The sequence below is a fragment of the Ascidia mentula genome, chromosome 3 (genome assembly GCF_947561715.1).
Source record: "Ascidia mentula chromosome 3, kaAscMent1.1, whole genome shotgun sequence".
Lineage (NCBI taxonomy): Eukaryota > Metazoa > Chordata > Ascidiacea > Phlebobranchia > Ascidiidae > Ascidia > Ascidia mentula.
This window is the reverse complement of record NC_138568.1, coordinates 17433434-17656926: the sequence shown is the minus strand read 5'-3', so window position 1 is coordinate 17656926 and position 223493 is coordinate 17433434. Positions and strand designations below refer to the sequence as shown.

General features: G+C 38.6%; 24 protein-coding genes, 1 non-coding gene and 4 pseudogenes across 32 annotated transcripts; 12 read left to right on the top strand and 17 right to left on the bottom strand.

The window, feature by feature from the left end:
• Nucleotides 1-14595: 14595 nt before the first annotated feature.
• LOC145895829 (relaxin receptor 2-like) lies at nt 14596-16107 on the top strand. Its single transcript, XM_082984609.1, has 5 exons — nt 14596-14637; nt 15038-15218; nt 15285-15462; nt 15519-15730; nt 15788-16107. Exons 1-5 carry the CDS (start codon nt 14596-14598, stop codon nt 16105-16107), a joined length of 933 nt encoding a protein of 310 aa, XP_082840735.1.
• A 2852-nt stretch (nt 16108-18959) lies between these two features.
• Nucleotides 18960-19517, top strand: LOC145895828 (uncharacterized). The gene has a single exon (XM_082984608.1). It carries the CDS (start codon nt 18960-18962, stop codon nt 19515-19517), a length of 558 nt encoding a protein of 185 aa, XP_082840734.1.
• Nucleotides 19518-21827: 2310 nt separating this feature from the next.
• LOC145895827 (uncharacterized) lies at nt 21828-22429 on the top strand (annotated as a pseudogene).
• Nucleotides 22430-26989: 4560 nt separating this feature from the next.
• LOC145894614 (pyridoxal kinase-like) lies at nt 26990-29245 on the top strand. The gene is made up of 7 exons (XM_082983235.1): nt 26990-27121; nt 27190-27349; nt 27435-27518; nt 27775-27918; nt 28317-28457; nt 28562-28753; nt 28841-29245. Exons 1-7 carry the CDS (start codon nt 27038-27040, stop codon nt 28963-28965), a joined length of 930 nt encoding a protein of 309 aa, XP_082839361.1. The 5' UTR covers nt 26990-27037; the 3' UTR covers nt 28966-29245.
• Nucleotides 29246-30600: 1355 nt separating this feature from the next.
• Nucleotides 30601-32470, bottom strand: LOC145895826 (uncharacterized). Its single transcript, XM_082984607.1, has 7 exons — nt 32275-32470; nt 32118-32217; nt 31707-32005; nt 31444-31646; nt 31089-31248; nt 30845-30997; nt 30601-30617 (listed from the first exon to the last, which is right to left on the bottom strand). Exons 1-7 carry the CDS (start codon nt 32468-32470, stop codon nt 30601-30603), a joined length of 1128 nt encoding a protein of 375 aa, XP_082840733.1.
• A 423-nt stretch (nt 32471-32893) lies between these two features.
• LOC145895825 (uncharacterized) lies at nt 32894-34900 on the bottom strand (annotated as a pseudogene).
• A 3712-nt stretch (nt 34901-38612) lies between these two features.
• On the top strand, nt 38613-39433 carry LOC145893955 (small ribosomal subunit protein uS14m-like). Its single transcript, XM_082982365.1, has one exon. The coding sequence runs from the start codon at nt 38665-38667 to the stop codon at nt 39208-39210; it is 546 nt and encodes a 181-aa protein (XP_082838491.1). The 5' UTR covers nt 38613-38664; the 3' UTR covers nt 39211-39433.
• LOC145893954 (pyridoxal kinase-like) lies at nt 39387-41930 on the top strand. 2 transcript variants are annotated; one of them, XM_082982364.1, is made up of 7 exons: nt 39387-39529; nt 39598-39757; nt 39842-39925; nt 40229-40372; nt 40784-40924; nt 41018-41209; nt 41296-41930. In XM_082982364.1, exons 1-7 carry the CDS (start codon nt 39446-39448, stop codon nt 41418-41420), a joined length of 930 nt encoding a protein of 309 aa, XP_082838490.1. In that variant the 5' UTR covers nt 39387-39445; the 3' UTR covers nt 41421-41930. The 2 variants fall into 2 exon arrangements, with proteins under 2 accessions (XP_082838490.1, XP_082838489.1); XM_082982363.1 differs by having other exon boundaries at nt 40994-41209.
• A 776-nt stretch (nt 41931-42706) lies between these two features.
• LOC145895327 (T-complex protein 1 subunit theta-like) lies at nt 42707-46166 on the top strand. 2 transcript variants are annotated; one of them, XM_082984121.1, is made up of 12 exons: nt 42707-42817; nt 43005-43095; nt 43194-43273; nt 43352-43445; nt 43581-43688; nt 43761-43889; nt 43990-44115; nt 44170-44318; nt 44482-44655; nt 44864-45070; nt 45355-45558; nt 45794-46166. In XM_082984121.1, the coding sequence occupies exons 1-12, from the start codon at nt 42758-42760 to the stop codon at nt 46019-46021; spliced, it is 1650 nt and encodes a 549-aa protein (XP_082840247.1). In that variant the 5' UTR covers nt 42707-42757; the 3' UTR covers nt 46022-46166. The 2 variants fall into 2 exon arrangements, with proteins under 2 accessions (XP_082840247.1, XP_082840246.1); XM_082984120.1 differs by having other exon boundaries at nt 43990-44318.
• Nucleotides 46167-47159: 993 nt separating this feature from the next.
• LOC145895824 (uncharacterized) lies at nt 47160-53831 on the bottom strand. Its single transcript, XM_082984605.1, has 13 exons — nt 53743-53831; nt 52798-53145; nt 52026-52220; nt 51784-51894; nt 50984-51227; nt 50404-50664; nt 50072-50203; nt 49724-49888; nt 49273-49569; nt 48809-48989; nt 48241-48409; nt 47659-47900; nt 47160-47468 (listed from the first exon to the last, which is right to left on the bottom strand). The coding sequence occupies exons 1-13, from the start codon at nt 53829-53831 to the stop codon at nt 47185-47187; spliced, it is 2718 nt and encodes a 905-aa protein (XP_082840731.1). The 3' UTR covers nt 47160-47184.
• Nucleotides 53832-55100: 1269 nt separating this feature from the next.
• LOC145895823 (uncharacterized) lies at nt 55101-61977 on the bottom strand. The gene is made up of 15 exons (XM_082984604.1): nt 61879-61977; nt 61597-61789; nt 60989-61336; nt 60514-60699; nt 60236-60346; nt 60007-60066; nt 59321-59549; nt 58938-59195; nt 58460-58588; nt 57956-58120; nt 57188-57478; nt 56917-57097; nt 56445-56610; nt 55873-56096; nt 55101-55396 (listed from the first exon to the last, which is right to left on the bottom strand). Exons 1-15 carry the CDS (start codon nt 61964-61966, stop codon nt 55101-55103), a joined length of 2925 nt encoding a protein of 974 aa, XP_082840730.1. The 5' UTR covers nt 61967-61977.
• Nucleotides 61978-63916: 1939 nt separating this feature from the next.
• On the bottom strand, nt 63917-75577 carry LOC145895822 (uncharacterized). Its single transcript, XM_082984603.1, has 24 exons — nt 75470-75577; nt 75143-75286; nt 74727-74874; nt 74089-74195; nt 73903-74032; nt 73617-73722; nt 73193-73459; nt 71961-73114; nt 71459-71555; nt 71112-71222; nt 70043-70168; nt 69775-69987; nt 69268-69471; nt 68896-69062; nt 68685-68767; nt 68356-68494; nt 67848-68001; nt 66890-67020; nt 66561-66639; nt 66289-66423; nt 65779-65899; nt 65651-65710; nt 64973-65071; nt 63917-64529 (listed from the first exon to the last, which is right to left on the bottom strand). The coding sequence occupies exons 1-24, from the start codon at nt 75543-75545 to the stop codon at nt 64432-64434; spliced, it is 4149 nt and encodes a 1382-aa protein (XP_082840729.1). The 5' UTR covers nt 75546-75577; the 3' UTR covers nt 63917-64431.
• Nucleotides 75578-76023: 446 nt separating this feature from the next.
• LOC145894801 (uncharacterized) lies at nt 76024-84364 on the bottom strand. The gene is made up of 15 exons (XM_082983446.1): nt 84267-84364; nt 83359-83658; nt 82998-83143; nt 81727-81815; nt 81493-81565; nt 81103-81287; nt 80854-81031; nt 80545-80639; nt 79371-79532; nt 79063-79252; nt 78822-78972; nt 78361-78520; nt 76943-77140; nt 76690-76792; nt 76024-76392 (listed from the first exon to the last, which is right to left on the bottom strand). Exons 1-15 carry the CDS (start codon nt 84339-84341, stop codon nt 76224-76226), a joined length of 2274 nt encoding a protein of 757 aa, XP_082839572.1. The 5' UTR covers nt 84342-84364; the 3' UTR covers nt 76024-76223.
• A 7431-nt stretch (nt 84365-91795) lies between these two features.
• LOC145895207 (moesin a-like) lies at nt 91796-104741 on the bottom strand. Its single transcript, XM_082983976.1, has 15 exons — nt 104652-104741; nt 102880-102963; nt 102127-102222; nt 101774-101878; nt 100453-100622; nt 99969-100089; nt 99398-99507; nt 98732-98828; nt 98134-98297; nt 97600-97730; nt 96054-96178; nt 94521-94649; nt 93999-94112; nt 93341-93463; nt 91796-93099 (listed from the first exon to the last, which is right to left on the bottom strand). The coding sequence occupies exons 1-15, from the start codon at nt 104724-104726 to the stop codon at nt 92932-92934; spliced, it is 1812 nt and encodes a 603-aa protein (XP_082840102.1). The 5' UTR covers nt 104727-104741; the 3' UTR covers nt 91796-92931.
• An 8975-nt stretch (nt 104742-113716) lies between these two features.
• On the bottom strand, nt 113717-119109 carry LOC145894809 (NACHT, LRR and PYD domains-containing protein 3-like). 3 transcript variants are annotated; one of them, XM_082983456.1, is made up of 12 exons: nt 118626-119109; nt 118384-118440; nt 118263-118304; nt 118148-118195; nt 118028-118069; nt 117803-117914; nt 115916-117645; nt 115698-115853; nt 115134-115296; nt 114905-115066; nt 114652-114796; nt 113717-114338 (listed from the first exon to the last, which is right to left on the bottom strand). In XM_082983456.1, the coding sequence occupies exons 1-9, from the start codon at nt 119079-119081 to the stop codon at nt 115201-115203; spliced, it is 2739 nt and encodes a 912-aa protein (XP_082839582.1). In that variant the 5' UTR covers nt 119082-119109; the 3' UTR covers nt 113717-114338; nt 114652-114796; nt 114905-115066; nt 115134-115200. The 3 variants fall into 3 exon arrangements, with proteins under 3 accessions (XP_082839582.1, XP_082839583.1, XP_082839584.1); XM_082983457.1 differs by having other exon boundaries at nt 113717-114351; nt 114662-114796; XM_082983458.1 differs by having other exon boundaries at nt 113717-114334; nt 114662-114796.
• A 3711-nt stretch (nt 119110-122820) lies between these two features.
• Nucleotides 122821-128126, bottom strand: LOC145894431 (uncharacterized). The gene is made up of 3 exons (XM_082983023.1): nt 128004-128126; nt 126749-126811; nt 122821-126487 (listed from the first exon to the last, which is right to left on the bottom strand). The coding sequence occupies exons 1-3, from the start codon at nt 128020-128022 to the stop codon at nt 123912-123914; spliced, it is 2658 nt and encodes an 885-aa protein (XP_082839149.1). The 5' UTR covers nt 128023-128126; the 3' UTR covers nt 122821-123911.
• Nucleotides 128127-131126: 3000 nt separating this feature from the next.
• Nucleotides 131127-139822, bottom strand: LOC145894490 (uncharacterized). The gene is made up of 2 exons (XM_082983100.1): nt 139715-139822; nt 131127-134851 (listed from the first exon to the last, which is right to left on the bottom strand). Exons 1-2 carry the CDS (start codon nt 139731-139733, stop codon nt 132174-132176), a joined length of 2697 nt encoding a protein of 898 aa, XP_082839226.1. The 5' UTR covers nt 139734-139822; the 3' UTR covers nt 131127-132173.
• A 6721-nt stretch (nt 139823-146543) lies between these two features.
• Nucleotides 146544-150903, bottom strand: LOC145894366 (uncharacterized). Of its 2 annotated transcripts, XM_082982931.1 has the most exons (3): nt 150807-150903; nt 150245-150334; nt 146544-149791 (listed from the first exon to the last, which is right to left on the bottom strand). In XM_082982931.1, the coding sequence occupies exons 1-3, from the start codon at nt 150823-150825 to the stop codon at nt 147384-147386; spliced, it is 2517 nt and encodes an 838-aa protein (XP_082839057.1). In that variant the 5' UTR covers nt 150826-150903; the 3' UTR covers nt 146544-147383. The 2 variants fall into 2 exon arrangements, with proteins under 2 accessions (XP_082839057.1, XP_082839056.1); XM_082982930.1 differs by lacking the exons at nt 150245-150334; nt 150807-150903 and adding an exon at nt 150073-150202.
• Nucleotides 150904-152583: 1680 nt separating this feature from the next.
• LOC145894518 (uncharacterized) lies at nt 152584-157597 on the bottom strand. Its single transcript, XM_082983135.1, has 3 exons — nt 157479-157597; nt 156191-156253; nt 152584-155933 (listed from the first exon to the last, which is right to left on the bottom strand). Exons 1-3 carry the CDS (start codon nt 157495-157497, stop codon nt 153364-153366), a joined length of 2652 nt encoding a protein of 883 aa, XP_082839261.1. The 5' UTR covers nt 157498-157597; the 3' UTR covers nt 152584-153363.
• Nucleotides 157598-168234: 10637 nt separating this feature from the next.
• Nucleotides 168235-175577, bottom strand: LOC145894403 (uncharacterized). The gene is made up of 3 exons (XM_082982983.1): nt 175459-175577; nt 171767-171853; nt 168235-171489 (listed from the first exon to the last, which is right to left on the bottom strand). The coding sequence occupies exons 1-3, from the start codon at nt 175475-175477 to the stop codon at nt 168923-168925; spliced, it is 2673 nt and encodes an 890-aa protein (XP_082839109.1). The 5' UTR covers nt 175478-175577; the 3' UTR covers nt 168235-168922.
• Nucleotides 175578-177320: 1743 nt separating this feature from the next.
• Nucleotides 177321-180485, bottom strand: LOC145895820 (uncharacterized). The gene is made up of 3 exons (XM_082984602.1): nt 180362-180485; nt 180030-180089; nt 177321-179937 (listed from the first exon to the last, which is right to left on the bottom strand). The coding sequence occupies exons 1-3, from the start codon at nt 180378-180380 to the stop codon at nt 177353-177355; spliced, it is 2664 nt and encodes an 887-aa protein (XP_082840728.1). The 5' UTR covers nt 180381-180485; the 3' UTR covers nt 177321-177352.
• Nucleotides 180486-182101: 1616 nt separating this feature from the next.
• Nucleotides 182102-187684, top strand: LOC145894126 (kelch-like protein 20). The gene is made up of 9 exons (XM_082982598.1): nt 182102-182501; nt 182889-183069; nt 183317-183609; nt 183942-184155; nt 184569-184746; nt 185127-185270; nt 185652-185874; nt 186203-186322; nt 186705-187684. Exons 1-9 carry the CDS (start codon nt 182250-182252, stop codon nt 186879-186881), a joined length of 1782 nt encoding a protein of 593 aa, XP_082838724.1. The 5' UTR covers nt 182102-182249; the 3' UTR covers nt 186882-187684.
• A 1971-nt stretch (nt 187685-189655) lies between these two features.
• LOC145894127 (kelch-like protein 20) lies at nt 189656-196900 on the top strand (annotated as a pseudogene). Its single transcript, XR_014401539.1, has 10 exons — nt 189656-190562; nt 190771-191703; nt 192092-192272; nt 192513-192789; nt 193127-193327; nt 193731-193907; nt 194275-194418; nt 194866-195082; nt 195382-195502; nt 195914-196900. The product of XR_014401539.1 is annotated as a kelch-like protein 20 (transcript).
• Nucleotides 196901-202472: 5572 nt separating this feature from the next.
• On the top strand, nt 202473-203721 carry LOC145894129 (uncharacterized). Its single transcript, XM_082982600.1, has 2 exons — nt 202473-203272; nt 203497-203721. The coding sequence occupies exons 1-2, from the start codon at nt 202482-202484 to the stop codon at nt 203588-203590; spliced, it is 885 nt and encodes a 294-aa protein (XP_082838726.1). The 5' UTR covers nt 202473-202481; the 3' UTR covers nt 203591-203721.
• A 1341-nt stretch (nt 203722-205062) lies between these two features.
• Nucleotides 205063-205746, bottom strand: LOC145895819 (uncharacterized). The gene has a single exon (XM_082984601.1). It carries the CDS (start codon nt 205744-205746, stop codon nt 205063-205065), a length of 684 nt encoding a protein of 227 aa, XP_082840727.1.
• A 1270-nt stretch (nt 205747-207016) lies between these two features.
• Nucleotides 207017-208556, bottom strand: LOC145894128 (uncharacterized). The gene is made up of 2 exons (XM_082982599.1): nt 207713-208556; nt 207017-207572 (listed from the first exon to the last, which is right to left on the bottom strand). Exons 1-2 carry the CDS (start codon nt 208498-208500, stop codon nt 207476-207478), a joined length of 885 nt encoding a protein of 294 aa, XP_082838725.1. The 5' UTR covers nt 208501-208556; the 3' UTR covers nt 207017-207475.
• A 1285-nt stretch (nt 208557-209841) lies between these two features.
• Nucleotides 209842-219997, top strand: LOC145895818 (uncharacterized; annotated as a pseudogene). The gene is made up of 12 exons (XR_014401629.1): nt 209842-210056; nt 210265-210357; nt 211468-211523; nt 211579-211679; nt 212068-212241; nt 212485-212777; nt 213115-213303; nt 214149-214321; nt 214692-214835; nt 217980-218202; nt 218503-218622; nt 219029-219997. The product of XR_014401629.1 is annotated as an uncharacterized LOC145895818 (transcript).
• On the bottom strand, nt 210878-210951 carry Trnat-ggu (transfer RNA threonine (anticodon GGU)). Its single transcript has one exon. It is a non-coding gene; the product is annotated as a tRNA-Thr (tRNA).
• Nucleotides 219998-221349: 1352 nt separating the features above from the next.
• LOC145895110 (uncharacterized) lies at nt 221350-223088 on the top strand. The gene is made up of 2 exons (XM_082983865.1): nt 221350-222205; nt 222383-223088. Exons 1-2 carry the CDS (start codon nt 221406-221408, stop codon nt 222474-222476), a joined length of 894 nt encoding a protein of 297 aa, XP_082839991.1. The 5' UTR covers nt 221350-221405; the 3' UTR covers nt 222477-223088.
• The last annotated feature ends 405 nt before the right edge of the window (nt 223089-223493 follow it).

The window sequence follows — 223493 nt, the reverse complement described above, 5'->3', positions numbered from 1 at the left end:
AACATGGGTTTAGCTAAAGGTTGGATTATTTTAAAAACAATCTGCGTTGTAAAAGATAATTCGATATCCTGTGTTAATATGCAAAACATGCTGCAGCGTTGTTCGCTTACAAATTTGCTGGGCAGACAGGAACTGAAACTCTATTAATAAAACCTGTTATTCATTACTGCATTGCACTGCATGACGCTCGGTTTGTCGCAATGGTTCGGAATTTGTAAACAATGCCATGAATACCCAGGGCTCGGGTTCGGAGAAAAGATCACATGACTCAGAAGCGGAACTAACGCTATTTGTCTCCATAGCAACGGTTGGTAAGCTGACGCTAAAAGTGACAATGGCGAAATGTTTCATAAACGTTCGGAATGTATCTTTGTTCACAAAAATGTGCTGCCCGTCACGACCTGAAGGTTTTACGTAAGAAACCTTGATATCCTCTGACGGCACTGTTAATGTATGGAACTAAACAAACAAAAATACTTTTCTACTTAAGCTTGGATAAAACCTGCTTCTTTGTTTAAATCTACTCGCTCTGAAAGGTTCCTCTTTGGCGCAAGTCAACATTTATGGCGCAACGCAAAAATTACTTTCCGGTGAAACCCCGAAAAAACATCCCCTGACTGAGCGTATCCCGCCAGTAGTTTTCGTTCAAACAATCGTGTTGGACGCTTGACATAGTATCGCCTTCACCAAGTCCGGGCGATTGTAATCAAATGTTTCGTATTGCGACAAATATTTGCGTTAAAGGTCATTCTCAACCGTGGGATTATGCCGCTGAAATATTCATAATGAATTTTGTTGAAATACCGTCCTTAAACCCACCAATATAACCACAACAAACGACTTGGCCAAAGATAAATATGTTTATTCACATATATGCCTTTTATAAGAGCTTTTCTCGTGTGTTGTGCATGCAAAGTTGAAGCTGTAAATAACTCTAAGTGTCTCAGAGATATTTAACAGTGCCTCGATAGCGTGAGCGCGAGATGAGCCCCTTGGATTGCAAAACCTGCTTCTACCTCGTTCTGTAAAGCAACCAGAACACGAATAATTTCCAGAGTAATTATTGTAATGAAATCTGTTACCAGCTCCATTGAAACGGTACATTACGACTCTGCAATACGAACGTTGATTCTGCCAGGTTCAGAGAGACTTGCAGTTAATATCAGAATAGCAGTATAACAGTAATACGATAGAATTACGATAGAATAGAATGAATTTACAGGTACACACTGGGCTTTTTAAAGCTCTCCATTCTGAGAGCTGATTGGTCAATAATGTCACGTGATATCATGTCCCGCTTGAAGTAATATAATTCAAGAACATAAAATACAGGCTATCGTCAGCCCGGAGACATCGAGGTTATATGTAAGCCGGATAGGTGATTCACGTGTGCTGGAGAGTCATTGGTGAACACGTTCCGATGCAACACTAACGGAAGGTGATCGTTCGCGTGTTATCTGGGACGCATTCAAATGATTAGTTTAATACAAGGGTAAAAATGTATCCTGTAAGAATATTTTATGTAGTAAACAGGATATTAAATAAATCACTTTACTCGAGAGCATTCGATGGGTTAATCATTTGGGTTGCATTAAGAGGTTGTGTTTACGCTTGGGTCGGAACTTGCGAAATATTTAATACATCTGGTATCGAGCTTGCAAATGCTTGTGCAATGCTGCAAACGAAATGAATTATGAAAAATGAAAATAAAACACATAAAATACCGTTACGAAATCAAAAGAAAATAAACACACGTCACCTGCAGTTGCTAACAAAAATGCCTTGGTGACTATCCTCCAAGTGCATACAGCATTACAGTAACAATATCCTTCAAACGTTCACGAAATGAAATGAAACAAAGAGGAAAAGGTCGCGTTTACGTTGCCCTTGAAAATGAATAACCATAGAAATAATAGCACAAAAATAATGAAGCGGAACAAATGACAAGTGACGCGTGGAACAGAAAAAGGCGATAAAAGAATGTCGCACTGCAGTAACAGGTATTCGGTGCGCTGCAGTCACACCTATACTTTGTAAAGAAAATTATTGGAAAGCAATATGTTTTTCAAAAATGTACTGCTCTTCTGGCATAAAATATAAGTACTGTAATTATTCGACGTTTCGTCTGCCATACCTCACGAAGTTTCGCCGCATGGCAGACGAAACGTCGATAAATTACAGTACGTATATTTTATGCCAGAAGAGCAGTACATTTTTAAATTGCAATATGCCTGGCAGTAACAGGAATTTCAATACATTTTTGTTGTGTATTTTTTGTGGGACAATGTGGTTTTAAGTTGTTCTCACTGATGCTTAAAATTGATTCGTTACCCCCAAAAATATTTAGTTAGAATAAATGTAATTGGCATGACCGCGCAATATCGGTAACCACCAAGGTTTTATCGCCACCCATGCCATTTCGCCTTATATATATATTGTTTATTTGTACGGGGTCCATTCTCGCAAAATAAATTTATTTCTAAATTAAATTTCTATGAGTGAGTTTCCCCGAGTCAAACTCGGATTTTATAACTCCTTAATTTCCCCGTGTCAAATGTATTGGTTTGGTTGCGGACTAGAGAATCAAAGGAAATAGAGCGGGAGACAAATTCAAACGTATATTGTGAAACTTGTTGTACACTCTAGTTTTTGTGTACAGTGGCAAGGGTTCTAGGTTAAGAAATTCATTGCGTTCAACGTACTCTGGTTGTCGTGTAGAGTTGCCCGGTCTTTATGTTGAGAAATGCATTACGTCGAACGTGTAGGCCTATTCTACAATGTGTGTCGTTTTCGGCTACATGGGAATTACATTTACAACGATAACTTGATTGTGACGAAATTTTGCCGGAACAGAAAACAAACGATTGCCTGTCATGTGTTGAATTATCTAGAACCACATTGTTTAGTCGTTTACTGTTTGTTTTTAGTTTTGCAGCGGACTTGAGTGTTGTTAGCGCTGCAGATAAATAAACTCATTCACTTTTCTCGCTTTATACGACCCCAACGTACGCTAATTTGGCATAAACTTTGTCCAGTTGTTCGATGGTCTGTGCGGATGTAAAGAACTATACGTAGATTAAACTTCGTTGACAGCACATAATCCGTCGCTATTATGTTCAGCTATGCATTGTGTGGAAAAAAGTTGGCATGGCTTAGCAATAAACGGTTTATTTGCGCAATGTTCATTGATTACCAGCATTTTTTGCGGAAAATGGAGATAATTTGTAATTTCAACATTCAATATTTTAACAGCGATGTGCCGCCCATCCCGAGGGTTAGAATTTTAACGTTTTATTACTTCTACTTTAACTGATCGTATTTTTCTACTTTCAGCATCAAGGTCAAGAAGAAAAAATATGGGTGTTTCGTCATATTCGTTTTAAATACTTTTTATCCATTGCGTTTTGTTGCAGAGGGCGTCCAAGGCATGTGTTCTTCAACCTACAAAGGTAAGTGGGAGCTGATTAGGGTAGAGAATTGATTAAATCGCTATCGTTTTTGTTTTTTATGTTTAGACAAAACAAAATTCCACGGACGCTGTGTAAGTATATTATGTTTCCTAATGTGAGCCAACCAAAATGTTGTGATGCCAACCAAGTTTTATTTTGTAGGATAGCTACCAAGGGTAGGGGTCGAATTTTTTGGGGGAAAATTCCCCGATTTTCAGCTGTAAACTAAGGTTAATTGTGGTAGAGCATCGCAAAATACGAACGCCAGTATTGGCGCGAATCGTCATACAAACGGTGGCTTCCTGGCTTTCCCAATTGCGTAACACTATGGAACAACCCACTGCGGGTTTTTGCGGTATTACTTGTGCCGTAGCTCTATTGCTACAACATGAAAGAAAGGGTTGAATTTATTTGCAACGAAAGGGGATCAAATGTGGGCTTGCGTTATCAAGAAAACATACAAATAAAAACTATTTTGCATGCGGCGACTTATATTCCTCTTCGCACACTTGCGAGCGCTGACAGTTTTTTTCAAGATTTGTAATGTTGGCAACGTGTTCAACAACTAAACTAATTGACTTTACACACAGAAAATCGCTTGGCATTGCAATAACGCCGCCACAAAATAAGACATTTCTTTCGTAGATTGAGGAAAAATGATACTTGTTTCGTAACAATACAACATGTTTGGTAACAATGATAAGTATTCTGCAGAAATGCACCCTGTTTCGAAGAAATGGCTAATAGTTGCCACCCCGATTCGGTTTTCAACTTGGTGCAGTTGTTGTAAATTAATTGCCATGGTAAATTCGTTAAAACAGGGTGGCCCTTAACCTTGTGCTTAATGTGGATTCGTAGTCGTACTGTTATTCTCTACCCAGGTATACAGATAGAGTGCTTCTGCACTGTGTTAAGATAATTTTAGAACCTCTGTCTTGGCAGCATTTCAGGGATCATTATCTTACAAATACTCTTGTGTTTTCTCAGTTCCCAATATCACCGACTGTGGCCAAACTAAATACTTTCAAAGTCGCAGTTTGAGAAAAGATATTTGTTTCCTTTCGCATGTTAAAGTTTAAGAAAGGGATATGTGCAAGTTTGCTGGAAGGGTGGCCTTGAACGGTTTGATTTTCCTGGGTTTTATTTCTACAAAGAAAAAACCTGTAGCGGTTCGTCATCAGATTTCAATGAAAGTTAATAAAACAATTATTTTACCAAAGTTTTATCTTTTACAGTAGGTGATTGTTCTACATGAGTGGACAAAGTCAGAATTATGTTTCTATCTTATTCAAAGGATTGAGGTTTCAAATACCGTCGATAGTGACCTTGGTCAGTTTTGACTTATCTAAAAATGTGTCTTAATCTCAAAACAAACACGAATCCTAGGGGATGAAATTCCGGGATTCGCCGAATATTTCAGTATTTATCCAAACCCGAATGTTGACCGAATCATTTGCACAAAATAAACTTGAAAGCGCATGAAGAATAAATATGCAAAAGTAAAAATGGGAAGGGCACTTATAAAACCACTGGTTATGGAGTCAGGAATCCCACGTGAATTGTGCCAAACCCAAGTTTAACAACGTTGCTTGAGATCTCGTATTGTCGTTGGAAATTTTGCTCGATAATGGGATTGTACGAAACAAACACTGAGAAATTTAACACGCGAATAACAACATTAGAATATAAATATGTCGCTTTCACACGTAAAACGTCATGGTGGTGGAAATATTTGAATGTCGAGCAGGAAATCAGTTGCCACGCTGATGAAGAAGAGGACGAAGTGTTAAAATAACAATCTGCGGGAAAACTCGGTCCAACCTGAGGAAGTTTGGTAACGGGTTGACCATAAATATCCCCACACAATCCTGAAGGATAAATTATAGTGATTAAATTAAAACCCATTAAAACCCAGTTTTAAGCATGGTACATATTTATTATTGCTCGTTTTTATAAACAGTTATGAAACATCTAATTCTGAATGCATTGTGTAGAGGGGGGTTAGTGTCTTTACTTTGTTGCAAATGGAGGGTACTTTCTGTAATTCAATTTTTCACAAAACAAACCTACACCTTTTTTTGCTTATTTTTATTTTAGCCAAAATAATGTCCACCGGGGGGGTGGGCAAAATGCCCCTGGGGGAGCGGTTAAAGTAGTTATCTCGAATATAATTTTGACCAGAATTCCTAGACAAGGGTCGGGACTAACAGAAAATCACAAGTTGACCATACTTTCTGTGATTCGTTTTCTCACCTCAAAATGTTGGTAGTTTTTCAGCTACATGTTCAACAGCACACTCTGCCAATTTAATGCCAGACTAAGGACCCTAAAAACCATAGTAAAACTGCCCCAAACACGCTAAAAATCGCCCTGGCAACAGCCTGTTCATCTGCGCTTATACAACCAAAACTCTGGCACCCATGCATGACCCACTGCTTTGTTATACACAACTAACTATGTTACGCAGGACTTCGAGAAGGGTATTTCCCAACTAAGAAACTTTTTTCTATAGAAATACAGAGATGCGGCCTTTAGATTGACTCCACGAGCCCAAGCAACAGCAGCAAAAGAGAAACGCGGCGAAAAATGCCAATTAATCCGCTGCGTTAAAATACGGTAAAGTGAGCGCTGCATAACCCCCGCCAAAAGCGGACTACAAAATATAGAAACAAAAACGGGCCAGAGGGCTAGTAATGCGACCAGAGGGCGTGCGTTGAATAGAGTCGGGTGACAAAGGTGTTTGCCGGGTGGATAGAACTCGACTCTGCTTGCAAGGTCTTCCTCGACGCGGAGGTTGAGCCGTTTGGATCGGTTGTGTCAGGTGGACGTGGGCAGGCTTTAAACGCCAAAATCCAGTGCAAACGTTTTGTTTGTTCTTACTATGACCCGGTATGGCTCTTCATACGGAAATGTCAAAAGGCGGGCAATGTATGTCTGTGCGTATAAGAATATATTCTTATGTATACATAAGCGATTGTGTCCAATGAATTCGGAAAATTTTTATTCGGATATGAGTGACGCGACGCGGGTGTCGGCAGGAACCTTCCAACAGCCGACTTTAAAGCGGGTAAAAGTTGACGCGGGGACGGTTCGGTGGGTGTTGAACCAATAAAATCGCGAGCCACGGCCAACGGTGAACTATGTCCCGAGATCTTCTTTTAGAGCGGTGCGGATTCCAAGCATAACCCAGGAAAGCGCTTCCATTCAATTGCTGTCGGTAAGTCGGGCTACAAGGTCACTCTTCAAGTGGCGATGGAAACGTTCGACCAGACCATTTGACTGGGCATGATAAGCCGTCGTGAGAAGGTACACTAAAACGCGACACCCAGTGGTAAACAAATGTCCTGACACACGTTGGCGTGGTAGCATCAGAAAGACGAACAGCTTCCGGCCATCTCGTAAAGCGGTCGACCATTGTAAACAAACATGAATTGCCCTTTGAAGAAAGTATTGGACCGACTATGTCCACATAAAAATGAGCAAAACGAGCCCGTGGAGGCGGGTAGTTTTCGAGCGGAGAAAGTAATCCAAATTTTGTTGTATTTTATATTTTTGACATTGCTTGCAGATGCGTGCCCATAATCCAACCTGTTGTTTCATCCCATGCCACAGGAATTTGGAAGAAATTAGCTGGCGGTTGGCTCGAATAGATGGGTGCGACAAGCCATAAACCATTTCGAGCCTTGAACAAAAAAACGCGGTTGCCAAGGCGGTGTAATCCAAGTCCAAAGGAAATTCAATGGAGGCTCAGGATAGAGCATCTGCGACCTGATTGATAGAGCATCTGCGACCTGATTGATAGAGCATCTGCGACCTGACGTTTACTGAAAAAAGCTAACGGTCGCCAGACACCGTCAATGAATTGCTGCAGCGTCGCTCGCATAAGTGCTGCCTTTGCTTTTTCAAATGCGGAAGTCAGGCGATTGCTCCAGACGAGCTGTGTCGCTTTGCCCGAAAACGCTTCATAGATTGGGGGCATGATGCGTGCTGCGTTTGGTATAAACCTGTGGTAGAAATTTAGGCATCCTTGTCGAAGGGAAGAAGTCAACACCATTACTTTACATTCAGCGACTATCTGATCCTTTCTTTACTCTTAATCATTCAATGCGTGATTTCTACCCAACTCACGATTAATCCTCACAAACCAGCAAAGAATATTCAAAAAATTTGGTGATGAGTGAGACCATAAAAATTAACACTGAATCATTATGTACAAGTTGTCGACTCCTAACCGTTCGCTTAAATTTTCCAGTTGACCAGTTAACTTCAATCGGAAACGTTCTCTTTTAATTATTGTGTTGTAGAGTTGTTGTATAGAACAATAGTGTTTTAAGTCAGTGATTGCTGTGTGCGTCTCAATGTGTCAATATTACAACACTTAGGCATACGAGCGAGGTAGGCTTCACAATAAGATATTCGTATTTTAAACATAAACAATTGTCAATTGACAAATGATGAGGAGAACCTTTTAATCGTCAGAAATGATTGAGCAGTTTCAATGCATCTAATAATTCATTTGACACAACGACGTCTTAATTTGCCAGGATGTTGACAGGACGTACGCAAGAAAATGAATTAGGAAATGCCAGTTATCAATGTCAGGCAGTAAAAGGAGTCATTTCTATTAAAATGTCTGTCCATGTTTGGTTGCTGCCGAGATTTATATTTTAGAAATCGCATCCAAACCGTAAATTCGGAAGATTGCTTACGTAGGGAAAATGGTTTTAAATCTTTCCGAAAAACACTCGTGGGATTGACAAATATTTTTGATGTAGGGTTGGAATATTTTTTAGTTGCCGTTTTTTGCCAGAGAGTAACATGAAATGTTAAAGATAACACATTCCTTCAACAGATGCTTTATAGAGAAAGCTGATTTTGTGAATACTCAAACAAATAAAAACATTTTGTTTTGCAAAAGTCGTTGGTTGGTCACAGGGAGGATTTGAGATTTGTCATCAGACTTGACTTCAGACTAAACATGGGTAATCTCTCTCAATCTATTAAAAGAAGGTTCGGGTGGAAAAAATTAGAATCTTGCAGCTTTGGACTGCGTCACTGATCTCTGCCAGTAAAATCAAATAAATTTTGCACGAAAATTTCTATACGCACACGAACAATAATTCATGAAGCATAAATGGCCTCGTAGTTCTGGGGAATAACCGTGCGTTCCAAGAGGTGAACGGGGGAAAGAACCACCAGCTTTAAACCAGTTGTTTTCACCGATCCTTGAGGCTTTTTGTAGCAGTTCGTGCAGAAAGAGCAGAGTTTTGGATTAATTTACATCAAAAAAAATTAATACAAAAAGGAATTTCTCACGTTTCATTTACGCAACAACGAATACAGATTGTAAACGCACTTCATCCAGCAAAGTTTAATGCTATTCCATTTTGTATTGGGAATGTCTCATAGGTATAGGTTATTACAGACAAACATGAGTTAATCACAAGCACCCATGGACTATTTTACGATTATTAGGAGAAGAGCAAGAAAAGCCCCTCGGGTTCTAAGAAAAAAGGTTATTTCGTTTTCCGCTAAATTTAAATTTTAAATATCATTTACTTGGGTTTATAAATGTTGACGAATGATTTCAAATCGATTGACGTTTACGTGCTTTTGTGCAGATTTCACTTGCGATGATGGGGAGAAGCTGGTTGCTGTATTTTTTTGTGGTACTTTTTCTCATAATGGTTCCGATTGCAGGGACGGAAGTGATGAGAAACTGGTCAACTTTCCCACTTATCCTGAAAACCCAACCAGTCCTTACATGAGGTGAACGCAATTACATATGTTTCTTACATTCGAGTTACCTGAGATGTCCAAGATGCACACACCCAAATAGTTTCAAAAACTATAAAAAAGTTTCTTGTACTATTTCAATACAAATGAAAATTGCGGAACAACCACACAGAAAAACATTCATACTAACAAAAAACACATTTAACATAAAAAAAACACGCGAGTCGCCCTCCGCATGCGTTCATAGTCGTTGCTGGTCAAAAGGTCTACAAAATCAAAAACGAACATGGAAGGTTGACCACTATGATTCAGTCCGGATATGCTTTGTAGGTTGTTATTAAAGCGTAAAATGACCCTGACTGTGGTGAAGCATTCTTTGGTGAACCGACAATTTACATCACCAGCTCATTTCCCCTTGCTCCGTTTAAATACTTGTCTTCATTTTCCAATACCTTAAACAACACAAAGGTGTAAGTCTCCCAGGTTTTTCTGGTTCTCGTTCTAAATGTTAGCAGCAGGGGTTGACTTATTGTTTCTTATCGCAAATTGATATTCGTATAACCTTTACCCTTTACAGCCGTGAAGTTCGTGCTAACGGCTTGTGCTGTGTAAACGGTTACTATGGTAAACACATATGTACAAATACCTGATAGCTTAAAATAACTTCTTCCCAAATGCTCATCACGTGGAGTGCCTATAACACACGTACTTTCAGTAAATCCCGTTGCTCTCCACTTACTATGATGTCACAAACACTTACCGTGGTCACAATGGAGTGACGAGTGGGCAGCATTTTTAGCACAGGTTTAATGGTCAAGGCGTTATAATGGCAAACTTTAAATGGGTAATGTGGTTTTATCTGTATTTTCCCTCCCCTATATGTTTCATTTGTGTAAAGTTATTGGTTGTATTTCCTCCTCTGCATACCCAGTCATGCATAGATAGTTTGACAATAATCTGGTTTATTTCAAATCAAACCTAACGTTTACAGATTATCAACTTTGACTGCGCTTCATGTTTAAACATTTACAAAAACAAATCCCACGTATCAATTATTACACGGCGTTCTTTAATTTTTATACAGTTGCGACAACAGTCGTGACATCTCCAATTCAAACAAAGTGTGCGCTTTAAGAGTGAAGGAGTTTTGCAAAGGAAATATCCAATGTGTTGGAACAACGCTTTGTGGCGTTGGTTGCCCCTCCCACTTCCAGTGTCCAAATTCTACTTGTTGGGAACGTTCGACTGTTTGTGATGGCGATCCTTGCAATGACTGTCCAGCTTTCCAACACTGGAATAATGGACATGGATTTAAATGTGTTCGAAATGGCAGCAATTGCCATCTTCCGCAGATGTTTTTATGGGACGGCATTGCCGATTGCGACGATAAATCTGATTTGTGTTACACCTCTGAGAATGGAGATGTCAGGTATTTCATTTTTGATTGTTTTTTGTCTATGCGTACTTGCAAACACTGCCCAGACTCCCTTTTCCCTCTGTGCTCCTGATCGTACTACATATCACGTATTCTTTTCAACGCCATTACATCGGTGTGTCTACGAGCGTCACTCTTCCTATTGCAGTGAAAACGAAAAAACTAATACATTTGCAAAGATGAATATATTTCCGGTCATATGAGCTTTGTTGTTTATATTAATGGTTATAAACATCTAAAAGGAACAACTTTAACTTCTTGCTTGTGATAAAAAAATTATATCAAAAAACAAAGTTTTTATTGCAGAGATATTCGTATTTCTTCATCCTTTGACGAACGATTGTGTTTCCAATGTACAAATGACCCCATGATCATCTCAAGGTCAAGTGTTTGTGATAACGTCATAGATTGCCCTGATATGAGTGATGAATGCATTTGTAATGGGAAATTTCCTCAGCAGTGCAGCAATAACAATAAAGGGTATTTTCCGTAATTTTGAAAGGATTTTTTATTTCATTGATGCAAATAAACTATTAATTTAAAATAGTTCAAATCCACGATGTAATTGTTTCGACAATAATGGGGTCTGTCACAATACAATGGGACAAATCAAAATTTCCTGTAACCCAAAAGATGAAATCTGCGATAAGCTTGCTCATTGTCCGGGGAATTCCCCATGTGAGTACCTCTGCTCCTCCCATCACTTCCAGTGTCCGAATTCAGCTTGTTGGAAACGTTCGACTGTCTGTGATGGCGATCCTTGCAATGACTGTCCAGCTTTCCAACACTGGAATAATGGACATGGATTCAAATGTGTTCGAAACGGCAGGAATTGCAATCTTCCTCAGATGTTTTTGTGGGACGGCATTGCCGATTGCGATGATAAATCTGATTTGTGTTACACCTCGGAGCATGGAGACGCCATGTAAAAACATTTTTACTCAGATGCGTTAACTTTGTGTTTTAATATATGTGTTGGTTAATTCTGTCATGGTATTACGAATTTACAACTATATAGTACGATTTGTATTTACACTCCGCACCAATAAGATGACAATTCCGATCTTGTATTTTGATCAGTCATGGAATATGTTTTTCTACAGGAATGTTCGTAGCTCTCACTCATTTAATCATCGGTTATGTTTCCAATGTACAAACGACCCCATGATCATCTCAAGGTCAAGTGTTTGTGATGGCGTCATTGATTGCCCTGATAAAAGTGACGAATGTTTTTGTCAATCCGGGAAAATCAAAGATTGTGGCAAGTTCCATTAGTAAGTACAGAAAGATTGCTTTAATCAAGGCGGTGCGAAATCAACATTGGGAACTTCGTGTTGCGCAACCATCACAAGCAATGTGTGCCAAGGAGTCAACAATTGCCACGATAATTTACGTTTTATCGAAATGTGTGATATTCCCGGCTTAAATTGTGAGGACTTGTTAGTCACAAGACACTTTATCACCCTTGCCATTGATATTAAGAGTACATATCTTAACAAGTAAGTACATACCTAACAAGTAAGTTTCAGTGTGGATGAGAAAGTAAAGAACGACTGCTCAACAACAACAACCAACTACATACCGGGAGAGTGGAGGTGTTGGGTAAGTGAAAATACATAACTTATTACTTACTCGAATGTCAGTTTATATGAAAGAATGTTTCGGTCTATAATGTTAATTTCCGCCACCAACTCACACTCACAACGATATTGCCGTCTAAATAGCCATCTTCATTCGCTTCTTATATTGTAGTTTTTATTTGTGCCGCACCAATGTTCATTGAAATATGTGAGTTACCCGATCTCAGATTTCTTATTTATTGCAAACGAAATATTCCGGCGTATTAGTCAAATGATTCAATGCACAACATTTTTAGGTCTGGTGTGGTCAAAGTTAGGCACGCATAATTTTTGCGGCTCACAACATAAATGCGTCAAAAACAGATGAAAATTATTTTATTTAGGTCGTAAGTCAGTCGGTACATCTCCAAGAACAGAGTTTACTAGAAATTGCAATGTTGGCATATGTGGAGTAATTTAGTTGCACAAAACAGCTTAACGCTAGGGGGAGTAATGATATGGATTAGTTACACTATTTTTTGATTGTTTAGCGATTTTAACAGAAATTTTGTCCATCGCAAACCGTTTTTGAATTGTTTAACATTTTTGCTGTGTAATCTATACTGAAGTTTGGGTTAAGTAAATAAATGAAGTGGTAAACGTGATTACTAGGAATGACCTAGATTAGGCTATTGCACAATCATCCAAGACACTTAATTGTGAGAAAACATATATTTCGTACTTAGAACATCATCAGTACTCTAAAAACAACAAACATACAACAAGTAAAAACATTAAAATCAAACACACACATCCAGCAGGCAGTAGAATGTACTTAATTTCCAGCACGAAATAATAACAGAAACAGAGCAGCAGTCGGCGCTGAATGTAACAGCCACGAAATCATGATAAGCCTTACAATAACTAATAAAAATATTCCTTCCAGCGTGAGCAACAAAACTATCGCACAAGAACATACCAGGAACCACGTGATGTGTTTTACACAGGGAAGGAGCCAGGGTATGACGTTGTGGAGGTTGGACAACAAACTACTGTGCGATGGGAAGCATGATTGCAATGATTGGGTCATGAATTATGACCCAATGCAAATCTTCTTCCACGATGAAGATCCTAAACTTTGCAAACATCGGAAAAGCTGTGACACAAAAGACGGACTTCTCACTATCTCTATGTCCAAGGTCTGCGACGGTTTCATCGATTGCAAGAATAAAAGTGACGAATATCCAGAAGAATTGTGCACAAAGGAAGGAAGATTCTACTGTCCAGCGTTGCACGGAACTAAAGTAAAAATACCTGTTGCTGACAACCTTTGTAGTTTCTGCTGTTGTAGTGTTTTAATAACAACTAATTTCGATTTTTAATTGAAGCTAAAAATATTTGTTCATCACTTATTTTCATTGCCAGCATCAGTGATCTAATTACCATTATGTACTGTTGTCCAGAATGCCCATTATTTATTCACAATGATCTCAACAACGTTGGCTAAATACATGCTTTCCTAATAACTTTTACAATTCCATACCATTTGTGTCGCTGTGACAGAAACAAAAAAACGTTTCATAAACATTAGATTTCTGTCAACGAATCGGATGTTTGTGACCTCACAATTAACTGCGACGATCAAAGTGACGAAATAAACTGCACAAAAGACGGAAGGTTTTATTGCGAAACCAAACACCCACTGTTCGTTAAAAAGGAAAAGGTAAACACATATTATTAATTTAAAAGTTTTTGCATTTACTCAGATTTGTTTCAATCTTTTTACCAACCATTAAGTTTATGGAGAATTTGTTAAAATCTGTTCACCGACTACACACAAAACAGTTATTTCGTAACAAGATTTGTACACCAAACAAAAAATTTTTTCTCAATTTACAAAGTTTTCTTGAATTCACAGAAGTTCAATGGAGTCGGCGACTGCTCTGATTGGTCGGACGAATGTCCAACCAACACAAAAGTGATCAACGAAAACATATTTTCATCACGATACGAGTTGATTGCAAACCCGTTTCTACGAGCCATTGTGTGGATAATGGGGATGCTCGCCATTGCCGGAAATTTAGTAAATCAAACCAGGCTTTTTTCTGGTCTCGTTGTACAATAAGATGTGGTTAAAAAAAATCAAAATTTTGTGTTTGAGGTTGTCATGGTGATGGAAAGCAAAACGTTGGCGTCGACAGAATCACAAACTGCTGCATTTCGCACAAACCATCTGCTCGTTTTCAATTTATCCGTTTCCGATTTACTCATGGGAGTTTATCTAATCATGCTTGGTGCAGCTGGTGTCAGATACTCCGGAAATTATTGTGCCAATGACCTTATTTGGAGATCAAGCGGAAGTTGCACCACAATGGGGGTATTGGTTTTGCTTTCAAGCGAAACATCGGTGTTAACAATGGTTCTGTTAACCATATTCCGACTATATGCTGTGAAAAACGTGAGTGAAACAATTGCATTTGGTTGAGCCAGCTATTGCCAACATCGTTGAACCGATGACGGCCAAATTTTGTGACAACTTTCTCTCCGAAAACGTTTTATCTCCAGAAACTCATCTGTTATCACTGTTACAGCTATAGCTAGATTCTCAGCCTGACATGTTAAACGAAACTGACACGAATACTCTTGTATGCCATTAAGCTCAGCAAACCCCAACGTAGTTAAAATCACGCAGTTTTGCCCAATTTCGGAACTACAGGGTAAATAAAGAGGGAAGAATTTTCAGTTCGATGGGATTTGAACTGACAACTATATTCCTCCTCCCTCGAATCGAAAAGACCGTCAAGATTTTAAACTTGCTTTTATATGCAAAAAAACGTTAATGTTCTCTTCTGTTTCAGCCATTCGGTGCATCCTTGAAACCTAAATTGAAAACAGTCATCCTTTCCATTATTCTCTCCTGGACATTCTCGTTTACAATTGCTTTTATTCCACTCATAACTCAACTTCAACATTTGTTTGAAACCAAAGCTTGGATGAATGAGAATCCGTTTTTTGACAATGTGGCAGTCGACATGTCTGGTGAGATATTATTATAGTTGTTGGTGGTGAAACCAGTTTCGAATGACACTAGCATTGCGTACACAGACATGAATAACTTCATGGGTCGATTTGTAACTTTCCAACACAACTTTACAAGCAACGATTCCCAAGTACTCAACACTGCCCTCATGCGAGTGAATGATGCCAATTCCTGGATGGATTTTATGGATATTCTAGAGGATTACAATTACACTGAGCTATTTGACATTTCTGGATATTTGGGGTTGTTTTCTGCGCGCAAAATCTTCATTTTTTTGCTACAAAATTATTTATGTGTAGATATTACAGCAGCAGCAGTGTTTGCATCAGCAAACTTTATGTAACAACCAACGACAAGGCATGGGGATATTCAATCGCTATTATTACTCTCAACTTTCTGGCCTTCATGTTTGTAGCAATAACATATTTTTGGATTTATAAGAAGTCAACTGCCAGTGCCAGGCAAGTGAACGAGAGACCAAGAATTGGAAGGGCGGAAACACAAAACAAAGGCAAGAACATTCGTACTTGCATACATATTATACCATTAATGCTGTTTGTTTCGGCAGGAATGCAAAAGAAAATCCTCCGACTGATAATTACCGATTTTTTCTGCTGGGTTCCAATTTCCATCATGGCATTTGTAAACTTCGGTGGAGTCCCTATGCCTCCAGTGATGTACGCTGTGTCAGCAATTATCTTGCTCCCCATCAACAGCTCTCTAAATCCCCTCATCTACTCCAACGCCCCGAAACTGCTTTATGATAGAGTCCGGGATGGCCTACGTGCCGTTTTCAGGCGTCAACCACTGGAAGTGCACCATGAAAATGTGGTTGTGGTGGCTAACCGAGAAAACTTACTTGTAGTTGAAACAAAAACCAATCTGTAAATAAACCTTGCACTCTGTTAATGGAAATTATGAGGTACATTTTTCTGAGATTGAATTTTCGGAAACTATAACTCTTCCTTCTGACGTCACGCGTACCTTCCATGTGTAGAATCCTATTTGGTTTGTTATGGCAAAGTAATTCGAACACAAAGTTTACATGTCAAATTATATATTTCGAAAGTAACATCTTTGACGCCAGATCTGCGCTTCCTCAGCTAAAGAACAAAAATACGTGAAATTTGTTTCGTGTATGCACTCTGTTTTATTGTTTCCTTGTCTCTATTGATGCCTATTCATGCTTTTTCTGTTGCATTTTATGCGTCATCATTTTATGTACCATGGTATTAGTCACGTGATGAATTGGTCGAACACATGGACACTCTTATGTGTGAGTGTTGGAACGCTTGACATCAACTTGGGTGGAGTCATTTTGGACATTACAATGATGCGGTGATTCCTCTTGTTTCCAGTGACTTTCCCACTTTTTTGCGTCCCTGCAGGATCAACGTTTATTTGTAAATATGATGTTATGATGTATAAAACATTCCATGTAACCAACTCATGGACTACAAACAATCGGCAGAAGGAAATATAGTTTGCCACCTTCAAAAATTCACATGAAAAGGTAAAACACCCCTTCAAAACCCCCTCTCACACGCTTTGTACATAAACCTCGCCCTTTGTATTTTGTTGGTTATTATCAACGCACGAGTGCAGTTTAATTTTGCCAAGATAATACAAACTTTTAGTAATGCGAAAATCTCAGCAACGATAATTTCATCACTTTGCTATAGAATCGCTTTCAAAAATCTTTCTTCCTTAACGTTGTATCAAATTGTTGTGGTCATTTCAATAGTATTACCATTTTACTCTCCGGCACTTAAATGAAGTAACTTCCTATGGTCAGTAACTGGTTGAAGTGTTAATGTTTTGTTTTCTTCAACTGTGAATGTTTAGTGACACTTGTTGTTGTTATCAATAAACACAGTGTTGTGGGGGTAAATGTTTCACTAAACTTGTGAATTCTTATACGAAGAGGAAGAAATTGATGGTGCAAGAGAAAGAAATTTGGTACCGAACCATTAAGGTCTAAAAATTTATGCAGCTACAATGACGACGAGCGTTGAGAAGTGAAATCGAATTAAATTAATGTCACGTCTTCCATTCGATGGAACTAGAAAGATAGTAAGAATTACGATCAGTGTCAGAAGGTATTAGAAGTGATATTGCAATGCGAGTTTTGTTTTACAACGAGACGATCGATAATTGCAAAATCGATTCCCGGACAATTTTGCAAAACTTGTTCCGACTCAATTAACTAACTCATTTTTTGATAGGGACGATATCCATTTCGTTCAGCTTTGATTTAGAAGTTCTGTAGGTTGGTTTCCACTTAACTTGGTCCAATTGTTGTAAATTAATTGCCATGGTAAATTTGTCAAAAACATGGTGGCCCTTAACCTTGTGCTGATGTGGATTCGTACTGTTATTCTCTACTCAAGTATACAGACAGAGTGCTCCTACACTGTGTTAAGATAATTTTAGAACCTCTGTCGTGGCAGCATTTCAGGGATCTCTATCTTACAAATACTCTTTTGTATTTTTCAAATTCCCAATCACCGACTGTAGCCAAACTGAATATTTCAAAGTCACAGCTTGAGAAAAGATACTTGTTGCCTTTCGCATGTTAAAAACTTTAAGAAAGGGATATGTGTAAGTTTGCTGGGAGAGTGGCCTTGAACGGTTTGATTTCTGCAAAGAAAAAACTGCATCGATGCGACATCAGTTTTCAAAGCAAGTTAAATCTTGCGCCTCGTTGGTAACGCGGTGCCCATTAAACAATCATTTTACCAAAGTTTTGTCTTTCACTGTAGGCAATTGTTGCACATGAGTGGACAAAATCGGAAGTAGGTTTTAATTTTGTTTATAGGAACGAGCTTTCAAATACCGTCGACAGAGACTTTTGTCAGTTTTGACTTATCTAAAAATGTGACTTAAACTCCAAACACGAATCCTGGGAATCGACGTGGCACTGATAAGGGCACTGATAAAACCACTGGTTATCGAGTCAGGAATCTTACGTTAAATATGCCAAACCCAACTTCAAACAACACCTGCTTAAGATCGCGAATTTTCGTTGGGATTTATGCTCGATAATGGGATTGTACGAAACAAACACTGAGAAATTTAACACGCGAAAAACAACATTAGAATAGAATTATCTCGCTTTCACACGAACAACGTCATGATGATGGAAATATTTGAATGTCGAGCAGGAGTTCAGGTGTCAAAATGCCCCTAGGGGAGCGGTTAAAGTAGTTATCTCGAATATAATTTTAACCAGAATTCCTAGACAAGGGTCGGGACTAACAGAAAATCACAAATTGACCATACTTTCTGTAATTCATTTTTCCACAAAATTCAGCTCAATATGTTGGTAGTTTTTCAGTTACATGTTCAACTGCACCTTCTGCCAATTTACTGCCTGACTAATAACCCTGAAAAACATAGCAAAAATGCCCCAAACTGGCTGAAAATCGCCATGGCAACAGCCTGGCATCATCTGCGCTCATACAACCAATGTGGTGATCGAACGCAACACTTACACTGGCGCGTGTAATTAATTGTGCGTCCGGAATTATACGCATCTTATGTCTGCCAGCGCCCTGTGTTTCTTTAGTTGTTCTTGGTGTTCTCTGTGTGCGGTCTTACTTTTGTCTTTCTTTTACAGGTGTTATTGTTTGTCACTCAAAGTTCAACTTTATTAAAACCTGGATTCCGTTTACCCATAAAATCCCTCTAAAGGTTTTGACAATTTAATAAAGTTGATTAAAGTTGATAAAACAAAAAAAATGGAACAGCACATACCCCGACCGAAGGATTTAACTGCTGATCCGAATGCACCCGATGCAGCCAAGGTTTTTAAATTTTGGCTTCGTACCGTTATGGATTACCTTGCCTCATTAGAAGACTTCAAAGCTGAAGGCTTACCGGCAATTAACAAAGCTCGTGTCATACGGAGTTTTCTTTCGCCTGATATTTACCCGTATGTGGAGGAAAATGGCAGTTACGATTCCATCGTAACTACGTTAAAGGAACTCTATGAGAAAAAAAGTAACAACATCTACTCCAGGTATCTACTAGTTAGTAGACAGCAAGCAAACGGCGAAAGTGTGCATGAATATCTTTGTGCTCTTAAACTCCTTGCCAAAGAATGCCAATTTGAAAACGTCAGTGCCGTGATATATCACGACGAACTGGTTCGGGATTCTTTTATAAATGGACTTCGATCTCCTTCAATTCGGCAACGATTTTTAGAGGTCAATGACATCGACCTTCAACGCGCCTCCGATTTAGCACATACTACCTACAATCAAGCTCGATGGCCCCGCATTCTACCCTTCAGCTGACATCCACTATCAATGAGAGTGACAAAGGTTTCAATTTTATTGCCTCCACTTCCAAATTCAAAGATCCAAAGCTTCCTGTTAGAAAATGTTTCTATTGTGGAGGATCAGTGCACAGTCGCAATTTCTGTCCTGCTCGGGAAAGCAACTGCCTTAAATGTGGCAAACGCGGGCCTTATTCCAAAGTTTGTCATAGCGGCAATCGTGTGACCGCCACTGCTTCCACGGAGGTTAGTGAACAAGCGATTCATTCTCGCTATCTGGTTGTAGCATCGAAGGCAGACGAGCATACAGTGGACTCCACAGGAGCGCCGCAATGCTTGCGAAGGGCCGTCGTTATGATGCTCAAATTGAAGGCGTATTTGCAAAAGCCTAGCTTGACTCTGGAGCGTCAGAAAACTTTATTGATAAGTGCTTAGCTGACAGACTGAATATTAGTCTTAAAAGTAAAACAGGAGAAGTGACAATGGCTTCGAAAAAGCTTTTCCTGGAAACATATGGTCGCGTGCGTGTAAACCTCAAACTTCTCGGAAGAGTGTACAATAATATTTCAATGGAGGTTATGCAAGATTCTTGTTCCGACGTAATACTTGGACAAAGTTTCTTTGCAATGCACCGTGCTGTTACATTTTTGTTCAACGGGCCGGAGAAACCACTTGTGATTAATTCAAAGCCGAAGTTTGCAGCTCTAATTTCGGCCAAAGTACGCCCCCCTAGGCTTTTCCAATTTCTTCAGCCAAATTACAAGCCGATTGCATCTCCTTCACGCTCATACTGCCAGGAAGACATCGATTTTATTGGTGGGGAAATTAAGCGTCTGTTGGACGAGGATATCATTGAGCCCGCGCGCTCTCCGTGGAGGTCGCAGGTACTTGTCGTAAAGAACAAAAACAAACGACGGTTGGTTATTGACTACTCCCAGACCGTAAATCGTTATTTTCTACTTGACGCATACCCTCTACCCAAAATCAAGGAAATAGTGCGGAAAGTTTCGCAAGACAAGTTTTACAGTTCTTTGGACCTGCGCTCCGCTTATCATCAAGTACCTATTTTGGACAAGGAAAAACCTTTCACTGCTTTTCAAGCGATGGGGAAATTGTACCAGTACAAACGTTTGCCGTTTGGTGTTACGAATGGCGTATCAGCCTTTCAAAGAGTGATGGACGACTTCATTCAAAGAAACAATTTGCAAAAGGTATATGCGTATCTCGACGATCTGACAGTAACCGGTGCCACTATTGAGGAACATGATAAGAACCTGAGAGCTCTCCACGAAGCCGCGAAGTCTGATAATCTGACTTTTAACGAAGAAAAGTCTAAGGTATACGGCAACAGATTTTAAACTTACTTGGTTATCAAATATCTTATGACGAACTTAAACCCGACCCCGAACGCTTACGTCCTCTTCTTAATTTGCCTCCGCCTAAATCGCTCCGTGAGCTAAATCGAGTGAATGGAATGTTTGCTTATTACTCTAAATGGATCGAAAATTTTTCAACAAAAGCTGGACCCCTTTTAAAGGCCGACGATTTTCCGCTCGGGCATGATGCTCTACAATCATTTGAAACCCTCAAATGTGCTCTAGCGAACGCAAGTCTTCGTAGTATTCGCGAAAACATTCCGTTCGAAGTAGAAAGTGACGCTTCTGACTATGCCATAGCGGCGATTCTATCACAAGGAGGTCGCCCAGTCGCATTTATGTCACGTACTCTAAGCAACAGTGAACGAAACTATCCCAGCATTGAAAAGGAAGCTACGGCGATTATGGAAGCCGTTCGCAAATGGTCACATTTTCTTAGGGAACGAACCTTCACTCTCATAACAGACCAACGCTCTGTTTCTTTTATGTTTGACAAAAAAAATCATAGCAAAATTAAGAATAACAAAATATCGATGTGGCGATTGGAATTAAGTCCGTTTCATCATGAAATTCGACACAAACCGGGGATCGAGAATGTTGCGCCAGATGCTTTCTCCCGAATATGCGCCGCAACGAGTTCGCTAGTGCAGTTGACGAAACTGCATGATTCTTTGGGACATCCGGGTTTTGCAAGACTTTACCATTTTATTCGGTCACGCAATCTTCCATATATATACTGGCGAAGAAACCAAACTTGCGACCAGTCGATGTCGAACTTGTGCTGAAATTAAACCTCGTTTTACCGACCTGCTTCTCGAACACTTGTTAAAGCAACACACTCTTGGGAGCGCTTAGCGATTGATTTCAAAGGACCTGTTAAAGGTCCCAAGCCGTATCTACTTGTAATCAGTGACGAATTTAGCAGATTTCCGTTTGTTTTTCCGTGTAAGAAGATGTCGTCAGAAACGGTAATTGATTGTTTGTCGACACTCTTTTGTCTTTTTGGTTTTCCGCAATATATTTATAGCGACCGGGGGATGTCCTTCATTAGCAAAGATGTCAGGGAATTCTTAACTGCTCGTGGTATCGCAGCAAGTTGTTCCACACCCTATCACCCCCAAGGTAATTCTCAATGTAAACGAGCGAATCAAACCGTGTGGGGAACAATTAGACTTCTCCTTAAAACACAAGACTTGATGGAAGAAAATTGGGAAAGAGTTCTTCCAGAGGCATTACACGCCATACGCTCACTACTTTGTACGGCAACTAATCAAACGCGGCATGAGAGACTGTTTACATTTTCACGACGAGCGATGTCTGGGACGTCAATGCCTTCATGGCTTGAAATCAAGGAACTGTGTTGCTGCGTCGTTTCGTACGCAATAAAGGAGAACCCGTTTGCGATCCTGTGGAGTTGTTATCTGCAAACCCCACGTATGCTCGTGTCCGATACGCAAATGGCCGGGAAAGCACTGTGTCAACCTCTGATCTGGCCCCTTATCCAGTCGCAGAAACACCGATACACGAAAGCTTTGAAGAAGATGAACCTATATAAGTCCGCAACAGAGATCGAATGATGGCGATGAAGTAGATAGTGGCGAAGATTACATACAAGAACTAAACGAGGAACCTTCCCATCACGAAGAAACTGCGTCAACGCCGCCTGTAAATAAATACCGGCCCGCAAGTAAACAGTTCGTTATGGCTTGCGACAACTGTTGTGTTTGACAGGGATTGGTGTAACGTAAAGTCTACACTTTGATACAGACTACAGGGGTTTTACAGCAAGGGATATTGTATGATAAGTTTTTAAATGCCTAAACAAAATTAACACATAAAGCACAAAAATTGTATTATGTGTCGCATGTTACAGTGACTGAAGTTAGTTGTATTGGGATGGCTAATTGTTCGGCAAAGCAAACGCGTGTTATTCATTTATCTACTCCACGTAAAGAAATCATAATCAGTTTGGCCACGTCCAAAATATCATTTATATTTAGAGTCGATGTTTATTTCGTTTGTTATGGCAAGCGACAAAATAAAGTTGAACTACACTGGATTAAAGCGACGGTTATAACACAACAAACATCGTGGATTTAAAAACATAGGATGTATGACATCAGTCCTTTAATTCATTTGGTTGCTTTTAGATACACAAGTGCATCATGGAATATTTTTGTGTATATTTACAAACGGATAATTCAAACGATAATATCCAGCAAACAAAAGATTAAGGTGGGGTTTAAACAGGGAAGTTATCATGCAAGTATTGCCAGCAGATGTAACATTAGGTTTGATACAACAGCATTCATGTTACATTATGCAATATTTCTTATTGGAAGCATAGAATTCTAAAACATGGAATGGAAACTCCGCTGAAAGTGCGCTGTCACGCATGAGTAACACTTTACGCGAAATGAAAAATGCATTGGGTTAAATGCGATTTTTGTGTTTTTTAGGGGGCTTAAAAACCCAATAAATACAATAAAATTTAAAACTTTTTTAAAGAAATAGGAAGTTTGGTCCCTCGTCTTTTGAAATATGTGAATGATTTTGAATAAATCGCGTTGCATCATTTTTTACGGCGATTTGCTGTCTACTGCCTTTTGGACCAAAATATGAACAAATAATTGCGCGCTTTTGCTGCCAACCACTATGCCTGTTATGTCAATTCAACTACTTTGCTTGTTATGTTTTTTCCTGGGACAGTATCTCTGCACACAGTACTGCGGTGGTTTGGGAATATTTAATTTGGAAAAACAGGTCATTTGACATAAATAGTTGACAAACGATAGTATGACTGCTTTTTCTTCGATTTCTGTATCTTGATGAAAATTGAGATGAAGATATTATAATAAACTAAATTATTATTACAGTTGTTATCAGGAAATACCTCGCCAACACCATGTTCATACTGCTAAGCGAAAATGTTGCCAGTAAAGTCCACCCCAAAACAACATTTCTGTGCATAATACGGTTTCAAAAAAGTTAAGCCTTGACAAAATGTATGTTGATTGCTTGAAACTATAATTTGTATTTAAGTGTTTGCATGAGAGCAAATCCTGAAAACTTTCATCTTTTACTTCAACATGACATATGTTTCTTCAGAATATACTCAGAAGCATTTGAATACATATCTATATCAAATTCTGTTGTGTTTTACTTGAAACTGATCGGTGAAGAAAAGAAAATGACTAGTAAAAAAAGTAATTTTTAATATATTAAGGTCCAATTTGGCTAAAACAAAAGGCAATTATGTTTAGTTCAACAAAATATTACATATTTTCAACTGTGCCATGAGCATTCAATCAAGTGTTAATATTAGAGTAACATAATATACTTCTGTTTTGTGTGCAATAGTTTAACAAAAATAATTTTCTTCCAATCAAGTTGTTTTCTTTACAGGGATATTAGACTAATCATTACTTAAATATCAAACTTTCGGACAAAAAAGCCAATACACAACCAAATATTTACAATGAAATCAAATAGAAAACTCAGTGATGTGTGGGGTAAATGTATAAAGTAGATTACTAGTACAACAAAAGCAGGTTCATTGATATTCACAGAGCATCGGCTCATATGTAGCATGAATTGCTCAGAACCAATGGATATTCCATTATGGAATATAAAAAATGACAATATAGTTTATTTGATTATGTCAATATTTTTTTAGATAATTACCAACATTTATTTATTATTTAATATTGTTTGCATAAAAGATGAAAAACGGCTAGATTCAAGTATGGTTAGCCCAAGTAAATACAATTTTTGAAAAAAGCAGCAAAATTTGGCCCTATCTTATCTGGCTTACAAAGGTTACAATCTGACATTTTGGGCCAAAAACTACTTCAAGTAGTACTGCACAATCTGTCCAACATGTGTCTTTACAAAAAGAGGAGTAATAAAACATTTTAATACATACCCAATAATTTCAATAATTGAAAGATTAAGGATAAAACTACTTGATTTTCACTTAAATTAATTCTTTTGGTTACATTAACTTTGAGTTTTTCCCCGCCCAAAAACGCCAAAATAGCATTTAAGCCAATGCATTTTTTATTTTTCGTTACTTATGCGTGACAAAAAGAGTTTCCATTCCATGTTTTAGTATTCTATGTTGGAAGGCATATATGTGTTCTCTATTTAACTCCATTATTCCTCGTTGACATCAACCGAGATTCAACAACAACGAATGCGATTTAGTCCATGAAGCAAATAATGCGGCTAATGATTGTCTAGTGGCTTTTGTGGTTTAGTATTTAACCGTTTCAGCGATATCACTTAAGCCGGAAATTCAAAGTTGCCCGCGATTTAACTCGGATTCAATCGCCCCATAAACACTTCAAAAAATGTTGTATGTATCAAGCCTGGCTGTTGTAGTCAACACACATGTGTATTTTTAATATGTATTTTTATAATGTACGTTGTATTACTTGCCGATGTTATGTTTGTGCAAATTTCATACCCTGGAGCGTTTACTCACGCATTCACGTAACACTGAACGACTATTTAAAACTTTCACGACCATCGCTCTAAAACAATTAACTCGCTTGCGACCCCGATAAAAACGTGTCAGTGTCTCCCCCTTGTCTGGACGCAGTTATAGCGCGCTGGCACATCATGACTTGACCTAGAGGCATTTTTAACTTGAAGAAGTTTATTGTTTGAAAGAAAGTTGCAAGCGGGTTTAAAAAGCGATGTAATGCATTGTCTAAAAACCAGTCATTCAGCCATTCAGACCAGATTACTCTAACAATTCAACTCGATTCCATTCAAACTATTTCGATACCGAACTTAAATTGATAACTCAACTCTTGGATTTTGCTGTTTTGATGTCTGTGAAGTTTTTGCCATCTCAATAAAAGATTGTTTATTCTGAAATGGTGTCAGATCTATACGGAGTTTTCTGAAATAGAACACGCATCTACACTGTGAACTCATAATTCCTTTCAAACTTAGCCTACCGCGTATAATGAAAAGTATGGAACAATTTTTGCTTGATTAGTTGCATTGCCAGGTTTATCGTAAACGCCACATGTACATCGCCATACCGCGTTTTTGTGCTGAACGTAACATCGTGAAACCACATGTTTAACTCTGTATGTGGTTTGTAGTGTTCTTCAAGTTTTGGTGCAATTGTGAACTTTTATCGGAGCCTCTGTTGTAGCTCAGGTGCGCGTTAAATGCTTGCAATTGAGCAATCGATTTATTCACCAAACATCCATATGTAACGTTTATGCTGTGACGTAATGAGAATGACTTGCAGTTTTGTACCGCCCAGATGAATATAACAGTTCTTGGAACTGCCCAGAGAGAATTGACCGTAATCACATAATGACAGTATCGTAGCTCACGCGACGGCATTCTTACACTGTTGTGATTGTCTATAAATCTCTGGTTTCTGTGGCCCGAATTCATTCCACATCGTGGAATCGCCATTCTGCATTGTGCATTGGGCTTTGGCCTAGTGTAGTTTCACCATTCTGTTCTACATTTGGCGTGCTTGTGGGACCAAAAAACGTCTGATTCCCACATATCTGTCTTGTGTCTTGGTGTATTCTGAATAAAACAAACTAACCCAAGTTTGGTTTATCTGGAGTCTGGAGTCAGGAGTCAGGAAACAAATTCAATTGCAGCTGAACACGTAATCAACAACAACCACACCAAATTCTTACACATATGTGAAACGATACTAATTAATAAAACGGCGGCGGGAAATGGGACTGAAGTGTTTGACAGTGATTGGTGTATTTGTTGGTCGTGTCAAAGAGACTGAAATTAGTCATACTGGAATGGCTAAATGTTTGTGAGCAAGCACGCGTCTGTTACTCATATTTGTTTACTCTTTGTGAAATTATAATCGGTTTTGCAACGTCATCGCATTTTCGTTTAAAATAGATTTATAACTGAATTATAGTCTTTTGTGTTCTATCGGTTGCTGCCAATTTTTCAAGTTGGTGTTGAATTCAAGAAAATATTAGGGGAACCTAGTTGCTGAGTAACACAGGCCAGATATGCTGATAATTCAATGTTGTGTAGTGTGCAAACGGCGAATAACATTTCTACTTTGTTTTTTGTTTTTTTCTGTGAAAAATGATGCAACTCTAGGTAAAGCAAATATAATTTGAATAAACATTAACTAGTGTCATATTTGAGAGTGATGTGTGCTTGTCGAGTACTTTCAATTCAAGGTCATGTAGTACGTGGCTATGTAGGAAACCGATCAGCTGTCTTTCCCTTGCAAGTGAGTTTATGTTTATGTATAAACCACATTATTGATGTCTGTCTAAAATCTTTTCTGATTTATTTAAGTTGCTCGGTTTTGAAGTGGATTTTATCAACTCAGTTCAGTTTTCTAATCACACTGGTTACCCACATTGGGATGGACAAGTCATTGACTGCAAAGACATTGAATTGTTGTATGAAACTTTGAAAAAGAACGGTGTTACACATTATGATTATGTGCTGTCAGGTGAGGGATATTTATTTTTATTGAATGTATCTTGAGCATATTATAGCTTGTCTATTCAATGCAATTAATGTTTCATTTTTTGCAGGTTATTGTTGTGATAAATCAATGCTAAAGAAAATGGTGGAAATTATTAAGGAACTTAAAAAACAAAATCCAAAACTTATTTATGGTAGGTAAGTGTTTCAACAATATCATTACTGTGACTACTTCAAAGTTGTGATTTTTTGTGTTTTATTTGGACACTTTTTAACTTTTATCCCTGGTGCCCAAGTGTAGTATGTGTATTCCAAAAGTATTGAAAATCAACTTTGTAAACCTCACATGCCTAGCTTTAAGGAACCCTGCTGTATATAAATTGTTTTTGCACTTTTGCCTGTGTGTTGTTTAATAATGAGAACATTTCAACATTTCAACATTTGTTTTAGTTTGTGACCCAGTGATGGGTGATACTTGGGATGGTAAGGGAAAAATGTATGTCCCAGAGGAATTGTTGCCAATCTATCTTGATGAGGTTGTGCCTGTTGCTGACATTTTGACTCCAAATCAATTTGAGGCTGAATTACTGACAGGTATTTGTGTGTGGTTTATCTTTTGATAAATACGAGATATTTTTATGTGAATTACATAATACAATATATAGTGGTGGATAGATTGTATTTTATTAAGTGATTCTCAACCTTTTTGCACCTATCGGGCTGTAGAATTTCAGAACGACTATAACAGCCAGTGATTTAAAATATCTAAACCATAATATAATCAACAAAACGTATTATTGAAAAATAATAATTTATCATGGTATAGCAGTATGCATTGTGAACCATAGGAAGTCAATTTATTATTTAAAAATCAATTATTGTGGGACTGGTAAAAAATTGGCGAACGAGAAACATTATATAATAACATAATAGTCTAAAAATAAATGTATTTTTTTGTTATATTTGTAACCATTCATTGCATTTATGTGTAGACAGAAAGATCACAAATGAAACAGATGCTCTATTAAGTGTCAAAGAATTACACAACAAAGGACCAAAAACTATTGTAATCAGCAGTTCTACACTCGGTGGAGCAAATGTCCTCATTGGATATGGAAGTAGTATTACTGCAGGTGTGCATGCATTTCATTGTTGCTAAAAGCCTTTGCTAAAAATCATGTATATGTTTTTAAACAGCTTTGTACTACTTTAGCCAAATATACATACTTGGTAATAGGAAATGCAAAACCGAAGCAAATACGTTTGGAAATGCCACTGATTGGAGCAGCATTTGTTGGGTCAGGTGACCTGTTTGCAGCATTGTTATTGGCATGGTATCATCGCCACCCCAACGATTTAAAATTTGCCTTGGAAAAAGTTATATCTACTATGCAACACGTTTTAAAGTTAACACAGGCCATGGCAGAAGGTACGTATAACCTTTTTTCACTTAACAAAAACGTTTGCCTGTCATGCGGAGACCCAGAAACATGACAAAAAAGGTTCTTTATCTTAGGTGAAGTGGGTCCTGGCAAGAAACCGTCTTTTGCAAACTTGGAATTACGTCTTGTGCAAAGCAAAAAGCACATTGAAGACCCAGAAACCTGCGTGCGTGCAGAAATTATAGGAGAGATCGTGTAGAAATCTCTTTGCAGTTGGTTGCGTCTGTCGGGGTGCGCCACCTGCTGAGTGACCGTGGGGTACAACTGCGTCTCGGGCCTCGCACCCAAAGGATCCGACTGAGTCCCAATGGCAACTTGGCCTCGTAGGCAACTTGCCTTCTCTATCTCAAGGTTACTGTTGGAGTTAAATAACTCCTTTACACAAGTTTGTGCTTCTTCTAAATTTTCCAATTCCCGACTAAACACATACATCCACCAAGCTTTAAACCAGTCCAAAATTGTTCATAAATCCATTTATTGTCGACAATCCAGTAATATAATACAGCAAAGCACAGAAGTTTCTTCAAAACATGGACAGTACTAAAGCAGTACCAACATCCTAGACCCTTGCACTGCAACAGTTAAACACGCTGATTTTGCAGGCACTAGTCGCTCTATTTATATAGTCTGCGGTTGGCCACACGTATTGATACCTTTTTTGGAGTTGTTGCGCAACTTGAAGTTGGTCGATTACGTTAGTTACTCATATAGATTGATTAGATAAGTGTCCTAAATAGGTTAATTATGTGTAGGTTGACTTTGTTTTCCGAATGACTGAAAGTAGTTATGCTTATTTTAGCTTTATTTATCATTTCCGAAAAATGCACTTGTGTTTAAATTAACCTTATTTATTATTTGCCAAAGAAATGCATATTTATTTTAACTTGATTTAGGCAGTTAGTTTGGTTGCCTTGGTTACCTATGTGGCTTCATTGCCCAAATTACATGGTTTATAACACAACTATAAAGTGGCTGCTTCTACTGGCTAAAATGTTTTCACCTGCCACCAGCTCGGCAAGTTTTTCCCATTAAATTGTCCAAACAGGAATTGACCTAAACCGGAAATTAGTTCTTCTTTTTTTCCCTGTCGTTTTATAGGAAATCACAACTTAAACATGCGTTGAACGCGTGATTACAATGACTTTAATGGTTTTAACTCTCGGTCAAATCATACGTCAAAAATACCATTTATATTTTACAGTCAATGTTTTTGTATAAATTATGTACTTGTTGCCAGCAACATCCCTTTAAAAAATATTGGCACGCCAATAAATAGTTTGTCATGGCAAGTGACAAAATAGAGTTGGACTACACTGGTTTGAAGGCCGTAACTAACAATTAAATCCTAAAAATTGAGTTTTAGAGGTCATTTGCCTTCGAGCACCTGGTGACAGTTTCTCTTGTTTGCCAAAAACAATTGCCGGGTCAGCACATGGGGTTTTTTGCAAAGGTTAACTGCTAAACTGCCAGTCCTAGGGGGTGTACAAACAACCCAGATAACATTTTTTGATCGGCATTACGTTGGTCTTACGGTTGGTTTTAATCGGCCCAACTTCATCGGTACAACGTTGGAGTTATGTGTTTTTGCTCATCGGCCCATGGTAGGCTGCCAGTTGGCGCAAACCTTGGACCAACCTCGGCCCAACTATTCTTTGAACATCAATTGGAACAACCAACGTGCCCCCAACTATCAACAGTAATGCCTCAAACTTTCGCCATCGTCGAACCAACATTAGCAAACAATCATAATTGCCTACAACGGGCCAACAACAGCACACAACGTATTGTTGCAACAAAATTTATTAAAAACGAATAATCCCAGTCTCTTTGGGGATCACGGCAAAGATGTGTCTGTAATAAAATGCAAAAAATAATAAGACTTATCCATTGACAATGAAAAAGTTTAATTTACTTACTTAGAGTAATAGTTACATTTGAGTTTACTTATTTTACTGAAATCAGAGAGATTACATTTAAATTATTCAAGATGAAACATGAATTCAAATCCAATGCACACAATATTAGGCAGACAGGCAAGTCAAATTGTATTACATAGTTTTTTACAAACTGGTAATGACCTGCACTTTCATTGAGCTCGTTAATAAACTTTTTTCTTTCTCTCTCTTTCCGCCCCCCACCTCTGTCTTTAGCGAAGCGCAGCCAATCTTTAACAATATCATCAATCTCAGCACCTGTTGCTGTAGCTGTTCGGTGATTTTTCCGAACAGCATCTACAAAAAATAATTATTGGTAATATTAGGTGAACATTTAACAAAGCAGTCTCTGTAGATTTCGGTCCACTATGTTTTGCTATGTTCTTACTTTGGACAACTCTATGCAGCTTCAGAAGTAAGAAGGGTCGCTTTGAACCTTTACCCTTCATATTAAATTGTTGTGCTACAGTATTCGCCAAAAGGTGGCACATGATATTTCTGGTTGTGTTTGCCACATCTTTTCCGCCTATGCTGCCGAGGAATGATGTCTAAATTTGTACAAGCAACAAATACATCATTTAATAACAGAAGTGCCACTGTAAAAGTAGAGTTGGATATTTGAATACACAATTGCCCTCTACTAACAATTTTATGTCTAGCATGCACACAACATTATGGATGATGAGAGTTTAGCATTGTTTTTATTTGCCGCTAAACCATTATAAACTATATGATAAACTTACCAGCTGTTTTTCTGTTTTACTGTCACATAAAAGTTCTTCAACAGTGTTTACAGTTTCCATTTTGTCCAAAGGAAGTTCAATTCCAGGCGGCAGTAATACCTCCGACAGTGAATTGGCATTGTTCAATGATCGAATAAGAGATGTGTTATTTGAAATTTGTAACTTTATTTGCTCCAAACTGGCAAGAATCTTTTTTTCAACAGCTGTAAACATGTCAAGGTACCAATTATAAACACTTTTTAAAAAAAATTTAAATCGCTTACTTGTGGGTGTTGTGTAATTAGGCCTACCAGCATTTCTGTGTGTGGGGGCAGTTTTGCTTTTCAAGTGCCTTCTTGTCGATTCAATTGATGATGATGGGGAAACCTCGATAGTTTCATCAGATGAGCTTAAAATTCGGTGTCTCTCTGAGGTAACTACTTCATTGTTAAGCAGTTGCTCTCTTAATTGACTTTCTGTAACAGCACTGCTTGTCCTTAACAGCGGAATAACTGGTGCAGAACGCTTTTTAGGGTCGGGCAATTCATCTTCAGAGTCTTCATCATCATATCGGATGACTGGTCTAAATAAACAATTTAAAGTGATGACAGATATGTGGGTGTGATATATAGTATCCGCATACACACACTGCAGCAGTTTATCTTTTAATACAAACTATGCCAACATCCTCTTGCCTCTTTTTACGCTTTGCTCTTGGAGTGTGGTCTGTATCCGTTTGAAGATCAGAGAAGTCTTCAGCCAACTTTAATTTCTCACGTGCTTTTAAATACGAATCTGCGCATAAATAACATTAAAATGGGCTAAATGTAAAAAAAAAAATTTATGACTAACCAGTTTGGTACATTATTCTTTCGATGCCATACTTGGGCCAGGATGGAAGTGCATGTATTTGATTTTTTACAGCTTTGGTAATTTTTGCATTATCTTGAAATGGAGGCCAGCGGCAGCACTGACCCTCATTTTCCAACCATAATTGTGGAATTATTTCCACACCATCATGCTGGGAGAATTCAACCACAGCATACATTTCAGTTGCTCTCTCAAGAAATCTGCAACAATAAAAAAATGGCATCAACATGCATAGTTAATAAGCAGCTATGGCCTATTATGTAAATATTTACATAGTTAAACACAGATACCATAGTATTTTAGGGGGGGTTTATGGCATTATCCCCACATATGTTTAGTTTTGATAAGACTTTAAAAAGTCAAAAACAGCCGGGACTATAAAGTCTAATGAAACAATAGAAACACCATGGTGACCCAAAACAAAATCTCAAAATCAAATTCTCAAGAGTAATAAAGCATTAAATGAGTGGAAATAATATACTGCAATAATACTTTGAACAGTGTATTTAGACTTCAAAATCAATTTTGCAAGTAAAAGCAATTTGCATCCAAAAATTTAAACTAATACAAAAAGAAACCTAAATCCAGCAGCAAAATGTCACTAAAGCTCTGGAAGAACAAAATATCCATTGTTGCAGGGAAGACGAACAAACTTGTGCTCAATTTCAGATAGCAGGGCAGTTTGCCATTTTCCAGACATACAGCAAACATAATAAGCTCCAAAATTAGCTGAAGTTGCAGGATAAGAATAAAAATGTTTAGGATCAATAAAATTTTCATACACAAACACCAAATTTTTACTGTCATGTGGTGACACCAGTATATTACGGATTAGGGAAACTTGACCATTAATTCTAAAACAATTATCTCTTTCATGCAGACCAATCGTGTACTGAGGAAATTGCAGTTTTTTGTATTGTAGCATATTACAATCACATTCGGCGGGCAAAGGACCATTGCTATGTTGGTGAAGAAATTTTACTGGTTTTTCGCTGCTTGGTGGAGTTAAACTTTGCTCAGAAAGGCGTCGTAGAACTTGTTGCAGTGGAGACTGTGGTTTACGAACCATTTTCTTTAAGGATTGTAAATAGTTTTCAAAAGGAAATGATGAGAATGTATCAAGAGGACCATGAATTCTAGCATCTTCACTGATGTGTATTAAACTGTGTACATTATACACAATGCTGTCAGCTCCATATAAGGCAGAATAGTGCTGAACAAAAGCTGTTAGCAATTTGTGTGCGTAATCACGTAGTGTAAGTAAATTTGGACTTGCAAGTATCAATATTCCGACATGTAAAAGCATGAAGTTTTTGTACACATCAGGATCCAAAATATCAATTAACACAACTGGGCCAGTATACAGCAAAAACTGACGAAATTCTGTTGCCTTCCATCTTTCAAACTCATTTAAACCTCTGGGTCGCCGGGCAAATTCACTGGGTATATACTGCCGTAAAGACACCAAGGACTCAGATATACTTTTTATATGTCGACTACTGAATCGCATTGGCAATGGGCCTTTTGACCATAAAAATATTAAGCGCTTCATTACACCCAAGCACACTGAATGCATATAATCCAAAGGAAAGTTGGAGACCATTCCGATATCAAGTGACAAAAGCGGTGACTTGGACATATGGTGTTCTTCATCTATCATATCTTTAAAAGAAGAACCTGTTCTCAGTTCTGCATGCTGTTGAAAGGTCATTCTATGATTTATCCAAGTGCCATGATCCGTGCACTTGTCACAACCTGCATATCCATTGTGTTGCTTAACACATTTGACCAGTGACCGAGCCGGGGCATCACATATAACTGCTGATAAAATAACACTGTACTGCCTGTTGCTAAACAATAGACCATCTTTCTGAATGGATGTCATATCATTGATAAAGTCCTCAAGATAGGCACTAATTGGTTTTGGTTTTGTCAGGCCATGGTAAATGCCAATAAGAAATGGTTTTTTGTTTGAAAAATCCCTTAACATTCCCAAAATGGGCCAAAATTGATCATTGGTACTTTTAAACAGTGGAAGCCCGTCAATATTTATTTGCAGTCTTAAAGTGCTGCCACATTCAGGCAAAAAAGAAACCTGTTTTAACTCTTCACAAATACGTGTACCAATTCCAAAGTGGTAATATTCCCCATTTGAAATTTAATTTGTTTTGTATGATGTACATGTGCCCAGCAATGTGCGCGGATCTTTGGGAAGGTCGGGAAGTTTTACTCTTAAAATACTCAACAAAGAATGTAATGCACATTGGGTAATTTTGCAGGAAGTTGCCCACAAAGCAATTTCAGCCTGCAAGTTGAAATTATCAGCATCATTTTTAAAACCCAGGTCTATAGAAAGCATATTATCATCTGAATGTTTCTCTTCAACTGACTCATTGTCACTTGAACTTGCACTAACATCATAAGTAGAATGGTTTGAACTACTACCACTACTTTCCAAACAACAATCATCATTTTCATTAGAATCCAAAATTTGAGGATGGAGATTTGGGGAAGCTTCGTTTTGTGAAGCAATTTCCATACAGCACTCTTGAACTTTTTGCTTAACTTTACGTCGAATTGTCCAATACGATTTTTCTCTTGGAACCATTATCATTACAAAATAACACACTTAGTTTTTTATTGCAGTTGTACAACCACATATAACAATTATTGAATTTTACTAAATCTGAATACATGCAGCTTTGTTTAAAAAAGCATACAAAATAAGACCAACCAAAAAGAACCTGGTAAATTTAAACTTTGACATACAATTTTTAATGGCCAATGTTTCTAAGAGAACAAGGCAAATGCACCAACAGTGGCACAGCACAAAATTTGCTACAATATATAATAGCTAGAAGAAAGTGTAGCCAAGATTGGTTCCAATGTATAGCATAGCAAATATTTTGTTGGCTTTTCTGTACCATGTGCATCTTTTTGTCAACTTCTTTTTACATTAATTGGTCATCATTAATATACACTAATATATTACAAAACGGCAGAGTATAGCACATTTATACATTAATTAAAAACTTCCATTTACATGAAGTTAACAAAAATTTAACATAGTTTTAATGCCAACCTTCGTCGTTGCTTTTGTCCACCGAAAGGAAAGAAAGGGCGCGAAATCGAATGACGAGGCGTGCAACTCATAGAAATCATAAATTGTCTAAATGCTTTGAAAATTTCATTGCCGCAAAGCATTTTTTAATCGAAAAACACGCTATTTACGGCGCCTAAACAAAATTTGTTGCTAGTTTTACTTTGTAGTAACTATTTCCAAAATGATAAAAGTCAAACCACTAAAAACCAAACTGTTTGGTCGGAAAAAAAACCTTACGTCTAAAAATTTATACTTCATTGTGTTAAAAGACTTTGTAGTAAATATTGTACACAACTGCGTATATCACATCAAGTCGCACAAAAATTTTAACAACAAAATGTGATACATATAGTGCCAACATTGGCGCGCTGCAACAGAAAATCTACGACAAAGCGCCATCGTTGGGGAAATGCTAGTGAGTTTGTGTATAGACTTCAAACAGTTCGACCAAATAAACACCCATGGATTTCTAATTCCTTTACATATCAACCAATTTTACGAAATTCAAGGAAATTTTGACTTTGAATACTAACAGTTTACCAACGTTTGTCCAATTATATATTTAGACGATTAGCCAACGCCAACCAAAAAGGTGTTGGCCAACGGTTACCCAACTAAGCCTTGCTATCTGGGAACCCTGGGGGGTGGGGCAAAACAACCCTTGAGGGGGAGGGGGGGAAACAGTTACAATACATCTAATTCTTAATGAATTGTGTAGACGAGGGTTGAAAACTTTACTTAATCGCAAATGGAGGGTACTTTCTGTGATTCATTTTTTCACAAAACAAACCTACATTTTTTTCTGATTTTTTAGCCAAAATAATGGCCAACAAGGGGACAAAATGCCCCTGGGGGAGCGGTTAAAGTAGTTATCTCGAATATAATTTTGACCAGAATTCCTAGACAAGGGTCGGGACTAACAGAAAATCACAAACTGAGCATACTTTCTGTGATTCATTTTTCCACAAAATCCACCTCAATATTTTGGTAGTTTTTCAGCTACATGTACAACAGCACGCTCTACCAATTTACTGCCTGACTAATAACCCTGAAAACCATAGTAAAACTGCCCAAACCACGCTGAAAATCGCCCTGGCAACAGCCTGTTCATCTGCGCTCATTCAACCAAAACACTGGCGCCCATGCATGACCCATTGCATTGTTACATACAATTAACTCTGTTACGCAGAACTTCGAGAAGGGCATTTCCCAACCAAGAAACTCTTTTCCACAGAAATACAGAGTTGCGGCCTGAAGCGACGGTTATAACACAACAAATATCATAGAATTAAAAACATAAGATGTATGACGTCAGTCCACTAATTCATTTGGTTGCTTTTAGATATGCAAGTGCATCATTGAATAATTTTGTGTATATTTACAAACGGATAATTCAAACGATAATATCCAGCAAATACAAGATTTAGGTGGGGTTTTAAACAGGGAGGTTATTATGGAACTATGCGGCACATGTAAAATATTGCAAGCAGATGTAACATTAGGTTTGACACAACAGCATTCATTCTACATTATGCAATAATTCTTATTGGAAGGCATATATGTGTTCTCTATTTAACTCAATTATTCCGCGTTGACAAAAATCGAGATTCACCAACAACCAATGCGGTTTAGTCAAAACACAAACTATGCAAAGTCTTTTGCAGAAGAAATAAATTGATTTGTGGTAATTGAATGTAAGATATTCCACACTTAGATTGTCTTACGACTCGGTCGTCTTACCATATAGAGCGACATGGCTTTTGACATCTAGTAGGTTTTGTTCCTTCAGGCGACATCAATTACATATGCAAGATCATTCATTTGCTTAACCCCCAATAAAATGAACTCTAAAACGTTTGTTTCGCCATAATTATCACCAAACATACACCATCAGGTTTACGAGCTTTGCAGCCTAGTAGATCAGCCACTTTTATCGACAAGTCGGAACGATATCTGAAAAATAAAGCTCCCGGTGATGTTTGAACTCACGACCATGCTGGGCTAACCAGGCCCAACCCTATCAACTGAGATACTAGATCATTGATCTAAATACGATAGCTATGATCGCCAAGAAGGACCTGCGCAGAGGCGTTCCTGCCAATCATGTACAGACGTATTATGTAAAGGTTGCCTGACAAGTTGAGCACTTTTGCGCACCATGTAGTGTAGCCTACCTTGCCACAATAAAACGAATATGACATATTGACTATTTCCAGGAAACTGCAGCTACAGTATTGCCATCGTTTGCTTTTTTGCATCAGCAGTTTTCCTGTGTACGCAATTTTCTCAAAACGAACGTCGCATGTTTGAAGACACCGTCGCCTTTTTCTTGTTCTGACTATCCTTATGCTGACTTGACATTCTGATCGATTTTGTAGTGTCAGCTCGTGTTATTGTAAAACGTAGAAAGTTTGTGGCATTTTTTTTACTGTGAGTATGCATAAAAACCCGTAATTATTGAGCTGTAATCGGATGGAGTTCTGTTGGATGCTTATGAAGTTGTGTTAATTAAAGAAAAATCATAAAAGGTAAACTTTGTTTCAAAACCCTATTATTAAACTTTGTTGAAGTAACTTTTGTAATTTTGAACAATCTCACATATTTATAGCAAAGTAGGCCTAATGCACATAAATATGGTAATACAACAAATTTAGTTGCGTCAGAATAGTTTTGTTGGTGAAAAGGCTAATTAAAAGTTCTGTTAGGGGAAGTTTTGGTTTATTTGTATTTGTCAAGCAATTCCAAAAAGTAAGTGAAACACGAACTCACGTAAAAACGTGATAAAACGATACAGTAAAGTGTATTCACATATGACAGCGCCCTCTATAACAGGTCCGGAATCCGGACACCGGTTGTTTGGGGACCAGAGGGATGTTAGTTGACAAAAAAAAATCGCCAGTTAACAAAACTTTGAACGCGGGTTACTCGGCCGCCCTACGAGGTAGCAGCTTGATTTTTTTACACGTAAAAGTTCATAGGCTGACCTTTCTAACGATATCAAAATTAAAAAAAAAACATATTCATAATCGGTTATGAATATCATATGCGTATTATGTCGTAACTCTTAAGCAATGACGCTTGCCGTTGAAATCCTTTGGGGTCGTGTTCGTGTGTGTGTGTAGTGTATGTAGCATATAGGATCGGTTGCATAAGTTGGCAAAGCTTCTAGAAGATTTTGTTGCTAACTACTTTAATGCTTTGATCTGTTTTTAGTAAAAGAAAAAAATCAAAAAAAAAGTTTGAGAAAAGGAAAAAGATTCGAATTGAACATGCTGCATGTAAAATCAACCTTTTTTGTACAAATTCGAAATATGTCAAGGGCGCTCAATCGCAGGACCAAAGCAAGGAACACAAAAGTCATGTTTGATGTCGATTTTAGTTATTTAATTCCAAGAAATGGACCTAAACCTCCAGAAAAACCAACAGTTGCTTACAGTCCAGTACCTGAACATCTAACAGCAGAATCGTGGGTAAAAAGAGGAGATAAAGACAGAAAAGGTAGTCACCTGTGGCATTTTAACTGGGTAATGCAACGCGATGCTCGTCGAAGAGCATTAGCCACTCATTATGACCCATTAATGACCAGACTACATGCATTGCAATACAATGACTTTCTGCCACTAATGCTGAGACAGGTGGCTCACCAGGAATATAACACTTTGCCAAGAGCCAGCAATCCATATTCAGCAAGTAATCGGTGTGTGGTTACATCAAGGCCACGAGGCAAGAAAAGAAGGTGGAGACTTAGCAGGATTGTCTGGCGAAATTTTGCGGATCATTCATTGTTGTGTGGTGTGCAAAGGGCGAAATGGTAACAATGTTAACCATATACTGTTTTTACACTTGTTCCTTACATGCTCACCAGTTCAAACTTTTACAAGTGGTTATTGTCGCAAAATTAAACTCAAAGTTGATGGCAAAAATGGTCAAAGTTATGTGTGCTCATTGAATGACATTTCCACTTTGTTTTTTTCGGTGAATAAATGCTGCAGCTCTAGGTAAAGCTAATATAATTTGAATGAACATTCACTAGTGTCATATTTGAGAGTGATGTGTGCTTGTCGAGTACTTTCAATTCAAAGTCATGTAGTACGTGGCTATGTAGGAAACCGATCAGCTGTCTTTCCCTTGCAAGTTAGTTTATGTTTATGTATAAACCACATTATTGATGTCTGTCTAAATTCTTTTCTGGTTTATTTAAGTTGCTCGGTTTTGAAGTGGATTTTATCAACTCAGTTCAGTTTTCTAATCACACTGGTTACCCACATTGGGATGGACAAGTCATTGACTGCAAAGACATTGAATTGTTGTATGAAACTTTAAAAAAGAACGGAGTTACACATTATGATTATGTGCTGACAGGTGAGGGATCACTATTTGTATAGGACCTATCTGGAGCATATTACAGCTTGGCTATTCAATGCAATTAATGTTTCATTTTTGCAGGTTATTGTCGTGATAAATCGATGCTAAAGAAAATGGTGGAAATTATTAAGGAACTTAAAAAACAAAATCCAAAACTTATTTATGGTAGGTAAGTGTTTGAACAATATCATTACTGTGACTACTTTTAAATTATTTGTGTTTCATTGGATAATTTGTGTTTCATTTGATAATTTGTGTTTCATTTTGACACTTTTTAACCTTTATCCCTGGTGCCCAAGTGTAGTATGTGTATTACAAACTTATTGGAAAATCTACTCATTGATCATTTTGCCTTATAAACCATTGTAAACCTTGCATGCCTTTAAGGACCCCTGCTGTATATAAATTCTTTTTGCAGTTTTGCCTGTATGTTGATTAATAATGGAAACATTTCAACATTTGTTTTAGTTTGTGATCCAGTGATGGGTGATACTTGGGATGGTAAGGGAAAAATGTATGTCCCAGAGGAATTGTTGCCAATCTATCGTGATGAGGTTGTGCCTGTTGCTGACATTTTGACTCCAAATCAATTTGAGGCTGAATTACTGACAGGTATTTGTGTGTGGTTTTATCTTTTGATGTGACCCATTACAAATAAGTGATATTTTGGTGTCAAAAATCGAACCTAACACAATATAGTGATGGATAGTAAGGTTCACAGGCTTCGCAGCCAAGGTAGTGATGGATAGATTGTATTTTATTAAAGGGTTCTCAACCTTTTTGCACCTACAGACGTGTAGAACTTCATAACAGCAAGTGATTTAATATATCTAAACCAAAATATAATGAACAAAACATATTATTTAAAAATAATAATTTATCATGGTAGCAGTATGCAATTCGAACCATGGGAAGTCAATTTATTATTGAAATATGATATATTGTGGGACTGGTAAAAAATTGGCGACAGAGAAACATTATATAATAACATAATAGTGTAAAATTAAATGTATTTTTTTGTAGACAGAAAGATCACAAATGAAACAGATGCTTTATTAAGTGTTAAAGAATTACACAACAAAGGACCAAAAACTATTGTAATCAGCAGTTCTACACTCGGTGGAGCAAATGTCCTCATTGGATATGGAAGTAGTGTTACTGCAGGTGTGCATGCATTTCATTGTTGCTAAAAAAATTATGTATATGTTTTTAAACAGCTTTGTACTATTTTAGCCAAATATACATACTTTGTGATAGGAAATGGAAAACCAAAGCAAATACGTTTGGAAATGCCACTGATTGGAGCAGCATTTGTTGGGTCAGGTGACCTGTTTGCAGCATTGTTATTGGCCTGGTCTCATCGCCACCCCAACGATTTAAAATTTGCCTTGGAAAAAGTTATATCTACTATGCAACACGTTTTAAAGTTAACACAGGCCATGGCAGAAGGTGCGTATGACTTTTTTTCTCATACAGAAACGTTTGTCCGCTATGCGTAGACCCAGATACATGACAAAAAGCGTTGTTCATCTTAGGTGAAGTGGGCCCTGGCAAGAAACCGTCTTTTGCAAACCTGGAATTACGTCTTGTGCAAAGCAAAAAGCACATTGAAGACCCAGAAACCTGCGTGCGTGCTGAAATTATAGAAGAGCTTGTGTAAAAATCTCTGCACAGTTGGTTGCATCATTACTAAATCAAGGCAGTAAATATTGGAATTAAAAGAAATCACTTCATCAGTGCCAAGAGTTTTACTACATTTTACATAGTGTTACTTTTTTGTTCGGTTTCAAATACGTATGTGCTTAGTCTGTTCTTAAATATTGGATAATGTTTGTGATTAATATTGTTGTGTGCTTCGGAGAATCGTGCAATTGATAAACTGACTAAAATTGCCACCTTATATGCACGCAGCTTCTTGACTCAATTCCCAACAATACCTCAAAACGCACACGGAGTTAATTGTGCCTTCCTGCAGAACTCCCCACAGTCTTTTGGCATCCAGCTCAAGGACAGTCGACCTTTTTAATCGCACTTTGTTATAAATAACTAACTACCGTGTTATCATTTTACTACTAGACTCAGCTTACTCACTAATTAAACTTGCATAATTAACTCCTTAAAGTTACTTCTTTCTCGTTCGATCAGTCACTAGCGCCATTGGTAGCCTACCCGGCTGACATTACAACATGTGTCTTTATTCGTAAATAAAGAAGGATGCTCGAGGAGTCAAATCAGTAGCTTATTGTAAAGAACACGGGATGCTGAAGAGCTGGAATTTTAAAACAGTATCTAGATCCTGGTGCTGGTATATCCTTACACAATATTCTGCCGAATCCGATAGCAACTCCTACTACATTCACTACGCTTAACGCTAATTAATACCAACGGTGATGGTTGTGATCGCGCATTGGGATTGTATTCAATGCACGATAATGGAAATGTACTAAACCAACAGTGGCAAGAATGGCGCACGCATAACAACAGTAGAACAGGGCCATCACTCAAGCAGTGGTTTCCAACTTCCACAAACCGGTGACGCAGTCATTCCCAACAACGCTTTTAGGATTTTTAGGATGAAAGACAATAATTTGATTTTAACACTGCACCACCTGAAAGGTAATGATAGTTCGTGAGGCCCATTACGATGTAACATGTGGGACCCTTAAAATGAACTGACTTAATTAAAATTAAAAATTTAACTGACTTAAAAAACTAATGTTCTGCAAAGGAATCCAGGGAATCAAAGCGTTCGGCGACCCCAAAGAATTGGAAACTGCTGCTCTAGAGACCCGGATAGTTTGGAAACGAAGCACGCCTGTCGTTAAGTTCAAAAGAACTTGCTGGAAGGTTTTGAAGTTAGTGTGTTGAAGCTTTTTCGGTTTAGAAGTTGTGTTGTCGCAAATCTGTCATTTTAGCACTTATGCTGTTAATCTGTGAAACTATTACAGGTATTTGCAGTAAATTGTATATATTATAATTTTGTCTTGAAAAGAAGCAATGGCGTTTCATGTTCCGAAAGCACCAGGTTTCTCACAGATGCTGAAAGATGGCGCACGTGTAAGAATTATGTTCAAAAGTTGTTAAATGTTCATTAGTTTTCAGGTTTAAGTATCAACCGCATGTTTTTTTCGTTGTTGTAAATTGTATTTTATGCTTAAAATTAAATTGCTTTGCCTTGATGTAATTGCTTGCAACTGATGCTTTCAAGTTGTAACAAATAATGAGATATTTCTTGTGTTTGCAGCACTTTCAAGGTCTTGATGAAGCTGTTTATAGAAATATCAAAGCTTGTGGTGAACTTGCGAAAACCACAACAACTGCGTTTGGACCCCATGGTAATAAATTAATTGTTTAACAGTTTATTTTCAAGTGAAGAGAAATTGTTTACATGTGAATAAACTTCAGGCACTGTATAAATTGTAATTGAATTTAGGAATGAACAAAATGGTCATCAACCACATTGAGAAACTGTTTGTGACCAATGATGCTGCAACAATCCTAAAGGAATTGGAGGTTAACTGTATTTTTTGGCTGTCTTTTTATATATATTTATATGTACGTTTTGGGATGTTAACAAAAAATAATTTGTAGGTTGAGCACCCAGCGGCAAAAATGCTGGTGATTGCTTCACAAATGTGCGAACAGGAGGTTGGTGATGGAACAAACTTAGTCCTAATCTTTGCAGGTAAATTCATCCCAATGTTTATGTGTTTTGCAGCCATTATATGTTCTTGAATTCGTACATGAAATTTGTTAAATGATTGACAAAGGATAACTTGGGTTCTGTTTGAAAGTTTCCAATGTTCATAATATTTTCCAGGTGCCCTACTAACCTTGGCGGAGGAGTTACTGAGAATGGGATTGTCAGTTCCAGAAGTAATCGAGGGATATGAGCAGGCATGTGAAAAGGCAATCGCATTGCTTCCAGGTCTGTGCACATAGCCAAAACTATTCAAACATAAACCTCTGCATGTTTTTATACATTTTGTCCGTTTTTCAGAGCTGGTGTGTTCAACGGTGGAAGATTTACGTGATGTTGCAGCTGTAAGCAAAGCATTAAAAACTCCCCTTGCTAGCAAGCAGTATGGCAATGAAGATTTTCTTGCAAAGTTGATTGCTGATGCATGTGGTGAGTGGGTATCTAGAACTGTTCTGTAAACACCTTCAACAGTTTGTGGTTCAAGAAAATTTTTTGCTGATATTGATATCATCTTATTTTTTTCATTCAGTTTCAATTTTGCCTCCCACCAAGATTCAATTCAGTGTTGACAATGTCAGAGTGTCCAAACTTCCTGGATCTGGGGTCAATTCGTCTTGCAAAGTCAGTGGGATGGTTTTCATGAGAGATTGTGAAAGTAAGTTTTTTAGAAGTGGTTCTTGCAGTTTAAACATGGGGAATTTTGTATCAGGTGATATCAAGACCGTCAAGAGTCCAAAGATTGCTGTGTATTCGTGTCCCTTTGACATGCTGAACACTGAAACCAAGGGAACTGTTTTGATCAAAAATGCCAAAGAGCTTATGAACTTCAGCACTGGAGAAGAAAACTTATTAGAAGCAGTAAGTGATGAATTTTAGTAGGCATCAATTTCAATGTGCATGTTTTTTCATGATGTCTATGATACTTGCTCATAGTTTGCATTTCAAGTTAATTTTTGTAGATCTGGTGAAATTTATATTTTTTGATGCATCAATGATGAACCTATTTCTTTAATATTTGCAGCAAATCAAATCCATTGTTGACACTGGAGTTAACGTCATTGTTTCTGGAGGAAAAGTAGCAGACCTTGCTCTGCATTTTGCAAACAAATATAAACTCATGGTTGTACGTTTGAACTCCAAGTGGGATTTAAGGCGACTTTGCAAGACCATTAATGCCACAGCTCTACCTAGACTCGTAAGTTTATATATACATATATTTTTTCATGGTCCCCCTAAAAGAATGACACCCATTTTTTTGTAATTTTACCCAAGGTATTATATAAATTTCATTAGTTAACAATTGAAATTACCAATCAAGCATATTAACTGTCTTGATACCACCTCATTTTTTGTTAACATTTAAAAAAAATATTAAATTAAATTTTGTAATTTGGCATTTACAGACAGCACCCACACCTGAAGAAATGGGTTATTGTTCCATTGTACGACAAGATGAAATTGGTGACCGCAGTGTTGTTATATTCGAGCATACTTTGCAAGAGGGCAGTAAAATATGCACTCTTGTCCTTCGCGCATCAACTGACAATATTATGGATGATTTGGAAAGAGCTGTGGATGATGGTGTCAACAATTATAAAGTTTTGACCAGGGTATAATTCCCAATCTGTTATTCTGTCAATATTTACCAGATATGAACATTTAATACTTTTATGTACATTGTGCTTATGTGCACAACTTGGTTAATTTTATTTGCAGAATATACATATATCAATATTTTTTCAAAATTGCTCTAAAAAGACTGTAAATTTTCCTTTTACCTGAAGGTTAGTTTTAGCTTGCTTGAAAATTACTGCCAAAGTATTGTTGTTTATTTTTATGCTGTATGCTTTTGTGATATGCCGTATGTTGTAATAACCACAATGTTACATTTTAGGACAACAAACAGGTCCCTGGCGCTGGTGCCACTGAAATTGAACTTGCAAATAAGATCGCCAAGTTTGGGGAATCCTGTCCTGGTTTGGAGCAGTACGCCATCAAGAAGTTTGCCCAGGCCTTGGAAGTTGTTCCACGGGCTCTCGCTGATAACGCTGGCCTTAAACCTACCGAGATTGTGTCAAAGCTTTATGCCAGCCATCAAGTAAAACATCATGGGATTTTTTAATGTCTGTTTGTTTTGAAAAAAAAACACTGTAAAATTGAACTAAACTAAAACTACAGGTTCACCTTAAAAGTCATTGATACTAATTTGTACGATATTAGCTATCATTAGTTTTAGTACTGTATTAATACTTGCTTTGCGACAGAAAACAAAAATGTTTAGTCGAAGACTGTTTCTAACTATTACCGAGACGACGTTTGTTATCTCTTATCAGGCTGAAGATGGATCCAAGTATGGGGTTGACATTGAGACCGGTGACGTCCTTGATGTTGTAGACGCCGGAATTCTTGATCCGTACCTTGTGAAGTATTGGGCCATTCGCCTGGCCACCGATGCGGCCGTTACTGTTCTCCGAGTTGATCAGATCATCATGGCCAAGGCAGCAGGAGGCCCAAAACCGCCAAAGAAGGGAGGCGATTGGGACAAGGACGCAGACGAATAATACATGCGTGTGGTAACAGAGTTCCGCAACTTAGTTAAAGCATGTCTCCCGCGATGGCTCTTCAAGCTAGTGGAATGTGTATGAATGTATTTTGTGTTGTGTCGCCATTACTCTGGAATATTGAAGTTCCTCTTTTTGTCTATCCGAGTTATAGAGGTTTTGTTTGCGTTTGTGAGGCAAGCAGACACATCATCTCATGGAAAAGCGGCTCATCGATCGTAACGGAGTCGGCCACGGACTTTTTTAAATGATTGTAATTTTAAGTATGGGGAATTATTTGTCGTCTTTGGGTTGAAATAATGAAACAACTGTTATAGTCACTCAACGAAGTACTGACAATTTAAAATTAGCTGACAAAATGCATATTTATAACGGTTACATTCTAAGATTCAATGTTACAGTGGTCGATGGGTACCAAGGTCAAACCACGTGATGTAGTAGGACTAAATGTTACCAAATGCAACTGTTGGCAATTGCCGCTTTGAGCATGGTCGCAAATGATAAGTTTTTATTATGTCGGTCAACACCAGGCATAAAACATGTACCCATCGCTCCAATGTACGCCAACAAAACTTGTGTCCACCTAAAAGAACCAATTTGGCGCGTCAAAAATTTAGGAACTTGCCAGGGAACAAAAAGATACTAATTCTTCGCAATACAAAGCGTTGTGTGCATTGTACCGACTTTGTAATGTTTGATTTTTGGCCGAACTACAGTGAACCGATGTTATGTCTAAGGCTGTTTTGCTATACATTCAGAGGAATATGCTACAGCCTAGAGCACGTAAAAGGTAAGTTATACTGCAGTATAATATGTTGGTGATAGTCGTTGATGCTTGACTGAGTCGAAATTAGCCACGAACGTGATCGTGCTCCGCACAAACGATAGCGACGAACAACCACAAAGAAAGAATAGTTTTGCGAAAATCATGTGACTTCCTTGTCATTCGATAAACAAAAATAATGCACGCTGAACATGTGTACGTCAAAACATCCTATGTGCTTATATAATAGTAAGCAATTTAACTTTTTCATGATTAAGGTCCAAATTATGTAAGCTTATTTGTAAATTAGGCAAGATACATTGTTATAATAGAGTGCAGGTGGGGGTAGATCGACGAATCTACCTTCTACGTATCCGTATATTCAGGAAACTCCTTAAAATTAGACTTTATCGTTTGATTTTAGCGTTTCCAACTCAGTTGCAGACGAGCTACGGTCTCGCTTTTCTTTGAACGTGCTGAGAATGTGAGCCAACAAGTTGTCGAGCAAGTTAGAATAGACAATCGGATTGAGGGCGCTGTTGATGGGAAGCAAAATGATAGCTGATACCGCGTAAGCATCCGGAGGCATGTCAACTCCGACAAAGTTAATAAACGCCATGATCGATACTGGGACCCAGCAGCAAAAGTCTGTGATCATTAGACGAATAATTTTTCGTTGAATCTCTGCAAAAGATTTTGTACTTTTGAGTAACTATACGTATGGGCTGTAGCCTATTGCTTTGGTGTAAAAAAGTTTAGCCGTGTGTGCCTTATATGCTATTCTGACGTCAGCTTTCAGTTTTTGTTTTAAAGAAAGCAAACACTTTCAACCACTTTACACATGCGAACTTTAACATTAACAATGACCACATACCATGGGTTTGTTTTCGGGCTTTCCCCTTTTTCGAAACTCCGCTTTGTTTGTTTTTCTTTTTTTTGTCAGACGTTCTTCTGGCTGGCTTACCTACTGACTTCATGTATATCAACGTGTATGCTGACGTCACAAAGATAAATGCGATGAAGTTGAGGGTCGTGATCATAAGGGAAAACCCCCATGCGTTGTCGTCTTTCGTCACGTAGATTTTCGGAATGCAAACACTGTGAGTGCTGTAATATCTTGGAAAGATAAAAGGCGTATGATCAAACAAGCATCGTTTGCAGATATTTTTCTCCTTTAGCTTCAACAAGTTACACAACAAAAAAACCCAAGGCATTTGTCGTGACGATCGTGTTTTTCTACATTAGAACATCGTCAGTAACATTAAAAAACAACGAGGTTTCCATAAAAAAAATCATTCAGACAAGATTTTTTCTTAGATAGCTTGTTGAAAAAATTAGATACTAATTTTTTGTTGCCCATGAGACTGTTTGGTGATTCTGATACGTTATCGAAGAATTCTATGTCTCCTCTAGCATTGTTAAAATCGTTACTTTTTTCAACAAGCCGAACACACACCCAAAGTATCTGTAAATAACGACCGTCTGCTCGTGGTTGTGGTGGTGAGTTAGAAGCGTCTCGAACTCCGACCAGGAAGAGGCCTTGGCAATTTTCATCATGTCTCCGTCAAGTTCTCGATGTGATATATTCCCGAAAGTGGTCAGTCTCTCCATGAATTGTTGAAAACCTGTGAGGGATCACTTTTTGTTGCAGAAAAAAACAGATTCTTTAGGAGTTTTGGATTTGAATAATAAAAATCACATGTAAAGGAATTAAGCAAAATCACTTCTACGTTTATAAACGACAAATGATTACATGATATTTCAAACAAAGCACAGATTGTCTAAACCCGAGGTTCTCAAACTGTGCGACGTGACGCTGCGGTGCGTCGGTTTGAGTTTCCAAGGGAGTCGCGTAACAAAAGGAATTAGTTTTCAAACTGATAAAATGATGGCAAACACGTTAATTATCCTGTGACAGAAAATTGTAAACAATGGAACAAATTGTTTTGATAAATTTGTCATTGGTGCGTAGCAATTGCCGTGAATCTTTCCAAGTAGAGTAGCTAAATTACGGAAAGACCTACTAGAAAACTCCACAAGGGCCTTATGGAAGAATTGATTTTTCTTAATCCACGCCGTCCCAGTAAAACTCTTTTGAACGTGTGCCGACAGAGGAAGCAATGCCACAAGAAATGCAAGACACCACGTGACAATCACACAAGCCGCAACGAACTTGCCAGAAGGTTTTGAGGAAGCTTCAAAAGGCTGTCAATCAAATGTACAGCAATTGAAAACGCTTCAGGGGACTAGATCTATCCACGCAGTACCGTATGTTTGATAACACGCTTTTGTTTTTCCTAATTTTGGCAAAAGCGAAATAGCTAGTATTATACCAAAAAGACTCGTATTTCAGACACCTCGATGCTATAAAATGCTTGTGTCATTATTAATACTGTTATTTTTGTCACAGCTTTTAACAACGAAATTTAACAATAAATCTAAAACGTAACACAAAGTTAAACGTGTCCTATACTGATGGCCTACTTACCCTATACACAGCGTACAACCTTGAGATAGTAAGCAACACCATAGTAAGCATCGACGTCTCTATTGAAATTACCACCAGGACGCCCATGAAAATACACATTCGACTTGATCTCCACAACATGTCAAAGGAGCAGTAACTTCCCGAGTACCGACAACTTGTTCCTCCTAGCAAGATGAGGTAGATACCCATAAGCGTGTCCGCAACGGCCAGGTTCAGTATTAGCATGTGGTTGGTTCGTAGTGAGGCCAAATTAAGATCCGAGATGTAAAGGTTTCTGGATTCCACCACTATCACTGCCTGATGAAATAAGAAATAGAAACGTTTGTAAGGATTGTCAGAAAGTGTGGTTGTGTCAATTTTTTGGCAGAACTAACTGTGATTTATTTGTGAATATTCAGACAACGGCGTATTAGTATACTATATCCTGTAAAAGTAAACAAAATTGGCCTACTGCGTTGCCGACCACAGCCAACAACCCCATGATCCACACAAATGCTCTTAAAACTGGATTCGCGATCAATTCGTGACGAGAGGAGAATGTGTTTTCCTTCCGTATTTTTACAGATGTTGGGCATTCGTCACTCCAGTCTGTGCAATCTCCAATTCCGTTGAAAAGCTTTCGGTTAAACAAAAAATACGGATATTTTTTTATCACAAATTTCTACACTGTGACAAAACCGAAATAATGGTAGGTATTAGTAACACACTTCGTTTGTTTTATTTATACGGAGAACTTTTATTTATAGTAAGTATTTTGCTTCAACAATTTAGAAAACCTACTGACAACACGCCAAAATACCTTTCGATTGGAAACAAATAGAGGATTTCCGTTTTCGCAGTAAAACCTCCCATCGTTAGTGCAGTTTAGCTCGTCACTGTGATCATCGCAGTTAAATATTTGGTCACAAACTTGATGCTTCTTTATGGAAACCTGCGAAAATATCATAAAGTGAATATAGACGTAAAATGATGGTTTCTTTTTATTTCATTCATGTGCATCCGTTGTTAAAAATAATTTGGTACAATTTCAAAATTACCAACAAAGTCTTCAAACATATTTACCGGATACTATCAGGCAGTTTTTTTTTTGAATTTTGAACCCAGCAAACTAACAAGAACCGCATTTTGTACCTTCAATCCTCCAAGAGAGCTACAGTAGTAACGGCCCATTAAAACGCATCTTTCTTCATGTTCATCTTGACCGTCTGCGCAGTCATTGTAACCGTTGCACAGCCTGTGCGTCGGAATGCTGACTTTGTTATCGGTTCTAGGGCACGCATACCTCCAAGGACAAGAATCTGATTCTTCGTCTGTCAGATTGGACCCCGGTGGGCAGTCAACGATGCCGTTGCACACATTGTATGCTGGCACCTTGCGTGTTCCTCCAAACATCTGCAAGGATAAACTTTATGAGAAATTTGGCACAATGCAAAGCAATGAAAAGAACGTCAGCAAAAGCAATGAACATAAACACTGCGCGAATATCTTCAGAAATATTATATTGACTTGCCACACAAAATAACAAGCCTTTTCATATGTTACGCATGTTTATTAGAATTTAATTAATGCAAGAAAAACAGTCCTATACTGCATCATTTATTGGTTAAGGTGTCGTTTTCATGATGCCACCAATAATAATGCCAACTGTTTTTAATACATTTTAATATTTTATCCTACTAGGTATGAACAAATTGATACAAACGCCGTTTACCTTTTTGCAGACAAAGGGTGTCTTTGTTTTTGAAACGCTCACAGCTGTGCAGTTAATTGGAGGATGAGTGTCGTTGGGTTTGTTCGTATGGTCATGAGATTCTATGCACACTGCATTGCATTCGTCTGCGGGGGGCCGCAGGAAGAGATTATCGATCGTTCCTGTTGTTTGCAAGCAATCTGCGTGTCTATCGCAAAAAACTCCGATTCGCTGGTGACAAGTTGCTACGCCCAGGTTCGTGCATCTAAATGGCAGAGAGTAAGATGTGTTCACGTTGTTTTGCGGTAACCATTTCTTTGTTTTGTTTCTTTTTTAGTGGGAAATACCACAAAGTGGAAATCTGTATGACTGCTAGTGTAAAAGCTAGCACAGTGCCACAGTCAACAGCTACACTGATAAGAACTTACAGGTCGAAACAGTGTGTACAATTATCTGCACCACTAAATGATTAATGCGACCCTTTGCACATACATTTTTATACTACTTGGTTCCAAAGTGTTATTAAACCAGAAACACACTGACTTTTACCTGCACGGCTCCCCGATCTGTGACGCATTCGCACAAGGTATTGTACCATGACAGTAACTTAACCTGCAATATCACCACTGAATTAGAACACTGTCACGTTTAAACAAAAATGATATTTGCTTTAGCTTTTATAACCTTGTACTTTACGAGCTTTAGTAAACTTGAAACCAATTTGTTATCAGTAAACTGCGATGTAAAGCGAATGGCAGGCTGCATGCACAAAATCGTTTTATTTCGTTCTCTTCAATTTCAAAAGAAAATTGTTAACTTACTTTTCGTCACTGAGGTCTCTGCAATCAGCAACTCCGTCACACACTTGTTTTCTATCCAGGCATTTGTTTTTGTCGCAGAGAACTTGGCCAACAGGACATTTCATTTTTAATCTGAAAATTTTGTCACACTTACTATTTCAATGTCACGGACACAAAGTATTGTGTTTTGGATTCAAGGCATTCTTAACACATTCCTGAAACAAACTCACAAACATTTCAGTTTTTTTTAACTTTGGACTTACGTCTTGTCAAATGAGAAAGGCTGCACTTTTGAACATATTTCTGGTACGTTTTCATCGCAAAGGCACTCGTCAGTCATGTCTGGGCAGTCGATGATGCCATCACATAAACTTCCTTTCGAGATTATCAACGATTTGTCGAGGCATTCAAAACACAAACTCAAGTTGAAGTTAGCGAGACTGTGAGAACGAACGTCGCTATAAACAAAAATATATTATAGAAAATAACACTGTTTAAATGCGATTTTTGTTTAAAGTGAGCTGTATACAGGGACATACTGATTCGACCTATTAGGTCCCCTCAGTGCAGCTTTGCGGTGACTACATGACAATCTTACCCATCAAACGGCCAAGCGAAGACATCCACTGTTTTAGTGGATATGCAGTCGACGACACCCGCACTGAAAAGACTAACAGCTCGAAACGGTTGCTCTGTATGTTGCTCACTTTAAACAAATTTTTGGCTCCATTGGTTAAATGTGATTTATATATGTTTACAACACATTTAAAGATTGTTTGTTTTCATATATATTGTCTTATTTCTGACACATAGAAATACTGGTTTAATCTTGAAAAAAGTATTAATATATAGCTTCAAAAATGTTCTAGAATTATCACAAACCGACATAGGATGATATGTGATAGAAAGACGTCAACTTTAGTTGGCCTGGCCTTGGTTTTTTATCATTAAGTTCTTTTTGGCCTCATTAAAAAACACACAAGTTAAGCTGTTTAATCAACGAGAAAAAAACAACAAGGGAATTTCGAGACTTACCTTGAAATATTTGTCAAGTTTAGGTGCGACGCGAAGCACAAATCTGTGCCATCGTCGCAGTCTTTAACCCCGTCCCATAAGAGAAACTGCGGAAGTCGACATTTCTTACCACCGCGAACGCATTTAAAACCATGGCCGTTGTTCCAGCGCTCCACACCGGGGCAGTCATTGCAGGTGCTTGCGCCGCATACGGTGGAGCGCTTAAGGCATTTTCCACCCGGGCAGCGAAAATGGGATTTGCAACCGAGGTCACACGGGGTCAAACCAACACACGTGACGTGTTGTTGACAAATCAGGAAGCGTCTCACCAGACACGCTTTCTCGTAAGGGTTGAGTTTGTTGTTGCAGCTGTGGGCAAACATGGTTTAAATTACTTGCTTTCACCACATAACAATGGCTCTGAGTGCTGTATAAACCATATTAGTAGGGACGACGAATGACTTGTATAACTTGTCAAGAAGGAACTAGCATAAAAGGCCTTTTCCAAGTTCAAACGTGTTGAACAAAGCTAACTCTTTGTTGCTCATAAGTCTGATTGGTGATTGTGATAATTTATCAAAGAATATGAGACGGCATATATATTTTTTCTGATAAACAATTTGTTTCCTAATAATCAATCAATCACCTAAAAAGGTACATGAATATTTCTACGACATTAATGCAGACATGACGCATGTCTATCGAATATTAGTTGGTCAGATATAGGTTATGCTTTGTTAAGGTTTCTAAATTAACGATGTTTAATCTTTATGGGTTCTTTCCAGTAAATACGACGATTTTTAATCACCTGAACGACTTCAAGCTAGTTACATGTTGATACAGATAACTTTTTTTACACCCGATACATAAATTTGCAAAACGAGTGTGATATTCAAAACGTTCTACGCGGGTTACCTCGTCAATCTCTATTTATAGCGTTCATGTTAATTCGTTGACACCTGTTACCTTGCATACGAGTACATGTTGTGCTCGTTGGAAAGAGTGCAGTTGTTGCAGTTGGCGGGAAATTCGTCACTTCCATCGCTACAATCCATTTTACCGTCACAAAACGCGTCAGCCGGAATATTTTGATTCTCGTTCCCCAAACAGGTATAATGTTTGACATTTGAAGGGTAACCCAACCCTGACACGTAGCTCTCCGTGTTGAGGATTCGAAGCAACAAATAAAAGTAAATAATACTGTTCGTTTCCATTTTAGCACCTGCCGTAACCCACAAACAAACATGTTATAACTATTTGTGTACAAGCTGCAGACAGATGGCCACTGTTTCGACCTAAAAGGTCTCATCAGTGCAGCTGGTGTGACTATCAGACGACTTTGCTGACCAAACGGCCAAGCAAAGACTTCCACTTTGTGGTGACTATTCAGTCACCGTCATCCGTTGGGCACCAAACTAGGTGCAACCTTACGGAGCAAACAAGGTGGAAACACTACGGCCAAGCAAGCTCAACCAATAGTGCCGTTATAACTATGACCCACAACAAAGGAATGCGATGAAACTTTCTTGCTTTCATGCGTTATGCTTTATTCACTCAACTCTGCTGTGTTGCTCTCCTTTTACCACTGTAGCCTTCTCGGCTGTGAAATCAGCAACTCTGGTTTGAACTATTTAATTCCAGTAGCGTTAAATTTTTAACGTTATTTTCAACAAAGAATTGAAACGCGTTCCATTACTTTGGAACAAGCCAAGCGTATGCGTCTTGATTCTGACCAGTTGCGTGTTTGAATAGTAGAGCTCGTAATGCATTGCACATCACAGTGGCAGTTACAGACGACTGCAGAGCACATCCTTATTGCGTATTGCGTTGATTTCAGTGCGGGGAAAGCTTTAATTCGCCGTCCTGAATAAAATGAAGGGGATGTTGTTGGTTCAGGATACCAAGACCATTCATTTCAATGATGAACTTCCTTTGTCAATTAGTAACCATGGCGACATACCGTTTTATTAACACATGGGTGGTACGGGAGTGGACGTCTGTCAGACCGCCTGACAGCACGTGGTGAAGCTTGGATGGTAGGATACAATGTTATTTCACGAATAGGGCATCGCACTTGCATTTAAGGGAGTAAATACTGCTAGGCATCAATTGTACGTTACAAATTTTACCTCTTCAAAGGCAAAGGAAAATCTTCAATGAATTGTCCTAGTGTTGAAAATGTAAATAACATTTTTGGGACGCCTACAAATCCAGCCTGACTATTTCCGAAATATTTCTAAGCTAAAACAAAGCACCAACTTTGCTGTATAGTAAACCACTTGTAATATAGCTTGCTTCGCAGGCCATTTAAATCCAACACAAATCTACATTTTGGTGCAAACGCTTCTTGTGCTCTTCGTCACAGTATTCACAGAGCATTCGCTCGATGTCGTGGTCGGAATTTTCTTCCACGTTTTGAACTTATTGTACGTGAGGTTCCACAAGTTGGAGTAAACGATCGGATTCAAAGCACTGTTGATTGGGAGCAGGACGATGGCGGAGTAGGCGTAAGCGTCACTTGGAATGGGGACACCCCCGATACTGAGAAAGGCCATTATTGAAATAGGAACCCAGCAGCAGAAATCGGTGACGATCAATCGAACGATTTTCTTTTGCATTTCTGCAAAAAATATTGAATGGAAAATGTAGAAAAGTGTTGGTTGAATGCGGTGTTTTTGTGGCTACTTTAATTGACGTTTCAAAAAAATATCTTTAGTCTAAATTGTATAAAGCTCTTCATCTTTTAGGTTTTCTATCGTCTCAGAAACATTTATTCAATGTACAGTCTATGTCACAGTGGCAAAAGGTTTTGACTTAAGACCTGGAATTGTCCAAAGACTTACAGGCAGACCAATGGTCCGTATAGCCAGCATTTTATGGACTAACGTATTTACAATAACAAACTTTTGAAACATGTAATCGAATTGCAAAAACTCTTAATTGCAATATGAATCAGTGCTCTCGAGCGACATTAATTTCTACAAACTCTAGGCGGATCAGATTAAAAACCTTAAAGGGTCAGGTTTAAACCGCGGACCGGAGTAAGCCCATGTCAGTTCCACCGCCATATCCACATCAACCATGTAAAATGCCTACCTTGATTTTGTTTGTCGAGCTTTCCGATGTTCGATGCATTTTGGCTTTCCCTTCTTGCTACCGCTCCTATCCGCGTCGATTTGGTGTAAATTACGACATACGCGATAGCCACAAATAAAAAAGCGATCAAGTTAAACGTTGATATGGCGATGGAAAATCCCCAAGCGGTGTTTTCCGTCGTAACAAAGAGTTTTGGGACACACACGCTGTGGTCACTGTAGTACCTGTAGATAAAGTATGTGTTAAGGGGTTGGAGTTTTTGTTCTTTATCTAAGTGCTGTTTCATTCCGATCAATCAAATTAAGAACTATCGAAATTGAGGGTTTCCATAGGAATGAACTTCTATTTGTTGGCTGGGGGAATCTGATTACTATAAACATGTGATGACTTTATACGTAACAGACTCTTAAGGTGTTGTTTTAACATTGGCTTGGTTGAATCTTTTTTGTTGATTAAACTTTGTGGAATAATAGTCCTTGTACAAAATCTTGTAATCACAATAAACAAAAATTTGACAAAAATATGTTCGTGCAAAAAAAATGAATGAACTTTGTGGCTTCGAGGTAACTTACCCAAAGAAACGCTTCGGGTTTATTCCAGGAATGGGGAGATGTCGGTTTTGAAGAAAGTTTTTTAATTGAACCCAAGATGTGAACTCACTAACACGATTCAGCGATTCTTTCGTGACGTTGAGGTGTGGATAGGTGGTGGACAAACGATTGATAAATCTCTGAAAGTCTGTCAGAAAATGGTGAATTTTTATTAAAAATTTGTGTACGGGTGCAAGGCAATTGTACGTTTTGTTCTTTTTCACGAATGAATTGGCAGTTAATTTATTCCGGCTCAGTACCAAACTATATACAGGCTTCCCGAGACAAATAAACATATGCTGTTTACAACTCGATTATCACGATTTTGTCTGCAGCTTTTAACATTACTTAGTTTTTTTGGAGTAAACGATGATGGATAATCATTTTCCTGAAAAGGACTGCGATCCATATCCAAACATTTCTCTCCTTCCGTGAGTAAAGGTAAATTTCTTACTTGCAAATTTTACTGTGGTTTTGTTGAAGAAGGGATTTTCCTCGAGCACTGCCCGGTTCGTGAAAGTAGCTTGGAAACTTTCACTTGTCGGAACTAGAGCCAACGTCAAACTGATGCTCCACGCCATAAGAATAAGAAGACCTGCAACTTTTGGCTTCGGATGCGTTTTGGCCTTGAAGGGCTGCCCATCAAAATAAACAGAGTTTAAAACAGGTTTAGGCTTGCGTTTTTCCTCCAAATTGGTTTCATACATGTTGACCTAAAAACTTACATTAAATACAGCGTAGAGGCGAAATGACGTAAGCAATGCCATTGTTATCACCGAAGTTTCACTGGAAAGCACCACCAGGACTCCCAACGATGTGCATCTGTTGCTCGTGCGCCAGTCAAGATCCTTAGCGCAATAGGATCCGGAATATGAAACCCCAACACCGCCTAGGGTCAGCAGGTAGATACCCATGAGGCAATCAGACACAGCCAGGTTGATAACGAGAAAGTTGTTGATTTCTAAAGTGTTGGACGCATTGCGTCGGAGGCTTTTGATGGTGGTCAAAATGACAGCCTGCGTTTACAAATGTTGGAATTTGTAACAAATATTCCTTTTCTAATTACTAGTTTAAACTATTTCTAAAACAGCCTGGTATTGTAACACTTTCTTAATCATTTGTAATACGGCCAGTGTGGAAGTAATGTTTACAAAAGACAATATTTATTTTTCTGCAGAAAGGGCCAACCTATTAAAATCTCGTGTTTAATCAGGGCTGGACAAAATCTTTAACATTTTGATGACCATACAGACGCCGATACCCACTAGAAACTAGATTTATAGGTACAACTAACTGGAACAAACAAAGGTGGAAAAACTATGTTGAAGCATATGCTAAAACCATATAATAGTGCCGCCAGACTGCATTGATGAGACGTAATGGTCGAAATTGTGGCCCTAAACTGAACCCAATCAAAAAATATTGTTGGCTCCAGTGCTTATATAGTCTAATTATGTGTTTACAAAAATGACGTGATTATATATTTGTCTCACCAAGTTTCCCAAAACGGCCAAAATTCCCATGAACCAAACAAGACCGCGCAGAACAGGATTTCCGATTAGTTCGTAGCGGGAAGAAAATACATTCACGTCAGTGCCAGACGTTAATGTAGGACATTCGTCACTCCAATCGGAACAATCCGCAATTCCGTTAAACATCTGAGAGGTAAAACGTTAAATCATCGTGATATTTTGAATTTGTGTTCGTATCATGTTGATTGGCAAATTTAACACGTTCTAAGGTTTGGCATACAATTCAATAAAAATACATAAACCATCGCATATGTCAGCCATGTCATGTTCGATTTAAAGCACTCAACAACATTAAACTATTTGGGAAACACCACATTGTTTTACTGTCGTTATAGGACACAAAGTTATTGTCACAAAGTCTTTGAGAAAATACTGACACTTGTTTTAGAATTCCAACGCGTTTACAAAAAAAGATTGGAAATGAGTCAAAGAACATGAAAGGAGGTTTACAAAATTACTACTGACCTTTCGTTTGCGAACAAAAAGAGGTTGCTTGTTCTCACAGTAAAACCTGTCATCGTTGCAGTTTGCTTCGTCGCTTTGATCGTCGCAATTAATCACAAAATCACACATTTCTCGCTTAGCAATCGAAACCTGAGCAAAACGGTTGAATTGATTCCAAAACGTAGGAATGTGTTTATATTAACCACCTTAGGAAAATTTTCCGAGCCTGATTAACAATTTTGGTAACCAGTGGTCAAGTAAGTTTTTAGTCAATAAATTGTTGCATTGCAAGTTTTAGCTCAATGGCAAAAATTACTATTAAGAATGAACCTAAATTACCAGAAAGTTTATTTTGTTCATATCGTCTGGGTTAATTAGTCTCTTATTATTCAGCGTAATGAGTTTTATTTATGATTTGTTCTTCGGATTGCTCAACCAGCACGATGACCTAAAAATGCTATTTTGAAAAAACGCTCGATTTTCCCCCATTTTTGCATACCCTGGCTCCATCCAATGAATTGCAGTAGTGTCGTCTTGGGCATATTTTTCTCGATTCCTCCTCACCGTTAAGACAGTCTATAAACCCGTCGCATCTTTGGTGTGCCCGTATGCTGACGGCTCCCGTTCCCGTTTCACAACGAAACCGTTTAGGACAGGATCTTTCATCATTCATCTTGTACGGAGCTGCGCAGTCCACTAATCCGTCGCAAACTTGAGTGGCGTTGATAATTTTCTCTGGAGGTGGTGGAATGATGTTCTGTGGTGTTGCACAAAGACGTTTTTGTTGAATAATATAAGGTAGGTTTTGTGTCATGACATGTTTGGAACCAGAAAAACGTCATGTGATTTACATCAAATGATTTGTTTAGAATTAATCCACACCTTTCTAAATTTGCAAGTAAAGTTCGTCTTCAGAATTGGCGGATCGCAAACATCACTCGAAACATTACGAGATCCAGAAGCGATCTTGTCCACGTGACATGTTCCCGCGCATTCGTCTTCGGTTGGAAGGTCAAAGGTCGATCCTCGCCGCCTTATCTTACATTCGTGTTTGTCGTCACAATAAGTCGCCATAGTTTGTTTGCAGGTTTGCTCGGCAAGTTGAGAACACCTGTGAGTCACGTGATTTAAACGCATGACTGGTTTCAGTGGCGATTGACAGTTTTAAGGTCAGGGGGAATTACCTATCTGTCAACTTCATAGGTCTTTTGTAACATTATTAGCAGACGAAGCACAAATGATAACATTTTATAGCTAATATTACTTTGACAATTCTCCAAATGTACTTTGATTTTAAAAAGAACAGATTATCAAACATTGGTTGTTCGGTTTTAAAATTACCCGTATATACTGTAAAGGATGGCATTTTTTAAACAGCGTTTCCATTCAGAGATTAGAAAATGCAACACAATATATATTCTAGCAGTGTAAATTATACGATATTCGCTCGTTACTAGTTGTTTATCAACACACCTATAATAAAATAATTTATAAATACTTTTATTCGAATACTGGACCGATTTAAGGCAATTCGTTTGCACAGTTCGAAACGACAAAATATAACTTACCGACAAGTTTCGTTGATAGTTGCGTTCATGCACGGTTTGGTCCCTTTGCAGTAAACTTCACTGAAATCGATATGAAGAAATGTCAATAAACACTCAAAGGCAGATTAGCGTAGAAAATACATAAAAACGAGTTTGGCTGAAAAATCTTTATAATTTTGTTGCTTTTAAAGATTTACATTTTATTACTTTTAAAAGTATAACAGTGTTTTAAAGATGTCAGGATACGTACGCTTCGTCCATGCCGTCACTGCAGTCCATTATTCCATCACAAACTGAGCGTTTGTCAACGCAACTTCCGTCGTGACACGTAAGTTGTCCAAGAGCACAAACTCTATCCACACTGCACGCAAAATTTAAAACTCTAAGCAAACTGCGTTTTGAGTCTTGAAAACCACAAATGTGTTTTTGGATGTTGTTATCAACGCAATTACAAGCTGTGGAACATGGTGAAAACCTAGTCCAGATCAGAAACTCAATTTACTTGTACGTATACGCCCGTGAACCCACTTGTTCGGCGGCAAGCTCTGGACACGATGACACACCTCTGGTAGTGAACCCTCACACAAACACTCGTCACTCATATCAGGACAATCTATGACTCCGTCGCAGACTCCCTGCAAGTTGATGATCGTTTTGTCGGCCAAACATTGGAAGCAACGACTGTTGTTGAACGTTGCAACTTGCCGGATGTCTCTGTGGAAGTTGTCTACTGTTTTATTGTGAACGTCACGTACAGTCGCGGTTAGCGTGCTTCGTGATATCAGTGATTAATTGGTCAAAATATCGCACGGTGTGATTCATTACATGTGGTGACTGACCGTTTAATCAAAAATCAAATTAGTTTTTAGGACGGGATGTAGTATTTTTAAAAGCCTGCTATAGGAACCTTGTCATTGTGACAATGTGCGAAATACAAACCAAACAGAAGGTTTGTTAAAACCATAGTACAATCAAACTTAACCCTCAGTCACAATATACCCACCCCGCAAGGTTTGTGACCCCAGGAAGCACATCGTAACATATATCAGATCCGTCGTCGCAATCTTTAACACCGTCGTATAGAAGCATGTACGGTAGATTACATTGGTGGCCATTCCGTACACATTTGAAACCGTGTCCGTTGGGCCAGCGTCCGATGCCTGGGCAGTCGTTGCAGGTGTCTATGTCACACACGGTGGAGCGTTTTAGGCATGTGCCCTCTGGACAGCGAAAATGTGTGGTGCACCCGGCATCGCAAGGTGTCATGCCATGGCACGTTACAGCTTCTTTGCAAAGCAATTCCAATGGCAGCAGACACGTCTTGTTGACGTCGTTGGCAGCGTTGTTGCACCTACAACGAATAGAACTTATACAGAAAAGTCCATCGAGTCTTGTGAGCCTTTGCATGGATATATTGATAATTATGACTTAATCCTAAAGTTGGAAAATTCACTACAATGTTTTGCAAAGCAAATTTACAAAATATCGATGTTTCTCCTACAAAAAAGACCAAAAAGTGTCTTGTACGATGCATTGCTGGTATTGTGTGGTACTTCAACATGCATACAACAATTGGGAACCTATTTACAAGCAATTACACAAAACCATTACCCAACGGTCGTATATGATAGGCGATCACGACATGCCGTACAATTGGCATTCCACTCATCCGATCTTCGTCTGCAATCCACCTGGTCGTCGCAAAACGTCGAACTCGTTATGTCGCTCCATGAACGACAGATCTTCTTTTGGAAAATAAGATCGGGTCGAGGTCGCGGTCGAGGTCTAGTTAATCGTCCTGGTCCTACAAAATTTAACAAACAAGAGAAGGCGGTTTAGTTTCTTTAGTGGTGTTGCGCTTGGAAAAGTTGACGTATACTGTAGAATACATACTTCTCCTCTTTGGATGTCTTCGGCAAGAAGCAGAAAGCAGTATGGTCAACAATATCAGACACACAAGTCCTAATTTGTCGAGCCGCATTTTGACGAATATCATCTGCGTAACCAAGAAAGAAATTGCCTCAGCGTTTTGTCCATCAACTTGACATGGGTGGTTTGCCACTGAACTTCATTTCCCGTCAAATGCTGTCACAGATGTTTCCCTGCTATCCTCATGACTTGACTGATCTTAATCATTGCCACACTATCTGACTTTTCCTTGCTGACTGTAGCAACTTTAAAACGCGTCGTACTTCCCACATAATTATGTTACCACTTGATGAAGTTACATTGCCAAGATAGTGCAACCCTGCGGGCTTAGTCTAATATAACCTGCGGCACAATTTGCCAGTGCCAACCTATTGCTAATTCATTTGCGTAATTATATGTCAGATTTTTTTGATGAAAAATAATTGGTTTGACATGTTCATTCACATACTTCGAATCTCAGGATAGTCGCTCCATCCCAAACAGTGGAATGTTGAAATAAAAAGAAATAAGAAGAAAAAACGCCTCTACTTGTCACCACTGAATGTGTTATCAATCATTGTCACCAAATACAATTGATATCGTACGCATTGACCAATATACACACCTGGAGATCGCTTTATCGACGCGTTAAAAAATATTTGCCGCCGGCGTACAAACTCAACGTATGTTGTTTTCAAGCCCAATCCAAACTCTGTCAGCAGTACTTCCTACATTAACTGTAACGTGTTATACCCAGAGTTGCCTGGAAGAACTATGTTTTGTTTTCGTTTGTTAAACGACGGAAACGTTGGATATCATCCATCTACCGCATGATTTTCCTATGTTTAAGTTTGATTAAAATGTTATGCAAAAAAGTTGAGTAATTGTAGGGCGTTTAGATGTGGGAACAATGTTACAAATTCGCAACTAGCTGTGTACTATAGGTTGCATGACTGCTTTGTCACTTTATGAAACACACAATTTTGAATTTACATTTTTACAAAGAAGTTTCCAACTATACTTTCGGCATTTAAGCAATGTTATGTCTGCACACCTGCGAAGCACGTGTCTGCCTCTGATACCTATACTGAAACACCCACTGAACTATCAATAATGCACCGCTCGCCATGGCAGGTACATGAATTACAATGGTTGTTTTGTCTGCGAAGAAGTGTTTGGTTTTATCTGCAGGCCTGAAAATACTGACGGTGTGCTTTTACCTACACTGGCAAGTTCGCCGTATATCCGTGTTTGTAACTCTTTCATAATTATGCATATTCTCACATCTTGTTTTATTACCTTCACTGTCGCAGTTTTGTTAGTTTGCAAATGGTTTTAAATCTCCGAACCAAATTCGTAAAAAGCAAAAATTCGGTTTAAAAATTCCGAGACTCTGGCTTTATCCTAGATAATTGATGTCTGTCAAAAAAAAACCCACACTACAAAGGCTCATTTGAAAATGACGTTATAAATATTCCTCAAAATCAAGCAACAACTTTCCCAGCCGCTGAAACGCGCCGCCTGTCAGCATAGCCGATTCTATAAATACAAGCATGTTGCTGCCTCTGACGCCATGGCGTGACCAGCTGGTACGCTAGCGCCGCTAAAGTTATTAATGGCAAGTCACAAACGCGGGCAGAAAATGAAAGAGCTTCGTTTAAGGCGGAAATACCAAAATCACATATGTGCGTTAATGATTGCTTCTACGCCTCATTATGTGCTGCTGCATTTCGTGATCTGGTATGATAGTTTGTTTTCTAAATAAACTACGTCTATTGGATTAGGCTGCTTATGCCTTTCGATACACTTTCTTCAAAGAAGGTGCCACTTTCCTGTCTTCGGTCTACTGATGCCCAATTTTCTGCGCAGTAACGTTTAAACAACGGATGTGACGCATGGAACATGATTGCGTGCACGATGTACTACGAGCAGATGTTAACAAATGAAAAACATGCTTCGGAAGTTTCTAATAAAAGTCCCTTTTATTACACATATTAAACAGACAGAAAATAATAATGCGGCGATGGAAGAACGTGTAATATAGCTATTTTCAACAGTCCCAGATGGGAACTTGGCCAACATTGCAGTAGGAACCACATGCATAAAAATGTACAAAACAACTATACTGGTAAAGTCGCGCAAAACGAATAACTTTTTACATAGGTGCATGTGTGTAACCTGACATGTAACGACATGATTTACGTGAGGACGTTGTGCTACATTTAATTCAGAGGTCCTGGAGTTTACTGTATTAACATTACGTTTCTACTTCACGCCCCAAAACTTCCATTAAGTAGACCCCATCAACAGAAGAATCAGGCAGATTCAGGACATTATGCCCAAACTACTGCTTATACATCCAGGCGTATTATGGCTGCATTGAAGTATGCAAAACTTAGCAACTGTGCAAATTGTCCGCTGCGTTACTACGACATGATATTTGATCTACATGCGGTGATTTCTATTTTAATTCTACAAATAATTCCGAAAGAACCCGTGGGTGTAGAAGTTAAGTGACAGGTTGATCACTTTGTCGGTTCAAGAGGTTTTAGTGGGACCGGTGACGTCAGAAGAAGGTGACGTCGCTCCAGATCTGTATCCGGTTTCAACGGATATTGTGTCGTCTATGGTGTTGGCTACGATCAAAAAGCAGTGTAAGGAGAAATGAACTGCTATGACATATGCCCAAGCATGGAGTTATTTATTCAACGGATTCGTTGTCTTCATTTAGTTTATTTTGATTTTCTAGGGGTTTAAGTTACATACGTCAAAACAAGATTATTTTGCACGAAGAACTGTATCAAAAATCATCAATAACTCTGAGAAATAGAGTGAAATGTGTATTGAGAAAACACGAAGGTCACGAGAAAGGCGGAGATTTACGCACTAAGGTTATACGTCTGACGTATGGGATTAGAGCAAACGCAGCGTCAGCCCGAGTATTACCGACTTATTCGTTCAAATTACATAATTTTCCAATTGAATATCTTCGTGTTTTCAACATATGTAAATATATATCGTTATAGAAACAACCGATTTCATTGCTGATCTCATATATCACCATTGTATGCAAACATACTTATAGTTGCCAAGGTTCCCCTTCTTTTCGTTAAACGCTGAGTCACAATGTCCGGAAGTTTTTCACTTTCCTGTCCACATCCGGGACAGTAAATCATATCTGAAACAATAGCGTAAGTTTTCACTTTCAGATAGCTTTTTGCAAAAAACTTCTCGATTGGAACGATTTATTGTCGACTACAGCGTAGTTTCTGTTTATAAATTTGCATTGATGAAAAAAAGGCAATACCGTATATCGATTCCCAAACGAGTTGCATTGGTGTTTGAAAGGAAGTACTATCAAATCTCGTTACACAAAACAAAACATAAATTAAACAGCGAAATGTACACGATTTCACACAGTAAATTACTGGTAAACCATCCAGCTTAGTGTGGTTATTGCGCGAAGGAAACAAGCCTTTTTCAGGGCATTTCACTGGTTTGTAAATTCATGTTTCAGATCGTCTCAGTAGAGGGATTGAATCACTCGGTTTCCAAAAAGACAAGATTACGCTATCCTACTACCCTGTTATATAGATTTATAGACAACAAAGACTTGATGTATCAGATTGTTTTCAATACCACGTCATGACTCGTTTATCTTACATTCGTTCGCTTTTTACTTACTTATAGGCCTAAACAGTTTACTTATAAACATAGCGACCGTTGCAATAAAAAAATGTGTAAAAAAACACAGTACCTTGCTTTGTGGAGACCGCTGTGCCGTCAACTTTCGTGGATACAGCACCCGAGTATTTAACTGAGCGACAGGAAAGTGGTTGTGAGTACCCGGATTACGCGGCACAACAGAGCTATTTGTATGCTAACCATGTTTATCATGTTGTTCCTCGATGAAGGCTTTATGCTGCAGAACTTCCCATCCACCCGGCCATTGTTCAAACTCGGCCTCCATTACTGTTTGGGGTTTCAAAAACTCGCGCTGGTTTTTCTGAAGTATATATAATGTTGTGACGAGGTTTAGTAGTGGTGAAAGTAAGTAATTAATTCAAGCCGGTACGCCATTAGTGGTAAGAATTTAAAAGCTGGTTCTCCTGGCTAACAAAGAGAAACTTAAATTTAGTAAATTTATTGACATATTTGAGAAATTTCACCACGTAAAGACAATAAGACATTTACGGAAAGATAAAAAAAATCGTTCCGTGAATGTATTTTTACTTTTTTTTTATCACTGATGTTTTGTTGTTATAGTTACGCCGTAGCCTAAGTTCCTGGGATTAGAAAATAAAATATTTGCTAACATAACTGAGTTAATACTAAGTTTCTCGCATTGAAACTACTTCAGTTTCAACGTGCAAACGTATACTATTTGTTTCTCACTCTCAACGAATATCTTCTTGCTTTTCCGGTGATTCCCCCGAATCCACCGTACTTAATGTAAGTTGTTTCCAAGGCGCAAATTAGCATTCCAACACTCACTCCCAGGCCCAGAAAGACGTACATTCCAATGAAAGCCTGGAAAGTTGAGATATGGTAAAATGAATGCACTTAATTAAGCTGAACCAATGGTAAGTTTTTCATGTCCGCTTTTTCTTGTTAATGCAATGAAAAGCTGCGTTAATTAAATTTTTGTTATAATAAGATAAAATAACCTTTATATCAAGTTGTCCACCGTCGTCAAGAGAAATTGTGAGCATCGATGTTTCGCACGTTTTCTCAAAGTCGCCGAACCTTAAACGATAAGCAATGGATCCAATTAGGATTTTCTATCGTGTGCTGCAAACAGGGCCACATTAGGGCGAAGCAGTGGCCTTAGTCCGCACCCAACCAAAACGACATGTTTTAAATGCATAAAAACACATACACAGTTGTCATTATGTAAACCAGGAACTCAAACGTGAACACGAGACAAAAATTTTAAGGCACCAAGTTTTGTAACAATAATGATTCCAACGTGGTAAATTCTAACTTTTCTACAAACCATTTATCCTGGAAGTCGGACAGTTTACCGACATCTCGCAGATGAGAAATATTATCATTGATTGCTGGGAGGAAAATGAGGCCTTTACGCACAGGCAAGCCAACTTGATAGCGGTAAAAACCGTCACCAACCTATTCAAAATATTATGTTAGGAATGGGTCATTAATTCTGAAAAAATCTTGCCCTCCGTTAGACATTGTCCTTTTCTCTGCGACCGCAAATTACAGAATTTATTCATACTTTTAGCACTGCATAATTTACCAGAGGGATGTTAATGTAAATTTTTTTCTAATTTTTATCGTTGGAAAGTTCAACCTATGATCTATTTTGTGTGAAAAAAGTAAGTCGCTACCTCGTAAGGTGGCCGAGTAACCCGCGTTCAAACATTTTTGTCAACTAACATCCCTCTGGTCAAATAAAAACATCTTTAAAAGAGCTGTCTGAAAGATTGATTTAAAAGTTTTACTCAGCTACTACAGATACGGTATCGATCGACAGCCTACCAGGGTGGCTTGGTTCACCGATCCGGTGTTGTTTATTGTATTTTCATCGGCCTCTGGTCATAATTTGCAGAATAATAAACCAATTTGTATCAGTTAGAATCACGGTCCCATGGCAGGCTGTCAATTGCTCACCGTATCACGATATGTATTTCTATGTTAAGTTCAACACAACGATCTTGCAGACAGCTTAGTCGATTGGTGTTTAGAAATATATTTCCCCCAAAGGCATCTTCAGTTTTTTGCCACTTATTCAAATAAATAGGCGAAATATATTTTTCTAAACATCAATCAACTGAGCTGTTTGCAAGACCGCTTTGTTGTACTTAATATAGAAAGCACAAAAGCAAAATCGATTTTCTTATAAGATAATTTAGAGGCGCTTGTTGCTTCATCAATACACAAAATATTTTTGCAAATATGTTTCGACCATTTTGCGGAGGAAATCGTGTATTTACCTGATCGTTGTCACAACTCTCTGCGAGAGCTTGAACTACCGTTTTAAAGCTGGAAATCAACATAAATCCACTTTCGGCCACCTTGGCTAACGCTTTCTCCTGGTTTGGAAATATTGCTTCGCTCCCTCTGCCTCGCAGATAATGCCATATTGTGCTAAAAAGTTTAACAAATTTGCACAAATTATTGACATTAAAACAACACATGTTTGGTTAAAGGAACGTTTCTCAATTTTATTTGTATGTGATACGTTTTCAAAATGTTTCCTGTTCAATCTTATCTCTACGATTTGTCAGAACTCTTATCGTTACAATTTCTTTTTCTACCAAACCTTCGAGTCAAATCACGTGTAATTTTGTTGTGCATTAACAAAGACAATGATTCAATGTCAGTCTAGGTGAAAGAATGCGGGCTAAATGATCCAGTAGTCGTTTTACCTATAAATTGAAATTCGGCTAATGGAACATTCGGCAATATATGGGCTAATCCTTGCATCGTGTGGTTTAATACCTATGTGGATGATCTTTAGACAAGGGAAGTAGCTTCTCCATCATGGGATTGTCTGCAAGTATTCCATACTTGACCTCCTGCTGACCGGCGAGCTGCTCCAAAGTGGTGATTCCCTCTGAGTTGACTTGGGTCATGAAAGCTAGCCACAAAGCATCAGAAATACAGAATGTTAAATTTGTTTAAAAAATTGTTTTTGTGGCATTACAATAACTTGATGTCAGTTTTCTGTTAATTTATAAAAACGGGCGCACAAATATACAAATCAGAAATAAAAAATACATTGTGATTAAAGCAAACTGGTTAAACAGTGACTTTGGATTTTTACTTACATATCATGTTAGCAGTGTAGGCAGCAATCACCAGCATGACAAACAACCACCACGTACCAGCAAGAACTTTTAAAGAACCAGACCTGAAAAAATGTTTTACAACATGGACCCTGGGTAAAAAGCCCTCTAACTACATAAATAATTTCATTCCTTTGCTTGTAGTTGAAAAGAACTTGAACAATTTACAAACATTGCAACAAACGTCAATTACTTCGGCAAAAGTTGCGATGACTGCTCAACCAGGGCAGCAAAGTTGAACCAGAGACTGTTGAGAAGACCCAAGTGTTCCGAATGTTTGGCGCCCGGTCGGAGATCACGTGACGCTGCTCTAAACTCGTAGGGATTTTTCTTGTTAATGTACGTCATCAGCAGCGCCACCTACCAATAGAACAACAAATGCGGCAAAATGAAGTAAGGCCAAACTTATAGTTGTAGTACAAGAATGTGTATTGTTTCATTGCTGGTCTTTGCAATTCAACAGATTCCAGAATTTATCTTGCTGTAAACAAAGTAAAATCATAAATAAAACTCTTTTCGACGCGCTTGCCCAATGCTTTAAAGTATATCCTAAGAATGAACTTACCAGCAACAGTGTGGTCCACAGGACGACCCAACTCTCTTCTTTAAATGGCGCCAGAAACTGCCATATGCTCACACCTTCGTTCTTCTCTTCTCTCTTAGTGAGCAAATACATTTTTGGTGTCTGAATTGAGATTGTGATGGAAACGATGTCTGATAACAAGATCCGGCCCCCCTGGATTATTTTGTCGTACAGAAAGATGTCACACTGCGGAGAAATAGCGTGAGTTAAAATAGAACAGTTTTTTATTTTATAGGGTGACTATATTAATCTATTTGGTGCATGCAATTAAATAATGATGTTTAAGTGATCTATGAAATATTGTAAGGGTTGCAATGTGATATAGACTATCTCACAAACAACCGCCAAAAACAAATACGCACATTTTGTACATTTTGTACATTGCGCAACACGATTTCTCTAACCCTTGTAATACATACTGTCATATTGGTGTTTACGCTACCAACACTTAACTCAAAAAAACATTCAAACTGAGGCACGTGAGCTTACAGATCCGTTTTCAAACAATTCGTTCATCGCAAACTCAAGTTCGCTTTCGCTATGATTGAAGCCCGGCCTAAATCGGACGGCAGTTTCGTCATTCATAGAAAAGTTGAACTTCATGGTCTCGGATAACGCCTTTATGACGTCATAAAGATACCCTTCGTATGTACCGAAAACCGGACGTCCGTCTTCTATTTCCCACTTCAGCCATGGAGGGTTCTGTGGATGCGCTTAGTCATATTTCCATACGGTTTTTTGTGACGTTTCTACTCACCCAAATTGCCCCCACGATTAAGTCACGTGTCGGCAACTTGACCCCCTCCACTGCAAACTTTTCATACGTCACGTTGACGTACCTGCGTGCTCCGTTGCTCCCTCCAACGTTAAGAAGTTGGTGAACCTGAAAAGAGCTTACTGTCAGTGCGCGTTTCGGGCGGCAGCCAACTGAGGTTACACAAAATAAAGTATAAAAGATTAGGATGGCTTCTCTGGCATGAAAGGCTTCTGCGTTATAAAACATAACGTACAAAAACTGTTTAAGCTGCATACAGATGGCCACTGTTTTGACCTAAAAGGTCTCATCAGTGCAGCTGGTGTGACTATCAGACGACTTTGCTGACCAAACAGCCAAGCAAAGACTTCCACTTTGGGGTGACTATACAATCACCGTCATCCGTTGGGCACCAAACTAGGTGCAACCTTACGGAGAAAACAAGGTGGAAACACTACGGCCAAGCAATGCTCAACCAATAGTACCGTCAGGCGCCGTGTCACAACAATCATAAGATAAGCAAAGTGGAGCCAATAATATGAATTGTGTAAGCTGCAGACAGATGGCCACTGTTTCGACCAAAAAGGTCTCATCAGTGCAGCTGGTGTGATTATTACACGACTTTGCATGTCCAATTCATATTATTGGCTCCACTTTGCTTATCATAAGTTTGTAAATGTTATCATTTTCATGTGTTGTGTTTGCAACATCGTCGTCATACCAACGAAGACGAAGAAAGAAAGTTATCTCCATGGTCAATAACCGCATAGAGATCATCGGAAACAAATTCAATAAAAATAAAATGCTTTTCGCGTTATACCCGATTTTTTGAAGCACAACTGGAAATTCAATATATATATTTTCACTTCAATCCCATCATCATATATTGCTTTGAATTTTGTCTAAATAGTGTTTACTCTCGTTCCTTTGATATCGCTAATTATTGTTTTTGATGTCAATCAATTGGTGCGCACGGATCCCACAAAAAAACAAAAACTGTTTGCGTAATAATCGTTTTGATCTTTTCTAGGAATACTTCTGTCAATGGTAGTCGATAAATATATTTACTTACGTTCTGACCGTTGACCACGGCGTGGACGTGTTCTATCGTATATACAGCATTAGAATCGTTGAGATTCAGGTATTGAAGCAAACTTCTTTCACATGTGCTATCGTTATAGTTCTGAAAACGTTACCGATTTGAAAACTTGTATTAAGAAAGACGTTCAATTAGTCAGAGCTCAAAGAAATTTAACATTTCGTTAATTTTCCTACATAGTACGAGTCGAATATCGACAAATCACCGGTTTTCTTTTCGGTAAAAATAATTAAATTTTATTGCACCGGATCGGTTTATTACAAAAAAGGAAGTTGTTGTTACGTTGAATGTGACGACTGCAAAAAAACTAATGCGTTTACCCAAGTGTATTTTGAAGCAAAAGGACACGGGTCAAATCTTGTAGCAATTTCGAATGTTGATGAGTGTTGATCATGTCCGGCTGCTTGTCGCTTTCTCCTGTGATGTCCACCGTGAGAGGGCGTTATTGAGACACCGGACGAAGGAGGTATGACGTCATCTTGTAGCGCCTCTTTGATCAAACATTCCTCAAAAGTCTTGCTCTGATAAGATAATGGAAAATGCCAATGAGGCAAAAAAAGTATATTTCGTATTGTACAAAGGACTTGTACATGTGTGCAGATTTAAAAAAAAAACGGACAGCCTCACATTTCATACAGGTTGTAACTGTAAAAAAAAGGAGAACGATATGTATTATATGCTTTTCTCAGTTTGCTTACCACCCCAGAATTAAAAGAGTGTCCGCCGTGAGCGATGGATGATGGAGATTGGTCTACCGGAGCATGACCATCAGCATTATTTATTGTTGTTGTCATAACATGACCATGCCCTGCTGATGGCGTGGTGGTGGTCGTGGTCACAATATGTCCGTGACCGGCAGATGGTGTTGTGGTTGTTGCCATTGCGTGACCATGCCCCGCTGATGGCGTGGTGGTGGTCGTGGTCACAATATGTCCGTGACCGGCAGATGGTGTTGTGGTTGTTGCCATTGCGTGACCATGCCCCGCTGATGGTGTGGCGGTGGTCGTAGTCACAATATGTCCGTGACCGACAGATGGTGTTGTGGTTGTTGCCATTGCGTGACCATGCCCCGCTGATGGCGTGGTGGTGGTCGTGGTCACAATATGTCCGTGACCGACAGATGGTGTTGTGGTTGTTGCCATTGCGTGACCATGCCCCGCTGATGGTGTGGCGGTGGTCGTAGTCACAATATGTCCGTGACCGACAGATGGTGTTGTGGTTGTTGCCATTGCGTGACCATGCCCCGCTGATGGTGTGGCGGTGGTCGTAGTCACAATATGTCCGTGACCGGCAGATGGTGTTGTGGTTGTTGTCAAAGCGTGGCCATGCCCTGCTGATGGCGTGGTGGTGGTCGTCGTAGTTATAATATGTCCAGGGCCCGCAGATGGTGTTGTGGTTGTTGCCATTGCGTGGCCATGTCCTGCTGATGGCGTGGTGGTGGTGTTCGTCGTAGTCATATTATGTCCAGGACTTGCAGAAGGTGTTGTGGTTGTTACCATATCATGACCATGACTAACAGGTGATGAAGTTGTGGTTTTTGTCATGCCGTGCCCATGGCTGGATAATGTTCTTGCCATAACATGGGACATGGTAGACGGGGTGGTTGAAGCCATTGCATGAACACTAGATGGTGTAGTGGTCGTTGTCATGGCGTGTCCATGACCACTGGATGGTGTAGTGGTCGTTGACATAGCGTGACCATGACCACTGGATGATGTAGTGGTCGTTGTCATGGCGTGTCCATGACCACTGGATGGTGTAGTGGTCGTTGACATACCGTGACCATGAACACTGGATGGAGTTGTGGTTGTTGAAGTCATAACATGGCCATTTGAGGAGGTTGTTGTATTGTTTGTTGTAGGCATGTCAAGTAGGTGGCCAAGAGTTGTGGTTTCAACGTATGGTGGTGTTGCATGCAAGTTGTTAGAGGCATCGACAATGAATCCATTGTTAACATCAACTGAACAGAGTTCAACCTAAAAAATATATAATGGATCGAATTAACCCAGCCATACTGGCAAGCTGTCGATTCGTTTATTTATTGTACTAATTACCTCTTGATGATGATAGTGTTGTCGCTTGACACAGCCTTCGGAAAACTTCGGATCACTTTGGAATTTTCCACAGGCGTCAAGCATGGCCCGTGACGTAATTCGCACAAGCGATTGAACAACTGCTTGGTAGAGCTTTTCTCCATCTGTTTGAAACTCGGGAAATATTTCAACTATCTTTAAAACCAGCGGGGTCACCAATGGACTGTGCAGAAACGTGATTCGTACCCCGTCGTCCAAGAAGTTGTGAAGAACTTGAGGGTTTAAAAGCTACAATAAATAATGTGTTGTTGACACAAACGACTTAAAACCTCATGTACTAACTTTTTTTTGGTTATTTTCCTTTTATTTTTTTAAAGTGAGAAAAACTGTTTAATCTAGTGAACAAACAGAGTATGTTTTTGGCGTCAAAACAAAAAAATCATACCACGTTCGGTATAAACCAGTGGTAATTTTCAGTGGAAAGGCTCAACTGTCTTGCAATGGACATAATTCGAATCAATCGAGTATAGGAACTCACGAGGACGTATGTCCTGCAAGAAGAGAAATAAAAATAAAGTTTCCCGTAACAACAGAACGCTGAATACCTCAACGATTGTTTAACTATTTTTTAAAACTATTCAGCTAGAAATACTTTTTCATTGCTGTTTATTTAATTCAGAAAGTTCATCTGTAGCAATGTACGAAGCTCGTATCCTTTTCAGCAATCATACCTTATGCCCTTCCGTCTGGCCTGAATGAGCTTCGATCGAATGCTTTCGTCACTTTGCTTTGCTTCAAAGGCGACAACATCCAAACCACGAGATCCCGCGTCCTGAATGTTTTGGAAGGTGAACTGGACTTCTGTAGATGAAGTCATGTTTAGTGAGAATGTGGACGAATGCAAACTTAAAGCTAACCGTCATTTTTGTCGTAGAGAACCGCTGCGGACTGCCATTCGTATTGCTTCACTGCTTCGAAAAATGAAGACATGAGGGACGAATCGGAAGGCATGAGATAATGAATTCTACATAATAATCAACAAATTTAGGAAATAACCCAGGTTGTGTATTTCTGACACTGCCAACTCAACACAACAAAAATTGTTTATGATCTACGTTTCGGTCGTTACACAATGGACTTTCCCAACAATACAGCGGTATACGAAAGCACGGCAAGCACATCGACAAAATAAAAACCAAAATGGTTATCTGAGTTGGCACAGCGCATAACGTTTTGTTTATAACTTCGTCTGTGTTCACGAGTCGCAGTCCATCAAGTGTCGATAGACGGAGGGAAACAGTGTCTGTTTTTTATCGATAAGTGAAAGCAAATGCAAATTTCTGTAAACCTATATTGTTACATAATTTATCGAATTTTACAGGACTTTATACAGAAAGTTGTTTGGATAAATTCTCGAACAGAACGCTACATTTGCAACCAATAAATAATAGGTTGAATGTTAATACTAAACCATTACAATAAAGTCTGCAAGTCATGCATGCAAATCTACTTGGCTTACTTAAACAAAACAAGAAAAAATTGGTGAAATGCAAACCTGTTAAAATCTAATTCCTGGTCGCAGTTCTGAGAGGAACCGGCCACCACAAAAACGGGCACAAGTTGAAAATACGGCCCCAGGGTGGCACAAGGGAGCTCTCGGGATGCAACAATTACAGCCGAAAAGCTTTCGCGTTTAAGAGTTTCTTTGAACAAAATAATCGTTAGTAAAGGGTGGTTCCTTTAGAAAACCTTGACAAACGTAGTTTAAAGTGACATTTCCAAGCATTTTGTCATAATTATTTGAATATTTTATGAAATTTTATTCAAAACTTAACTAATAAAGTTTCCCAAAAGTTATATAAAATCACACACAAAAAAATAAAATCACTCTTTTATGACAGTAAATCCCAACAGCGTAAATGTAATCATGTATATGTGAAATATGTATGTAAACATTGGCCGTATCCTTACCCTCAAAGTTAGGTGTGAATTCCTTGCTATATTTTACAGCTTCAAATATAAAGTGGTCGCCTTTCCCGTAGTCATTCACGTAACTACTGAGCGTTGAATCGATAAGTGTTGCCAAATCTTGACTTGCCGTGTCGTGATATATAGCTGTTGAAACAAGTGAAAAGCACGTTTTGACAAACCTTTCGATCACAAGAACTCGGTCTTCGTTTAATGAAAAATTTGCGTGAATTTTTTCCAATTATATTTTTGCTCAAAGCCTTGAAAGTTGTAATTTGTACCACGATACATTGCAGATAAGGCAATCTGGCAACAATACTATGTACTCACCGAATCGTAGCAACATCTTCGGCATCGCACATGGTGTCATAGCACATAAAAGCAATAATCGTACAGAAACATCCATTGTTGAAGTTTGAATCCCAATGTCTGCTACGTCCAATACGACTCTTTCCAGTGAACTGCCGTCCTCGCGTTTTCCTAGCGGTGTTGTTGTTGTGACGTAACAGAAGGAATCGAATTTGTAACCAAACAACCCATCGCGACTGGTGCTAAGACGTGCAAAGCGTAACGATAATTATTGCGCAACAATGGTGCAGGCAATTCGTAGTCTGGTGGTTGTAGCATTCTGTTTATAATTTGATAATCATTTTTTTGACAGGATTACTTTGTTCAATCCTACGACTAATAAAGCTCTGGAATTTATATGTAAAATTACTAACACAACTATATATCACTAAATTGTTATTGACTATATATCACTGTTTAGCACAGCAATTTTTTGATACCCTTTAGATACTTAATTCAGTTTGCGTTCAATACAAAGATGTGTTTACCAGAAAAAGCAGATTATTTATATGTCTAAGGTCCATTTATTACTGAGCAAATGCCAATTAAGGCCGAACGAACCGAGACACAAAAAAGAGAAGCGCTAAAACGAGACGCGCGATTAACTCGCACAAAACAACAACAACAATAATAATATTTTATATATCACAAAATGAGGTGAATAGACAAAAAAAAATTGAAACAAAAACGGAAACAAAATTATAACGACATAATTAGGGAAACACATCACACGCATTTACGAACAAATGGCGCCCGCCTTGTAGTTGACGACTTCGTACACACATTCACACGACCTTTCTCCTTGACATTCGCCGATCCATTCATAATAACCGTTGATTCGTTGCTGAGGTCTGTCACAGCTTGCAATGCACCCGCCTCTGTTGCCTTTACAGCGTGGTCGACCCCTGTTGTAATAGATGGGTTAGGAGTCGAAGGACGCGAATTAAACTGTCAACTACGACCGGTAATCAGAGTTGAACTAGGTTGAACGTTTGGCGTAATGTTTTGATTGTCCTGAGCGGGCCAATAAGTGTTTCGTTACGTAAGTTGGTGTTACGCAAGGTTTCAGTGCTACAATCGCTGAGAATCCAGCAGACAACCTTGGCGACGAAATATAAGACAAACTTGGGAACAGACTTAAATAACTCTTCCCTTGCTTTCATAGGACCAGAACGCGGTCCAAAACATCATAGGTTTCTTACCTGTGACCACCGGTGTTGTCTCTGGCGCACGAACATGAAATTCCTCGTGAAAAACCCATACAGCCTCCATCATCAGCGCAATTTCTATCACTGCGACACGTACCTGCAGGCAAAGTATATTTTCACTAAATTGACAAAACTTACCGTAGAGCCAATAATGTATGATGCTTTGTACGTTGTTAATACGTTTCAGATAGCTGAGACATGAAATAAAGTAAAAACAACAGTAACAATGAAGCAACGTAAAACATACTGCTTTTAGCCTGAGGAACGTTGGTGTTATAGTTTTCCAATGTATCTATCGGATTTCTGTATACAACATTGCCGCCAGGTGCGTAGTGAGATACGGTGTAGGTTGATTGGTAGTCGTAGTTCCCTTGTCTTATCGATTTCTTGGCAACGGCGCAGCCCAGATGGGTTGTTTCACGCCACAACATCTGTGTCAGGTGACCTGAGAACACGAACATGCGCGTTGGTTAACGTCAGCTCGGAAGTAATTTAAATACTGGCGGGGTTTCCGACGCAAATTTCGGGCCACGATGTAAAACGTATACCGTGCGAGGTAAGATGTGTGCGTGCAAAGCGGTTTTGTTTTGAATATCACTTTCTTCCGTTCGTAGGTTGTATGCCCATGTGAATTTTGTAACTTCTGATAAGAACGTGCAGGGAGTCCTGCATGCGGATGGATTTCCAACTAGTCAGAAAAATTTGTCACGGTCTTTTGCGGATGACATAATGAAACTTTAAATGTAATCAAATGTCAAAAATAGTTTGGTGTGTTTCTTTGAAGTCCGTTTTCTCTTCCTTCACCACAAAGCGTTAATGTTTCCATTTTAATCCGAATATTCCGGGGTTAAAGTGTTTTATTCGTTACTCTCATATTCTCCGAAGGCTCTTTGGTGACCCTTTCGCTCGCGAAATATTTTTGTGCTTTACAATTCTCTGTCCTGTACAACTTCCACGAATGTCAGATGTGACCTCTGGAACGTGCAACGAAAACGGATGCGCGGTAACGACCTCGTGACGTAACAATTGCTGCACGATCTTAGTTTTTTGTGGCTTCGTGTCAAAATTTTTGAATTGGGAAAGAAGATTTTGGGGGGATGTGTGTTACAACAGGTTTAAAAGTTATACTGTTGCTACTTAAATGTGTTTGTCACGAAGTATGTTTTCCAGATTACTTTTAATGCTAAGCAAACCCGTGCCCTTTGACCATCGGAACAGGGCAATGTATTGTCATTAAAAAAACTTACGCACACAAACTACAACTCGCAATACCATTGTGCATGATTTCATGGCCATCAGTGTATATTCACAAATGAAAAAAGTTATTGTCATTAATGCGCGACAGCATGAAAACCGAAAGCAGCTGTTGCGTACCTGCTGATAGTGCGCTGTTTAAATGTTTGGATGTGCTTACAAATTGACCTTTTCCAGATAAATACTGGCTATATGTCGTCAAGAATAAAAAAACAAACACGACCTTACGCCATTGGCATGAAACCCAAGCAGGTGCTTCACCTAATAGCGACCATAACGCCGAATTGAGTCTTTATAAACGCAAACCTGTAACCGCACATACGTGTAAACCCCTCTGGACACGTTATATCACTACTTGTAGCCGCCATGACACCATTGTCACAACAGTGAATTATGACGTCATAAACTCACCAACTGGTTTTCCCGCGTGACTGTGGGTTGGATTTTTTCTGTCGTAATAGAAAATCTCGGCGTACCACCGCAATACGGACTCTTTCGCAGGGCTGCCATCAACTGAGAAGTCCCATGCAATGTTTTCGCCGACACCCCGATTTCTATAGATTGTTCCTCTCTGCAATAGAGCATGTTTTGGAAACTTCAACATTACTGGCACAATGCAATTGCATACAATCTTTGCGGAAAGCAGACTTGTGTACTAGCTCGACATTGTGCAGAAAATGGAAAGATAGCATTTACTTAAGAATCACTGATACAAACTTAACTTTATAATATTTAGCTAGCTATAGCATTTGCGCTATGGTGTCATATACAGTTTGTAGAAAATCGAAATTTTATTTACTGCACGGAACACATTGTAAAGTACCAAAATTTATGTGGCTCCTGCAACTAAAAAAACAAATGTCTGTTCTTACGTCTGAATGGGGCCATCCTCTAGTTCGCTGAACACCGTTCTCTACTTTGAATGGATGTGATGGTGCTGCATTGGACAAAAACCTGGACCATCTTTTTGACGTGACAACCAGCTTTGGGTCCCATTTAAGGAGGGGCACATTGTGCGCGGCCCTGTAAAGAGGGTTTGACCAGTTTAGCGTCAAAAACGTATAAAAAAGTTGGTGTAAACACTAGTCTGCTTTCATATATTTGAATAGTTACCTGAAAAAATTGTGATATTCCAAACATTCTTTGTTGAACGATGACGTTGGCTGAGGTCCCGTTGGTGTCGGTTTGGCAACGCTGGGGGTGGTTGCTCGGGTAGTTTGGGGTCTCCACGGGGTCGGCAAGGGTTTCTTTGTGGTGATTGGGGCAGGTTTTCGGGTTGTTTCGACTTCAGTTTTCGGGGCTTCTGCAAATGGAAAACATAAACTCGGGTAAAGGTGGAGTTGTCGTTTTCTGTACAATTTCCAATTTATGGATGTGTGGCCCATACATGTGCAGTAAATGAAACGTATCGTGTTCCTTACTTGGAATGAAAAGAGTGATGCGACTCTTAACGTAGCCACAACAAGGCACGGAATCAGTGATGCGTGATGTCCAGGGGCCTGTACCGCGGTTGTTCACGAATATGAAAGTGGATGAGGGCACAGGACGCGATGAAGCGTAAAGACGGAAATCCTGTTGCCAACCTGAAAAATTATATTTTGTTGTCGTGTTGCAATTACGGTTAAACAATGTTGGTGAGTTTAAGTAACTGTTCGAGTTGAATTGAACAAGTTAAAAGTTCTGAAATATTTTTGCGTTATCGAAAATAAATCACTATCTCAAGAAAATGGAAAAACTACACGTGTTATACCCGTTTCATAACGCTGGGATAACCGGTATGAAACGATTCGTGACTATTTAGTGGAGAGTTACGTTATATTGTTCTATAAACGGATAAACATCCTTTCCATGGAACAATTTATATATTTATACCAGTTTAATTGCTGTTACCAATTAGTAAACTGCCCTTAATTGTTCAGGCATAAATGATTGCTCTGATATGGATTAATATTTCATGATAAAATAAAAAACTACATGATTTAACTGGCCCAACGTTTAATTACTATGTCAGTCGACAACACCACAAAACCTAAACAGCATCCAGTTAGTTTGTTGCTACTTGCGATCTTATGGATACTTCTTCCAACTTTGTGTATTGCTAAACCTAGCGCTTGTTTCTACGCCGGTGTAAGGTTTATTTTTGTGTTTAATTGCCCTCAGGGTGACGATACTCTAATTGCCCGTGTCTTCGTCCGGCCACGATGGATTATACGCCTAAAATTTCATCAAAATCACCGGACTTTTGGGTGAGTTCGAATCTAATAGTGAGTTTCCAAGCAAAGGTCGGGTCCAAAATTTAATTGCATTCCAGGGCGATTCTATCATCGCGTGTGGCTATCCCCACCTCCCAGTTAATGTTTGCCATTAGATCATCCATAAAAATAGCACCGTTAAATAAGTTTTTCTCCCGTCTTAGATGCGAGGAGTTTGTCAGTTATGTAAAATCCTCACCTTTAATTCCTGTTCTGGGAATCACTCCCTATTTTAGCCCTATAATCTTTTTGATGCATTTTAGCGAAGTATATTTGTTTTTTGCGAAAGTCCACAGAGTTGAAGAAATACGTATTCCCATAAATGTGATAATGTGATCCTTACCTCTTCCACACTGTCCTTTGGTGATGGTGTACTTAAATGTGTTTCCGCTTCTAGCCTTGCAGAAATTCACTCGTTGAAAATAAAGTCCAGTTGGTCTTAAAATTATATACGAGGTTTTACTAAAGTACCAAGCACATGCCTTCAATGATTTGCGAAACAGAGATCAATATTAACTCATCCAACTACTGAGTTGTTCCATTATATATTGTGTGCAAAATCACGCAATAAAATTTTCGTCAAATTTTGAAGCACACCAAAAGAAAATATTTCTTAAGTAACCCAGGTATTTGCAGAAAAACACCAACTTACTTGCTGTACATGTAAAACGAATTTACTTCGCCACGGTAGTTGCTACCGGACACCGATTTCCATGGATACCGAGGTCTGCTTGACGATTTGGTGAACATGTACTGTTGGGGGCTGACCTGGTCTCGATAATACACTTTTACCTCAACCAAATCTTTTACGTTTGACGTTGGCTTCGTAGCTGCAAAGCAAAGTTATATTCGGATCGTACGTCAGAGATGCTGTATGACGACAATGTGATGAAATACTCACTGCTTGGTGCAGATGTGGTGGGTCTACGTGTCATTGCTGGTCGCCTCGTGGTTTGCCTGGGTCGCTGTGTGGGTCGTATGGGGCGAGGTGTGGGACGGGTTGGTCGTGGGGTGAATCGCGTGGTGGGTTTAGGGGGTTCTGGGGCACACCAACCGCACGTATCCGGACAATGGGCACTCATAAAGCTGAACAAAAAGATTAGATAGTTACAAATTTTTATAGCTAAATATTTTTTTAAAATAACCAACTCCAAATTTCTTGTCATGTAACTAATGCACTAACTGGTTGTAAATTTCGTGATAGAATAAATATTGCGGGAGTTGCTACAAATTGATTAGCACAACATCGTTTCTTGGTGTGTAGTTGTTGAAGATTTAGATGCAGTTTTACCTGTAGAAACGACTTTTTTCGTTACATCCAATCCTTTTCAATGCTCCACAGGAAGACATGTCATTCACGCAATCTGGAAAAAGCAACATTTTAAAATATACGTTTGATACAAAATCACGCCATGCAGCAAAACCACTCATATAGAATACAGATCAATGTTTTTCCTCGTACGTTACAACAATTAAAATGGTCTGAAAACCTTTTATTGCAATGGTTGAACATCATAGCACTTACTTCCGCAAAAGTTCCAGCTGCACTGCCGGGAGACGAACTCAATGTAACCTGATTGTTTTCGTTCTTTTATTTGAATGCCAGTTGCTCGTCTAAAGAATAATTTCAATTTTACAATCAGCCATTACTGCGGAAAACTATTTGCGGAAATTTCCCCACGTTCAAACATTGACACCATGATTCATGATGCGAATAATCTTCTCTCGGGTTACTTGCTTTTGCCACGAAACACTACTTTTGGAAACTTTTTGGAAGGGTATTTGGGCAAGTTTCTAAACATGTACACATCACGCATACCTCAAAATGTGTTCTGTGCAAAATAAACTATGAAGGCTTTTTACTGCGCAAAGTGAAAATCACGGTCGTACAGATTTCGATTGCTGATAAAACATGCGGTATGCGGCTCCGTCACGCTAAACCATCTTAAACTTTACACTATATCCAATACTCGGAGGTGCGTAATGCCTGGGGTGTTGTGAAAATCACACTGACGCCGTAATCTATTTTGCATTTTGTGGCCTGGTGGGATTCACTTAAGTAGGTCAACTGAAGAGCGCAGATATTTGTAGCCTCTCGAAATATTATTTATCATGCCCCGTGCTAACCCAAAACTTGGTTTAGACCATGTGCATAATTTTGTGTGGATGCACAACTCTTGAAAAGCCCATTTATATGCCATTCGAAATCATTTAACATTTACTTTAAAATGTCGCGCCAAGTTTGGCCTAACGGGAGAGTGAGCATCTCAAATCAAAACCAGATGCTACCAGAGTGACACGTGGCATCAAACGCAGTGCCACATGCGACATGGCGGATGATCAAGGCCGATTTTTATCACGTCAGATTGAGATTGATGTAACTGGATCAAAAGTGCGAGTCGTTTGGAGACGTTATCTCGGTTTATCTCAGCCCCAGGGCGCACAGATTAATGGGAAGTTGGCAGGGGAAGAGGACACATGAAATCTCGATGCGGTTGTTTGGCTGAGCATCCTGTTTCCGTGACAATCGATGACACGGATGTGGTTACCCTTGAACTTCAAGCGTGTTGTGTTTGCGATTTAAAACACGGATATTAATTGACGAATTTTCTCTGCCCTATTTTTATCTTACTCACATGTTTAAAGTAGCCTTAACTTTTGACACACATATAGGCTTGAAGTTGAATAGTGAAAATACGCATAGAAAATAATGTCTGGTTTAGAATGAATATCGTTTCCGTGTTGATCTCAAAAGTAATGCTGTTGGGATTTCTTAAAACAAGCGAAATTTTGCACCTGCAGCAAGAGTATGGACTCCATCCGCCATAGGGTGAAGCCATCTTCTTCAGGGAAGACGACGACATCGCATCTCTCTCTTCCACAGCTTGGAGATATTCATCTCTTGGAATCGACACCCACTGTTTCTTCGATTTAACACTTTTCTGTAAAGATTGAGAGGTCAGAACGGGAAGGGATGTTTGTAAAGGTTAGGTAATTGCGTCGGGAAATAGTTTATTTTACCACTTTACAACTGTGGAAACTCACCAAAGACGTTGAAAATGAAAGTACTGCAGTTACATTAGCATTCCAGAATCAACACACGTTATGTAAATATTATATCAAGAAAAAATATGAATTTACAGATACGGCCACTTACTCCGTTCGACAGAAGAGCTTGTCCCAATTCTGCTTCCTCAAAGGTTCCATTGTCGGATGGAAGAAAATATTCCTTCAGTTGATCCACCTTGGGATTTTTAGACTCACTCTCACCCCTCTGACGTTGTAGCAGGTCTTCCTGTTCTTGTTGGATCCGCTCCTGTTCCCTAATCTGCCACTGCTGTTGCAAGGAGTTGAGGAGCTGCGATTGGATGAGTTGAATGTTTCGCAGACTTTGTTGTGTCTGCTGAAGACGACGTTGGTCTTGGCCTTGTTGCGTTGGTTGTTGTCGTTGAACCAACTAAAAAAAATAACATTTACCTTGCATTGTTTATTTGACAAAGTTCGCAATCCTAAGCATGACAAAATATGATGTTCTAAACTTGGACGATATGAGTTAGGTAAGCTTGATGATTCAGCAACTCTATGCTCCAACTATGATTTACCCCAACTATCGCAAAAATTGGGCTAAATGTGTGCCCAATATAACATCAAATGCCAGAATTAACGAGATATTGTGCCAAATTCAATTCTCCGGCTAAGATACCAAGAACAGGTGTGCACGAGAGCTTATAGGTTAGTATTATAATTCCACGGCTCCCCGCAAAATGTTGTGGCATTCACAGACAGGGTGCGCGAAAATTGAACTGTATAGAATCACCTCTTTCGCAAACCACAAAGTTTGAGAGGCGGAATCCGGTTTTATGAAAACGGACACCAGCTGATCAAAGTGCACGGCAATCGTATAACCACTAATTTCTACAGCCGACTCGCAGCTGGTCGACAGTAAATACATGTTTCATCCACGAATTTGGCAATAAATCTGCAAATTTCAGGTCAGTCCTCGGTCAAATCTTCACTGCTTGTTGAAAATCCAGACATTGTACAACAGTTAATATCGCTACTTACGTTGGTCGAAAATGTTCCTCCGAAAAGACAGATTGTGGCAAACGTCGACAGCAACAAGCTTCTATGTCTTGACATTTTGCGATACTATACTAACAACTAAAAAAATGTATAAAACAAAATGTACTGAGAAATATTCGTTCTGCACAACGTAATGTGTCAAATAGTTAATATCGAAAGCACAGCACACTAAACAAATAAGGTTAATGTATCTGGCAGAAGACCGGAACTGTTCAATCCAGCAGAATTCACGTTGCCCCCAGGACACACTCGTTAAATCTCAATAGGCGCTCAATTTAGAAGCCATCTCAGCGTTCATATAGCGTTTATTTAACGATCAAATGTGATTAAGAATATTGCCCGTTAACACAACAAATTTCCCGGCCGCCAGTTTTTCAGTTCTTTGCGCCCATCCCAAACCTGAACGTATACTAATATCAAGCAGATGGCAGTAGAACTCATCTCGGTCCGAACGTCGAATGAAGACGCAAAACTCAGAGACATTTGCTGTTTTTATAAACCAGCATGCCTTTTTCCCGCATTTCCTTGTCGCTCAGACGCTTGAAGACATAAGCGTTCACAAGACAAATCCCTCTACTTTTTGTCTGATCTTCACATCGCCAAGTGCAACTTCCACTAGCGGGAGGGTGTAACCACTTGCCAGGGATTAAATCCTATGTTACAGTTACCGAAACCGTGACGTCATTCGATTTCCTCAAGTGCCGATACGTCAAGTCGATGTCAAAACGTCATAAAACGCCCTTTGTTACATTATTTTTGGACCTTACCAGGTTAGTTTTGCGGCGCAGGTGTCGTTAATTCGGAGAATGTACTAATTTTACTACAACTAGGTGTCGTATTGCGACTTACTGCGATGACATCATTAGTTTCTGTCATGAAAGTAAAATGAAACAAATTAAAAAAACTTCAGTTGGTTTTCAGCAAAACAAAACGTATCAGGGTGGCCGTTTTGGTGAATGCCCAATTAAAGTTAAACACTTTAACAAGAATAATTAACAATCAAATCCGCCAGTTACATGCGTGCTTACCTTGCCACATGGAATACCCAACCTCAATAATTCAACTAAATAAGTGAAAATGCAAGCGTCAAATATTTAACTTTTTTTTTGCACCAGTAAAATCACAGCGATCGAACTCGTGACACAAAATGTTCGCCTACAGCCAAAACTCCTGTCAACTTTGCAAAGTGTTCTGAACCAAAAACCCACACTGTCGATGTGATTCATTTGACCTATGGTTTTTACAGCCTCTTACGTTAACTGTGTGACGTGTGCCGCCTTTAATTGCCACCTTGCATGATGCCAACCCGCAAGCATTGCACGTGGAAATCTGACACTATTGTGAAAAAGCGCTATATATAATCACGAGACCATGTCGTACCTGAAGATTATCGCGAGGAAAGTTCTATAAAACCACAAAATTATTGTTTGTCTCTTGTATGTGATTACATACTTGTTTGTCATAACAGTCTTACGCGGGTAAACCGGACACGACTCGGGGTCAAACTGTGTCTACACGCGGAAATATCGACTGCGTGACTTCAACTTCCCCCGGAAGAGCAAAAATAAATATCTTGGAATCGCCAAAGGATGTTTAGCAATCAAGGGAAAGTAAACTGAAAATAACCGATCATTTACAAGCACAACAATTATCAACGTCACCACCAATGTGGACACGATTAAAGGGAAATCCCCACCATAGCCGTTTCCGTTTCCCGGTTTTGCGACAGTGGAAGTTATTCCATCGCACAATAATTGTTTTGGCGCAGCTGTATATGACCAAATAAGGCAGCTCGTACACAGATGGAAGTGGCAGCGCTTAAAGCGTCGCATAAGCAGACCGAAAACTGCTCGTCGAGCAAACGGTGGATTTGTTAGCGCGGTAAGTTACAATCCCACTTAATTTAGCCGAGACAGGGACACGTTTTTTGCCAAACAAAGTCTTGCGTGCTGTTGCGCGAGTTTACGAAACATGGACTTCGCGTATTTACCTGTGGATTAAGTCCGTTTCTTTTGTCTGGCAATCCGCAATCCATTGTCTCTTGAACCAAAACGAGTGGCGTTAAGTCGGATGAGCCGACGGGAAAAGATTGGAATAAGTCGGATTTCATAAACAGGGGAATCCCCCGAACGTGACAGTGGCAAAATCACAAGTGAGAAAATCGCCCGCCGATTGTTTTCCAGACGCGCGATGTTCCCAGTAACAATAATTCCGACTTTCAGAGTTGGTCGATTTGTCACAAAGTCTGCACAACTGTATTGCAAGCACATGCACGCGTCGCAAACATATGGGTTTGAAATCAAGCGCTAACCAGGTAACAGACCTTGATGCCTCGTGTAAGATTTGATGTATCGGCAACAGAGTAAAAGTAAAAAAAAAACTTAAGATTGAATTTTTCTGGAAAAAGTAAATCATTGAGTTTTTGCATGCATGAGATTTCTTAAATAAGTTAAAAAAATTACTAAAATTTAAGTTTCACATTACAATTTGGGGCACATCAGCCGTTGTATTTTTCCTGAAACAGTGTAACGGCAAGAATTCTTTTACCGGAATAACTTACTTTTAAGCACTAAACGTCATACAAAATGCAGTAGAAGTTTGTCCATCCATAAATTTAAATTACTAATGTTTTCTACCGGAGGCAGGGCAGCATCTGTCATCTGAGTAAAATTGGAAGTTGATACGCACTGTTTAAAAGTCTGTACTTTCCTGGTTCTGCTTGGATATACCTGTTTGTTTGAATTGCTGAAGACCAAAATACGCATACCGACCAACAAACACATTCACCAACAATTGCTGTAAAATTCAGCAAAGTGTCAAAACAAAATTTGTTTTCTCATTTTTCTTATTTCTCCTATTGCATGTTGGCATTTGTCACAGGTTTAATGCGATTAATAGTCTCTGTTTCATCGCGAGACCAAATCTTGGCTTCGAGTGTCTAGAAAACTTCTCGTTTGTCCAAATATGAACAACAAGTCACATATAAAACTTTCATTTCAAAATGATTTAACAAGGATGTTTTTGCTGTAAGCGACGGTGCATAACGGCCATTCAACCAATAATATGATTTGGAATACTTTTTTTATTGCCAGATGTTAACAAAACTAAATGTTTAGTGAATACCGAAGTTTGATCAGGGCATTATTTTACGCAAATATAATAGTTGGGAAAAATTAACTTCAACATGCAAAGTTTCTCAGGTTAATTGCAAGGTTATTATGAACCGGGAGCTTGTAGCCGCTGATACGCAAAGAAAAACTTACATAACTGTGCACAACCTGAAAACACATTATGTGAAAATTCGGAAAGTTTTTGCTACGTACTTTTCCGAGAGGCACTCGACGCTTGTCACAGTTCGGTTTCAAAACATGACATTTTGCAAAAAAACAGGTGCAAAACACAACTTCTTGTTCGCAAGTATTCTTGTTGATGTCAGTTCAAAAGGCCTCGGAGACAGCTCCCGACTGCGCTGAAGTACAAGGTGAATATATTTTTATAACGAGTAGGTCATGGCGTGCGGTTTTGCGGTTTTGTTTACGCGAAAATTGAATATCACTTGGATTTGCCGGATGCTGGTGCTGTTTCGAACAATGCATTTAAAGTTTATAGCCTAAATAATTTTTTGGCGTCTTTTTTAACGCGTTGTATTAATAAAGTTTGTTCGTTCGTGACCATGAAAAACATTGCTAAATCGCTATCCCATTTTCAAATGCTTTTCCAACAACTTTTTTCTTAGATACTGTACCAGTTATGCATGTGCTTTCATTTGCACAGTTGTCGCGGCAAATGTCAAGATTAGCATTTCAGTGAAGAAATTGCACAATTTGTGTCAAGTCTAGGTCTGTAATTTGCAAAAATTATGTAAGTCCGCAAAGACCGCGCTTAGAACAACTTCAATCGGACGCCCGTTTCTGCGTGTTTTGCAGTTTCCGCGGGCTGTTGTTTATGTTGCATTCTGGCAAGTTTTAATTGGAAGGAAGGTGCTTTTCAAGTAAAGATTTCCAATCTTACAGAAATATAATTTATTGCCTTCAAACATGAAAGTATTAACGGAGCTAAGAAACAATTAAAGTAGTATTTATGGGTAACATTGTTATCTTCTTGAGAGAATGGATAAGCTAACTAAAAGGCCATAAACCCAGGAATAATCGCATAGGTCAAAAGTCGTTACAAATTTACAACACTGAATGAAGATTTCTTGGAACAGGTCGTTACTAATTCTTAATCCAGACTAAGTTTAAACAACTAATGCTCCCAGCGTCCGCTCTGTAAATATTTCTTGGGAACCAAAATCGTGTGAAGTCAGCACACAACCATATTTTGATTAATGTTCGTTTGGGAAAACACTTATCGTGGCTGAATCGTCCGGTTCGACGACTGTTGTATTGTGGGGGCAGTTAAACACGAAAGCTGATGTCAATGTTGGCGTATGTTGTTGAACCCCCTTTGGCGGATGTCAGCATACCCGCAGAAGTGTAGTATACGAATGACCACCAGCACGACCACATTCATCAATTTGGACACTTCGTTGCCGTATGTAGCTTCCATGTAGATGTTTACAGAGTTGGGTCTATGTTTAAGATTAATAATGCTTAGTTGATATTCTTACATACTACTACGTCACCTGTTAATAACAACTGAGAGGTTTTGCACGTAAGGCTGTGGTTTTTGGGGAGGAAATTTCACCCGACAGTTTTAAAAGTATTATTGAAGGGTCGACATGCGTGACGTTTCAAGCACTTCACAATATCGCCTGAAGGTGTCTGCAGTGTTGTTGTTTGTTTAAAAGCCTACGAAGAAACTTCATCGCCGCTCCCTTTTCCGCAACTTGCGTCAGATGGCAATACATTGTGTATATCTACTGTATGTATAATGTATTGACGCAGTAAACTGTACCTTTTGATGACGGCGTGTTTTCAAGCAATAAAGTGTTTGTAACGCATATACTTAAAATATATAAATATTAACAACGTTGTTATCCAAATTACATGGAAGTCCAAATATGTGTAAGACAAAGAGGAAAACATAATTTAAAAGCTTTTTTTTCAAAACTCAAAAACGTTTTATTATGAATTTTAAATCCGTTTGTGACCTCATGACTTTGGGCAGCAGATTTCAGAAGTGTGCTTGATGTGGCTGCCGACGGAAAAAAATTACGGAGAAATTAGGAGCGTCTATTTTTTGGAAACAGAAAATCACGACCCGTTTTTTGGCGTTACATAAAAAGTACACGATCCATGATATTCGTTTGTTTTGTGAATCAGAAATCTTGACGGCTTAATTGCCAGTACGAAAACGTCTACAAATATTTTCATTTGCCATGGTGAACTTCTCCGTTTCTCGTGGTTTTATTTAAAGCAACCTCTAGTTGTTTACAGCAACTCGCGGACGTTAACAGCATTAAGATTTGGATCTTATCCGTAAAGCATGTTGGCATCGTCTCTCTTCTCGCGGTTGGGGTTTTCGAAGGAAGTATGACATACAACCTTATATATGTTGACAGGGATATCCGGTAATTTAGTGTAAGAAGAGTGTCAATAATTGTACCAACAATTTTGGCCGCGTTACTCCATTATCCGTATGGTTTTATCGGTGCGTATGTCGTTTTTCTTCCAGTTTAGACCATGACGGAAAGTAATATGGTTTGATATGTTCTCGATGTACCAATTCTATTTCTGTCAGGATCGTACGGTGACATCACCCATACCATTGTTGCTACGTATACGTCCGGATCAATAACGTGATTTTGATATTATATCGTATAAACACATCTTTTACACGATATCTATATCTTTTATTATTTTGTTATGAAGTACACGGAAATGATTATGGATGCGCATCAACCAGGTTAATGCATAAATAATACCACAGGAAAAATACATTAACTTGGTTTGGAGAAAAACGCATTTGTATGTGAGAAATGAACAATTTTTTGGAAGCAGCAAAAAAATTTATTGAGATACAGTTCCTACGATTTTAGTCTATGGGCGTGTTGCTGGCACTTTAGGCTACCAATGTAGTGCCAATATTTTTACACAAACAGTAAAGCCCATGAGCCTCGATGCATTTTTTACCATCGTTCAATGAGCGTTTTTGTCGAGGGATAAGTTTTTAAAATGCCGACCGAGAAATTTATGAATAACATGGCTTTTACAACTTATATAAACTTGTCAGCAAACAAATTACGTGTGTGTACTGCTTTCAAATGCCTGTTTTTGATTATTTCGTGTTCCTTCATACAAACACAATAATATAAAGTGTGTATTATAAGGCGAACCTTTAACCGTAGATTGGCGATCGATGATACCGATATATCCAGTGACATTTACGGTTGCCAGGATATCAAGACAACAGCTGGAATACCGCTTACTCGAAAGCAGAAGCATATAGGCCTACCAGGTGTCAGTAAGTTGTTTTGAAGAAAACAACCTGCAACCCGGTACATTAAAGTGTGTACAAATGAACTCGAATGTTTGTGATTGCATTCGTGATTAACTTTAATCGCCAAATGACTCATTTACCGCAAAGTTGTCAATTCCGTTTTGCGCTTTATATGCAACAAACAAAAACTATCCAAAAAACAGCTTCTGGTTGCCTTATGAATACGTAACTGTTTTCTTAGCAGACTGCATGCGTTGTTCCTCGAAACACTATTTGATAATTTAAAAAGTTTGAAGGGATTTATAGGCCAGCATTTCCCACAACCCATGAATAATACAAAGGATTCCATGAACTATCTACCTGGTGTTAGGCAAAAGCTAAGAAACACGATCCCCATGTTATGCAATAAACCAATGAAAACAAAGTTAAAAGAAAAAAATACGCCAATTTTGGTAAAAGACTTTTAGGTTCCCAGTCAACTTACTCAACCATGTCTGAATTTAAGATTAAAACTCACGATACTTTACTTGTCTGCGAAAATTTTTCCGATCAATCTCTTTATAGAATTGCAATGTTGACAAAACTTCTGTGGTTTATAAATCGTCATCATACGCCAGTGGAAATCACTTTTTTTGCTACTTGCCGCCATGAAGTGTTACTAACTCTATTGCGCCGCTGGTGTCCGTATACAAAAAGTTATTTCTGCCGTAAAGTTTCTGTTTAATTGATTTTTTCATGTATTCGTTTGGTTTTACATTAATAAAATCTTTTTTGTGCACCACTGTCATTTATCTGTATTAAGTTCACGACATTGGTTCAATACCTACAGCATACGGGATGTCTTTACTACACAGGACTGCATTAGTAGGTTGACAGGTCGCGCATCAATTTGTTGCCAACGTGTTTATATTTCTTACACTCCGTATTTTACGCTGTTTATTATCAAGTAACACCTATGTCGCTGGGGGAAGCAGGTTGTTGGTTGGTAAATTAAATTGGACGTGCACAATTTCACCTGTGCTAACACCAATGCTTGTGATTTATCCTTTGCGAGAGGCAACTCAGACAGTAAGAAACTTGTGGGATACTGAAGTAAAATTTGGTGCTCGGAAAACTCGAAAACATAAAAATACCAGAATAAAGTTTATATTCAAGTATCGATTGCATTTTTTTTGTAGTTAATCGTAGTTTCGAAATACCGATACATGCACGATTTCTCTGAAACAACTTTTGTGGAAAAAACCGAAATACCGACACCGAAACAGGAGACGAACCATGAAGTTGGAGGCTACAGTTATAACATAACGTTCTTTATGACTTGATTCGCTTAAATAGGTGTTGGGTATTGATTTTATTTTGGGCCTGAAAAATGTACAACCTCTACTACAGTGATCCTACATGCTACACAACTTCTAACACTTGATACGAGAGGGCATGACGTCACCGCCGTGACGTTACTCATTCGTGCGTTCACTTTTGAATCACGTGATACGGCTGTGGGGCTCAAAAAAGCGAGCGCATGATTGGACAAATACAATTGCGTCACAAAATACAACTGCGATGAAAAATTATACATGAGAGGGTTATGACGTCATCAGGATAAAGATAAGGGGTTTTGCTGACGTCATGAAAAGCCGAGTTATAAGAGGTGCGGGGACAGCTGAAAAAAAACGATCGGAAAACAAAAACGCAAACACACAAATGACATTCTGTTTTACCTTATTGTTTGTACAGAAATTATTATTACAGGCGGCTTGGCGATGACAGGGGTTACTCCACATTTTTTTGTAATTTTTTTACGAGCAAAAAACAAAGTAGAGCAAACAAAAAAGACATAACGCAAAGGACTGTAGGAGATTTACCTCCGATTTAATTTTGACTTCCAAATATTTGGTTTATCTATCTTAGTTCGTGATACGCGATATTGTCGTGATTATTTTGCTTTTTTACCCAACAGATTCTTGGCATGATGTTAAATACTTGGCTACAATCGCAGCAAAGCGTTGAGATGACCGCGTGGACGCAGAAGCATTAAATTACGCGCAGGCGCACGAAACAAAAAATACAGTATATAGATATATGACGTCATTGTAGAAAAGGCATCAATCAATTTAAGCGTAATATCGGCTTTGTTTGTTTCCTAATGGAGAGCGGGCGGTTCGCGAATGGCCTCCAATCACGGGCCCGCACAAATCAAGGTGACTTCGTAATCAAACTGCGTCACCGGCGGCGGGTGACGCAATAGAGGCGTTACGTCATAAGACTGTTACATGCACTCGAACTCGTCGATGCGGTGACGCGTGTTTCCTGATCGGATCTGCTTGAGGGTTTTGTATTTGTCGCGTCCGGCCTTCACATTTCCATCGTGGATGATGTCCATCTGGCTGGGGGCTGTGTTGGTGTCACGCAGGTTGTTTAGTTGTGAACGAAGATCCTGCAACGTTAAAAGAGTGTTTTAAATAAGAAAGCCAAAGCTAATATGCTGCTATACAATAAATGGAAACGTTTCGAACACGACCTTTGAACTTCTTGTTCAAATTTATAAACTCAACAACTTCGTTACACTTTGCGGGGCCAAACTCGGCGGGCCAGATAAACTAGTCATCTGGGCCGGGTCGCACTTAGGTGAACCTTGGCCAAGGTCATTAGAAGACAAACACAAGATATCAGTTTACCTCAAGTTGTGTTTGCAGAGCCTTGTTCTTCTCAGATTCGGTCAAACGATCTTCTTCACTCCTGTCTCCCTCTCCCACTTCGTGAGTGAGATCGCTCTTTCCTTGGTCGTCCTCCATATTAAGCTGCCAATAATTTGTCCGTTATAAGTTTACAGGCAATGGGGGGCACGGAGGAAAGTGCACATCGGCCCAAGGTTATCTCAAACCGCCTACGTTTGTTCCAGTGTCATAAATAACATTGTTAATTAACGTCTACGAAAGTCGCGTATACTTTAACGCGTCCAACCACACTGGCGATGAAAATTAGCCATTACTTTTTGCAACATGCTACCTTAATGGAAATTTGACGTCATAATCGTCATTATCTTGATCCACAGGCGCCTAGTCCGGGGGGCTGGGTTTTTCGATACGTGATGACGTCATAGTAACAAACTATGACGTCATAATATAGCCCCGCCCTGGAAAAATGAAACTAGGCGCCTACGTATTGATCATTGCTCGCAGTGATAGCGTCCAGTTAAACGCCACGCTGCTGTGGTTTCGATTGCGAAGTACACAAAACGGCCGACATAAAAAATTAACCACCAGGTGGCGTACATTAGCTGTACAAAACACATATTTCATTTAAACACGAGAGTTTCAATAGACGCTGATTTACCTCCATCATTTCTTGTTTAACGTGAGTTTCAGTAATAACAGGTTCCCTCCTCTGTTCATGAAGCTCCATAATCTCCCTCTCTTTCTGTGAAATCTCCTTCTCAGTTTCCTCAGCCTGTGGAATACAAACAACGATGAACGAAAAATAATTTTGTGTCTGCAGCGGGGGCAGATCCAGAAAATCTTTTTAATTGGGTGTGTGTGGGGGGTGGGGGGGGGGGTCCAAACGCGCCCTCCTGGATACGCCCCTGGGATGCACACACGGTATGTCTAGCTTTATGGTACTTACTGGGTTTTAATTTTATTTTTTAAGCCTGACAAACCAACAACCTCTACTACAATGATGGTTCTACATGTTATATAACTATAGTAACGGTTGATATACATATACAGAGGGCATGTACTATTCAATCGGGTTTCGTATCAAAAAAATTTCAACATTTTTTTTGCGTAGTCAAGAATACCTAAAGGTTGTTGCCTTTTGTATCCACTTGTTACAGATGAAAAGAATTTGGATACAAACCTTTATTTTCCACTTTTCAGCATCTTCAGCTTTCTCCTGTTCAGCAAGTTTCAGCCTCTCGATCTCAGCTAGCTTTGCCTCAACCTCGGCCTCCATGTCAAGCTTCTCTTGCTCGTTTTCGGTCGCTTTCTAAACAAACAATAAATAATTTTATTGAAAAGGCCGACGATACAAAATGAAACAGAAATTATTCTGATTTTGTGGAATTTGTATCTTTTTTTATGTTTTGTCGAGGTCTGCAGTCTAATGCACATAAGTTCGAGGGTTCTAAATTGGGGCACCATGAACCCGTTGGAATTCACAGATTTTCCTAAACACCAACCACTGTTGCTGACGATCAGGCGGACCACTGGGGAAGTCAACTTTATATAGACGACCGGGGTCCGCAGCGTTAACTCAATTGGCCTAAGTGTGCCACGGTCCCAAATGAGTTAAGAAACCCTGAGTTGGGCGCATGACTAAGTGTAAAATATTACATTACCACAGGGGTATGTAGGAGCCTTTGGCAAAACCAAACAAAACGGCGAGTGCAAAATCCAGCGAAACCACAGGGTGTGATGCAGGTTGAATTATCGGGAATTCGGACATTAGTTCTAATGGTTAAATTAAATGGCCTGATTTTGCATTTAAAAAAGGTACACAACATTCACGCCAAAAATGTTCCAGTTGCAATTACACAGTAAAAAAGACCAAGAAACCGTTTTAAATTTTTACCTTTTTAAAAATTTATTATTGCAAGCGGTTTAATATTCAAGAAACCACTGTCCGTGAATGAACTTGCCACACAGGACTGTGATGGCTTGATTTATGATAAGAGTATGGTAAGTACGACCATTAACGTTACATCGACATGGCCAAACTTACGTCAATGGTGTTTGTAAACAACACGGCCGTGGAATTTATTGCACCAGACGCCATAAAGCAACATGAACTTGCACCAATTTGACCTGAAGCTTTAGCATACAAAGAGCCAGTGTGACCTTTATCTAAAGCAAACCATGACACATTCGGAGTCACGAAATTGAAGTTGACGGAATATTTGACTTGCTGTTACACACGGAACAAGCATAAAGCGACCGCAAAACTTTTGGTGAACCGACATGCAGTTAACCGCAACAAAAGTGCCACATGTTAATAGTTATTCCCGTAATATAATGTTTCTGTTGCTGTCAGGCATATTGTAATTTAATAGTCTGCTTTTCTGGCACAATAAAAACGTAACTTGATTAACCGACATCACGTGATTTCACAAGCGGTGTTAGCGTTAATTTTTCGTCTTGGTACGTTTTCTTGGTGTTGGTTGTGTGCTATACCAGTATCATTACCCTGAGGAAGCCTTGTTGGATAACAGGCGAAGTTACGTATTTTTTGTGCCAGAAGAGCAGACTATTAATTTATTCCCGTTGTTTGTGTTTTTTTTTTTAAATGAGTCTGTCTTCTACATGAGCCATAACTGTGGAGTGAAAATGTCATACACCGCAGTCCGCGGATCGCAGACCTTCGACCTGGAGTAAACCCTACACTGTAATATACCTGCTGCAGGAGTTGGGCCTCTTTCTCTGCCGCAATTCGATATTGTTCTATTCTGATCCTCTCTTCTTCAGCTTGTTCTTTTTCCTGTTTCAGTTTCTCGGCAACTTTTTGCTTTTCTTCCAATTCTGTGACGCAAGATATCCGTATTGAGTACACAAGATGGGAAGTTATATATTTGCATTAGCAAATAGCGGCGCTGCATTGACATTATATTTGTGAACTGTAAATTATTAATTGGGTGCAAAATAAGTAGAGTTAATAACTTTGAATATAGAAGCCAAAGCAAAGATGCTGTTAATCATTTTAAGTAAACGTTTCGAACCTATACTTGGTTCATCATCAGTACTAGTAACAGCATCTTAGCTTTGGCTTTTATATTCAAAGTAAATTATTAACTTTAATACATATTGTATGGTTCAGTCTCCAGGCGACAAACTTGCTACCTCAAAATTTGTATTTCGTATTTCGTGTGGAAAATTTTGGTCAATACAAAATAATCTGGCCGGAGTGATGAGAAACAAGCCGAGATGGCCTGACAATATTGTTGTTTGGAGTTAATTTTCTGGCCAAAACCAGTTTAATGCAAGTTTCGGGTAAATTCGGAACAAGACAAAATGGCAATATTGTGTAATGTTTCAAATCCCAAATATCATCGTAGCCAACGTTGACAAACCAGTGGCATTTGTTAGAGCAGTTGGAAGAAGCAGTGCATACTGACTACAATCCTGATGTGACAGCAAAGCATCCGGTTTAACTAAAACGGAAGCGACAGTCCACGTATTGTGTCAGTCCAACTAGATGCTAGAAGGCTCTTTTCGTGGTCCTATTACTACAGCACTGCTATGTGTTGTGTCAAGTCACAATATCTACTGTTTTGTCATAACCACAAATAAAGGTTTTGCAGAATGTCCCAAAAAAAACTAACTTAAGTGTAAACCGTGGCGCTTTTTTAACCATATTGTAACTTGACGATCAGTTGCGGTTTAGAACGTAACCCAAATGACATTAACGACGCCGCTTATAAATTTTTAAAAAGCATTTTGGTCAATACTCTAATATTCGCTCTACCGACAAGAGCACACACGTCAAAAAAACGCCAGACGTCGTTTGGAGTCAAACGCGATTCCGACAACAATAATGTGGAATAGCAAACAGAGGTAACCGTGCGGATATAGTTGCACGGGTATACGTGCCACTACACTCAACACGGTTTCCGATCAAACAGAGACACTATGTGGTTATTAAATAGCGGAGGCATTGAAATTTCTCCTTGTTTGCGAGCTACATATGTCAGCCAGGTGTTTTTTTTACAACAATGTCAAAATTTATGAGATTTGGGTCCGGGAGAGCGTTTCACCTAGTGAGCCATTGTATCAGTTAACGCCCAGAGTGCAATTCTGCAAATCGTCAAAATGGTGTTCGCGCGTTTTAGTTCTTAGTACAAAATTATCGAATAGAAATCACAAAAACATGTTTTCATTGCCATAACTTGGGAAACCAAAGCACTTGTTTCTAACAATGAAAGCGTGATTGTTGCCACACGTACCTTCTCTGTACTTTCTATTGTCCTCTTCGTATTTGCACATTTTTTCCTCCAGTTGCTTCATCTTTTTCTCGGCCATTTCCTTTTCCTTCTCCACCTGAGCTCGGCGGTTCTTTTCGCGTTCCAGCGCTTGCCTGCACACAACAGAGAAATGACTCGCCTGAATGCTTGGCAAACAATAAGGAGGATAGCGCGTTGTCAACCACGCCGCAACAACGGTGAAAATTCAGAATGAAATTAAAATTCATTGCCTTTGAAAATTAAAATTCGTGTTGTTAGTTTTTCTTAGGGCTGTTTAATACTGAAGTTTTAAAACAATTTTGTGTAATGAACATTTTCCTTGCGATTTTTATTATTTAGATTATTAATGAGCCGAGGTTAAAAGCTTTTACTCGTTGTGCTTGCAAAAGCATAGGAAATTCAAAATTATTTCCAAAACGGTCAATACACGTCAATAGTGTGGTTAATTAATTGTATAAAAAACATATCGAACATTAGATGAATTTGTGAAACAGAAACAATTGAAACGTTCCAGACCTTTCCTGTTGTTTCTGGTGCTTTTCCTCCCTAGATTGAGCTTTCATCTGTTGAACTTCAATTGTGTCTGGCTTTCTACGTCTCATGTATAGCTCGTGGTTACCCATGCATAACGCCAAGATGCGCTTGTTGATGCGTAACCGCTCGACGTAGAAAACGAAGTCCTGCACAAAAGGTTTTTATAGGTTGGTTGGTTGGTTGGTTGGTTGGTTGATGGTTGTCTGGCAATCGTCAAATTGACGTAAGCCGACCCGATGGAAATCACCGTGGAATTATTGCCTGGTTTCTTGGATGGAATGCACATACGTAACAGCGGGGCTAAAGTTGCATGTTAAAGCTTTTTTCTGTCTTTTTGACAATTTTAAATTGTAAAATAACCGGATACAAATGCTCAACAATACATAATCTCGTATCAAGCCAAGACAGCGATGCCACCGAGTCTAAAGAATAGAGTGTTCCAATTTAGATGATTACATTTTTTTTCGTTGTAAAACCAGCGTCAATATGATTGATGTAATTATTTTGTGTGATTTACAACGCTGTAGGTATTCCCAGCCAGTATTCGCGCGTACAAATTATTGCATCACAATAAGCTTACTGGAGCTTTCTTGTCGATTGGTTTAATGACGAACTTCCTGTCGTTGAAGGAAATGTTCCTGATCTCACTCCATGGGAAGCCGATCTTTGGTGTCAGTCTGAAAAATATCAGAAATGCAGGTAATTTCCACACACAAAAAAACGTTTATTCAATTTTCAACGCTTTATCATGAAATTAACGAACTATTCTAGTCTTAATACAATAATACACATACTAGTCATAACAGTGAGGTTCAAGGTAGCGTTTCAAAAACAAGCAAAATTTTTGGCACATATTATAGTTATTACTGCGAGTATAGAACTGGTCTGTCAAATTTTGCGCTCAGAAAGAGCTACTACTGCCCACAAAAGGATATCATCATGTAACACTAATTAAAAAAAGATAAAGGTATTTGTGTGTTAATGGCGGCAATATTTATCAGATGGGTTTGCAAACAATTAATGCCACTAAAGTGCATTTTAGGAGCTTCGCCAACACTGGTTCGTGTGCACAGCCAATAATTTATCGCGGTAACTTGTTGGCTGGTCGCAAATTTAACATTGTGATTACATAACGATATGAGAGGTGGTGTGAACACTTGAGGCATGGGCACCGCAACACGTTCATATTAAGATGGTGTGGCCAATGTGTAAGATATGACAATACGGTAACGAAAATAGTTTTTACTTGTCGCTCTTTTCGTAGACGTTGAGTCCCAGTGCGTCGACTCCCAGGAACAAACTCGTCTTTTTCTTGTTCGTGATTTCGAAGTAATTCACCCCGTACATTTCAAGATCCTGTTTTCAAGGTTTGTGGTTGGTTAAAAGGCCTTACAATATCAACAACATTTTAACTGGAAAATCTTGTACACGATGGAATGCGCTACTTGTGCCATGGAGTCATAAGCCAACAAATGGTGATTTTTTACTGCCCTATATGTAAAGGACCTCAGTTTAGGTCAATCAAATAACAAAATAGTTGTAATACCTATGAGCAGAATTGTTTCTATTTGTAATAACAAATGAACTCGGTCATAATATCATTGACAGCGACTTGTTACTCTTATTGTAGCTCTATGCCAGTTTTTGAATTTACTAAAACATGCCGCACAGTTAAAACATCAAGTTATTGCTGCTTGGTGCTCTTCAGTTATCACTACAATCAGAAAGCAATAGTGTCAAAGACAACCTTGATTCAAACCAGGGGATGGAAAGAGAAAATTTGTAATCTGGTTGAGAATTGGTTAAACTTGACCAACCTGTGCAATTTTGAGATACTCGATCATGGCATCTTCCCTTGGCATAATTCCATGTTCTGCATGCCAAGTTTGGATCCTTTCTTCCCATTGATCTCTGGTCATCTTGTGCTGTTCATAAACTCTAAAAAATACAAAAACTGTAACCTTTCTTTTAGGGGTTATATCAGCAACACCACATATCCAGGAGAATCTTGGTATTGATTGCAGACAACTATCTATGTCTTAGTACGACAAAAATATATTTCCCAAATAGGTTAATCCCCTCACTTTTGTGACACTTTTAAGGAAAAGAAATAAAGTTCCAATTTAGATGATGCTATTACTTCCAGAATATGATTTTTACTATTTTTTTTAAATATAGGTGCTTTATTTGTCGCAAAGAAGTGTATCGTAAGAATATTTTTCATACAGTTTAAAAATATATATATATATATATCCATACAGTTTTTATACAGAACCCAAATTTATTGTTTTATTAACATACCTGTTTGGCAGAAGTTTATCATTTGCCAAGTACCCAGGCTTGTGTTTGTCGGGTTCGTAGGTTCCATATTTTGCCTGAACAGCATAAGATGCAAGCAACACTGACGTTTCAGGTGGGCAGTAGGTTTCATCTGTGAGGATGCTGTCTTTTACTTGAAGGAAAAATAGTCTCTGCAAAAGAATACATTTTGCTTAATTTTGTCACTGTTTTGAATGCTGCCACTGACGTGAATAGAATGCTGGCCATTCTAAACAAAATGAAACATTACATTAATGACTTAAAGTAAAAAAAAATATACTCTTAGAGTGCGTGCAATTATAATGAATTTTATCATTGGGTGAACAAGCGATCACCATTGTCTGCATTTGTGCATAGTCTGTAGTTCACAAAAGAATCTAGAATGCTTACAGTCATTCATCCAAAAATTGAATTTTTTTTTGTATTTTTTACATATAAACCTTTTGCCACATATTATATACACAGTGATGTTTTGAAGTGTTGCAACAAAAATGTATGTGCGTTCTAAGCAGTTGAAACCACACAGTTTAGGCTAAAACGGTGAACCACAGGAATGTAGCTGAGGCATGCAAATGAACCATGCACAGCCACTATCAACAATTTGGTTAGGCATATTAATAGCCCAGGGGCAATAGTTGAAAAGACTGGTGATCCAGGAAAGAAAGTTAAGGCTTAAAAAAAATCTCTATTACGGATCCTCAGCTTGCACAAAAATATTGAAAAAAATTGAAATTGTGCTATGTTATTCAAGATGTAGTAAAGGTAATTTTTAAATACACATTCATACTGACAGCCAGACAAATGATTTGTCTTGTTTCACATAAACATCACAAAAAATTTCCAAACTTGTTTGAATAAAGAAACTTAGAACAACCATGCAATGTTTATATATCATAAGCAAGTATAACATCAAAACCACATTCTTTAGATCTTATCAATGTCTAGACATGGAACCCAACAGCATGGTTAGAAGTCCCAATGGGGCGCCACTAATGTTTGATTGAGTTAATGTTTAACTGCAGACCGGTACATGCAGCACAGCAAACAGGCATGTCATGACTGTTGTACAACCTTCAAAGTACATACACGTAGCAACCAAGTGATTTGCAGAGTTGGCAAATGTTGCAGCACGGCAACTGAAGACGGCACTTACACAACACACTTTCATAAGCTACCTGTGATGCCACCCACATGCTACTAAGATGAATGCACATTGAGCATTGGACTTTTCTGGCCAATTTTTATTAAGCATGTGGATAATGCTTACAGTACATGCATGTTATATATAAGTAATATGTGGTACCTGTGTAATATCTTGAATTAGTTCTTCAGCTACATCCTCTGGATAAAACTTGGCTCGAAACTTGAACAGGTTAGGGGTCTCTTTGCGGAGATCTTGTTGCTGAACCTATTGTAAATATTCCATAGAAAAATATAATTTTACTAGAATCCAACCCTGCGTCGTTCCACTACGTAGAATTAAATTTCAAATGTTTTTGAACTTGTTGGATAAGTTTTTCGATCTCAAGAAAGTTCAAACTAAATACAATCAAATTTAGCTTCTGCAATAAACGTTTGAAAATGTATGCACAATGAACCTATGTATATTATGGCTATGTTTTCAGATTTTTAGCTATTTGCTTGTTTTTGTCAAACCTTTTTGTTGAGTTTCAGCCAGGTGGAGTAACCTTTGGAGTCTGCATACTGAAGACCAAAAAACCAGATCTCTCTCAAGCCAACTGTTTTCACCACCTACAACAATTATTCATGCTTTTGAGTAAAAATGCCAAGTGATGTTAACATAAAAACATACAATGCCATTTGTCTTTGTGTAATATTTCCAGCTTATGGTTGGAATTTGCAAAATCACGCACAACACCCAAAGTTAAGCAAGGTCAGACTACAGGGTTTAGTGGTTCAGGCTCACATAATTAAAGACCATTGAGGAAATATACGCCGCCCGGCTAGAGAGCGTGATTTGGCACTGTTAACAGGCATCAAGGGACTTGAGCTAATAAACAAAAAGGGCAACTAAGCCCCTTGAAGGGCTTGAAGCAGCACAAGAGCCTGTTCGCATCTTGAAACATGACACATGAATTCACACAGCGATTTTTATTCTTCAGTCAACTGTTGTTTAACTATCATCAAAAATGCAATTTAAAAACAATTTGTGAGATCTAACACTGAAAAAAGAACTAGTTTTAGGTAGTATATATTAGTTTGTAACATAAAGAGACAAATTCCTATTTTAACCACAGTTCATTGCACAATACTCGTTCAATTTAGGGACCCTTAGTTAATAATAAGATAATCGAACCTATAGTATTCCAATAACGTCCACAACAAACTACCTTTCTTAACTGACAGTTAAATGGGTCAGGAATGTTCATTATACTATATTTAACAAACCTGATCAAAAAGTTGTTTGCCAGTTGTACTTGGTTGGATGGCAAACTCCAACTCTGCGTCCATCGTCGTGACTCGTACATTGATCTGTCAAATAAAGCAACACATTAGTATCTTATGACAACATTCATCATTTTATTGAATAAAGCAATAATAAAACTGAAAACTGACAGTGACCATGAAACTCAGCATTACTTAGTTTTCCAATTGCCTCTTTTTCTTCCTAAAATCAAACTATTTGTCATTTGCCAAGTATAATACCAGTTTACAAAATTGAGATATTGGTGAATATGAAAATTAATAATTCCTAAGAGGTTACATCTACTGCTAACTTGAACTTTCTAGCAACTAATACTAACATAGACAACTGTAAGAAAATACTGGTTAGTTACCATGTTCATTTCTTGTAATTTTCACTGAACAAGAATAAATATCATCTAGTTTTACAAAATATCTATGCTTTAAAGTGCACTGGCCTTCCCATGTACATACTACGCACCAACAAGTATATGTCAATGCTCATATGGAAGAGGTAAACCATAATTGAGCCTGATTGTAGAAAATTACAGGTCTTGTGACGTAATAATGAGGTAGGTGATTGTGTCCGTACTTCACCATTTAAGGAATGTTACTAACAACACTATATATTGTTTATTACACGACATGGTTTATCAATAAAAAATTCATGCACAAATAAGACTTTTTTTGAAGCCCAATACCACTTATTGTTTAAAATTATGTATTTTACTGTATGTTTTGCAGATGTTTTAAATGTGGACAAACTTAAGAGATTTGGTATGAATTTTGGCTTAAACATGTCGGATTTGTGTGTATTTTTGGTGCTTAGTTGTTTTGACATCAAAACTCTGGTTTCCCCCCTAAATTGCATGGCATGGTCCACTGCACTCAACAACAAATAGGTTGGGTAGGAATCAAAGAGCTCCAACTCGGGTTTAATGCCAGCAAAGGCAGCAACGCTCAGCGATTCACCAAAATGTGTTGAAGTGCAATGGGCCGTTTCCACTTGACCAAAAATGTCACTCCAGGCATAACGTAGAGGTCGGCCGAAAAGAACGCGAGTGCGCAGCGATCCACGACGGGAAATTCTTTAGCTGATAATTCTCAAACCTTTATTGCCAATTTGCACCGGCTGTTACGTCATAGTCTGGTTGTTACGCCTTGCGCAAACGGCAGCGTCGCTATGTTTGCTTACTGGGCGTGAAACTGCGTGACAATCGCAGCCGCAGCTTTGCCGGGAAGTCGACGTTCAAGCCGTTGCTTAATCGGGTGCGTTGTAGCTTAGGGGAGAAGCTAGTTGCCACAAGCGAAACGTGCTCGACACAATAGGTCCGTCGTTCATTGTCAACGCAATTGTGTTGTGTGGAATATTTGGAACCAGTAGAAATAACATTTAACAAAACCGCTGTACAAAGACTGGCTGGGAAATAAAACCGTTTTGACAATGACAGTAAAGATTGTGCGAAATAAACCTGTCAAATATAACACATGAAAATATCAACCAATGTGTGTTTTCTCTCTTCCAAAATTATTGGGTTTGACGAGTGAGCAACCGTAGGTCGATATGTCGTAACTGGTTTTAGATAAAAACATGTTTCGGAAGGCTTGACCTAAAGGTCATTACATAACTAGTACGTAAGACACAAATCGATGAGCAATGGGAGAAACGTTCTGTAGATACGCCCTTAGCAGAGGCTATATATACGTTGTTGCCATAAGGGGCAAGGTCGAGACGCCCGGGTACAAATGGTCATCACCTGTTTTTGTACTTTCTTGGATACCCTGCGTTGGTAACGCCTCGGATCGACGTTGTACTTTGTCACACCGAACATATATAGGCTGCAACATACGTTTTACCACACAAATAATGGAGAATTATGGCCTTGACAAGTATTGAAAGCCTACCCTGTACCGAAACATAAGCATAGCAATTCTCAAAAAACAACCATTCATTGCCTTTGTGCAAAATCATTATGGATACCTGATTTTGGATTTACTTTGCAATTTACATCAACAAAAAGACAACGTAAATTAAAATTGGGCTGTCACACATGGATTTACGAGGTAAAATAAAATATTCAAAATTCCGTCGTATTTCCGACCACATGAACTTCTAATTCTTTTGTTTAATGCCACAGTTTTAATGGTTCGTTAATGAAAAGGCATTTTGTCAATCAGTACGTAAACAACTTATCACAAATCAAAAATGTCAATAGAGTTAAGTGTATTGGCTTTTGCATTGAGGGCGCGGCCGCAGTGGTATTTGCCGAAGTGGCATTGACCCCTGGTCGAGCGAAGAAGGTGGCCCACATCAGTGCCTTGCAATCGGAACGCGGACGTGAGGACGAAAGTAAACAAAACTTCGAGCTCTTTAAAGGAAACTACAAGACAAGCATGCTGTGCGCCCAATCTCCTGCCTGGGAAATAGTACCGAAACCAACCACCTTTCCTTTACCTTTCACTTTCGTTTAAGCCTTTTTATCACTTTTTTTAAACTTTTATGAGAAAAGTTGTTGAAATTCTTGTAGAAATCCCACCTTTCATGACTTTTCTAGAAACGCAAATCTTCAATATATGATTACCGTTACTTCACCTCTCTTAATATTGATTCCGACAAAATCAAACTCAGTATTCCTTGGCAAAATACTAAAGAATCTAACTAAAATTTTGCATGATTTCTGTTCAGTTTTCCTACTTGATGCCCTTGTAGCGAGCGCCCACAAAGCAACTATTTAGTACATCGTCTTATCGGGGCTTTTACTGTTCAACTTTCCCACGGGTTCAAAGGACTCCCGTAAACAGTTAAGAATTAAGATACAAAGAAAACCAAAGTACAGACTGGAGAAGGTGAAAAATTACAAATTCAAAAGGTTTTAGGTATTTATCTTGTACCCTTCCACTCCATACACGCGGATACAGCTAACTCTTCCAGTGTTGGATGCTGCCTGGTGCCTGCAACACTGATATATGCATGTGCCACATGCACTAGTTCTAAGTTTCAATCAATCTAATCTACCACATATCAACAAGCTGTGCACATTATCCGCTTGCAGTTGTCACTCAACCTCAAGTAAGGACGTAAGTTTGTAAATCTAAACAGTCTTCCTTTTCACAATCCGAGACCCCTATTTTGACATGAACCGGCCTAGTCATATGGTGGTTATAATAAGGCTTGTCGCTGTACAGATTCCTACACTTCCACACAGCTACGGATTCCACTCGGATTCTACGTCATAACCTGTGCGAAAAAGACACAAAATACATCCACAGATTTTAGTGGAAAATTTAACGGAAGCCTGCTTGCCCTGTGTAAAATATTTGCCAAAATTAACACGGCAAAGCTGCAAGGTTACAACAAGATAGTTCGCTTGTTGCAGTCCCACGTACTTTTCTAACTGATTATTGAGAGCAAGGACGGCGAATATGTGTTGAACGAAGTTGCGTCCCATCGATTGTTTGCAACCCAGCAGGACGTTACATTCGAGTTTGCTTGCTACCAAAACGCGTCCAGAGCGATTTTCCTAGAACTGTGACCACCGTACAATAAAGGCGCATGGGAGCGTGTGTACTGTGTATGTATTATTCATGTTGATTAAACGCAGCGAAGGTGCTGTAAAAGGTGAAGTGAGCATTTACCAGATTCAAAAGTATTAGAAGACAAAAATTAAAAAAAAAAACAGAAACCGTAGTTGAATTTTAATGGTGTCAATTGGGTTCAAGGCTGCCGCGTCGTAAAAGCAAGTGATACAGAATATATAGGCATGTGATCAACCGTTTACAATAGTAAACCACTGACGGCTAACGTTTAAGTTGCATCGGCGGATAGACCAATAAATTTTTTCATTTAAGGGACCCCAAGCAATTACGTTGTAAACCAGTTTCGATCCCAGAAGGTAAACCAGGTTCAACTTTCGATTGCTGAGGCTTTCAATATGAACTCATACGTACATGCTGCATAACTCATATGCACACCACACAAACTTTCTAAACAGTGTTACTTTGTACACAACCCCAAACGTTCAGCAACACCTAGTGTGAATAACGTATATATCGAGTTTACTGTACCCTACGCGATTGGATATGCGGTTGTAAGGAGTATAAAATGGCTTTATTTACTGGGGGTGTCACGGGAATCTAGCGAATTCCGGTCAACCATGGCAACGGAACAGTTTAGCAATTTAAAAATTTGGCAAATTTTGAAAACCACCGTAATTGTTAACTAAAACGAGATCAGCGCGCCAACCACCACTCAGTACACAAGGTGAACGAGTCACGTGAAACGGATTAGCCAATGAGATCGCTGGCGGCAAACCGGAAACAATAGAGGCGTGGTATTGGTGGAAGCGGATTCCCACATATCTCGTTGATCGGAACAAGACGACATGCGAATCGTTGCGATCTCAAGGGAAACTGGAGTGTACCAAGTGAGATATGTTTCCGTATTCCCACAGTGGATTTGTCCAACCCTAGATTATGCGTCGTTCCACTATAGATGCTAGGACACTTTTAAAGTAATGTTGATGCCACAGCAGTAGAACTAATATCACATAGAAACGACTCTTCTGTCATCAATAAGAGACATTCGGAATAAAGACCATTGTTGGGCGTGAAAAAATCCACATTCTACCTGCACATACGCGTTTGAAATTACACAAGTTTGCGTTGTCTGGAATCACTGGAGATAAACGAAAATACATGCGATTGTCAGGTAAGTGGGATGAAAACCAAAACGATAGTTTCTAAAGAAAGAACTAATTGGCTGGAAAACGTGACGTCACAAAAGATACTGGAAGTTTACACAAAGGCCATTGTTGTACAATTAGTCAGCTTGGCCGAAACAACAACTTGCACGCACGTCCGGTCAACCGTGTCGCAAGGCAACCAACTGTGACCGCACAACTTCCAAGTCCCTTAAAATGTTCTGACATTCCAATGAACATTCACACATATGCACCAGACCCAATTTCTGTCCTGTTTACTTTGCACTCTTTCCCTTGTTTGCCAGGAACCTGCCATTCAGTGCCAACCAAGACCAGAATTAATGTAACTTCCCTTGCCGTGAATATACCAGGAATTAAATAGAGCAACTACATGTTTAAGTGCAAAAGTATGCTTGTATGTTGTATTATGCAGATACCAAACAATGTGTGTATTAGTTTTTAATGGTTTTTGCAAGTTAAGCAAACCAAACTCTGTGGTGAAATTTTCCGCACTAAGTTTAGTGGTAATATAGTTTTTTGACACTTGCACAGACATGCTCTGAATGTTATGTTTATATATATGTTTATAAAAATTTGACATATATATAGAGTTTGTACAAGTTTCCACTTATATCTTCATGTTTTGGTCGAAGCATTTGGAAATACTGCTACATAGTAGAATATAGAACTGTTTTTGTGGTTTGCATTTTCAGTTATAAAATTCACATGAATACTGTTAAAAATTGACTAAAATAGTTTTTGAAGAACAAGTCCCAGCTAGAGTCAACCATATAAATTGTTTAAGGCGGGTGTGCAGGGCTGGGCAGCTCAGGGGGTTTGGACATCAATTATTAACCATCCTGTGCCAGTAAAGCCTAAAACCCTCTTGTGTGCATTCTAGCACACTTTTGTTTGTCTTTGGGTTTGTCCCAAAGATCCAAAACTGAACGCCCATTTATTGCACAAAATGACATTCCTGGGATTGAGAACTTTTTCTATGAAGTTCTGGTAAATGTTTGAAAACAGTTATACTTTGTGTGTATGTTTATACAGGTCTCCACAAAGAGAAAAAAAACACAGCTAATGAAAAATCAATAAGACTTACTTGTTTCGGCATCTTGGCTTTTTGTGATCCAAATTGTAATAAAGGTTGGTAATTCAAATGGATGATTAGCTTAGCACACTATATAAGTATAATCTAACACCAGCTGCAAAAAAACAATAAATACAGGCTAGTCATATGCTTATAGCACATAATCCTACGCTTGCAATAGTGTCAGTTCCAACGATAAGGGTAGCCGACCAGACAAGTAGAACAATACATCTTTTCTACAGTTAAAACCACTTCGCATTACACAAACACGCCTTTGTGGCAGGCCTCAAACACAAGGAAGTAACTGCAAAGGAAATAGCGCCTACATACATATGTTGTGATTCACTGTTTGTGTTTGCAATTCTTTCCAGTTACCCACTTGCGCAGTGATGAGGTATTTACTCATTAGTTCCTAGAGAGCCATTGCACTAACCAGCTATCAGAAGTACCAGTGCAAAGCCTTTACAAACATTAAACTACATTCACTGATGTACAACAGTTTCAAATTATTTTTTTTAAAACATGTCTAGGATATTTTTGGGCCTCGTGAAAAAATTTTAGCACTGTGAACTCCTTGAAATGTTGAACATTTACGTGTCAATGTAAAATCTGAGTACCATAGGCTATGCTTAGCATTTAGCAACCTCAATACTACTGCTTAACTGCTATAACATACAAACGTTTTGATCTGTCAAAAATTTGTGAGTATAGTAGGCTACTTGACTTTACTACTTACGAACTGCAATGTTTAGTCTAAACCAGTGCCAACAAAATTTGAACAGTCTAAATAGGTAACTACCATTGCTTACATTAGCTACGATGCTTACTGTTGCATAAACGTAAAAAAAAGCAACAAAAATCCACAGATAATGGAACACCAACTATTACCATGAAACTCTTCGTACGATGACCAACTAAGGCTAAATTTGGATCAGCTCCATTGGCAATCCCTTTAATATTGACTAACGTAAATGTCACAAATTCCGGCGCAAAACGCACACCTAACTTTGCTTGAACTTTCAGTTCTAAAAACGAACAGGGTTGAGGACTCCACGCTCCACCACGATTGTTTAACCACTGGGGCGTAGCGATTACGTCATGATTGATAGTCGCTGATGCGTAATCTTTGCGCGTTCCAACTAAATTTAGAAGTCGTTATAAATGCGCGCCACCACCCGTCGCCGCGAAACAGTTTTTCTTGGCGCCCGTGACAAACGGATCGAATTTTGCCTTTGCACACCAGGGACCCAACGCGCCAACTAGCGACGTATTTTATCAGATGTACAACGGAATTGAAAAAGAAATTAGAGCTGTAAACTGGCAAAAGCACGGATCAAACCACACTGATCATCGAGCCAATAACATTTTCATCCGTCACCAAATCTTGTCTGGACTGCACAAAATGGTCAAAAATCTAGGTTATTATTTCTCCACCAGGATTTTTGGACTGTTCTGTGGGCCAGCTGGTGGGCTAATTGACTGTAAAACCTTATGGTTCCATGTACAACCAGTTTAGATACCCCGCATGGTCTAGCTTATCATAGTCGACGAGACGTTTGCTGCTGTCATTGCTACGAATACGTTGTTGTACGGTGTATATATTCCCAGCCATCCGCGCAGATTTAAGGGCAGTTGAGTAATGTGGTCTTCTTGCAAAGTAATATTTGCTTTCCTCATTTCTGATGTTGTTAAAATGTACATTTCCGCAATAAACATAGCACTCAGCGTCTTAAAAAAATCTTCCATAAATGGTTACATCGCCATTGTACATTTGTTTTTTCCACAGTATATAGTTTGCCTGTAACAACGTGCCTGTGTTGTAGTCTATGGAGATTTGATAACAAAAAAACACCATGAGATTGAATTGTTTTCTGTACAGAATAATTCGACAGTACGTAAATAACGTTTAACTTGTTCACAGTGCTACCTATGGATTTTTGAATAACCCAAACAGCATGTGACTCAGGTCCTCGTATTTTTTGGTCGCTGATTCGACACCTGTTATGTAGAAACCGCAGCGCCTTTAAACGTTGAACGCAACACCGAGCTGCTGTCCGACGTCATGTGTCCTTTCGTGTCGCCCATTCGCCCGATGTGTACTTGACTTTACAGGCCTGTTTCCCCGTCTTGCAGGGTCTTGGTACAAGGACTCACGCCCACCAAATGCAGAGCAACAATTGGTCATGCTGTGGCACATAATGTTTCATACAAAAAACATCTAAGATTCTAACATGAAACAGGTTAACATTGTAGACACTGCAGCAATTCAGCAATGTTGCAGAAAGGAAAGTGAGTCCTATATATCAACAACATATATTTTACGGGTTTACAAGGAAATTATTAACTCGATATGCCTGCGAATGAAAAAGCCAATCGAAAGATTAAAAATTTCATAAATATAAAACATAAACCTGCCTGCAAATGAAAAAGCCAATCGAAGATTGAAAATTTCATAAATATAAAACACAACCCTATATTTATTATACAACCTATGTATGACTTCACGGAAATAACCAGCAAAACAAAGAACCATAGAATAACGTTGATTGAGGAAACAATTGTTCAAGCTCTCTCAAAAATATTCGAAATAATTCTGCAAGGGCTTCTTCAATACTTGCGCCATCCTTAAAAGAATTTTCGCATTTCTCTTTGCTGTACTCAGCGCGATCCACAAACTTCCCGATCAACACTGCCCTCGCGTGGTTGTAACATGTCCAAGCAAATAACCGACATGATTCAGTTGGACTATATATCATCTCACTGTGCAATGCATCTTCAAATTGTTGTGAAGCTTTTGCATATTTACCTTTTGCTGCCCAGAACTTCCCGCAATAAATTAAGTTCTCAGGGAAAAACAGTTGATTTCCGTTGAACAATTACCAATTCTTCAAAAGGATGTTATCTTCCTTTGCCGCACGGTACTTTCCAAAACTTCAATGTTGGAAGAAAGAGAAAATTCCCTGGTTCCTTTGGCAAGTCTGTTTAAATCACGGCAAAGTTCATCTGTATAGTGTGGCCTGTATTACATGGGTACGGTGCTATCAATGTCGTTTGTGCAGCTGTGTAACTTTATTTTAGCTTCTTTCGGTGTCAATGTCACGAAAAAGCCCATGGCAACTTTTTGATGACAGCTACGTTTCAAATTTGAGAGAGAGAGAGAGAGAGAGTGAGAGAGAGACGATAAGAGAGACCGCAGAACGAAGGTTATAATAACAAACGGTAAATAATCAGAACTTGGGTTGCTCAATACAGAAAGACAACTCGTTTGTTTGTAGATTGTTTCGCTGACGTTAGTTTTATATACATTTCGGTAAGTTTTTTTTTTGATTGAAGTTGTTTGGAAGTTTTTAGGGTCAGATATACGGCATATAGTGTTTCTTTTTACATACGTTTTAATAGAAGTCGCTAAACTTGCACCAAGCAAATTAAGGTTGATATTACTGCGAACAATCGAGTACTTGATGTGCTTTAAAACATCCGTGTTTATGCAAGTTTTGATATTCCATGTTCATGGAAAACATGTTCGTTTTGCTTGTGTTGCTTTTCGCACATTTTGTTTCTATCTTTGTTTTTACTTCACCTCTTTATTCACTTTAACTCACATTTTTGTGTTGTTTATTTCCCACCTACCTTTCATGTGTATTGGTTACTTGAGAGCAGCTTTCAATTATTTTGGCCTTTTTGTGCACATATATTTTATTTGTTACCATTTAGATTTTTTTGTACGCTCGAGCAGTCGTGCTTGCGTAGCAGTTGTGTGATGGTTCGGAAGCTGGCAAAACTGTCTGTGGCCAGTTCGATTTGTTGTTGAACGCGTGGTGGTGCCATTTTATAGACACTTGCGGTTGAGCGCTGCATATAGTGCGACATGAACGGTAATGTTTTGTTGGGCGCCAGAGATTAACCGTTTTGTGCAAGTTATAGAACAAACATTGTTTTTTGCGCTTTTCTTGTTTTAATTCTTTTATGTGCATTTACGTCACTTTTAAATACAAAAGTAGCAACTAATTTCGACTACACATATTCACGGGTGAATGCTACATAAGGAACTATAATCCCACTAGCAACGTGCAGAGTATATATATATATATTCTGCCGGCTGCTATACCTGAAACTAAGTCTGTCTGCGTGTTCGTGCTGTAGAGTTGTAGACCACTGAATTTGGACTCTGTGAACAGACTTATTTATTAATTAAGAGACACGTTGCAATATCACGTGGCGTAACTTCAAATTGTTCCAAGCGCGTTAGTGACTGATGAGCTAGTAACTTATACCGAGACTAATTGGGTGGCAGAGAGAATGACAGGAAATGACAGAATAAAATGCGAACGGGTATTTGACAAGTAACAATGATAAAAAGCTAACTCCGTCTGCAGCCTTCCGTCCGTATGTGTTCCAAATGTGTGAAGAATTAAGTTGGGAAACGTGTGTGGTGCTATACAAACGCGCGTCTTTCATTTTCGGTAATGCTCTTGATGCCTTTCAAACTTATGGAGAGAGATACGTTGATGCGCAAACAGATAAGCAATTAAACCCTTTTAGATTTCGCCTGTTCCATATTCAAACAGATTGTCATTTAGGAATTTGAATAACTTATGCTATTTCAAAGCAACTGCTTTGATTACAGTCGTTCCCAGCGTTTTAGTCCTGCAACAATCTAAATACATACGTAACCGACATATAATCCATGAAGACAATGTAATAAATGGTACCAAATTGAGTTTTATCGCTTGAGGTCGCGCCAGGGTGTTTGTGTACACATACATCACTGATTGCTTTGTTATTGCATCACATGTGTCAAGAACTACAAGGTGGGTATTTCCCGCTGCCAATTAATAATTCTGTCGCATATGCAACGATAGAAGTGGTGTGAACCTCACTTCTAGTTTATTGTCCCTGAGCCTTAAAGACAAAAGCCTCAGGGCTAAAAATTAACACGTTCTTTCTGCTGGCTTTGAAATACTTCAATCTTCCATAATATGTACAACTTTATTCTTACCAGGTGCTAATTTCAGGACACACGGCAGGCAGAATTAACTTCAATCTTTTCACATAAGCAGTTTACATGGCAACCAATAGAAATAGAATATAACAAAATGGCCAAGCACCAGACTGCAAGCAAAGGCAGTCCGGAGCAAATCACATAATTAACACAATAACAAGGACAGGCACAGAATTTGCTTCACACATGCATTGAACTTTAAATATTGCTTAAACTCAGCGGTTGCCTTTGTGATGATGACGTAGTAATTTGACCATATTGCACCAATATACGATCGTAATTACAAATTGTCAGCACACACATTTCAAGTTATTTTACAACCACTTAATATCATTCAACAATATATCCCATATGCTTTGATGATACATCTTAACTGTAAAACCAATTAATGAAAATAGTGGGTTTATCAATTGTGAATCAGCATAAAAATGTTAACCATGAAAACACACATGCTAAAACCACAAATAGCAAGCCAAAATACTTTGTACAAAAGATACTGCAGATACAACACAGAATTAACTGATGAACTACTATTGCCAACATTTGATGTTGGCACTGCAGAATGTGCAAGAGGCAACAAAACAAAATGAGCATAGACTCTGAAGACCACCCTTGTTAAAGATTGTTTATTCCAACACCAGCATCCTTTCTGGGAAAACATCCTTTAAAAAACGGTCCACGTAAGCAAACAACATAATAACTTTACAAGCACTTCGTTATGTTACTCTAAACTTTACTTTTTAGGAAAGTTAAATAACATGACATAGGGGTGTGGCAATTTTTATTCTGAATGTTTCTACGATTAGTGACAATGTTAATTTTAAATTGGCAGTAGTTTTTTAGCTGTTCTTTATAGGGGTCGAAATCATATGTTAAAAACAGTCATGTTCTATTGCTTATTTTAAAATGACAAACCAATACAGACATGCAGTTTATGGCCTTTAAAAAAAAAAATGTAAAACTAAAATTTACATTGATTTGTTTCTTCTGCTCTTCACTCAAGTTGCAAGAATTCAGCACAAGTTTGTCTATTTTGTTAACGCACTTGCAAAGTGCATCAGTTCCCTGCTGGTCAATATTATTGCAAGATAAGTCCAAACACTTCATCTAAAAATTAAGGCAAATTGTCATCAAATGAGTGATAAAAAGTTTTACTCATTTCAAATCAGCATACAAACAAGTACATGAATCAAGTGTTTGAATATTTGTACGTACTGGCTTATCAAGAATTATGGCTTCGCCTGCCAAGTGCTCTACACCCTTTGCAGTTATGTCACACAGGACTAGAATAAGTTGTTCTACTTCCTTCATACATTGTGACAGATACTCAGCTCCTGCATCCCCAATGCAATTACCAGCAAGACTGAGATATTTAATCTGTAAAATTGGCATTTCGTTATATAAAGCAACTTTGGCAGAAAAGATTGTATTCTACAAAGCATACTTGACTTTTGGAGGTGACAAGACTATCCGATAAAGTCTGTGTACCAATGCAGGTGATTCCACAGTCATCAAGGTAAAGTTTTTTTTATGTTTCCAATGCACTTGGCAATTAAACTTGCCCCATTATCTAGGATTTTGTTGCCACTTAATTGTAGTTCACTTAACTGGAAAAAATATTGCAATGTGATGGGTGTTTTTTTTTCATTTTAAATCAGGTAACTATTTTTGGAAAAATTTAACTGAAAAGCAGATCAAACTTCAGCCTTTATTTACAAAAATGAAACGACCCAGTCATTTGCGGTTTTATGAATGGCTCTTCTCTCATCCATGTATTCTGGTCAAAATTGGTTGCATGTGCATTTTGGCATTTGATTGTTAAGTAGTTAAACAAACAAGTTTCAGACTGAACCTTAATTTATCATTTCACATTAAAAAAAGTGTAAATATTGAAATATTTAAGCTAAGCTTTAACACAAAAACCAGCACAACTTATAGGCTATGACACTTTTGTGGATCAAATGTGCAGCATAGAATTTCAAGTAATACTCAATAATATTGCACTTACTGACACATTTTGCAACTTAGCAGGAAATTCAAGCAAGCCTTGAGATGTTATATTGCAATTGTCAACATGAAGGCAATCAATTTGAGACAAGCATTTTGAAAGAGAATTGGCTCCATTGTCACCAATTTCAACTCCAGAAAGTGTAAGTGTTGAAATCTAGTTTGGCACAATACAGATGGTAAAATATGAAGATCTGCAATTCAAAAAAATTTTTTCACCTGGATTTTCTCAGAAATTTCCCTGGTTAATCTATCAAATGCACCTTGCATAAAGTTACTTTTTTGGTCGTTTACAACTGCATCAATTTGCAAAGGAACTTTATTTTGAGCTTGGTATCCTTTCAGAAAGTAGCATACACTAGCTATGTCACTTGGCAATAGTGGTCCACTAAGCTGTATAGTTTTCAGATTTGTTTCTTTAACAACAGCAACAAGCATGTCATTATCCTGTGCTTCTGATAAGAGGGAAGACACCATTAGCAATTGTGAAACATGCAAAGGTTCACTTCTTTCGACTTCCTTAATTATATATTTTGTTAAAGATTCCTTATGCTGTGTCCATTGTTTGGTTGAAAGTTTGGGAAAGACAACTTTCAACTGCTTAAATATACTCTGATTGCATATGCCGAACATAAATTTGAAAATTACACTAGAAACACTTTGGCTGTTGTCTATGATTTCTCTCCTGAACTTGTCATTGGGCCATGTGTAAATGTGCACAGTGGAAAAGTATTCTTGCCAAATTAGGTGTGAGAAAAAGATGAGCATTGCTCCTTGGAGTAAATTCATGCCCACACTCAATGGTTCAGTGGAAATGTGGAGAAATGCATCAACATCTTTGTATTTTAGGTTAACCTGCTCCAAATTATGTGCTGTAAACACACACTTTCTATTCCGAATACCCTCCCAAGCAAGATGGGAAAGCTTGGCCATTTCAACCTCTTTACCACGCATATGTTCTGAGCTAGCATAACTCAGCAACGTGGATGTAAGTAGAGAAGACATTGTAAGACAAACAGGTTCATTTCCCGTTGATGCAACTTCGGCAAAGAAAGAACATGCCATGATGCAGTAGATAGGAACATACCAGTACAAAGAAATGTCAGGGTTTTTGTACACCATCATTTCAAGATCTTTGTAAGAATCACCACATATCTGTATTCCAAGCTCCTTTTGAGAATCTTTGCTTAAGCCTACAATTTCTACCATAAACACAGGTCGGATTTGTCGAAGATGATATAACTCTTCGGGACGTGATGTGATTACCTTTTTTGCCAACGGTAAAATATTTCCACTTATTATGTTAAACAATATCTGCAGAGGGTCTGCTGTGCCATATAATGAAACTTTTGAAATTCTAATTTCTCTTGCCATGAAAGCTTCATCAACACCATCAATAACTACCATGACATCATTGTCATCATTAAGCATTTTCAGTAGAGCATGATCTGATTCTGGAGAGTGATCCCAATCAGACACAGAAGTGTGGAGAAGAAACTTCAGGACACTACACTCCATTGAAAAATTAATCTCCCTGACAAAGATATAGAACAAGAAGGAAACTGCAGCGCAAACTTTTCCATCCAAGACCTTCTGGATAAGCAATTTTGTAAAGGTAGTCTTACCAACACCTGCTTGTCCTATGACGCCCACAATATTTCCTTGGCTAATTTTCTGTGTGCTTTGAAGCTGCGGATTGTTCTTGGCCTTGTCCCGTGCCCTTTTAAATAAATCCTCCATTTCTATATTTCCTGAAATGTTACTATATTGCTTGACAAAATTTTCACGCTCATAACTAGAAGTTTCATAGGCATAGTTGTCTCCAAAATGTTGTGGAGCATCCACAATCTCAAGTTTTGCTATCTCATAATTTTTTGTAATATTTGCAGGTTGTACATGCTCTGATCTTTGTTTTGCACTTTCTTGAAGGCACTTTTGCAATTTCCCACCTACAAAAAATTGGATCAAACACATGTGATTGGAGTTATTTGTATAAGGTACAAACAAAAGAAGATGAAAACTTGAGGAAGCTATATCGTTCAAATGTTTTTTGCAAAAAAAATATCTTAATGCAGATCATGTAAGTTCAATACATAGGTTCCATACCCAATTTTTCAACATCCAATGCTGCATTTTCAGATGCATGATAGTGGTAATGTGTTTCTGGATTAACCTTCACGTCACAGTGCTTAACATTGAAATTATTACTTGTTGGTCTCTAAAATACAATGGACCTAAGTAAAACGACAATGGAAATACAGCATGCAGTGTTTGTATAACATATCTAAGTTACCAACATTATTTAGAAACAGGCAACTAGGTCTTTCCCACCTCATTATGAAGCTGTTGTGACCCACTTGTACCAGGAGATTCCTACAGATTTTTTTGTTTTTTTTAGTTTATTCTTATAATGAACAAATGATTATATACCATTAACTCATAAACACTTACCATACTTGGTTCATTAAAATGTTCAATATCTCTGGCAATTCTTTTGGGCTAAAAGAAAAGTATATTTAGAGTTAGCTTGCAAAAAAGCATGTTATTTTAAACTAATGTTTTAAACCTCTGTCTCGTTGGCATTAGTGGTTTGTTGTTTTCGTTTTGTCTAGAAGAAAAATTAATACAAATGATGTGAAGAATATATCTACCCAGCTTCACAAATTCTGCTTTAAATATGCACCTACCCTGAAGGATTTTGATTGTCCTAATTTTTTCTCCACATTTGATTTCATTTCTTTGATCTTTGTCACAACAAAAAAGATTATTTATCATCCCACATATTATGCATTTTTTTGAAACAAAAATTCAATTTTATATAGAAAGTAGACTTATCTTAATATAAACAAGGAAATTTAAATTCTACACAAGCAATTTGTGTTTAGATTTACTAACATAACAATTTGAGAGCACAGAAACAGTTTCTTACCATTGATATGTCCTGATGATTAATTCTCAACATTTTCAGTTGGGATTGATGCATGAGGTTGTCATACTGTTGGTTACTAAGTTCTACAACTTTTGTAGAAATATGACTTAGCTTTTCGAACATACCAACATGGCAATTATGATTCTCTGCAATTTTTGCAACTTCACTGTTTAAATCCAAAAGTAGATTTCCACTGTAACATTTATCAAGAAACTGTTTTGAGGCTGTCTGATTTTTAGTTACTATTGTCATTTGAAAGTCATCAAGTTTGATGAAATCATGGACGAAACATTCCCTTGACCATATTGTTGTATACATTTTATCTAATATTTCTGTAGCCGTTTGAAGTCTTTCTTCAGACTCATTTGTATCCACTCCAATAGCAAAAGAAATGAATGCTGTTGCTGAGCCTTTTAGTTCAATGCAAGTAAAGGTTACATCACTTATATCAGACATTTTGCAACAACCTAAATTGCTTTTTTAAATTCTCTGGAAAGTAAAAACAATGCCTTTGGTAAAGCAAAAAGCATATTTTTGAGGTAATATTCTTCACATACTGTTTCTCAAGCTCACTAAAAACGGAGAAATATAAGAGTGATACACCATATCAAGACAGCAAACAATATGGTACAAACAGCTTAGCTTTGTGTGCATTTCTGTTAATAAGTAACTTACAACCAGCAGACAAGTCTTCGTGGTACATGGGACAGAATGTTGCTAAGGTTGTTAATGTATAACTAAACACTAGCTGTTGTAACGTTATGAGGTAATGTGTTTTTCAACGCATGAAACTTTTCCATGAGGTAATGCAATGACTTGTGGGACCAAAAACGTCTGATTCCCACATATCTGTGTTGTGTCTTGGTGTATTCTGAATAAAACAAACTAACCCAAGTTTGGTTTATCTGGAGTCTGGAGTCAGGAGTCAGGAAACAATTCAATTGCAGTTGAGCACGTAATCAACAAACAACCACACCATTTCCTACACTGTGGAGCCAATATAACTCAGTACCCAATATTAAAACACACCAAAACCTCATCAGTCAAGATCAACCTTCACAGTCTGATCACGCCATGTTACACATGTGAACTGTTATAAATGCTAGTCAATGAAAAAGCATCAACAACTTTTACATCAAACAGATTGTCTTGATTTTTTCTCAATTTATTTATTGTACTTTTGTGCCTGACTTAATTACTACAAATGCAATCTGCCTCTTTAGTTTAGTTATGCTGGGATTTTCACACCCACCCTCACATTTATGTCCCAAAATAATCAGTAGATTTCTTGTAGTTATAATGTTTTTGTTGCTGCCAGGCATGTTGTAATTTAATAGTCTGTTCTGGCACAATATATTTTTTTTAGGTTTGCAGGATTGGTAGATTTTTGTAAGAATGATCATATTGACTTTCCTCAGTGATTTTGTATGGTTTACACATTATTCAGTGCACAAAACTACAATACCTGTGCCCCTGAGCCAAAGTAGATATGAGAGGAGGGACGATTAGAAAATAACGGAAATGGGTTACTGCTTTGTGTGTTGTGTAAATTTTGTTTGTTGTTTTCATTTTAATTGAAAAGTCTTTCAATTTACAGTTGAGTCAGAGGAGTGTTTGTAAATTCTAACCTAAAACGTTTCAACCCAAACAGGAACCATTTCGTTATTCATTATCCTCTTGTACTGCTTTGGGAACATCCTCCTTTGTCACACTCGGCTGGTATAATTTCAGGTTGGATGATTAATAGGAATTGTGTTGAGTTTTTAGTAATGCGTTGTTGTTGTTGTTGGTTATTTTTTGTTAACTGGCGTTTTTATGTCAACCGGGATCCCGCTGAAGCTGATATTATACATTTTGCAGTTCTTTTTTGTTTTCGTTGTCAACCACCAGGGCTGCCAGATGGTCAAAACACTTGACGGCCAATTTTTTTTTCTCTTACGGCCAAAATTCCGCCAAATCACGTTTTTGATATTTTTTTTCTCTTACGGCCAAAATTCGGCCAAATCACGTTATAAGTTTGATGATTTCCTTTAGAAACGACTATATAGCCGGAAATAAATTCGTAAATTGTATGTTTAAAACACTGTTATCTATGCTTATCAGTGGTTTCAAAACCGGTTATGTTGCTAAAACATTACGATTGCAGCATAATTCTTTGCCAACTCAGTCAAGATTAGTTTATGACGTAACAATTTTTTTGAGACATATTTATGACAACACAATCGTCCACAAATCTATTGATAACCTGAAACCAGCAATGCCTTTTGTGGATTTATATAGTACCAAGTGAAATTCGGCCAAATTCGGCCAAATATCTGCCTTACGGCCAAACGATTTTTTCGCGGCCAGGCCGATTTTCAAACGTTGGCCGTAAATGGCAACCCTGTCAACCACTGTTTGTTTTGAGGGAATCCCCTAAGACAAACAAAGCCAAAAATCAATCAAGCAAAAAGTGCACGAAAGTGCTGCAAATAACATCAGAAAGTAATATCTGACAACATTGGACGCTTAAAATATTGCAATTTGTGTTTGTCAATATCAAGTAAGGAAAGGAAATGCGCAACGCAATCATAATTTACAAAACTACTTTTTTAGTGTTCATGTCACTGGCTCCAAGTTGGTTGTTGTGTTGTGTGTAATTTCCAGTATATTGTATATGCTGGCTTTCGCCCAACACAAATTGTTGTGCCTTCAATATACGTGTAGAACGCTGTTTCACACACCTGTCTGGCGCGGTAAAATTTCCTCTTTGACCATCGTTTGCTTTTGCAAGTGCTGTGCCTGCTGGCATTCTATTTAGGTTTCCACGTAAACTGCTTTTATGTGAAAGGGCTTAACGATGCCTGCCATGTGTCCTGATCTTGGCACTTGGTATGAATAAAATTGTACATATCAGATTAAATTATTTCAAAAACACAAGGAAGGAGATTGCACCACAAGGCTCAGGACTTTTAAGGTCAAGGATAATAACCCCTAAAGTGCGGTTTCCCTGGGAAGTCTAACCACCTACGACGTCCATTGTTGCAAATGCAAAGGATAATGATAACATTGATATTTGTAGGGTTCCAAGCGATTTAACACTTTTAGTTCCATTGAGATTCCTGCGTGTATTCATGTTACAAACAGTTGTGTATGACATAAATTGTTCAGCGTTTCAAAAATTATTTCCTAAAGGCGACATTTCAAACTTAGCATGGAGACGCACAACTGACTAAATTGTCGTATATTGTAGGTTAGGTATATGGCGTGATTAAGATTGAGATAAGAGTGTAGGGGCACAGATTCACTATTTTGTAGGAACATTGCAGGGATTTTATAATAACACAACTATGTGCAAAATATACATAAAGTTAGGTCACTGTAGCGTTGAGGTCATATCCTACCGCTGCGTTGCTGATTCGCATGAGACAAATATATCAACACATTACATGACACTTGCTGTTAGTTGATGATCTTAAGACGGTTTTTAATGCTCAATCTTCTATAAATATGTTAAACTCCAATAGACTTTATCTGAACTTTGGTATCATATGGTTGTTATCGCTGCATTGAATACCCCATTTGGCATTAAAAAAGGTAGGACAATTAAGTTACACTTTGGCTTTGTCTGTTTCATTATAACATGAGGCAAACACATGCCAAGATACACACAGCACGACCTAAACACAGGCGTTAGTTTCAACGATTTACTGGAGAAGAATCTGTAAGCACTCCACAGAAAATTCAATTGATGCTTTGTTGCAGGGGTCGACACCTTTTACGACCACCTCCACTCCCCAAGCAAAATCATTCGTCTCCAAGCCTCTTTCAAAATGTAACAAAATAAAATGATAAACAAAGTAAAATGCTCTTACAACTGTTATTTGTGACATATGTCTTAGTTATTCAAGTAGTTTAATTCTGCAGAATAATTACGGCTAGTGAAAAATGTCTAAAATTGTGCGCCCCGCAAGTACGATTTGTACATGGTTATCGCGATACGAGGAACGCGTTGTTTTTGAGGCGTCGATAGCGGATGTGAATAGTCGCTGAATACTGGTTACAGCATGGTTTCGTAACAATAGAGTATAAAGTCATGTTTTTCGGGTTTTCCAAACTTAATCCTTATTTCGCGCAAATCACTGCAACGCTCTCTTTTTAATATTCATGGTAAATATGCTAAAACCATTCAAAAAGTTCGAAGTTTTTCGGGCCTCGCTGATTGCTCAGTGACAAATTGCAATAAGACTAACAAAGTGTACACATTATACTGAAATAGTATTCACTGTTCTACATCTAAAACAGTCGTGACTTTCCAGGAGCTAAATAAACCAATAAACAGGCTATATAAAATGCGGGAAAAGCTCAGGAAGACACGACAAATAAAAAAAATGTCGAGCTTGGGTAAATGGGCTTTGGAAACGACAGCTTATACGCAAGAAATGTTAACCCAGCACATTGTCATAGCTGAACACAGATTTCTTCGGACCAGCGTTCTTGTGTTCTGAATACTACAAGAAGTTGGTATGTTCGGCTACCGACTAACCAGTTTCAAGGTGGGACGTGCAGGTATATAGAAAAAAAATAAAAAAGCAATCAGGAATATCGATTACATAAATTAGGTTTTGTGACTGGCGCTATATACCGAAGACCGATTTCAAGACAGGTCTCTCTGCATGCAGGCGCACTAAAATTTGCAAAACGCAAAAGCACACAACGCACCAAAAACTAAGAGACGAAAAGAAATAGCTTTGACAGAAATGGTCATTTTAATTTGACAAAAACGTGCGATTTGGCGTGGCTACAAATTGATACAAGCAGGTGGATTACAAAAGCGATGTGGAGCCAATAATATGAATTGTGCATAAGCTGCAGACCGATGGCCACTGTTTCGACCTAAAAGGTCTCATCAGTGCAGCTGGTGTGACTATCAGACGACTTTGCTGACCAAACGGCCTAGCAAAGACTGCCACTTTGTGGTGACTATACAATCACCGTCACAGGTTACACCTAGTTTGGTGCCCAACGGATGACGGTGATTGTATAGTCACCACAAAGTGGAAGTCTTTGCTTGGCCGTTTGGTCAGCAAAGTCGTCTGATAGTGACATCAGCTGCACTGATGAGACCTTTTAGGTCGAAACAGTGCATCAGAAAAGGTTCATTATAAAGAAACATGATATTTCTGCGATAAATCAAGCAACCGAAACCAATAAACTCAAAAATATGTGGGAGCTAATGAGTCATACTGCAGCTCACCATACCAAAATTAATTTGTGGTTTTCGAAACATTATGACAATCCGTTTTTTCAAAGCATCTCTAGGCGCCTGATGCAATCTTCAATTTTTTTGACAAGATCTTTTTTCATTTGGGTTCGATGTTTGAGCGCCTCGTCACACAGCGCTTTGCTCTCCTGTATGCTATCTAAAAATTTGCCGCACAACACTGTCCTGGCGTGGTTGTAACAAACCCAGGGAAACAACGTCGAAGAAAGGGCCTGACCTTTGAAAGTCTCACTATTTAATGCTTCCCTATAAAGCTGTAAGGCTTTTGTGTAATCCATTTTTGTTGCCCAATACTTTCCACAATAAACCAAACACTTTGCAGAGACATTCCATTCCATGTTAGTTGTGGCATGTTCATACAAATCATGACAAACTTCGTCTGCTGCGTTGGTGTCAAAGTCATCACCTTGACCGAGCGACATTAACTTTGTATTTATGCGAACAATTGAACGCTTGTGCGTCAGAGCGTCGTGTGCTTCCGTATACATTGGTTTGGATATTCCATGTTCATAGAACTTAGCGTCGTGAGAAAGTCTCGTCAGAAGTTTGTTTTCGACAAAGCTCTTTGTTTCGATCAGAATTGCTCGTCTTTCGCTTTCATTACAAGTTTTTATGCCTTTTAACCTGATACCGACTGACGCAATCGCGTTGATGCGTGAAAATATGGGAGCGATTTTAAACTTTTCGTGAACAGCATTGCAGATCGCCAAACACAACTTCGAAAACCAGAGAAACCTCCTGCTTTGCTCAGATGTCACTTGTCCCTTGTAGTAAATCAACAAACGACTCAAGGCGTGCAAAATTGAAGTTACTCTCTCTGCTAAGTATGTTGCACAAAGCTTGTCGCGAGGAAGGAAAAAGTTGGACGAGGTCCGGAACATCTGGAGCTTTTGTGGATGCAATGGAGTCTGCTTTCTCAATGCATTGTCGAAATAGTTGGCCACATCCTTATTTGAATCTTTAGAAAAGTATTCTATGTCACTCGATTTTGGATGCAGGACGATGGAGATATATTCTTCAATATCCAGACTATTTGAAAATATTTCTTTGCCTGCTGCAGCAAGTTGCTCAACTATTAACTTGGCTTTTTTGTCTACATTGCTCTCTGTGGTTGGCTCTATAATGTGTTCAAGCGACAAGACAGGTGAACTTAAACACCGAACCTCTTCCAGGATAATTTGCAATGACTGTATCAGGTTTTTTTCAGCTTCCGATATTTCTTCATCAGGTTGTTGTTGAGTTTCAAGGACGATTCCTATCACCTCATAAAGACGTCCACGACAAAACCTCAGAAAAATATCATCTTCAATCATTGGCCGTTCAAGTGCAGAGGTCATATGAGGACACATAGAAATCATAAACTGCGAGTCTTCTGTTTTTCTAAGATCTTTGTGTACGACACTCGCCAAGGCTTTTATAGCCACAGACAGTGAAGACGAATGCTCTGGCGGTTTTCCAATCCTCAAAGCTCTAAATACCACTTCATGAAAAGAAATCAATTTCTCTTCATTTGCTTGTTTACACATACCGTAGTCAATGCAATTTCTAATTAAATCTTTTGTTTCCTCTGCATTGAGGAATGCAGATTTGTCAATGTCAACAACCTCATCCTCCCTCAAATAGTGCATTACTCTGCTCACCAGAATCCGTGGTATATTGCCGTGGTGAAACATGGAAAGTGAGCACATGGCTTTCCACCTCCTTTGCTCTCTCTTATCTACCTTCTTAGGTTTCAATAAAAACAAAATAGACTCATACAAGTGACGTTGATTTGGGTTCAAATCTTTAATTTTCTCCGATTCATTTTCAAACACAGCTTGTTCGAGCGATTCGTTCTCAATATTTTGTAAATATTCTTGATAGCTTTCAGGTTGCGTGGCTTTGACCGCCAACAAACCCAATGGAGAACCGCTCAATCTTCTTATAATCTGAATGGCCGCTTGTTTTTCGTCCTCCGTGCTGTTTTCTTCCAACCCCAGAAAAGCAAGACCCTCTTCTGTCTGAAAACCGTCGACTTGCTGCATAAAATAGCCAGCATTTTCAATAGTATCGTAAAAACTCTTGGACTGTGAGGTGAAATAAACATGCATTTTTGCAGCTTTTCCTGCTACGGAAGTTAGGCAATCAAGGAAATTGTCAAAAAAATCTCTGTCACATTTTTTCGGATCTTCGACAATAACGAGGATTGGAAATTGGCATGACGCAAGTATATCGACATACTGCTGACACCTGTTGTTATTCATGGATTCCAAGGCGGTTTGCATCACTCCTTCCTCAACAAGAACCAAACTGTTTTTTACCATTGACTCAAGTAGCTTTTTTAACTGAACCTTAATATCATGGTTGTTATCACTGCATTCAATATGCCATTTCGCAAAAGACCCCTCAACATCATTGGAAAAATCCGACCCAAGTTTCCGTACTATTTCGGACTTCCCCGAACCGGGCATACCCTGCAGGTGCATCACCGTGATTATTTTTCCTTGCAGTTGATGTTTGGCTCGCAAATATGCCTGACTTTCTACGAACCGAGGTGTAACTCGTCCAACAGTGTCAATTGATGTGGGGCTTGTGGTAGCACTTTGTTCCATATCTATATCTATATGTGGACAACAGCAAAAAAATACGCGTAATATTTATCCATAACAGTTGTCGAAAAGTTTCGGTTTGACTTTGAATAACCTTGTCACAAACACAAGAAAATTTACATTGTTAAAAACGTGTACTTTTGGTTTAATTTGACTTGTGTGAAAGAAACAATTTTGTAAAGCATGCAAAGGTTCAAAACATGTGCTGTGATTACAAAAAAACGCTAAAGTAACTATACACAGACATTGGCAAACGGTTTTGTATTACTTACGAGGTGGTGAGGTATCGTTGACAATGTGATAATGTGCCTCACCGGCAAGGAAAATACTGAAATCTGGAAACACAATAAGGTGCAACATATATTACAAAGCTCAATTAGTGGAAAAACGTTTATGTTTTATTTGTAAGACATCTAATAATAACAGTTACAAAAGAACTAAAGGAAAAAAAGCTATTAGAGATGTAATGCTAGCTGAACAATATTGATTTTGTTTTAAAACAATGTATAGGAACATGTCTGTTGCCAATTTCCAGTAATGCGATTTGAATCTTAAAAGTCTATCTTCATAAACAATTGGAATAAACAGTTCATGGTTTCGACTTTATCACTAATTTTGACATCACAATGCTACAGGTAAAGATGTACAGAAAATGCATTGGTTTAGATATATGAGTTGTTTACTAAAATGGGTGTAGCGCTGCGGTAAATCGTTTTGTGTGAACTTTTGTTTTGTAGAGGCAGAAATTGTCGTTGAATACAAGTACCAAATACCAAAATAGTAAATTTACGTTTAGGCAAAGAAAAGCGTCTCGAATTACCGGCAACTAGCGGGTCTGACAGCTTAATTGCACTGATGTGCGCGTTTACTGTCTCATTGGCTGGGAATGTCGCAGCATATGAAACGTGAGACCTAAAATCAAATTATAAACGTGTTTTGCTAACTCTCTAGGTAACATAGTTGAACGCATTATCAAAGTATCAGGGTTCGTCTGCTGTCAGTTTTAACACGATCAAGATTTGTTCGCCGCAGTAAAAACACATACAACAGTCAAGTTGCTGCCAGACGCGCTTTGTTGCCGTCAATTCGAGACGCTTATCTTTGCCTTAGTGTACATTTTCGTTTTTGGCGCTTGGTACTTATATTGCTCGACAATATTTGCTTCACCTAAACGCAAAATTTTTCCCACAAATGAGTTTACCGCAGCGCTACACGCGTTATCGTATACAACTCCTATCTAACCCAATGCATTTTCAGCCAATCTTTACCTGCGGCGTTGTGACGTCAGTCGTCAGAACGATTGTTAACGCGAAGGCGGAACCATGAATAGGTTCTCAACCAGGAGTTACTTGGTTCATTATAGGAGAAAAATTGGTTCAAAACCATCAGTTACGATCCATTAGACGGACATTTACTTTAGACTATATGCAAAACATTTCGACTTTTCAACAACATAAGCTCTGTTACAACACGAAAAAGGCATTGTAAACCCTATGGCTAGCCAAGCGTATCCATAAAACGTCTTACCAGTCGTGGCGTTAGTCATCGTTGTTTTCTACTTGTCCAGTAGTTACAAAATGAAGAAGACCAGGTCTCAGTTTACTATTACATACCCCGACATGAAAGTTCAGAAAAGTCCCGACACCTGATTGAATAAAACAATCTCATCATAATTATTACAATTCACATATTTCTGGAAATGTGTCCTAGGTTAAAGACATAGACATAACATTACTCAAACTACTACACTTTATTTGTGCGTCGAAATTACTGCTGTTACAAACACAGTCGTGTATATTGCTGTTTATTTACAACAACCTTGTCCTAAGGTTGCAACTGTACTATTAGGTTGTTCTGTTGAATGACTTGATGACAACTAAATGAAGTTTGTGCGCTACATCTTGTTTCTGTAGACAGTATGTTATGTTATTTCTCTGACATTGCTGTAACTACAACAACCTCTAAACCAACTGCTGTGCTATCTTGTAGTTAATGTTTAGGTACACGTATTATTTCACAAAGCGTTTTCGAACTAACGATTCGTCTCCCTCTTCAGTAATAAACTTGTGCAGAATTTTCAGAACACTTGTCATTCCTTTTTTCACAGTTAAGCGTAGGTGGAAGCAGTCAAGCACAACCCAAGCTGTTACCACTGCGGAAACCCCGACAATGAGATATTGGTCGTATTATATTTTGTGTAGAAGCATGTCGTACCTTTCAAAATTACATAGTGATAACGTGCAATTGTTAATATGGCCATGAAGGTAACACGGAATTTATACCTTAAATAAAGAAAATACTCATAGAGTTGCAATCAACAATGTTGGTTATGCAATAACTGTAACTTGTTCCAGGATACCTGCAGTACAATTCGCAATCAAGTTCCTTGTGGGCACAGCTTTGAATTCATCGACCGCGCGGTTAACCCTATAAATGTCATAAAGTTATTGTACTATACACAAGCCTCCAGACGTCCACAAGGCTAGGTAAATAGCTTCCTTGGTTACGAACCCCTGCTTCTGAAATATAAATCTTTGTGCTGTCCGTGGGCTATTGATTCTTTTGTATAGGCGACTTGGTCTTGTTTAAATTTATGCGCAGAAAGAATGTTCTTTGTGTAGAATTATCGCCCATGCGTTCCTAAAACCTATTCATTACAAGCAAGCGCTAGAGACCAAGAACAAAAAGACGTCCAGGCAGAACATAAAACAATGGAAACAAAATCGCGTGGGTGTATTTGGTTGGAGTTTTCTTAGTGTGACATAGTATTTACCAGCACCAATATAAATATGTAAGATTTGTTTTTAATGTATGGTGCGACTTTAATATATATTAAGGAGAAAGTCCTTTTAAGTCACATCACTGACTGCAGCTTAATGTGTTTAGTGTTTTTCTGGCCGGGGTTTAAATTATATATAGTAATGTGTTATATAGGCTGTTTCAGAAGGCAAAGCATTGCTGAATCTTATTATAAGCAAAGTGGAGCCAATAATATGAATTGTGTAGCTGCACTGATGAGACCTTTCAGGTCGAAACAGTAGCCATCTGTCTGCAGCTTACACAATGCTGAATTTATGAGTATGTAACATAAAATAACATGTATATTGTTGATACGGACATGCAGGTAGCACCGAAAATATACTGTACATTACAAAAAATCTTGCTTACAAAAATACACTTGCATACTATACCATATCTGGATGTTATCGTCTGGCGTTTTTCCGCTGCGAATAAGAATGTTCCTTGTGTCGAATCACCCAAGCATTCCAACAACGTATTCATTGCAATTTACACAAACAAACGTTTGAGACCATAAGAGCAACTCCTAAGATTGCGACTTTGTAGAAGGTGGAGCATGTTTTTTGTAACTGACCACAAACAGCTAATTCATATCTTTTAAAGAAACTCAAGTGCAATGCCACTTTGGCAAATTCGCCATTTAAGTTTAATTTTTGAATTTACCACTGACATGCACCACATAAAGGACCACAGAAATTTGTCTGCTGTTGCACATTATTAATGCTATGTCATTTTCGAATCTGTAATCGATTTTTTTCAGATAAAAAAAACACAACGAAATAACGAGGAAATTCATGCATTTCGCACCTCACGTCACTTAGGTTTTGTGATGTACCTTTGTTTGGAACCGAACTGACAATCCTTTGCGACGTTTCTAAAGGGTACCCCCGTCCTGTGGTTGCCAATGCTTACCGTCGCCAAACTTATGAGGCTGTTCACAACTTGTCACACCCAGCATTCACGCAACTCGTAACCTTGTGTCCGATTGCTTCATATGGCATTGGACAAGAAAGTTGGTTACTGGTTGCGAACTTGTTTTAAAATGCCAGAAAGCTAAAATCTGGCAACATACCGCTGCTGATTTCAGTTCTTTTGCACTACCGACCAGAAGATTTGCCAATATTCAGCTTGTCTCAGGGATATACCTATTTGTTTGCGTGCATCAATCGAATTTCTTGATGGCTTACAGCTATTCCCATGGCAGATGCAACCGCGCAGTCTTAGGCATGAGCCTTGCTTTTATGGGTTTCGCGCTTTAGAACCCCATAAAACATCACATCGGAGAAGGGACGCTAGTTTGAATCAACACTGTAGCCAACCTTTTGACAACGAACAACGTCCTATCGCGCTCAGTACAACGGCATTGTAGAAAGAAAACAAACGATTGGTTTAATCATCTTACCATTGTATTACTCGGCATGAGCTCAGCTTTAAAGGAAGACATCGCATGTTCTCCCGCGGAGTTGATATATGGTGTTATCACGCAATTGCCCGCCGAGTTTTTCACGTCTTCGAACGAGCCTAAAGATCCAAGGTTGTTTTCTGGCAATCTTTTTTTCCCTGTTCCGCAGCCAAACTCATCCTATCGTCCGACAGCTCTGGTCGTGTTGTAAATTTGTCTTTACTTTTTCTTATGTTTGCTTTATTGCGTGCACGCGTCATTCCATTTTGTTGACTCGCAATAAACGGACGCAAAGCAGTTGTGCCTGCAGTGCCGCTTTAAAGGTTGGGATGTGAACACTTTGAACAATCTGTATTTAGGCACGCAATTCCAAAATAAGCACATTTCAAAAACGGACAATCGCAAGATATTGCTTGTGAAAATAAGCACAAATCTTAGAAAAAGGCACGAATGGTGACCCATATGATTAGCGTAGTATTTAATGTTGTGAACACAAATATATTTGGGCGGCTCAATTAATATGCGAACCGAGAATGAAAGTTACAGTTTTCGTCACCACCATATTATATTACCACCCGTATACACGAATAATTGGTTGATCTTCAGTAGTGTTATTTGAACCAATTATTTGTCTATACGGGTGGTAATGAATACTTTCTTCACGTTCATCATTACCAAAAGCAAATGTTTGTGCGCGAAAATTTGCATATGTGGATTTTACCACCATGAACAGGTTTGTTTGATTTCATAGGCGGTTAATGACGATGGAACACACTAGCTGAAGCAATGTTGAATGATTGTGAACTGTATATATAAACATATGGCTACGAAAGAAAAGAAATTCGTCGCGATGGAAACAAACAATAATTTACGAATGTCAAACCTTTGCAGGAGACAGTGAGATAATGTTACAGCTAGGATCTCGCTTTGTTTTTATAGCTTGACAGCCCACGAAGCACAGCATGTAAAAGATCAATATATTTCATCTTAAATCGTAGCACAGCATGTTTACTATCAACTATGACATTACAGTTTTTGGAAGATGTATAAATTCAAACCCCACAACTACGCATAGAATCTACACAGCAATACAACAATATATCGGACAAGAAAGCCTATGACGGGACGGATCAAAAATAAGCAATGAAACAAAGGACTAAATAGTTTGAAAGCAAAACAACTCCGGTGCAAAGCCAAAGATAGTATGCTAGACAACTGAACGACACAAAAAGACAGCAACACAACTGAAGCACATCTCGTGACAGCAGCTGCTCTCGGGAGGTCTAAGGCTCCTTCATTCCACAAGTATCATTGGATGATTGGAACATTTTACATTGTGACTACCATACATGTGTACTCCATCAGAACAGAATATTTCATCATTGTTTGATTAATCAATCAATCAATAATCAACTAGTTGCTCTTGATATGCGTGTCATTCTCAAAGAATCCTCTAAGCATTAATGGTCATTACTGCAAACGCACTGGGCATGATTTTAGGTTGATTTAGGAACTAATAGTACATCAAGCAGTCTAATGCTATCTTCCAACTTTTCTACAAGATCTTTTTCCGTTTTGGCTCGATGTTCTAGTGTTTGTACACATTTCTCCTTACTATATTCTGCGTGATCCGAAAGACTACCGCGCAATACTGCCCTCGCGTGGTTGTAACAAGCCCAAGGAAATGATCGCGATGCTTCAGCAGGACTGTTTATCGCATCACTGCGCAATGCCTCTTCAAAGTGCTGCGTAGCTTTTATATATTCTCCCTTTGCTGCCCAGTACTTTCCGCAATACACAATGCATTTGGATGAAAGTCCCCATTCCATGTTAGCTCCGGCATGTTCGTATAAATCACGACAAACTCCATCTGCGGCATCCAACTTAAAGTCATCTCCAGGCCCAAGGGATATTAACTTTGCGTTGATGCGAACAATCGAGCGCTTGTGTGTTAAGGCGTCATACTCCTCTGTGTCTACGTGCTTTGTTATTCCATGTTCGTAGAACACAGTTTCGTGAGAAGCTCTCGTTAGAAGTTCGTTTTTAGGCTGTTGTGTATGATTCGTAAGGAGCTTATCTTTTACAAAATCCTTCGTTTCGACCAGAATTGCGCGCCTTTCGTTTTCAGTGAAACATTTCAAGCCTTTTAATCTTATACTGATAGATGCACTTGGGTTGATTCGCAAAAACAGAGGTGCGAATCCAAACCTATGATAAACTTCATCACCAATCGCCAAACACAATGTGGAATACCATTGAAAGCGCTTTCTGCGTTGGAATGTGACCTGACCTTTGTAATAGATGAACAACCGACTCATGCTGTGCAAAATTGAGGCTATTCTCTCAGCCAGATAAGTCGAACATAGCTTTTCTTCTTGGAGACAAAGTCTTGTGCGACGAAACAACCCCAACTTGTTAGGATTTAGCGGAGTCTGTTTCTCCAATGCTTTTTCAAAATATTTAGCAACATCCTCGTCTGAAAGCAAACAATAATGTTCCATTTCGCTGGCTTTTGGATGCAAAACAATAGAGATGAAATTGTCAATGCAAAATCCAACTGCAAACATCCTCTTTCCAGCATCAACAAGTTGGTCAACCAAAAACTGTGCTCTGTCATCAGCGTTTCCATCATCACTTTGTTTTCTGATACTGTCCAACGTTATTGAACAATTTTCCTTAAATCGTGAGACCAGAGTAATTATTGTTTTAATTGCTTCCATTAAGTGAAATTCGGCCTCCGAAATTTCCTCATCGGGCTTTTGATGCGAACCCTGAATAACGCCAATCACCTCATGCAAATGTGCACGGCAAAACTGAAGTAAAATACTGCTGTTTTCATCTGATTGGTGATTTAGTGTAGAGGTCATGTGCGGTAGCATCATTCTCATTATTCGTAAGTCTTCTGACTTTCTGATATCTTTATGGACGATACTTGCCAATGCTTTAACAGCAACACAAAGTGATGCCTCATAATCTGCGGTTTGTCCAATTCTCAAAGCGGTGAATACAACTTCGTGAAAGGATATGTTTCCGTCTTCCTTATCCTCTTTGCACATACCGAAGTTGAGGCAATTTCTGATGAAATCTTTTGCTTCCTCCTTGTTAAGGAAGGCGCACTTGTCAATATCATCTTCTTGCTCCCCTCTTAAGTAGTGCATCACCCTTCTCACCAGTATCTGTGGTAGGTTACCATGGTGAAACATGGAAAGTGAGCAAATAGCATTCCACCTTCTTTGGTTTCTTGTTGATTCTTTCTTATTATCGGTGTTTGTTTTTGATTCCTTGGTTGCTTTTTTGTTGTCGGTGTTTGGTTTTAATAAAAACAAGATGGCTTCGTATAAATGTCGTTGCTTTCGATTTAAGTCCTTAATTTGTTCCGATTCGTTTTCGAAGACAGCCTGTATGAGCGATTCGTTCTCAATATTTTGTAAATACTCCTGATAGCTATCTGGTTGTGTAGACTTAACCGCCAACAAACCCAATGGAGAACCACTTAATCTCCCAATGATCTTTTTTGCTGCTTTCTTTTCGACATCAGGACAGTTTTCGTCCAATCCTAGAAAAACAAGACCCTCTTCTATCCGCAGACCGCCGACTTCTTGCATGAAATAACGACTACTTTCGAAGGAGTGGCAAATGCTTTTGGATTGTGAAGTGAGATAGACATGTAACTTTTCAATACGTTCTTCGATACCAATAATACAATATAGAAAGTTGTTTAAAAACAACCCGTCTTCTTGTTTGGGATCTTCCACAATAATGAGGATTGGAAATTGGCATGACGCCAGTATATCGACATACTGTTGACATCTGTTATTATTCATGGATTCCAAGGCGGTTTCCATCACTCCTTCCTCAACAAGAACCAAACCATTTTTTATCATTGACTCCAGAAACTTTTTTAATTGGACTTTAATATTATGACTGTTATCACTACATTCAATGTGCCACTTGGCAATTGGTTCAATTCTGCCGCAAGAAAAATCCGCCCCGAGTTTACGAACTATTTCGGACTTCCCCGAACCGGGCAAACCCTGCAGGTGCAGTATCGAAACAATTTTTTCTTCTTGTTGACATTTAGCTTGCCAATATGCCTGGCTTTCGATGAACCCTGGTGTTACGCTGCCGACATTGTCAATGGATTTGTGCAGTGGAATTCGAGTTGGTACAGCACCTATAAAAAACATATAAAAGTATTGAGATTGTCCAAAAATAGTTAATATTGATTTTCCACCGTTTTATGCCAGAATGAGTACACTGTAAATCTGGTTTTTAAAATATAACACAACCGAAACACTTTGACTAAGATACTGTTGCGTGAAAACATTGAGAGGTCTAAAACTAACCCAACGTCGACCTGTAAACAATAGTTGAACGAAATAGTAGCTATATCTGCACATTGACCGTAATATTTGTGATTGGACATTGCACACTTCTCAAATTGAATTTTTTGCACGGATTAAATTTTGAAGCTAAAACATAAAAATGAGTACTTAGTTCACATAGAACTTGCGTTATAATTATAATTAACCGTAGTCGTAATTGTGCCACATTTTAGGTTATAAGATTGTTTTTGCAAAAGAACACCATGGGCCAAGGCTTGTGCGAAGTTTTATTGACGAAAGTGTATGGCGCGTATGCATATGACCTGGTGACTTGAACGAGCGGCGGGCGACGGTCGGGTTTGAGTAAGTTATCTTTGAATTTCGCATAGCCACCGGGGCTGGATTTGCTAAATTTTGATTTCATTCGATAGTAGGAGGTTATAAGATTGTTTTTGCAAAAGAACTGCATGGGCCGAGGCTTGTGCGTGGTTTTATGGACGAAAGTGTACGGCGCGTATGCATATGGCCTGCTGGTGACTTGAACGAGCGGCGGGCGACGGTCGGGTTTGAGTAAGTTATCTTTGAATTTCGCATAGCCACCGGGGCTGGATTTGTTAAATTTTGATTTCATTCGATAGTAGGAGGTTATAAGATTGTTTTTGCAAAAGAACTGCATGGGCCGAGACCTGTGCGTGGTTTTATCGACGAAAGTGTATGGCGCGTATGCATATGGCCTGGTGACTTGAACGAGCGGCGGGCGACGGTCGGGTTTGAGTAAGTTATCGTTGAATTTCGCATAGCCACCGGGGGTGAATTTGTTAAATTTTGATTTCATTCGATAGTAGGAGGTTATAAGATTGTTTTTGCAAAAGAACAGCCCGGACCAAGGCTTGTGCGAAGTTTTATCGACGAAAGTGTATGGCACGTATGCATGTGGCCTGGTGACTTGAACGAGCGACGGGCGACGGTCGGGTTTGAGTGTGTTATCGTTGAATTTCGCATAGCCACCGGGGCTGAATTTGTTAAATTTTGATTTCATTCGATAGTAGGAGGTTATAAGATTGTTTTTGCAAAAGAACAGCCCGGGCCAAGGCTTGTGCGAGGTTTTATCGACATAATTATGCAGCGAACCACTCCTAGGCCCTGTTTGCAATGGCGATTTTTTTTGTAAACTAACATCCTTCTGGTAACGGTAAGTAATTTAGAGTCATTGTTTTGGCATGACGTTGCCCTATACAGCCTTCGCATGATTATGTAGAACAAAACTGTGCATGGCTTTTACTATTATGCAGTAGCGCTGATTCTGCCATTTAGGTTTTCTACAGTTGTTAAATTGTAATGATAATTTATACAACAGAGGTATATAGGTAATCTATTGATTGTGTGTAAACAAGATTGATTGTGTGTAAACAAGTTTATTGCAATATAGTGTGACATATCAACACAGAATAGTGTTGCATCCTTTAATTTCATAAATATGTGATGTATTTGGTGATGCAAGCACAGAAATCAATTTACCAAATGCTGATGGTGGCTCAGGTTTTGCAAATGCTGCATTTTTATATTAATGTTGGTTTAATGAACCCAAAGCTACAAGGATTGGTGATCAACACAAAACAGCACAAGTTAGGAGTAGTCTTAGAATGGTTAAGGTTTCGGTTAATGTTTATCACATACCATTTTTAAACAACTGAAGTGTTTACTTTTTCTGCGAGGTGTTTTGGAAAGCCTGCAATTTATTGATATTATTCGTTTTTTCTGAGTCTGATTGAATAACATAATGTCATTTTTGGATCGTATATGAAAGAACATGACATTGCTCCACCACATAAACCCTTTTTATTTTTTTGTATGTATTCTTACGAATCTAAAATTTTCAATGCAATAGCCAGTCACAAGCACAACATTGTAGTTTATTACTGGCCATTGCTCAACATACCAACAAAGTACAGAAGTATATTGAGGCTAATTCAGCTACTTAGCATGTTTACAAGTGTGGAGGTTAAGAAGGTTAATGCTACAAGTTTAATGCTGTGCAATTTTGTACAGAGCATGCAATACCTGAATGCTGGATTGACTCAGCAATGGTGTTCCCAAGCATTTTTATGGCATGCTACTGGTTGTGCTTGGAGATACCCCTGCTTCTCAGGCCATGGGTAGCTTCAAAGAGGGTGTTAGCTGTGCCGTTAAACCCAGTCAGATGTGTAATATTTTAAGTAGAGATATGTTGTGTGTTGTTACAAGTTAAAATTGCTGTTTGCAAATGAATAAGGAACATTATGAAAGGTTGACACAGTTAGAGTAGATTGCAGATTCATGATCAAATGCTCTGGTCGAAGCAAATGGAACCAAAAGGACTTTTCATGCAGACATCCCTCATTTCAATATTTGCACTTGTTTGTTACATGATCCAAAGCATGTTTTGTTGAAAGGCATTGCAAAAATTGAAGTAAAGCTTTTATTATACAGGTTTATTTTTAAAGGTAAATTATTTACTTGGATGACATTAATGCCAGACAAACGGATTTTAAACATTGCTGGACTGTCTGGTATTTGCGGTGATGCTGGCATTCTCTCATGAAAGGACAGTTCGACTCTAATAGAAGAATCTGATGTTGAAAGTAAAGTAACACTGCCAACATTTAGCACTGATGTAAGTACAGGCGTTATTAAAATTAAAAATCCAGCATCATTTATCAAGATTTGGCTAAAGTTGTGGAAGAATGCTCTCTATTTCATTTGTGAAATGTTGATATAACTACAAGGAATGAATGTAATGAATTTGGACAGAAATTGATCCCATGCATGACAGTTGACAATAATACAACTAGCTGGTGGTAGTCATGGGTATGTATATTCAGCTACCAGTTCATTTTATTGAAACATAGGTTGAAGATTCCTAATCTGTTCTTAATCAGATACTTTTTCTGCAGTCATTCTTGTCAAAGAAGCTTTCTCAAAAACTGAGAAACATAAGCATAAAAGAACAAAAGAGCTTGTACGGAAAAAAAATAACAAAAAAACTTCTTTGGCAATGACAAAACCCACAAGTTGTAATGATTCAGACTCAGAGGAAGAAGGGCCTGGCTACATTAAAAATGTTTCCCAAGATGTATATACATATATTTTTCATAAACTACATGTTGCAGCCATTTGTTAATCTCCAACCTATTCATTTTGCTTCTCACAAAGACTACATTTATACTTGCTTTTCAGTTTTGGAAAATGAAGCAGAAAATTGTTTTGGTGAAGAAACGAGCAAACTGTTTCTGCCAGAAGGGAAGATGTTCTAAAACAGTTCTGCATTGAAGGAGCAAAAAAAATGGAAGTTTTTTTTCATTTTGACACATTCAAAACATGTTCTATGTTAGCTCAAATGAAATGGGTAAGTTATAATTTTGTTGTCATGCTCAATGATAATGAAAATAAATATGTGTTGTTTCCAAACTGATTCCGTGCAGACACATGAACACAGGCCATCATGTGATTCAATTGATCTAGTGGCTTAGATAGTTGCAACAAAATAACAATTTTTTATACTTTCAGATAAGACAGGAATATGAAATACAGTTCGTGCATGATCTTTCCAAAATTAAAAGTTGTTACAATGAAATGCTTAGCATACTTGAGTGTATTTTCCACAATAGTGATGACAGTAATTCAGAGAAATCTGGGATATGTTTAATAAATCCATCATCATGCCAGATAAAACTTGCATTATTCCTAAACTTCATTGGTTTGAAGATAATTATGCTTATTAGCTTTGTGCTGTTGCTTAGTGCCTTGCTGTATTTTCTGTAATAAGTTTATTACATTATGAGTTTGGTCAGTGCACTGTAGTGATACTAACTTTTTTTAAGGATGTGGAAGCCGAAAATGATTTGATTTTAAAACTACAGGAAAAGGTTAGTCCAAAAGGAAACAAAAGCCATAAAAGTGATGGGAGTAATTTTTTGCCGTAGCAGAAATACAGAGCTATCATATAACCAAAGTCAAAACAGAATCAAAAAAAGTTCTATTTTATATGCTGGTAAATTGACAATTCAGTGAATTTCAATAGTTTAAACACCAGAGAAGGTTAATTCATTATTGACGTTGAATGGTGTAAAAATTCTCCAAAACCCTTTACCACCACAACACAATTATGCGTTGATCTAAATAAAACATGTTTTATGGTTGATACCATGATAGATCAATAGATAACATTCTTCAAACAAGTTTTCACAGCCTATGGGGCCTAAAATAATGTGTCAATCATGCATGCTTAGTAGTTCTGGGCTAAGTAGTTCTGGGAATGTGATAATGTATGTTATCGGCAACAACGGAACCATTGCTGTCAGTTACATTACAACTTGTAGGTTGCACTGAAACAACATGAGGTAAAATATGAGACAGTCCATAATATCGCATCAAATTTTATCCTCCGATATTTCGTGTTTGAAAAGGCATAAAATTAAAATATCGATAATAATACAAAACCCATCAGCTGATCGACCGCTGTATGCTTGGTTTCAAGCGTATAATTCTCTCAGCTAACAAACTGAGCAAATATCAATTATTGACTTCAAAACTTTGGTATCCCCATTTTTATGTTTACTCTGAACACAACTATCGTGAATAGACCAACACGCATCACCATAAAACGGAGGCAATGTGATTTAAGAGGTGATTATCAAGCACTATGAGGTCGTTGATTTTAATAGCATTTTTACCTGTTGTTCCATCAGTCATGTTTGCTTTCAATGTTTCGTGCTTTTATGCATCAATTTGGAAATCGACAGGTTCAAACTACAAACTTCTCTACACCATCCAACCACACCTATGGGTGTAGAAAACAGTCATTACAAACGCAATTAATCACAAGGCTGAAGAAACTATTTGAAGTAACTGTACATAAAATACCTCCTCTCTATTAACTATTTAAAACCAGTAGAATTTTTTATCAACCAGGCCACAGTTTCTTTTTTCTTTTAAGAATTATGTAAATGTCAGCATAACAAAAGTTATTATACTGGGTATGTACAAGACTAGTTATTACGAATACTTTTGGTGACTTTGTGACAACAACATATACGATAATGTAATATGGTGGCTTTGGTTCACCTATGATGGCACTAAAGATATGCAAAGAACATAATTTCAATCACTATTAATTGCTTCCCATTGCCTGATTGCTTGAAGCGGTCTTTGTAAAGACGTTTTGCATTCAAGTTTTAGCAGCAAGCAACTTTCTGGCTACTCTTGTGGTATTGTCATTCAGACAAAATTTAAAAAGGATTATTCGCAAAGAGCGTTCCGCACGAACGAACACAGTTTAAATCACAGCAAGTCTCACCAATTAAATTTTAAACCAAAAATCATCTAGAAAGTTAATGCACACGAATTACACGTTGCAAATCCCAGGTTTTCATCTGAATGACTTGGATCAGAGATTTTACGTGTTTTGCTAGGGGAGTTAAGTTACATTCAACCACGCGGCAAAATACTTTCCATTCCCTATAATTTTCAAAAAATCTCTGTATCTGTCAAGAATCTAGTGCTGATGAACGGAGAAGTATTAAAAATCGATACAAATCCCAGGTTTTTCACCATAATGACTGCTGTTTCATTGTCACACACCATTGCCAATTGTTGACATATTCGCAGGTTTTTCCCCTCAAACGAAATTGATTATAAATTTCCAAAAATTTTATCCAGTGAAATGGTGTAAACAGTCACAATCACAGAAAAGCCTACATATTTACCCACCAAAATTTATGATTAGTTTTCCAATTTTTTTGTCTTGAACATTACGGATCTCTACATTATTTTTTTACGAAAAAAACTACTGCTTTTTCATCTTTATTTTCCCATGCATTTTTTTATTGTGGCGTGTACTTTTTTCCAAATCCATCTTGTTTTGTAGATTTTGAAGAGCAATTACACCTTCCGTAGAAAAATAGGTGTCTATCAAATATGCGTGTACTCGCGGGTAACTGTTTTGTTCACGTTTGAAGAGCGCTAACTTTCAACGTAAACAACGTAAAAAGTATCCTCAGTATATAACAAATTTAAAAGAAATGCCCATTGAAAATCTCGAACTAGAATCTCCTCACCAATCTCTTAAAACTAAGTTACACAATTGACCACAAAACTAGTGCAACTATAAATGTGGGTAATATAACTGACTAAAATCAAAGCTATCTCGTGGTAAACAATTATACCTATCGCAACTATTTTGGCTTTTTACGTGATGATACAGAGGCGTGTACCCACATTTGGGTTTTGGTGTTTCTTGCTGCTACAATAACCAAACCAAAGAAATATCGGTATCTTACACTAACATCCATTTCACGAAAAGGTGCGTGTTTTTGCTCTTGATGCTCAAAATGATAAAAGCGACTCCAAGCTGTTTTTTAATACCTCTGCGAAAGATGTCAAACGGATCGTGGAATGATTGAAAACTTTTTATTAAAGAACGGACAAAAAGCCAATGAGATACCATAAAATTTATTTTAAATCCCAATCAAATTTTTGGAACTTTAAAGTCAATAAAAACTGTATTCCAAATTTCATTTGTCATTCCTTAAAACACGTCGCAAATACATACAAAAGAGTTATCTTCCGTGTTTGGCGCATTAACAAATTTTTAATCATACCAAGCTTGATAAAAAGAGAGAAAAAAACATTTATGTCCGTTAGTGAGGTTAAAGTTTATTCATGTCAGGAATCACTTCTTTTTTCCATCATTAATTTCCGGTTATTTTTTCTGGCGGTGCTTGAATGCCCAGGAATATGTTACATTTTAACCGTTGTGCAATGAAATAGATCGCCGCGTGGCGTTTCGTTGTCGGCCGCGTGGCGTTTCGTTGTGGGTTTATTAGTTGAATTCCCGACGTTTCTTTAGACCGCATATCAGTATTTCTATTGTGCCCGTCTTGTACTCCCCTGTCATAGAGAATCTCTGTTTCGTCACAAGGCAACCGGTGATGCATTGGGGTAAATTTTCGGGTTGAATGGGCAGGAAGTCACGTGGTGTAGCCAGGGCGAGCGTGTTTGGTGCAGTTTTAGTGCATTTTTTGCTCTTCTCAGTCAGTCAGACGTTTGGTGCAGGGTGCTGTGAAAAGTTTAGTAGCTCAAAATTGAATCATAGAAGTATACCTTAATTTGTGATTTTATGTTAGACCCGCGTCTTGGCTACGCATGAAGGTCAAAATTAGTTGCAGGATAGTTGCTTAAAGCACCCCCTAGGGGTAATTTCGCCCCCCGGTCAGACATTATTTTAGCTAAATGGGCTGCAAAAAATTTAAGATGGTTTCGCGAAAAAATGAATCACAAAAACCTCATCCAATTTGCAAATTAATATTGGCCCCAACCCTTTTCTACGCAATGGCAAAACAAATTGTCACAGGAAAGTTGCTTTAGTTGCCCCCTGGGACTGTTTTTGCTATCCTATAGGAAATAAGATCCTCCTGGAGGCTACTCAGATCCTTGCTGTGTCTTGTCCGATGCAGTTGCAATCAATTTTTTTTCTCTTTAAATAGTACCAGCAGATCTTCATGAGTCACCGACCACAGGAATTGTGGTGGGCAAACAAGCAAATCACCCAGTATGGGTATAATGTTGATGGCCTTCAAATCTTGAATTTGGGGATTTATTACTGATATGGGGCCTTTAAATTACTCAATCTGCAATATACGTTTATACGGACATCATTCACCCTTGCGTGGTCGGAAATACGATGGCACCATTACTAGAAATAGCTACAACCGACTATGGAATGGCAAAATTCACCGTGTTCGTTTCACGCGTTTGGCTTATTACCGGTTTGCATTTGACGTATCGGCACCATCCAAATGGCTTTGTATGACGGGTTCGACAACTCATCATTTGAGTTGGTAAGAATCCGCTGCGCCTTTGAACATGACTCATCAAATGCCGTACAACGCCGAGGCCAACCTCGGGGATTGCGAGAACTATTATCACTGCCAGGTCTGTCGCTGGCTCGCTCTCGATGCGCGGACATGGGCTCGGTAACTTGTTCGCCAGTTTAGGCCGCGCCATGTTACCAGTGCTAAAATCGGGCGTGCGGCAAGTGGGGCAGCAGTTTCCGGATCGGATGTTTCTGGAAGCCGGACAGGCCCAGAGGAAGGCGGCTATAAAGAGATCGCGTCAGGCGTGTCGCCGGTTATGAGCCACTGCAAGTCAGAACTTGACGTTGCCACCTGGCAAACCGGCGAAGAAGCGTAAACGCAAGCGCACCCTGACGAAATTTTCGCTTGAGGTATGGCGTTCATCAGTGAGAATTCGAGGCTTTATTTGTCAACTCGTCGCTCTTCGTCGAGCACTTGCCCTTCGCTACGGTAACAGACTTGGGTCGTATGAATTTTTTGATCGCCGCAGACAGGAAACATTTAAATTAAACGACACGTTGCTTTCTTGCACGGTGCGTATTATCAAAGCCGACGATACAAATTTGGACGCTCACGTATCCGTGGAACCTTTGAATTACTTTGCGAACGTCTTGTTCATATGGAACTGTCTCTCAATATTAAGACGGTGACGCCCGCCAATAATAATTACGCATACAAATCGTACATCGAAACACTTTTATCATTTGGATCAGACGCCAAGAATACACAACTAACCAATCGCTTTGGTATGGTTACGATGCAGGGCGGATAACGTATTGACGCGGGGTAACAGTGGATTTCAAACCCGTCGCGCGATGGCGGCCGAGAGCAGTATGTCAGCAGTCGAAGTACATCTGATACAGTTTGTTTTGTCTGGATTTGACGCCTGACCACAGAGACCTTTCAACCTTCTACCTCCGGCGTTCCGGCTTGGTGCGCTTGGAGGTGCGATTTCAAAACCGCGCTCACCGCGCCAGTGGCGATAATTGCATTTTGTGAATTTGACAATACAATCGAAATTGATCGCCTTGCAACTGATTTTGCTTCATGACGGACGCATGGATGAATTACAAATTGGCGCTGCGCTCTCACGCAACCGGGCAACAGCGCGTGTGTTTACGAACTTGCATCGTTACGTGAACGACCCCCTGCGTTGTATATTGTGAACAGCGATCTATCCAATCAACCTGGAATATATTGGCTTGTTTTTTGTTTCGACGCTCACGGGTTAAGTAAAATTTTTGACATTTTTGCCAGACCACCGTACTTTCGGGAGTTTAGCCCTTTTTTAGAAGCCAACACGACTGTAAGACCGTTTCGTTTGAATACGCGTGTTGTTTAAGGTCCATTATCTATTTCATGTAAGCACACTGTATTTTTTTCTCGATGTTTCGCGCACGCGACTTTAACCTGCAAGAAATTGTTAATTTGTATTCGGTTGATTTGCGTGGAAACGATTTATTTGTGGAACGTTTTGTATCGGATTTGTGAGAACACGGGGATGATTTATTTCGGGGTGTTTTGTGTCTGACAAGGGCACAGTGGCCCATATCTATTTTTAGTCCACGCAGAAAAAAGCGAGCTTACAAAACCACAGACACACATCAAAGCGAAATACAATGCGCAAAAAAATTTGCGACGATAAAAATGTAGAATGTTTCGGTTTCCCCCCCTAAAATTTTATTAAATTTACTTGAAATTTGATTAAAATTTAATTTAATTAAAATTAAATTCCTTCATACGAAAGAATCCGTAAGACTTGTGTGACGCATTTAAACTCATCCTGATTTGTTATCAAGGTCTTTGTCATTTATGTCACGATTTTTCAGTGCTACGGATTTGTGAGAACACGGGGATGATTTATTTCGGGGTGTTTTGTGTCTGACAAGGGACAGTGGCCCATATCTGTTTTTAGTCCACGCAGAAAAAAGCGAGCTTACAAAACCACAGACACACATCAAAGCGAAATACAATGCGCAAAAAATTCTGCGACGATAAAAATGTAGAATGTTTCGGTTTCCCCCCCTAAAATTTTATTAAATTTACTTGAAATTTGATTAAAATTTAATTTAATTAAAATTAAATTCCTTCATACGAAAGAATCCGTAAGACTTGTGTGACGCATTTAAACTCATCCTGATTTGTTATCCTGGATTATTACCAATTGCAGATAAAAGTTGCGCCTAAATACAAAACAATTTCAGCATGACTATTGCGTTTCCACACACTTCGGCACAGTACCAAATACTGGTACATTTTATGTGTCGCGTCACGGTTTCAGATTCGAAACCCATCGCTCCATGTATTACAAGGATCTGTTCTTCAACTGTCTTGAACGATTGAAAGACGTTGAGGTTTGTTGCCCAGCTCAAAAGCGTTTTGCTTTTGTAGCAAAGAGAGATGTGTAACCACTGCAAACTGTAATGTGACTGTAAAGTCCCAAAACTTTAACATGTCGTTTGCTGGGTCGATTCAAGGAGAGGTCGCAGTAAATCAAGTGAATGATTTTAGAAAAGATGCAAACTGCAAATCTAATTCAAAATTTACTTGCACGACACCAGAACATTGTATAGGCATGATCTTCCGAATTCAAATCACGGCCAACGTTTCACGATGCGCTTCATGCGACCGAAACAATTTTCGACCAGTCACCGTGAAACAGGTGATGCCACGACTAGTGTAACGTCATTGAAATAATGACATCAATCAGATTGCCTCAGGGTTAGGACACATTGGATTATTCGAAAACGCTATACGAAGTTTGCGATTCTTGCACCTGAAGTGGCTAAAAAAGATAACACGTGGCCCGACAAAACAAGGCGATCGACGGTAAATCCGCACAGTCAACTTAAAAAGGACACGACCAGCGTGATGTCATTAAAATCATAAATCCATTCAGACGGCAGCCCGCCGCGAAATACATATCGGCCCTGTTATACAGATAGCAACTACCCACACGAACATGACAGTGCTCTATGCCCGAAAACAATCCACACGCAACCTGAGTCACCAAAGACCATAACGCTGAATACACCTAACATTGCGAATCCAACTTACAATAAGAACGCACGGCTAACTGAAACGTCGATTCAGGCGAGAGATATAAAAATGTACCAAAGTCTTTGGATGTTTGTGCCTACAAGAACTCTCAAAATTAGGCATTTTTTTTCGCTAGCGGATACAATTAACAAGTGATTGACACCCAGACAATTGTTTGTTGATCTCGTCGCCACTGGCGTGATGTCATCGTGAAGGCATTGGGAAACGATCACATTCAGGAAAATGGTCACCCGATAAACCCACAACGAAATGCCACACGACCATGATAATAAATTCGCGGTGAACTGCGTGTGACCCCGGTCACGAATTTCTTAGCGCTGCATGTACTCTTTCCTTCTCCCAATCAGAAAGAGAACCGGAAGGAAGTCTCCTTGTTCTCTACTCTGTCAACTATATACTACTTTCATGGATGTAGTACTTACGTAGCAAAATTCGATAGAGTAAGAAAAGAAGAATTTCACTTGGTTTGGAAATGGTGTATTTAGTTCCAATTGCATTTGCTGAAGAAAAAGCTAATGCTGAAGAAAAGTTTAATTACGTAACCCCTGTCGTTCAGAGATAATATTCTGTCACAACTTCTTATGTACTATCACGCTTTTATTTACAATCCTTCAGATAAAGTAATTTGCTACACAAAACTTACAATATTTGAACATACACAATATACATTAACATTTGGTTAACAAGACGATTTAAAGCAATGTTACACTTCCACAATGGAAAATTCCTGTAAAGTCCATCCGATTTATGCCTAATGAGGCAGCGCAAATTATAGAATTTGCACGAAAGGAAAAATCGATCGATACGTTGAAAACAATACACAAAAATCCGCAGTTGATGGGAAACAACCAAATTTATATGACGACAAAACAAACGCTAGCACAATCAGAATGTAGCTGCCATTACTTGTAGCATATAAGGCTGCTGGTCCTTTTCATGGAAAAAGATAAAGGCAAACGCGTTTCATAAAACTAAAAATCGCATGATGTTCAGTTACAAAAGAACGCATGAAACTGGATAACCATCGGAAGACAACATTTCATAACGGCCAGGCGCAAAATAAACGATGTCATTTGCAATAACTTCCCACAAAACTCACACATGAAATTCACATCGCAAAAATGATCACCTTCAGACAAAAAAAAACCTATATGAATACATTCATGCAGTATATACAATATGAAAGAAATATGCATTTTCGAGTTTAAGTACTAGCTGTATCACGGAAACAGGTTGAAACAAAAAATCATTCTTTTTGAAATTATTTCGACTGAGCAACTAGCACTTCAAGTTGTCTAACACTTTCTTTCACATTTTCAACAAGGTCTTTGTCATTTATGTCACGATTTTTCAGTGCTACTTCGCATTTTGTTTTAATTGACTCCGCGCGATCTGTGATTTTACCACTTAATACAACCCTCGCACAATTTTAACAAACCCAACAAATACACTCCGATTGAACTGGATGATTCACAGAAAATCTTTGCAACGCCTCTTCAAATAGTTGTAAAGCTTTTGCATATTCACCCTTTGCAACCCAGTACTTCCCGCAATAAACTATAACATGGGGTGAAAGCCCCCATTCCATGTTAGCTCTGGCCTGTTCGTATAAATCACGGCAAAGTTCGTCAGCAGCGTTGATATCAATGTCATCTTTTGCACAAACAGATAATAGCTTGGTGTTAATTCGGACAATTGAGTTCTTGCGCGTCATGGCGTCAAAAACCTCTGTTTGAACAAAGTTTGGTAGTCCATGTTTGTAGTACTTGATCCCTGGCAAATGTTGTATTAAGAGCTTGTCGACAAAATCTTTTGTTTCAATCAGAAATTCGCGTCTCTCCTTTGGAGGAAAATCTTTGAGGCCTTTTAGTTTAATGCTGACCGATGCATTTGCGTTGATGCGCATGAAGATAAGTGCTATTCCAAACCTCTGGTAAACTTCATCACAAATCGCCAAACACAAAGTGGAAAACCACTGAAATCGCATTTTTCGTTCCAGACAGATGCCCCCCTTGTAAAAGATTAACGAACGACTCATGCTGTGCAAAATTGAGGCTATTCTCTCTGCGAGATATGTTGAGTAGAGTTTTTCTTTTTGAAGAAAAAGTTTTTCTTCTTGACGAAACAATTTCAACTTCTGTGGAGGCAACGGAGTCTGATTTTCCAAGGATTTTTCAAAATATTCGGCAATATCGTTAGGAAAGTCATTTTTCATATCGTTAGATTTTGGATGTAAAATAATCGATATATATTTTTCAATGTCAAAACCATTTGTCATCATCTTTCTTCCTCCTTCACTGAGGTGGTCAACTATGAATTTTGCCCTTTCTTTAGCCCCTTCATCAGAGTTTGTTTTCATAATCTTGTCAAAGGTCAACATAACGCCTTCATTTAAACTTGTGACTATCCGAATTATCGCTTTAATTGCTTCATTTAGGTTAACTTCTGCTTCAGATACTTCTTCATCGGGCTTTTGACGAGAACACTGAATAGTACCAATCACTTCATGCAAATGTGCACGACAAAATTGCACTAAAAAATCACTGTCAGCTAATGCTTGACGACTTAATGCGGATATAATGTGAGGAAGTATACTTCTCATCATTTTAAAGTCTTCCGGTTTTCTTACATCTTTATGTACGATACTTGCCAAGGCCTTAATGGCCAAATAGAGAGAAGATTGATATTCGCTTGTTTGTCCAACTCTTAAAGCTCTGAAAACAACTTCGTGAAACGATATATTTCCGTCTTCTCCATCCTTTCTGCATATGGAAAGATTATCGCAATATCTGATGAAATCTTTTGCTTCCTCCTGGTTAAGGAAGGCACACTTGGCAGCATCAACTTCTTCCTTCTCTCTCAAATAGTGCATCACTCTTCTCACAAGAATCAGTGGTATGTAACCATGGTGAAACATGGAAAGTGAGCAAATGGCTTTCCACCTCCTTTGCGCTTCCTTGTCGTCGATGTTTGGTTTCAACATCAACAGAATGGCCTCGTACACGTGTCGTTGTCTTTGATTTATTTGTTCAATTTGCTCTCTTTCGTTTTCAAAAATCTCCTGTTCTAGAGATTTGTTATCAATATTTTTGAGATAGTTTTCATAACTTTCTGGCTGTGTAGCCTTCACTGCTAACAAACCCAATGGAGAACCACTCAGTCTCTGAATAATCTCACTGGCAGCTTCTTTTTCGTCTCTATTGCGGTTCACTTCGAATCCGAGAAAAGCAAGACCCTCCTCTGTTTCTAGACCTGCGATTTCTTGCATGACATAAGTTGTACTTTCGCGAATGTCGCAAATGTTTTTGGATTGCGAAGTGACATAAATATGCAACTTTGCTGCTCGTTTTGGCACACAAGTTATGCAGTTTACAAAATTGTTTAATAACTCTCGATCATCCTGTTTAGGATCTTCGACAATGACGAGGATTTGAAATTGGCATGACGCAAGTATATTAATATACTGCTGACACCTGTTGTTATTCATGGATTCCAAGGCGGTTTCCATCACTCCTTCTTCGACAAACACCAAACTGTTTTTCACCATTGATTCAAGTAGCTTTTTTAACTGAACCTTAATATCATGGTTGTTATCACTGCATTCAATATGCCATTTGACACAAGGTCCCTCGAAATCATTGCAAAAATCCGCCCCAAGTTTCCGAACAATTTCGGACTTCCCCGAACCGGGCATCCCGTGTAGGTGCAGCACCGAAACAGCGTTTCCCTCTTGTTGTTCGTTAGCTTGCAGGTAAGCTTGACTTTCTACGAATCGTCGTGTCACTTGGCCGACATTGTCAAGGGATTGTGGATTTGAAATCTCATTTTGTGAAGAACCTATATTACATGTACGCAGATAGTAAAGAAGACTATCAAAATTTCAATTGGTAAGACATAATACAGTTAGAATTGGACTGTTTGTTCAACTTTCTCATTATGTATAAATATGCCAGTATTAGTGTACGACAGCTGTATTGATATGTAGCAAAATGATTTGCCTTTGTGGCTGCGATTATTACTGTAACTTTCTGTCATTTAAATTCTTGTAGACAGAAAGTTTATAAAAACACCGAACAGCCTAATGGCCAACAAATACTTGGTATCGCTTGATGTCTTACTTGTTTTGAAACACTTGTATAAGTATTGTTTCACACTAGTTTTACAATGCATAATTTTTGCGAACACTGCAAAAATTTGTCTTTGACCCAATTTCTTTGAAGACGCAGTCCACATGTTCAAACATTGACAAATTACAGCTTTGGAGTCTCAAATATAGATTGCAGCACTTACTAGGCTGGGAAGCAACGTTGTAAATGTGATATACATCTCCGCTCACAGTGGAAATGTTGTTATCCTTTAGGTTCCAACCTGAACTTTGTACTAAAACATCAAGGTATTCTATATATTATCAACAATATATGAAGGTGAAAAATTGTACCAATTTTCCATGTTTTGCAAATCCTTAAATGGTTGTAAAGTATTAAACTTTGAAGTAAAGTGCACACTTACGAATTTGTTGTTACAGTTTGATATGCAAAAGATTCTTTACTATTACCCGTTTAAACATGTCGTTCAGTATACGATTTTTGTTTGTTTGTTTTGTTTGTTTTTAGGCCAATTATGATTGAATAAATTTAGATTGTAAAAATTATGAGCGAGTGCCTTTTTAACAACGTGTTTTAACAAAAATCATCATTGTATTCTTGTATTTTACCTTATGGGTGGAAGTTAAATAGGGGAAAGAAAAAAGGCTCATACTCAGTAAGCAAAAAAAGAACCAGTTTCAGAAAGCTGTTTTAATAGCTGTTCCAAAGCCAGACTATAGCCTAGTGATGTCTTATGATAGCTTTACCTCCTTTTTGATCTGTCATCGTTATCAAATTTTCCACCGGTTCGAATGATTGCAATCCGAAAATACATATAGTAGTCTATTATTATCAAGTTTTTCTGTACAGTATAAAAATTGAAACTTAATGACTTTTCAACATTTGTCAACATGCTGAATTACAATGCTGACTTAACCCCTGCTGAATTACATCCTACTATACGCTGTGTGCTCACGTTTGTCACTGTAGTATGTGTACAACTATTTTCTCTACGGAAACTAGAATGTAAACACCTCTAAACTAACTACCTGGGTATTTTTGCAAAAGTAATGTATGAAAACGTTTGCAAATTGGATTTAGGTACGGTGTTGTTTTCACCACTAAACGTTTTTTCACCAACACCTCGCCCTTACCTTTTCAAAATTTGAAACCACTTGGTTATTTGCAGAGTTCCGTGAACAATGACCTTAGTGAATCGCGTAGGCGTGTCTTCTGAATCGCGCAGGCGTACCAAGTGACCCATAGAACTTGAGTCGCTACGGTTTTGAAAATCCAGTAAATGTTAAACCGAACAACTTGGTATGGTTGATTTTACTTTCTTGTAAATGAGTTATTTGTGATGAAAGCATCATGTCAAAGATGTAAAAATACAATGGCAACAGAGTTGCAGGTACACCCGGAAGGATAACACTAAAATTGTCCAGTAAATAACAATAAATCCTAATAAAACTGCTTTTGAACCACTAAATATAATGCTTTGTAGTTTAGCTGTGACTACAGCAATTCATTTTTGTTTTTATATGCATGTGCATAATTCGCATGTGTTTATTTTGGGCAATCCATTGGTGTAAATACTATGACGAAAATCTATGATTCTAGGCACATTTGTTTATTTCGTATTGATTGTCGATGTTCAGATTTGTTGAGGATTTAGTATTGCACATTCCTTCTATTCAACAGGATGTGTTTTTAATAGTCTATGCAGATTATTCAGTCGGTGTATCATAATCGAGAACAAACGCTTTGAACGCAACTGTTCATCATTATTTGTAGGCAATGGATGACTGCATTTACGTCAAGCTTTTAGCCTGCCGAAGAGCAGACAGTTGCGCAACCGGAAAAATTCAGCTAAGCGAAACTAGTCGAATGTCACGTATTACGAAAAAAGGGAGAGGGCCGACTGCGTCAGACAGCAGTGCGAATCACGCTATTTATCAGTCAGTCACAATGCCTTGGGAGCTAACATTAATGTTATATGTAGGTATTGTTTATATGTATATTTATAGGGCAAGAAAAAGAACTACCAATGTCTACATTTTACCTACGTCAAAAAAGATCAAATCTACGATGGCAACCACCAAAATGACGTGAAACACCGACGTGTCATCAGCCCATCACCACTGAGGAATGCGTCTGAAAATACTGTTTTTAAGTGCGATTGAACCTTTATCTGTCAGAAGACCAATACATATGGTTTGGTTTAATTTTTGTTTGACGTGCTACTACTATTAAGTTCCCTTGTCAATATTCATTAGAATTGTTGATTACGTTTCCAACCGGACGCAACACTTATCTTCACAATCCTAAACGTTTAGGCCTTGTGCATGCAGTTTCCTTATTCTTGTCATTTGGAAAGTATTTCAAAGCTTTTTTCAGAATTGCGCTTGTTAAGAACTGTTTACGAATCCAAATAAAGAGAAAATGTCACAAAACTACAGGAATCAACTCTGCTTGGTGGTGACCGACGGATCTGTCCTTACTTGTCAAATATCTAACAGTATGCTTACAAAGAGTTGCAGACAATCATCGTGAGTACGATTTTTTTATGAAATCAGCAGAGTATATCAAATTCGCCCAAACGGCGTCGTCCTTTCGGTACGAAAAAAAATGCCAACAAAGCGAACAAATGTGTCCAACAGGGAGCTACCCATACAAAAACGCGAGTGGCATAACCGGGGTTTCACCAAATTGCAAGTAAATTTGGAAATACAGAAGTTTCATTTGGCAAATACACGTAATGTTTTACAATTGCTGATGTTTTTATTGCGCTAATTTATTCAGCTAATATCAGCTGCATATAGCTTTCCGTCCATGAAAAACACGCTATTGTGTGTATCTGAGAACAAGTCTAAAAAAAATTAATGGTGCCGAATGGATGGACATTGAATTTGTTTCTGCAAACAAATGTCACATTTGGGCGTTAAGTAGGTAAGTATGACCCCGAAATGTGTTAAATTAACAATGTTGCCGTTGCATGCATAGCACGTGAGCAAGGTCGGTTGAAGGAAAAGCAATAATTTCTAACCCTACTCTGACAAAAGTATAATCTGATGCAAGCAACGCAACGAAAACCAAATCAATATAAATTTTAAATGATCATAATGGAAAATAAATTCAAGAGAACTTGAGTTTTTTTCGGGAAGCAGCAGCAGGAATAAGAAAATCACCAAAAATACAAGAAATTTGTACGGCAAAGTAACGAAAATTCAATTTGGACAAACCGTTTTCGAATGTTACAATAGATAAAATAAATCTACCAAATCCACAAACAAAATATCTTTAATTCAAACTTTACAAGACATATTAACAAAGTAGTAGGTCAAGATTTGAAATACATTCTTCCAGCTTTTTGACAAGATCTTTTTCCATTCTGTTGCGATGTTTTAGAGCTTCCTCGCATTGTGCTTTGCTCTTAACTGCCTGATCCGAAATATGTCCTCTCAATACCGCCCTCGCGTGGTTGTAGCAAGCCCAAGGAAACAATCGGGATGATTCGTCTGAACTTAACCGGACTACCTCACACTCCAAAGCTTCTTCAAAGTGTTGTAAAGCTTTTCTATAATCTCGCTTTGCTGCCCAATACTTTCCACAATAAACAATACACTTCGGAGAGAGTCCCCATTCCATGTTAGCTCTGGCAAGTTCGTGCAAATCTCGACAAACATCGTCAGCTGCGTCGGTGTCAAACTGACCGGTTCTGAGGGATATAAGTTTGGCATTTATGCGAACAAGCGAGCGCTTGTGTGTCATAACGTTGTGTTCCTCTGTGTCCACGTGCTTTGCTATCCCATGTTCATAAAATTCAGCCTCGCGGGAACGCTTTGTTAGTAGCTTATCCTTAATAAACTCTTTCGTTTCGACCAGAATTGCGCGTCTTTCCTGCGCAGAAAAACTTTTAAGTCCTTTCAATCTGATGCTAAGAGATGCACCTGCGTTGATGCGCAAAAAGATAGGTGCGATTCTGAACCTTTGGTGAATTTCATCACAAATTGCCAAGCACAAGGTGGAAAACCATTGGAAGCGTTTCCTCCTCGCGGTTGTCCTTCGACCTTTGTAATAGATTAACAAACGACTTAGAGTGTGTAAAATCGATGTTATTCTTTCTGCAAACAGTGTTAAGCAGAGCTTCCTTTCTTGGAGGAAAGGTTCTGATTTTCGAAACAATTTCAGTTTTTGTGGATGTGACGGTATCTGCTCCTCTAAACATTTGGCAAAGTAATTGGTAACACCCTCATGTGCACTATATTGTGGTATTTCATTCGATTTGGGTTGCAGCACGATGGACATATATTGATCAATGTAAAAACCAAGGCCATACATGCTCTTTCCAGCATCAACAAGTTGGTCAACTATCGATTTAGCTCTGGAATCAGCATTTCCAACTTCATTTTGTTTCATAATAACATCTAACTTTAAGGTACTGTTTCCATTTAATTGGTGGACCAGATTGATTATAATTTTAATGGACTTTGTTAAGTTGATTTCTGCTTCTGATACTTCTTCATCAGGATTTTGATGCGAACCGATTATTATGCCAATTACCTCATGCAGATGTGCACGGCATAACTGAAGAAAAATACTGCTGTTATTTCCTGTTTGGCGATGTAGCACTGACTTCATGTGAGGAAGCATACTTCTCATCATCTGCAAGTCCTCTGATTTCCTAACGTCTTTGTGGACGACACTGGACAACGCTTTAATTGCTACACATAGAGATGTCTCATAATCTGCGGTTTGTCCAATTCTCAAAGCTCTGAAAACAACTTCGTGAAAGGATATTTTTCCGTCTTCTTCTTTGTTACAAATAGCGATGTTGAGGCAATATCTGTTGAAATCTTTTGTTTCCTCCTTGTTAAGGTAGGCGCACTTGTCAATGTCATCTTCTTCCTCATCTCTCAAATAGTGCATCACTCTTTTCACCACAATCTGTGGTATGTAACCATGGTGAAACATAGAAAGTGAGCAAATAGCATTCCATCTCCTCTGCGCTTTCCTGTCGCCGTTATTTGGTCTTAATAAAAACAAAATGGCTTCGTACAAGTGTCGTTGATTTGGATTCAAATCTTTAATTTGCTCTTTCTCGTTTTCAAAAACAGTTTGTGCAAGAGATTCGTTTTTTATAGTTTTTAAATACTCCTGATAACTTTCAGGTTGTGTAGCCTTCACTGCTAACAAACCCAATGGAGAACCACTCAATCTCTGAATAATCTCACTGGCAGCATTCCTTTCGACCTCAGTGCTATGTTGTGTCAAATCCAGAAAAGCAAGGCCTTCATCAGGGAGCAGACCTTTGATTTCTTGCTTGAAAAAATTAATCCGATTTATAGTCGAAAAAATATTCTTAGATTGCGAAGTGACATAAACATGCATCTTTGCTTGACGTCCTGTCATGCAAGTTACACAATCCAGAAAGTTGTTAAAAAACCTTGGATCTTCCTGTTTAGGATCTTCGACAATGACGAGAATTTGGAATTGGCATGACGCAAGTATATCAACATACTGCTGACATCTGTTATTATTCATGGATTCCAAGGCGGTTTCCATCACTCCTTCTTCGACAAACACCAAACTGTTTTTCACCATTGATTCAAGTAGCTTTTTTAACTGAACCTTAATATCATGTTTTTTATCACTGCATTCAATATGCCATTTCGCAAAAGACCCCTCGACATCATTGGAAAAATCCGCACCAAGCTTTCGAACTATTTCGGACTTCCCCGAACCAGGCATCCCCTGCAGGTGCAGCACCGAAACTATTTTTCCTTGCAGTTGATGTTTTGCTTGCAAATATGCCTGACTTTCTACGAACCGAGGTGTAATACGTCCAACAGTGTCAATTGATGTGGGGCTTGTAGTAGTACTTTGTTCCATATCTATATGTGGACAACAGCAAAAAAGAATATTTATCCATAACAGTTGTCGAAAAGTTTCGGTTTGACTCTGAATAACCTTGTCACAAACACAAGAAAATTTACATTGTTAGAAACGTGTAGGCTACTTTTGGTTTAATTTGACTTGTGTAAAAGAAACAATTTTGTAAAGTATGCAAAGGTTTAAAACATGTGCTGTGGTTACAAAAAAATGCTAAAGTAACTGCACAGACATTGACAAACGGTTTTGTATTACTTACGAGGTGGTGAGGTATCGTTGACAATGTGATAATGTGCCTCACCGGCAAGGAAAATACTGAAATCTGGAAACACAATAAGGTGCAACATATATTACAAAGCTCAATTAGTGGAAAAACGTTTATACCAAGCGTTGTGTTTTATTTGTTAGACATCTAATAATAACAGTCACAAAAGAACTAAAGGAAAAAAAACTGTTAGAGATGTAATGCTAGCTGAACAATATTGATTTTGTTTTAAAACAATGTAAAGGAACATGTCTATTGCAAATTGCCAGCAGTAATGCGATTTGAATCTTAATAGTCTATCTTCATAAACAATTGGAATAAACAGTTCATGGTTTCGACTTTATCACTAATTTTGACATCACAATGCTACAGGTAAAGATGTACAGAAAATGCATTGGTTTAGATATATGAGTTGTTTACTAAAATGGGTGTAGCGCTGCGGTAAATCGTTTTGTGTGAACTTTTGTTTTGTAGAGGCAGAAATTGTCGTTGAATACAAGTACCAAATACCAAAATAGTAAATTTACGTTTAGGCAAAGAAAAGCGTCTCGAATTAACGGCAACTAGCGGGTCTGACAGCTTAATTGCACCGATGTGCGCGTTTACTGCCTCATTGGTTGGGAATGTCGCAGCATATGAAACGTGAGACCTAAAATCAAATTATAAACGTGTTCTGCTAACTCTCTAGGTAACTTAGTTGAACGCATTATCAAAAAAACAAAATCGATAAGTTTCAGGGTTCGTCTGCTGTCAGTTTTGACACGATCAAGATTTGTTCGCCGCAGTAAAAACACATACAACAGTCAAGTTGCTGCCAGACGCGCTTTGTTGCCGTCAATTCGAGACGCTTATCTTTGCCTTAGTGTACATTTTCGTTTTTGGCGCTTGGTACTTATATTGCTCGACAATATTTGCTTCACCTAAACGCAAAATTTTTCCCACAAAAATGAGTCTACCGCAGCGCTACACGCGTTATCGTATACAACTCCTATCTAACCCAATGCATTTTCAGCCAATCTTTACCTGCGGCATTGTGACGTCAGTCGTCAGAAGGATTGTTAACGCGAAGGCGGAACCATGAATAGGTTCTCAACCAGGAGTTACTTGGTTCATTACAGGAGAAAAATTGGTTCAAAACCATCAGCTACGATCCATTAGACGGACATTTACTTAAGACTACATGCCAAACATTTCGACTTTACAACAACATAAGCTCTGTTGCAACACGAAAAAGGCATTGTAAACCCCATGGCTAGCCAAGCGTATTCATAAAACGTCTTACCAGTCGTGGCATTAGTCATCGTTGTTTTCTACTTGTCCAGTAGTTACAAAATGAAGAAGACCAGGTCTCAGTTTACTATTACATACGCCGACATGAAAGTTCAGAAAAGTCCAGACACCTGATTGAATAAAACAGTCTCATCAAAATCAAATCACATCTTTCTGCAAATATGTCTTAGGGTGAAGAAATAGACATAACATTACTCAAACTACTACACTTTATTTGTGTGCGAAATTGCTGCTGTTACAAACACGATCTTGTACGTTGCTGTTTTTGTTTTTCATGACAACAACATTGCCCTATGGCTACAACTGTACTATTTGGCTGTTCTGTTGAATGGCTGAATGACAACTAAGTTTTGTGCGCTACATCTTGCTACTGCAGACAGTATGTTATGTTATTTCTCTGACATTGCTGTAACTACAACAACCTCTAAACCAACTGCTATGTTGTCTTAGATTTAATGTTCGTTTTCGAACTAACAAGTCGTCTGCCTCCCTAGTAATAAACCTGTGCAGAATTTTGAGAACACTTGACATTCACTTTTTCGCAGTTAAGCGTAGGTGGAAGCAGTCAAGCACAACCCAAGCTGTTACCACTGCGGAAACCACGACAATCTGATATGGGTCGTATTTGTACATGTTTTTGTGTAGAAGCATGCCGTACATGTCAAAATTAAATGGTGATAACGTGCAATTGTTAATATGACCATGAAGGTAACACGGAATTTATACCGTGAATAAAAAAAAAACTCATAGAGTTGCGATAAACAATGTTGGTTATGCAATAACTGTAACTTGTTCCAGGATACCTGCAGTACAATTCGCAATCAAGTTCCTTGTGGGCACAGCTTTGAATTCATCGACCGCGCGGTTAACCCTATAAATGTCATAAAGTTATTGTACTATACACAAGCCTCCAGACATCCACAAGGCTAGGTAAATAGCTTCCTTGGTTACGAACCGCTGCTTCTGAAAAATAAGTCTTTGTGCTGTCCGTGAGATATTGATTCTTTTGTACAGGCAACTTGGTCTTGTTTAAATTTTTGCGCAGAAAGAATGTTCTTTGTGTAGAATTATCGCCCATGCGTTCCTAAAACCTATTCATTACAAGCAAGCGCTAGAGACCAAGAACAAAAAGACGTCCAGGCAGAACATAAAACAATGGAAACAAAATCGCGTGGGTGTAATTGGTTGGAGTTTTCTTGGTGTGACATAGTATTTACCAGCACCAATATAAATATGTAAGATTTGTTTTTAACGTATGGTGCGACTTTAATATATATTAAGGAGAAAGTCCTTTTAAGTCACATCACTGACTGCAGCTTAATGTGTTTAGTGTTTTTCTGGCCGGGGTTTAAATTATATATAGTAATGTGTTATATAGGCTGTTTCAGAAGGCAAAGCATTGCTGAATCTTATTATAAGCAAAGTGGAGCCAATAATATGAATTGTGTAGCTGCACTGATGAGACCTTTCAGGTCGAAACAGTAGCCATCTGTCTGCAGCTTACACAATGCTGAATTTATGAGTATGTAACATAAAATAACATGTATATTGTTGATACGGACATGCAGGTAGCACCGAAAATATACTGTACATTACAAAAAATCTTGCTTACAAAAATACACTTGCATACTATACCATATCTGGATGTTATCGTCTGGCGTTTTTCCGCTGCGAATAAGAATGTTCCTTGTGTCGAATCACCCAAGCATTCCAACAACGTATTCATTGCAATTTACACAAACAAACGTTTGAGACCATAAGAGCAACTCCTAAGATTGCGACTTTGTAGAAGGTGGAGCATGTTTTTTGTAACTGACCACAAACCCCTAATTCATATCTTTTAAAGAAACTCAAGTGCAATGCCACTTTGGCAAATTCGCCATTTAAGTTTAATTTTTGAATTTACCACCGACATGCACCACAAAAAGCACCACAGAAATTTGTCTGCTGTTGCATTGTCAAGGGTCATTATTAATGCTATGTCATAATCTGTAATCGATTTTTCTCAGATGGCACAACGAAATAACGAGGAAATTCATGCATTTCGCACCTCACGTCACTTAGATTTTGTGATGTACCTTTGTTTGGATCCGAAGAAACAATCCTTTGTGACGTTTCTAAAGGGTACCCCCGTCCTGTGGCTGCCAATGCTTACCGTCGCCAAACTTACGACGCTGTTCACAACTCGTCACACCCAGCATTCACGCAACTCGTAACCTTGTGTCCGATTGCTTCATATGGCATGGTTTGGACAAGAATGTTGGTTACTGGTTGCGAACTTGTTTTACAATGCCAGAAAGCTAAAATCTGGCAACATACCGCTGCTGATTTCACTTCTTTTGCACAACCGACCAGAAGATTTGCCAATATTCAGCTTGTCTCAAGGATATACCTATTTATTTGCGTGCATCAATCGATTTACTTGATGGCTTACAGCTATTCCCATGGCAGATGCAACCGCGCAGTCTTACGCAAGAGCCTTGCTTTTATGGGTTTCGCGCTTTAGAATCCCACAAACCATCACGTCGGAGAAGGGACGCTAGTTTCAATCAACACTCTAGCCAACCTTAACAAGTTACTAGGTGTCCATCGACAACGAGCAACGTCCTATCACGCTCAGTACAACGGCATTGTAGAAAGAATGCACCACCAGCTTAAAGCCGCCTTAAAAGCGCACTTGACAACAAACGATTGGTTTAATCATCTTACCATTGTATTACTCGGCATGAGCTTAGCTTTAAAGGATGAAATCGGGTATTCTGCCGCGGAGTTGATGTATGGTGCTACACTATAATTGCCTGGCAAGTTTTTCACGTCTTCGAACGAGCCTAAAGATCCAAGGTCGTTTTTGTCAAAACGAAGCGATTCTATGCGGGAATCGCGACCCACTCCAACAACCTGGAACCCACATTCTTATGACATGGTCTATTACGAAACTGCATGTTCGTTTTTGTTCAAAACAACGCACACTGCACACATTTGCAATGTCCTCACAACGACCCATTTAAAGTTATTCGAAATCACGCTAAACACTTTTGTCTTGAGATAAATGGCAATCGTGTTTTACCTGTTGCGCAGCCAAACACACCCTATCGTCCAACAGTGGCCCGCTCTGGTCGTGTTGTAAATTTGCCTTTACTTTCCTTATGTATGCTTCATTGCGTGCACGCGTCATTCCATTTTGTTGACTCGCAATAAACGGACGCAAAGCAGTTGTGCCTACAGTGCCGCTTAAAAGGTTGTCGACTTTCAACAATCTGTATTTAGGCACGCAATTCCAAAATAAGCATATTTCTTACAAAATCGGACATTTTCAAGATATTGCTTGTGATAATAAGCACAAATCTAAGAAAAAGGCACGAATGGTGACCCATATGATTAGCGTAGTATTTAATGTTGTGAACACAAATATATTTAGGCGGCTCAATTTATATGCGAACCGAGAATGAAAGTTACAGTTTTCGTCACCACCATATTATATTACCACCCGTATAAACGAATAATTGGTTGATCTTCAGTAGTATTATTTGAACCAATTATTTGTCTATATGGGTGGTAATAAATACTTTCTTCACGTTCATCATTACCAAAAGCAAATGTTTGTGCGCGAAAATTTGCATATGTGGATTTTACCACCATGTCAGGTTTGTTTGATTTCATAGGCGGTTAATGACGATGGAACACACTAGCTGAAGCAATGTTGAATGATTGTGAACTGTATATATAAACATATGGCTACGAAAGAAAAGAAATTCGTCACGATGGAAACAAACAATAATTTACGAATGTCAAACCTTTGTAGGAGACAGTGAGATAATATTACAGCTAGGATCTCGCTTTGTTTTTATAGCTTGACAGCCCACGAAGCACAGCATGTAAAAGATCAATATATTTCATCTTAAATCGTAGCACAGCATGTTTACTATCAACTATGACATTACAGTTTTTGGAAGATGTATAAATTCAAACCCCACAACTACGCATAGAATCTACACAGCAATACAACAATATATCGGACAAGAAAGCCTATGACGGGACGGATCAAAAATAAGCAATGAAACAAAGGATTAAATAGTTTGAAAGCAAAACAACTCCGGTGCAAAGCCAAAGATAGTATGCTAGAAAACTGAACGACACAAAAAGACAGCAACACAACTGAAGCACATCTCGTGACAGCAGCTGCTCTCGGGAGGTCTACGGCTCCTTCATTCCACAAGTATCATTGGATGATTGGAACATTTTACATTGTAACTACCATGCATGTGTACTCCATCAGAGCAGAATATTTCATCATTGCTAGAAGTTTGTTTGATTAATCAATTATTTGCTATTGATATGCGTGTCATTCTCAAAGAATCCTCTAAGCATTGATGGTCATAACTGCAAACGCACTGGGCATGTTTTCAGGTTGATTGAGGAACTAATAGTACATCAAGCAGTCTAATGCTCTCTTCCAACCTTTTCACAAGATCTTTTTCCGTTTTGGCTCGATGTTCCAGAGCTTGTACACATTTTTCTTTACTGTACTCAGCGTGATCCGAAAGACTGCCGCGCAATACTGCCCTCGCGTGGTTGTAACAAGTCCAAGGAAATGATCGCGATGCTTCAGCAGGACTGTTAATCGCATCACTGCACAATGCCTCTTCAAAGTGCTGCGTAGCTCTTTTATATTCTCGCTTTGCAGCCCAGTACTTTCCGCAATACACAATGCATTTGGATGAAAGTCCCCATTCCATGTTGGCTCCGGCATGTTCGTATAAATCACGACAAACTCCATCTGCGGCATCCAACTTAAAGTCATCTCCAGGCCCAAGGGATATTAACTTTGCGTTGATGCGAACAATCGAGCGCTTGTGTGTTAAGGCGTCGTACTCCTCTGTGTCTACGTGCTTTGTTATTCCATGTTCGTAGAACACAGTTTCGTGAGAAGCTCTCGTTGGAAGTTCGTTTTTAGGCTGTTGTGTATGATTCGTTAGGAGCTTATCCTTTACAAAATCCTTCGTTTCGACTAGAATTGCACGTCTTTCGTTTTCAGCAAAAGATTTTAAGCCTTTTAATCTTATACTGATAGACGCACTTGGGTTGATACGCAAAAACAGAGGTGCGAATCCAAACCTATCACAAACTTCATCACCAATCGCCAAACACAATGTGGAATACCATTGGAAGCGCTTTCTGCGTTGGAATGTGACCTGACCTTTGTAATAGATGAACAACCGACTCATGCTGTGCAAAATTGAGGCCATTCTTTCAGCCAGGTACGTCGAACAAAGCTTTTCTTCTTGGAGACAAAGTCTTGTGCGACGAAACAACCTCAACTTATTTGGATTTAGCGGAATCTGTTTCTCCAATGCTTTTTCAAAGTATTTAGCAACATCCTCGTCTGAAAGCAAACAATAATGTTCCATTTCGCTGGCTTTTGGATGCAAAACAATAGAGATAAAATTGTCAATGCAAAATCCAACTGCAAACATCCTCTTTCCAGCATAAACAAGTTGGTCAACCAAAACCTGTGCTCTATCATCAGCGTTTCCATCATCATTTGGTATTCTGATACTGTCCAACGTTATTGAACAATTTTCCTTAAATCGTGATACAAGAGTAATTATTGTTCTAATTGCTTCAATTAAGTGAAATTCAGCCTCCGAAATTTCCTCATCGGGCTTTTGGTGCGAACCCTGAATAACGCCAATCACCTCATGCAAATGTGCACGGCAAAACTGAAGTAAAATACTGCTGTTTTCATCTGATTGGTGATTTAGTGTAGAGGTCATGTGCGGTAGCATCATTCTCATTATTCGTAAGTCTTCTGACTTTCTGATATCTTTATGGACGATACTTGCCAATGCTTTAACAGCAACACAAAGTGATGCCTCATAATCTGCGGTTTGTCCAATTCTCAAAGCTGTGAATACAACTTCGTGAAAGGATATGTTTCCGTCTTCCTTATCCTCTTTGCACATGCCGAAGTTGAGGCAATTTCTGATAAAATCTTTTGCTTCCTCCTTGTTGAGGAAGGCGCACTTGTCAATATCATCTTCGTGCTCCCCTCTTAAGTAGTGCATCACCCTTCTCACCAGTATCTGTGGTATGTTACCATGGTGAAACATGGAAAGTGAGCAAATAGCATTCCATCTTCTCTGTGCTTTCCTGTCGTCGTTATTTGGTTTTAATAAAAACAAAATGGCTTCGTACAAGTGTCGTTGATTTGGGTCCATTTGCTCTTTCTCGTATTCATAAACAGTTTGTGCAAGAGATTCCTTTTTTATATTTTGTAAATACTCCTGATAACTTTCAGGTTGTGTAGCCTTCACTGCGACCAAGCCCAATGGAGAACCACTCAATCTCTCAATAATCTCACATGCATCATTCTTTTCGACATCAGTGCTATGTTGTGTCAAACCTAGAAAGTCAAGACCCTCATCAGGGAGTAGACCTTTGATTTCTTGCTTCAAAAAATTAATCCGATTTATAGTTAGAAAAATATTCTCAGATTGCGAAGTGACATAAACATGTATCTTTGCTTGACGTCCTGTCACGTAAGTGATACAATCCAGAAAGTTGTTATAAAACCTTGAATCTTCCTGTTTAGGATCTTCGACAATGACGAGGATAGCGAATTTGCACGACGCAAGTATATCAACATACTGTTGACATCTGCTTTCATTCATATATTCCAAGGCCGTTTCCATCACTCCTTCTTCGACAAATATCAAACTATTCTTCACCATTGACTCCAGTAGCTTTTTTAACTGAACCTTAATATCATGGTTGTTATCACTGCATTCAATATGCCATTTGACCAAGGGCCCCTCTCGACCACCAGAAAAATCCGCACCAAGTTTGCGAACTATTTCGGACTTTCCCGAACCGGGCATCCCGTGTAGGTGCAAAACCGAAACTATTTTCCCATCTAGTTGATGCTTTGCTCGCAAGTAGGCCTGACTTTCCACGTAGTTTTGTGTAACTCGGCCGACTGTGTCAACAGATTTTGCACTGGGTTGTGAAATCGGTGTCGTTCCTGTGAATTATTGGCAAATTATTCCGATTGAATTTATTTTTCAGCAATTATTCGTGTAACCCACAACGGCAATTAACTTAAGAGGAGAGATAAGGTCACAAAGATATTTCCAATTTGTTATTTTAAATGCATGTTTATACTACATGTTAATAAATATTTTTGCAAATAGTATTGAACGCTATATTTCTACAACATTTTTCGTGTTGAGCACAAAACCGAATGTCATGGTTAATAAAGTTTATATAAATTTTTGTATCAAAAAACTTTTATCAAACCGTTAGCAAATTATTGTCACCAAAGAAACATGCTGCTATTGTAATGCTTACGATGTGAGTCATGAATATTGGTAATGTGATAGTGCACGTCACCGGTGAGAGTGGTAATGTTGCAATCAGTTATCACACGACTTGAGGCTTGTTCTGAAACAGCGGGAGATTCAACAAGTAAGAAATCATACAACTGAGGAATATTTGACTGAAAGCAAACTTCAAACCATATTGTGCAATGTGTGCTTAGGTTTGAATGAGAGGCTAAAGCAAACACAAATATTGATTTACGGCAACAGTTATGTTTACCGAAGGCCAACCTTTATGCCTTTGACGTGGGTTTGCCTTTTAATAAGCACTAGTCACAAACTTGTAAAAACTACTCTGTTGATAAAATTTACAGGTTGAAGACGAAATTTTATGAATATGAAATACCACATTACAAATATTTCACAAGCTTACCTTCTCTCTCTTCATTCATTGTCGATTTTAATATTTTGTAACTTTTCGTAATGCTCGATAATGGTTCGAGAGGTATAACTTTACCATTAATCCCAGTCTAATTTATCATCACAACTACTCCTGGATGAAACAGTGAATCTGATTACAAACAACAAATGGTGCATTTACTGGATTTGTTTTGCTGTTTGTTTACCATACACAAGTAGCGATTTACGATAATAACTGTTGAAAATATATGAAATTGTTATGTTGATTCCCAAAATAAATTAATAATGTATTCACTGTACTTGTGATTGTGTGTAAAGGTCACTGATCTAAAACAACACCTTAACCTACCACAAATTCACAATTATGTTTTTCGTTAACACTACACGGTTGAGTTAAGATTAAACGATCAATCGAGACAGACGTTGTTGGCCAGTCCTGCTATATGTGTATATCGCCTGTCCTTTGCCATCCTGTTACAGAGCCTAATATTCAGAATTTCTGTTCGAATATTGCTGCGCGGTTATTGACTACTCTACTGCCAAAGGAAAAGCCACTAACTAGTACCAGTAGCTAGCAGCCTACTACTGCTAAGCGTCTGCTGCCATACCACATTTACGTGGCATAGAAATCATAGAAAGCATAAAAAAATGTGTAAACCAAAAATTTCATGAGAGCTGCAGACAGGGTGTATACACGCACTGTTTCGACCTGTAAGGTCTCATCAGTGCAGCTGTTGATGTGGCACTGTGCTAGCTGGTAGACTAGCAGGCACACATATTTTCACTTTGTGGTACCATTCGGTCTATCGTCGATATGTTGGGTACCAAACTAGGTATCAACACAGACGAACAACGTGAAGCGCACTATGGCCAAAACAACTGTTTGGGATCCAATAGCGCTATCGGCTCGGCTTTCACCCAAATCATATTATATGCGCAAAAGAGCCATAATAATCAATGAGAGCTGCAGACAGGGTGTATACAATCTGTGTGCCTGCTAGTCTACCAGCTAGCACAGTGCCACATCAACAGCTGCACTGATGAGACCTTACAGGTCGAAACAGTGCGTGTAAACACCCTGTCTGCAGCTCTCATTGATTATTATGGCTCTTTTGCGCATACAAAAATTTTACCTAGTTTGGTGCCCAACGGATGACGGTGATTGTATAGTCACTACAAAGTGGAAGTCTTTGCCTGGCCGTTTGGTCAGCAAAGTCGTCTGATAGTCACACCAGCTGCACTGATTACACCTTTTAGGTCGAAACAGTGGCCATCTGTCTGTAGCTTATACACAAAAATTTTATGTCATACAAATATGTATGTATTGAATTTACTTCAATTGATGACCAGTAGGCTTTACGTTGTACTATCCGCGTCGTTTCTTAAATGCTCACGTTTTAGAACTTACCTTGTTTGAAGCTAATTCATCATCAAGCAGTAGGTTTTGTGCCGTATTACACAATATTAATGGATAAACTCCACACAGTTGCTTAATCTCACACCAATCACTCCAAATCGAGCTTACTAAAACATTTTTTACATGTTGGCCTACCATCATGATATGATAAAATATTTGCACAAACTTCCGCTCAATGCCGCCCTCGCGTGGTTGTAACAAGTCCAGGGAATAAATTGGGAGAATCATCTCCAAATTAAACCAACTTGTTAATAATTTTGAACTCAACGTCAAACATAAAGAAAATAATTTTTATGTGATTTTTTGCATCATGTTTTGTGGATGTAACGAGCCTCGCCAAAGAATTTTCCAATTAATTGTCAATATCCTTTGTTGAAAACCTGATATATTTTTGCATGTAAATCGATTTTGGTTAGAAGAGCGGTTATAGTATACAAGATAATGTGAACACAATTTGCCAAGATATTTTTTGCGCTTTCATCCTTGTTTCCAACGGTGTTTGGTTTCATAATTGTGCCAAAGTCACAAAGGTGTTTCGTTCTAATACCGACGTTAGTTGTCATTTAAACTGCCATTGCTTGAGTGAACTTAAGTTTATCTTACTGAGACAGCTGGTTTATAACTCTTGCTTGTCTGCGCTATGTTCTTTATTGCTTTTTTTCCGAGCTTCAATTACCAGAAACCGTATTCTTATAAGGCAAAGCATGAAAGGTATTTTTATTACAGCGTATTTTCAAACATGGACAATGCAATTATGTTACAAGCTTTACGTTGCAACGTACACATTATATTATGGAACTATATTGTTGTATATCGGCAACCAACGAGTGAAAACACAAAAATACAACACATTAAATTTCTGCCTTACGTCGCGTCAGTCTCAATACGCCTCAGAACCATATTAACCTCCCAAAGGCCACAATCAAAACGAACTCAGGGATATACCCATGTGGAGGCACGAGATGCGCATTTTGCCACCTGATAAACAGTGCTAATCAGCTCATAACAAAGCAGGGGCAGCATTTACCCCAAAGCGAACATTTTTCTGCAGGTCTAACAATGTGATGTACGTCATAACTTGTGCGCGTTTTCCACTTGCAGTAAACATTGGACAAGTCAGACAAACACCAAGAGACACGCCAAAATAACGCCGCATCGAACGTTTTGACTCTGTCAACCACGCTCTCAATAGAGACTGAGTCTTTATGAGCCATTATACGCACCAAGACGCTATGGGCACAATGTGACCAACGGTGAGCACTTCTTCGTGTGCTTTTCTTTCTTCTTTAGCGCCGTTTGCTGCACCTGATGAACCGAGATTAAGCTCGCGCTTTTTTACAGTCAGTCTGTCCAAAATAGTTTACCAACAGCAACTGAAATTTATGCATAACATTGTTAAACAATATCATGGTTGTAGAATGTGTTGCATTTTAACTAGAATTCAAAACGTTTAATTTATACGTTTGCTTGTCGTACATCATTAACTGCCTGTAATGCCTTGTTCATGGTCACAACAGTACTTGATAAATCTCAACACAAAACCAATCCAAAATAGCATACTTTCAACTGATAACATTAGTCTTTTGTGGGACCAGCAAAATTATTTTATTGTTGTAATGAAACATTTGCTCTATATTTTCTTTGGTTTTATGTTTTCAAGTGCTTTCAAATGAAAATACTCAATAAAATTTGTAATCAGAATATAATAACACAAAGCAAAATAATTTTTTTGCATAATTAACTCTACACTATATCTGATTCCAACAATTAACGAAACAATGACATTTAAACACACACAAAATACGAAATTATAACGAAGTATAAAATCATGGTGCCCAGCACCATATTTTAAATAAAGATTTACGTTTGGTGTTTCATTTTGTTAATATCCTAACAGGCCTCTCAGGTGAAGCACAAACGCTGCATCCTGTTAAATCCGTTTTTCAACACGACCAATGACCACACAATCCAAAAACGTCAAATAAAGAATAAAAGAAAATGTAGTGAAACAGTTGATGCTACAGCAGGTATAAGTTTCAAACATAAATTATTATCTCAATCAAATCTACATTGCAAAAACACGTTACAGCAAATGAAAGAAGTGGTTGCGAAACGAACATTTACATCGTGATACAGTAAACAAGCAAAAAAACTATCTACATATAGCCGAATAGCGAGCACAGCGAGCACACCGTATTATAAACCAACATATCCTATCCCAACACACGGGCACAGTTAAACAAACAGGGAATCGACGGTAGTGCAAGCGGGCGTGTTATATTTTTAAGTTGTTTGAACTGACAGCAGTTCAAGCAATCTAATACGTTCTTCTATCTTTCCCACAAGGTCTGTTCCTATTTTGGACCGATGTTCCAAGGCTTCTTGGCATTTGGCTTTACTATACTCCACAAAATGTAACAATTTACCGCGTAACACAGCTTTCGCGTAGTTGTAGCAAACAAGTGCAAAAAACTGTGGTGAATTTGCAGGATCAATTCCCAAAAACTCTTCGAAGAGCTCCAACGCTTTCGTATAGTCACCTTTTGCGGCCCAGTACTTTCCGCAAAAAACGATACACATAAACGACAGTCTCCATTCCATCATGTTAGCTATGGATCGCTCATGCAAATCATGACAAACTTCGTCCGCTGCATTGATGTTGCAATTATCAATAGATCCAAGTAATATTAGCTTTGTATTGATGCGAACAATCGAGAGCTTGTGCGTTAGGGCGTCGTGTTCTTCCGCTCCAACATCTTTTAAAATTCCATACTCGTAAAAAGCAATCTCATTCCTTGTGAGCAGCTTGTCCTCGACGTACCGTTTCGTTTCAACCAGAATTTTGCGTCTTTCACTTTCAACAAAACCTTTCAGCCCTTCCAACCTGATGCGAACAAATGCACTTGCGTTGATGCGCATAAAAATAGGAGCGATTCTGAACCTTTGGTAAATTTTATCACAAATTGCCAAGCACAACGTGGAAAACCATTGAAAGCGTTTTCTCCCTTCGGGTTTCATTTCGCCTTTGTACCAGAATATCAAACGGCTCAAAGTGTGCAAAATTGATGTTATTCTTTCTGCCAGATATGTTGAAGAAAGATTCTCTATTTCGAGAAACAGTTTCGTATGACGAAATTCCGATAGCTTTAGTGGATGTAATGGAATGTGCTTCTCCGATGCCTTTTTCAGGTAAGCGGCAACATACTCATTTGAAAACTTTTTATAATATCCTATTTCATTCGGTTTTGGATGCAGAAAAACAGAAATACAATCTTCAATTTCTAAGTCATCAGTAAAAAATTTTTTTCCAGCTTTATACGATTGTTCGACTATATATTTTGCTCTGTCATGTGCGCTTCCATCAGGATTTGGTTTCATAATAGTATCCAATGTGAATAGACAATTTTCCGTTGACTGTACGATCACATTAATTATTATTGTAATTGCCTCAATTAAGTTAAGTTCCGCTTCCGAAATTTCTTCATTAAATTCTTGATGCGAACCGAGAATAATCCCAATCACTTCATGCAAGTGTGCACGACAAAACTGCAGTAAAATATCACTATCACTCGCTGTTTGGCGATTAAGAACAGAAACCACATGGGGAAACATAACTACCATTAATCGATAGTCTTCCGATTTTCTGACATCTTTATGGACGATACTTGCCACAGCTTTAATAGCAACACAAAGAGATGGTTCATATTCTGCGGTTTGTCCAACTCTCAAAGCTCTGAAAACAACCTGGTGAAACCATACGTTTCCTTCATCATCCTCTTTGCACATGCCGAAGTTGAGGCAATATCTGATGAAATCTTTTGCTTCCTCCTTGTTAAGGAAGGCGCACTTGTCAATATCAACTTCTTCCTCCTCTCTCAAGTAGTACAACACCCTTCTGACCAATATCTGTGGTATGTATCCATGGTGAAACATGGAAAGTGAACAAATAACTTTCCATCTTCTCAAGGCTTTTCTGTCGTCGGTATTTGGTTTTAATAAAAACAAGATGGCCTCGTATAAATGACGTTGCATTCGGTTTAATTCCTTAATTTGATCTGATTCGTTTTGGAAGACAGCCTGTACGAGCGATTCGTTTTCAATATTTTGTAAATACTCCTGATAGCTATCTGGTTGTGCAGCTTTGACCGCCAACAAACCCAACGGGGAACCACTCAATCTCTGAATAATTTGCCTTGCTGCTTCCTTTTCGACCTCAGAGCTACTATCTTGCAAGCGCAGAAAGGCAAGGCCCTCTTCTATCAGTAGTCCACCGATTTCCTGTGTGAAAAATTGGACACTTTGTAGAGGGGAGCAAATGCTTTTGGATTGTGAAGTGACATAAACATGCAACATAAGTTCGCGTTCTGTCACGCAAGTTACGCAATCGAGGAAGTTGTTCAAAAACTCACGATCTTTTTCCTTAGGATCTTCGACAACAATAAGGATAGGGAATTGGCATGACACAAGTATATCAACATATTGCTGACATCTGTTATTATTCATTGACTCTAAAGCTGTTTCCATCACTCCTTCTTGGACAAATATCAAACTATTCTTCACCATTGACTCCAGTAGCTTTTTTAACTGAACTTTAATGTCATGGTTGTTATCACTGCATTCAATATGCCATTTGACAAAAGGCCCCTCTCGACCACCGGAAAAATCCGCCCCGAGTTTGCGAACTATTTCGGACTTTCCCGAACCGGGCATCCCGTGGAGATGCAAAACCGAAACTGTTTTCCCGTCTAGTTGATGCTTTGCTTGCAAGTAGGCCTGACTTTCAACGAAGTTTTGTGTAACTCGGCCGACTGTGTCAATAGATTTGGCAATGGGAGCAGTTGGTTCTGAACCTGCAACATTGGCTGATTATTCCAAGTAAATTTACTTTGCAGTAATTATTCGGGTGATAGACAATTAATTATCTGAGGAGAGCCGAAGACACAAAGATACTTCGATTTCAATGCATTTGATACTACATGGTATTGGATTTTCTCATAGCATTGAAACGCCGAGTTTCTTTAACCGCAACATTTCTTTAGCTTTATATTCATGTTTTTGCAACAAAAGTTATAACGCCGTGTTCCTGAAGCCAAACAAATTGACGCAAGCTATAAGTGTAATACTTACAATGTGCGCCATGTATATTGGTAATGTGATGATGGTGTACGTCACCGATGTGAATGTTGTCGGCAGTAATACGATTTAAGGCCTGTTCTGAAAAGCAATATGAGTTTCAATATATTGGAAATCATATGGTGGAAGACCAACTGTATCAAAGTAAACGTGCTGAATCAGTTCTGTACGAAGTAGGCCTAGTTGAAAATTAACGATTTGCGCAAACAAGAAGTGTTGACTTTAACGTTTTTTATAACACCATTGTTATGTTTGCCGTAAGCGGTGCTGTCTGCACTAATGAAAAGAACGTGACATACTTGCGTGCTGCAACTAATAAGTTATGTCAATGAGATTTACAGGTTTTCGACAAAGTTTCATGAAATCATTGAATGTCAATAATAATATTGCAAAGCTGCAGACAGGGTGTGTACACGCACTGTTTCGACCTGTAAGGTCTCATCAGTGCAGCTGTTGAGTGGCACTGTGCTAGCTTTGCAATATTATGGCTTTTTTTGCTCAATAATAATAATTTTTATGATAATAGTTTAATTTTTTTCTGTCGTGATAGCAGTGTAATGCGCTGTAAACATGTGCAGTGAACTGACGAGAACCGAACAGCTTTGAACCGTAGGCGGTTATCGAGAAGCTGCCGGGAGAAGGTGGAGGTATTTACATATTAAAACAAAATATAACACATAAGCATACGCATGAAAAAGAGGAAAGCGCAAGGCAAAAACTTGCGTACACTAGAAAACATGAAAACAGAAGGCGAAAACATTGCGACCCAATCGTGGTGAAAAAAATATTAAGGCATGTGCCATGTGAGCAAGTGCCCCTAGCAAAATGTAATTAGTTAGGTGATTTTGCCGCAAGCCCAAACAGACCGCGAGGAATTATCACAAAAAAGCACGTGGCGTTACTTGGCGAGACGATATTCTTTCACAGCATGTTTGAACCCGGTGATGCTAAAATTTTTGATAGTTTTGTGCAATTCATTCCACACAGCAACACAGTAATATTTTAATGACTGTTGTGCACGTTTGGTCCTAACGCGAGGAAGAAAGAAACTGTGTGAAGTAAAACTTCGTGTATGGTGTTTGTGTACTGTAGATATGCTTGAAAAGTATTCATGAAATGTGTTGGGTAAGCGTTTGTTTGTGAACAGGTACATAAATTTTGCCAAATCAAATTCATGCATTTCAGCAATTTTTAATATCCTAGTTTGTTTGTAGAGATTTGCAGTGTTGCAGCGATAAGGACTGTTTGTAACTAGTTTCAGAGCTCTGTTTTGTAGGACTTGAAGATGATGGAGGTTCATCTTGTTGGCAAAACCCCATGAAAGTAATCCATATGACAAGTGAGGGTGAATTAGGGCATGATATACAGTTCTAAGTGTTTGCTGAGAGAGTTTGTGCTTTAATTTAGCTAGGACACCAATGCCTTTCGCCACTTTGCTGCAGACCAAATCAATATGTTTTTTCCAGGTGAGATCGTGATCTATCAGGATTCCAAGATATTTGGTGAATTGTACTTGTTCCAATTGATGACCATGGAGTGTTAGATGAAAGGTAGATGTGGATTTGTGATGGTTTCCAAACAACATATACTTTGTTTTGAGAAAATTTAGAGAAAGTTTATTTGTATCAAGCCAATTTTTCACTTCCTTTATTTCCTTGTTTACAGATTCTTGCAGGGTATGTAGGGTTTTGGCTGACAACCAGAGGCAAGTGTCATCCGCAAATAATCTGGTGTTGATTGAATGAAGTGGAGTTCGGCAGGTCATTTATGTATATTAAGAAAAGCAGGGGACCAAGGATTGAACCCTGTGGGACGCCACATGAGATGACTTGCAACGCTGATCTTTCTTGATGCACCATCGTATATTGTTTTCTTTGTTGCAGGTAGCTTTGAAGAAAATGGCAAGTTGTCCCTCGAAAACCATAGAACTGTAATTTTTGAAGGAGTATGGTGTGGTTTACTGTGTCGAATGCTTTGGCTAGGTATAGGAAAATTGTGCATGTTACATAATTTTTATCATTGGCTTCAATAATATTCTCATGTATTTCAGCTACAGTCATGCTGGTGGAGTGGGATGACCTAAATCCGTTTTGAAATGTTGACAATAGCTGATATTTCTCCAAGTAGTTTACCATTCGTTTGTATATGAGTTTTTCAAAAATTTTTGCAAGTATTGGAAGAATGGAGATTGGTCGATAGTTACTTTTTGTTTGCATATCACCCCCTTTGTGTAGGGGCAGCACTTTTGCCACTTTTAAACAGTCGGGAAAAGTACATCTGGCTATGCAGGTATTGTAAAGATTACATAAAATTGGTGTCAGTGTCGGAGCTGCTAGTTTTATGAGCTTTATTGGGAGGTCATATGGACCAGTAGCCTTATTTGTGTGTAGCATTGAAATTGTGTTGATAACTTCAGTCTCCTCTATGTCCATAAAGACAAAGGAATTTGATGTAGAGTTCTTTAAGTAGTTAAGTGGTGACAGAAGTGTAGGTTGGATTGATGATGCCATGTCATATATTTGTTAAATGTATTTAATAATTGTTAAATGTATTTGCCATGTCAATGTGGTTTGTTATCAAAATGTTATTGTCAATAATTTGAGATGTGAATTGTGATTTTTCTTGTTATGTGAGGTCAAATTGTTAATTATTTTCCATGTTGCCTCGCTGTTGCCTTTGTTTTGATCAAAAAGTGTTTTGTAGTGATAATGTTTTGCAGTCCTGATGATGTTTTTAAGTTTATTTGCATATGTTTTGTATTTGGTTGTTATTAATTTGTTTTGTATGCATTTTTTGTACAATTTGTTTTTCTTTTTTACAGATTTTAATATACCCTTTGTTAGCCATGGTTTATTGATATGTTGTTCTGTAATGACTGTTGTGTGAGGAGCATGCTGGTCAAATGTGCTTTGGAGGTGAGTGATTAAAATTTTACATTTTATATGAACATTTGTTTCATGTGATACGGCGTTGCTGATTTTAATGACATCTTCCATGAACTGTTCTAAGTTGAATTGCCTGTAGTTTCTAATTGTTTTGCAAGATTTCAGAGTGGTTGTGACTGTTTGATTTATCATAGCAAATACAGGCATGTGATCAGATATATCAAAAGTTATTATTCCTGCGGTGATGTCATGTGTTAAATGATTTGTATAGATGTGGTCGAGTGTTGACATGGTGGATGAGGGTGATGTGTGTGTTGGCTTGTCAATGATTTGTTGTCCGTTTAAACTTTCAATCATTAGTTTATATGCCTTAGTTTTTAAGTTGTTGTCTGTGATGTTTATATTAAAGTCACCAAGTATGTAGTAGTTTGTTTTGCTCTTATTTAGCTTAAAAAAGTTATTTTCCATCTGTGAGGAAAATAAATCAATGGCATGGTCAGGATGTCGATACACAACACCAACTATGATGGAAACGCTGTCATCAACATGCAGCTGTATCCATAAATTTTCGCATTTGGGGATATCAATGTGGTAGGTTTCTATTTTGCAATACTGCAAATAATCTCTAATATATAATCCCACTCCACCAGCATGGGTCACTGAATTTTCTTGCAGAAATATGTAACCAGGAAGACTAACATTGTCAGAAGTTTGTGCACTAAGCCTGGTTTCTGATATTGCAATTACATGTCGAAGTAATTGATATGAAGTAAGCATTAGCAACATTACATAATATTATACCTTTTCTCTCTTCATTCATTTTCGATTTCGATATTTCAAAATTTTTGAATAGTTCAAAAATGGAATTCGAAAGTATAACACAATCACAATCCAAAGCCTAAATTACTATCACGACATCTGAATGAAACAAAGAAACTGATTACAAACATAATAACCCACAGGGCTGCGGAAAAAGTCCACAATTCCGTTTTTCCTTTAAAATCGTGCTGAAGGCATGCAGTGAAACCTTTTGTGATACTGTAACAACTACTGATTTGCAAACTTTGCGACTACACTCAAACAGATAACCTACAACTATATACGCGACTTGCATCTGTATGCAGCCTATTCTTGTTGATCCAGTTACACAACCTATAATATTTGGCCTTTCACATTGAATATTACTGATGTGCGGTGCCTGACGACGAAAGAACGCAAAGAATTTACACCAATTAATTCCCTAGTTTTGCTAAATTATTACAAGAGGTCTCCAAAGAAAGCATTACACAGTCATGACTACTCTCAGTAGGTATAGCAGTTCAATATAACTGATCGTTTCCTGCATAACCATATGTGTCTTTTGACATAGAAATCATTGGAGTTGATAGTTCAGGCGATAACATATGGTTGAAAAGGACCTGCAAGAATACGTGGCGCACGATTATTGTGACGCACGATTTTGGGTGTACGACTTTTTCATCATAATGTTTTGCTTTGGTCGGGTTGTAAATTGTTTACAAAAGTCAGATTTCAAGCCTCTGATGTTGGAATCAACAGGCAATTTTCTCTCTAGTCAAAGTAGCCTTACAACAGAGTTTTGTTAGTGGCCACGTGGATTTAAGACACATAACTGACCGTAACAACATTTGTGTGTAATATGACTTGACTGTTGGTGAGAACTTGACGTTGATAGTTTGGTGATAAAAAACTTTATTTTGCGAAATCGTAACCGCGACACAGCATTGTTCTATGCAACACAATGTTAATGCTAATTAATGCTAATTCTAGAACAACTGTTTTTCGCAACACAAGACCCGATGGCTACTATATAGGTTTACAACATTGATCCATATTCACAGAAATTAGCATGTTAAATGCTAACATAGTTATGATATTTTGTGCGTATGATAAATTGTATGAGAGATTTAAGCATTTTTTAGGGCGCAAAATATTCCAGGAGGTGTTTCTTTACCTAATGTACAGTTAGATGAAACATATATTACCACAGCCTTGTGAACAAGCATTAAAAATGTCAAACGGAAAGCGCACAGATGCAAAATGCAAATCAAACACAATAACGAAAAAAAACAGTATTGAACTCTATTGCTTCTGAAGTAACTACACGTTTTTCATTCCGTCAAACGTACAATAGTCTCAAAGTCGATTTCACTTTCTGTGACAGACTGATTGCTTTGGTAGTAATTAACTAATAATGCAACGAGTAGCACATAAAAGCTCAAGCCGCTAAAATTGTTTTTAAGCAATCAGTCTGTTGCGAAAAATGCACAAGAAAACATAGATGTTGAAAACGAAAGAAAAATATACAGAATATTGCAGACATTGATAAGAGCTGCAGACAGGTGTACAAGCCTATAAGTCGCTAGTAGGCATCAGGATAGGCTAAAAGCTAGCCCAGTGACACAATCACTACCTGCACCGAAGACATATAATTGGTCGAACAGTGTGTACACATTGTCTGCAGCTCTGAAAGAGTATATTTGGATTCCAAATTTAAAATACAGTGTGGTTGGAATGTACTGTGGAAATGACAGATTTGTACGACAAAGAAGCAAAAATTGATCATCCCGGGCTGAATGCAATTGTGTTGTTGTTTAATAATTGTTTTAATTTTGAAGCAACCGTTTCTGGTATTGCTGGCTGCGATGAAATCTTATAAGGCGCTACAATGCATAACTCAGAGAGGCTGGCGACTAAAAAGCGAATCGAGTTGCTTGATGGAATCTTCCAGTTTTTCGACAAGGTCTTTTTCCATATTGCCGCTATGTTTTAACGCCTCTAAGCAGTTCGCCTTGCTCCTTTCTGCGCGATCTGAAAATTTGCCGCGCAAGACTGCCCTTGCGTAATTGTAACAAACCCAAGGGAACAGCATGGAGGAATGAGCTGAGCTATTAACTGTCTCACTGTGCAACACTTCTTCAGAAAGCTGGGCGGCTTTTGAATAATCGCCCTTTGCTGCCCAGTACTTTCCACAATAAATCAGACACTTTGGGGAGACGCCCCATACCATGTTAGCTTTGGCATGTTCATACAAATCTTGACAAACTTCGTCTGCTGCGTTGGTGTCAAAGTCATCTCCTGGACCGAGGGACATTAACTTTGTATTTATGCGAACAATTGAGCGCTTGTGCGTCAGAGCGTCGTGTGTTTCCGTGTCAACTGGTTTGAATATTCCATGTTCATAGAACACAGCTTCGCGAGATGCTCTTGTCAAAAGTGTGTTTTCGACAAAGCTTTTGGTTTTCACCAGAATTGCGCGTCTTTCGCTTTCAGTAAAATGTTTTATTCCTTTAAGTCGTATTCCCACTGACGCAATCGCGTTGATGCGCAGAAAGATAGGAGCTATTCCGAACTTTTGATACACCGCATTGCAAATGGCCAAACACAACGTGGAAAACCATTGAAATCGTTTTCTTTGTCCAGATGTCACTTGTCCCTTGTAGAAAATCAATAAACGACTCAAGGCGTGCAAAATTGAAGTTACTCTTTCTGCTAAGTATGTTGCACAAAGCTTGTCGCGAGGAAGGAAAAAGTTTGTAGAAGTCCGAAACAACCGGAGCTTTTCTGGGTGTAACGGTGTCTGCTTTTCCAAGGCTTTTTTAAAATAGTTGGCAACATCCTTATTTGAATCTTTAGAAAAGTATTCAATGTCACTCGATTTTGGATGCAGGACGATGGAGATATATTCTTCAATATCTAAACGATCTGCAAATATCTTCGTTCCTGCTTCAGCAAGTTGTTCAACCATGAGTTTTGCTTTTTCGTCTACACTTCCGTCTGTGGTTGGCTCTATAATACTTTCCAGCGATAAGTCAAGTGAATTTTCACACCGAATCTCACCAAGAATAATCTTTAACGCCCTAATGAGGTTATTTTCAGCTTCCGATACCTCTTCATCGGGTTGTTGTTGACTTTCAAGGGCAATTCCCATGACCTCAAAAAGACGTCCACGACAAAACCTGAGCAAAATATCATCTTTAATCATTGGCCTTTTTAGCACAGAGTTCATATGAGGACACATGGAAATCATAAACTTTAGGTCTTCTGGCTTTCTTAGATCTTTGTGTACGACACTTGCCAAGGCTTTTATAGCCACAGAAAGTGAAGACGAATGTTCTGTCGTTTGTCCAACTCTTAAAGCTCGAAAAACCACTTCGTGAAATGAAAAGATTCCTTCTTCGGTTTGCTGCTTACACACGCCGTAGTTGATGCAATTTTCGATGAAATCTTTGGATTCCTCTTTGTTGAAGAAAGAACACTTATCTATATCAACCACCTCCTCTTCCCTCAAGTAGTGCATCACTCTTCTCACTAGTATCTGTGGAATGTAACCGTGGTGAAACATGGAAAGTGAGCAAATAGCTTTCCATCTTCTTTGTGCTTTCTTTTCGTCGGTATTTGGCTTCAACAAAAACAGAATGGCTTCGTACAAGTGTCGTAGCTTTGGGTTTATCATCTTAATTTTTTCCGTTTCGATTTCAAACACAGCCTGTTCGAGCGATTCGTTTTCAATGTTTTGTAAGTACTCTTGATAGCTTTCAGGTTGCGTAGCTTTGACCGCCAACAAACCCAATGGAGAACCACTTAACCTATGAATAATCTGAGTTGCAGCTTCTCTTTCACCCAAAGTGACGTCTTCTTGCAGTCCTAGAAGTTTCAAGCCTTCGTCTGTTTCGAGGCCTTCAACCTTTTGCAGAGCAAAACAATTAGATTTGATGCTTTTGCTGATGCTTGTTGATTGCGAAGTTACGTAAACATGCATCTTCATAGTACGTGATTTTACTGAAATTATGCGCATAAGAAAATTTTCCAAAAATTTTTGATCTTCCTCGTTTGGATCTTCAATAATAATTAGAATAGGAAACTTGCAACCCTCCAGAAGACTGACATACTGTTGACTGCTGTTGTCCATCATTGTTTCTATGGCTGTTTCCATTACTCCTTGGTCAACAGCACGCAATAAAGCATTTTTCTCCATTGACTCCATTAGCTTTTTCAACTGTTCTTTGATGTCGTGGTTGCTATCGCTGCATTCAATATGCCACTTGGCAAAGGGTGTCTCTAAACCTTCGGAATAATCAGCTCCTAGTTTCTTCACTATTTCGGACTTCCCCGAGCCGGGCATACCCTGGAGGTGCAGCACCGAGACCGTTTTTCCATCGTGTTGTTTTTTTGCTTTAAAGTAGGCTTGGCTTTCAACGAACCCGGATGTTACAAGGCCCACTGTGTCAACAGATGTGGGTTCGGTTTTTGAAACTGGACCTATTTGAAATTAAATGTAATTTTCATGCAGTGCTTTTGATTAAATGCATATTACTATAAGTTTGAGTGCGTTTTTTCGTGCGCGTACTTACCGAGTCCAACGAAGTTGTTAATAGTAATTTCGTTATCGTAAGACACCTTTCTTTCATCGCCTGAAACATAACTGATGTTTGCGTATTTCATGTTACTGTTTTTAAAATATAATAATGCTTTTTTAATCGCCAGGGGGGGACATTTTGCAAAACAGAAATATAACAATTACGACAATTTGTTTCATTCAAATACCAATAATACAAGTTGCATGTTTCGCTTTTTCGGGGAGGTTCCTAACCAGCAGAGGGCACTAAAGCGGTATTTATCACTAGTCAGTTTTCTATAATATTGTCTCTAGCACAAGGTTTTACTCCGGCAAAATAAACATTACCTGCACTTTCGTCGCTCATGGTCGCCTTTTCTTCACGTTTTAACGTGGTGGTGGTGTTGGAGGGTGCTTACAGCAAAAACGGGATAGCCTACAGTGCTTGATTTAGTATCACAGCTATACCAGGCTGAAACATAATACCCAAGAACAACCGGTGTTGGTTATTGGTTTACATGGATACAAGAACTGCTTGTCATACAAGGCAATTGTGGATAATATATTTCCTTATGCTTGTTTTAATAATACAGATTGTACGGTATACAATTTGCTGAAACTAATGTACGTGATCACTATTTATGTCATAACTGTATCGTATACTACAATACTTCCTCACAAAAAAAGTCTGTTCAGAAATCATGAGATGTGCTCTCCTACATAATAAATCTGTCAATTTATATCTAACTATACGTGAATATTCGTCAAACTGGCATCAAACAAATGAATGTTCTAAACCAGATCCAAAGCAGTTCCTCAAGAAACTACCTGTACACATTCCAGATTTGAAAGATAATGTGACTCGTAGTCTCGAGTTTCGCGCCCACAAACACCCTTTGTGTGCGTTCCTATTCAGCGCAATATACAATATGCCTTGCCTATATACAGTAAATACAAACAAACAAGGACATCAGCTGGAGGGCACGGGGCGTTGGTCCTCGCATATACACCTTAACTTGTGGCGTATGGGTTGTATGGGCATTGATACACAGGTATGTTTTACGGGGATTCATTGATACACAGGTCTACACATGCCTGTTTTTATGGGCATTCATGCACAGGTCTGTTTTACGTTTTGCCGCAAACCTTTTTTAACTACGTTGTTGAAAGCAGTTAACGTGTGAATTTCTTGTTTAAACTCGAGCTTCTGGTCACGACATACTCTTCTGATCACGCCATTTTGATCCAATGTTGGCCACAAAGTCAGGAACGCGGTTGGGCAAATAATTAATACACTTGTCAAATCGGTTCAGGACACCGATTTCCTAATTCGATGGCTAAGTCGCGTTGGCTTCTGTTGCACTTTGACATAAAACTAAAATGTACCTGTTTAAATTCTGTTTCAAGTTGGCCACACGCTTTAAATGTTGATGATGGACGCAACATATGCGATTTACTTGAACCTTTGTTTTATTCTCTTTAATTTTTTTATTGCATAAGAAAGCTAAATCATTTAATATCCGAAAAAAAAATGATTTCGTCGTGCGGCATACAGGTATGTCAACAAGCAAAACTACTAAAGCGTAACTGAAATTGTCAATGCGTAAATAACCAGTCATCCGTATATTCTATGATGTCAGAGAGCTTGCAATGAAGTGCAGGTTTAGATAAACAAAGGGGCGTTAAGGTTTTAAATATTATTATAATTTTTATCTTGTTTTTATTGAAATAAAGGGTCGGGTCTAGTGTACACAAGACTGTGGTTTTCATCCAGAAGATTTTTTAGTTTTTTTTTAAGTTTTGGATTTTTAGGAATTAGACATTAACCTGTTGTATGTCATGTTGAATTTCAAAACTTGGGTCCCGGAAGGAAGTGATCTTGAATCCTGTTGTTTAAAATGTATAAACCGAATATTAGTTTCTTGATTATCAGTTTTTATTGGGCCATGCCAACAATTAACTTTCATAGATCTTCTGTGACATCACTTGCAACCATTATTACTAATCTGCCAAAAAATTCAAAAGTGGTTTTACAGTTTTATTTGATCTGGTTTAATTTAAACAATCTTTTTTGCAATTTAGGTGATGTGTTTATACCAAAATGTTTTAAACTTGCTTTTGAGAAGTATACCAGTAAAAGAATGACTCGATGAGGTTCACAAAAACCATTAACTATACCAAAAGTGGTGTCAAAGGCCACTATCGCGACTAATATTGGATGTAATACTTTATTGAAATGTACACTGACCATGAAACTCCAATGTCCATTGACATTACATCAGTGTGTGGTGCACGAAATCAGGCAAGTGCAGCAACGTATCACCCAACTTCGATGTCCCACACTTCAGACAAACACCCCCGGAGGATGTTGGAATCATTCAACATGCTACGCAAGCGAAGAGAACTGTGTGATGTGGCTATTATTGTTGGGACTGTCAAGTTGTTTGCTCATCGTGCTGTTCTTGCTGCAGCATCCCCATATTTTCATGTAAGTTTAGTTGTTCCAGGATATTTTAAAAAGACATTACCTTGTTTCATTTAATTTCATGTCTGAACATACATGCGTGCAAATTTATTTCTGTGCCTTGGCAATTTGTTTGTAAAACAAAACTTATCTGTGATGTCAGTCAGGTCAGTTTCATAATATGAATTGAACTACACCAACCACGCCATTCAAACTGATGATGGCATAAGTTCTTGCCGAAACGTTTTTCGTACATGAAACATAACAATGTTAACAACAGTATGGGCCAGTCTTTTTATTCTCAGAATTATGAGCAAATCCATTAATAGTGTTCCAAAACTTATATACCTACATGCATACAGTTATTAACAGCGAACAAGTCATTGTATTGGAGTAACATTTTGTGTTTAGGCCATGTTTACTGTTGAGCTAGCTGAAAGTCATCTACGTGAGATTGAAATTCGTGACATTGAGGAACGGGCAATGGAACTACTGGTGGATTTTGCGTACACGTCACAGATAACTGTGGAAGAGAGCAATGTCCAGTCATTACTACCAGCAGCCTGTCTGCTCCAAATGGTGGAAATTCAAGGTAAACATATGTATTGCATATTCATTTATTGTGGGGATTGATGTTATTGTGTAATCGCACTTTTACTACAAATTTGTTTCCATTTTGTCTTAATTTTGTCATAATAAAAGCTGTGAAATTATTGATTTTATTGATACTTTGTCTGCATTTAATAGCTTTGAAAATATATGTATTCTATGCCAAAACAAATTCATGTTTAAATCCCTTATGTAGGAGATAGAAACTATTTAAATTTTTTCTATTTTAGAAATTTGCAGTGAATTTTTAAAGAGGCAGCTCGATCCATCCAACTGCCTTGGTATAAGAGCATTTGCCGACACTCATGCTTGCCGTGAACTACTAAGAGTTGCTGACAAGTTCACCCAAGCTAATTTTCAAGAAGTTAAAGAAAATGAGGAGTTTCGGCTCCTGCCTGTTGAGCAACTCATTGAGATCATAAGCTCAGATGATCTCAATGTCAGATCTGAGGAACATGTTTATAAGGCTTTGATGACTTGGATTCAACATGATATTGCTGAAAGGAGACCACTGCTGCCTAAGGTTTCTGCAAAATTTGCCAATGCTGTATTATTGTCACTTGTAACGTTTTGTACTGTAAAGTAGTATTGTGTCAAATTGATTTTTAGGTTTTTATCACATATTATTGTGTTAAAAACGCAATTCTCAGTTCTTTTATTAGGGCAGCAGTTAAACTTCTTTTGTTGGGTTATGCAATAAAAAACTGTGTTTCAAATATATTGCAAAGGGGGCTCTAATTCATTTAAACCAGCAAACAACAGTGGTTTGTTACAGGATAATAGGGTGTTCAACACATGTAATCAATCACAAACCTTAAAACAAATAAAACTATATGGTTTAATATTTTATTTTAGGTTTTACAACATGTGCGGTTGCCTTTGCTCACTCCAAAATTCCTTGTTGGAGTTGTCAGTGTTGATGCTCTCATCCACAATGATGAACAATGCAGAGATTTGGTGGATGAGGCTAAGAACTACATGCTTTTGCCTCAAGAGCGACCTCTGATGCAAGGACCGAGAACAAGGCCCAGACGACCGATCACCAGAGAAGTTCTGTTTGCAGTTGGCGGTAACTACAATACTATGACAAATTAATAAGAAACACAATTGCCATGTATGTCGGTTGTTGCAATTGTGTTTTATAAAACTGGTAATATATATGCGTGTCAATTATATACATATATTAAAACTGGATCTATTAAAACCAAGACATGTGGTCAGGCTGCCCATCGTACTGCATATCGCAATGCTTTTTGAGACAAAAGCAATTTTGCTATTAAAATCAAGGATCGGCAGAGCTTTTTAAGGATTTATTACTCTCAGCATTATTTTAAAAGCATTGGATCCCTAGTTGTAGGCTTCATGGTCATAATGAAGTATGTTTTTTAAAAAAAAATGTTAAAAAAATCAGATAAAAAGTCTTTATTTTATCAAAGAGTTCTATTTGGTAAATTATAATTTTATTTTTACTTCAACATACAGGTTGGTGCAGTGGAGATGCAATTAGTTCAGTGGAACGCTACTGTCCTGAAAATCGTGAGTGGAGATTGGTTGCACCAATGAGCAAGCGGAGATGTGGTGTCGGTGTAGCTGTGTTGGATGACTTGCTCTATGCAGTTGGTGGCCATGATGGCACTTCCTACTTAAACAGTGTTGAAAGGTGATTAATTACTAATTGAGTAATTTTGATTTTGCTGACTGTTTAGTTAGTTGCTTTGGTAGTATTTCCTATTTTTTTTTTGCAACACTTTGTGCACATACATAAATTTTCTAGACATCATACTAGCCCCAACTTTGGTGTGCATAATGTAATATGTCGAAAAAATCCTGCTTGAAACTATAGTACGTGCTAGTGCATTGTTTTTTAGAGACTGACTGATAAACAACTCTATTTTCATGAGCTTTTTTAATCTCACTATTTTTGACCAGAGACTGATATGGCGCATTGAAGAAATTGAATTATGTCAGGCACTGCTTTTAACTGAACATACTAAATCTACTACCTAAGTTAAATTCATGTAACCGATTATTGTTCTGTAGGTTTGATCCGCAAACAAACCAATGGTCGAGTGATGTTGCACCTACCAGTACTTGTCGAACCAGTGTTGGTGTTGCCGTTCTTGATGGATATCTATATGCTGTTGGTGGGCAAGATGGAATGTCATGTCTTGACATTGTGGAAAGGTAATTAACACATTATGGCAATGTAACCGACTCAGGCTGGTGTTTGCAAGACATCTAAAAGTGTAATAAACACAAAATCATTTCAGTATGGCAAAAATTGCCGGACTTGAGATTTATATGTGTTGAGAAGATTTCTTACCAAGCAAAAAAGTATTGTAAGCAAAATGTTCAAATGATGATGACATAAGCTGTTGCCGAAACGTTTTAAATGAATAAAACATGTTAATGTTTCAACTGTATGGGCAGTCTCTGTATTCTCAAAAAAGTACTATTATAACTTTATCTAGCCATTATCCAAAAGCAATTTTCCACATATAAAATTTCATCACTACAAACTGCAATGGATAAGTGACATATAAAGTCACGCCACCAACTCTTTAGATACAGCCCTAAAGCGAATCGCTGGAGCAAAGTCTGTTCCATGAGGACTAAGAGGCTTGGAGTCGCGGTTGCTGTGCTTGGTGGCTACCTGTATGCGGTTGGTGGGTCTGATGGCCAAACGCCCTGGAACCTGGTTGAAAGATATGACCCCAAGGAGAATCGCTGGACTGATGTTGCACCGATGAGCACAAGACGAAAACACCTCGGTTGTGCTGTGTATAGGGTAGGTTGGGGGACTCCCTACAGGGGAAGTACCCCGGGTGGTTGTTATTTTTGTTGAATTACTTCTCTTTTTTGGAGCTTGGTTAACTGTGGTTGGTGTGTGGGTGTTTGTTGCATGAGTAAGCACTTTGTCTGTTAAGCTGTGTATGGATGATAAAAATATCATTAACGTAACCACGTGCCTGTGATGACGTCATACAACTTGGGAGTGAATGAAAATAACAAAATCAAACACAAAGAGTTTGCTTTTCCTTGCTCAGGGGTGCAAAAAAAATGCAGAAAGTTACAAACACTTGCCCGTCTTAAACCTAGCTTTTGTTTTTTCGCAGGACATGCTTTATGCTGTGGGGGGACGTGACGACACGACCGAACTGAACACAGTTGAAAAATACAACCCTACCAGTAATGTGTGGAGCACAGTGGTGGCGATGAACTCCAGACGAAGTGGGGTAAGTAAAAAATATTTGTTTCCAAAAAAATAGTGCAAGTGTTCACTGCGTAATTTAAGTTGTAAGATAAGTCTTACTTGAGAATATAGAGACCCATATTGGTGAAAGCATTGACATGTTTTCTTGCAAGTTTCAAACACTAACTATATACTGATGATGAATGCAGTTAGTGTTCGAAACGTCTACTCTCTAGGTAACATATTAGCTTTGACTTATTCTATTTCAAGTAATTGACATGTTTAAAATGTTTAAAACATGCCGTGTCAATGTTTTTCACTGTATGGGCCAGTATCTTTATTCAGAATTCAGAATTAGGAGTAGACCCGTAAATAGTGTTGCTAAGCCTTACCTATTATCCACCTGTCACATACTTTCGTAATAGGTTGGACTGGCCGTCGTGAACGGACAGCTGATGGCAGTTGGTGGCTTCGACGGCACGAGCTACCTGAAAACCATCGAAATTTACACCCCCGAGGCAAATACATGGCGCATGTACGACGGAATGCACTACCGGAGACTTGGAGGGGGCGTGGGGGTAATAAGACTCCCCCAGACATAAACGCCGACCACGCCCTCGGCAAAAATGAACTTCGATGCCTGTGACCACTGGATGGTGAAGCGGATCACGAAAAGGTGTATTCACAACAACAGCTTATGATTATTTTTTTGCAAAATGGCTACAGAGTCCATTTTTTGGCCATAGAAATAGCAAATTTCGGCGTTTTTAGCCTTGTTTGAAGCAGTGTTTTCATGTTATTTTGTTCTGGAGCCCGTTTGAAAATGCAAGCCCTGATTTAAATCACGTGCGAATATGCGTGCGTTTTTAGCACTTGAATGCAAAAGCTAAAACAAACAAAACGTGGATGACAGCCTTTACACTGTATACAATCATGCTTGGTTAACTGAACGTTTTGCGCATAGGTTACGTCAGATTTGCCGTTTATTTTTATTTAAATTAAGTTGGTTGGTCAACCTGTTTATTTAAAAAACGAACGTTTTTTGTCTTTGTGATGAATATGAAATTATTTCATGCGAATCGTTGTCACTTGTCCCATAATTTCTATAACAAAGGGTGTTTTATTGGGTCTGTTTAAAGTTTTCTTATTTCTAACTTATTCTATTCTTATTTCTGACTTGCTACTGGACTCTAACAACACAAACAAATTTTGTAACACTTTGTCTTGTGACTTTTGTCTGACCGATGTCTCTCTAGCATTGGTAGTTGCAGTGGTGCAAGTTTTTTCTTTGTGCATAAATTATCACTTATGGTTGGTTAAGTTGTTTCAACGCCGCCATCTGACTTCGACCACTGTGACACTTTTACATTTTGTTTCATTTTCTGACAATAAACCTGCTTGAAATTTTGAATAACTTTGGTTACTGTGATTCATGCTGTATTATGTGGTGATCACTATTCTGATAATATTTTGCTATATTTTAGGTAAGCGTAAATGGTTATTAGCAGAAAGAGAGATAGGATCGTCGTCAATTTGTCGTTTCGCACCGAAGAACGACAAACTTTACATTTCACTGAATGTAACATGGTCGACTGCACAATTTTAACAAACCACACTCCCCAGGTATTACCTATCTTTACCACGCTGGAAAAACGCACACTTCGACAGCTGTTAGCAATTTACCTGGGCGGCTTTGATAGATAACTTTAATATCCGGAAGCAGTTCAGACGTTTGTTCATAAAACTTTCCATTGTAGTTCTCCATGTATACTCTTCCTCGTTGTTACCTGTAGGTGCTTTCCCTACTGGTACAACAAATTCCTTCAATCTTTACAAAACATTTGTATTGCGCGTTTCGCTCAAATCCAGTACCCGCGTGAGTGAGTGTATCTCAAATTGTGCGGCTACCTGGTGCGTCGTGTTGATTTATAAGTGAAAACAAATTAAAAAATAATGACGGAAAATGACAAGTTGAATCTACCTTGGGTGCAAAAAAATCTACCTTATTCGGCTAAAAATTTTAAAAATGCTCAAAATCGTGTGATATTCATAAGTTGGTGTGTCCCAAGTGGATGCGGTAAATTTTTCAACTGAGTCACACGCAGAAAAAGGCTGGAGTAGCGCAATGGCTTAGGCCAGGGGTGCACAACCTTTTTACTATTACCGGCCGCAACACACACACCACTGTGTGCTAACGGCCGCCACTGAATATACTGTTTTTTCAACGATATACTCCTGATAATTACGACAAGTTGACGTGAGCATTATTTCAAAGGAATGGAAATGATTCCTTACCTGAAAAATGTGCACTATTTATTATTTACATTTGCCAAATTACGTATATTACAATGTAATGAAATGTCGAATTATTCAATGGCTGCCTTGTTCTTGCACGCTTGGTTCACGTCTCCATCATAAAATAAACCACTTCCCATTTGGGATTAAACGCCCTTTTCTCTTGTTTTACAACCTTTTGCGTTTCAGCGACATGACTGAGTGATTCCATTGTTTAGCTTTTCGACAACTGTACATGCGTACATGACAATTCACCGATATGCTATAATTTTTTTATGACGTCACCATCCGTATTGTTGCGGTGGCTGCACCAGTTACTATTCGCTACTGCGAACGAATGTGTATAACGCGGAAATGGAAATGGGCCTAATTAAAAGCTTAACTCCTGAGACCGTTGGAAAAACAAGTTTCTGAAGCAACGACGGCCGCCAATGCATGTATTTTGATATAAATGTGCACGGCCGCAAAAAATAGCGTCCGCGGCCGCAGGTTTTGCACCGCTGGCTTAGGCCAATACATTCGCACATGTTGGCCACCTTACAATATCGTCGTGCTTTGACCACAAGTAACTAACACTGGCGGTGTAGTAATATGATGCGATTGGTATTTGTTCAACGAAGTTACACAGAAATGGAGCAACAAGCTGAACAACAAGGAACTGAAATTGTTTTGCTTGGTTTTACCAAGCGAAACTATTCTCTCTGTTTGGTTCATAAATAAAACAACCTAATTCCATATCGTTCTGACGTTATGTTACGAGAGAAAGAAACGCCAAGGAGATAAAAGACAATTGACTAATAACTGTAATTGCTCATGGGTACTTATACACTTTCTTGCAGAGTCTGCATAAATTCATGTAAATATGTAATTTTCCGATTGTACTGGTACTCGCATGTGACAATGTCATTTATACGAAGTTAACATTTCTGTATGCGATGCAATCAAATATCGCCTGACGTAAACGTGGGGTATTTGTTTCCATACAACTTTGGCCTATTGTGCTTTACAAATTGCTTAGTGACGCGCGTGTTCAATTTCAAACAGGTTTCGGGAAGAGGCTGGTTTCGCTTAGTCAAAACCATGGTTCCATAAATGTTAGAAAACAGGTTGTGTTGTTGTTATTTGCGTCAGTCTCGCCAGAACCAGTATCCAATTCAAATTGATAAGCACATAAACGTGTTTCAGTAAAACAGAATGTCCTGCACCATCGACGAGGCTTGCGAGGAGTTTTGCCATGTAATATCTGAAGAAGAATGTGTGATACCTCCAGGTTTGAGCAGGGGCGGTGTAATTGAGGTTGGCATAAAGGGAAAAATTTGTGACAAAATCGAGAAGTTAAAAAGAGAAGATAAAGACCCAGTTAAGTTTGACAACCTTGTGCGCATTTCGTACGATGTGTCCAAATTCAAACCAAATCAACTAATTCGCCAAATCATAGCAATACTTTGTGATAATTCATTGTACAAACGCAAAATGTGTATTATTTTGAGTGTGGACAGCAAATCGGAAGCAGCCATTGTGGTACTAACAACTGGTCGAACTGAAATCTTCACCAACCCAAAGTCGTCAGATGAGGATCGTGGTCTTTGGGATCAGCTCTTTTTTGAAGGCAGGTGTGATTTGTGGACAAGCAAAGGCCGCACAGAATATACAAAAGAAAAATTAAAAAAGATTCGTGAAGAGTTTAAAGCAGGTTTTGTAAGCATGTGGTCCCAGCAATTTCGAAATGTCAGCGAGCTGGACCGTTGTGTTCTGTTTGGTTTGGCTTTCGAAATGGCAAAGCCCTTTCTTCGCAACCACGAAAAATACCACCAAGTGAAACACATTCCAACTGCTGCTTGCATTAAGTTTGCTATTGATATTGGAGAGTGTCAACACTTGGAGAAAATCTTCGGAGAACGGAATGCTACAGGGAATCAAATAGGCAAACGACATAATAAAGACAGATATGTACTGCGCAAAGAAAACGCTGAAGAACTGATAAAACGGTAAGTGTTTGTAGATTAAAACGGCAAGTGTTTTTAAGTTCTTCAACCATAATCACGTGGTTGCATAAAGTCGCATTTCCATGCTATTCGTAAGCGTTGACCAACGTGTGCATAACAAGATGCAAATGTATGTTATTTGCATGATCTGGAGTCATTTCAGACTACAGTAAAAGCAATTTAAACAAACAATACAAATTTTGTTTTTCAGTATGTTGACTCCAAATGAGGACGGCAATTTCCAGAGAGAGGAGGTGGGCAAAAAAGTCAATGAAATCAAGAAGTTTCTCGCTGTTAGCGATTAGTTCGATCGTAAATTTTCTGCATGGTTATAAAGTTATTCTTTTGAGGCTTTTATTTCGGTGATTCCCAATTTTTTTGTAGCCACGGTCCCCTGTTTACAACATAAAGTTTGCGGACCCTCGCGTGATATTTACCAAAGTTCTTGCGACAAATCAAGTTGTAAATTAACACCACGGTCTCTTGGGAGTCCGCGAGTTCAACAAAACGCAGTTTTAATCGATATTACACGAGAGTTTTGCTTCATTTCTTCATATAAATTTGCTTGTATATATGCGCTTTCCTGTTTCTGCCTTCACTTAGAGTAGTGTAATGCAGTGGGGAGTTTATGTTGAACTAATAACAATTTTTCTGTTCCGATACGATTTGAACAAACAAAACATTTTTAATTGTGCTGTTTGATTGTGTATAATTACCACAAATGACTTACGCCCATCGACATAATTTTCACACCTTAAAACAATTTGTGTCAACGCTTTTACCAGAAAACGTTTTTACCCTTCTTACATTCGTATTTCGGTGAAAAAAGTTTCCGAATCGTTACCATCAATTTATCTTTCTCAACTAACAGCGCAAAACTTAAAAGTGCCTTGTTTTGTCTTGTTTTTTTGATTGTTTGTGTTTTGAATTAGCTTGATCTACAACGCGAAAATATACTTACTTGCTGGTAAAGGTGGAAAGAAGCCTGGTAAAACGTTATGGTATCATGTTCACTTGTCTGTGCACGAGGTGTGTACATATAGAGGTTGGTCACTCGCTTGACATTTCCTCGTTTATTATTGTTGGGACTGTCAAGTTGTTTGCCCATCGTGCTGTTCTTGCTGCAGCATCCCCATATTTTCATGTAAGTTTAGTTGTTCCAGGATATTTTAAAAAGACATTACCTTGTTTCATTTAATTTCATGTCTGAACATACATGTGTGCAAATTTATTTCTGTGCCTTGGCAATTTGTTTGTAAAACAAAACTTATCTGTGATATCAGTCAGGTCAGTTCCATATAATGATTGAAACACACCAACCACGCCATTCAAACTGATGATGGCATAAGTTCTTGCTGAAATGTTTTTCGCATACATGAAACATGACAATGTTAACAACAGTATGGGCCAGTCTTCTTATTCTCAGAATTATGAGCAAATCCATTAATAGTGTTCCAAAACTTATATACCTACATGCATACAGTTATTAACAGCGAACAAGTCATTGTATTGGAGTAACAGTTTGTGTTTAGGCCATGTTTACTGTTGAGCTAGCTGAAAGTCATCTACGTGAGATTGAAATTCGTGACATTGAGGAACGGGCAATGGAACTACTGGTGGATTTTGCTTACACGTCACAGATAACTGTGGAAGAGAGCAACGTCCAGTCATTACTATCAGCAGCCTGTCTGCTCCAAGTGGTGGAAATTCAAGGTACACATATGTATTGCATGTTCATTTATTGTGGGGATAGATGTTATTGTACAATCGCACTTTTACTACAAATTTGCTTCCATTTGTCTTAGTTGTGTCGTAATAAAAGCTGTGCGATCATTGATTTTATTGATGCTTTGTCTACATTTAATACCTTTGAAATTATGTATTCAATGCTAAACCATATTCATGTTTAAATCCCTGTAGGGAAGTTGGAACTATTTACATTTTCTGTTTTAGAAATTTGCAGTGAATTTTTGAAGAGACAGCTCGATCCATCCAACTGCCTTGGTATAAGAGCATTTGCCGACACTCATGCTTGCCGTGAACTACTAAGAGTTGCTGACAAGTTCACCCAAGCTAATTTTCAAGATGTCAAAGAAAATGAGAGATCATAAAACTCATAGAGATCATAAGCTCGGATGATCTCAATGTCAGATCAGAGGAACATGTTTACAAGGCTTTGATGACTTGGATTCAACACGATATTGCTGAAAGGAGACCGCTGCTACCTAAGGTTTCTGAAAAATTTGCCAATGCTGTATTATTATCAATTGTAACGTTTTGTACTGTAAAGTAGTATTGTGTCAAATTGATTTTTAGGTTTTTATCACATATTATTGTGTTAAAAAACACAATTCTTAGTTCTTATGTTAGGGCAGTCGTTAATGTTTCTTTTGTTGGGTTATGCAATAAAAAAACTGTATTTCAAAATATTATTGCAAAGGTGGCTCTAATTCATGTAAACCAGCAATCAACAGTGATTTGTAACAGGATAATGGGGTGTTCAACACATGTAATCAATTGTAAACCTTAAAACAAATAAAACTATATGTTTTATTGTTTTATTTTAGGTTTTACAACATGTGCGGCTGCCTTTGCTTACGTTGGAGTTGTCAGTGTTGCTGCTCTCATCCACAATGATAAACAATGCAGAGATTTGGTGGATGAGGCTAAGAACTACATGCTTTTGCCTCAAGAGCGACCTCTGATGCAAGGACCTAGAACAAGACCCAGACGACCGATCACCAGAGAAGAACTGTTTGCAGTTGGCGGTAACTACAATGTTATGACAAGTTAATAGTAAACATTTACCTATGTATGTCTGTTGTTGCAATTGTGTTTTCAAAAATTGGTAATATATATGCATATCATATATATTAGAACTAGATCTATTAAAACCAAGACACAGTGTCAGACTGCCAATCTTACTGCATATCACACTGCTTTTTAAGACAAAAGTAACTTTGCTATTGAAATAAAGCATCAGCAGAGCTTTTTAAGGATTTATTACTCTCAGCATTAGTTTGAAAACATTGGATCCCTAATTGTAGGATTGATGGTCATAATGACGTATGTTTTAAAAAAAAATGTTAAAAAAAATCAGACAAAAAGTCTTTATTTTATCAAAGAGTTCTATTTGGTAAATTATAATTTTATGTTTACTTCAACATACAGGTTGGTGCAGTGGAGATGCAATTAGTTCAGTGGAACGCTACTGTCCTGAAAATCTAAGTGGAGATTGGTTGCACCAATGAGCTAGCGGAGATGTGGTGTCGGTGTAGCTGTGTTGGATGACTTACTTTATGCAGTTGGTGGCCATGACGGCACTTCCTACTTAAACAGTGTTGAAAGGTGATTAATTACTATTGCATGATTTTAATGTTTAGTTAGGTATTGCTTTGGTAGTATTTCCTATGAATTTTTGCCACACGTTGTGCACATACATAAATTTTCTAGACATCATACTAGCCCCAACTTTGGTTTGCATAATGGAATATGTCGAAAAAGACCTGCTTGAAACTATAGTACTTGCTAGTGCACTGTTTTTTAGAGACTGACTGGTAAACAACTCTATTTGCATGAGCTTTTTTAATCTCACTATTATAGACCAGAGACTGATATGGCGCATTGAAGAAATTAAATTATGTCAGGCACCGCTTTTAACTGTTATACTAAATCTACTACCTGAGTTAAATTCATGCAACTGAATATTGTGTAGGTTTGATCCAATAACAAACCAATGGTCGAGTGATGTTGCTCCTACCAGCACTTGTCGTACCAGTGTTGGTGTTGCCGTTCTTGATGGATATCTATATGCTGTTGGTGGGCAAGATGGAATGTCATGTCTTGACATTGTGGAAAGGTAATTAACACTTTATGGCAATGTAACTGACACAGGCTGGTGACTTTTCTGAAGGGATTATGTTGCATAGTTCCAAGACCTTAAAATGTAGCTAGTCCCTTAGATTGCATCTTGTGATAAACACAAAATCATTGTAATACAGCAAAAATCGCAGGACATGAGATTCATTTTAAGTTTGAGATTTCCTTTAGCAAAAAAGCAAACCAAGCAAAAAGTTCGACTGAGGATGTCATAAGCTGTTGTCCAAATGTATAAAATGAATAAAACATGTCAATGTTTTCAACAGTATGGGCCAGTCTCTGTATTCTCAAAAAAGTATGAAATTTATCTAGCCATTATCCAAAAGCAATTTTCCTCATATAAAATTTAATCACTACAAACTGCAATGGATAAGTAACATATAAAGTCACGCCACCAACTATTTAGATACAGCCCTAAACTATTTAGATACAGCCCAAATCGCTGGAGCAAAGTCTGTTCCATGAGGACCAAGAGGCTTGGCGTCGCAGTTGCTGTGCTTGGTGGCTACCTGTATGCTGTTGGTGGGTCTGATGGCCAAACACCCTGGAACCTGGTTGAAAGATATGACCCCAAGGAGAATCACTGGACTGATGTCGCCCCGATGAGCACAAGACGAAAACACCTGGGTTGTGCTGTATATATGGTAGGTTAGGGGACTCCCTACAGGGAAGTACCTGGGTGGTTGTTATTTTTGTTGAATGACTTCTCTTTTTTGGAGCTTGGTTAACTGTGGTTGGTGGGTGGGTGGGTGTTTGTTGCATGAGTAAGCACTTTGCCTGTTAAGCTGTGTTTGGAAGATAAAAATATCATTAACGTTACCATGTGCCTGTGATGACGCCATACAACTTGGGAGTTTGCTTTACCTGGCTCAGGAGAGCAAAAAAAACTACAAACAGTCAGAAACACTTGCATGTCTTAAATCTAGCTTTTGTTTGGTCGCAGGACATGCTTTATGCTGTGGGGGGGACGTGACGACACGACCGAACTGAACACAGTTGAAAAATACAACCCTACCAGTAATGTGTGGAGCACAGTGGTGGCGATGAACTCCAGACGAAGTGGGGTGAGTAAAAAATGTTTGTTTCCAAAATAAAAGTGCGAGTCTACAAGTGCTCTCTATGTAATTTTGGTTGTAAGACAAGTCTTATCTGAGAATAAAGAGACCCATATTGGTGAAAGCATTGACATGTTTTCTTGCAAGTTTCAAACACTAACTATATACTGATGATGAATGCAGTTAGTGTTCGAAACGTCTACTCTCTAGGTAACATGATTATTAGCATATTAGCTTTGGCTTATTCTATTTCAAGTAATTGACATGTTTAATTTGTTTAAAATGTTTAAAACATGCCGTGTCAATGTTTTCAACAATATGGGCCAGTATCTTTATTCTCAGAATTATGAGTAGACACGTAAATAGTGTTCCTATGCCTTACCTATTATCCACCTGTCATGTCACATACTTTCGTAATAGGTTGGACTGGCCGTCGTGAACGGTCAGCTGATGGCAGTTGGTGGCTTCGATGGCACGAGTTACCTGAAAACCATCGAAATTTACACCCCCGAGGCAAATACATGGCGCATGTACGACGGAATGCACTACCGGAGACTTGGAGGGGGCGTGGGGGTGATCAGACTCCCCCAGACATAAACGCCCACCCCCCCCCCTGGCGACAATGAACTTCGATGCCTGTGACCAATGGATGGCGCAGCGGATCATGAAAGAATGGTGTTTCGGAAAGGTGTATTCACAACAGCAGAGTATGATTATTTATTTTGCAAAATGGAAGACAATTTTTTGGCCATGGAAATAGCAAATTTGGACGTTTTTAGCCTTGTTTGAAGCAGTGTTTTCATTTTTTTCGTTCTGGAGCCCGTTTGAAAATGCAAGCCCTGATTTAAATCACGTGCGAATATGCGTGCGTTTTTTGCACTCGAATGCAAAAGCTAAAACACAAACAAAACGTGGATGACAGCCTTTACACTGTATACAATCATGCTTGGTTAACTGAGCGTTTTGCGCATAGGTTACGTCAGATTTTCCGTTAACTTTTATTTAAATTAAGTTGGTTGGTCAACCTGTTTATTGAAAAAACGAACGTTTTTTTGTCTTTGTTTTGAATATGAAATTATTCCATGCGAATCGTTGTCACATATCCCACAATTTCTATAACATTATTAGGTCTGTTTAAAGTTTTCTTATTTCTAACTTATTCTATGCATATTTCTAACTTGCTACTGGACTCTAACAACACAAACAAATTTAGTAACACTTTGTCGTGTGACTTTTGTCTGAGCGATGTCTCCCTCTAGCATTGGTAGTTGCAGTGGTGCAAGTTTTTTCTTTGTGCGTAAATTATCACTTATGGTTGGTTAAGTTGTTTCAACGCCGCCATCTGACTTCGACCACTGTGACACGTTTACATTTTGTTTCATTTTTCTGTCAATAAACCTGCTTGAAATTTTGAATAACTTTGGTTACTGTGATTCATGCTGGATTATACGGTAATCACTATTCTGATAGTATTATGCTATATTTTGGGTATGCGTGAGTGATTATTAGCAGAAAGAGAGATAGGTTCGTCGTCAATTTGTCGTTTCACGAAGAACGACGAACTTTTACCCTTCACTGAATGTAATATGGCCGACTGCACAATTTCTTTTGTTATTCAGATAGCAAATGTCAAATATGAGACTAACGTTGACAGCTATGTATATCGTTTTTCCTGACAATAACCGTTGCAAAATTTTAAATAGCTTCGGTTGAAAGGACATAGGATCAGGGTAAGGCTCATTCTGTTACAGATTATGTTTTTTTTTGCTATGTGAAAATGCTTGTCAGCAGAAAGAGAATATAAATGTTAACGATACGGGTGTAGACGTTTAATGTAAAATATGGTGTTAACAGTTGTGCGAACGTTTGTTTGTCGTACATAACTATCATAAGAAAATGCTTGCCTATGATTGGCTGAAATATTTATTGCACAAGGTGGTTTTATACTGAAGAGGTTCCCAAACAGAGGGCGTCGTTTTCGTGTTATTGGGACGTATTAAGATTACTCGAAGGCTTTAGGGGAAGTTTGTTTCCATAACAAACTGAACTTTTCAACTGTTGCAGCAATAAAAACGACGTATTGTATTACGTAAGCGAAGTTGTCCTACAAAGAACGGTCAACATTTTTTGGGTGCGTCGCCAAACCATTTGTTAGAAAGATGATAACGTCATCGCAAAGGGCGACATGTTTGGAATCCCTGGATTAGGCTACGAGTTGCGTAGGACAGAAAAAACCTCTAAAAATAATGTTGTCTAAAAAGTTTAAGGTACCGCTGGTGAGTGCAGAAATATTTCGCTTGGTCGACCAAGCAATTAGAGAGTTCTCTTGTGTGTACGTGTTATTTCGGAACCAATCAACAGCATTAGGCAATATGACGTCACAGTCAGGTTTTAAGGGAAGGCCGGTTAAATCGAATCAGGAATAAGCGATAGTTACTGTAGTTGCAGAAGGTCGATTGCTAGACATTCACCCTTTGGTCCAACAAAATATATCTAAGCATTTCTGGCTCCGTATAAAACAATTTTTACGCCGATGGACCATTTCTTCAGAATGCTTTATGAAGCCCTGTTTTTGTTGGTTGGCAAACGTCAAGTGTGGTTTAACGAAAACGGGTATACCCCTGTCTTTTAAACAACTATGGTGCACGATCGCTACCAGGCGTAAACGACCGGGGTAATTCCCATTTTACAACCCTCAGTTTTTATCGAGCGAAACTATTGTTAAAAATATCCCGTACTGTCCCGCTATAGTTAAAGTAACAAAATACCCGTGAGTTTAAAATCTCTCTCTCTCTCTCTCTCTCTCTCTCTCTCTTTCTCTCTCACTCTCTCTCTCTCTTTTAGAACTTGGTTAGGCTGGATTAGGTTTAATTGAAATTTGCACAATTCGTACAGAGCTAAAGGTACAACTGATTATCAACCTTTTAATAAAGTCATTATATAACAATATTTGCCATACGTGTACCTAAGTCAGTTATGTAGCAGGGTTTTGCAAACTGGGGTATGTACACGACTGTAGCTCATTTAAGGGATCGCGGTGATATGATGCTGTTGGGCAAAGTTGCATTTTTGCTAAAGTCGAAAATTAGATAAAAACCTACACAGTTTACCAAATTAGATTAGAATTACGAACATTTTAGTTTTATTCGTCAAACTCGAAGATTAGAAGTTGTCCAATCGTAATCCTAAGCGAAAACCACAGGTGCACTTTCAAAACATAAGTGTAAAAAATCTGTACAAAACAAATCCCCAAAAAATATTGCCATTCATATCTAGATTCTAGTCATCAAACCAGGAGTTAAAAATCGTGGGCAAGTTTTTAGCATAGTACTGGATTCTATGTAAAATGTCGTGCTCCATCGACGAGGCCACAGAGATGTTTTGCAAAGTGATATCAGAAAAAGAAGAAGATTTGCCAGATTTGTGGGATATGGACAGTATTGGCGGAGGTATAAAACAAAACATTCTTGATAGAATTAACATACTAAAAACTATGAAGAAAAAGTCTGTTAGCTTCTCCAAGCTTATGTATAAGTCATACGATGTGTCGGATGTGAAACCAAGCGAACTAATCCGGCAACTCGTTGCTTTGTTTGGCGACGATTCTTTGTACAAACCTGGTATGTGCATTGTTTTGACTTCACACGAAGGCCCAGAGGCGGCCGTTGTTGTATTGGGGCCTGGCCGACCCGAAATATTTACCAAGCCAAAGGAGTGCGAAGAAGACAGGGGCCTTTGGGGCAAACTGTTTTACCAAAGCAGGTGTGCTATGTGGAGAGACGAAGGTCAGCATAAGTATTATGAAGACGACAAATTACAAGAAATGCGCAGAGAGTTCAAGGCGGAGTTTCCCGGCATGTGGTCTCAGCCAATTGTTAAAGTTAACGAGCAATACCGTCACATTGTATACGGTCTGGTTTTCGAAATGGCAAAACCCCTTTTTCGAAACCACGAAAGTTTTGACGAAATCAAACACATTCCAACTGCTGCTTGCATTAAGTTCGCTATCGAGGCCGGGGAGTGTCAACACTTGGAGAAAATCTTTGGAGAACGGAGTGCAACAGCAGATGGACTTGTTACACACTCTATATATGAACAGCGTCGAGCGAACGCCACAAAAATAATTGAACGGTCAGTTGTCGGTCAAGAAATTAGTTGCCCGAACTTTAAATAGGAAATACAATACACAATAATAGTTTTGGAATATATAATATAAAAAATAATATATTTGCCATGATAGAACCACACTTGCAAACGGACCAGAAAAATATTATTGAAAGCTTAAAACTTGGCCTAAAAATTGGACGTGTTCTTCCGCCTAAAATATAGATTTATTTTATCAAATAAAAAATTTTCATACATTTTAGGGTGCTCACTTCCAACAAAGACGGAAGCTTCCAAAGAGACGAAGTGAACAAAAAAGTCCAAGAAGTGAAGAAGTTTCTGTGTAATATCGATTAGTTTGTCGTTATTCAGTTTGTTGTGATCTTCGGTAAAATCCTATTGATTCTTGCACTGCATGATTTGTGCATTTCGATTTTGTGTTATATTTAGATACTATAGTAGTCTGTACATGAATTGAAACTTTTCATGGTGGTTTCTCTTTGTTTACGCACATTTACTACACCCAGCTTCCACCTGAAATTGGTAATTTTCACACTCAAAAACAAAGTGGTTTTAGCATTTTTAACGACATATTTTTTGGAACTTGCTTCATTTTTATTTCGGCTAAAAGAAAATTCAGAAAAATCACAGTCCAATTACCATTCTTAACTAACCACGCAATTTTAGGTTGATTAGCTTTTTTGTGATGTTGCGTCGGAATGGGTAAACAGGATTGTCAATGATTTGTCACATAATTATACAATAAATATGCATTAAGTGTGCAATGGAAATGCACAGTATTGGTTGTAGAGGGCTTGGAAAGTAGTTATTAACAACCAATCGCAGAGTAAATTAAGGCAATGAAGATATTTTATACGGAAACTGAATCACATCTCAAACGAGTTGTATTAGCACATTAATACATGCTCTTATTTGTTCCACTAATGATAAGCCGTCCTTAACAAACGACACTCTTCAGGTATTAACTATTTTGAAAACACTTCAATAGCGGTTAGCAAACTGTCGGATCCAAATAACCAGGCCGGCTTTGATTGATAACTTTAATATCCGAAAGCAGTTCAGACGTTTGTTCATAAAACAGTGATTGAAGTCCAATGTAGTTCTTCATATATAACCTTCCTCGTTGTTACCTGTAGGTACTTTCCCTACTGGTACAACAAAGTCCTCCAATCTTAACTAAATATTTGTATTGCGTGTTTCGTGTTTCGTTCAAACCCAAGTATCCAAGTAAGTGAGTGTCTCTCAAACTGTGCGTCGCCCTGGTGCGTCTTGTTGATTTCCAAGTGAGAACGAACTGTTTTTCGAAAACGAAAATGACAAGTTGAATCAGCCTTATTCGGCTAAAAATTGCGTCGCACGCATAAAAGTGAGTCGCACGCATAAAAAACAATTCGTTTTCACTTGTAAATCAACAAGACGCACCAGGGCGACGCACAGTTTGAGAGACACTCACTTGGATACTTGGTTTGAGCGAAACACGCAATACAAATATTTCGTAAAGATTGGAGGACTTTGTTGTACCAGTAGGGAAAGTACCTACAGGAAACAACGAGGAAGGTTATATATGGAGAATTACAATGTAATTCAATCACTGTTTTATGAACAAACGTCTGAACTGCTTCCGGATATTAAAGTTATCAATCAAAGCCGGCCTGGTTATTTGGATCCGACAGTTTGCTAACCGCTATTAAAGTGTACGTTTTCCCAGCGTGGTCAAAATAGTTGACACGAAAACGAAAATGACAAGTTGAATCAGCCTTATTCGGCTAAAGTGAGTCGCACGCATAAAAAAGTTGGAGAAGCGCAATGACTTATGTCAATAAAGTCGCACATGTTGGCCACCTCACAATATCGTTGTGCTTTTACCACAAGTAACAAACAATGGCGGTGTTGCAATATGATGTGATTGGTATTTGTTCATCGAAGTTACACTGAAACGGCGCAACAAATTGAACAACAAGGAACTGAAATTGTGTATTTGATTTGTGTTGATACCTTGGTTTACCAAGCGAAACTGTTCTCTCTGTTGGGTTCAAAAATAGAACAACGTAATTCAATATCATTCTGATGTTATGATGCGAGAGACAAAAAAGTCAAGGAGTTAACCCTTTGAGTAAGAACTCTAATTGTTTATGGGCACTTACACTTTTTTGCCAAGTCTGCATCAATTGATGTAAATCTGTAATTTGCCGATTGTGCTCGTACTCGCATGTGACGATGTCATCTATACGAAGTTGAAATTTCTGTATGCTTTGCAATTAAAGATCCACTGACGCTGATCGACTGCCACACTTTGTGAGTAATTTTGGACACCAGACCAGCAAAGATTTGATGTTGGCACCACCAAGCAGAACAGGCTGATTTCTGTGGTCCCTGTGTCATTTTCCCATGATGTAAACAGTTTTGTGTTTGTTTTACGCAGTGGTCTAAAGAATGTCGGTCTGCGCTTCGGCCTGTGAGGTCTGCAGAGCAACAAAAAAGAAGTTCAAAAATTGTCATGTCTGGGCGTCATTTACTTTGGCAGCCATTAACCGTTTTCTCGTCAAAACGCAATGTTAGAGCTTGTGGCTCGGAGAAGGGCAGGAAAAAAACGACTGCTGTTCACGGAAAACTAAATATAACTTTGTAAACATGTGGTATTTGTTGCCACACAACTTTGCCCTGGAGATACTGTGCTTTGCAGAGTGCTAAGCGACGGGCGTGGTTAATTGCAAACAGGTTTCTGGAAGAGGCTGGTTTCGCTCAGTCAAAACCATGATTCCACAATCGTAAGAAAACACATTGTATAGTTGTTATTTGCGTCAGTCTCGCCAGACCCAGTATCCAGTTCAAATCGATACGCACATATACGCAGTAAAACAGAATGTCCTGCACCATTGACGAGGCTTGCGAGGAGTTTTGCAATGTAATATCTGAAGAAGAATGTGTGAAACCTTTAGGTTTGAGAAGGGCTGTAATTGAGGGTGGCATAAAGGGAAAAATTCTTGACAGAATCGAGGAATTGAAAACCAAAAAGAAGAAGCCGGTTAAGTTCCACAAACTTGTGTGCATTTCGTACGATGTGTCCAAATTCAAACCAAATCATCTAATTCGCCAAATAATTGCAATACTTGGTGATAATTCATTGTACAAACCCGGAATGTGTATTATTTTGAGCGTGGACAGCAAATCGGAAGCAACCATTGTGGTATTAAGACCTGGTCGACCTGAAATCTTCACCAACCCAAAGGTTTCTGATGGGGATCGCGGTCTTTGGGATCAGCTCTTTTTTAAAGGCAGGTGTGATTTGTGGAGAAGCAAAGGTCTCGCCGATTTTACAGAAACAAAATTACAAAAGATTCGTGAAGAGTTCAAAGTAGATTTTGTAAGCACGTGGTCTCAGCAGTTTCGAAATGTCAGAGAGCTGTACCGTCATGTTCTGTATGGTTTGGTTTTCGAAATGGCAAAGCCCTTTCTTCGCAACCACGAAATATACGACCAAGTAAAACACATTCCAACTGCTGCTTGCATTAAGTTTGCTATTGATATTGGAGAGTGTCAACACTTAGAGAAAATCTTCGGAGAACGGAATGCTACAGGGAATCTTATAGGCAAACGACACAATACAGACAGATATGTACTGCGCAAAGAAAGCGCTAAAGAACTGATAAAACGGTAAGTGTTTGTAGATTACAACGGCAAGTGTTTGTAAGTTCTTTAAGCATAATCATGTGGTTGCATAAAGTCGCATTTCCATGCGATTCGCAAGCGTTGACCAACGTGTGCATAGCAAGATGCAAATGTATGTTATTTACATGTTCTGGAGTCATTTCAAACTACAGAATGTCTTAACACTGCTGTAAAAGCAATTCAAACAAAAAATACAAATTTATTTTCAGTATGTTGACTCCAAATGAGGACGGCAATTTTCAGAAAGAGGAGGTGGACAAAAAAATCAATGAAATCAAGGAGTTTCTCGCTGTTAGCGATTAGTTTGATCGTAAATTTTCCGCTTGGTTATAAAGTCTTTTTTTTTGAGGTTTCTGATTCAGTGATTCCCAACTTTTTTGTAATTCGGTCCCCTGTTTACAACATAAGGTTTGCGGACCCTTGCGTGATATTTACCTAAGCTCTTGTGAAAAATAAAGTTGTAAATTAACCACCCCACGGCCTCTTGGGGGTCCGCGAGCCCCACAAAACGCTATATTACACGTGATTTTTGCTTCACTTCATATTATAATTTCGCTTATATATATGCGCTTACCTGTTTCTGCCTGCACTTAGATTAATGTAATGCAGTGTGGAGTTTATGTAGAACTAATAACGATTCGTCTGTTACGATGCGATTTGAACAAACAAAACATTTTGTGCTGTTTGATTGTGTATAATTACCAAAAACAAATTTTTCCCCTTGCTCCATTCGTATTTCGGCGAAGAAAGTTTCCGAATCTTTACCATCCAATTATCTTTCTTAACTAACCGCGCAAAATTTAAAAGTGCCTTGTTTTGTATTTTGAATTAGTTCGACCTTCTACACGAAATTATACTTACTGACATCCATTTTGGTTGTTTGTTGCTAATGTTGTCTGTGGCGTGTTGAACCGTGCTGGGTAAACATGATTATCAATGGTTTTGTGACATAAATATGAATGAAAAATACATTAAGTGCGTAAAGGAATTGTGTCGTATTAATTGTTATGTCGAGGGTTTGGATAGGAGTTTTTAACATCCAATCGCAGGGTAAATCACGGAAATGAATATAATTTATACGGAAACTGAATCACATCACAAACAATTTCTTCAATTTGCCGTGTCAGTCTCTGGTCTATGCCTATAATGCTTGCTTGTGCACTGCTTTTATAAGGGACTGACTATGAAATCACTTTATTAGCACGAGCTTTCGCGAGATTGATCTCGCTTCTTCAGGTGCAGCAAATAGCGTGTCAAATAAAATGAGGTAACAGCGCCAAAAAACAAGAAAGAAAAAAAGCACGAAGAGGTGATCATTGTTGGTCACTTAGTGCCCGTGGCATCTTGGTGCGTGGAGTGACTCATGAAGCCCCAGTCTCTATTGAGAGCGTGATTGACAGAGTCAAACTTTTCGATGTGGCGTTGTTCCGCCGTCTCTCTCGCTAGTCTAGTTCTTCTCTTTACCTTCTGTAGAACCATAACCCTCATATCTCCCACACTGTGGTCAGGCTCGTTGAAATGAGCTCCTACCGGTTTCTCGGTATTGTTGTGCCGAATATCACACTTGTGTCCGTTCATTGTTTGTTGTATGTGACGACGATGGGGATTCGTGTGTTTTTGCTACCACGCTGGTTCTCTTGAATAAGCCGCTCTCGTGGGACGGTTGTCGCTCTTGTCATCTCCTCGTCTACCATGCTGGATCGGTAGTCATTCACTATAAGCCTGTTACGCAGTTCACGCAACTGTGCGTTGCAGTCATCACGACGGGAACATATTTATCTGTACCGGAGTGTTTGTGAGTGTACAATGGATCGATACACATGTTTCGGATGGGCACTGGAAAGATGTAGGTTTTTGCCGCTGTCCGTTGGCTTCCGGTATATGGAGGTAAAGAGTTTACCGTCGTTCAGCGAAACCGTTACGTCTAAGAAATGCACCGATGTGAGCGAGTGTTCCATGGTGAACTGTATGTTAGGATCCTCCACGAAGGTTCGAAGACAATTCTCTCCCCCAGTCCAGATGAAAAAGATATCGTCGATAAATCGACGGTACAATACAAGGGACGGTTTCCAGGTGTTCGTTAATCGTTCCTCTAAATCTGCCATGAAAATGTTCGCGTACTGTGGTGCTAGGCGTGTGCCCATCGCCGTCCCCTTGACCTGAATGTAGTGTTCATCGTTGAAGAGAAAGTTATTGTGTGTCAGAATGAACTTGGTCAATTGAATAGCAATTTCTGTGAAGTCATCTTCTTCGGGAAGTATTTTATGCAAGGCTTCCAGTCCGCGTCCGTGGTCTGTGTTGCTGTACAGGGATATAACATCCAACATAACCACTATAGCCTCGGGTGGAAGGTGTTTGATGGAGGATAGCTGTCTGATAAAATCCGTGGTGTCCCGAACATGGCTATTGGCGGCTTGAGCGTGTGGCTTTAATAATTTTTCCACGTACCCCGATACCATTTCCGTGAGCGTGCCAATGCCGCTTACAATTGGACGTCCTGGAATATTCGGTTTGTGTACCTTGGGCAACATGTAAAAAAAGCCTGGTGATGGGAATGTTAACCCACACGGGGACTTCTACCAAGGAGAACTTTGGGACATACCCATGTGGAGGCGCGAGATGCGCACAGTGCCACCTGATAAACCGGGCTAATCAGCTCATGACTAAGCATGGGCAACATTTTTCACCACAGGGAACATTTTCCTGCAGGTCAACCAACGTCATTTACGCCTTAACGTGTGCTCGCTGTCCACGAGCTTTGCACATCGGACAGACCGGACAAACACTTAGACAAAGGATGAACGGACACAAGTGTGATATTCGGCACAACAATACCGAGAAACCGGTAGGAGCTCATTTCAACGAGCCTGACGACAGTGTGGAAGACATGAGGGTTATGGTTCTGCAGAAGGTCAAGCGAAGAACTAGACTAGCGAGAGAGACGGCGGAACAACGCCACATCGAAAAGTTTGACTCTGTCAATCACGGTCTCAATAGAGACTGGGACTTCATGAGTCACTCCACGCACCAAGATGCCACGGGCACTAACTGACCAACAATGATCACCTCTTCGTGCTTATTTTCTTTCTTGTTTTTAGCGCTGTTACCACATTTTATTTGACACGTTATTTGCTGCACCTGAAGAAGCGAGATCAAGCTCGCGGAAGCTCGTGCTAATAAAGTAGTTTACTATAGTCAGTCTCTTACAATAGCAGTGCACAAGCAAGCATTATAATCACAAATGATGTGGTTTTAGCATACTAAAAATGCTCTTCTTTGTTCCACTAATGATATAACCTAAACTTAACAAAGCACATACTTCAGGCATCAACTCTTTTTACCACGCCGGGAAAACGCACGCTTCTATTGTGGTTAGCAAACTGCCGGATCCAAATTATCTGGCCGGATTCGACTGATAACTTTAATATCTGGAATTAGGAATATCACTAAACCGAAAAGTCATTACGACGCGTACCACCTAGTTGAGTGTAACCTTAGGGATGAAGTTAACGAACAATTTGAGATCACTTACGATTTTTAAATACGAACTATATCCGCAAATTACGGAAAGGTGCTCGCGTAGCACCTGGAATGCTATCACGTACCACCGGTTGGGAAACACTGGGCGTATCGCATGTCTAGCGGAGCGTAACATTTCAATTCCAGGCGTTATGAGGCCAACCTCGACTACCACGCGAGCAACAAAACAAAAATAGAAACACAATCAGATGCGATGACGTTAGGTTTTTGTTGTCAACGTAGCGTTAGAAATACAACCTTGGTGTTTTATGTTAATCAGGGATTGCGCCACATGACTAATAAAGAACTGAGTAATGCTTGAAATTGATTGGTGACCATTTCTTTTTTTAGGCTCAAAATAAAATACACCCAGCGAGGAAGACTGGCTTCCCTTACTTAATGGCAAAAACATCGTCGGCGCCAAATTAGTTTGACGCCCACCCCCAAAAAAAACTTGTAAATAATGTCAGGCATTATACATAAACAGTTACGAATTTTGAACAATGACATGTAAAGGGCAAACGTTGGAATACCTTCTTCACTTACAGTTGCTGTGACAATCTATACGGATACTAACAAACACACACACATTTAAACAAAGATAACAAGTCGATCCAAATGCACATAGAAAATCCCACAACAAACTGGAAATAAATGTATGGCATCGGTCTATTGAGCAGTGACAGAAAAAAAGCTCTTCAATTGTCTGACTTTTTGGGCAACGTCCGTCATCTGTATGTTTCCATCCATGTTGGAAGCTAGTGTCCTGAAAATATTAAAACAGTTGCCAATTAACGTCGATTTTACGGCACGTGACTTTAGGTTCAATTTATGTTTAAATTCTAACGCCTTTTGTATTGACTTGAACACTAGATGATTCACAAATTATATTATAACGATACTAACCGCTGGACGAGTTCTTTGGCCACGTTATAGCGTCGCTTGTATTTGTCAATTCTGTTGTTATCGAAGTCAGCACAGGAGAAATGCTGGCCAAATATCTTCTCCAAATATTGACTTTCCCCTGCCTCAATGGCAAATATGATACAAGCTGCGATAGGTATGTGCTTCAAATGCTGATGGTTTCGATGCAAACGCACCAAAGGCTTTGCTATTTCATTGGCCAATCCGTACAAGATATGACGATACAACACGCCAACGTCAGCAAATGGTTTAGTCCAGGTTTGAAGAAACTCCGTCGCAAAGTTTTGTCGAATATTGAGCAGGTCGTTGTCCTCATATTCAGTACGACCTCTCTCGCGCCAATGAGCACACTTCGTGTCACAAAAGAGTTTGTGCCAATACGCTCTGTGCTTGTCATTCTGCTTTGGACAAGTGTATGTTTCCAACCGCGCTTCGTCAAACATGAAGATCACTGCATCTATTTCTCCATTTAGAAGCAAGGCAACGCACAATCCGGGTTTGAATGTGGATCCATCACTAAATGCGGCAACAATTTGTCGGACCAACTGGTTCGAATTAACCATAGACACCTCGTAAGATTTGCAGGTAAGGTCTTGAAAACTACAGGATCTTTTTCCATGTTTTTTTAGTTCTTCAATTCTGTCGCAAACTTTGACCTTTAGATTGCCACCAAATCCCCTCATGTCCCACAGTTCATCTGTGTTTAAAAATTCTTCATCTGAAATTACGCAGGACAACTCCTTCATAGCTTCGTCGATCAGGCAAGACATTTTCAATATTTTTAGTTTTCGTACAAATCTTTCAAACCAACAACAGTTCAGACGTTTGTTCATGAAACAGTGATTGAAGTCAATTGCGGTTCTCCATATATAACCTTCCTCGTTGTTACCTGGAGGTACTTTCCCTACTGTTCATTGAAAGGCCACCTTACAGCATCGTCGTGCTTTGACGACAAATAACAAACAATGGCGGTGTCGCAATATGATGCGATTCGTATTTGTTCATCGAAGTTAAACAGAAACGGCGCAACAAATTGAACAACAAGGAACTGAAAATGTGTATTTGATTTGTGTTGATACCTGGGTATACCAAGCGAAACTATTCTCTCTGCTGAGTTCAAAAATAGAACAACGTAATTCAACACAATATCGTTCTGAACTTTGAATAGGAAAAGTCGTGATTAGTCACTCAAGACCAAGGCCCTTGAAAGAAAACATTGTGCCGTGCGAGAACATCTTTTTAATGTAGATTTTTGAAAATAATATATTCATGGAACCCAGCCTTTACAAAACAAATCCCTCAGGTATAAACCAAACAATGTTGTTCGTAGGCCCCAATTTGCTATGAGCAATCAGCCACTCGTTTGTGAGTAATTGTGGACACCAGACAAGTAAAGATAGATCTGTTGGCACCACCAAGCAGAACAGGCTGATTTCTGTGCTCCCTGTGGCATTTCCCGGGAAATGTAATGTTAACATTTCCGGTTTGTTTTACGCAGAGGTCGGAAGAACGTCGATCCGCTCATCGGTCTGTGAGGTCTGGAGACCAACCGAAAAGAAGTTAAAAAATTGTCATGTCTGGGCGTCATTTACTTTGGCAACCATCAACCGTTTTCTCATCAAAACACAAGGTTAGAGCTTGTGGGGTATTTGTTGCCATACAACTTCGGTCTATTGTGCTTTACAAAATGCTTAGTGCCGCGCGTAATTAATTTCAAACAGGTTTAGGGAAGAGGCTGGTTTTGCGCGTTGTATCGTTATTATTTGCGTCAGTCTCGCCAGATCCAGTATCCAGTTCAAATTGATATGCACATATACGTAAAACAGAATATCCTGCACCATCGACGAGGCTTGCAAGGAGTTTTGCAATGTAATATCTGAAGAAGAATGTGTGACACCTTCAAGTTTGAGCAGGGGCGGTGTAATTGAGGGTGGTATAAAGGGAAAAATTCTTGACAGAATAGATACATCAAAAACGAAAAAGAAAAAGCCAGTTAAGTTCCACAAACTTGTGTGCGTTTTTTTAAAGCAGGTTTTGTAAGAATGTGGTCCCAGCAGTTTCGAAATGTCAGCGAGCTGTACCGTCATGTTCTGTATGGTTTGGCTTTCGAAATGGCAAAGCCCTTTCTTCGCAACCACGAAAAATACGACCAAGTAAAACACATTCCAACTGCTGCTTGCATTAAGTTTGCTATTGATATTGGCGAGTGTCAACACTTGGAGAAAATCTTCGGAGAACGGAATGCTACAGGGAATCGCATAGGCAAACGACATAATAAAGACAGATATGTACTGCGCAAAGAAAACGCTAAAAAACTGATAAAACGGTAAGTGTTTGTAGATTAAAACGGCAAGTGTTTTTAAGTTCTTCAACCATAATCACGTGGTTGCATAAAGTCGCATTTCCATGCTATTCGTAAGCGTTGACCAACGTGTGCATAACAAGATGCAAATGTATGTTATTTGCATGATTTGGAGTCATTTCAGACTACAGTAAAAGCAACTTAAACAAACAATACAAATTTTGTTTTTCAGTATGTTGACTCCAAATGAGGACGGCAATTTCCAGAGAGTGGAGGTGGGCAAAAAAGTCAATGAAATCAAGGAGTTTCTCGCTGTTAGCGATTAGTTCGATTGTAAATTTTCTGCATGGTTATAAAGTTATTCTTTTGAGGCTTTTATTTCGGTGATTCCCAATTTTTTTGTAGCCACGGTCCCCTGTTTACAACATAAAGTTTGCGGACCCTCGCGTGATATTTACCAAAGTTCTTGCGACAAATCAAGTTGTAAATTAACACCACGGTCTCTTGGGAGTCCGCGAGTTCAACAAAACGCAGTTTTAATCGATATTACACGAGAGTTTTGCTTCATTTCTTCATATAAATTTGCTTGTATATATGCGCTTACCTGTTTCTGCCTGCACTTAGAGTAGTGTAATGCAGTGGGGAGTTTATGTTGAACTAATAACAATTTTTCTGTTCCGATACGATTTGAACAAACAAAACATTTTTAATTGTGCTGTTTGATTGTGTATAATTACCACAAATGACTTACGCCCATGAGGTTCACAGGCTTCGCAGCCAAGGCATTGCAGCCAAGCTGGATCAGCCACTTTTCCCGACAAGTCGGAGCGAGATCTGAAAAATCAAGCTCCCGGTGAGGTTTGAACTCACGACCCTGGGCTAACCAGGCCCAACGCTCTACCAACTGAGCTACAGGAGCTCAGTGGCTTCACGGGGTATATTGTGGCCAAGGTACACTGGTGCGCAAGCGCACAACTTGTCAGGCGACCTTCACATGCGTAGAGGATCTCCACCACCGTAATCAGACAACGCAGAAGTAATGCCATGCTTACGCATTTCCGACTTGTCGGGAAAAGTGGCTGATCCAGCTTGGCTGCAATGCCTTGGCTGCGAAGCCTGTGAACCTCATGATCAGAATATTAGAGCTGAGATCGCCAAATATAAAGGGCCTGCGCAGTGGGGCGATCCCGCCTTGCTATGCGTAAGCATGGCATTACTTCTGCGTTGACTTACGCCCATCGACATAATTTTCACACCTTAAAACAATTTGTGTCAGCGCTTTTACCAGAAAACGTTTTCACCCTTCTTACATTCGGATTTCGGTGAAAAAAGTTTCCGAATCGTTACCATCAATTTATCTTTCTCAACTAACAGCGCAAAACTTAAAAGTGCCTTGTTTTGTCTTGTTTTTTTGTGTGTTTGTGTTTTGAATTAGCTTGATCTACAACGCGAAAATATACTTACTTGCTGGTAAAGGTGGAAAGAAGCCTGGTAAAACGTTATGGTATCGTGTTCACTTGTCTGTGCACGAGGTGTGTACATATAGAGGTTGCTCACTCGCTTGACACTTCCTCGTTTATTATTGTTGAGACTGTCAAGTTGTTTGCCCATCGTGCTGTTCTTGCTGCAGCATCCCCATATTTTCATGTAAGTTTAGTTGTTCCAGGATATTTTAAAAAGACATTACCTTGTTTCATTTAATTTCATGTCTGAACATACACATGTGCAAATTTATTTCTGTGCCTTGGCAATTTGTTTGTAAAACAAAACTTATCTGTGATATCAGTCAGGTCAGTTCCATATAATGATTGAAACACACCAACCACGCCATTCAAACTGATGATGGCATAAGTTCTTGCTGAAATGTTTTTCGCATACATGAAACATGACAATGTTAACAACAGTATGGGCCAGTCTTCTTATTCTCAGAATTATGAGCAAATCCATTAATAGTGTTCCAAAACTTATATACCTACATGCATACAGTTATTAACAGCGAACAAGTCATTGTATTGGAGTAACATTTTGTGTTTAGGCCATGTTTACTGTTGAGCTAGCTGAAAGTCATCTACGTGAGATTGAAATTCGTGACATTGAGCAATGGTACTACTGGTGGATTTTGCTTACACGTCACAGATAACTGTGGAAGAGGGCAACGTCCAGTCATTACTACCAGCAGCCTGTCTGCTCCAAATGGTGGAAATTCAAGGTAAACATATGTATTGCATGTTCATTTATTGTGGGGATAGATGTTATTGTACAATCGCATTTTTACTACAAATTTGCTTCCATTTGACTTAGTTGTGTCGTAATAAAAGCTGTGAAATCATTGATTTTATTGATACTTTGTCTACATTTAATAGCTTTGTAATTATGTATTCAATGCCAAACCATATTCATGTTTAAATCCCTGTAGTAGGGAAGTTGGAACTATTTACATTTTCTGTTTTAGATATTTGCAGTGAATTTTTAAAGAGACAGCTCGATCCATCCAACTGCCTTGGTATAAGAGCATTTGCCGACACTCATGCTTTACGTGAACTACTATGAGTTGCTGACAAGTTCACCCAAGCTAATTTTCAAGATGTCAAAGAAAATGAGGAGTTTCGGTTCCTGCCCGTTGAACAACTCATAGAGATCATAAGCTCGGATGATCTCAATGTCAGATCAGAGGAACATGTTTACAAGGCTTTGATGACTTGGATTCAACACGATATTGCTGAAAGGAGACCGCTGCTACCTAAGGTTTCTGAAAAATTTGCCAATGCTGTATTATTATCAATTGTAACGTTTTGTACTGTAAAGTAGTATTGTGTCAAATTGATTTTTAGGTTTTTATCACATATTATTGTGTTAAAAAACACAATTCTTAGTTCTTATGTTAGGGCAGTCGTTAATGTTTCTTTTGTTGGGTTATGCAATAAAAAAACTGTATTTCAAAATGTTATTGCAAAGGTGGCCCTAATTCATGTAAACCAGCAATCAACAGTGATTTGTAACAGGATAATAGGGTGTTCAACACATGTAATCAATTGTAAACCTTAAAACAAATAAAACTATATGTTTTAATGTTTTATTTTAGGTTTTACAACATGTGCTCACGTTGGAGTTGTCAGTGTTGTTGCTCTCATCCACAATGATGAACAATGCAGAGATTTGGTGGATGAGGCTAAGAACTACATGCTTTTGCCTCAAGAGCGATCTCTGATGCAAGGACCTAGAACAAGACCCAGACGACCGATCACCAGAGAAGTTCTGTTCGCAGTTGGCGGTAACTACAATGTTATGACAAGTTAATAGTAAACATTTACCTATGTATGTCTGTTGTTGCAATTGTGTTTTCAAAAATTGGTAATATATATGCATATCATATATATTAGAACTAGATCTATTCATAGGCGCCTAGTCCGGGGGGCAGGGGGGGCGGCGCCCCCCCAGGTTTTTCAAAAAAAACAACGAGTGGCTATTACGCGCGTCTGTCCGCACCATGTAACTCGTCGCAATCGTAACGTTCTAAGAAAAAAAAGTCCTAAAAACAATGTGTTTCTTACACGACGCATAAAAAACATGTTGACCTAGTTTCGCTTCCGTAACTGACATCGGTTGTTGCAACGTTAGTCTCGCAGTACGATATGCTAACTGGTACTTATTGGTTGTGTCGTAGATCGACCTCGTGTGTTCATCGTTAACGTCGCCCTTTTGGTTAATACGCCTCATACATTGTAATTCATACTCAGTTTTTCGATACTTGATGATGTCATAGTAACAAATTATGACGTCATAATACATCCGCCCCCCCCTGGAAAAATGAAAACTAGGCGCCTATGGATCTATTAAAACCAAGACACAGTGTCAGACTGCCAATCTTACTGCATATCACACTGCTTTTTAAGACAACAGTAACTTTGCTATTGAAATAAAGCATCAGCAGAGCTTTTTAAGGATTTATTACTCTCAGCATTAGTTTGAAAACATTGGATCCCTAATTGTAGGATTGATGGTCATAATGACATATGTTTTAAAAAAAAATGTTAAAAAAAATCAGACAAAAAGTCTTTATTTTATCAAAGAGTTCTATTTGGTAAATTATAATTTTATTTTTACTTCAACATACAGGTTGGTGCAGTGGAGATGCAATTAGTTCAGTGGAACGCTACTGAACATCGTGAGTGGAGATTGGTTGCACCAATGAGCAAGCGGAGATGTGGTGTCGGTGTAGCTGTGTTGGATGACTTACTTTATGCAGTTGGTGGCCATGACGGCACTTCCTACTTAAACAGTGTTGAAAGGTGATTAATTACTATTGCATGATTTTAATGTTTAGTTAGGTATTGCTTTGGTAGTATTTCCTATGGATTTTTGCCACACGTTGTGCACATACATAAATTTTCTAGACATCATACTAGCCCCAACTTTGGTTTGCATAATGGAATATGTCGAAAAAATCCTGCTTGAAACTATAGTACTTGCTAGTGCACTGTTTTTTAGAGACTGACTGGTAAACAACTCTATTTGCATGAGCTTTTTTAATCTCACTATTATAGACCAGACACTGATATGGCGCATTGAAAAAATTCAATTATGTCAGGCACCGCTTTTAACTGTTATACTAAATCTACTACCTACGTTAAATTCATGCAACTGAATATTGTCTTGTAGGTTTGATCCACAAACAAACCAATGGTCGAGTGATGTTGCTCCTACCAGCACTTGTCGAACCAGTGTTGGTGTTGCCGTTCTTGATGGATATCTATATGCTGTTGGTGGGCAAGATGGAATGTCATGTCTTGACATTGTGGAAAGGTAATTAACACTTTATGGCAATGTAACTGACACAGGCTGGTGACTTTTCTGAAGGGATTATGTTGCATAGTTCCAAGACCTTAAAATGTAGCTAGTCCCTTAGATTGCATCTTGTGATAAACACAAAATCATTGTAATACAGCAAAAATCGCAGGACATGAGATTCATTTTAAGTTTGAGATTTCCTTAAGCAAATAAGCAAACCAAGCAAAAAGTTCAACTGAGGATGTCATAAGCTGTTGTCCAAATGTATAAAATAAATAAAACATGTCAATGTTTTCAACAGTATGGGGCAGTCTCTGTATTCTCAAGGCCGCATCTCTGTATTTCTATGGAAAAGACTTTCCCGGTTGGGAATTGCCCTTCTCGAACTCCTGCGTAACAGAGTAAAATTGTGTGTAACAATGCAATGGGTCATGCATGGGCGCCAGTGTTTTGGTTGAATGAGCGCAGATGAACAGGCTGTTGCCAGGGCGATTTTCAGCGTGTTTGGGGCAGTTTTAGTTTGTTTTTCAGGGCTATTAGTCAGGCAGTAAATTGGTAGAGGGTGCTGTTGTACATGTAGCTGAAAAACTACCCAAATATTGAGGTTGATTTTGTGAAAAAATGAATCACAGAATGTATGTTCAATTTGTGATTTTCTGTTAGTGCGGACCCTTGGCAAGGAATTGTGGCCAAATTTATAATCAAAATAACTACTTAAACTGCTCCCCCGGGGGCATTTTGACCCTCTGTTGGCCATTATTTTGGTCAAAAAAGCAGAAAAAAGTGTAGGTTTGTTTTGTGAAAAAATGAATCACAGAAAGTTACCTCCATTTGCGATTAAGTGAAGCCACCAACCCTCCTCTACACAATTCATGAAGAATTAGATGTCTTGTAATTGTCTTGGGGCCCCACCGGGGCTGTTTGTACACCCCCTAGGACTGACAATTTAGCAGTTAGCCTTTGCAAAACCCCCCAATGTGCTGTCTTAATGCAGCTGCAATCAATTTTTTTTCTGTTCAGCAATAGAAGTCCCCCTTCATGAGTCATCAGACCCGGCAATTGTTTTTGGCAAACAAGAGAAACTGTAACCAGGTGCACAATAACAAATGACTTCTAAAACTCAATTTTTGGGATTTAATTGAGAGATGCGGCCTTAAGGAAAAAATGAGATTTCTAAAATGGCACAATATAGGTCTAATTTTTCCTAAAGTGTGTAGACTTATGTATTTTGAAGAACACAAACTGCTTTGGAAGCTGCTCCAGTCACTCATTGCCACCTAGTGGGCACAAAACAATTTTTTTCTGATTTTTGCACATAAATCCTATGGTTGATTCTTGGGGCGCGGACTATTAACAGGCGAAAAAAATTGCATGGCAGGCATGTATTCCTTGCATTACCATTCCGCAACACATTGCGCGTTTTATTTGTGTGAAACTTTGTGTGATATGTACCTCTTCCATCAAGGCATTGTGTACATATGCTTTCTCACCTACCGTGGTGTTTTGTCAGTAATCCATGCTTGTCAAAGTCCTGAATTAACTGTAATTAACATTTTGCATGTTCATAACCAATGAAATGACATTATTTTGTAAATTAATCACTATATTTATTGCCACAGAGGGCAGTCGCTGCCATTCAAATGTTGCTTCATACTGAAAAACTGAGACACTTGGACCATCAGGACTGATGCAATTCATCATCACATTGTAGGTCTGTATTACACTAGCTTGTCTGTAAATAATTTCTAGTGTTGCTGTGCTATTAACTTTTATTAAATACACACTTGGCTTGTGCTTTCAGGCCACTTAATTGCATCACTTTCATCTTGTTTTCATGTTTTTGAGACACGTATGATTTTTTACCATATGCATGTACCTGACTAGCCTTTGGATTTTGGCTAATTACCATTTAATTACTTTAATTAGGCATGAGTACCTGCATGTGAGTGGTGCCTTGCAAGTTCTAGGATATTGTTGTGCATGTATATGAATGACTTTCTGTTTTGAAAGCACATCTTTCCACCCAGAACACACACTTGCTCTAAGGCTGTTGACTGGGCCATATACAGCACTGTAGGTGGTGTCACAAAAACAGCCGAAACTCTGGGCCCGCTGGTCAACCAGGCATAAAACTTCACATGGTAACCAATGAAGGTCCTGTGTTTTGTATTTAATAGGGAATTTGAGATTCTGGGAAAATGGCCCATATTGAAGGCCGCATCTCTGTATTTCTATGGAAAAGACTTTCCCGGTTGGGAATTGCCCTTCTCGAACTCCTGCGTAACAGAGTAAAATTGTGTGTAACAATGCAATGGGTCATGCATGGGCGCCAGTGTTTTGGTTGAATGAGCGCAGATGAACAGGCTGTTGCCAGGGCGATTTTCAGCGTGTTTGGGGCAGTTTTAGTTTGTTTTTCAGGGCTATTAGTCAGGCAGTAAATTGGTAGAGGGTGCTGTTGTACATGTAGCTGAAAAACTACCCAAATATTGAGGTTGATTTTGTGAAAAAATGAATCACAGAATGTATGTTCAATTTGTGATTTTCTGTTAGTGCGGACCCTTGGCAAGGAATTGTGGCCAAATTTATAATCAAAATAACTACTTAAACTGCTCCCCCGGGGGCATTTTGACCCTCTGTTGGCCATTATTTTGGTCAAAAAAGCAGAAAAAAGTGTAGGTTTGTTTTGTGAAAAAATGAATCACAGAAAGTTACCTCCATTTGCGATTAAGTGAAGCCACCAACCCTCCTCTACACAATTCATGAAGAATTAGATGTCTTGTAATTGTCTTGGGGCCCCACCGGGGCTGTTTGTACACCCCCTAGGACTGACAATTTAGCAGTTAGCCTTTGCAAAACCCCCCAATGTGCTGTCTTAATGCAGCTGCAATCAATTTTTTTTCTGTTCAGCAATAGAAGTCCCCCTTCATGAGTCATCAGACCCGGCAATTGTTTTTGGCAAACAAGAGAAACTGTAACCAGGTGCACAATAACAAATGACTTCTAAAACTCAATTTTTGGGATTTAATTGAGAGATGCGGCCTCAAAAAAGTATGAAATTTATCTAGCCATTATCCAAAAGCAATTTTCCTCATATAAAATTTAATCACTACAAACTGCAATGGATAAGTAACATATAAAGTCACGCCACCAACTATTTAGATACAGCCCTAAAGCGAATCGCTGGAGCAAAGTCTATTCCATGAGGACCAAGAGGCTTGGCGTCGCGGTTGCTGTGCTTGGTGGCTACCTGTATGCTGTTGGTGGGTCTGATGGCCAAACACCCTGGAACCTGGTTGAAAGATATGACCCCAAGGAGAATCACTGGACTGATGTCACCCCGATGAGCACAAGACGAAAACACCTGGGTTGTGCTGTATATATGGTAGGTTAGGGGACTCCCTACAGGGAAGTACCTGGGTGGTTGTTATTTTTGTTGAATGACTTCTCTTTTTTGGAGCTTGGTTAACTGTGGTTGGTGGGTGGGTGGGTGTTTGTTGCATGAGTAAGCACTTTGCCTGTTAAGCTGTGTTTGGATGATAAAAATATCATTAACTTTACCATGTGCCTGTGATGACGCCATACAACTTGGGAGTTTGCTTTACCTGGCTCAGGAGAGCAAAAAAAAACTACAAACAGTCAGAAACACTTGCACGTCTTAAATCTAGCTTTTGTTTGGTCGCAGGACATGCTTTATGCTGTGGGGGGACGTGAGGACACGACCGAACTGAACACAGTTGAAAAATACAACCCTACCAGTAATGTGTGGAGCACAGTGGTGGCGATGAACTCCAGACGAAGTGGGGTGAGTAAAAAATGTTTGTTTCCAAGATAAAAGTGCGAGTCTACAAGTGATCTCTATGTAATTTGGGTTGTAAGACAAGTCTTATCTGAGAATAAAGAGACCCATATTGGTGAAAGCATTGACATGTTTTCTTGCAAGTTTCAAACACTAACTATATACTGATGATGAATGCAGTTAGTGTTCGAAACTTCTACTCTCTAGGTGACATGATTATTAGCATATTAGCTTTGGCTTATTCTATTTCAAGTAATTGACATGTTTAATTTGTTTAAAATGTTCAAAACTTGCCGTGTCAATGTTTTTACCTGTATGGGCCAATATCTTTATTCTCAGAATTATGAGTAGACACGTAAATAGTGTTCATAAGCCTTACCTATTATCCACCTGTCACATACTTTCGTAATAGGTTGGACTGGCCGTCGTGAACGGTCAGCTGATGGCAGTTGGTGGCTTCGATGGCACGAGTTACCTGAAAACCATCGAAATTTACACCCCCGAGGCAAATACATGGCGCATGTACGACGGAATGCACTACCGGAGACTTAGAGGGGCGTGGGGGTGATCAGACTCCTCCAGACATAAACGCTCACCCACCGACCACCCCCCCTGGCGACAATGAACTTCGATGCCTGTGACCAATGGATGGCGCAGCGGATCATGAAAGGAAGGTGTTTCGGAAAGGTGTATTCACAACAGCAGAGTATGATTATTTTTTTGCAAAATGGAAGTCAATTTTTTGGCCATAGAAATAGCAAATTTCGGCGTTTTTAGCCTTGTTTGAAGCAGTGTTTTCATGTTATTTTGTTCTGGAGCCCGTTTGAAATTGCAAGCCCTGATTTAAATCACGTGCGAATATGCGTGCGTTTTTTGCACTCGAATGCAAAAGCTAAAACACAAACTAAACGTGGATGACAGCCTTTACAATGTATACAATCATGCTTGGTTAACTGAGCGTTTTGCGCATAGGTTACGTCAGATTTTCCGTTTCTTTTTTTTATTTAAATTAAGTTGGTTGGTCAACCTGTTTATTGAAAAAACGAACGTTTTTTTGTCTTTGTGTTGAATATGAAATTATTCCATGCGAATCGTTGTCACATATCCCACAATTTCTATAACATTATTAGATCTGTTTAAAGTTTTCTTAATTCTAACTTATTTTATTCTTATTTCTAACTTGCTACTGGACTCTAACAACGCAAACAAATTTAGTAACATTTTGTCTTGTGACTTTTGTCTGACCAATGTCTCTCTCTAGCATTGGTAGGTGCAGTGGTGCAAGTTTTTTCTTTGTGCATAAATTATCACTTATGGTTGGTTTAGTTGTTTTAACGCCGCCATCTAACTTCGACCACTGTGACACGTTTACATTTTGTTTCGTTTTTCTGACAATAAACCTGCTTGAAATTTTAAATAACTTTGGTTACTGTGATTCATGCTGTATTATATGTTAATCACTATTCTGATAGTATTATGCTATATCTTAGGTATACGTAAATGATTATTAGCAGAAAGAGAGATAGGATCGTCGTCAATTTGTCGTTTCGCACCGAAGAACGACAAACTTTACATTTCACTGAATGTAACATGGCCGACTGCACAATTTTAACAAACAAACTTTAATAGCTGTTAGCAACAATATCGGTGAGCAAACTGCCGAATCCAAATTACCTAGCCGGCTTTGATTGGTAACTTTAATATCCGGAAGCATTTCAGACGTTTGTTCAGACAACTTTCCATTGTAGTTTTCCATGTGTACTCTTCCTCGTTGTTACCTGTGGGGACTTTCCCTATACTTGTACAACAAAGTGCTCCACTCTTCACAAAAATATTTGTGTTGCGCGTTTCGCTTAAACCCAGTACCAGCGTAAGTGAGTGTATCTCAAGCTGTGCGGCGCCCTAGTGCGTCGTGTTGATTTACAAGTGAAAGCGAATTAAAAAATAATGACGGAAAATGACAAGTTAAATCGACCTTATTCGGCAAAAAATTGCAAAAATGCTAAATATCGTGTGATATTCATAAGTTGGTGTGTCCCAAGTGGATGCGGTGAATTTTTCAACTGAGTCGGACGCATAAAAAGGCTGGAGAAGCGCAATGGCTTAGGCCAATACATTCGCACATGTTGGCAACCTCACAATATCGTCGTGCTTTGAAAACAAGTAACAAAACGAAGTTAAACAGAAGTGGAACAATAAAATGTTTTTATAATGTAACATTTAAAATAGAAGTGGAACAACAAACTGAACAACAAGGAACTGAAATTGTGTATGTGATTTGTGTTGATACCTTGGTTTACCAAGCGAAACTTTTCTCTCTGTTTGGTTCGTAAATAGAACAACGTAATTCAATATCGTTCTGACGTTATGTTCCGAGAGAAAGAAAAGTCAAGGAGATAGAGGACATTTGACTAAGAACTGTAAAAATTGTCTTGTCCGGGCGTCATTTCCTTTGCCAACCTTTCACCGTTTCCTCGACAAAACACAAGACAAAGCTTGTGGCTCGGAGAAGAGCAAGAAAAACCGACTGCTGTTCACGGAAAACTATATATAACTTTGTAAATATAGGGTATTTGTTTTCATACAACTTTGGCCTATTGTGCTTTACAAATTGCTTAGCGACGCGCGTGGTCAACTTCAAACGGAAGAGGCTGGTTTCGCTTAGTCAAAATCATGGTTCCACATATGTTAGAAAACAGGTTGTATTGTTGTTATTTGCGTCAGTCTCGCCAGACCCTCAGTATCCAATTCAAATTGCTAAGCACATATACGAGTTGCAGTAAAACAGAATGTCCTGCACCATAGACGAGGCTTGCGAGGAGTTTTGCAATGTAATATCTGAAGAAGAATGTGTGAAACCTACAGGTTTGAGCAGGGGCGGTGTAATTGAGGGTGGCATAAAGGGAAAAATTCTTGACAGAATCGAGGAATTGGTAACAAAAAAGAAGAAGCCAGTTAAATTTCACAAACTTGCGTGCATTTCGTACGATGTGTCCAAATTCAAACCAAATCAACTAGTTCGCCAAATCATAGCAATACTTGGTGATGATCTATTGTACAAACCCGGAATGTGTATTATTTTGAGTGTGGACAGCAAATCGGAAGCAGTCATTGTGGTATTGAGACCTGGTCGACCTGAAATCTTCACCAACCCAAAGTCGTCTGATGAGGATCGCGGTTTTTGGGATCAGCTCTTTTTTAAAGGCATGTGTGATTTGTGGAGAAGTAAAGGCCGCACAGAATATACAGAAGAAAAATTACAAAAGATTCGTGAAGAGTTTAAAGCAGATTTTGCAAGCATGTGGTCCCAGCAGTTTCGAAATGTCAGCGAGCTTTACCGTCATGTTCTGTATGGTTTGGCTTTCGAAATGGCAAAGCCCTTTCTTCGCAACCACGAAAGATACGTCCAAGTGAAACACATTCCAACTGCTGCTTGCATTAAGTTTGCTATTGATAGTGGAGAGTGTCAACACTTGGAGAAAATATTTGGAGAAAGGAATAATAGGTCCACAAGGAATCGCATAGGCAAACGACATAATACAGACAGATATGTACTGCGCAAAGAAAGCGCTAAAGAACTAATAAAATGGTGAGTGTATATGGACAACCATAATCATGTGGCATTTGTGATTTGTAGTGGTTGGCCAACGTGTGCGTAAGAAGATGCAAATATATGTTATTTTCATGCTCTGGTATCATTTCAAACTACAGAATGTCTTAACACTGCTGTAAAAGCACTTCAAAGAAAAAGTACAATTTTTTTCAGTATGTTCACTCCAAATGAGCACGGCAAATTTCAGAGAGAGGAGGTGGACAAAAAAGTCAATGAAATCAAGGAGTTTCTCGCTGTTACCGATTAGTTTTTATCGTAAATTTTCCGCACGGTTATGAAGTCTTTTTTTTGGGGTTTTCATTTCGGTGATTCCCAATTTGTTTTGTAGCCACGTTCCCCTGTTCACAACATAAATTTTGCGGACCTTCGCGTGATGTTCTTGCGACAAATCAAGTTGTAAATTAACACCACGGTCTCTTGGGAGTCCGCGAGTCCAACGAAACGCAGTTTTAATCGATATTACACGAGAGTTTTGCTTCATTTCTTCATATAATTTTGCTTGTATATATGCGCTTACCTGTTTCTGCCTGCACTTAGAGTAATGTAATGCAGTGGGGAGTTTATATAGAAGTAATAAAAATTTATCTGTTCCGATACGATTTGAACAAACAAAACATTTTTAGTTGTGCTGTTTGATTGTGTACAATTACCACAAATGACATCGATAGGATTTTCACACCTTAAAACAATTTGTGTCAGCGCTTTTTACTGGAAAACGTTTTTACCCTTCTTACATTCGTATTTCGGCGAAAAAAGTTTCAAAATCTTTACCATCAATTTATCTTTCTCAACTAACAGCGCAAACCTTAAAAGTGCCTTGTTTTATGTTGTGAATTAGTTCGACCCCCTAACTACCCTTACTGACATCAATTTTGGTTGTTTGTTGCTAATGTTGTCAGTGGCGTGTTGCACAGCGCTGGGTATAAAACATGATTGTAAATGATTTTGTGACATATAAATAAAAATTGCTTTTGGTGCGTAATGGAATTGTGCTGTATTAGTTGTTATGTCGAGGGTTTGGAAAGGAGTACATCCAATCTACGGAAACTGAATCACACCACAAACGATGTGGTTTTAGCACAATAACAAATGCTCTTATTTCTTCCACTAATGATAAGCTAAACTTAACAAAGCACATACTTCAGACATCAACTATTTTTATCACTCCGCGAAAACGCACGCTTCGTTTGTGGATAGCACACTGGAATGCTGTCGCGTGCCACCGATTGTGAAACACTGCCCCTAAAGTTGTCGCATGTCTAGC

Coding starts and splice junctions, on each gene's coding strand:
- LOC145895829 (XM_082984609.1), top strand. CDS start 14,596: ATGGTTCTGTTAACCATATTCCGACTATATGCTGTGAAAAAC. Junction 15,219..15,284: donor TGTGGCAGTCGACATGTCTG/GTGAGATATTAT, acceptor TTGCGTACACAG/ACATGAATAACTTCATGGGT. Junction 15,731..15,787: donor GGCGGAAACACAAAACAAAG/GCAAGAACATTC, acceptor TTGTTTCGGCAG/GAATGCAAAAGAAAATCCTC.
- LOC145895828 (XM_082984608.1), top strand. CDS start 18,960: ATGGAACAGCACATACCCCGACCGAAGGATTTAACTGCTGATCCGAAT.
- LOC145894614 (XM_082983235.1), top strand. CDS start 27,038: ATGTGTGCTTGTCGAGTACTTTCAATTCAAGGTCATGTAGTACGTGGC. Junction 27,350..27,434: donor TTATGATTATGTGCTGTCAG/GTGAGGGATATT, acceptor CATTTTTTGCAG/GTTATTGTTGTGATAAATCA. Junction 27,919..28,316: donor TGAGGCTGAATTACTGACAG/GTATTTGTGTGT, acceptor ATTTATGTGTAG/ACAGAAAGATCACAAATGAA.
- LOC145895826 (XM_082984607.1), bottom strand. CDS start 32,470: ATGTATGCTGTGGTTGAATTCTCCCAGCATGATGGTGTGGAAATAATT. Junction 32,006..32,117: donor AGAGCAAAGCGTAAAAAGAG/GCAAGAGGATGT, acceptor TTGTTTATTTAG/ACCAGTCATCCGATATGATG. Junction 31,647..31,706: donor TAATTACACAACACCCACAA/GTAAGCGATTTA, acceptor ACATGTTTACAG/CTGTTGAAAAAAAGATTCTT.
- LOC145893955 (XM_082982365.1), top strand. CDS start 38,665: ATGCTGCATGTAAAATCAACCTTTTTTGTACAAATTCGAAATATGTCA.
- LOC145893954 (XM_082982363.1), top strand. CDS start 39,446: ATGTGTGCTTGTCGAGTACTTTCAATTCAAAGTCATGTAGTACGTGGC. Junction 39,758..39,841: donor TTATGATTATGTGCTGACAG/GTGAGGGATCAC, acceptor TCATTTTTGCAG/GTTATTGTCGTGATAAATCG. Junction 39,926..40,228: donor AAATCCAAAACTTATTTATG/GTAGGTAAGTGT, acceptor CATTTGTTTTAG/TTTGTGATCCAGTGATGGGT.
- LOC145895327 (XM_082984120.1), top strand. CDS start 42,758: ATGGCGTTTCATGTTCCGAAAGCACCAGGTTTCTCACAGATGCTGAAA. Junction 43,890..43,989: donor GTTGATTGCTGATGCATGTG/GTGAGTGGGTAT, acceptor TTTTTCATTCAG/TTTCAATTTTGCCTCCCACC. Junction 44,656..44,863: donor CCACAGCTCTACCTAGACTC/GTAAGTTTATAT, acceptor TGGCATTTACAG/ACAGCACCCACACCTGAAGA.
- LOC145895824 (XM_082984605.1), bottom strand. CDS start 53,831: ATGGATTGTAGCGATGGAAGTGACGAATTTCCCGCCAACTGCAACAAC. Junction 50,204..50,403: donor GCTCTCTTGGAGGATTGAAG/GTACAAAATGCG, acceptor ATATTTTCGCAG/GTTTCCATAAAGAAGCATCA. Junction 48,990..49,272: donor GGTTGTACGCTGTGTATAGG/GTAAGTAGGCCA, acceptor TTTGATTGACAG/CCTTTTGAAGCTTCCTCAAA.
- LOC145895823 (XM_082984604.1), bottom strand. CDS start 61,966: ATGCGGCTCGACAAATTAGGACTTGTGTGTCTGATATTGTTGACCATA. Junction 60,347..60,513: donor CAGAGCTTGCCGCCGAACAA/GTGGGTTCACGG, acceptor TTTTGCGTGCAG/TGTGGATAGAGTTTGTGCTC. Junction 59,550..60,006: donor ACTATCAACGAAACTTGTCG/GTAAGTTATATT, acceptor CGTGACTCACAG/GTGTTCTCAACTTGCCGAGC.
- LOC145895822 (XM_082984603.1), bottom strand. CDS start 75,545: ATGGATGTTTCTGTACGATTATTGCTTTTATGTGCTATGACACCATGT. Junction 73,460..73,616: donor ACTGGTTTATACCGAACGTG/GTATGATTTTTT, acceptor TATTTATTGTAG/CTTTTAAACCCTCAAGTTCT. Junction 68,002..68,355: donor TCTAAAGATCATCCACATAG/GTATTAAACCAC, acceptor TAAACTTTTTAG/CACAATATGGCATTATCTGC.
- LOC145894801 (XM_082983446.1), bottom strand. CDS start 84,341: ATGTCAAGACATAGAAGCTTGTTGCTGTCGACGTTTGCCACAATCTGT. Junction 83,144..83,358: donor AAGCTCTTCTGTCGAACGGA/GTAAGTGGCCGT, acceptor CAATCTTTACAG/AAAAGTGTTAAATCGAAGAA. Junction 81,566..81,726: donor CAGCTGGAACTTTTGCGGAA/GTAAGTGCTATG, acceptor TGCTTTTTCCAG/ATTGCGTGAATGACATGTCT.
- LOC145895207 (XM_082983976.1), bottom strand. CDS start 104,726: ATGTTCGGTGTGACAAAGTACAACGTCGATCCGAGGCGTTACCAACGC. Junction 102,223..102,879: donor GCAAACAACTTTTTGATCAG/GTTTGTTAAATA, acceptor TAATTGTTGTAG/GTGGTGAAAACAGTTGGCTT. Junction 96,179..97,599: donor CAATAGAAAGTACAGAGAAG/GTACGTGTGGCA, acceptor CTTGCGTCACAG/AATTGGAAGAAAAGCAAAAA.
- LOC145894809 (XM_082983456.1), bottom strand. CDS start 119,081: ATGTCTGATATAAGTGATGTAACCTTTACTTGCATTGAACTAAAAGGC. Junction 118,305..118,383: donor GACAATCAAAATCCTTCAGG/GTAGGTGCATAT, acceptor TTTTTCTTCTAG/ACAAAACGAAAACAACAAAC. Junction 118,196..118,262: donor CTAATGCCAACGAGACAGAG/GTTTAAAACATT, acceptor CTTTTCTTTTAG/CCCAAAAGAATTGCCAGAGA.
- LOC145894431 (XM_082983023.1), bottom strand. Junction 126,488..126,748: donor CAACGATACCTCACCACCTC/GTAAGTAATACA, acceptor GTCCACATATAG/ATATAGATATGGAACAAAGT.
- LOC145894366 (XM_082982930.1), bottom strand. CDS start 150,187: ATGTGGACTGCGTCTTCAAAGAAATTGGGTCAAAGACAAATTTTTGCA. Junction 149,792..150,072: donor ATACAAGTGTTTCAAAACAA/GTAAGACATCAA, acceptor CATGTAATATAG/GTTCTTCACAAAATGAGATT.
- LOC145894518 (XM_082983135.1), bottom strand. Junction 155,934..156,190: donor CAACGATACCTCACCACCTC/GTAAGTAATACA, acceptor GTCCACATATAG/ATATGGAACAAAGTACTACT.
- LOC145894403 (XM_082982983.1), bottom strand. Junction 171,490..171,766: donor CAATATACATGGCGCACATT/GTAAGTATTACA, acceptor CCAATGTTGCAG/GTTCAGAACCAACTGCTCCC.
- LOC145895820 (XM_082984602.1), bottom strand. Junction 179,938..180,029: donor TAACAACTTCGTTGGACTCG/GTAAGTACGCGC, acceptor AATTTCAAATAG/GTCCAGTTTCAAAAACCGAA.
- LOC145894126 (XM_082982598.1), top strand. CDS start 182,250: ATGTACACTGACCATGAAACTCCAATGTCCATTGACATTACATCAGTG. Junction 184,156..184,568: donor AGTTCTGTTTGCAGTTGGCG/GTAACTACAATA, acceptor TTCAACATACAG/GTTGGTGCAGTGGAGATGCA. Junction 185,875..186,202: donor TCGGTTGTGCTGTGTATAGG/GTAGGTTGGGGG, acceptor GTTTTTTCGCAG/GACATGCTTTATGCTGTGGG.
- LOC145894129 (XM_082982600.1), top strand. CDS start 202,482: ATGTCCTGCACCATTGACGAGGCTTGCGAGGAGTTTTGCAATGTAATA. Junction 203,273..203,496: donor GCTAAAGAACTGATAAAACG/GTAAGTGTTTGT, acceptor ATTTATTTTCAG/TATGTTGACTCCAAATGAGG.
- LOC145895819 (XM_082984601.1), bottom strand. CDS start 205,746: ATGGTATCGGGGTACGTGGAAAAATTATTAAAGCCACACGCTCAAGCC.
- LOC145894128 (XM_082982599.1), bottom strand. CDS start 208,500: ATGTCTTGCCTGATCGACGAAGCTATGAAGGAGTTGTCCTGCGTAATT. Junction 207,573..207,712: donor GCCAAAGAACTCGTCCAGCG/GTTAGTATCGTT, acceptor TAATATTTTCAG/GACACTAGCTTCCAACATGG.
- LOC145895110 (XM_082983865.1), top strand. CDS start 221,406: ATGTCCTGCACCATAGACGAGGCTTGCGAGGAGTTTTGCAATGTAATA. Junction 222,206..222,382: donor GCTAAAGAACTAATAAAATG/GTGAGTGTATAT, acceptor AATTTTTTTCAG/TATGTTCACTCCAAATGAGC.